The 288,358-nt window shown below is 41.2% G+C and overlaps 2 protein-coding genes across 4 annotated transcripts; one reads left to right on the forward strand and one right to left on the reverse strand.

Moving 5' to 3' along the window:
• Positions 1-3,339: 3,339 nt before the first annotated feature.
• AQP9 (aquaporin 9) lies at positions 3,340-54,764 on the reverse strand. The gene is made up of 6 exons (XM_069596390.1): positions 54,277-54,764; positions 20,539-20,665; positions 14,075-14,212; positions 12,042-12,160; positions 9,623-9,840; positions 3,340-4,499 (listed from the first exon to the last, which is right to left on the reverse strand). The coding sequence occupies exons 1-6, from the start codon at positions 54,385-54,387 to the stop codon at positions 4,325-4,327; spliced, it is 888 nt and encodes a 295-aa protein (XP_069452491.1). The 5' UTR covers positions 54,388-54,764; the 3' UTR covers positions 3,340-4,324.
• A 63,982-nt stretch (positions 54,765-118,746) lies between these two features.
• Positions 118,747-238,814, forward strand: ALDH1A2 (aldehyde dehydrogenase 1 family member A2). Of its 3 annotated transcripts, XM_069596392.1 has the most exons (14): positions 118,776-119,178; positions 119,513-119,711; positions 178,178-178,282; positions 178,484-178,624; positions 181,424-181,553; positions 196,157-196,218; positions 198,215-198,343; positions 198,470-198,583; positions 224,109-224,211; positions 226,440-226,624; positions 228,010-228,174; positions 228,856-229,013; positions 229,464-229,538; positions 236,928-238,814. In XM_069596392.1, exons 2-14 carry the CDS (start codon positions 119,595-119,597, stop codon positions 236,998-237,000), a joined length of 1,557 nt encoding a protein of 518 aa, XP_069452493.1. In that variant the 5' UTR covers positions 118,776-119,178; positions 119,513-119,594; the 3' UTR covers positions 237,001-238,814. The 3 variants fall into 3 exon arrangements, with proteins under 3 accessions (XP_069452492.1, XP_069452493.1, XP_069452494.1); XM_069596391.1 differs by having other exon boundaries at positions 118,747-119,711; XM_069596393.1 differs by lacking the exon at positions 198,470-198,583 and having other exon boundaries at positions 118,853-119,711.
• The last annotated feature ends 49,544 nt before the right edge of the window (positions 238,815-288,358 follow it).

The raw sequence follows: 288,358 nt of genomic DNA on the forward strand, positions 1-288,358 counted from the left end.
ACAGTTAGAACTGGACATGGAACAACAGACTGGTTCCAAAGAGGAAAAGGAGTACATCAAGGCTGTATATTGTCACCCTGCTTATTTAACTTCTATGCAGAATACATCATGAGAAACACTGGGCTGAAAGAAGCACAAACTGGAATCAAGACTACCGGGAGAAATATCAACCTCAGATATGCAGATGACACCACCCTAATGGCAGAAAGTGAAGAGGAGCTAAAAAGCCTCTTGATGAAAGTGAAAGAGGAGAGTGAAAAAGTTGGCTTAAAGCTCAACATTCAGAAAACTAAGATTATGGCATCCGGTCCCATCACTCCGTGGGAAATAGATGGGGAAACAGTAGAAACAGTGTCAGACTTTATTTTGGGGGCTCCAAAATCACTGCAGGTGGTGATTGCAGCCAAGAAATTAAAAGACATTTACTCCTTGGAAGGAAAGTTATGACCAACCTAGATAGCATATTGAAAAGCAGAGATATTACTTTGCCAACAATGGTCCGTCTAGTTAAGGTTATGGTTTTCCCAGTGGTCATGTATAGATGTGAGAGTTGGACAGTGAAGAAAGCTAAGCGCCAAAGAATTGATGCTTTTGAATTGTGGTGTTGGAGAAGACTCTTGAGAGTCCCTTGGACTGCAAGGAGATCCAACCAGTCCATCTTGAAGGAGACCAGGCCTGGATGTTCATTGGATGGACCACTGCTGAAGCCTAAACTCCAATACTTTGGCCACCTCATGCGAAGAGTTGACTCACTGTAAAAGAATCTCATGCTAGGAGGGATTGGGGACAGGAGCAGAAGGGGACGACAGAGAATGAGATGCCTGGATGGCATCACTGACTCGATGGACGTGAGTTTGAGTGAACTCCGGGAGTTGGTGATGGACAGGGAGGCCTGGCGTGCTGCAATTCATGGGGTTGCAAAGAGTCAGACATGACTGAGTGACTGAACCAGTGCTATCATATAACATATTTAAGAAAATAAATTTCTGCCCACGAAGGCAAACATTCCTAAAGTCCTCAAAAGACATAATGTATCCATGGGGTGTCAGACTCTGCTTGGACACCATGTGTATCCTCACAGAATTCCATGAATTTTTTCATCTAATTCAGTTCATTTAATCATGTTCAGTTTTATGGGGGCCTTCTTTTATTAGCCTCAAGACTACCTCTCTTAATAAGAGCTACTCTGTTTCCAGCAACAAGAAAGAGATTGGGGCTTGATGGATCAGTCTATCTACTTACCTATCTACTTGTCTTCCTATCTATCTATCTATCTATCTATCTATCTATCATTTATCTATCATCAATTATGTACTATTTATTTTTATAGAGACTTAGAGACCCAGTAAGCCTGATCAGGACTACCATGGTTTTTCTCCACACACTGTGATAAATAAACACGTTATCTCAGAAAACTAAAATTCTCAGTTTGAGAAATTATATACAACTTGACCTACAACATCTTTTTGTGGGTGATGTTTAGTAGGTTAATTCCATTTAACTTCATTTATTAAGACGTCTTTGACAAATTGCCTGAGATTGAATTAACACGGACTTTGCTAGGTTCTATGCTGGAAACTTTTATAAAAATGGTTAGCAACAACTTGTCCCAAACCCTTATCAGTGATTTTCAACTTGTGTTCTGAAGATCCCCCGCCGCATAGACAGGGTTTCTTTCCAGACACCCCTCAGTGGCTGCACTAGGAGAGTAAGATGATATCACAGGCAGGATCAAACTTACTTCCTCTTCCCGGACCTCTTTCTATTTATAGCAGCCCTGGTTGACTTTTGGATACCACATTAAGATTTTATTTGAACAATAGGTTCTGAGGCTAAATAAACTTGTAAACCATTCTCTATAACAGGAAGCTGTAATTCTTTATCCATGACCACATTTTTGAGCACTGACATACTTTTAAAAAAGGCACGTGTGTATAAGCAATTTAAAAGTAATAATAAAGATTGGGTTTTTAAATGTGATGCTTTTGCTCCAGTTTTTCCTTTCAACAGCTGAGTATTAACTCTGGCTGTTGATGGTTAGAAAAGTCCTATAACCTTTGGCATTCTGAGACCTCAACTAGTTAGGGACTCGTAGAGAAATTCTACCTTTGATAATAAACATGTGTACTAAGTTTTGCGATGGACAAGAAAGAGAGAAGGGGAAATGTTGCCATTCTAGTTCCTTAAATAATTACTTTTTTAAAAGATTTTTTGATGTGGATTATTTTTAAAGTCTTTATTGAATTTGTCACAATATTGTTTCTGGTTTATGTTTTCATGGGTAGGTTTTTTTTTTGTTTTGTTTTGTTTTTTGCCAAGAGGCATGTGGGATCTTAGGTCTCCGATCAGGGATGGAACCCCTACATTGGAGGGCAAAGTCTTATCCACTGGACAGCCAATGAAGTCCCAAGAATCTGTTTTTTAAAGATAAGTATTTGGCTCTTACTGACTTCTGAAACATGGATGTTCTCTTGGATAAGAACCTGACGTGGGCAAACTGGGAAAGACAGACGATTTGAGATTTGAGTGCACGCACCTGGAACAAGAGAGCTTCTTTTTTCCATAAAGAAAAAAAATCTTTCTGTGGTTGATTTCCATAAGCGCACATTTCCTCTTCATAATTCCAGTCATTAATCACCAAGCAGTGTTTAATGAGCACCTGTGGGGATCACAGATTCCACTGTCCAACCTGAAAACTCAAATTTGAGGTCACCTCTTGATTTGGGGTAAGAAGTACAATGTACCCACGGGGTCTGGTCCTGACTCATCTGGCATCTCTGTTTTTGACAGAACTGGGATCAAGGCACATGACTTCAGTGTCTTCTCTTACGTGTCTGTCTGTTCTTGAATCTAGGGTCTCTTAACCTTCGCACTGAAGACATCTGGGTATGAATGGGTACTGCAGGGGAGAGCTATCCTGTGCATGGTAGGAAGTTCAGCGGCATCTCTAACTTCTACCCACTAGATGCCAATAACACTCCTACTCCAGCTGTGACAACCAGAACTGTCCCCAGACATGGCCAAATGTCCCCTTGCAGGGGTGATAGGTGAGAGTGAGGAGTAAACTGTCCGTTTCTGAGAGCCACTTCCCTCTAACCCCTGAGGACCCAAAGTCTGAGCAGGAATTACTTGGATACCACTAGACATGTTTCTCAAGGAAACCCATGTACTTTAACCAAGCCAATGTTCTCCACACTGGCTACACCTATTCATAATCACCAAGATGTTTACCAAGTTGTTTTTTTAGAAGTTCCCCAGAGATCTTTGTTTGTAGATAGGTCAGACAACCTCTGAACTAACTGGGCTTCACAATCTCATTACTCATAAAAACTCCAAACAAACATGTCACTCTAAGTTTATTTCAAATAGGAAATGCCAGTAGTTTCAGAGCAAGAAGAAGTGCCATATGTCGGTCTATTACTGTCTATTAAAGCCCCCTGGAGACATTTCACATACGCTTTTTGTTGTTCTGTTATCATTACAAAACAGTTGAGAAACTGGATAGTCTGGGAATTCTGAGCTTTATAACAGTTTGACTGAAGTGTATCACTTGCTGTGGAAGGATTTCTCATGCTTGTAATGCACAGGCACTTTTTTTTACACTTTTAATTTTATACTGGAGTATGGTCGATTGACAGTGCAGTGATGGTTTCATTTCAGGTGGACAGAAAAGGGACTCAGCCACACATGCACATGGATCCATTCTCCCCCAGACTCCCCTCTCATCCAGACTGCCTCATAACATTGAGCAGAGTTCCCTAATTCACCGACTCTTGACTACAGTGACAGGGAGGAGCCTGACCAAGAGGAAATTCCTAGAATGTACAATGCTGGGATGGTCAGGAAGATCAAGACTTGGCAAGACTAAGGGGGCCTAGGAAGGGTCACCCTTAGTCACCTCTGATAATGTTCTCCAGCAGATGAAAAGTCTGGGGCTACCTCTTCCCTTTGTAGTGTTTTTGGGATTAAAATCAGACAGTGGCAGTCTTTATAACTTAGGATCCAGAAGAATGTTGCCCAGACTGTGTGCAAATTCTGGCAGCTGCCAATCCCGCTTCTGGCAAGCCAGGAGGAGCTGGTCAAACTTTCTGTGCAGTTATTAATCTGATATGTATAGGACGCATTCAGTGATGTTCAACTTTCCATGGGACCTTAGGCAACTCAGCTTCCCTAAGATTTTGTTTTCTTATTTGAAAGATGAGCAGCTTGATATTTACCCCAGATGGTCACTAGGAGGATTCAATTAAATAATGTGTGTGAAGATGCTTTGTGAAAGGTAAAGCCCAGTAGGTAGCCAACTGTAGACCCAGACCTGAGCACGCTATTACATGATTGCATTCAGTTCGTATTTCTCTGGTTTTTCCTCTGGCTGCTCTGCCTCCAAGTCTGGGTTCAAATCTGGGTGGTGGATTTCAATGAGAAGAAAATAGACGAGGCCTCCAGCAGCAGCACCAACCAAAGGGCCCACTACAGGGATCCACCAGAAGTTATTCCCAGCTCTGAAAGCAAACAAAGAAATAAGTGACACATCGCTTGGCCTTCCTTCTAGGATCACTGCCAGTTACTCACTAACCAGCTAGTTGTTCTCCTACTCATGGCTCTTTTTCAATCAGCAAGAGCTAAGTAGGATGGCACTCATGGTAGCTTGGTAACCAGTATCCTTTCACTGGCCGGACCCTCTTGAGTTGGATGTGCCGGGCTTAAAGGGAGGAGCAGGTTCCCTGCCTGGCCTTACTGGTAAGCAAGGTCATTTGCATCCTATGATTGAGGGGATGCCAGAAAAATGTCTGTGTTAATTGCTTAAAGGTACTATTTAGTAGGATACTGATTTCAGTTGACCAATTCCATTGTTCTATTAATACCTGTGAGAGAAATGTCCCATTTATTTCCCTTTCAGAAAGCATAGCCCCTGAACCCATGGCAACAGTTGAGGGCATCTAGGGCAAGTTCAGGTCAATTATTCAGGAGTGGCCTTTCCTTCATACTGAAGTGGCGAGTCCTGGGGATTGTGAATGGAACGGGGATGTGAAGAGATTCCTGGACGTGATTGGTGGATGAGGGCAATCACAAGATAAACAGTCAGGATACATTTGTCAATGAATGAATTAAAAACTCAAAGGTAGATATATGAATTAAATACTAAATATAATTTAATTCCATACTTATATTTTGAGGTCACAGCTTACTCAGATGTATTTTCTGATGAGGATCCCCTCTCCCCTCCAGAAGTTCTCAGTGTCAGTACACTATATTGGACGTCTAGTTCTGGGAGAAATCAGGTGTCTCTGTGAATTGTCACCATCTCTTTTGGGGACAGAAAATCCATTCAGATAATTCAGTAGAAAGGACCATGAGTGCTCTGAAGCAAGTAAAACTATATAGTATAGTTGTGTAGTTGTTTAAGGATATGTGCATTTGAGATAAAACTTTTTAAAAGAAGGATAATTATGAACAAAAAGTTCAGGGTAATGCAGAGGAGGCGGAGGAAACAAAAGGAGCACAACTCTGCAGAGGAATTTCACAGTGTTTTATTTGGGGGGCATATTCATGGCTGCTATTTACAATTTTATTTTTAATAACTATATGTATTTCCATGGGACTGTTTGTTTCTAACTTTTATTAGAAAGAATAATAAAGGAAATATTACATTATTTAATATAATATTTTAAATAAAATTATTTTAAAATAATAAAGGGGAGCCTATTCTAGAATCCGTGAGACCTAGTTCTAATCTCAGGAGTGTCTTGGATTTAGAGCACGTAGCACATTGCTGTGTGTGTGTGTGTGTGTGTGTGTGTGCGTGCGTGTGTGCGCGCGCCCAGTTGTGTCCGACTCTTTATGACTCTACAGACTGTAGTCGCCAGGCCCCTCTGTCCATGGGATTCTCTGCTCCAGTGGAGTGGGCTGCCGTTTCCTCCTCCAGAGGATCTTTCCAACCCAAGCATGAAAACCAAGTCTCCCGTGTTTCCTGCACTGGCAGACAGGTTCTTTACCACTGAGCCACCTGGGATCTCAGGACTACAGAAGGCCTTTGAGCAAGCCTCCCCATCTCTGAGCTTCATACTTCCATCTATACCGCGGTCCTTTCCTAATCCGTATCATGCAAGCACTCTCTCTTAGTTCCTGAATCTTAGATCATAAATGCAGGCTCCAGGGAAGAGCACTGAGATTGAGCACAGTGGCCACCAGATGGCACTCTTACTGTGCAGGAAAGAGGACGTTACACTCCACACTTCTCACAGACCCTTATCCTGTGCCTCCAAATTTTCTATGAAAAGAATTTTCTGTGAGAGGCACCTTCTCTTCAGCACATGCTGCTGTTTAATCAATCGTGTCCGACTCTGCGACCCCCCTGGGATGTAGCCCACCAGCCTCCTCTGTTCATGGGATTTCCCAGGCAAGAATACTGGAGTGGGTTGCAGTTACCTTCTCCAGGGGATCTTCCTGACCCAGGGATTGAACTCATATCTCCTGCTTGACAGGCGGATTCTTTACCACTGAGCCACTGGGGAAGCTCTCTTCAGCACATGGAGTGAGTTTAACCACCTTATTTGGTCCATCACTTCCTTTTTTTCCATCACTGATTTGTGGTGAATCTCTCACTGTCATTTAACAGATTAGGGGCCAAGATACCTGCCATCATGCATGTCCTCCTTTCACTGTCTGGACCCTCTTGAACTGGATATTTTGTGCTAAGGTCACAAGGCTTAAATGGAGGAGATTTGATGTGGCTTCCTGCCTGGCCTTACAGGTAAACAAGGTCATTGGGTGCTATGATTTGAGGGGATACCATAAAACTGTCAGTTGCATAAGGTACTATCATCAGGGATTCATTTCTTTGGCTAAGTTATTTTAAAAATTAACAATACCCCTGAGATCCTTCACCTATTAACACTTTAATGTGAATTAGTGAAGACCACGTGCTTACATCCTAATGTGTGTGTGTGTGTGTGTGTGTGTGTGTGTGTGTGAGTTGCTCAGTCATGTCTGACTCTTTGCAACCCCATGGACTGTAGCCCACTAGGCTCCTCTGTCCATGGGATTCTCCAGACAAGAATACCAGAGTGTGTTCCCATTTTCTTCTCCAGAGTATCCTTCTGACCCAGGGATCAGACCCAGGTCTCCTGCATTGCAGGCAGATTCTTTACCATCTAAGCCACCAGGGAAGCCCAAGAATACTGGCGTGGGTAGCCATTCCTTTCTCCAGGGGATCTTCCTGACCCAGGGATGGAACCCAAGTCTCCCTCATTGCAGGCAGATTCTTTACCATCAGAGCCATCAGAGAAGCCCTTTTATATCCTAGTACTTAAGGGAAAGCAAGAGTCAGCTAGGGTCTGTCTTACCCTTGTCAGACCCTGGGGAACCTACTCCCCTCTCATCCTCACTTCTTGCCATACAGGGGCAAATGAGGGTCTGAGAATAAGGTGGTCTAGGTTTCATCTGAGATCCTGGATGTGGATTCAAACTAGGAAATCTCCTGAGATGCTTGTCTTGAGTGGAAAACCCTGAAAGGATGGAACTCTAGGGACCCTTCGGAGTCCTGTTACCGCTCAAAGATTTTCTTTTGAACTTTTGGTAGAGGATCATCAGCCAGCCTAGCTATCTCATAACTGGTATCTGCCCCTTCTACTCCTTCTTGATTTCTTTTATATAATGATGTCAGATTAATTTTTGGTAAATTGAAGTTCTAAACACATCAAACTTTTGCCCTAAATCCTTTGCTGCTCCCTATAATCTATAGAAAAGAGAGCAACAAAAATCCCAGAGTCTTGTTCTAGAAATCCAGTCCTCTATGATCTGAAACGATTGCCCTTCCAGGTTTCTTCATACAGCCTTCCGACTAGACTAGATCATGTGTCATTTTGATATGCTGTCTTTAGATACAGATGCCTCTCTGCTTGAAATAGCCTCTCTGTCCCTGATTGAACATGTCCAAATACTATAAAATGCCCCTACTTCTACTCCCATGGTTCCTAAATCTGAAGCTGCAAGTCTTCTCTCAGCTCCTGGGGTTAGTCATTTGACAGCGTCAACCTGTGTAAGAGGCTATGCTCACCCTCTGAAACAGAACATAAACAAAGCAGTGAAGGGCAGCAGCAGTAAAGGGCATCTTTAGCACTGGGCCTTGAATAAGGAATTAGGAAGCTGCATGGATGAATGAATACATACATGAGGGGGAAAGTCCTGATCTAAGGGGTGCGGTGCTCAGAGTTTGGCATTAGGTGATTTCAGCATCACAGATGTGGGCTCCTAGCTATTTGGCTGATAATCCTCTACCAAAAGTTCAACAAAGCAAAGAGAACGAGCAAGACCTGTTTTAGAACCACCATCACACTTAGAGCTTTGGGTGAATCGCCAAGCACGGCTCAAAGCGAGGCCAGATCACTCTGGCGCATCTTTGTTTTAGGGGTCTGTGTGAAGCTCACAGAGGTGTCTTGGTGGTGAGGTGAGGACAGTAGTCTCCTGGAGTGAACCTCAGGAAATTGGAATTAAAGGAAACTCATGGGTTAATTCTGGGCTTTGGAAATAAGGAGACCTTTAACATGTTCTCAGTGGTCCATTGAAAGAATACAAAGGATCCATCCTAGCTGTGAACATTTTTTTCCACCTTTTCATGCTCTAGTATGGTCATTCTGGAACAGAGCTCCTCAACTGTGGCACTCAGCATTTTCGTTTGTGGGGATCTGTCCTGCATACCGTAAGATGCTTAGCAGCATCCTCCATTGGACTCTACCCACTAGATACTGGTGACAAGTTCTGCCCCCACCATGCCCAGCTGTGACAACCCAAAGTGTCAACATGCATTGCCAAACATCCTTGGGGGCAAAATTGCCACTGGCTGAGAACCACTGCTCTAGAAAATTCATTGTATTGTTTGTTCCTTAAAGATAGGGTATGCTAGGGACTTTCCTGATGGTCCAATGGTTAACAATCTGCCTGGTAATGCAGGGGACATGTGTTCAATCCCTGGTCAGGGAACTAAGATCCCAAATGCCACGGAGCAACTAAGCCTGCATACCGCAATGGGAGAGTCTGTGCACCGCAACAAAGTATTCTGCATGACGTGGTGAAAATCCCATGTGCCACAACTGAGACCCGACACAACAAAAGAAAGAAACAAAAAAGACAGGGAATGCTGCTTGATTCTTTTTGTATCCTTCATCTCCTAGAACATATGTGGCACAGAGCATTTATCCATTCTTTTGTTCAGTGGCGTTCACTGAGGTTTCTATGTGCTGGACCCTATTTCAGTCACTGCAGACAAAGCAGTGAGCACGCGGTTAAGGCCCCTGTCCTCACAATGCTTACTCGGTAGCGGGCACGCGGTTAAGGCCCCTGTCCTCACAATGCTTACTCGGTAGCGGCTCCAGTGCTGCCAGTGGCGGTGATTAGAATAGCGCCCGTGATTGCTCTCTTTGTCTCCCTCCCCCTTCTCTCTCTCTATCTTGCACACATGCACACATCATAAATCACCAGTGATACGTTCCACTTAGGACGAGGGTGCTCTTACCCTCCCCCTCCCATCTGCGCTCTCTTGGATCTCCAGGTCGAAGCCCAGCGCCCCCCACTGAGGCACAGCATGAATCTTCCTGCCTCTTCCCCAGATCATTTTGTTACTTACGTGAACACCTCAAACCCCCAGCCTGCCAAAGCGGTGAAAAGTCTGGGACTCAGGTCTCGAGCTGGATTCATGGCACAGCCACTGTTCATTCCCAGAGAGGAGGCGATGGTGACAATCAGGAAGCCAATGACAACAGGCTCTAGGCCTCTGGGGACTCCCAAGTTTCTCGAGTCAAACAAGGCAAAGATGACAATGAGGAGGAACATGGTGGCTGCTACCTGGGTAAGGAGAAAATGTACGAGGGGTTCAGCTTATGTTCTTCCCACTGGCCCACCTCAAGATGCACCCCCTCCTGTTAAAAACCAAACCTAGTAATAAGCAACATAACACTGGCTGAGCACTGTGTCAGAGCCTTTTCTTCTTATTGGCAGTCCTAGACATGCGTGCTAATATCTCTCTCCTTTACAGACTAGTTACCTGCCTGAGGTGGCACAGTCAGTGGCAATCAGGTGTGGATGCAGAGAGTCTAACTCTAGAGACTGTATCTCAACTACACTGACCTGTTAAGCTACTACCAGGTAAATAGAGGGCAAGCTGCAGGCTGGAGAAATGAACAAAGGGGCTCATTCAAATTGGTGAGAAAAACGATGTGAGACGTCAATAGATACATGGGCAAAGGAAATGAAAAGACAGTTCATAAAAGAAAAAGAGATTTGAAAGACAAATAAGTGGGGACAACTGATTTGTAATGAAAAAAATGCAAGCAATACCAAATATTAGGAAAATGATATCAGTTCTCTCAGGCTTTCCTGGTTGAACTAATCATGTTTTATACTTTTGAAAGGCAATTTAACAATGATTTAGCAATATGTATTTTAAAAAGCCCATAAATGTGTGTACTCAATTGGACCCAGTAAGATATTTGAGAACTACACCTTGGAAATAATCTAAAATATGGAAAAATCATAAAATGAATATGCAAATACATATTTAAGCATTATTTATAGTACTGGAAAACTGGATTGCACATCAACAGGGCAAAAGCAATTGTGTAGTGCCCATTCTATAGTCTATTATACAGCCACTAAAAACAATAAATATGAAATCTATGTGTACAATGTGATGATTAATATTTACCTCGGTTAACATGAAATATTTTTCTAGGTTAACATGAAAATGAACAGGTATGTTTTCAGAAAAAAAATTAGAAAACAAAAACTATGTGGTAACATTAAAAAAAAAAAAATTGGAGGCTTCCCTCGTGGCTCAGTTGGTAAAGAATCTGCCTGCAATGCAGGAGACCTGGGTTTGATTTGTGGGTCATGAAGATCCACTGGAGAAGGAAATGACAACCCACTCCAGTATCCTTGCCTGGAGAATCCCTGTGGACAGAGGAGCCTGGCAGGCTACAGTCTATGGGGTCACAAAAGTCAGACACGACTGAGCAACTAAGCACACACATGTGGTAAAATTTAAAAATACTTATGACACTAGGTAAAAAATTATATGTGCATTATATTTTATACTTGAAAATAACATAAAAGACAAGTTGTAAGGGATTATACAAACAGTGATAGCAGGTATCTTGAAGTGGTGTGGTATAGTGGGTGTTTCTCCCAGACTCTACTTTAAAATTTCTAAACTATTATTTGGAAATTGTATTACTATTTTACTTTAACAACTAAATGACAGCCACTATTTACCAGATACTTATTATGTGCCAGGTACTTCATTGCTTTTTCTCATTAGAACCTCACACTAATCTGTGAGATAAATCCTATTTATTCACAATTTACAGTTGAGGAAAGGAGGATTGAAAGAGGTTAAGAAACTTGCCCAGGGGCACAGAGCTTCTAAGCAGAAGAATCAGGATGAGACTGAGACAACTGATTTAAGACCAGAATAGTTGTGCTATTGGCTACATGACAAATGCTTGGATGCCCCTTGTTTAACTGTCAAAAAGGAGAGACACTTCTAGCTGCCTAGAGAGTCTAGATAAACCTATACATATGGGGAGACACCAAGGACCCTCAGCTTGCCTACCACACTTCACAGTTCTTGAACTGATAACAAAACGTCTTTTCTCCAGATCTGTACATTTACGGGGTTGCAAATAGTCAGACACGACTGAGTGACTGAACTGAACTGAACTGATACGTTTACATGATGTGGACAAATGAGGCAGTTTCGCAAAGCAAACCCCATTTGCCCATACAGGGTTGAAATGTCCACTCCTCCACTTTTCTCTGAACTTCAACTGATGTGAAACAAGGGTACTTTTTAAAGAGGAAGTAGGAAACTCAGTGGTTCAACTTTGGCAAGCACAAGAATTTGTCAGCAAAGCTAGGGTTATGCTTAGGGACCTCCAACTTTGGAAACACAGACTTTCCTTTCCGATAGGCCTGTAATGTTCCTGTGCATCCTCCTTATTAGATTATGTCTTTTCACTGAAGTTGGGTCTTGTTGCATATACACTCACTTGTTCTGCAAATGCATTCACCAGAGACAGATACGGAGCTGGGTATGTCGCGAAAATGTGTGCTGTTGCGTTTTCTCCCACGATGAGCAGTTTTCCACCAGCAAAAGACATAAATGCATCTATGGAAGACAGAGCTCTGGCACGTTAGTGTCCTCTGGGCAGAAGAGAGGGAGACTTATGCCAGGTCTTGTGCTGAGCAAGTACAGACAAATAGCCAGCTTCAGTTTGGCAGATCCATATCATTTGCCTTTCTTCGTCTCTTAGTATGGTAGTTTTAGAGATGCCCAGAGAGCTCCCACGGAGAAGGCGATGGCACCCCACTCCAGTACTCTTGCCTGGCAAATCCCATGGACGGAGGAGCCTTGTAGGCTGAAGTCCTTGGGATCGCTAAGAGTCGGACATGACTGAGCAACTTCACTTTCACTTTTCACTTTCATGCATTGGAGAAGGAAATGGCAACCCACTCCAGTGTTCTTGCCTGGGGATTCCCAGGGACAGGGGAGCATGGTGGTCTGCCGTCTCTGGGGTTGCACAGAGTCGGGACACGACTGAAGCAACTTAGCAGCAGCAGAGAGCTCCCAGGGTGACGGGTCAGAGAAAGAAAGCCCTGGCTGCCCTGGATGGTTCTCTCCACATTTGAGCCAAATCCTTATTCAGTGGGTCTTGGGAATCAGTTTTCTCTGAGGGGAATTGTTGGAATTTGCAAGATTGACTAAAAGCCAAAGTGAAGCTTAGACCTGCTCTAGGCAGAATCCATGATTCCCAGGGGGTTCTCAGTAACCCCTAATAGCAGTCCAGCATTTGAGGCATCAAGTACAGTGAAGACGCCCTTAGAGCAAGAGACACAGCAGACCCTGACATAGCCAGTGTGGTCTAGGTTGTCCCAGACCCCCAGGCCTCTCCTGACCCAGCCGCTGACTCTCCAGTTTCTGGTCTCATCGTGAGTTTCTCCTTGAGTTTTCTTACACTCTAATTCTTAGGATAGTCTGCAGGAAGAGATGCCTTTCCACAGGCACCTCTATTAGGCTTGGCTCATAAATTCTAGTTTCCTAATTGTTCCAGCTTGAGAGTTATAAGGTATTGAGATTTACTTTGGGTTAGATAGAAGGAACTACCATAACAGTTGATTTTATGGAACCCCAAGATTTTTTAGCTTGAAGGGGTTCTGAGGTCATCTAGTTCATTCTCTCATTTTCCAGAGGAGGAAACTGAGACCAATCAGGTCAGATGACTTATTGAAGCCACGCAGCTACTTAATTCATATGGAACTAAAGTCTGGGTCTTCCATTGTCAGAACTTTGATTCCCCCAGGACTGCTGCCGAAGGAAGCCCTGGCTATTGGACAAAAGGGAGATGGGGTTCCCTACCCACCCCATTTCTCTGCTGTGTTCCTTCCCTCAAAGGCTTTGCTCCAAATTCCTTCTCTAAATATTTACTCATCATTCCCTTTGAGAGAAGTCAATGGTTTCTCTCCCAGCCAATTCAGAAAAAGCTATGGAGAAGCCAGTGGCCTGTTGCTTGCTTTGGCACTGTTTACATTGTAGTACTGGTTGGGTCTAAAGATAGAATTCATTTATGTTCTCCCCTTCATTTAAGTTGTGATCATTTTCATTAAGAGGCTTCATGAATGTGCCTGAGAATAATGTTGGCCCCATTAACTAGAACTTAGGACCCTTAGAAGGGCTTCCCTGCTGGCTCAGATGGCAAAGAATCCACCTGCAATACAGGAAACCTGGATTCAGTCCCTGGGCTGGGAAGATCCCCTGGAGAAAGGAATGGCAACCCACTCCAGTATTCTTGCCTGGAGAATCCCATGGACAGAGGAGCCTGGCAGGTTACAGTCCATGGGGTCGCAAAGAGTTGGACACGGCTGAGCAGCCAACACTTTCACTTTCATTCAGGACACTTAGAACTGCCTGTCAAGTGTATGACAGACTGTGTCCTGTTTTATCTCACCTCTTCCTGCCAAGTAATCCTGAATTTCAGCTTACACACAGCTCTCCATAATCTCTGGACTCAGGGCCCCTACTCACCATAGTAAACGCCGAAGAGGGTTGCAGCCCCTGCAAAGGCTCCCAAGAACTGGGCCCCCACATAAAAGGGGAATTTGAACCACTTCATCCGTCCAAAAAGACACATTGCAAAAGAAACAGCTGGGTTGATGTGGCCACCTGTAAAGAAGACAAGGTGATTAAGAAAGTCAGAGGGCATGCCAGGGAGAACTATTGTGAAGAAAAGCTTGTCTAGGGACTGTAGGCAGAACTCAGTCTTCTAGGTAAGGAACCATATGTGAGGACACAGAGGGGTGTGTGTGTGAGAGTGGGGAGGAAGAGAGGACTGTTATTCCTCATGGCATCATTAGATGCTTTTCAGGAAGTTTAGCTTTCTCAAATTTATAAAGAAACTTGTACTCAAGTGGCTTATTTTCCGTCTCTGTCTATTTATATGTCTATCATTCTGTCTATCTATCATCTCTCTCTACTGGGCTTTTAGTTCGGTTTAGTCGCTCAGTCATGTCCGACTCTTTGCAACCCCATGGACTGCAGCACACCAGGCCTCCCTGTCCATCACCAACTCCCAGAGCTTGCTCAAACTCATATCCATCGAGTCAGTGATGCCATCCAGCCATCTCATCCTCTGTCGTCTCCTTCTCCTCCTGCCTTCAATCTTTCCCAGCATCAGGGTCTTTTCAAATGACTCAGTTCTTCCCATCAGGTGGCCAAAGTATTGGAGCTTCAGCTTCAGCATCAGCCCTTCCAATGGACACCCAGGGCTGATCTCCTTCAGGAGGCACTGGCTGGACCTCCTGGCTCTCACTCTCAGGAGTCTTCTCCACCACAGCTCAAAAGCATCCGTTCTTCAGTGCTCAGCTTTCTTAATGGTCCAACTCTCACATCCATACATGACTACTGGGAAAACCATAGCTTTGACTAGATGGACCTTTGTTGTCAAAGTAATGTATCTGCTTTTTAATATATATCTAGGTTAGTCATAGCTTTTCTTCCCAGCGTCTTTTAATTTCATGGCTGCAGTCACCATCTGCAGTGATTTTGGAGCCCAAGAAAATGAAGTCTGTCATTGTTTCCATTGTTTCCCCATCTATTGCCATGAAGTGATGGGACCGGATGCCATAATCTTAGTTTTCTGAATGTTGATGTTTAAGCCAACTTTTTCATTCTCCTCTTTCACTTTCATCAAGAGGCTCTTCAGTTCTTCTTTGCTTTATGCCATAAGGGTGGTGTGTCATCTGCATATCTGAGGTTATTGATATTTCTCCCAGCAATCTTGATGCCAGCTGTGCTTCTTCCAGCCCAGCGTTTCTCATGGTGTACTCTGCATAGAAGTTAAATAAGCAGGGTAACAATATACAGCCTTGACGTACTCCTTTTCCTATTTGGAACCAGTCTGCTTTTCCATGTTTGGTTCTAACTGTCGCTTCTTGACCTGCATACAGATTTCTCAGGAGGCAGGTAAGGGGTTCTGGTACTCCCATCTCTTTAAGAATGCTCCACAGTTTGTTCTACTGGGCTTTGCCTATCCATAAATCAATAACCCCAAAGAGATTGATATAAACTGTTAGCTTCAGTATATTTTAAAATCAATGTATTTATATGATATACTTAGCAGATTTAATTCTATATTTAGTAATTCCTAAGTCCATGTCCAGAGGATATAGAAATAATATTAGGACTGAAAAAGAGACATATCTTAAATGGCCCTCCCTTGGTGGGCTGTGCCTCTCACTGAGGTAAGGGGCTCAGTTTATTTTGAAGTGGTCACAACATCTGAATGGATTCTCTGTAGTTTCTCTGCATAGACAATGTATATCTCACACACAGAAATGGAATAACATTTCCTTCGCTCCAACCTAAACTCTGACTGAAGAAATCATCCTCTTTGATTCTTATCCATTTGCAAGTTCAGGCAGAGGGCTTGTTCCGGGGGTAGGCTACTGCTATCCCCGGCTAACTTTGCTGTAGCAGCAACAACCACACATGTTGAACACTTGCCAGATGCTGTCATATTACATGCACTTGATCCTCCTAAGAAACCAGTGAGATGGGTCCTACCCCAGTTCACTGGTGGGGAAACTGAGAAGTAACAGTTTATGGTCACATGGTAGGTCTCAGATTCAAATCCAAGCTTATTTGAACTCTAGGGCCTATGTTCTATGTTTTGACTTTTCTAGGTTTTCTTTACAAGTTCATAAAGGTTTTCTCTGCCTTAGAAGGCAGGTGAAAAAATTTCGAAAGTAGTCTTTGAACATATGGGCTTGATTCCTAGGGATGAAGGACACACATGTGGAGAGTACAGAAGACATTTAGTGTGTGTGTTGGGGGGATTAGAGTGACTGTCGGTGTAACCACACTGAAATGTGGCCCTCTGGGTTATGGAAATAGCTGTAAACAAAGCTGTGATAGTGATGATGATGATGACTCATTGCCATTTGACTCCACACAGAACCTATGGATAAGCTTGTTTTTGGAAGCCTCCCTCCTCTCATTGCCTCCAGGAAGAAAGTTGTACTTTTCCTGAATCTCTAAGCCAAGGTGGGCTTGCAGTGGGGAGGGATTCTGACTGCTGGCTAAACTATGAGGGCCCTGTCTTCACCTGACTCTGCCCCTCAGGGGCTCATATGAATAAGAAAATGTCAATACATCAAAGCACAGGTGACTTCCTGAAGACTTACACACGCATCACCTGTTTTGTTTTGCTTTTAAATCTAAGACAGTCATAATTCTGGAGACTGGCAAGAGTACAGCTTACTAGGAAGCTGGAAACGGGGCTTAGAAGAGGGGACCACACAGGGCAGGGGAAAAGTTCCTGGAGCCAGCCCTGTTTCTCTTTTCCGGAGGCTAGTTGGAGGGTCACCAACACCCAGCCAGCCTGGAGGGAGCCAGTGTGAAAGGACCCAGGGACATAAGAAATCACCTCCACTCAAAAATATCTCCCCTCAGATAAGTCCGCCAATGGGAGAGTTATTATTTAGCAAGCTCCTCTTCCAAAATAAAACTTGCTGTAGGTTTAAAGCATAAAAGATTTATGTTTTTAGTCTCTCAAAAGCACTCTGAGGCCAGAACTATTATTCACCTTGACCTTCACATACCAAAAGGCACTTAGTAGGTGTTCAAGATATGAAAGTTGGAGATACAAATATCCATAGGCCTTTATTGAGATAGCTCAGGCTACAAACATCGACAGAGGGAAAGCTGTTTGAGGGTCAGAGAGGGTGTGTCTGGGAGGGCACTTTGCAAAGCAATGAGGAGAGTTTCTCTTTGCAGAGATGCGTGATCACTCGGCTCACCCTTACCTGAAGGACAAAACAGAGCAGCACTGTGGAGAAACAAGAGTGTTAGAGTTGGAGAGGGCCACGGGTGGGTGGAGCTGAAGCCCAGGAGGAGGCCCGAGATGAAAGTCTTACATGAGTAAGGCGATCTGGTTCAGGGTTCTGTCCTAGACGAGTCCCCTTCTCCCTGCCACCCACAGACAACTCTGTGATGGAGATAATCCTACTATTTGAGCTCTCATTAAGCAATCTTGCTTTTTTCTGGAGATTTTTATTGCCTATAAAATGCTGCATCAGAAACAGCTGCCCTAGTCTAGGTACAAGTCAGCAGAGCAAATGCTGAGTGTGGGGTGGTGCATAATCAAGGCATTGCAAGTTCTGATTGGCCAGACTGGATTGCCAGACTCCTGGCAAGCTCACAAGGGAGCAGGGTAGGTGACTCCTGTGCAGAGAAGTAACGCTTTATGTTCCAAAACCAGAGGTCAGCTGACCTTCCCAGTCTGGACCACAAAGTGGGCTCCCATTTATGTTTATGCCTAATATACATTGGTTATTTTTGGAATTCCCAAAGAGGGCCTCACAAGTGTCCACAAACCAGTATGTTGGTTGCAGCCACTATGAGAGAATCACTCCTCCACCCCCAATCTTCCTCTCCTATTCCCGGGCTGTTAAAGCCAATACCGAGTCTGCACTGATGTCATCATTGGGCCAGGGTGTTATCTGTGCCTGTTTCCCCATTTCCCTGGGAGCCTGAATAGCACTTAGTTCCAAACAGAGATGGGAAATAAGCTCCCTTTCTCCAGCTCAACACTGCCATCCCAGGTGGCTCAGGGGCAAAGAATCCGCCTGCCCATGCAGAAGACGTGCGTTCAATCCCTGGGTCAGGAAGATCCCGTGGAGAAGGAAATGGCAACCCACTCCATATTCTTGCCTGGAGAATTCCATGGACAGAGGAGCCTGGCGGGCTATAGCCCATCAAGTTGCAAAGAGTTGGGCACGATCTAGCGACTAAACAACAGCAATAGCTGCCTTCTATTAGCCAGGCTCAGAAACTGTTCTCCTTGGATTGGGGGATCTCACAGTCTCTCTGAAACAATTTGGACAGCTCCCAAGCCTTGCTGGGAAACAGCGCTTCGTGAAAACCGTCCCCTTACTCCTCTGAGCATAGGGGCTTGACCAACCCCAGGCCAAAGGCCAGATGGGAAGACCTCACACCATCTTTCACTCCCTCTTCTCCTTCCTGCTGGTCTCTTCCCCTTTCCTCCCATGATAACTCCAAATATATCGGTATATGCAAGCAGACATTGACAGCGGTGGTGGTGAAGTGTCAGCTACATTGGTAAGGTCTGGGACCAATTTATCCAAGTAAATATTTGATTATATTCAATTCAGGGAGTTATGTAGGTGAAATACTGCAAAACCACATCTCCACCTTTAAAAAGTAGCTGAGAATATGCCTACATTTATATTGCATGGTTTGTGGAAACCACACTTGTCTGAATGTAGTTGGAAGGGTATGGGGGGGAGGCAATAGAGCATTCTGCATGCCTTTTTGAAGCCAAGAAGGTATTCTGTCTCTGTTATCAAGGCCTGCACTGTCATCAAGCCTTGGCTCATTCAGGATGGCCCCTTGGTTATTTTTGCATCTCGGGTAGGCAGTAGAGTGCAGGGATCACAGCAAAGGCTCGGCATGAGTTTGAACAGAAACACTGCTGCTACCTAACAAACCACATACATGGGAATCTGTAACCTGGACTGCCTCAGGATCTGAGTGCCCATATGATATGGAAAGGCTGCTGCTGCTGCTGCTGCTAAGTCGCTTCAGTCATGTCCGACTCTGTGCGACGCTATAGACGGCAGCCCACCAGCAAATGACTGTTCTGTGTACTTAGTCCCCTTAGGCTCTGAGTGGGTCTGGGGAGTCATTCTTCAGTGCTACAATGGCAGTGCTTGTCACCAGTCCAGCCAACTCACCTGCAGGATCCTCCCCTGGGCCGTCCTGCCCTGTACTGGACCTGTACAGCCCTGTGTAAACTGCCTTTCCCATAATAGATCATTGGAAGTGTTGTTTAGCAATGGGGACCTGCGCTTTGCTGTCTCAGGGACCTGGGCCAAATCTTTGATTTGCCTTTTTACCAGCTGTGAGATGTCTGGCAATTAATTTAACCCCTTGGGGGCTTCCCAGATGACACAGTGGTAAAGAATCCACCTGCCATTGCAGGACACACAGAGACACAGGTTCGATCCCTGGGTCGAGAAGATCCCCTGGAGTAGGAAATGGCAACCCATTCCAGTATTCTTGTCTGGGGAATCCCATGGACAGAGGAGCCTGGTGGGTTATATATAGTCCATGGAGTCGCAAAGACATGACTGAGCACAAACCCAAAGCAAAAAGCAAAAATCTTCAGGCCTCCAGTTTTCTCTGTAGAATGGACAGTAATACCTGCCTCAGAGTGCTGCTGTAGAAGAGAGAGGAGATAGAGAGAGGAGATAAATTGTATACAGCACCCCGTACAGTGCCCAGCACACTGGGGTCCCCATCTTCCCTTATCCCCAACAGTCTTACCTTAGTGTTCTGAGTCCCCAAGACAAGGCTGCTAAGGATTCTGCAACCCTTTGGGAAGTGGGTAGTTTCCACAGTTCCTTCTTAAGGTCCCAGGCTGCATTAAGTCTCATTTCATTTTGCTTCTCAGAACCTCGAGAATTGCTTTTAATTAGTCTTCCACTCGCGGCAGGGTTGGACCAAGACCTCCTGATTAGCCCTGCACCTCCATGAAAGCACCAGCTACTTTGCAAATGGCCCAGGGCCCTCTGTGATTGCTCTGATAAAGGTCTAGGGAATTGCCTCTGTTGGAGTGATCTTCACAGGCCATTCGCAGAATAGATGGGAAGTGGTTTTCAAGCGTAAGATGGAGCTTATAAAAGAATGTATTGACAGGTGCAGAATACGATTCAGTGGCCGGATTTAGGAATCAGTTATGAGTTCCAGCCCTCATCTCTGTCTCTTGCTACAGGTTGCCAAAGTGGCAAGTCACTTAGCATTTATTTACTGGCCATTTAAAATTGGTCATTTATAAAACTAGAATCAAAGACATATTCTTGCAGGACTGCTGAAGTCTAAAACAGTTAAGGTATGTAAAGTGCCCGGAACAGTGATAGTACATTGGGATGGCTGAGTTAGTAGTCGTCGTCATTGTTTCTGGTACTTACCAGAGACACCTGCACTCACATAAATGGCCATTCCAACTGCCATTGAAAATCCAGTATTGATAGTGATGATTCCTCCAAAGTGTCCTCGACTGAGAACAGCTTGGGCAACAGAACCACATCCAAGGACCTGGAATGAGAGGAAACTCAGTAAGTGAGTGAAGATGGCCACCATCAAAGACAATGGGAAGTCACAGTAACAAGAAGCATTTTTCTTTTTTTTTTAACCATTTATTATTATTTTTTACTTTACGATATTGTATTTTTCAAGCACATTTGCAAACCAGGCTGCCACAGGCCTCATATAAATCAGCTTATAATCTTCCAACTGTGCACAGGTAGCAAAATGCTGGTCCCGAGGCTGCATCTGGATTGTGGATGAGTTTTGTTAGGCCTTCACAGTGTTAAAATTTTTAATGAATCTATAAATTGGGTAATTTGGTAATCATTTCATTTTATATAAATATCTGATCATTATGTTATAAAACTGAAACTATGGACTTCCCTGGTGGCTCAGATGGTAAAGCGTCTGCCTACAGTGCAGGAAACCTGGGTTCAACCCCTGGGTCGGGAAGATCTCCTGGAGAAAGAAATGGTATTCTCCAGTATTCTTGCCTGGAAAATCCCATGGACCGAGAAGCCTGGTGGGCTACAGGCCATGGGGTCGCAAAGAGTCGGACATGACTGAGTGACTTCACTTTCACTTTCTTTCACTTTTGTATGTCAATTATACTTCAGAAAGAAAGGGCGAGAGGAAGGGAGGGTAGAAGGAGGGGAAAGAAAGGAACATTTGGTGAGGGAGGGTTATTGGGAAAGATGAAACAGTTGCATAAATTTCAACAGGACAGCACACGACCATTGGCCATCCTCATGCTGTGGTTTAAAGAGCCAGTGTTGTCCTGAAGGAATGTCTGGGGCTGGAGGATCATTAGGTCATTGCTCCTAGATGTCAAGTAGCCAAGTTTTTTCTAGAATACAGATCCCCAGTTTGGGTTTCTTAACTAAAGAAGAGCACCAACTGGAGGGAGGACTCAGCATCAAGTAATGGATATGATTTGAGGGTATGTGAAGCAAGTTTTCAGAAACAAATGTATTCAAGGAACAAGAGACAAAGAATAGGAAGGCTTCTTATCAGGATGATAATAACCAACTACGGTGTCTCTTCACCAAAGGATGAGAAGGGAAGTCTGAACCTGAAATGAGAGAGGATGCACTTCAACCATTTCCTGAGAGTGATGAATTAATTCTAAATAGCTCCCTTGGGGCTCATTTGTGAAGTCCTTTAAAGAAATATGATTTACAAACAAGGGATGTTTAACACATATAGAATGGTTTTGTTTTACTCCTCCCTGAAGGCAGAGAAATTACCTAGATGATCTTTTAATATCCCCTCCAGTCCCTGATTCTAAGATATATCGACTTAACTCTAACTGCTAAACAGTAGGGAGAAGAAGGACCTGACATCTGGAGGGATGCACCAGGGCTTCACATCACAGGCATGGGGCTATCTTTGATGTTAATCACAGATCTGGCTCCAGACCCTATACTGAGAGCCAAGTTAAGCTGTAGCAGGAACATGGTTCCCTTTCCCTTTTTAAGAAACGAAATATTCCCGAGTCCATCTCATAGCCTAACAATTCCACCTGGACTAGACATTATTTTTTCTAGAATCCTTATCTGTTATAATAAATGTCAGAATTAAAACCACACTGCTGTCTTTCTTTTTAATTTAAGATCAATTAAATGACCCAAGTACAACTTCCAAGCTAACTGTCATTTAGGCAGCCTCTTCTCAAAAGAGGAAAAAAAACGTTCCTGACAGCTTAGAAGTCCTGATTTAGACAACCAGGGGTAAGGAGAGACACACTCAAACACGGGCCAGTCCTGAGCTATTACCACTTTCCAAATAAACTTCTTCCCTCTTTTATGGTGTGATATTCATGGACTTGTGATATTCTACAGGGGGTGTAAAAGCTTTAAAAGGTCTGAGTGGACCTGGGGAGGCTTCTGTTCTGTCAAACTTCCTTGTGGTTAATACTGTCCTCTTCCACCCTAGATGCTGCAATTGCTTTTTTGTTCTTTTCTAGGGAGGATAACTGATGGCATCACTGACTCAATGGAAATGAGTTTGAGCAAGCTCCAGGAGTTGGTGATGGACAGGGAAACCTGGCATGCTGCAGTCCATGGGGTCACAAAGAGTCAGACACGACTGAGCAACTGAACAAAACTGAACTGATGCTGTGCACTGCAGGAAATGAGCAGAAGGAGAAATAAACAAGGTAAGCACTTCAGTTTGCCTAGTCAGAAATTGCTATTCAGAAGCTTTCAGCCCATGTTGACATCATTTCTTCCTGGTTTTATAGCCTGAAATTTATGCCTTAATGAGGCAGACAAGTAATTGCCTGCTAGGATCTTCTCTTGCCTGCTTCCTCTGTCCTGCATTCACAGCACCAAGGAAGTAGACCTTGGATATCCTGACGTTATCATACTCTGATCACTAGGGAATTGGTCACTTACCCTTGTTTCCTTCTTCTGTAACTTTCTTCTTTAAAAATATGAGAGAACTGTCATTTATAGTATTGCTGATAGAATTTCCAACATGATTCCATGCTCTCACCATTAAGAACTGCCTTATTGTTCCCCTTCTTAGACACAGAAAGAGCCATGCTGTCTCAATTTTTTTGGTCTTCACTATCAAGTAATCTTTTTTGGACTCATCACTCATAGTCTTCTCACTAAACCTAATCTTTTCTCTCTGTAATTCATTTGTACTGTCCCTACTGAACAGTTTGTGTTCAGTTGTTTTCCAAGTGCCTGATCCTGACTTCCTTGTGTAGAAAACAATCTCTTAGATTCCTTTGCATACCAACAGGCAATAGTATGCTCAGTTCAGTTCAGTTACTCAGTCGTGTTCGATTGTTTGTGACCCCATGAATCACAGCACACCAGGCCTCCCTGTCCATCACCAACTCGTTAAGTTTACCCAAACCCATGTCCATCGAGTCGGTGATGCCATCCAGCCATTTCATCCTCTGTTGTCCCCTTCTCCTCCTTCCCTCAATCCCTCCCAGCATCAGGGTCTTTTCCAGTGAGTCAACTCTTTGCATGAGGTGGCCAAAGTATTGGAGTTTCAGCTTTGGCATCAGTCCTTCCAGTGAACACCCGGGACTGATCTCCTTCAGAATGGACTGGTTGGATCTCCTTGCAGTCCAAGGGACTCTCAAGAGTCTTCTCCAACACCACAGTGCAAAAACATCAATTCTTTGGCACTCAGCTTTCTTCACAGTCCAACTCTCACATACATACATGACCACTGGAAAAACCATAGCCTTGACTAGATGGACCTTTGTTGGCAAAGTAATGTCTCTGCTTTTGAGTATACTATCTAGGTTGGTAATAACTTTCCTTCCAAGGAGTAAGCGTCTTTTAATTTCACGGCTGCAGTCACCACCTGCAGTGATTTTGGAGCCCCCGAAAATAAAGTCTGACACTGTTTCTACTGTTTCCCCATCTATTTCCCACGGAGTGATGGGACCGGATGCCATGATCTTAGTTTTCTGAATGTTGAGCTTTAAGCCAACTTTTTCACTCTCCTCTTTCACTTTCATCAAGAGGCTTTTTAGCTCCTCTTCACTTTCTGCCATAAGGGTGGTGTCATCTGCATATCTGAGGTTGATATTTCTCCTGGCAATCTTGATTCCAGCTTGTGCTTCTTTCAGCCCAGCGTTTCTCATGATGTATTCTGCATAGAAGTTAAATAAGCATGACAATATACAGCCTTGACCTACTCCTTTTCCTCTTTGGAACCAGTCTGTTGTTCCATGTCCAGTTCTAACTGTTGCTTCCTGACCTGCATATAGGTTTCTCAAGAGGCAGGTCAGGTGGTCTGGTATTCCCATCTCTTTCAGAATTTTCCACAGTTTATTGTGATCCACACAGTCAAAGGCTTTGGCATAGTCAATAAAGCAGAAATAGATGTTTTTCTGGAACTCTCTTGCTTTTTTGATGATCCAGTGGATGTTGGCAATTTAATCTCTGGTTCCTCTGCCTTTTCTAAAACCAGCTTGAACATCTGGAAGTTCACAGGTCCCATATTGCTGAAGCCTGGCTTGGAGAATTTTGAGCATTACTTTGCTATCATGTGAGATGAGTGCAATTGTGTGGTAGTTTGAGCATTCTTTGGCATTGCCTTTCTTTGGGATTGGAATGAAAACTGACTTTTTCCAGTCCTGTGGCCACTGCTGAGTTTTCCAAATTTGCTGGCATATTGAGTGCAGCACTTTCACAGCATCATCTTTCAGGATTTGAAACAGCTCTACTGGAATTCCATCACCTCCACTAGCTTTGTTCATAGTGATGCTTTCTAAGGCCCACTTGACTTCACATTCTAGGATGTCTGGCTCTAGGTGAGTGATCACACCATCGTGATTATCTTGGTTGTGAAGATCTTTTCTGTACAGTTCTTCTGTGTATTCTTGCCACCTCTTCTTAATATCTTCTGCTTCTGTTAGGTCCATACTATTTCTGTCCTTTATCGAGCCCATCTTTGCATGAAATGTTCCCTTGGTATCTTTAAGTTTCTTGAAGAGATCTCTAGTCTTTCCCGTTCTGTTGTTTTCCTGTATTTCTTTGCATTGATCGCTGAGGAAGGCTTTCTTATCTCTCCTTGCTATTCTTTGGAACTCTGTATTCAGATGCTTATATCTTTCCTTTTCTCCTTTGCTCTTCGCTTCTCTTCTTTTCACAGCTATTTGTAAGCCCTCCTCAGACAGCCATTTTGATTTTTTGCATTTCTTTTCCATGGGGATGGTCTTGATCCCTGTCTCCTGTACAATGTCACAAACCTCCGTCCATAGTTCATCAGGCGCTCTGTCTATCAGATCTAGTCCCTTAAATCTATTTCTCACTTCCACTGTGTAGTCATAAGGGATTTGATTTAGGTCATACCTGAATGGTCTAGCGGTTTTCCCTACTTTATTCAATTTAAGTCTAAATTTGGCATAAAGAGTTCATGATCTGAATCACAGTTAGCTCCTGGTCTTGTTTTTGCTGACTGTATAGAGCTTCTCCATCTTTGATTGCAAAGAATATAATCAATCTAATTTCGGTGTTGACCATCTAGTGATGTCCATGTGTAGAGTCTTCTCTATGTTGTTGGAAGAGGGTGTTTGCTATGACCAGTGCGTTCTCTTGGCAAAACTCTGTTAGCCTTTGCCCTGCTTCATTCCATACTCCAAGGCCAAACTTGCCTGTTACTCCAGGTGTTTCTTGACTTCCTACTTTTGCATTCCAGTCCCCTATAATGAAAAAGACATCTTTTTTGGGTGTTAGTTCTAAAAGATCTTGTAGGTCTTCATAGAACCATTCAACTCAGCTTCTTCAGCGTTACTGGTTGGGGCATAGGTTTGGATTACCATAATATTGAATGGTTTGCTTTGGAGATGAACAGAGATCATTCTGTTGTTTTTGAGATTGCATCCAAGTACTGCATTTTGGACTCTTTTGTTGACCATGATGGCTACTCTGTTTCTTCTAAGGGATTCCTGCCCACAGTAGTAAATATAATGGTCATCTGAGTTAAATTCACCCATTCCAGTCCATTTTAGTTTGCTGATTCCTAGAATGTCGATGTTCACTCTTGCCATCTCTTATTTTACCACTTCCAATTTGCCTTGATTCATGGACCTGACATTCCATGTCCCTATGCAATATTGCTCTTTACAGCATCAGACCTTTCTTCTATCACCAGTCACATCCCCAACTGGGTATTGTTTTTGCTTTGGCTCCATCCCTTCATTCTTTCTGGAGTTATTTCTCCACTCATCTCCAGTAGCGTATTGGGCACCTACCGACCTGGGGAGTTCCTCTTTTAGTATCCTATCATTTTGCCTGTTCATACTGTTCATGGGGTTCTCAAGGCAAGAATACTGCAGTGGCTTGCCATTCCCTTCTCCGGTAGACCGCACTCTGTCAGTATGCTCGTCTGTTCTGTTTCCTCGGGCGGTGTGTTTCCCAAGTCCACCACCACTCCTTCTGTGCCTGCCATCACAGACCTCCAGTGTCTCTTCTACCTTCATGCCAGGATCCAGCACCTACTTTCTCCAGAAGACTTAGAAAATCACAAAACCGTGTAGGCAAGGGAGGGTATTACAAAGCCGTGGATCTAGTCTTCACTGTGCTGCCCAAAATCCTCTATGGAATTCTCCCAATTGTTTCACCAAACCTTCTCTTCTCTCATTAGCCCAAGGCACCCAATCCCCTTTCTGCAAATAATACCTCCTTTTACTTGACTCAGCACCTGTTAAGTAGCCTTGAAGATCAATGGCAATTCAGAACATCACATAAACATTGCATTCCCGTTATTTAGTGATATGTAACTATTCCCAAACTTAGTGGTTTAAAATGGCAACGTTTATTTTCCTTGTGAATCTGTCATTTGGGCAAAGTTTGGTAGAGTATCTTATCTCTGCTCCAGTTGGTATCAGATGTGATGATTCAAAACTTGAAGGACTGGAATTATCTGAAAGCTCACCTAGTCACATGCCTAGAGGTTGATGTCGGCAGGCAACTGATGCCTCACCTGGGATGGTGGCCAATACACCTACACACGGCCTCTGTGTGGCTTAGCAGGTTCCAGGGGGTGAGCACGGTATAGCCTCCAGAGCCTGCACTCTTAAACCCTGCATTATGCTACCTCTCAGCCATGACTGTGTTGCTTCTGAATTCGATAGCACACAAACTACAACATCCTAAATAACCATTGACCTGGCCCATGTTGGTTGCCTTTAGCGACAGGGAGCTTATTACCACATCAGGTAGCTTGTTCTATATATTTTTGGTGTTCCAGTGGTTGGGGAGCCCTTCCTTACATGAAGTTGTAGTCTTTTATCCTGTAACTTCTGTTCATTAGCTCCTGGCTTAGTCTTGGGGCCTCAGAGAAGAAGCATCTTTTACACACCAGGCATTCCACTAAGTGGAGGGAGCGAAAAGTCCTCCCTGAATTTTTCCTGCTGAAAGTTTGTCCCTTCATCTTGGATCCTTAGGGCTCCTCAGATCCCAGTGAGTCTCACCTGGGATGAGCTCAAGGTTGTTAGCACCTCTCTTAAAACACAGAGCCCACGAATGGGCACAATTCTCCCTTATTTTTTTTTAAGCCTTTAAAAATGTTTTTTATTTAAGACTGAAATCCTGTACAGATTCTCTTAGAGAATTCTCTAGTTCTCTAAATTCTCTCTTAGAGAGAATATGAGGACTATATAAAAATATAAAGAAAAAAACCAATCACAATGCCTTTATCTATGAACAGACATTATAAAACTTTGGCTTATTTCTCTGCAGTAATTTCAAAAATATTTATTTATTTAAGTATAATTGACCTACAACACTGTCAACAACAAAAACTGACCTACAATGTCAGTTCCAGGTATACAACACAATGATTCATTGTTTTCATACATTACAATGATCTCTGCAAGTCTGATTGCCATCTGTCACTATACAAATTTATTGTAATATTGCTATGTTCCCCATGCTGTACTTTTCATTCCTGTGACTCATTTATTTGATAATGTGAACTTTGTACCTCTTTAATTTCCCTCACCTATTTCACTCATCCCTCCACTGCCCTCCCCTTTGGCAACCACTTGTTTGCTTGCTATATCCTTGAGTCTGTTTCTATTTGTTACGTTTGTTCATTTATTTTGATTCTGTATTCTCTGTTTGACTTATTTTACCTAGCATAATACCCTTGAGGTCCACCCATATTGCCACAAATTGCACGATTTCATTCTTTTCTTATGGTGGTGTCGTATTCCATACCATATCTTCTTTATTCATTAATCTATTGATGGACTCTTAGGTTGTTCCTATATTTTGGCTAGTGTAATTAGTACTGCAATGAACATAGGGGTGCATATAACTTTTCAAATTAGTGTTTATTTTCTTTGGATAAATACCCAGGAATGGAATTGCTGGATTATGTGGTAGTTCTATTTTTAATTTTTTGGGAAACCCCCATCCAGTTTTGTGGCTATACCAATTTACATTCCCATGAATAGTGCGTGAAGGTCCCCTTTTCTCCACAGCCTTGCCAACACTTGTTATTTGCTGTCTTTTTGATGATAGCTATTCTCACAGGTGTGAGGTGACACCTCACTGTGGTTTTGATTTTCATTTCCCTGATGATTAGTGATGTTGAATATCTTTTCATGTGTCTGCTAACCATGTCTTCTTTGGAAAAATGTCTCTCCAGGTCCTATACACACTTTTTAAATTTTATTTATTCTTTATTGAAGGATAATTGCTTTACAGAATTTTGTTGTTTTCTGTCAAACCTCAATGCACATTTGTTTTTTGATGTTAAGCTGTATGAGTTCTTTGCCTATTTGGGATATTAACCCCCTATCAGATATATTGTTTTCAAATATTTTCTGATTTGTAGGCAATCCTCCCTTGTTTGTACATCATATCATATTATGCCATCATATTATGACATGGTAATTAATTACATACCTTCTGTTCATTGCTTCTATTGCCATCTAGTGGGTCACTTAACCACAGGATGTAATTCAACTATTCACATATTAATGCCTGGTTTTCCCAATTTTATAAGACTCAGGATCATGTCATGGACTTCTTTGACTTTGCAACAGTATCTAGTATATTGGAAGTAATTAAATAACCAGATCCTAGTTGTTATTTCCAATTATGACACTCGGTATCTGTGTAAATGAACATGTTACTTCTCAGTCTCAGCTTGCTCATCTATTAAAAAATAACACCTGCTTGCCTTGTTTCATAAGATTTTTCAGCAAAGTTTCAAATGGGGCAACCTTAATAAAGGCACTATTTAAACAACAAAGGACAATAACAGGTGAAGGATATTTCTGCCTTTAGTATAAACTCAAAAGCAAAACCCCAATTCAAGGTGAATTCAGGCAAAGGGACTCATGGACTTAACCCCTAACTCACTGCTGCTGCTAAGCCACTTCAGTCGTGTCCGACTCTGTTCGACCCAATAGATGGCAGCCCACCTGGCTCCCCTGTCCCTGGGATTCTCTAGGCAAGAACACTGGAGTGGGTTGCCATTTCCTTCTCCAATGCATGAAAGTGAAAAGTGAAAATAAAGTCACTCAGTCGTGTCCAACTCTTTGCAACCCTGGACTACAGCCTGCCAGGCTCCTCCGTCCATGGGATTTTCCAGGCAAGAGTACTGGAGTGGGGTGCCATTGCCTAACTCACTGCCTGGCAATAAAAATGGGAGAGAAAACACATCTATGACTGAAATTATATATAGCTGTTATTTCATTCCAAACATGAGATCAAAATTTGTGGGAAGAAGAGAAGTGGGAAAATGACAAGTACTTCAAGGTGTTCTGCATATTTGTGATTACTCTCCAAAGTGAGGTCATTTCATAGCTGACGAGATTTTAGTGCTTTTGGTAGTGAAGCAAGACTAGAAAAGAGGAGGGGGGTAATTCCCGTAGCTATCAGGATCTATGCATGCAGGAGTGGGAGAAAGCGTTTCATTGGAGAAGGAAGAGAGACATTTGACAGGCAGAATTACTACAAAAGATTGACTGGTGAGAGAGGTACCCTCAGTCATTCTCAGTCACCAAAGCCACATGTTCTGGAATTTTTTTGGTACTCTTTCCTCTTCTCTCTCTTCACCCATGGCCAGTTATTTCCAGTTATCTCTTCTGTGGGTTCTGACCTGTGTCCCCAGTTCCAGTATCTCCCCATGCAGCTATTGTGCCAGATGAAGCACAACTTGCACACTGTCCCACACCCACTGCTCAGGAAGTACTAGCACCAACCCCTCAGCCTGGCTCTCGGGGCTCTCCGGTGCCATGCCTCATGATTGCCAGCCCAGTGTTCTCCCCAGAATAAATCTCCCCACCAGCCAGGCTGGCAACCCACTCACTTTGAGTCCTTCGAACTTGACGCTCATTTTCACCTTTGCACACCTACTCATGCCATCCCTTCAAGCACAATATCTTTTCTGCATTTTCACCAGCCCATATCAGCCTATTCTTAACACTGAGCTAAAATGCTACCTTTTCTGTAGGGCTTTCTCTGGCAACTGAAGCCCCCAAAGACCTCTCCTGCTTATTTCATCATGTCTTTACAATGTCATTTTATGTTATCCCCACCTTGCCTTGTGGCACTCCACCAAGACCATGATGCCCACCAGGTTACTTGTGCGTCTTTATATTCTGTGCTCAGACAGTATTTATAAAAGATATTAAAATATCTAAGCATAAATGGGAAACAAAATCCTGCCTAAAATATCTTTTCTTTCTTTTTTAACTTATGTATTTATTTGGCTGGGTTGGGTCTTAGTTGTGGCACGTGGGGTCTTCATTTTATCATCTAAGGTCTTTTGTTGTGGCACAGGACTCTGTAGCGGCAGCACGTGGGCACTGGAGCATGCAGGCTCGGTAGTTGCAGGTGCATGAGCTTAGTTACTTTGTGGCCTGTGGGATCTTAGTTCCCTGACCAGGGATCAAACCCGAGTCCCACATCGCAAGGTATGTTCTTAACCGCTGGACCACCAGAGAATCTCCAAAATGCCTTTTCAAGAGGAAAAGTTAGTTTGGGGGCACGATGTAAAAAGTGGGAGGTGTAATTTCTGAGACATACCTCTTGAGACTGTTGGAAAGTTCCCAACTGAGCCGTGAATCCTATGACAGGCCGAGTGCTGGACACGATGTGAAGCCTCACATGATTAAGTGATTACCATAAACTGAAATGCTGGCGGTGAGGACAAAGATTCATGAGTCCGCAGATTGTGTTTCATATGACCCTTCTCAAATTTCCTTTGTATCTACTATTTCCTTCAAAGTGCTAACCAAGATATTCCTAGCACAGACGTATGGCAGAACCAATACAATGTTGTAAAGTAATTAGCCTCCAATTAAAATAAATAAATTTAAATTAAAAAAAAGTAAATGACCACTCATCAAACCAAAACTAGGACTATGTAAAGGAAACATGGTGTCTAGAACACAAAATTTAAGGAGGTGCTCAAGCTTAGGTGCAGACCCTGCACTTGGATGAGCCTCAGAGTACTGCCTTAGATTTTCCACCCTTGACAAGTGCACTGCCCAGAGCCAACATTCAAAAAAGGTCCTGGACGACAGAAGAAAACTTGTGGCAATACAAACGTCCTGTAGCTTAACTGCATCGATGTCAGTATCCTGGTTGTCATTTTGTCCTGTTGTTCATAAACTATTATTGGGTTGGCCAAATCTTTCCACAAGGTGTTATGGAAAAACTCGAAGGAACTTTTTCACTAACCCAGTACTATCAGGTTCAATAAAGGGAAAGGGCATGTGGGCTTTCTTTGTGCTGTTTCTTACACCTGAAATTATTACTTCAAAAGTTTAATTAAAATTTTAAATGTTCTTCAATTTATAAAAAGAAAAAAAAAGAAAACGCAGTGCCTAACAGACGCTTAAAATATTTGCTTGATATATAAAAGCTGAGCCCTTTCAGGAAAGCAGTTAGTAAAGGTTGATGATTCCTTAGTAAAATGTTGGCAAATGCATGTACTCTGGGGCCAGGGATTACTGGGGAATTTTGTAGTTAACACAAGTGATTTGTGATTCCCTGTGCACATCAACATTGTCCAAAGAAGGAAAAAATTAACATGTCTTATATCTTCAAGGTGTTTTGCCTATTTGTGATTATTCTCCAAAGATGGGTCATTTCACAGTTGGCAAGGCTTTCGTGTTTGGATGTCTGGTGGTTAGGACTTGGTGCTTTCTCTGCTGGGGCTCAGGTTTAATCCCTGGTTGGGGAACTAAGATCCTGCAAGCTGCACGACGTGGCCAAAAGAACAAAAACAAAAAAACAACAACAAAGAAAAAAAGAAGAAGAAAAGAGAAGGGGTGAATACTATTGTTATCAGGATCTTTGCAGGGCAGGAGTAGGAGAAAGGATTTCAATGGAAAAGGAAAAAAGAAAACTTGGAAGGCAGAATTCCTACAAAAGATTGATTGGTGAGGTAACCCCAGTCATTCCCAGTCATCCAGGTCATACCTTCTAGAATCTTGTGTTTCAGTATTTTCAGAATTAATGGATACTAAAAAATGGTTTCTATCCTGTAGAGTTCCTGAAAATATTCAAAGTTGAAAGAAACTCCTTGGGAAACACATTGTCATGGAATTTGTAGTAAAGGCTGAATGAAACATTGACTATCTTTACTCATCTGTTTAGGGTTATGTGAGTAAACGAATACAAATACCAGCTACCATCTTTTTGATGTGTGCTTTGTGCCAATTCTATGCTAAGGGCTGTAATACAGGTACAGTATTATTTCATCATCATCCCATTAACTTAGGATCCCTCTGAAAGGGAAGTATTATTACCTCCATTTTATTGATTGGGAAATAGAAGTTGGGAAAGGCCAAGCAATTTTCCCAGTGTTACATCATAAAAGGAAAGGAGACAGAACCAGGGTTTGATTGCAGGCCTGTCTTACTCAGAGGACTGTACTCCTAACCATTACATATTGGACAGAGCAAAAGGTCATCAGAAGCAAGCAAGGTCCCCAAGAATTCACAGAAAGTTTCAGGGAGGACACTGGGTTTTCCACAGGAGGTACGATGGGGATACGAGTTTTCCTATCTGCATACTGAGAATAAAGACTGTCTGGGAATGTGGAAGGGTTTGGAGGCAGCAGTCATCTATTACCAAACCACCCATTATTAAAGGCCTCCCTGTAGACCAGATACAGTCTGAGGAGAAAGTACTGAGGTTGAAGCTCATTTGGAAGCCTCCTCATAGAGCCTGCTCTTTGTGACAGGACAAGTGGCTTTTCTGGTGACAACATATGCGGTCACTGTGGTTCAGAAAAACACCAACACTTGTACTTTATTGCTGAAGCTTCCCATGACCTGGAGAAAATTCCTTCTCAGCCCCATTTCCCTTCCTTTCTCAGAGATCAATGAGACATGTTGGTGATTAAGTGCAACTTTTTCAGTTCATGCACAACCTATTTTTTTGATTCCTGTGTGCTTGATTTTTAACTCCCCTTGCAGAGAGAGCTTCCACTAGACCAAGTGCTCACCAGGGAAGATTAGACCTGAAGGCAGAGTGAAACCTTTCCCTCTCTTGTGTTCTTTTGCTTGTTTCTTTCCTCACAGCGTCTCCCTGTCTTGTAGTCATCAGCTGAAGACACACTCCTCCCCCTGATGCTGACCAAGCCTGTCCACTCCTGGCTGAAAGAACGGTGGAGTGGGCCTTTTCCACACTTACAAGCCACACCCATGAGCCATGTGGATATCTTGTGGAGCTGGCCAACATTGAGGGCACTTATTTAGCATTCAAACCTATCACAACGACAGGACTCAAGAAGTCAAACAATTCCACCTCTCTGTCCGGGCCCCGCGTGCCCCTTTAATACCTTTAACTGAATCAGAGCCAAAGAACTAAGCCAGGTGATCATTCCAAAGTGCTCTAGTACCTTCAAAGCACACCTGGCTAGTGTTTTATTATGCTTTTAAATACTTGTCTAGGAAGCCAATACCCTCCTTCAACCCAGTGGTGCCAGTTTGTGCCCACTGTGGGCAGCAGCAACGTGATGCAAGAACAGGGATCGTGTATGACTGTTCACCTTATATTGCTGCAGATCTTCCTGAAGATAGGTAAGCAGTATATTTTGAATGAAAAATATTCTTCAGTAGATAATTTGTTATAAAATGATATAAATATTCATAGAACAGAAGTCAGCATTAAAAGAACATATCTGTGGCAACACATATTTTAAGTAAACGGATTTGTTTTGTGTATAGGTGGGTGAGTGTAGGTGTTTTTATCAGATATGTGTACATACACTCCATATATATATATGATATAAATATCTCATTTAATCCCGATAAAAACCTAAGGAGGGAAAAAACTGAAACCTTAGGCCAAAGAAATTAAGTAATTTACCCAAGGACTTACAGTGAAAATATCTTTTTGAATCCCAAATTAACATTTCCACCCAAAGCTGATGTTCCTTCACTTACATGAACAGTCCTCAACTGTACCTGAGCTAAATAAGTCATTTGTCCAGATTTGTATTTCACAAGTGTGTCTTTCAAAAAATCAAATTGCTGTGTAGCACAGGGAGCCCAGCCTGGTGCTCTGTGATGACCTGGAGGGATGGGAGGGGGGAGGGAGGAGAGGGAGGGAGGGGATGTATGTATAATTATGGCTGATTTGCATTGCTGTATGGCAGAAATCAACACAACATGGTAAAATTTTTAAATATATATATATTTAAATTTAAAAATAGAAAAAATGAAATGCAAAAAAATAAAAATCAAACTGTAGGAAACAAAGATCTCCAAGTCTACAAATACCTCTCATTGAGATTTGGTATTCACTTTTATTCATCCAGTCCTCTCTGTTCATGTACCTTTAAAAATTCTAAGTGCCACGCATGCTGCCTGGTGTAGGAGGGATGCGAAAAACCAGACACAGGGCCTCTCAAAGCTCACAGAGCAGTAGGAGAGGTAGGAGCTGGGAACTGCTGAGAATCATGAAAACTGTACGAAGTTTTATGTTACAAGCTTGTTACTCATGAATGGTGTAAGTATTTATGCCTAGTGAAAGTGCATGTGGGGATGTAGTTTTGTAAACATTACTAACTAGAGGATAGAAAATTTGACATTTAAGTCTCCGTAAATTTTTGAATTACTTGATTAATACCCCAAATTATTGAGCCACCTGACATTAAATCTGAGATATAGTAATATATCATATGAGTGTATAACAGATTGGTCTCATGAAGAACTTGACTATGATAATATAAGATCAAGATTTATCTTCTGATATTTCCAGAAATAAAATGACTTTTATACTATTGCCTCAACCAATTTTGCCAGAATGAAAGGATGAAGCCAAAGCAAAAACAATACCCAGTTGTGGATATAACTGGTGATAGAAGCAAGGTCCAATGCTGTAAAGAGCAATATTGCATAGAAACCTGGAATGTCAGGTCCATGAATCAAGGCAAATTGGAAGTGGTCAAACAAGAGATGGCAAGAGTGAACGTCGACATTCTAGGAATCAGCGAACTAAAATGGACTGGAATGGGTGAATTTACCTCAGATGACCGTTATATCTACTACTGTGGGCAGGAATCCCTCAGAAGAAATGCAGTAGCCATCACGGTCAACAAAAGAGTCCAGAATGCAGTACTTGGATGCAGTCTCAAAAATGACAGAATGTTCTCTGTTCGTCTCCAAGGCAAACCATTCAATATCACAGTTATCCAAGTCTATGCCCCAACCAGTAATGCTGAAGAAGCTGAAGTTGAACAGTTTTATGAAGACCTACAAGACCTTTTAGAACTAACACCCAAAAAAGATATCCTTTTCATTATAGGGGACTGGAATGCAAAAGTAGGAAGTCAAGAAACACCTGGAGTAACAGGCAAGTTTGGCCTTGGAGTACGGAATGAAGCAGGGCAAAGGCTAACAGAGTTTTGCCAAGAAAATGCACTGGTCATAGCAAACACCCTCTTCCAACAACACAAGAGAAGACTCTACACATGGACATCACCAGATGGTCAACACTGAAATCAGACTGATTATATTCTTTGCAGCCAAAGATGGAGAAGCTCTATACAGTCAACAAAAACAAGACCAGGAGCTGACTGTGGCTCAGATCATGAATTCCTTATTACCAAATTCAGACTCAAATTGAAGAAAGTAGGGAAAACCACTAGACCATTCAGGTATGACCTAAATCAAATCCCTTATGATTATACAATGGAAGTGAGAAATAGATTTAAGGGCCTAGATCTGATAGATAGAGTGCCTGATGAACTATGGACGGACGTGTGTGACATAGTACAGGAGACAGGGATCAAGACCATCCCCATGGGAAAAAAATGAAAAAGGCAAAATGGCTGTCTGGAGAGGCCTTACAAATAGCTGTGAAAAGAAGAGCAAAGGAGAAAAGGAAAGATATAAGCATCTGAATGCAGGGTTCCAGAGAATAGCAAGAAGAGATAAGAAAGCCTTCTTCACTGATCAATGCATAGAAATAGAGGAAAAGAACAGAATGGGAAAGACTAGAGATCTCTTCAAGAAAATTAGAGATACCAAGGGAACATTTCATGCAAAGATGGGCTTGATAAAGGACAGAAATGGTCTGGACCTAACAGAAGAAGAAGATATTAAGAAGAGGTGGCAAGAATACACAGAACTGTACAAAAAAGATCATCTTGACCCAGATAATCATGATGGTGTGATCACTCACCTAGAGCCAGACATCCTGGAATGTGAAGTCAAGTGGGCCTTGGAAAGCATCGCTATGACAACAGCTAGTGGAGGTGATGGAATTCCAGTTGAGCTGTTTCAGATCCTGAAAGATGATGCTGTGAGAGTGCTGCACTCAATATGCCAGCAAATTTGGAAAACTCAGCAGTGGCCACAGGACTGGAAAAGGTCAGTTTTCATTTCAATCCCAAAGAAAGGCAATGCCAAAGAATGCTCAAACTATCGCACAGTTGCACTCATCTCACACGCTAGTAAAGTAATGCTCAAAATTCTCCAAGCCAAGCTTCAGCAATACGTGAACTGTGAACTTCCAGATGTTCAAGCTCATTTTAGAACAGGCAGAGGAACCAGAGATCAAATTGCCAACATCCGCTGGATCATGGGAAAAGCAAGAGACTTCCAGAAAAACATCTATTTCTGCTTTATTGACTATGCCAAAGCCTTTGACTGTGTGGATCACAATAAACTGTGAAAAATTCTTCAAGAGATGGGAATACCAGACCACCTGACCTGCCTCTTGAGAAATCTGTATGCAGGTCAGGAAGCAACAGTTAGAACTGGACACGGAACAACAGACTGGTTCCAAATAGGAAAAGGAGTACGTCAAGGCTGTATATTGTCACCTTGCTTATTTAACTTCTATGCAGAGTACATCATGAGAAACGCTGGACTGGAAGAAACACAAGCTGGAATCAAGATTGCCGGGAGAAATATCAATAACCTCAGATATGCAGATGACACCACCCTTATGGCAGAAAGTGAAGAGGAGCTAAAGAGCCTCTTGATGAAAGTGAAATTGGAGAGTGAAAAAGTTGGCTTAAAGCTCAACATTCAGAAGACAAAGATCATGGCATCCGGTCCCATCACTTCGTGGGAAATAGATGGGGAAACAGTGGAAACAGTGTCAGACTTTATTTTTGGGAGCTCCAAAATCACTGCAGATGATGATTGCAGCCATGAAATTAAAAGACGCTTACTCCTTGGAAGAAAAGTTATGACCAACCTAGATAGTATATTGAAAAGCAGAGACATTACTTTGCCAACAAAGGTCCGTCTAGTCAAGGCTATGCTTTTTCCTGTGGTCATGTATGGATGTGAGAGTTGGACTATGAAGAAGGCTGAGCGCTAAAGAATTGATGCTTTTGAACTGTGGTGTTGGAGAAGACTCTTGAGAGTCCCTTGGACTGCAAGGAGATCCAACCAGTCCATTCTGAAGGAGATCAGCCCTGGGATTTCTTTGGAAGGAATGATGCTAAAGCTGAAACTCCAATACTTTGGCCACCTCATGCAAAGAGTTGACTCATTGGAAAAGACTCTGATGCTGGGAGGGATTGGGGGCAGGAGGAGAAGGGGACGACAGAGGATGAGATGGCTGCATGGCATCACTGACTCGATGGACGTGACTCTGAGTGAACTCCGGGAGATGGTGATGGACAGGGAGGCCTGGCGTGCTGCGATTCATGGGGTCTCAAAGAGTCGGACATGACTGACAACTGAACGGAACTGAACTGAGGATGTGGAAGAGAAAAGGAACACAATATTGCGTGTAGGACTTCGATTTCAATTAGCCAATCCTCTTGTAAACAGGTAACATCAGACAGCAGGCTTAGACCCTCAACAGTCTCTCCATCTGTGCTTTTCTGATGAGAATATTTTGTCTTTGTAGAATGTGGTTCTGGACACCTTCAGAGCAGAGTCAGAGACTAGTGGGCCATTGTTGAAGACTGCCTTTAAGTAGGATTGACTCAAAGATGTGTTTTGTTTGGCCCACATGGTGATTTTTAGAAATTGCTGCCAGTATTTAAAAATAGAAAAATTACACATAGAACTCTGGATTTCTGATCATTCTTGCAAAACTGTAATATTTGATGAGGCTTTACTTCATTCCTGCTTACACACAGTGGAGATGGTCTGAATGGCATGGTCTGATGGTCTGAATGGTCTGATGCCCCCTAAGACATGGTGTACACTGCCCACTTCCTCCCTAACTCCAGGCCCATTTCATTCAGATATCTTACCTGTCTGGTTTCAATAAGCTCTGGGGCTATTGAGTACCATCTTAAATCCTAGGAAGATAAACCCACTTAGATTTGGGGGCTTGTAACTTTCTGGTCCCACAGACACTATGGTGTTAGCAAACCTGGCCTGAGACACAAGACAGCCTCCTATTTCCTGGAGGAAGGATCTGTGGCCACCTTCAAATGAATGACTAACTATGGGTAAAACTGTATCTAAGTAGGTTAAGTAATAGGAAGACCAGAAAACACAGTCCTATTCTTGAAAAAAAAAGTCATTTTGGGGGCTTGCCAGAGTGTCTCCTTTCCCTGTAAGCATTCTGTCTTTTGTCCCTGGAGAGGAAAAAGAATAAATCCCCACCTGTCAGGACCCTGGTCTCGGCAAACCTTGGTGCTCCAGCCTGTGCTGTAGGTGTCTGTTACCAGAAGTCCCACATCCTACTCTATCTGTGTATATATTAATATACCTATTTATTTTATGTGACTTTGTCTATTGGAACATATAATAATAATAGTAACAACAACAGAAACAAATACTGCTTATTGAGTATAATAGCATATATTAGCCCATTAATTCTCGTAAGGACCCAATGAGTCCAGCTCCTCTTATTGTCTCCACTTTACATATAAGGAAACAAAGATTAGAGAGGTTAAGAGGTCAAGAGAATTTCTCACATTCACAGAGGCAGCAAGTGATAAGGTCCAGGTTTGATTGTCCTTTATTTTGGCCACTGGATGGGTGAATGAGCAAGCATTTACAGCGTGTATACAATGGACAAAGTGTCTCATTTCTGTTACTTCCGTAATAGAAGCACCAATACTTTGGCCACCTGATGCAAAGAACTGACTCATTGGAAAAGACCCTGATGCTGGGAAAGATTGAAGGTCAAAGGAGAAGGGGGCAGCAGAGGATGAGATGGTTAGATAGCATCACTGACTCAATGGACATGAGTTTGAGCAAACTCTGGGAGATAGTGAAGGACAGGGAAGCCTGGCATGCTACAGTCCATGGGGTTGCAAAGAGTTGGACATATTGACTGAATAACATTCCTCTCAATATTAAATCCCCATTTAAAAAGTGGAAAACTGGGTGACTTAACAAAAAATCCTATTGCTAACAAGTGGCAGAATCTGAATCTGGAGACAACTTCTCTGATTTCCAGTCCTGTGTTTCTCCTGTGACAACTGCTGCTATCTCCTTGGGGTTACTTGGTTTCTTTATTAGAACAGAATGTCTCTTTATGCACAGCTTTCCAGTTGGTTAGATTCCCAATTGGAAAATAAAACTTTCTCACTCATAACAAAAATAGTCACAAAGAACTTAGACTGAAATCTGGACATTCTGGTTGAAAATAAAGTATTGGGTGGCATGTAACCTGAGATAATACCAGAACACAATCAATCACAATCAATCACCTCTAAGAATCAGTCGTACTTCAAAAGAGATGATATTAAGAGAGGCTCATAAAAAGAGAGGAATCTGAGATTTGAGAACCAAGTGAATGGGCAAATGGCCAATCTTACAGCTCTCTAAGTAGAAGAGTACCCAGAACCAACACAGTTCTCAGAAATGAGAGGTGGCGAAACTCCACCATTTCCACTAAACTGAAAAGAATAGTGATCTCCTTTTCTGATCGGCACCCAGTCACTCATTCCCTCAGCTCACCCCAAATAATGCCAGAATAAGAGTCAGAATAAGAAACTAATGAATAATTTGTTAAGGTGTGTGTGTGTTCATATCAGGATAACTATGGGGCTGAGTGTGCTGGGTATGGACGGGAGGTTGCTGAGGACAATTCTCACTTGATTCAGAGTGGTCCAACAATGTCAAGTATATTTCAGGTCACTCTCAATCTGGAAGATCCTTGAAGATGGAAGGGTTTAGAGCCCTGATTTGTTTCTCAGTTTCATTCCAGAGCTTGCAGTTCCTAACATATGTTCCATGGATCAGCAGTTCCATGAGACACTCCTCACAAAGTGGGGGTTGTCACCAAGTTAGTCTGGGGACAGCTGTATGTTCTAGTCCCCTCTTAGAGATTAACAGTGAAGGTTAAAGGCTCCAATAATTCCTACAGTTGAGAAAACTGCTTAGCTTGGTTTATCCCAGTGTTTCCAAAGTGTATTTGGGGAGGACAGCATTTTCTTTCACATAGTTCTTGCATGCATTTTACAGAACTAGTGTTCTTCAGAACAGTTTGAGCAACTCCCTAAATCACTTGGAAGAGATAAATTCCGCTGAGTGAGCTCTTTTATGGGGAGCAGAGAAGTGAAGAAAATATTCATGGACATGTAGAAAATTTTCAGTTATAAAGGGCATATGATAAAATATGAGAATTAGTGTCCTTCTCACTCCAGATTTCATATTTTATTCTCTACAGGTAACTAATAACAATATTTTCTGGTATATCCTGTTAAATGTGCGTACATTTTATACAAATGGGAATATTTTCTACCTGCTTTTTCTTTTTAAAAGTTTAGTGAGTCTTTCTATATCAGCATATGAATATTGGCCTCATTATTTTTAACAGCTGCATAAGAGTCCGTTACAGCAATACACTCCAATTTCTTTAAACTACCTGTTGATAGAGGCATAGGGTTTAGGGGGAGGTTTCCTGCAAAGAAAGAGATTAAGCCATGTAGACTTATTCTAGGATGAGGACTAAGCCCTCAGGTCCTTTTTGGTCTTGATTGACTGTCCTGATCGTGTAGCTTAGAGTGTATCAGCCCATCTATCAAGATGGCTAGGGGGTGGGGTGCACATTTTGCTAGCATATTTACTTTTAAAGCATTTGCTTTGCTTTGCAGGGTCAGTGCACATAGCAATCCTACCTCAGACATGAAATAAGGAGCCCACTAGGTGCAGAAAGTCACTGCTGGGTGCTTTTACATATTGATTGATTCTATGGATTGTGATCTCATTTCTATGAGGCTTCCCTCCCTCATAATCCTCACATTATGAGTCCTCTGCGTCACAAGGGTGATAAATAAGGAGGAGACAGCTTCTGCTCTCATCCCACATTCTCCTTTCTTGTCAAGTAATGAGAACATGTTGCAACAAACTTTGTCACTAAAAACTAAGCAGCTACACGTCTGGAAAGTAAAAAACAAAAATACTTCCCTTTCAAAACCCAGCAATCCCACTGCTGGACATACATACCGAGGAAACCAGAATTGAAAGAGACACATGTACCTCAATGTTCATAGCAGCACTGTTTGTAATAGCCAGGACATGGAAGGAACCTAGATGTCCATCAGCAGATGAATGGATAAGAAAGCTGTGGTACATATACACAATGGAGTATTACTCAGCCATTAAAAAGAATACATTTGAATCTGTTCTAATGAGGTGGATGAAACTGGAGCCTATTATACAGAGTGAAGTAAGCCAGAAAGAAAAACACCAATACAGTATACTAACATATATATGGAATTTAGAAAGATGGTAATGATAACCCTGTATGCGAGACAGCCAAAGAGACACAGATGTATAGAACAGACTTTTGGACTCTGTGGGAGAGGGAAAGGGTTGGATAATTTGGGAGAATGGCATTGAAACATGTATACTATCATGTAAGAAATGAATCGCCAGTCTAGGTTCAATACAGGATACAGGATGCTTGGGGCTGGTGTACTGGGATGACCCAGAGAGATGATATGGGGAGAGAGGTGGGAGGGGGATTCAGAATTGGGAACTCATGTACACCCGTGGCGGATTCATGTCAATGTATGGCAAAACCAATACAGTATTGTAAAGTAAAAAAAAAAAAAGTAATGAAAATAGCAAGTTTTCTGGGACAAAATTAAAACTCAGGGATCACAGAGCTTATTTTTGGCAGAATCAAATATGGTTTTATGAGTCTGCAGCCCTTCGATCAGTGACTCAGAACAGACTTTTCTCCCCAGGTCCTTTGGAACTCTGGAATTTCCCAAGTTAGTCTGGCCCTTGGGAATGTTCACTACTGGCCCAGTAGTATGTTCACTACTGGCCCAGTAGTATGTTCACTACTAATAAGGGGAAGACTGCAGGAAAGCCCTTCTTCAGCTGATACTGACTCAGAGTCTAAGGATTTGAAGAGATTCAGCCTCATTTGGAGAAAGCATAGGGTTTCCCTCTGACCTGCCTCTTGAGATATCTGTATGCAGGTCAGGAAGCAACAGTTAGAACTGGACATGGAACAACAGACTGGTTCCAAACAGAGAAAGGAGTACGTCAAGGCTGTATATTGTCACTCTGCTTATTTAACTTATATGCCAAGCACATCATGAGAAACGTTAGACTAGATGAAGCACAAGATGTAATCAAGATTGCCGGGGGAAATATCAATAATCTCAGATATGCAGATGACACCACCCTTATGGCAGAAAGCAAAGAACTAAAGAGTCTCTTGATGAAAGTGAAAGAGGAGAATCAAAAAGTTGGCTTAAAGCTCAACAGTCAGAAAACTAAGATCATGGCATCTGGTCCCATCACTTCATGGCAAATATATGAGGAAACAATGGAAACAGTGACAGACTTTATTTTGGGGGGCTTCAAAATCACTGCAGATGGTGACTGCAGCCATGAAATTAAAAGACACTTACTCCTTAGAAGAAAAGCTATGACCAACCTAGACTCCATATTAAAAAGCAGAGACACTACTTTGTCAACAAACGTCCATCTAGTCAAAGCTATGGTTTTTCCAGTAGTCCTGTGTGGATGTGAGAGTTGGACTATAAAGAAAGCTGAGCAGTGAAGAATTGATGCTTTTGAACTGTGGTGTTGGAGAAGACTCTTGCGAGTCCCTTGGACTGCAAGGAGATCCAACCAGTCCATCCTAAAGGAAATCAGTCCTGAATATTCATTGGAAGGACTGATGCTGAAGCTGAAACTCCAATACTTTGGCCACATAATGTGAAGAACTGACTTATTTGAAAAGACCCTGATTCTGGGCAAGATTGAAGACAGGAGGAAAAGGGGACGACAGAGAATGAGGAGGTTGGATGGCATCACCAACTCAATGAACATGAATTTGAGTAAACTCCAGTAGTTGGTGATGGACAGGGAGGCCTGGGGTGCTGCAGTCCATTGGGCTGCAAAGAGTCGGACACTGAGCAAAGTCCATGGGTTGCAAAGAGTCAGACACTGAGCGACTGAGCTGAACTGAACTGAACTGGTAGGGTTTCCTAGTCACTCATGGTCACATATTCCAGGTGGGAGAAAGGGAGCAGAGAGCTCTTCACCACTGCACCCACACTCATCGGTCTTCTCCTTTTCAGTTTTCCACCTTATGGTAATCATTTCTGGTTGGTGATATACCTGGGCAACCTAGCAGAAGCAAATGCACACCTGTTCTGGAAGAGCAGTGCCATAATTTGGGCCCTAAAGATTTCCCACACTGAAGAATAAACCTTCCTAAAGAGCTTACAGTACAAATCCATGAAACACTAAAGGAAATGATCCTTTGTGAATGAAGCAGTGCATAAAATAAGCAGGAGGATTACCAACTCCAAAACTTGAGATGATGGGAATAAAGATGGACAGGGAGGTCTGGCGTGCTGCGATTCATGGGGTCTCAAAGAGTTAGACACGACTGAGCGACTGAACTGAACTGAACTGTAAATATGTTAGGCTTCAGTTAAACAGATTTAAAAAATAAACACCTAAGGAGAGAAAATAAAAGCAATTAAGCACAAGAACCAAATCGAATTTCTAGAAATGAAAACATATTAAGGAAACTGAAGATGTAATAAACATATTAAACAGAAGCCTAGATATAACTGAATAGGGAATTAGTGAATCAGCAGATTTGAGAGCACTACACAAAATTCATCATGGAGAGGTTTAGATGGATTTGTGAAAGTGGTTGGGAGAGGTAATGAAAAAAGTGAGAGCATCAAGCATATATACAAGTATAATAGGAATTCTGAAAGAAAAAAAATAGAGTCTGGAGGAGAGAAAAGATAATAAAGCTGAGAATTTTCCAGCATTGGTGAAAAGTCCAAATCTTAAAATTGAAGATGAGCAATGAATCCTGGGCACTACAAAACAAATAAATTCATTCCTAGTCATATTATAGTAAAGTTTCAGGAAAAAGGAGAAATTTGTAATAGTAGTCAGAGACATGCAGATTATTAAGGACAAAAATTAGACCAATAATAGACTTGTCAATAGCAATAATAAAGATACTGAGATGATACCTGCAAATTGCTAAACAAAACCAACGATCAACCTAAAGCTTATCAGCTAATTTATCATTGAAGCTTGAGGGTGAAATAAAGACATAGTCAGACAAAGACTACCCTTCCTGGAAAATTTCTTTAAGAAACCTTTTTTTTTTTTTTTTTTTACTGCACAAAGAAGCCAGCATCTGAAAGAAAATAAAGGGTGAATGCAGTAATGATTAACAAATAAACTGGTAATTGATAGTAAATTCAAATAAGTATTCACTATTCAAAACACTAATATTAAGCTCAATGAGTATAATATTAGATAATAATGTCATAAGATGGAGTAGTTGATTACAATTAGGCTTTTAAAACATTTTTGTGTTGTTCAGAAGGAAAGAGATGTTAATTCATTTTAAAGTTTGTTAGTGCAATAATACATTTTGTAAGGATAAGTACTTAAACAATAGAAAGTAAGCAGAGGAGAAAAGGGAGAAATAAAGAAAACTGATGGGAAAATCAACTCAGTGGGATAATGTAAGAAATGTCAAAGCAGAAGCTAAGTGGAAAACATAGAAACCACATTAAAAATTAAAGAACAAAATGCATATATATGTATGATTGAGTCATTTTGCTGCATAGCAGAGATTAGCACATTATAAATCAAAATACTTCAATAAAAAATAAATGAAAATTAAAGGGCATCACCACAGGTACAGCAGAGATTTTTAAAAGCTGGAAGCCAATACTATGAAAAATCATTTCAAAATTACCGCTTTCACTACATAAATTTTGAAAATATTAAAAAAAATTTAAAACTACATTTGAAAACAGGAATGAAGCACAGTTCTCTGGAAAAAAATAAATTGCCAAAATAGAATTAATAACAGAAAATGTAAATGAAACATAGCTTTAGAGAAATCTACTTTCAAACATCTCTCTTTCTTTTTCATTTCACATGCTAAGTAATCTTTAATGAACTGGCAATCCTCATTTTATACAAAGTGTTCCATAAAACAAAAAGTGGGAAAAAATTCCAATATATTTCATGAAGTTAATATGCTGCTGGTAATAAAAGTAGACAGGACAATATAATAATTGAAATTATAGTCCAGATCCTTAATGAAACGTTGCAAACTAAATGCTGTGATTAGATGGGAATTAATCTCAGGAATGTAAGGATGATTTAACACTAAAAATATTTATCAATGCAATTTTCTTTATCAACAGATAAGAACAGAAACCCATGTGGTTATCTGAATAGATGTAGAAATGTATAATTCAATAATTGTTCCTAATCAGAGTTTTAGTAAATGAGAAAGAGATAGGAATTTCCTTTCTCACATCAAGAATGTCTACCCAAAACCAAGAGAAACTATTGTTTAATGGTAAGATATAAGAAGCAGATTTTTAAAAGCTGGGGATAGAACAAGAATGACACAATTATAACTTCTAGTAACATTGAACAAGAGGTTCTGATTATAATAATAAGAAATTGAATATTTAAGGACTAAAAAGAAAGAAAATTAAAAGCTCGCATATTCTCAGAGAAAAGGGTATTATCTATGTCAGTACAGTCCAATAGAACTTTTTTCAATGAGTGAAAAGTTCTATTATTATATCTCTGCTGTCTGATATGGTAGCCAATAGTCATATAAGGTTCTTGAGCACATAAAATAGAACTAGGAAGGGTGGAAACTAAATTTCTTATTTTATTTAAGATTAATTTTAATTTAAGTAGCCACATATGGGTAGTGGTACTCAAATGTGACGGCTTTGAACTATACAGAATATCTAAGACAATCTTAGACTTATTTGAATTAATAAGAGAATGACCAAGTTTGCTGAATACAAAATCAATATATAACACTCAGTATTGTTTCTAAACACTAGTAATAACCAATTAGAAAATATCATTTAAAAGGTACTATTCACAGTAGTGATCATAACCAGAAGATAGCTAGAACTATATCAAACAAAAATAAATGTATGACTAATACCAAGTAAATTATAAAACTTTGGAAAGAAATACGAAAGCAGACCTATGAATGAAGAATTATTTATGGGTGAGCAGATTCAGTATTTCAAAATGTCAGTTCTGTCCAGAATACTGTAAATTCAGTGCAATTCCAGTCAAAATCTCTACAGGGTATGTATGGAACTACAGATCCTAAAATTCATGTGGAGGACTAAAAGGCTAAAAATAGCTAAGACAATATTGAAAAAATAACAAGAAAAGTACCAGATAACAAAAATTATTTAGAAAGCAATCATAACAAAAATATGTGGCAGTGGTATGGGTTTGGACAGAGAGATCAATGGAACTAAATAAAATCTAGATATACACCACATTTATATGGGAACTGGTATATAATAGAGATGGCATTACAAGCAGTAGAGTCAAAATGGTACTGGAACCATTGGTGATCCTTCCAAATAGAGACACCTACTCTACATTCTACCCCAAAATAAATTCTACACAGGGAACTATACTCAGTATTTTATAAAAATCTATAATGGAAAAGAATCTGAAAAATTATATATATATGTGTATATAACTGAATCACTGTACTGAAACCAGCACAACATTGTAAATCAACTATACTTCAATAATTTTTTTTAATTCGAATAATTCAAGCACCTAAATGTGAAAAGCAAAATACTAAGCTGTAATTAAAACACAAAATATTTTTCAAGTCTGGTTTTGAATATCAGTATCCTATAACCAATAAGAAAAAGTAGAAAAACAAAGACAAAATATGCAGAGGATATGAAGAAGCAATTTCCAGAGGAGAAAAATCTCAAAGTTTAGTAAACACGAGAAGATCAACTGCACTGAAATTCATTAAAATTTCTAGTGAACTTTTATTTCCTGTATATCAAATAGACAAAAATAGAAAGTTGAAACATATCAAGAGTTGACGAGTATATGGAAATGGGAATTCTTATATTACTGCCTATAGTATAAGTTTGAAACCACTTCGGAGAGCAATGTTAAAATACACATAAAGGTGAAGATCGACACACCCAAGGCCAAAAAACCCACTTCTCACCCATGGTGGATTCATGTCAATGTATGGCAGAACCAATACAGTATTGTAGAGTAAAATAAAGTAAAAATAAAAATTAAAAAAAAAAGAAAAAAAGAAAAGAGGAACTCATGTACTAGGAGGCCTGAACAGGATGTCTTTAACAGCAGAGTTGGTAACAGTGACATGCTGCAAACAACGTTAACAGTTCATGACGCGAATGGATATCCACACTCGCTGTCTGGCACAACAGTTAAAATGAATCACCCATGTCAACATGGCCCCAAATGGATAAATCTCAAACAATGTCTTCGAGGGAAAAAAATCTCAAATGGTAGAAGGTATAAAAACTATGAAGCCCACATAAAAGTTTATGAAACATCCAAAATAGTAACATAGATTGTCATGGGAGGCAATAGTAAAGTGCAAAAGCATGTGTAAGAATGAAGAGAACCCAGAGAGGTCTGATTCTAAATCCAGCTCCACCACGCATTTGCCTGTGAGCAAGGTGTTCCATATACTAAGCCTTCATTTCCCCACCTGTAAAATAAGAACAGTTTCCTTATCTCACTAGATTTTTTCAGGATTAAAGTGAGTATTAATGCCCTTCGGCATCCTTTGACTTCATTACATAACTCTATCTGGAGTGAGAGAATCTTCCACTTCAGGCCTCTGCACCCGCGTTGAAGGCACAGGGCAAGAGCCCACATAAGACCTCATGGCTGGCTCTTCCACACTTAGAACCCTGGGTTTTCTTAAAGTGACAGAGCACCCACATGCAGAAGTACAGATCCAGGAAAGGCAGAGTACTAGACATACGCTGTAAATAAACAAAAGAAGCAGATAGTGTTGGCGGTGGATCGTCTTTCCCATGTTCTGCTGTGGTAGAAAGAGCGTTGGACAGAATTCTGTGAGCGAGCCCATGTGTCTCTGTTTCCTCATCGGAAAGACATGGGGATCAGACAACAGAGACAACTGCATCCCAGTGTAAGGGCCTATGGATGAGGCTCCTTCCACGGCTCTGGGTAACAGGCCATCCAAGATCAACAGAGGCTCCCGGCTTATTGGCCCGCACATTGACAGCTCTAGCTCTGTGGGGTCCACGGTCCTGGAGGTTGTAGGCCTGGAGTAGGGCACAGCTTTGCAAAGCTATAAGCTTGAACCAAGCAGAGAGGAGACAGGACAGGGGCATTTCCAGCCAGAGAGGAAGACAGAAGATTTATGAAGTCTCTTAAGGGCCGCTTCCTTTTAGTTCCTTTGTTCTAAGCCACAGATTGGTCTCACAGAGGAGGATCTAGAAAATAGAAATATTAGGGGAAGAACAGAGTGCCATGCATGGCCAACATGTTTATCAGAGCCATGAAGAGATGGCTGAACCACCTTAGAGTTCTGATGTTACAGGGGGGTGAATGTGATTGTAGGTGGTTGTGCCTGGGTGCTCAGATGCTAAGTCATATCTGACTCTGTGACCCCATGGACTGTAGCCCACCAGGCTTCTCTGTCCATGGGATTCTCAAGGCAGGAATACTGGAGTGGGTTGCCATTTAAGAAGCCTAAAAACTTCATGCTAATAGACCTATGAAATGTTCATGTCATGGTCATGTCTGTCCTATATAATAGTCTTTTGACACTCTACTGTCTAATGTATTTTAGGCTATAAAATTAACAAAGTTCTCTTGGACTTACACATGAAAGGTGTTAATTCTCACTGAATACTGGTATTGAGGTGGCCAAAAATTTCACTTAAGTTTTTGTGAGATGTAATAGAAAAACCCAGACGAAATTTTTGGCCAAACAAATATATTAGGAATGACTGAAGTCAAGATATTAAGCCTAGCTCTTATGTTCATGGGCTGGGTGACCTTGGGTGAACCTCTTGATTGTGTTACATCTATTTTCCCATCTGGCAAAATGGAGTTCATCATATTTCTCTTTCTCTCTCTCCTTCCCTCCCTCTTCCCCTCCTCTCCATGGAGAGTTATAAAAAATAAGCAACAGCCCAGATGAAAAAACACTCCATGCCTCTTAGAGAAAAAGCAGAGTGGAAACCCAAGGCCCAGTATGTGCATAAGACAGGACAACTGGGCTCCATGCTGGTTCCTAGGACCTATACTTGCATCAGCCTGTGCCTTAGCTTCCCACCAACAAGAAGGGCAAAGGACATCCACCCTTACTCTTACCTCACTGTTGTCCTACCAGTCTCTAGGAACTCCAGATAATGTAGCAGGCCAGGATTGCCCTAAATTACACCCTGCAAAGTGGCCTTAGTTTAAGAACTGGCTAATTTTAAGAACTTTCCTATTTCACACTGAATGCTAACCCTATATTCTTTAGTTTCAACAGCTTCCTAATATGGACCAGACCTATTCCAAGATCTGAGCACACTTTGTAATAATCATTTGAGAGCCCTATAATTTCTGTAACCATCCTCTGCCCTTTCTATTTCCCTTCAGGGCACAGACCAAAGGTATTACTTTTAGCAAAAGTGCTTGCATTATTTCATTCTTAGATAGGCTAAAAAGTAGATGTCTAATGTACAGGCTTGACGGGGTGAGGAAAAAAATGTAGGGTCTTTCCCAGTATACAAGTAGATGCCATCCACTTCTAAGTCTAGCCCTGGAAGGGTGTCCTTCCACCATAAGGGGAAATACGGCTGCTGGCTGGGCTGTTCACCTTAGCATCTCCAATAGGATGGGCTCTGTATCAAAGAATCCTGGAATGTTTGGAGAGAGAGGAGGGTACACAGAATAGTGAGGAGTGAACATAGATCCTGTGAGAAATAATGAGAGATCTTGGGAAGTTCAGCCTCCTAAAAGAATTATTAATTCAATACACATTGATGGGCTTCTTTTATATATGGGCAGAGTTCTGTAGTCAATTCTAGGGAAAGGTATGGGCACGATGCCCAGGAGGGGACAAAGCAGCTATTTTTAAATACTACAAAGACTCTCAAGTAAGAGCAGAAGGATCAAGGGGAAAGGGAGCTAACATGTAATGAGCTTCCTGTGTCAGGAATTTTACATGTAGTGTATATTTAATGTGCAACCTGAAACCCACACGTCATGGGCCCACATGCAGGGGGCTGAGAAGACTGTTATCTGCCTTCACCTTTACACCCTTCCACCTGAATTGAGTAGTTTTTCTTCTTGGTGGCCCAACTAACGATCTGGTCTCATCAGGTGCTCACCAATTAAACACATATGCACACAGTGTTAACTCAAGGCTCCAGTCTATGGAAATATTAAAGCAGAATCTGATTTACTATCTATCAAGGACACTACCAAAGGAATTCCAGCAATGGGTAGAAGTATGCGGAAAGTGTAGGCTTTATAATTAGAAAGAACCCCAGTTCACTGCAAAACCCACTGGTTTGGGGCAGTTACTTCATCTCTTTGAACCCTCATTTCTCCAACTGTTTACAAGTGATAAATGTAGGTAAAGAAGCTAACAAACAGTAGATATTTATTACTTATACCCAATATTTGCAGCTCAGTGCTTCTAAACCTCTTCTCTGTGATAGGAAAGATGCATTGCAACCTGTCTTCCTCACACCAGTAAAGGCAAAAAGGCCTGCCTATCCCAATGTCTGGACTTCCCTGGTGACTCAGCAGTAAAGAATCCACCTGTAATGTAGACGATGCGAGTTTGATCCCTGAGTTAGGAAGATCCCCTGGAAAAGGAAATGGCAACCTACTCCAGTATTCTTTCTGGGAAAATCCCACGGAGAGAGGAGCTTCGTGGGCTACAGTCCATGGGGTCACAAGAGTCGGACACTACCTAGTGACTAAACCCCCACCACCATCCATCCCAATGTCTAAAAGGCCAAATTAGAGCTAATTTTTTAGGTTATGACTTAATTATTTTAATATACAGAGAATTTTTCATGGAGCTTCTCTTCCCTTAATGCTAATAGTAGCCCTTATCAGTCATTTATACCACAGTGTGAATGAGCTTGAGATGCTTCCCTTAAGAGCACTTTTCAAGATTGGGGTGAAAATGGCATCAGACTCCCAGTGTCTGGGTGAAAATTATCTTTACAAATAAAGTGAGTCCTTCATATACACTCTGCCATTTTTTAGTGCTCCCTTTGCTCCGTGCCTTATCAACATGCAAACTTTTTACTAGAGAAAGTAAGGCAAAATGCACGTTTTCTAATAAAGCAGAAATAATTACTTTGGATAACCTTTGAGCAAGACCATGTAGATTTATTAAAAACTAAAATTTTAATTTACATGTATATTGAAAAAATACATTTTTGCAGAATTTCCTTGTTTATACATTCCCACAAGCCTCAACAAAATTGAATATTATAGTCAGAAAGATTTCATCAGGGTTCATTTTAGAACAGTATAAATAGAAATCAAACATTTCAAGAAATGATTGGCTTTAGCCGGAAGATACAAAATTTAATTTTTCAGCAGTGTCGAGATATTATTTCTATAGCTGCCACCATGAATTGTAGGGGAAGAAACATTACTATTTGTATGAGCAGAATAGTGAATAGCTAAATTTCACTTTCATTTACTCAATTGGACAGGATGAGATTATGAAATAGATTCTTATGAAGAAATAAAGAGGGTTTTAACTTTTATTTGGTTACAAAATACACAGATGTTTAGCTCACTTCCTCCTCTATTTTATTTGCAGAGCACTTAGACTTGTAACTGAATTCACTTCACTTCTCTGTATCACAGGTCACCCTGAGGATAAAGTTAAGCTGGGATAACCACCACTCTTCCCTTTGGGACCAAATTGTCAAGGAACATAACCACAGGATTTCTGACTCCCTGAGGGCAATTTTTCAGTAAAGAGTGACTAGAATCAGAAGAATCTTGGACTTTTATTTTCTCTCTTTTTTTCCTTCCAACACCCTTCTCCCCAACACTGCCCTCATCTAACTAAGTCACGTAGATGAGAGGGGAGGATGGTCAAGAGGGAGTATAAGAAATTGTCCTAATACCTTGAAGATACTTGAATGAATCATATACAAAGAGGTTTTCAGAAACCAGAAAACATATCGCTCTGTCTCATTTTACACTAGTTCAATTTTTTGAGTCCATATTCATTTCTTAGTCTTGGATTAGTCTCCTGAAATGTTACGTATTTACACAAATCAAAGAACTTTAAAAAATGAGGTATAGCAATATGGTAGTTCAGGTGTACAATATACTAATTCAATATTTGTTTATATAGTAAAATGAGCATCACAGTAAGTCTAACTAATGTCTATCTGCATACATAATTATATATTTTTTCTTATGATGAGAACTTTTAAGATATAATCTTAGCAATTTCCATGTATGTAATATAATACTATTAACTATAGTCACCATGATGCATATCACCCAAGAACTTTTCATGTACAAAGTTTATGGATACTCCTCTATAATCTTAAAAATGAAATTATTCGTAAATGGAGTAGGGAAACTTTGAGCAGATTTTTGTCGTTTTAAAGCAAGTTAAAATCAGTAGCAGCTACTCATGAAAATAATCGCACATTTAACTTTTGCTCACTAATGGTTTGAGCCCAGCTAAAAATTCAGGATACAGAGAATGATGGAACATGCAACAGGATGAAAACCTAGAGCCCATGCCGCTTAAGTAAACTTTCCAGACTTTTGTTAATAGCTGTGCTAATCTTCAGGCAAAATCCTCAAGACGTTCTTAGAATACATCCTTCCTTTACATCTGACAATTTTTTTTTATAACTGTCTAATTGAAACTCTTTAGAGATTAGTTTGAGTTAAACAGAGGAGGCAACTAATAAAATTACAGCTGGACCATTGCACAGTACACTATTTCTACCTAATAAATTAGTGCATTTTTAAATTTAGTAAAAATCAAGTGATCTGACAACACAATCTTTGCCAAGCACGTGTGATAACAAGCTGTCTCTTGGCATCCACATTTATTGATTATTGATAAATCAGCTTAACATTTTTGGGGAAATAAGCAGGGTATAAATCAGTTAAGCAAAGGGAAAAATTTTCTAACAGCTAACTTTAGTCACAAAGTCATTTTAGAGCCCGAGTAAATCTGTAAAATGAAGAAAGTATTTCATGCCCCTCTTCCTCTCTCATCCACTTTTGTGGCTAAATGGAGTGAGTAAGCAGAAACCTAAAATGTTGGCCACTGAGTAGCCAAACAGCCTGGAAGTAACTTGCTGATTGCTGAAAGAAGTGAGTCTAATGACGAACTCAAAACAAAGATAAAAATTTTTATCATGAGCTAGGTTACAATGAGGCATCCTTGGTTCAAAATTCAGGAAATACTCACAATCATTATAAATGTACCCAAGAACTCGGAGAGTGTTTCCCTGGCTAAAGTGTTCTTCAAGACCAATCTCTGCTTCAAGCTTTTTTTCTTTTGTTCCATCTCAGGCTGCATCTTGGGGCTTCTTCAAAGACCACTCGTTTCACCAACACCTGCTTCTTCTGATCCCTACTTCACTGGCACATAAAAGTTTTTAACAACTGCTCACAGGTTCCTGGTGATGTCTGATTCGATTATCCAGTCCCAGTTAGAATCTGTGGTTTACTCCTCTGGTGGTGAAGTTGTCATTCTGTGGTTGCTGCTGTTTATTTGAAATGGCGAGGTAGAACCTGAAATCCTGAAAACAACCCTTTTTGTGCCTGATGGATTAATCATTACCTTTCTTTTCATGGTACTTTTTTCTCTGTTGGTTTTTTGTTTCAAGAGATGAGAAAAGAGATGTATTGGTTGCGTCGTTGCCAAACCACAGCGATGGGCTCCAGTCCAGGAGAGATTTACATGTTGCACAATTGCAAGCTTCTGACTTTTTTTTTTTTCTGTTTAGAAATGGTTGGTTGAAGTGTAGCTTGGAATTGTCAAATCAGACACATATACATCCAGTGTAAACATTCTTCTCTGAAGGCACTTTCATGCACATTATAGAACATGAATGAAATATAGATGTGTTGTTCTGCAAAATTAATCACTCTTTTTCTCGTCCAATAACATTTCAGTGATTTAATTGCAGCTCCCTGATGATGTTGAGAACCACTGCATTTGTTCTAGAGATGAAGAGATTACCGTGTGTGTGCTCAGTGTCTCAGTCACTCTTTGTGACCCCCATGGACTGTAACCCATCAGGCTCTTCTGTCCCTGGGATTATCCCAGGAAGAACATCAGAGTGGGTTGCCGTTTCCTTCCCCAGGGGCTCTTCTTGACCCAGGGGTCCAACCTGCATCTCCTACATTAGCAGGCAGATTCTTTACCACTGAGCCACCTGGGAAGACCTGAAGAAAGGAACATACAGAGAGACAATTGCAAGTTTCACATGGCAAGTCTGTAGAACAGAATGGGATCTCCTGTTCGGATCCTGTAGCTGGGATTCATCTACCCAAGATAGCTTGGAATCAAGAATCAGGATGATGGAGAAACCAACTTCTTAAGAAGCATTCTAGTTTGAAAACCAAGTTGCCTTCCTTCATTTACCATGAAATACTTAGGCAAAATCTATAGTAAGTAAACAACAGTAGCTTGAGAGTCTATACTGCTTAGAGATCACTGAGTCAGAAAGAGCTCAACCTGAGTATGTCACCCCAATTAAACAAGAAAGGGAGTAAGATACCTAAACAAGTCTCCTGGGCTATATTTTTTAAGTTTGATGAATAACATCCCTACAGACAGCAAACTGTATTCAAGACTAACTTCTCATCACATTGAACATTCAAGTCTTATTTTTCAAAACTGGTTTGAAGAGGTAGAATCCAGTGGTTGTTTCTGAATCCCAAAACAGTTCCATGGAATTAGTACCCATGCTGTGTGCTTCTTCCCAGCTCTCCCACAGAGAAGCCAGCTCTATTTCAGGCCCTCCCCTGTCTTTGCAGGAGGCCCACAGTTATTCCCAGTTAAGGAGGAAGACTGGAAGAGAAGGAAGGGCCTAGAGAAAAGAGCTGCAGATATTACAAGGACAGAAGACATACCTAGTGTATAATTGAAATCAATAGTTTAGGTCTAAAGAGATTATAACTTGCCTGAGAACATGCCATTGCCAAAACAGTAATGAAGTATTTGACTAACTCCTGGTTAAGTTATGGATACTATTGTCTAGAAGAGTTATTTATGACTGCACTATTCCCAAGTACTGCTGGATGGACCAGAGAAACAGGACTTTATTGTTGTGTTTACAACTAATACCACACAAGGGTGTTCTTTGCTGTCCTCCCTCACCTAACAAATATTTATGGCGTATTCATTGTGTGCTGTGCCAAGCACTGTACTTAACACAAACACGTGGAGTTCTTGCCCCTTACAGAGCTCAGAGTCTCATAAGGGAAGCAAGCATGAGTGAAATAATCATACACACAGAAATGTGAAATCACAACAGAGATGTATGCTATGGGGGTAGAGGACATATTTCTATGAGCAAATGTAAGCAGGGAATTTCACCTTGCTAGAGATCTCTGATAGCTTCTCTTAAGGATATCATGTCTGAGCTGAGATCAGAAGGAAGGATAGAGGTTAATCACATGAAGTGGGGAATGTCTTGGGGGGTGAGGATGGGAACAGTATAATGCGTATCCAAGAATGGGAGAAATGACTGGCTCCCAGAGGCAGCAAAGGAGTACAGAGCAAAATGAGCCTAATTCAGGGGACAGACCATACTGAGCCTTGTAAATCATGTTCAAGATAAGAGCAATAATAAGTCACTGAAGTGGTTTAAGCAGGAACAGGACACCATTAGATTTGCGTATTAAAAAAAATTGTTATTTTTGGCGGCACTGCTTTCACTGTTTTCACTGCTACGATTGGGCTTTCTCTAATTGTGGCGAGTGGGGACTCTTTGTTGAGGTGTGGGGTCTTCTCTTTCTGTGGAGCACAGGCTCTAGGCATGTGGGCTCAGTAGTTGCAGCTTGTGGGCTCTAGAATGCAGGCTTAATAGTTGTGGTGTGTGGGCTTAGTTGCTTCATGGCATGTGGAATCTTCCTGGGCCAGGGATTGAACCCATATCTCCTGCACTGGCAGGCGAATTCTTAACCACTGAACCACCAGGGAAGCCCCCAGATTTGAGTTTTTAAAAGATCATCTTAGCTGTGAGTGGAGGGGGTACTGGAGAGGGCCTAAAAGTGGATATATGTAGACATTGGGGGATATTACAGAATGCCAGGACTAGGTGGTAGCTTAGAACACTTTCTAACACCATACACAAAAATAAACTCAAAATGGATTAAACATCTAAACGTAAGACCAGAAACTATAAAACTCCTAGAGGAGAACATGGGCAAAACACTCTCCGACATACATCACAGCAGGATCCCCTATGACCCACCTCCCAGAATATTGGAAATAAAAGCAGAAATAAACAAATGGGACCTAATGAAACTTAAAAGCTTCCGCACAACAAAGGAAACTATAAGCAAGGTGAAAAGACAGCCTTCAGAATGGGATAAAATAATAGCAAATGAAGCAACTGACAAACAACTAATCTCAAAAATATACAAGCAACTCATGCAGCTCAATTCCAGAAAAATAAACGACCCAATCAAAAAAATGGGCCAAAGAACTAAATAGACATTTCTCCAAAGAAGACATACGGATGGCTAACAAACACATGAAAAGATGCTCAACATCACTCATTATCAGAAAAATGCAAATCAAGACCATAATGAGGTACCATTTCATGCCAGTCAGAATGGCTGCAATCCAAAAGTCTACAAGCAATAAATGCTGGAGAGGTTGTGGAGAAAAGGGAACCCTCTTACACAGTTGGTGGGAATGCAAACTAGTACAGCCACTATGAAGAACAGTGTGGAGATTCCTTAAAAAATTGCAAATAGAACTGCCTTATGACCCAGCAATCCCACTGCTGGGCATACACACCAAGGAACCCAGAATTGAAAGAGTGTACCTCAATGTTCATTGCAGCACTGTTTATAATAGCCAGAACATGGAAGCAACCTAGATGTCCATCAGCAGATGAATGGATAAGAAAGGTGTGGTACATATACACAATGGAGTATTACTCAGCCATTAAAAAGAATACATTTGAATCAGTTCTAATGAGGTGGCTGAAACTGGAGCCTATTATGCAGAGTGAAGTAAGCCAGAAAGAAAAATACCGATACAGTATACTAACACATATATATGGAATTTAGAAAGATATGCGAGATAGCAAAAGAGACACAGATGTATAGAACAGTCTTTTGGACTCTGGGGGAGAGGGAGAGAGTGGGATGATTTGGGAGAATGGCATTGAAACATGTATAATATCATATATGAAATGAATCGCCAGTCCAGGTTCAATGCATGATACTGGATGCTTGGGGCTGGTGCACTGGGATGACCCAGGGGTATGGTATGCGGAGGGAGGAGGGAGGGGGGTTCAGGATGGAGAACACGTGTATACCTGTGGCAGATTCATGTTGATGTATGGCAAAACCAATACAATATTGTAAAGTAATTAACCTCCAATTAAAATAAATAAATTTATATTTAAAAAAAGAAATGGAAGAGTTCTTTATATCTTAAACTTGGAAGGGCTTTATGGATTGGATATGAAGGATGAGGAAAAGGAATTCAAGTTTAATGGCTATATTCCTGGCTTTTGGGAAAAGAGGGGCTAAGCACCCAGAGAGGAAATGTTGGAAGAGGACCAGGGCTGCAAGGGAAGGTCATGAATTCTGCTTGTGCAGGTTGAGCCTCAGGGACTCTCTAGTGCTTCTGAGAGGAGATGTCAAGTAGGAAATGGTCTGTATTGAGAAGAAAGGTCTGTGTGTTGATCGAGGTGATAACTGAAGCCTTGAATAAAGATGAGGTTACAGGCTTCCCAGGTGTCACGGTGGTAAAGAATCCCCTGCTAATGCAGGTTTGATCTCTGAATGGAAAAGATTCTCTATAGAAGGAAATGGCTACTCACTCCAGTACTCTTGCCTGGAGAATATCATGGACAGAGGAGCCTGGCAGGTAGGCTAGAGTCGACAGGGCCGCAAAGAGCCAGACACAACTAAGCATGCATGCCATATCTAAAATAAAATAAAATTGAATAAAATTTTAAAAAAAGATAAGATTACCTTAGGAGAGCATTTATTGAAAGCAGAAGTTGAACTTGTGGTACTAAACATTTCAAATCTTTATAATTTCTTTCATTTTACCTTCAGAGGACAGTTACCCTTTTCACCTCCATCACCATAAATTCATCCTCAAACCTAATTCACTCACACTCCCCTTTGCAAAGCACCCTCATGCCAAAGGTCCTGTTGGGTAAGGAGGCTGCTTAATTTCTTTCATTTACTCATCCAGAAAAACCTTTTATTATTTACCATACATCACGCACAGCATTAAGCAGTAGGGATTCAAAAGTAAGGTAGACAGATCTCTACTTTTAAGAATTTATACAGTCTAAGTGACAAATATCTCCAAATAAATACATCATATGGTAAAGCAGAAGCAAGTGCAAAATACTAAACCAAAACTCCACTTATCACCACATAGACATCCTAGAGGCTACTGTGCAGCGCCAACGCAATGACTCATCTGGCCACCAGCAGTCCTAAAATTGTGCATACCTAGACCCAGTGCCAGGCCAAATCTTTGGAGCTAGCCTACCTAGCTCTTTAATTTATTTATTTACCTCCGTTTCCTCATCTTTTTTTTTTTAATTTATTTTTTTAATTTTAATTTTTACTTTATTTTACTTTACAATACTGTATTGGTTTTGCCATACATTGACATGAATCCACCACGGGTGTACATGTGATCCCAAACATGAACCCCCCTCCCACCTCCCTCCCCACAACATCCCTCTGGGTCATCTTCCTGCACCAGCCCCAAGCATGCTGTATCCTGCATTGGACATAGACTGGCGATTCGATTCTTACATGATAGTATACATGTTTCAATGCCATTCTCCCAAATCATCCCACCCTCTCCCTTTCCCTCTGAGTCCAAAAGTCCGTTATACACATCTGTGTCTTTTTTGCTGTCTTGCATACAGGGTTATCATTGCCATCTTCCTAAATTCCATATATATGTGTTAGTATACTGTATTGGTGTTTTCCTTTCTGGCTTACTTCACTCTGTATAATCGGCTCCAGTTTCATCCATCTCATCAGAACTGATTCAAATGTATTCTTTTTAATAGCTGAGTAATACTCCATTGTGTATATGTACCACAGCTTTCTTATCCATTCATCTGCTGATGGACATCTAGGTTGTTTCCACGTCCTGGCTATTATAAACAGTGCTGTGGTGAACATTGGGGTACATGTGTCTCTTTCAATTCTGGTTTCCTCGGTGTGTATGCCCAGCAGTGGGATTGCTGGGTCATAAGGCAGTTCTATTTGCAGTTTTTTAAGGAATCTCCACACTGTTCTCCATCTTTTATTTTTAAAAAAATTTTATTAGAGTATAGTTGATTTACAGCTTTGTACCCAGCTCTTCTATTTCCTCCCTTCCTTCTCTGTCCCTCCCTAACCCCAACATTGTCTTCTCTGCTTTTCACTGAAGAAGAGAAACCATCTTTTCCACCACCATGGCATTCAACAAGTCTGTTGTTCTTAAGGAGAACTGTCTCTTACTCCGACCTGACTTCCCCAACCTCTTCTACTTTGGCCAACCGAATCCCCACTCTACTTCAAAAGCCCCTTTAATGGCCACTGTTGGGGTTGTGTCACTACGTCCTCTCTCAAAATCTTTCATACCAGACTACATCCCACTGACTAAAACTTCCAGTTCCCACCTTTCACCCACTCTCTTTCACCAATCTGCTTCACATCCTCTTCATGGATTACAGTCTGTCAACTCCTCCCTCTCCACCTAGCTCTTACCTCACTATCACCCAGGTTAATGATGCACTTAACCAGTGTCTCTGGTTCCATTGACCCCTTGACTTTCTTCCACACCCACATTGCCAAAGCCCAACTCTGAGTAAATTCAACCATTGATTTCTCTCAAATTCTTTCCTCCCACAATGTTAATAATGCTGAAAAATTATATAAAGGTACTGATTGACCCTAAAGATAGCTGTGATCTAGCATCAGCAATGGCCCCATATCTTTAGTTAACCTTTTATATCAAAGGTTCCAGACTTTAGGATGCTTTCATATCACCCAACTTCAGAAACTATGATTTGGTACATCTGGGATGGAGCCCAGGAATCTTGCATGTATTCCTGGTAGTTCAGATCCTACGCACTATTTCATTCTGCTGCTGCTGCTGCTAAGCTGCTTCAGTCGTGTCCAACTCTGTGCGACCCCATAGATGGCAGCCCACCAGGCTCCCCCGTCCCTGGGATTCTCCAGGCAAGAACACTGGAGTCGGTAGCCATTTCCTTCTCCAAAGCATGAAAGTGAAAAGTGAAAGTGAAGTCACTCAGTCATGTCTGACTCTTCACGACCCCAGGGACTGCAGCCCACCAGGCTCCTCCGTCCATGGGATTTTCCAGGCAAAAGATTTCACTCTATGCAGCAGCAATATATCTCTTCCAGGCTCCTCCAGTTCCCTGTTCCAATCCTCCCACTCAGCTGATGATCTTTTATCCTAATCCACTGAGAAAACAAACAGGTTCATTAGCTATAACACTTTTGTACCTCTTCTCTTCAAAAAGTTGCCCTAATTTTATTTATAATGTCCTCCTTTCCTTTCCTTTCATTCTAAAGTTAGCTCTGATGCTGGTGTACTGTTCCAGCCCCTCTGAAACCTTCCAGTTAACATTCCCCTCACTCTCTCAATCTCTTTCCCCCATTGGCTTCTTTCCTGGGTCATAAAAATAGGTTCAGGTCTTAATTCTCCTGCAAAATGTTCCTTCAGAAGTATTTCACCTTAAATTTCAGTCTTAATCCATTTGGGCTACTATAACAAGATCCCATAGACAGGGTGTTTTAAGCAACAATCATTTATTTCTCACAGTTCTGGAGGCTAGATGTCTGAGATTAGGATGCGAGTAAGGTTGGGAGAAGACTCTTGAGAGTCCCTTGGACTGCAAGGAGATTCAACCAGTCCATTCTGAAGGAGATCAGCCCTGGGATTTCTTTGGAGGGAATATGATGCTAAAGCTGAAACTCCAGTACTTTGGCCACCTCATGCGAAGAGTTGACTCACTGGAAAAGATTCTGATGCTGGGAGGGATTGAGGGCAGGAGGAGAAGGGGACGACAGAGGATGAGATGGCTGGATGGCATCACGGACTCGATGGACGTGAGTCTGAGTGAACTCCGGGAGTTGGTGATGGACAGGGAGGCCTGGCATGCTGCAAGTCATGGGGTCACAAAGAGTCGGACATGACTGAGCGACTGAACTGAACTGAACTGAACTGAACTGAACTGAAGGTTGGGAGAGGGTGAGGGTTTCTTTCCTGGTGTAGACAGCTACCTTCTTGTTGCATTCTCACATGACTGAAAGAGAGCTCAGTCTTGTTCCTCTTTTAAAGCTACCAATCCCACCATGGAGACTCCACTCCCTTAACTTCATTCAAAACCAATTTCCTCTAATCAAAACACCACATTTGGGAATTAGGGCCTTAACCTAGGAATTTTGGGATGACACAAACATTCAATTCATAGCAACCATTTCATCTGTCTCTTCTGCCTTTTTTCATTTCTAGTGGGAAAATATAACCACTTTACCTTGAGAAAAATAATCATACTAAGTTGAAAAAAATTCAGAAGTATTTAAATTAAAATAAAAATCTCTCATAATCCCAGCCCTTGTAGTTTATCACTATTAACAGGTTGAAATATACCCCCCTAGAATTTTTCAGTAGATCTACATAAATATTTCTCCCTTTTTCCCTAAAAGTGGGATTATATTGTACATACTAGATTAATGTATTTTACATTTTTCTGTCATTTTCTATGCCAATGTATAAATCATCTTTTTAATGATTGTATAATATTCAATTATACAAATGTGCCATAATTTAAACAACTTCCTTTCAATAGACAATTAGTTGTTGCCAACTCCCCCCACACACATTAAATGAATATCCTTATATATATACTTATCTGTCTGTCTCTTAGAAGAATTGTCTAGAAGTTGAATTACTGGTCCAAGAATATGCATATATAAAGTTTTTAAAAAGTACCTGCTTCTGCAGAACTTACCTGGTGGTCCAGTGGTTAAGACTCTGCACTTGCTGTGCAGGGGCATGGGTTCAATCTCTGGTCAGGTAGGATCCTACATGCCTTACAGTGAAGCCAAGGGGGAAATGTATCTATTTCTCTCATTCTCTTTAATATTAGTTAATGTAAATTCTTTCTAATTCTCTCACTATAGCAGTTAAAAAATAAAATTGTTTTCATATGCATTTATTTGGTTAACTGTGAAGTAGGATAGAACTAACACCCCAAAAGTACTAGAACTAACACCCAAAAAAAGATGTCCTTCTCATTATAGGGGACTGGAATGCAAAAGTAGGAAGTCAAGAAACACCTGGAGTAACAGGCAAATTTGGCCTTGGAGTACGGAATGAAGCAGGGCAAAGGCTAATAGAGTTTTGCCAAGAGAATGCACTGGTCATAGCAAACACCCTCTTTCAACAACACAAGAGAAGACTCTACACATGGACATCACCAGATGGTCAATACCAAAATCAGATTGATTATATTCTTTGCAGCCAAAGATGGAGAAGCTCTATACAGTCAACAAAAACAATACTGGGAGTTGACTGTGGCTCAGATCATGAACATGTTATTGCCAAATTCAGACTTAAATTGAAGAAAGTAGGGAAAACCACTAGACCATTCAGGGAGGACCAAATCAAATCCCTTATGATTATACAGTGGAAGTGACAAATAGATTCAAGGGATTAGATCTGATAGAAAGAGTGCCTGAAGAACTAAGGACAGAGGTTCATGACATTGTACAGGAGGCAGGGATCAAGACCATCCCCAAGAAAAAGAAATGAATAAAGCAAAATGGCTGACTGAGGAGGCCTTATAAATAGCTGTGAAAAAAAGAGAAGCAAAAAGCAAAGTAGAAAAGGAAAGATATAGCCATTTGAATGAAGAGTTCCAAAGAATAGCAAGGAGAGAGAGATAAGAAAGCTTTCCTCAGTGATCAATGCAAAGAAATAGAGGGAAACACAGAATGGGAAAGACTACCTTCAAGAAAATTAGAGATACCAAGGGAACATTTCATACAAAGATGGGCACAATAAAGGACAGAAATGTTATGGACCTAACAGAAGCAGAAGATATTAAGAAGAGGTGGCAAGAATACACAGAACTATACAAAAACCATCTTCACGACCCAGATAATCATGATGGTATGATCACGTGCCTAGAGCCAGACATCCTGGAATGCGAAGTCTAGTGGGCCTTAGGAAGCATCACTACGAACACAGCTAGTAGAGGTGATGGAATTCCAGTTGAGCCATTTCAAGTCCTAAAAGATGATGCTGTTAAAGTGTTGCACTCAACATGCCAGAAAATTTGGAAAACTCAGTAGTGGCCACAGGACTGGAAAAGGTCAGTTTTCATTCCAACCCGAAAGAAGTGAAGTGAAGTCACTCAGTCGTATCTGACTTTTTGTGACCCCATGGACAGTAGCCAACCAGGCTCCTCCATCCATGAAATTTTCCAGGCAAGAATACTGGAGTGGGGTGCCATTTCCTTCTCCAGGGGATCTTCCTGACCCAGGGATCGAACCTGGGTCTCCCGCATTGTAGGCAGACACTTTACCATCTGAGCCACCAGGGAACCCAAAAGAAAGGTAATGCCAAAGAATGCTCAGACTACCGCCAATTGTAGTAATCTCACACACTAGTAAAGTAATTCTCAAAATTCTCCAAGCCAGGCTTCAGCAATAGGTGAACCGTGAACTTCCAGATGTTCAAGCTGGTTTTAGAAAAGGCAGAGGAACCAGAGATCCAATTGCCAACATCCACTGGATCATTGAAAAAGCAAGAGAGTTCCAGAAAAACATCTATTTCTGCTTTATTGACCATGCCAAAGCCTTTGACTGTGTGGATCACAACAAACTGTGGTAAATTCTTCAAGAGATGGGAATACCAGACCACCTGAGCTGTCTCTTAAGAAACCTGTATGCAGGTCAGGAAACAACAGTTATAACTGGACATGGAAGAACAGACTGTTTCCAAATCGGGAAAGGAGTATGTCAAGGCTGTATAATGTCACCCTGGTTATTTAACTTATATGCAGAGTGCGTCATGAGAAATGCTGGGCTGGATGAAGCACAAGCTGGAATCGAGATTGCCTGGAAAAAAAATCAATAACCTCAGATATGCAGGTGACATCACACTTATGGCAGAAAGCGAAGAACTAAAGAACCTCTTGATGAAAGTGAAAGAGGAGAGTCAAAAAGTTAGCTTAAAACTCAACATTCAGAAAAGTAAGATCATGACATCTGGTCCCATCACTTCATGGCAAGTAGATGGGGAAACAGTGGAAACAGTGACAGACTTTATTTTATTGGGCTCCCAAATCACTGCAGATGGTGACTGTAGGCATGAAATTAAAAGACGCTTGCTCCTTGGAAGAAAACCTATGACCAATCTAGACAGCATATTAAAAAGCAGAGACATTACTTTACCAACGAAGGTCTGTCTAGTCAATGCTATGATTTTTCCAGTAGTCATGTATGTATGTGAGAGTTGGGCTATAAAGAAAGCTGAGCACCGAAGAATTGATGCTTTTGCACTGTGGTGTTGGAGAAGACTCCTGAGAGTCCCTTGGACAGCAAGGAGATCCAACCAGTCCATCCTAAAGTAAATGAGTCCTGAGTATTCGATGGAAGGACTGATGCTAAAGCTGAAACTCCAATACTTTGGCCACCTGATGGGAAGAACTGACTCATTTGAAAAGACCCTGATGCTGGGAAAGGTTGAAGGTGGGAGGAGAAGGGGAAGAAAGAGGATGAGATGGTTGGATGGCAGCACTGACTCAACGGACATGAGTTTGAGTAAACTCCAGTAGTTGATGATGGACAGGGAGGCCATCAGGTTGCAAAGAGTCGGACACGACTGAGTGACTGAACTGACTGATTGAGGTTGGGTATCTTTCATGTGCTAACTATTTGTGTCCTTTTATACATTTTCAATTTATGTCCTCTACCCCCTTTCATCAGTTTTATTTTTAATAACGTTTGTCACTCTTTACAATATAAAAATATAAATCTTTTATCTATTATATATGGCAAATCATTTTCTATTTAATCCTTTATGTTTTATTTATAATGATGATGTGTGGCTGCCATATAGAACTTTATAAAATTTGTAAACTTAAGTCTATAAATATTTTTGTGTATGGTTACTAAATTTGATACAGTAAAAGATCTGGCTAAAATTTAATTTATTTAAATTTATTAAATTTTTAATTTTTTTAGGATATATTATGATATATAGTGTAAGGCAGAACTCTAACATTATTCCAAAATATTTTGGCAAGTTTTTCAACACTATTTGGTTTGAAATTCCATCTTGCCTGTATAAGAAAATCCTGGAAGTAAAATAGTGATTTTAATTACTGTAGTCCTACAAGACATTTTGATGTCTTTGTGGTAGAATAGATCCCTCCTTATTACTATTTTCAAATATTTATTAGATAAGTGAACTTTAAAATCATTTAAAAAGTTTCATATCCTCCCAACTCTAATTAATGAAAGAGCATTAACTTTATGGATAAAGTTATACTATTGAATAGTCCCTTCAGAAATATGATTCTTATCTCTCCACTTATTCAAGTCTTTCTTATGTCCTTAAGTAAGTTTACATTATTTTCTCCACTGAGTCTTGCAAATTCTTAAATTCTTATTTCTAGGCATTTGGTATTTAGTTGTCTCTACTTGGGGAATTAGAATGAGATCTTCTTTATAATTCTACCTGATCATTACAAGCAAATTTCTGCATGTATGCCTTTAATATTCACATCTTAATGAGCTTTATTACAGTTCTAAATAGTTATCTAGTTGACACTGTAGAGAACAGCATTAGTGTCCTACTTGGCTTCTTTTAAGCCCTCTTTCAAATAGTATTAGATTTTTATTTGGATATCCACTGCTTTTTCTGAGCAACTATAGGCTTTAGGTAGAACACTGATTAAGGGTAAACATAAGTTTAAGGTTTAAGGGTAAAAATAGACTAGTTTAACCTGTGAGAATCATTTTCCCACCCTTGAAACCATGCCTGGTTCAGGAATAATAATGTGGTTTAATTGGGGCCAATTAAATTTGAAAAGAAACTTTCTGAGGCTTTGGAAAGAAATTCCTCAACTCTCTGAAAGCTGTAAGAAACCAGTTCTCTGTCATTCCCTGGACATGAACAAGGAAGCTTGTAGCTCCAACTATTGCAGACACCCATCCCATAACTTTGAGGGGAGCTAGAAGGCAATGGCAACCCACTCCAGTACTCTTGCCTGGAAAATCCCATGGATGGAGGAGCCTGGTAGGCTGCAGTCCATGGGGTCGCTAAGAGTCGGGCATGACTGAGCGACTTCACTTTCACTTTTCACTTTCATGCATTGAAGAAGGCAATGGCAACCCATTCCAGTACTCTTGCCTGGAGAATCCCAGGGATGGGGGAGCCTGTTGGGCTGCCATCTATGGGGTCACACAGAGTTGGACATGACTGAAGCAACTTAGCAGCAGCAGCGACAGCAGCAGCCTTCTAATTAAGCTGACACAGGGACCAGAATGCAGCTGAGCCCTTAGTGATATCACTGAATTACTGGATCAACTAACCCTGAGGCCCATGACATTTCTGGACTTGTAGTTATGTAAACCAATAATGTTTAATATTTTCAAAACCAGTTTGAATGGGTTTCTGTTCATTTCAATATTAAAAAGCCTAAATTTTTTCATTATCTTAAATTTTTAAGATAGAATATAATGAACTATAAATAATCATCCTTTGCTCTCTCTTTTTTCTTTTTAATCTTTATATTTATTTATTTTTCTTACCTTAGTATATGGATAGAAATCATTACAAAAATATTGAATTATAATTATAAAAACAGGCATCCTTGTTCTGTTCGTTAATTTATAGACAATGCCTTTAGTGAACTGCTAAGTTTCATGTTTCTTGTTTAATCATGAAGAGACTTTTTAAAAAAATGTAAGCAATGTGATTTTTAAAACAGAAATGAATGTTGGAATCTATCAAAATGTCTGTTGAATATTTACTGAGGCTATTACATTTCAAAAAATTCTTCTATTTCTTGTTATGTTATTACTTAATTATACTATATTTTAAATGTTCTTATATTCCTGAAAAGATCCCTATTTAGTCATGATACACATACACAAATACTACTAGGTTTAATTTTTGAGTATATAGTTTTTCATTTTCTTTTGGCTTTGAAATTATAAGTAGGTGATTTGTATTTTATTTGTCCAATTTGATATCAGACATACTGTTTATGAACAAAAAAACTAGAAAGTTTTCCATATTTCTCTATCCTATAGAACAATTTAAATAACCTAAGAATGATATGTTCCTTAAAAAAATAATGGGTTCCATTTATACACAAATGTGGACTAATCTGGGCATCCCAGCTGGTGTTGGTGGTGAAGAACCTGCCTGCCAATGCAGGAGACATAAGGGACATGGGTTTGATCCCTGGGTTGGGAAGATCCTCTGGAGGAGGCCGTGGCAACCCATTCTAGTCTTCTTGCCTGGAGAATCCCATGGACAGAGGAGCCTGGCAGGCTACAGTCAATAGGGTTGAAAAGAGACACAACTGAAGTTACTTACCATGCATGCGTGCAACCAATCTCCTCTTTGATTAGCAGATCTTTGAGATTTTAGTACCTACGAAATAGTTACTGTTATTTATGTGTCTTAAGTGATTTTTCAGCTTCCCTTGTAGTTCAGATGGTAAAGAATCTGCCAACAGTGCAGAAGACCTGGGTTTGATCCTTGTGTTTAGAAGATGCCCTGGAGAAGAGAATGGCAATCCACTCCAGTATTCTTGCCTAGAGAATTCCATGGACAGACCATGGGGTCGCAAACAGTTGAACACGACTGAATAACTAACACACATAAGTGATTTTTGGTCAGTCTTTTCTAAAAATTCTTTTATTTGCCTTAGATTTTTAAAATTAGTAATCCTGATGTAGCAAACAATTTTAAAGCATCCTTTTTCATTTTAAAACTTATTTACTTATATTTTCCTCTCTTTTTGCCTTGATCCCTACCAGACAGATATCTCTTTCATAGTTATTTCTGAAGAACAATGTACCGATTTTATTTGTAAGTTTACATTTCTCCTGATTTAGTTTAATTTCTTTCATTGTTCTTATGTCTTTAAGTTTACTGATTAATTCATTTATATTCTTTCCTGTAGAAGTAATTAAGGTTATGAATTTTCCTCTGAGAACTGCTTTAGTTGTATATATATGTTTTGGTATATTGTGTTCTATTATTGTTCATTCTTAGAAAAATCTGTCATTTCTGTTTGATTTCCCTTTTACCAAATAGATATTTATTGGTGTGATTTTTTTTAAACATACTATCCAAGGAAGTTTCATTATTGGTATCTAACTTTATTATAGAATATTCAGAGAATGTATCATAAGGTTTCAATTTGTGGTCTATATTGTAAAAGTTCTTGTGGCCTAATATATAATCAAAGTTTTCTAATACTCTTCCATGTTCGGTTCTTACTGTTGCTTCTTGACCTGCATACAGCTTTCTCAGGAGACAAGTAAGGTGGTCTGATACTCCCATTTCTTTGACAATTTTCCAGTTTGTTCACACAGTTAAGTTCTGTAGCTTAGTCAGTGAAGCAGAGGTAGCTGTTTTTCTGGAATTCCCTTGCTTTCCCTATGATCCAATGGATGTAGGCAGTTAGATCTCTGGTTCCTCTGCTGCTGCTGCTGCTGCTGCTAAGTCGCTTCAGTCGTGTCCAACTCTGTGCAACCCCATAGACGGCACCCCATTCCAGTGTTCTTGCCTGGAGAATCCCAGGGACGGGGTGCCTGGTGGGCTGCCGTCTATGGGGTCGCATAGAGTCGGACACGACTGAAGCGACTTAGCAGCAGCAGAGCACATTTTAAGGGTTCCCCTAATTAAATCCATCTCAACCAGGATAATCTCTCTTTTGTTTAACTCAAAGTCAATTGATTAGTGTTGCCAACTGATATAAATTATAGTTGCAAAACCCTTCAGCCATGTAACCACATAATCACAAGAATGATGTCCCATTGTATTCAAGCCTGGCCCATGCACAAGGGAAGTGCACTATAGTGTATCCACCAATGGTGGGAAACTTAGGGACCAACTTAGAATTTTGTCTAACACATTTAACCTATCAAATCCTGAAAAAAGTATGTTCGTATCTTTCATCCTGATAACGATTTTAAGAAATTCCTGTGTTATTGGAAGATTTTCTTTAATATATGTCTGTACTAGGCAAAGAATAGCAAGGAGAGATTAGAAAATCTTCCTCAGTGATCAATGCAAAGAAAGAGAGGAAGACAATAGAATGGGAAAGACTAGACATCTTATCAAGAAATTTAGAGATACCAAGGGAACATTTCATGCACAATAAAGGACAGAAATGGTGTGGACCTAACAGAAGCAGAAAATATTAAGAAGAGGTGGCAAGAATACACAGAAGAACTATACAAAAAAGATCCTAATGGCCCAGATAACCACAATGGTGTGATCACCTAGAGCCAGACATCCTGGAATGTGAAGTCAAGTGGGCCTTAAGAAGCATCACTATTAACAAAGCTAGTGGAGGTGATAGAATTTCAGAGCTATTTCAAGTCCTAAAAGATGATGCTGTTAAAGTGCTGCACTCGATATGCCAGCAAATTTCGAAAACTCAGCAGTGGCCACAGGATTGGAAAAGGTCAGTTTTTATTCCAACCCCCAAAAAAGGCAATGCCAAAGGATGCTCAAACTACTGCACAATTGAATTCATCTCACATGCTAGCAAAGTAATGCTCAAAATTCTTCAAGCCAGGCTTCAACAGTATGTGAACCATGAAATTTCAGATATTCAAGCTAGATTTAGAAAAGGCAGAGGAACCAGAGATAAAATTGCCAACATCTACTGGATAACTGAAAAAGCAAGAGAGCTCTAGAAAAACATCTACTTTTGCTTTATTGACTACACCAGAGTCTTTGACTGTGTGGATCACAACAAACTGGAAAATTCTTCAAGAGATGGGAATACCAGACCATCTGACCTGTCTCCTGAGAAATCTGTATGCAGGTCAAGAAGCAACAGTTAGAACTGGACATGAAACAACAGACTGGTTCCAAATAGGGAAAGGAATACATTAAGGCTGTATATTGTCACCCTGCTTATTTAACTTATAAGCTGAGTACATCATGAGAAATGCTGGGCTGGATGAAACACAAGCTGGAATCAAGATTTCTGGGAGGAATATCAATAATCTCAGATATGCAGATGACACCATTCTTATGGCAGAAAATGAAGAAGAACTAAAGAACCTGTTGATGAAAGTGAAAAAGGAGAGTGAAAAAGTCAGCTTAAAACTCAACTTTCAGAAAAGTAAGATCATGGCATCTGGTCCCATCTCTTCATGCAAATAAATGGGGAAACAGTAGAAACAGTGAGAGACATTTTTTTTTCTCTTGGGCTCCAAAATCACTGCAGATGGTGACTGCAGCCATGAAATTAAAAGACACTTGCTCCTTGGAAGAAAAGCTGTGACCAACCTAGACTGCATATTAAAAAACAGAGACATTACTTTGTCAACAAAGTTCTGTCTAGTCAAAGCTATGGTTTTTCCAGTAGTCATGTATGATTGTGAGAGTTGGACTATAAAGAAAGCTGAGCACCAAAGAATTGATGCTTTTGAACTGTGGTGTTGGAGAAGACTCTTGAGAGTCCCTTGGACTGCAAGGAGATCCCACCAGTCCATCCTAAGGGGAATCAGTCCTGAATACTCATTGGAAAGACTGATGCTAAAGCTGAAACTCCAATACTTTAGCCACTTGATGCAAAGAGCTGACTCATTTGAAAAGACCCTGATACTGGGAAAGATTGAAGGCAGGAGGAGAAGGGGATGACAGAGGATAAGATGGTTGGATAGCATCACCGATGCAATGGACATGGGTTTGAGCAAGCTCCAGGAGTTGGTGATAGATAGGAAGGCCTGTGTGCTGCAGTCCATGGGGTTGCAAAGAGTCTGAACTGAGCGACTGAACTGAACTGATACTAGGCAATATTGTTTGTGGGGTGGCTCTGCACTGAGTCCACATGGCTAGGCTCAATGCATCTCCCAGAATTCCCCTTTCTGTATATTTCTCTTGGGGTGGGGCCACCAAAGGGCTTCTCACTGGATGTGGACAGCAGAATTACCAGAGTAGCCATTCTGTAGCTAACGCGGGTTACTGCTTGTCTACTGGCTCACCTTGCTGGTGTGAGGCAGCAACCAGGCTGTACTGACTCCGCCTTCCCCTGGTTCCTACTTCAGTTTCTCTGTTCCTGCACTAGCGGGGTGTGTGTGTGTGTGCACATGCGTGTGTGTGTGCATGCACATATGCCTCTGTGTGTGTGTGTGTGTGTGTGTGTGTGTGTGTGTGTCACCGAAGTATCCTAGCTTCTGTAGGATGTTCAGACCTTCAAGGTCAGGGCCAATAAGAGCTGACAGCTTTCAGCAGTTGTCAGTTTGTGCTTGTGGACTCCTGACTATGCTGGTAGTTTCCAGCTTGTTCTTCTTCCCCCTCACTTTTCATCTATCTTCTGCCATGTGGACCTCACATATGCTCCCCTGTGCTAGTAATTGAACAAACAAAAATTAAACACAAATTAAAACCCCAATGAGATCACAATTCATACTGATCAGATTGGCAAAAACAAGAGATATTATAGTATCTAGTGTAAGCCAGGATTTAGAACCACTGCAATACCAGTACCTTGCTGGTGGCAGTATAAATTAATATAATCCATTTTGTGACCACACCCAGTTTGGCATTATCTAATAAATTTGAAGGTGTGGATACCCAATGACTCAGCAATTCCACATGAACAAATACACCCTGGAAAAATAATTGCTTAAGTATACCTACAGGAATGTACAAGACGATTCCTAGCAGCACTATTTCTAATAGTAAAATAACTGGAAACAACGCAGATGCTCAATCGATAGTTAAATGGATAAATAAACTGAGTAAAGTTTTACAAGGGGATGGGCTTCCCTTGTGGCTCTGCTGGTAAAGAATCCACCTCCAATGCAGGAGACCTGGGTTCGATCCCTGGGTTGGGAAGGTCCCCTGGAGAAGAGAAAGGCTATCCCTTCCAGTATTCTGGCCTGGAGAATTTCAAGGACTGTATAGCCCATGGGGTCACAAAGAGTCAGACATGACTGAGCGACTTTCACTTTCTTTCACTTTTACCATAAAGAAGTTGAAATTAATGAATTACAGTTACAAAAAAACAACATAAATGAATCTCAGAAATATAATGTTGACCCAAAAAAGCATGTTGTGGAAGAATTTATAAAGAATGATTTCTTTTACATTAATGAAAAAACTTATAAAATTGTTAAACAATTTTTAAGACCCAAGCCTAGGTGGTAAATCTATGAAGAAATGCAAACAGATGCAGAATTATTAGGGTCTATGTCTCAGGAGAGCAGGAGAAGAAAGGGATTTGATGGCTCAGGCAGGGGACAGTAAGGTAATGGTCCTATTGCTCATCATAAATTGGGAGATGTGTTCACAGGTGTTCATCATATCATTAATTTTTATACCTTGCATGTGTTTTATTAATGAAGAGAAAAAATGAATAAAACATGGAAAAAATAATAGAAGAAGTGAGCTCTCTGTTTACTGATTCACCTTGTACATCTTTGGGAGATAAATCTTTCTTGAATTTTTTCTTAAAAAAATTTGGCCATGCTGCATGGCTTGCGCAGTTTCATCCCTGACCAGGGGTGAAACCTGGGCCATGGCAGTGACAGCCCTAAACCCTAACCACAAGGCCATCAGGGAACTCCAAGAGAAATCTTTCTGAAACATGATTCAGTTACAATTTCCCCTTTTCTAAAGCTCAGTGATTCCCTATTCTCCAAAGGGTGAAGTCCAGTCTTCCTAGGCTGATATTAAAGGTCTTCCACACATCTGACTCCTCCTGACCTGCCCAAATAGATATGTCAATATCCCCCAAGTGAAGCCCTCCGTTTCTTCTGGAAGGGCCCTTGTAGGTGGCACCAAGCGTCTTGCTCATTTCTGCCCACAAGTTCTTCCTTATGCTCTCTTCAGTCACCTCAAATGCCCTTCCTCTGCCTCTGCCTCTCTTCCTGTCCAAACCTTGCTTACTTCTTCTTCCTAAGGCCATGACTACTTTCTAACTCATTCATGAACCCTTCGCTCCCAATTCCACTGAACACTGAAATGTCTTGCAATCAAATGCCCCCTTTATGGTGTATATTACTCACTTAACCCTTAATTATATACAGCTTCTTATCTTTTTTTGTCTGACTGTGTATATGTGTATAGGAACGCATGTGGCTTTTTGTCCCTCCCCAAATAGATGATAAACTCATCAAAAATAAGGACTATGCTTTATAATTCTTGGCATGGCCTAAAGGGCTTAGCACAGTAAACACTTGTCATAACAAAAGATCCTGTCTCAAAAATTTTTTAATGGCATGAGATACTTTGAAAATGCCTTAAACTCGAATCAAATATGGAAACAGTTTTCAAAATTAGTTATAATTTGAAATAATATGTGCTATGACTTTCAAATTTTCCAGTTGTACTTCCCCTTCAAAAATATCCTCCCTTACTTGATATTCTGATGTAGCCATTTTTGCCCAGGTACCATGTTTTTACATGACTCAAGGTATAAATTTTAACTGTTCAGCTTAAACAAAATTTGCCAGTCATGTGAAAAACAGACCTTACATCCTATCCACTCCCCTGTGTCCTAAAAGACTCAACTTATCTATGACCCTTGACCAAGGGGCTTCAGGAGTGAGGTAAGGAATAGTGTGTCTTAGGGGTTGATGAGAGGTAGATAAGTTTTCAGGAAAGGATAAGAGAGAGAGTACAGAGCCACTTCATGGTGGTCCTGTCAAATGTTCTGCCCTGGAAATATCACCTTCTTTTAATGTACTCCACTTTCATGAATGAAGAAAATCTTTATATCTGTCTGTATCAAACATACAAATCATCTCACAATAAGATTATCATCAAAGAAGTACAACTTAATACTTATAAAGAATCAACTGTGGGCAGAATGCTGTTGTTTTCTTTTTTTAAATAACTCTTAACAGTGTATCAAGTATTTGCATGAATTATTTAGTTGCATCTCAATCGTATAAAGTAAAAGGAACAGATATAAACTGCAGTTTCTTGTTCCTTCTCTCTTATACTACACTGTGAGTGTTTAGAGGATTAGAAACCATGTTGACTATTAGACACCCAGTATGTGGTATGTCCATGGCACAAAATCTTTGAATAAACATATGTTGAAGTAGGGAGTAAGGCGGAGAAGGCAATGGCACCCCACTCCAGTACTCTTGCCTGGAAAATCCCATGGACGGAGGAGCCTGGTAGGCTGCAGTCCATGGGGTCGCTAAGAGTCAGACACGACTGAGCGACTTCACTTTCACTTTTCACTTTCATGCACTGGAGAAGGAAATGGCAACCCACTCCAGTGTTCTTGCCTGGAGAATCCCAGGGACGGGGGAGCCCAGTGGGCTCCGTCTCTGGGGTCTCACAGAGTCGGACACGACTGAAGTGACGCAGCAGCAGCAGCAGCAGCAGCAGCAGCAGGGAGTAAGGAAAGCCCTCTCTTTGTAGTTGAGAGAACTGAAGCCTAAGACAAAACAGCAACCTGTCTAAAACCATGCAGTCAGTGAGAGAGTGAGGATTCAAATCTGAAACTTTGGACTCTGTATCCAGTGTACCTTCTACCATTGCTCAGGCACAGTGAAGAAATCTCATTTGTCATAAAGTGAAAGGAGATTTTGGCGTATGGGTAGATTTTTATTCAACCTTTCTCAGTTTCTTTTTGAGTAGGCTGTTTTGTAGAGTGAACACGCTATAGTTGGGGAAAGATTCCTTTGGTAGAATTGCAGCTCTCTGTGAATGAGGCTGAGGCCAAGGGATTGATCTTGCTAGTGCTACTCGGCCTAGATGACTCCACAGCCCCAGCCATGTGCATCTCCAAATTACACACAGCTGATCACATAGGCCAGGGGTGATCTTGTGCAAATTCATCTCCAGAACTACAAAAGTAAAACACACACACATACACACACAAAAGCTTGTGCCTTGTGGATAGTACATTAGCAACAACAACTGTGTGTAGGGAAGCTAGTATTTTAACTGCAACTTTAGTTTTTCAAGAGCCTACATAATTCATCAGGTTTGGGGTCAGGGTGAGGGATCACAAATTCCACAAGGACGCCCATTCCCCTGGAGCTTCATACACTCCCTCCACCAGGAAGATGTTGGACACAACATCTCAAGAGAGGCATTAAACACATCCCTACACTGCCCACTCCCTCTCAACAGTTGGGATAGGAGTCCAGTGCCTACTTTTTGAGCTCTGCCGATTATTGTTGTTCAGTCATGAAGCCATGCCCTACCGTTTGCCACCCCATGGACTTTGTGACCCTATGGACCCTCCTCTGTCCTCTGCTATCTCCCAGAGTTTGCTCAGATTTATGTCCATTGAGTTGGTGATGCTATCTAACCATCTCATCATCTGCCACCCTCTTCCCTTTTTGCCTTCAATCTTTCCCAGAATCAGGGTCTTTTCCAATGAGTCTGTTCTTCGCATCAGGTGGCCAAAGTATTGGAGCTTCAGCATCAGTCCTTCCATTGAATATTCAGGGTTGATTTCCTTTAGGACTGACTGGTTTGATCTCAAGCTCTCCAAAGGCCTACTGGTTCTATATAGTAGCCCAACATGCTGTTCATATAGTCCCAAGACTCTGGGAATTCCTTCTTGTTCTAGCAAGTAGCTATCACTCTTTTGGTTGGTCATATTGTCAGTTGTGTCTGTAAAAGTGCTAAGTCAGGCTTTTCTTCCAGAAGTTACTTCACTAATTAAAATTCTAACTGTTTCATTAAGTATAGAGGGAACAGAAATCTCCTTTTTAAAGCTCTTTGCAAGGTAGCTCTCTTCTCCTAACTTCATATTCATTGTAGCACAATGGGGAGAATCAGCACTGGTCACTGATCCATTTCTCAGGAAAGGGCAAAGTAAAGGGTAACCTTTACCTTGATTTTAGAGAAAACATGGCATCCTAACCTAAAAAATACCCTGGAAATCTCCATAGACTTCTGGGAGACTCCCTTGAGAAAATGAGGCACGCATGCAAGGTAAACTTCCTTCACCTCCTGAATCCACCAAGGGTTTTATTATTATTTCAGTTTTTAAAAATTTTGACTTATTAGATGGTAGAAAATATATTACAGCGACCTCAAGAAATTTTAAAACAAAACCATATAGTTCAAACAGACCATTATCTAGAAATCCACTGCAGACTATAACACTGGCAGTGAAAACTTTGTCCTTGGTAGTGAATTAACAGTGTGTTTTGAAGTGCCATATTCTCAATGGAAGTGCGCTCTCAAAACACCTCTAAACATCTTTGTACTAAAATTTTAGTTCAAAGAATATGGAGACTATGATAGTGGTTGCTTATATAGACCTTTTGCAGATTAATCTCTGAACAGTTGATTGAGTCTCCACCTAGCTGAGGTACATTGTAATAGTTGAATTGATGAAAGCAACCAATCAATTAATGATCCCATAAACATTAGAGAAAAAATTTAAAGTCAACTCCATTTGATCTGAATTGAATGTAGTAACAGCTAATGTGTGCTTGCCCAGGGGAATCTGATTCCATGTCTGTCATGCCCTCTATGATCTCAGCTTATTGATCTTCTGAGAACAAAGATAAAGAACATCTGTTTACCCAAATGTTTGCTCAGAGAGCATTTAAGGGAAAGTGTGTTGACTAAATGAAGGAAGGTCACTTTTTTTTTTTTTGCTATTTCTGTGATATCAAAGGATTTGACTGATGAAATTTGGTGTGCTACTAAAGGACATGAAGGAAACCTTGAAACAAAGGTTTAGTTTGAAACAAAAGTTTAGTTGACTTGAAACAAAAGGACAGTCAATTACAATTATCAAATGACCATTTGATCTTTAATTTTAAAATAATGTATTTGGTACATGGAGAGAGGCAAAGTGATATCTTGAAAGTGGGTAAATTTACTCTCTGAAAACATATCGGGCATGTTGCTTGTATTGTCTATAGTTATGACATAATGCTCTTATCCACATTGATTCAGTTCAGTTTAACAAACATTTCTTGAATATTCAAGTGCTTGGGACTGTGCTAGGTCCTGGGCACATGAAGATAAATAAAAAGCAGACTGGGCCTTCAAGGTGATCTCAATTTAATTAAGAAACCACATAGATAATTTGATACATGTATAAATGGTTGAAACAAGTGAACTCATAGTCCATGGAATTCCCAGAACTTTTGCCCCAAAAGGATATCAAATAGAGAGGCTGATTGACTCTCTTATGAAAGGAGATTGTCCTTTAAATGGAATCTACTGAGACCTAGGAGGTTGTCTGCAGCCTCACAGATCTAAAACATAATTTCATAGTGTCACTAAAATGTGACTAAGCCCTGGAGGACTGACTCTAGTTACCAAACTCATCAGAGTCTGACTAACAAATGGGATGTCTGTTTATTAATTTACAATGAGAAAAACAACCATGTTAGTCCTCTTGGCTGATGAGCAAACATGTCTTTAGCAATAGTCCTCATGGAAGCCAAATCATTCTTGAAAGTTTGGAAAACATGGATCAGAACAGAGAACTGGCTGCCCCAGCACCTGCTCCATCCACCCACAGGCTGGCGCCCTTCAGGAAGGCTTTGCTTCCCATTCCAGCCCAGAGATTCTCTCCCCAGGGTACAGGTCCTCCTGGCCCTCATTTTCTTGGCTCCTTTTCATATTCTCTTTTTATCAACCTTTTCAGTTTTCACCTTTCAGTCCATCTGCTTTGGGGCTGGTGTTTCCTTAGATGGCCCCTAGATCTTGACCTGACTTTGACTTCTCAATGCTGTTCTTCAGTTAACTCTTGACCCTTCTCAAGTCCCACATCTAGCTCAGCAACCAGAATCTGTCTCCATCCAAAAGCCTAGTATCCCCATTCCCATCACTTTGTCCTGGAGGGGATTCAGAAAGTAACCTGATGGGTGATGTACCTATTTCTACTACATAAATCTGCCCACAGAAGAAATGAGACCATTGTGTCCGGTGGTCATGACCCCATCAGCAGTACTAGAGACCATTTCCTCTTTTGAGAGAGTTCAGTGTGGGGTTGAATTTGCAGTCCCTAGAGTCAGAGAGCTTGGGTTCTATTTTGTCTTCACCACTAATAGTTATGGTGCCTTGGGCAAGTTATTAACTGCTTTGCACCTCAGTTTCCTCATTTGTAGAAAGAGGATTATAATAGTTCATACCTCAGAGGTTCTGAGGTGTGAATGAATTATTTTATATAACACAGTCTATATGTCACATAGTAGACACACAATACTGTTTCTGTTGCTGCTCTTGGTCTGTACCTCTTCTAGATTCCAAGTGGCTCTTTTCCTTTATGAGAGCACAGTGACCTCAGATATTTCACAATGCAACTGAGTGGGTTATAGTTTCAGAGTAACACCCTCTTGATTTGATGCAGGACAGGATTAGATTAGATAGCACTTGCATACCATCTCCAGGATACACAACTTAGCACTTGCCTAATCACAGTCACAACAGCCACCACTTATTTAGCACTTTTAATGTGTCAGGCACCATATGAATAGCTTTATGGATATTACCACATGTAGCATTGGCAGCATCCTTATAAAGGGTGGTATTGTTTTTGCCATTCTAAAGGTGAGAAAACTGGACTTCCTGGTATTAGGACATTTGCTTGGAATGAACAGCAACTGAATGCCCTCTGACTGAAGACTCATTTACTAATTTAGAGTTAATAAATTCTTGACCTAGAGTTCCTAAATGCCTCTCCTTTTAGGGGCAGGATTGGTCCTGGGCTAGACTCTTGGGTAGAAGTCAATCCATCATACTGGTAGAGGACTGTAGGTGACTGTAGGTCAAGGGCAGCATCCTCACATCCACCTGTATGGCTTCCATGTCCCTTCTCCAGCTACCTTCAATTCCTCGCTGGGAAAACAGTCCCCAAAGACTCTGTGGTTGACTGCCCCCTCAAGCCTGAGTCTGGCTTCTGGGTTTAGGCACATGCAAGTGCTACTCTTGGAGGCCCTAAGTCCTGAGGTGAACTGGCAACTTTTGATTCTGGCCCCAGCTGGCTGGCTCTGTATCATAGGCTTCACCCGTTATCTTTTCCAGCCAAACTTTTTATCCTTCTACTTTTGCCATTTCCTGCTGCTGCTGCTGAGTTGCTTCAGTCGTGTCTGACTCTGTGCGACCCCATAGATAGCAGCCCACCAGGCTCCCCCGTCCCTGGGATTCTCCAGGCAAGAACTCTGGAGTGGGTTGCCATTTCCTCTCCAATGCATGAAAGTGAAAAGTGAAAGTGAAGTTGCTCAGTCCTGTCGGACTCTTCATAACCCCATGAATCGCAGACATCTTTAGGGGACCTTTACTCAACCTACCATGGAGTTAATACCCCAAATATGCTCATTTAACAACCCAGAAATTATTTCTCAAGCATCACTCTTATCTTGCTATCTCCTGTATAAGTTTATAATTATATCCTCTTACTTATCAGATCAAAGTATTGGGCTGGCCAAAAGTTTGCTCAGGTTTTTCTGTAACATCTTACGTTACAGAATCCAGCATTCAAAGCCATTAGCCAATGGGCCCAAATTCATCTCTCTAATCTCATCACCAGCATTCCCCAACTGGGTCACTTAAGTCATTCCCCTGAGAATACATTACTATGGTCTACCCTGTTCATACTGTTCACTGCCGAGAATAACCTCCTGATTCACTCCTCTCCACCACTGTCATTTCCTCCCTTTTGATCAAAGACTTTCTTTCATATCATTTATCATCCATAATGTTTTCCTTTATGAAGGCTAAGACTCATTGTTTTGGAGAAGGAAATGGCAACCCACTCCAGTGTTCTTGCCTGGAGAATCCCAGGGACGGGGGAGCCTGGTGGGCTGCTGTCGATGGGGTCGCACAGAATCGGACACGACTGAAGCGACTTAGCAGCAGCAGCAGCAGCAGACTCATTGTTGACCAATACTGTAATCATGTTTTATTTTGACTTATTCTCTAGTTGAGGATGAATAAATATTCCAAGGACAAAAGTTTCTTTCACATTTCTCAAAATGCCTAGAGGAGCTTATGAATGAATAGTTCCTTTTCTCTCTTCCATGTTTACCCAGAAAACAATTCTATACTCCACACATACACTGTGTCTTTCATTCTGGTCCTTTCTCCACCATCCAACATTCACACAAAGAAAAAACTTTCATGGACCAGAATTTTTTTAATGTTCAATTTTTAAAGAAAGCTATCTTTATTTCAACCTCTGGTACTTAAAAGTCTGAGAGGTGTTTTTCAGATCCCCCCCTACCACCCACCATCAGGGATAGAGAAAAGGCACAATTTAGAAAATCTTGAAGTGGAGGATTACTTTACCTACAATACAATTGGAATTTGTTGTTTATCTATTGTGAGTTAGAAATACCCGCAACCTGTCCCATCCATGGTGGGGAGGAGGGGGAGTTGAGTCAAAGATCCTGGAGAACTTCTTATAAGATTCTCTTTAGAACTCTGGGCAAAGCCCCTGGATGAAAATAGAACTCCTCCACCCCTACCTTCCCAACTTCTTCTCTTGGCTTTAACTGCAAATTGTTTTTCCTCTAAGAGCCCATTTTCCTTTGTGACTCTATTTCCAATGGCTCATTCTTCTACATTCCATTTCCTGCCTGCATCTCTGAGACAAGGGAAAGAGACCAGAGCCCCTGAGTCTTCACTATTTGCTTTCAGCTCCAAATTGTTGGGGTCACACTGTCTTCCACTGTCATGCTGTTTGTTTTTGTCATCCTTTGGTCACATCCATACTTGCATTCCCCCAAGAGTGTGTCAAGTTATTCATGCCCCAAACTGAGTTCAGTCTCTTTCCGGTAAAGTCTTTTCTCCCTCCTGTGTACCTATATCTATGAATGGTGTTACCGTTTACCCAGTCATTTTATCTGGAAACACCCTTCAACTCTCTCTCTCCTGAAAATCCTATTTGCAATCCATCACTATGTTCTCAGAATCCTTTACTGCAGCCTACAACCTCAGTTTTCATAAACTAGTCCCACTTACTCTTCTGGGTTCAGATCTCATTATTTCCGCCTGAGAACCCTGCCCTCTATTTTTATACATCTGTAATTTAACATACGGTACCCATCTATGCCATGTCATCTCCAGCTTCCACACCTTTACATGTGCAATTTCCTTGGTATAGAACAGCTTCCCTGACTTCATCATCCTAGTTAACTTCCATTTGTCCGTCAAAGTTCAGTTCTAATATGACCTCTTTAGAAGATTACCCTGGTCACTGACCCCACTGTTGCAGGAAGGGGGAGCACTTCCAGGGCCTGAAACTGGGCTCTTGTCTAACACTTGGAAATGAATTGTCTGAGGAAACACATGTGCTGACAAAGCAAGGGATTTTATTGGGAAAGGGCACCCGGGTGGAGAGCAGTAGGGTAAGGGAACCCAGGAGAACAGGTCTGCCACATGGCTTGCAGTCTCGGGTTTTATGGTGATGGGCTTAGTTTCCGGGTTGTCTTTAGCCAATTATTCTGACTCAGAGTCCTTCCTGGTGGTGCACGCCTTGTTCAGCCAAGATGGATTCTGGGAGGTGGTCAGACATGTCTCCTTTTGACCTCATGTCCATTGAATCAGTGATGCCATCCAACCATCTCATCCTGTGTCATCCCCTTCTCCTCCTGCCTTCAATCTTTCCCAGCATCAGGGTCTTTTCAAATGACTCAGTTCTTCGCATCAGGTGGCCAAAGTATTGGAGTTTCAGCTTCAGCATCAGTCCTTCCAATGAATATTCAGGACTGATTTCCTTTAGGATGGACTGGTTGGATCTCCTTGCAGTCCAAGGGACTCTCAAGAGTCTTCTCCAACACCACAGTTCAAAAGCATCAATTCTTCAGTGCTCAGCTTTCTTTATAGTCCAACTCTTACATCCGTACATGACTACTGGAAAAACCATAGCTTTGACTAGACAGACCTTTGTTGGCAAAGTAATGTCTCTGCTTTTTAATATGCTGCCTAGGTTGGTCATAACTTTTCTTCCAAGGAACTAAGACTAATCGGGATTAAAAGGATGAAATGCTAGCATATAAGAGATATATGATATTTCAGTATACATCATATGTATCTATATAAAATCATAAAACTGGAGAAAGAATGGAGATAGCATATGCCCACCATTTTTTTGGTAACTATTTTTAGTAATCATAATTAGTCATGGTAGTATTAGACTATACTGTTCTAAGTCAAGATAAAGCAAATAAGTGCTTATGGGATATTGTGATTCTGATTATATCATCGCTTGTGTCCTTGAAAATCAAGATTCTTAGTGTGAAAGAAAGTGGAAACAGATGAAATAGGAGTTATGTAAAAATTTTGTAGTCTTGAATCTGAATTGGAAACTTCAATATGTATGTATGTATGTGTATATATACTCTCTATGCACTGAAAGGCCTAGAAATAACGACCAACTTAATAATATGAGGCTTGGAAAACTGTTCTACATTAAAGGAATAAATGTTTCTTGGAGAAGTGGCTGATTGCAGATTTGGAACAGGAATTAAAGTATCATCTTCTGAATTGTCCATTATCTTTGTTGCTGCTATTGTTTAGTCAGTAAGTAGTGTCTGACTCTTTGAGATCCCATGGACTCCTCTCTCCATGGGTTTCCCCAGGCAAGAATACTAGAATGGGTTGCCATATCCTTCTCAAGGGTATCTTCCTGACTCAGGGATCAAACCTGTGTCTTCTGCATTGCAAGCAGATTCTTTACCACTGAGTCACCCAGAACCTGGGAAAATAAAAGAATAAAATAAAAACCCAAGAATTTGTCCTTCTCACCTATATAAACTACCCCACAGGGTAAATAATACATGAGGTGAATGTCTTCCTACAAACTTAATCCAGTTAGTACACAAAAACAGCTATTTTTTTTAGCTATTTCAAATCCTAAAAGATGATGCTGTAAAAGTACTGCACGCAGTATGCCAGCAAATTTGGAAAACTCAGCAGTGGCCCAGGACTGGAAAAGGTCAGTTTTCATTCCAATACCAAAGAAAGGCAATGCCAAAGAATGCTCACACTACTGCACAATTGCACTCATCTCACACGCTAGCAAAGTAATTCTCAAAATTCTCCAAGTCAGGCTTCAACAGTACATGAACCATGAACTTCCAAATGCTCAAGCTGGATTTAGAAAAGGCAGAAGAACCAGATGATCCAATTGCCAACATCTGTTGGATCATTGAAAAAGCAAGAGAATTCCAGAAAAACATCTACTTTGGATTTATTGATTACACCAAAGCCTTTGACTGTGTGGATCACAACAAACTGTGGAAAAATTTTCAAGAGATGGGATTACCAGACCATCTTACCTGCCTCCTGAGAAATCTGTATGCAGGTTAAGAAGCAACAGTTAGAACCAGACATGGAAGAACAGACTGGTTCTAAATTGGGAAAGGAGTATGTCAAGGGTTATTTAACTTATATGCAGAGTATATACATGCAAAATGCCAGGCTGGAAGAAGCACAAGCTGAGATCAAGATCGCCAGGGGAAATATCAATAAATTTAGATATGCAGATGATACCACCCTATGGCAGGAAGCGAAGAAGAGCTAAGTAGCCTCTTGATGAAAGTGAAAGAGGAGAGTGAAAAAGCTAGCTTAAAACTCAACAGTCAAAAAATTAAGATCATGGCCTCTGGTCCCATCACTTCATGGCAAATAGATGGGAAACAATGGAAACTGTGACAGACTTCATTTTCTTGGGCTCCAAAATCACTGCAGATGGTAACTGCATCCATGAAAGTAAAAGACACTTGCTCCTTGGAAGAAAAGTTATGACCAATCTAGACAGCATATTAAAAATCAGAGACATTACTTATCAACAAAGGTCCATCTAGTCAAAGCTATGTTTTTTCCAGTAGTCATGTATGGATGTGAGAGTTGGACTATAAAGAAAGCTGAGCACCGAAGAATTGATGCTTTTGAACTGTGGTGTTGGAGAAGACTCTTGAGAGTCCCTTGGACTGCAAGGAGATCAAACCAGTCAATCCTAAAGAAAATCAGTCCTGAATATTCATTGGAAGGACTGATGCTAAAGCTGAAACTCCAATACTTTGGCCACCTGATGCAAAGAACTGAGTCATTTGAAAAGACCCTGATGCTGGGAAGGATTGAAGGTAGGAGGAGAAGGGGACGACAGAGGATGAGATGTTTGGATAGCATCACCAACTCGATAGACGTGAGTTTGTGCGAGCTCTGGGAATTAGTGATGAACAAGGAAGCCTGGCATGCTGCAGTCCATGAGGTCGTAGAGAGTTGGACACGACTGAGTGACTGAATTGAATAAGAGAACACAGTGTCACATATAACTTTACCAAAGAGATTAAACTTGAGTCTGATTCAAGTCTCTGGATCCAGCTGCCAACTGGCAGGAAACACAGAGGACAGGGAAACAAGCTAAACTGCACAGTGAGGACAAAATTAGTAAAATCCAGGCTTTGTGAAACTGCGGATTGAATGACCCAGGTTTTTTAAAAGATGAATTATAAGGGAAAGGAAGGAGTTGAGGGAGAATCTGTGGATTAAAAGATACCTAAAGGAGATACCAAGTTTTACAAAACGAGCGAGATTACATGGTACTGTCTAGAGCCACACATGAGTCATCACAAAATCTTGAGCAAACACGAGGAAGAGATCACTTACAAAAATCAGGATAGATAAATGGGCAGGCTGTCTTCAGGATGGATATCTGAAGGGGTTTCTAGAGTGGCTGCAAAAGTTCTCTTTCTTGACTTGGACAATGGTTTAAAAAGTGTTTTGTACTTTCTGTTCTGTGCCTCTGTGGCTTTCTTTTAATTGTTAAAAAATAAACCAACTGGCGTGCTGCAGTCCTTGGGGTTGAAAAGAGTCAGACATGACTGAGCGACTGAACTGAACTGAAACACTTCAAAATGTTCATTTCAGTGAATGAATGTAAGAATGCTTGCATGAATTAACAAATGAAAAGCCTAACAAGTCATGAGGCCCAAAGAATAGCTTTCTTTTTTTTTTTTTTTTTTTGAGCTTTGGTTCCCAGATTTGTGAAATGAATTGCTTAAACAATAAACTTGAGACCCTTCCAATTCTGTCACTTCAATAACTAATGCTTCTAATAGCAAACATCTGTTGATTATTTTGTTGTTGTTTGCTAAATCATGTCCATGTTTGCAACCCCATGGACTATAGCATGCCAGGCCTCCCTGTCCCTCACTATCTCCTGGAATTTGTCCAAGTTCAAACTGAAAAAAAAAATTCAAATTGAAAGAAAAACTAGAAATTTCAACAACGTTCACAAAGGGTGGCGGCTGTCTTCTTTTAACTTATGGTTATTATTATTTTGCCTAAAGAAAGGTGAGCTAATATTTTGGAAAGCTTCATCAATGGGCCAACTTCATCTGGGTCTCTACTTTATGTCTTTTACTCCATGAAAATGTCTTTTCAAAGCAGTGTTACCGCCCACGGAGAATTTAAACAGGTGTCATCATCATTTTCTTCCAGTTTCTTGAGCTCCTTCTGTCTTCTGTGATAGTAGAGCATCAGCTGTTTCTGCACCTCGCTGCTAATGATGGGCTCTTGGGCTGTAGCTCCCTGGCCCCTTTGCTGAATCAATGATGGTGATTTTGACCATTGAATCGGTGATACTATCTAACCATCTCATCCTCTTCTGCCTTCTTCTCCGTTTGCCTTCAATCTTTCCCAGCACCAGGGTCTTTTCAAATGAGTTGGCTCTTTACATCAAGTGGCCAAAGTATTGGAGCTTCAGCTTCAGCATCAGTCCTTCCAATGAATATTCAGGACTGATTTCCTTTAGGATTAACTGGTTTGATCTCCTTGCTGTCCAAGGGACTCTCAAGAGTCTTCTCCAGCACCACAGTTCAAAAGCATCAGTTCTTTAGCACTCAGCCTTCTTTATGGTCCAGCTCTCACATCCATGCATGACTACTGGACAAACCATAAATTTGACTATATGGACCTTTGTCAACAAAATGATGTCTTTGCTTTTTAGTACACTGTCTAAGTTTGTCATAACTTTCCTTCCAAGAAGCAAACATCTTCTAATTTCATGGCTGCAGTCACCATCCACGGTGGTTTTGAAGCCCAAGAAGAGAAAATGTGTCACTACTTACTTTCTCCTCTTCTGTTTGCCATGAAGTGATGGGACTGGATATCATAATCTGTTTTTTGAATGGTGAGTTTTAAAGCCAGCTTTTTCACTCTCCTCTTTCACCTTCATCAAGAGGATCTTTAGTTCTTCTTTGTTTTCTGCCATTTGAGTGGTATCATCTGCATATCTGAGGTTGTTGATATTTCTTCCAGCAGTCTTGATTCCAGCTTGTAGTTCATCCAGCCTGGCATTTTGCTTGATGTACTCTGCAAGTAAGCTAAATAAGCAGGGTGACAATATACAGCCTTGACATACTCCTTTCCCAATTTGGGACCTATCTGTTGTTCCATATAAGGTTCTAACTCTTGCTTCTTGACCTGCATACAGGTTTCTCAGGAGACAGGTAAGATGATCTGGTATTCCCATCTCTTTAAGAATTTTCCACAGTTTGTTATGATCCATGCAGTCAAAGGCTTTTGCACAATGAAACAGTATTAGATATTTTTCTGGAATTCCCTTGGTTTCTCTTATGATCCAACAAATGTTGACAAATGTTTGATTTCTGGTTCTTCTGCCAACTTGTACATCTGGAAGTTCTCAGTTCACATACTGCTAAAGCCTAGCTTGAAGGATTTTGAGCATAACCTTAGTAGAATGGGAAGTGAGTGCAATTAACATTCTTTAGCCTGCTTTTTTGGAATTGGGATGAAAGACTGACTTCTTCCAGTCCTGTGGCCAGTGCTGGATTTTCCAGATTTGTGGACATATTGAGTGCAGCACTTTAACAGCATCATCTTTTAGGATTTGAAATAGCTTAGCTGGAATTCCATTATCTCCACTAGTTTTGTTGGTAGTGTTAATTACTTACCAAGTGCTAACTGTTTTGTGTATGTTGTCATTGAATCTTCATAAGAGTCAGGCTTAGAGGGTATGTAACTTGCCCAAAGGTAATTGGCTTGAATTCAGGGCTAGCAGATCTCAAAACTTAACCTTGCTATGCTAAGATGCTATGCTGAGATGCTGTGATAGCAGTAGTTGCTTTTGTAATAGGATATCCTTCCTTGATATCAAATTAAAGGTGAAATGGTTAAGAGGTCAGGTTCTACAGATTGATCTTGTGAGTTCAAATCCCATCTCCAACACTTAGCAATTGCATGACTTTGGGCAAATAATTTATACTTTCTGTGCCTCAGTTTCTTTATCTGTAAAATGGAGATAATCATGGTATCTATCTCAGAGGGATGTTGTAATGATTATATAAGTGCCTAGCATAATGCCTGGCACATAGTAAGCATTAACTGTTTACTATTTTCATCAAATAATCTTTTCTTATTAACTGGGCTCATATGTAATAACTGTTAAATGTCAGATTAGACAAGGGCTAAACTTTACACTTTTAAAAATATATAATAATTTTATTCTTTACCCAGATTCACAAAGTTTTGAAGAGCTAAATTTTGTATTAGAAGAGTGACTTTAATAGCAACAAGATACTACTTTTGGCTCCACTAGCTAATTTCTCTAAGGAAAAAAATATTCAACTAAATACATAAATTGTCCTTTTGCCCTTCTGTTTTTTGAACCTTGTATTTGGTAATGCCACTTGAATAGTAAATATTGGCATGATTTACTTAGCCTTTGATCCGTTTTTCCCAGCAGTTAGATAAGACTCCAGATTGCTTTAAGAGTTTTTCAAAATTTTTAAGTTTTAAAAATTTTATTGACATATAGTTGATTTACAATGTTGCATGAATTTCTTCTACACAGCAAAGTGACTCAGTTATACATGTATAACTATACATGTGCTATATAGTAGGACCTTGTTATGTATTCATCATCTATATAATAGTTTCCATCTGCTAATTCCAAGCTTCTAGTCCCAAACTCCCAGTCTTCCCCTCTTCCACCCTGCTTCCCCTTGGCAACCACAAGTCTGTTCTCTGTATTGGTGAGTATTTTTTGTTCCACACATATGTTAATTTGTATCATGTTTTAGATTCCACATGTAAGTAATATCATATGGTATTCATCTTTCTCTTCTGTTTTACTTCACCTAGTATGATAACCTCTAAGCCCATTCTTATTGTTGCAAATGGAATTATTTCATTCTTTTTGATAGCTGAGTAATATTCTATTGTGTGTGTATATATCTCTGTGTGTGTATTCTATTGTGTATATATTTATGTGTGTGTGTATATATGTGTGTGCTTCCCTGGTGGCTCAGATGATAAAGAACCTGCCTGAAAAGCAGGAGACCCAGGTTCAATCCCTGGGTTGGGAAAATCCCCTGGAGAAGGGAATGGCTACCCACTCCAGTATTCTTGCTGGAGAATTCCATGGACAGAGAAGCCTGGCAGGCTGCAGTGCATGGGATCACAAAGAGTTGGACACGACTGGGTGACTAACACTCTCATATATATGTGTATGTGTGTGTGTGTTTGTATGTATGTGTGCTTGCTAAGTTGCTTCAGTCATGCTCAACTCTTTGCCACCCACTTGACTACGGCCCACTAGGCTCTTCTGTCCATGGGATTCTCCAGGCAAGAATACTGGAGTGGGTTGCTATGCCCCTCCTCATATATATGTGTGTGTGTATATATACAAACACACCACACTGAAAAAGGAATCTACTGACCAAGTAAAAACAAATTAAACCTGTTTTCTAATTAAAAGAAATACAATGCATTTAATTAGCAACACACAAAAAATTGTCCAAAGAATAATCAAGAACCTAATTTTATTATCTTCTGCTTTATACTGAATATAATAGCCCTATCTCCTTGCTGCTGTCACTGCGTCAAGGAGACACTTCTTGGGGACTCTGCTTTTCTGAACTAGAGTAGAATTGTCCCTGCCAAGTGATTACAACTCTTTTGACCAATTTTAGACTGTCAAACCTTTGAATGACCTGAGAGGTCACTGCTGTTTTACATGAGGGAAGCCAGAGGTTGGCCCCTGCTTTAATCCAATTCGATATAAACTATGATTGGGAGAAATTCCTCTACAATAACTAACATTTGAATATCACCCTTTACAGTTTCTGGCGCTGCTTCAGATTTGTTTTTTAATGTTTATATCACATTGATGATCTAATCAGCATCTTGTCAGGAGTTCAAAGATAAGTATATCTTTGTATTCCTTTTGCCCTGCATAAAGCCAGGCTCTTAGGCCTGTAAATGTTGAATGAATAAATGAATGAGCAAATGAATGAAGGACGTCTATAAGCAAATTTGAGAGGCTAATGGGCAAAGAAGAACTGAAAAGTATTGTGGGCACTCACTTTTCATTGTTTCTCGTTGCTTTGTGGTCCTGTTTTTTACAGAAGTTCTACGTAATCTTCAAGGTGCAAGGAACTTCTGAGTTTCTCAAGAAGACAAATTACTAGACAAAAAAGGACACTTTGATGGAAATCCATCAAATACTCATTCAGCAGTGAGAGCTGTAGGTGAGGATATACTAGACATCAACTTGAAAAACAGAAGATAATCTATCTTCTGATACAAGGAAACAGCTGGGAGGAGTAGGTGGTGGCCATTTTTCTAAGGTTACCCTGCAGAGGCCCTGCACTGGTTAACTCCTGGTTACCATAGCAGAGCTTCCTTCTGCAATGCATCAGACACTAGGTGCCTCCCTTCTTCCCCATGCTGCTGTATATTTAGAGTCATAAAGAGGAAATATGAACATTTAAAAATTTTTTATTCTTTATTTGGGCCTTGAACATTTGCTTGGGAACCTATATCAATTTCTTCCCAATATATCGCATTTTAATAGTTTGGACCAATATAGGTCTCTTTAAAAATAAGTAAATGAAAAGCAATCAAAATAAAATCATCAGGCATACAAAAATATTTTGCTTTAAAAAAAGATAAAAAGTATTTTGTGTAATGGGAGCAAATGTTTCTTATGAAAAATTTTACTTCTTATATTTAAAAAGATAATTCTGAATAATTTCTAATTAATGGCTTCAAGATGACGAAAGAATGAAAGCCAAAATTATCTGAGAATTTAAAAATGTGTGTGGAGATGAAAACTTAAAAACTGTAATGGAAGACTTGTAGGTAAGGATGGTAGATTGAAGCAAGATAACCGATTTTTTTTTCACCTCCAAGTCCTTGGAAATTAACTAAAAATAGGGAAGAGAGGGTCAGAGATTCATAAACAGCAACCAGTCAAGGAAAGTGGGACAACTGTCAAAAAAAGTAATGAGCAAAACATGGATATTTGAGTCTAAGGCAGTCCAGAATGGCCCCTAACCCTTCCCTTACCTCTCAGAGGCCTAGTGAAGTGAAGAGAGTGAACCCAATCCTGAGACTCCTCAAATGCTCTCCAATCTGTAAGAAGTATACTGTAGCAACAAGTCAGTAGCCTTTGAAAAAGCTAAGAAGAAGCCCTGGAAGTGGATGTTCCATTCATGGCACTGTGGAGCTTAGCAGAGGTTGGAAGGGCTGAAGGACTTGCCATCTTCTAGGACCTGTTGCTAAGTTGAAGGACTCAGCTAGTATCCACAGAAGCAGTGCTTACCCACGGTCATGAGGATGGTCCTGATAGAGGCTGTGTATGCTGACTTCCCACAGCTACTATTACCAGTTACTCATAAGCTTAGTGGCTTAAAACAACCCAAAGCTATTATATCATAGTTCTAGAGATCAGAAGTTGAACATATGTCTTCTTGAGTTAAAATCAAGGTGTCTTCAGAACTCTGTTCTGTTCAAAGATAAACTGAGGCATATTAAAATTTTAAGAATTTATTTGAGTAAAACATTGATTCAAATGGGCAGTATCAAAACAGAAGTGGTTAGAAGCACTCCAGTGAAGGCAGCTGGGGTGAAACCTGTATACAGAAGAGGCAGAAGCAGAAAAAGGAAATTATTTGATTGGTTTTAGCTTAAGACCTAGTTGACTATTTGTGTTTCGGGGTCCTAGGTTTCTATTTCACAATCTTGAGGCAATTACAGGCTTAGATTTTGGTTTACTTAGGTAGGCTGCCGTGGCCTTAGGGACACCTCAGTCTAATGGCCTCCTTGTTTAATGAATTTAACAGTTTCTTCTGGAGTCTCCAGAGGGCACTCTGTTTACTGTGTCTTTTCCTGTATCTAAAGGCCACCTGCAGTCCTTGGCTTCTAGGCCCTTCATTTTCAGAGCACATCACCATCACTTCTCATGTTTTCTTGAATGATTGTTTGCTTGAGGACCATCCTGGCATCTCCCCCTTTCCTTACGCACGTCTTACTGCATGAGAGGAGATATCTTACTGGTGAGTCTGGGAGAAATAGCTGCATGGTGAATCCCCTTCTGGAGTCTCTTTCAGATCTGACTAAATGTGAGGTGCAGGCCCTGTGTCCATTTTCACATGGGAACTCATGAATGGACTTTGTTTCAGCTAAGAGGAATCCTATAGTTTGGGATTTTTCAATTCATGGGAGACATATCAAGATACCTTTGAGGCTGCAAATTCAAGCCATGTTCCTCAATTTATCAAAAAAATAGATTTTAAAAAATCTGCCAAGAAAACTCCTGTGTCTTATTTTTCAACTGGTTCTGAACTTGACCTCCTAAAATCCCTGGTTTCCAGCTTAGATAGAAATCTTAAATAGACAAACAAGGACTGACACTATAGAGTCTAAAATATTATGCAACAGTTGAGGCTTTGGGGGTATCCATGTGAGGCACTTTAGGACTTCATGTTTGAGGGTGCATGGGTTTTCAACTTTGACAGTCTGAAAGAATTTATAAGTTGGCAAATTTTTACAGCTATGTGGCTCTTTATGACTGGAGAAGGCCAACACAGCCTTCAAAAGTATATTTGGTATATGGTCCTTTATGGTGGACTTGGATGTGATCTAGGTCAGTGTAACTTTGGCCTAAACAGATTCAGTTTAGCTTCAGCCTGGTTGAAATAAGGATTAAATTATTGGGAAACAGATCTTATAGTCCCATGGAAATTTTACCTCAAAATAGGTAGAGCTTCAAAATATGAGAGTTTAGGCTTTAAAGAGCAATTTTAATTGTCTTTACTTGATTTATTGGTGAGGTTAATAACCATGATTTTAAATTAGGAAGATAGTGAGTTCAGTCCTATGTGGGCTACGGAGCACTCATATATTAGTTTCTTGCCAGGCCTGGTTAGGAGGAACCAGAGAAGCCTCTTTGTGTTTGACATGGTCCTAGGACCAGGAGAAGTAGAGGTCAGTGGCCTAGACTCTTGGAATCACATACTTTGGAGGCTCAAGTAATCTTAAGTTGGCTTTGTTGGCTGTGTTAATTATGACTGTGGTTTGAGATCTGGCTTATACCTCAAGATGGTGGATGATTTTATTCACGTGTGTGTGCTCAGACACTCAGTTGTGTCCATCTCTTTGCAACCTCATAGCCTGCCAGGCTCCTCTGTCCATGATATACTCCAGCAAGAATACTGGAGTGGGATGCCATTTCCTCCTCCAGAGGATATTCCCAACTCAGAGATGAAACTCGTGTCTCTTACGCCTCACATTGACAGGTGGATTCTTTACCACTAGCACCATGTGGGAAACCCAATTTTATTCATGAACCAATCAAAAGGAATAGAAGCCTTTATTTTCAGAGATTATGACATCTTTCTTGGGTTGAGGAAGAGAAATATTTCAGTGAAATTGTTGCAAACCTAAAGATTAAGAAATAAATAGAAAAAGCCTGTATCTACAATACCATCTTAGCAAATAAAGTTTGCTTAGAAAATAAAGAAGGTGTTGTTTGAAAAGACTAGATGTGGATCCAGGCTTGAGGTCCCTGTTGATTTACAATTTGGATGTTTTCTTAGTAAAAGAATATAAAATTTATATACAAAACTAATGACTGATAACTTTTAACTTTAAGTGGGATTCAACTTATCAGTCTTTGCCTTTACATTTTTTAATGTCTTTTTTGAGAAATTCTTACCAAATCCTAAGGTCATGAAGATATTCTTTATATAATCTTAGGGATGACTAATTCTACTTCCTGCATTTGATTTTTAATCAGCAGGTATTTATTTTTCTGTCTGGTACGGCGTAGGAGTCTGATTTCATTTTTTCTCACTTGGCAGTCCTTCTAGCCTCATTTGTGTAAAAAATCTTTCTTTCCCCCCTTTGTTCTGCAGTGACCCCCAGTCAGTCCTCGCACAGATCTGCTTCCAGACTTTAGAGGTCTATTCATCCTAGAGATCTATTTCTTTACCCCCAAACAAATATCACACTAACTGAATTACTATAGCTTTGGAATAAATCTTGTTATGTGGTAGAGCAAGTCCTCCTATCTCATTCATCTTCAAGACTATCTGATATTTCTTCATGATTCAATGGAGAAAGAACACAATACATCAGGCAAGATTCTGAGACTGAGAGCAGAAAGTAAGCTCAGGTGAAGAGTCAAATCCTAGCCCCAGGGACACCTTTCTTCAGAAATAATTAATGTTAATAAGAAAAAATTTTCAAGTAAATGTTGAGGCGGAGTAGGGGGAAGTTGTGAGAGTTCATGTCCTATGGTTTTATACTTCATTACCAAACTTCCTCTCCACCAACTCATGTCTGCTCCCATCATTTCAGGGAAGAAATTTCCTTTTCAAAGGTCACCGGGGAACTTATAGAATCCTATAGCCCTTTTTTGGTAATCTTCGTTCTTGCCTGTGTGTGAGCTAAGGTGCTTCAGTCATATCTGACTCTTTGTGACCCTATGGACAGTGGCCTGCCAGGCTCCTCTGTCATGGGGATTCTCCAGGCAAGAATACTGGAGTGGGTTGTCATGCCCTCCTCCAGGGGATCTTCCCAACCCAGGGATCAAACCCATGTCTCTTATGTCTTCTGCACTGGAAGACAGGTTCTTTACAACTAGCGCCACTTGGGAAGCCCCCATCCTTCTTGATCTTCTTGCTAAAACATACTACAGACCACTCCTTTCACCACTTTTTTCTTAAACAGATAGATTGAGATATAACATATATGGTTCACCCAAAGCATTTAAACCAATGGCTTTTAATATATCCACAGAGCTGTGCACTGGTCATCAGAATTTGGTGCTGCGTGGGCTTTTCTCTAGTTGCGGCGAGCAGGGGCTGCTCTCTAGAAGCAGTGCAAGGGCTTCTCACTGTGGCGGCTTCTCTTGTTGTGGAGCACTGGTCCATAGGCGTGTGGACTGAGTGGTTGCAGCATGTGGGTTCAGTAGTTGCAGCTCCCAGGCTCTAGAGCACAAGCTCAGTAGTTGTGACACACAGCCTTAGTTGTTTCACTGCGTATGGAATCTTCCCAGACCAGGGATCAAACTTGTGTCTCCTCCATTGGCAAGCAGATTCTTTACCACTGAGCCACCAGGGAAGCCCACACAGTTCATTTCAGAACATGTCATTACCCCAGAAAGAAACCCACTGAACTTAGTTGTCATCCCATAATTCCCCCACCTGCCCCTCTGCCATAAAAGGGGCAGTCGTGTCTGATTCTTTGCAACCCCATGGACTGTAGCCTACCAGGTTCCTCTGTCCATGGGATTTCCCAAGCAAGAATACTGGAGTGGGTTGCCATTTCCAACCACTAATCTACTTTCTGTCTCTATGGATTTGTCTATTTGGGATATTTTATAGAAATAGAATCTTATATGTAGTCCTTTGTGAGTGGCTTATCTAACTTAGCATAATGTTTTCAAGGTTCATCCATATTGTAATGTGTTTCAGAACTTCATTACTTTTTATGGTTAAATAATATTCCATTGTATGAATTTACCACACCTGTTTATCCATTCGTTAGTTAATGCACATTTAAATTGTTTCTACTTTACAAGTTATTGTGAATAATGTTGCTTTTCTTTTTAAAACTCTCCTTTTTTGGGGCTTTGATATCACTTATGTTATCTTATTTTAATAGTTTTCTGTTACCTTGTGAATTAAAAAGGTAAGAAGTAAAGAAGGAAGGAAAGAGAGAAAGAGAGAGGAAAGAAAGGAGGAAAGGAAAGGAGAAAGGAAGCGAGGGAGGGAGGGAAGGAGAAATGGAGGACCAGCTTGATGTTCAGTAATCTCCATGATATCAATTTGCTTTTCCGTCTCTATCTCCTAAGGGCTTCCCTGGTAGCTCACTGATAAAGAATCAGCCTGCCAATGCAGGAGACATGAATTTGATCTCTGATCTGGGAAGATCCCCTGGAGAAGGAAATGGCAGCCCACTCCAGTATTTTTGCCTGGGAAATCCCATGAACAGAGGGGCCTGGCCGGCTAAAGTTCGTGAGATCGCAAAGGGTTGGACACAACTTAGCAATTGAACAACACTCTATCATCTATCTCATCTCTTCATCTAGAGGCAAACTATAGCCAGTGATTTCAAGCCTGGATTTTTAGGTATTTTTTTGTTTATTCATTCCTGCCAAAGCCACCCTTCCCCATCTTTCAAGAAGCATAAAACTTCTACCAAACCAAGTTTCATCTCAAATGCCACCAAAAGCTTTTCCATAACTCTTCTAAACTTTTAGTGCTTTATTTTTGCCACTATTATATCACATACTTTATGCTAAAACTATTTATTTATTCACTCTCTTCCCAACCAAACTTAGTCCTTGAGGACAGGTACTATACCTTATCATCTGTATCAAAGTTAGTCTTTGAGGGCAGGTACTATGTCTTAGGGGCTTCCCAGGTGGTGCTAGTGGTAAAGAACCTGCCTCCCAATGAGGGTTTGATCATTAGGTTGGGAAGATCCCATGGAGTAGGAAATGGCAACCCCCTCCAGTATTCTTGCCTGGAGAATCCCATGGACAGAGTGACCTGATGGGCTACAGTCCATAGAGTCACAAAGAGTGGGACATGACTGAAGCGACTTGGCATACACTATGTCTTATCTTGGTATGTTTGTAGCACCTCCCAAACACGACCTATTCAAAGTGGTGTTACAATAAATACTTATTTGTGAAACTACTTGAGTGGAACCATGTGAACTGACTCAACATTTCAAAAGAATATCTAGATAGTTGAGGGAGAATTATTTGGATATTCTGAGTTATCCTGAATCAAAATCTTCAGTTATCTTTAGTTTAAGGCATGAACAGAGAAGATGATTGTTGTCTTCTGAATAATTCCTATCATATTCTATTTGAGACAATGGCTCACTGTTTTAAATATACTTGACTCAACACTAATTCTAACTAAATATCTGTGTATTTGAAACAAATAGTGAGTGACTTTAAAACATAGCTTATTCACTAGAGTCAGGGGCATCATAGTTTCCAAAACAATACTAGATCATAGTCTTTAAACACACACACACACCAAAAACTCAAAACAACACAGCCAAATCCCACGGCAACATAAGTTAAGGGAGTTCTGTGGTCAACCAAAGGGAACTATCACCCAGGTCATAATGTACCTGGGTTTGAGGCAAAGATTTCTGAGATGGGTTTTAAAATAGTTAAACATACATCATTAGTCATCCTCAAAAGACAACTCTAGCACCACTTATGAGTGTCCTTATCTATAAAATTTGGACATGAATGTAGTCTAGTCTTAGGAAACCAATTTACAGGAAATGTGGGAGATAGAGGGACAAGTTAAACAACACCATGAATCCAGAACAGCTGAATCCAGAGCATAAACCATTCCATGATACAAATAACATGTTTATTTGTTTTTAATAAATAGATGCCATAAAGTAAAACAACAACAAAGCAATTGGAGACTATTTTAAAATAAACAAGATACACAATAAAGGCAACATGTGGGCCTTGTTTGGATCCTTATTTCAATGGATTGACTGTAGATAAAAAATACCTTTAATAAAATCAAAAGCATTTATATATCAACTGGGTTATAGATGATATTAAGGAATCATTCAATTTTGTTATGGATGATAATGTTATAATGATAAACCTGAGATGCATAATAAAGTATTACATGTTATATAACATGCTATTTAGGTTTTGCTTTAAAATATCCAGGAACAAAAAGTGTTGAGAGAAAGGGTGAGTTTGACAACTTGTTGACACATGTTGAGCAGTAGGTAATGGATATGTTAGGGTTTGTTAGAATTCTTCTTATGTGTATGTTTGAAAATTTCCATTATAAATTTTCTTAAAAAGTTACAAATAGGACAAATTTGGATTTAAGCAAAATATGTACTTTCTATGGGTAAAGCCCTGTGCCAAGCTTAACACTTTTATAAACTATACCTTACATAATTCTCAGTATACTCCTGATGCAAATGGGAACTTGTGTCCACACTCCAAGAGTGGAATTTCTGTTTCCCCCACTCCTGTGGAATTCCTGTAATGAAACCCCACTGGCCTTTAAAGCCAGATTCTTTGGGGGCTCTGACTCCTATTGCCAGACCCTCAGGCTGGGGATCCTGACGTGAGGCTCAGGATTTTCACTAGTCAAGGCTATGGTTTTTCCAGTGGTCATGTATGGATGTGAGAGTTGGACTGTGAAGAAAGCTGAGCGCCAAAGAATTGATGCTTTTGAACTGTGGTGTTGGAGAAGACTCTTGAGAGTCCCTTGGACTGCAAGGAGATCCAACCAGTCCATTCTGAAGGAGATCAGTCCTGGGTGTTCTTTGGAAGGAATGATGCTAAAGCTGAAACTCCAATACTTTGGCCACCTCATGCAAAGAGTTGACTCATTGGAAAAGACTCTGATGCTGGGAGGGATTGGGAGCAGGAGGAGAAGGGGACGACCGAGGATGAGATGGCTGGATGGCATCACTGACTCGATGGACATGAGTTTGAGTGAACTCCAGGAGTTGGTGATGGACAGGGAGGCCTGGCGTGCTGCAGGTCATGGGGTCGCAAGGAGTCAGACACGACTGAGAGACTGGATGGAACTGAGGAGAACTTCTGTGGTATAATTATTTTCCAGTTTGTGAGTTGCCCACCAGGCATGTACAGGATTTGATTTTATCATAATTGTGCCCCTCCTACTGTCTCATTATGGCTTCTTCTTTGTCTTTGGGTGTAGGGTATTTTTGGTAGGTTCCACTGGGGGTTTTTTTGTTGTTGATGGTTATTCAGCTGTTAGTTGTGATTTTGGTGTTTTCGTTAAGAAGGAGTGAGTTCGTCTTTCTATTCTGCCATCTTGCTGACCAAACTCCTCCCTTTTCTTTCTATTCAGGCCCTCTATTGATTTCCTGGGAAAGGCCATGTTACAGCTATTTTCAAGTTTTAACTTTATTTTCATGTTTATCAAAAAGTTTTGCAGTTAATCCACAGAAAATGTTCTAATGAACATTGGCATTTTCCAGCAGATCCACTCTCTGGGTCCCCCAGGGTTCTGTGTTGCAAATATTCTGTTTTCACATATTCTTATATTACATATAAGCATAGCAACCCCTGGCTGATTGATGATTGGTTGCACAGGGGACCTTCAGGGGTGGTTTTATTTCTCATGTACCTTTGCCTAGAATTCAGCAAGCCAGCTGAAAGCCCAAGAGGGTTTTACAAGCCACCATTTTTCAACTAAGTGTCTATATATGTCTCCTACTACCTGGGACAATATCCCTGGGAAATTGTAAGGATTTACATAACTCTAGTGAGGAACCACAGCCTCTACCCAGTAGACATGTCAGTATCAACTAAATAATCACATGAAGGGCTGAATTGTGTCCCACCTCCCTCGGAATGTAGCCAGTTTTTGGAGATAAGGCCTCTAAAGGAAATGATTAAGTTAAAACTGACAACTTGATCTTGAACTTCTGGCCTCCAGAATTGTTTGAAAAATAAATTACTGTTGGGTGAGCCCCTCAGTCTGTGATATTTTCCTATGGCATCTCTAGGAAACTAATGCAAGACATCCCTAGGTTTGTTAAGCTATCATAATGACCAAAGATAGAAAGAGATTTTTCAAGTACCAGACAAAATGCCTACCCTCAAGGTCCTGTTTTATCTCTGTGAACTGTTTAACCTTGAGCCTATCAAAATACCAAGCTTCAAGGCCCTGCTTTATCACCATGAGCTATTTAACCTTCTCTTTATCAATTCAGAAATTTTCTCCTAACTGTAAAAATAAAGGTAAAATACTGCTTTGGAGGTTTAAGTGATGATTGAGTAAAATAATAAATATGAAAAATCCCGATATAAACTGCTCAATAAAGTAGTTTAGGAAAAGCTGAGTCAAAAATCTTACCTAGGTGAATGAAAATGCATTCAGTTAACAGTGTCTGTAAGATATTAGTGCCAACTACTCCTACTAGATAAATCTAGAGATGAGCCTAATATTTAGTAGGAAGAATGAAGCCTAGAAGAAGTGAAGGAAAAGATTTAATCCACTCTATTTTTGGCCCGCATTGCTTTCCTAGACTCTTAGACTTTTACATCATAGCATATATTCCAGTTAATGAATCTTGCTCTACAAAGTAAGTTAATATTATGCACTTGACATTATATGATCAAATCATCTATATTAATAAACATGGTGTTAGTTTTTCAGTATTTACAATCATCTTTGGAGTTAAAATAGTACAAAACAGTGTAAGTCATATAAGCGTCATGATTATCATTGTTTCACTCACCTATGTTAAAAAAGCCAGCATCCCCAACAGTTTAAGATCTTCTTTCCCTCAGACATGTCCTCCCACATCCCCTACAAGACCTCAGATGTCAAATGAGCTAGAGACGACAGAAATTCTAGGTTATAAGACTGGCACCATGACCTTCATCCTTGGAGAGAAGGCAAGGAGAAGAGCCCAGCTGAGAGGAGTGTACCATTAGCTAGTAGACATCAGCAGGGAAGGATGAGGGCACCATGAAAGGGGCTCTGAAGGTTCAGGACGTAAGGGAGCAGAGGAAAAGTGTGGTCAGGGGAGGTGGGAAAGAACCAGCTCAAGAATTTTGCTGTTCTTACTGCATCTCACCTTTTGGATTCAGAAAAGTAGTTCCTAAACCAAACTAAATTAAAAGTTTTCCTTAAAAATCACAAATATTTTCCAGCTTTATGGTTCCCACTGGCCTGGGTAACTAACATAGTTTTGTTTTCCCAGCCTCTAAGTCACCCTTCCCCCACCATCCCACTTTCAAATTGACACCAGGGCTATCTTTCTAATTCAAAAGTCTTATCCCACTTCTCTGATGAAAACACCTTCACTGGTTCCCTGGTGTTTTCAAGACAGAGTGCAACACTTTGACATGACTGAATCCATTATCTATTGCTGCATAAATGTAGAGAATAGACTTATGGACATGGGAGAGGAGAGGAGAGGAGGGGAGGGGAGAGGGTGAGATGTATGGAAAGAGTAACATGGAAACTTAAATTCGGTTCAGTTCAGTCGCTCAGTCGTGTCCGACTCTTTGAGACCCCATGAATCACAGCACGCCAGGCCTCACTGTCCATCACCAACTCCCTGTGTTCACTCAACTCACATCCATTGAGTCAGTGATGCCATCCAGCCATCTCATCCTCAGTCGTCCCCTTCTCCTCCTGCCCCCAATCCTTCCCAGCATCAGAGTCTTTTCCAATGAGTCAAGTCTTCACATGAGGTGGCCAAAGTACTGGAGTTTCAGCTTTAGCATCATTCCTTCCAAAGAAATCCCAGGGCTGATCTCCTTCAGAATGGATTTGTTGGATCTCCTTGTAGTCCAAGGGACTCTCAAAAGTCTTCTCCACACCACAGTTCAAAAGCATCAATTCTTCGGCACTCAGCTTTCTTCACAGTCCAACTCTCACATCCATACCTGACCACTGGAAAAACCATAGCCTTGACTAGACGGACCTTTGTTGGCAAACTAATGTCTCTGCTTTTGAATATGCTATCTAGGTTGGTCATAACTTTCCTTCCAAGGAGTAAGCATCTTTTAATTTCATGGCTGCAGTCACCACCTGCAGTGATCTTGCAGCCCAATAAAATAAAGTCTGACACTGTTTCCACTGTTTCCCCATCTATTTGCCATGAAATGATGGGACCAGAGGCCATGATCTTCGTTTTCTGAATGTTGAGCTTTATGCCAACTTTTCCACTCTCCTCTTTCACTTTCATCAAGAGGCTTTTTAGCTCCTCTTCACTTTCTGCCATAAGGGTGGTGTCATCTGCATATCTGAGGTTATTGATATTTCTCCCGGCAATCTTGATTCCAGCTTGTGCTTCTTCCAGCCCAGCGTTTCTCATGATGTACTCTGCATGGAAGTTAAATAAGCAGGGTGATAATATACAGCCTTGACGTACTCCTTTTCCTATTTGGAACCAGTCTGTTGTTCCGTGTCCAGTTCTAACTGTTGCTTCCTGACCTGCATATAGGTTTCTCAAGAGGTAGGTCAGGTGGTCTGGTATTTCCATCTCTTGAAGAATTTTCCACAGTTTATTGTGATCCACACAGTCAAAGGCTTTGGCATAGTCAATAAAGCAGAAATAGATGTTCTTCTGAAACGCTCTTGCTTTTTCCATGATCCAGCAGATGTCGGCAATTTGATCTCTGGTTCCTCTGCCTTTTCTAAAACCAGCTTGAACATCTGGAAGTTCACAGTTCACATATTGCTGAAGCTTGGCTTGGAGAATTTTGAGCATTACTTTACTAGCGTGTGAGATGAGTGCAATTGTGCAGTAGTTTGAGCATTCTTTGGCATTGCCTTTCTTTGGGATTGGAATGGAAATTGACCGTTTCCAGTCCTGTGGCCACTGCTGAGTTTTCCATATTTGCTGGCATATTGAGTGCAGCACTTTCACAGCATCATCTTTCAGGATCTGAAACAGCTCAACTGGAACTCCATCACCTCCACTAGCTTTGTTCATAGTGATGCCTTCTAAGGCCCACTTGACTTCACATTCCAGGATGTTTGGCTCTAGGTGAGTGATCACACCATCGTGATTATCTTGGTTGTGAAGATCTTTTTTGTACAGTTCTTCTGTGTATTCTTGCCACCTCTTCTTAATATCTTCTGCTTCTGTTAGGTCCAGACCATTTCTGTCCTTTATCAAGCCCATCTTTGCATGAAATGTTCCCTTGGTATCTCTAATTTTCTTGAAGAGATCTCTAGTCTTTCCCATTCTGTTCTTTTCCTCTATTTCTTTGCATTGATCACTGAGGAAGGTTTTCTTATCTCTTCTTGCTATTCTTTGGAACTTTGCATTCAGATGCTTATGTCTTTCCTTTTCTCCTTTGCTTTTCGCCTCTCTTCTTTTCACAGCTATTTGTAAGGCCTCCCCAGACAGCCATTTTCCTTTTTTACATTTCTTTTCCATGGGGATGGTATTGATCCCTGTCTCCTGTACAATGTCACGAACCTCATTCCATAGTTCATCAGGCACTCTATCTATCAGATCTAGTCCCTTAAATCTATTTCTCACTTCCATTGTATAATCATAAGGGATTTAGGTCATACCTGAATGGTCTAGTGGTTTTCCCTACTTTCTTCAATTTGAGTCTGAATTTGGCAATAAGGAGTTCATGTTCGGAGCCACAGTCAGCTCCTGGTCTTGTTTTTGTTGACTGTATAGAGCTTCTCTATCTTTGGCTGCAAGGAATGTAATCTATCTGATTTCGGTGTTGACCATCTGGTGATGTCCATGTATAGAGTCTTCTCTTATGTTGTTGGAAGAGGGTGTTTGCTATGACCAGTGCATTTTCTTGGCAAAACTATTAGTCTTTGCCCTGCTTCATTCTGTACTCCAAGGCCAATTTTGCCTGTTACTCCAGGTGTTTCTTGACTTCTTACTTTTGCATTCCAGTCCCCTATAATGAGAAGGATATCTTTTTTGGGTGTTAGTTCTAAAAGGTCTTCTAGGTCTTCATAGAACCGTTCAACTTCAGCTTCTTCAGTGTTACTGGTTGGGGCATAGACTTGGATTACTGTGATATTGAATGGTTTGCCTTGGAAACAAACAGAGATTATTCTGCCATTTTTGAGACTGCATCCAAGTACTGCATTTCAGACTCTTTTGTTGACTATCATGGCTACTCCATTTCTTCTAAGGGATTTCTGCCTGCAGTAGTAGATATAATGGTCATCTGAGTTAAATTCACCCATTTCAGTCCATTTTAGTTCGCTGATTCCTAGAATGTCAATGTTCACTCTTGCCATCTCCTGTTTGACCACTTCCAGTTTGCCTTGATTCATGGACCTGACATTCCAGGTTCCTATGCAATATTGCTCTTTACAGCAGCAGACCTTGCTTCTATCACCAGTCACATCCACAACTGGGTGGTGTTTTTGCTTCAGCTCCATCCCTTCATTCTTTCTGGAGTTATTTTTCCACTGATCTCCAGTAGCATACTGGGCACCTACTGACCTGGGGAGTTCCTCTTTCAGTATCTGTAAAATAGACAACCAACAGAAATTTGCTGTATGGCTTAGGAAACTCAAACAGGGTCTCTGTATCAATCTAGAGGGGTGGGATAGAGAGGGAGATGGGAGGGAGCTTCAAAAGGAAGAGGATATATGTATACCTATGGCTGATTCATGTTGATGTTTGATAGAAAACAACAAAATTATGTAAAGCAATTATCCTTCAGTTAAAAAATAAATTAACTTAAAAAAATTACCCCCAAACCTAATGGCTTAAAACAATAATCACTTATTGTCTCCCATGGTTACTGTGGGTAGAAATCCAGGCAGAATATAGCAAGAGTGGATTGTTTCTGTTCTTTGGTGTCCAGGGTCCGGCAGAGAGACACACTGGGTAAAATCATCTGAAGGCCTATTCATCCCACATCTGATGGCTGATGCTGGCCGGGGCCTGGCTGGGGCCAAGATACAGAACATTTACACCGACGCTCTCCTTTTGTCCTGGGCTTCCTCACAACATGCTGACTTCCAAAGACAAGGATCCAGCGAGAAGGAGAGAGGCAGGAGGAGAGGGAGGGGAGGAGGCACACTGAGCAGAAGCCGCCTGTCTTTCATGACCCAGCCTTGGGAGCCGTGCAGCATCACTCCCGCCACGTCCTGTGGGTCATGGAGGCCACAGGAGCCCAGGGTCACAGAGAGGGAACCGAGCCCACCTCTAGACATGGAAAGTGAGATCCTGGGGGATGAGATATGTAATTGTGAGGGCATCTTTGAAAAACACAGCCTGCCACATGACTTCAGCTGACCCTTCACCTCCACCAGCATCATTTCCCTCTGCCTCTCACCACTCACTCTACATTTTCCATACTGATCTGGTTTAGTTTTTTCCTTATAACTTTTCCACACCTCTGAACCCTTTTATATGCTACTCCTTATGCTTGGAATACCCTTTCTTTTCTCTGTTAACTCCCTAGTGAAAACCTTCTCATGCCTCAAGTCCAAATTCAAGCCACATCACTGCAAAGCCTTCTTGTCCCACCCAAAGAAGGCTAACTATTCTTTGCCTAGGCTTCTATATAGAGTATGCACATCTCTGTCTTACAGTATTATCTGGTTGAATTTTTATCCTTAAGACTACGAGCCGCTCAAAGAAAGGGACTAAGACTTGTTCTTTTGTTGTTGTTCTTTGTTTCTCTGTTGCTTCCTGAATGCCAGATATCTAACACGGTGCATAACATTAAGTCTTCACTCATTAAATGTGACTTGAATGGCCAAAGAAAACTTTAAGGCAAACTTTGGAAAATTATCGTTTCAAGGGTAGGGTGTCTCCCTTGACCTTCTATTGCAAATATTTTTTTCCACTTCTATTATTGCCTGAAATACATTTTTTTTTTTTACAGTATCAAAATAGTTTATTCACGAGGTCTTGGGAGTTCCAATTCAGAAGACAGATTTGGGAAACCCCAAAGGAGTGATTGGGGGAACAGAAACAATCAGGGGCTTATAAAGACAAAAAGCCACAGGTGGCTAAAAGTTGCCTGGTGATGAAATACTGTACTTTTTAAGCCTTACATTTGTGAATGAGAAAGAAAAAGAAGAAGAAGAAGGAGAAGAAGAAGGAATAGGAGGGAAGGGAGGAGGGTAGGAGGAGGGAAGGAAGGGGAGGGAGAGGGAGAGGGAGGAAGTTGAGGAGAAAGCAGAAAGTAAAGAAAGCTGAGTAGAGAACGCTGGTCAAGGCAAAACACTGCCTCAGTCAAAGCCATTTCTATGCTTCTAGGAAAGAAAAAGTTGAGAATAAAGACACACTGGGGGGATGAGGAGTGAGGACACCGACAAGGAAGGAAAGACCCAAAAAAAGGGAATATTGTGAATACCAGGAACAAATTCTGCCTTGCTCACGATTTTCCCTCTAGGCAAATCTTGCTTATCTTCAGCTGTTTCTGGAGGGCTAGATGCTTGAGGCAAAAGTACCCCATGTTCTTCCCGGTTCCTTAGCAGGAACACAGCCCAGGATTTTTCACCCTCCCTTACCCTCCTACTGCCTCCTCCAGCCCTGCTGTTGTGCCCTCAGGGCTGGCAAGGGTAGGAGGGAGGTCCTCCCTGCATGGATCACTTACTTCCAGGAGCCCCAAAGTGGCCTTTCTATCAGGCTCTGGCATCAATCCCTTGGTGAGAATGCCATGAGGTCTGCAGCCCCATTCACAGCTACCCTCCTTTCTTCTCCTTCCATTCTGGCTCTGGCCCTCATTTTCTAGATCCTGCGACCAATGTGTCTCTTTGGACTTGAGTTTCTTCATCAGGTCCCCCAAACCACCTGAAAATGAGATTGCTCAGGTTATTAGGCACACAGACTCTGAACCCTTCATTGGGAAATGATCCAGCAGGCCTGGGAGGAACATAGAAATCTCTTATCTACAAGTGATGAGGAGAGTTGAGGAAAGCCTCCAATTCCCTTGTTGGGCTTGAATAAATGGTCTTCTTCTAAGTTTTCTCTCCTGTAACACGTGGTATTATGATTTACCCTCCAGAGTCACAGCTCTGATCATCCTGTAAGTAACGGGAAGCCATTATGGAGAAGAGTAGCATGACCACATTTAAGATGTTGGAAGGCCAGTCTATCGGTAAAGAGGGGTACAAGAAGAGAAAGACATTATGGACAAAATTTTCACTATAGTACAGAAATCTTCTTTTCTCATTAGTGTCTTGGGGCAATCCTGCCTCCCATATACTGCAGGAACTCATCTGGCATCACTTCACTGAAATTCTTTGTCATCATACACAGTTACAAACGCTATTCAAGAGGCCAGGACCGGGACTCCCCCGGTGAGCCAGTGGCTGAGACTCCGTCGTCCCAATGCAGGGGCCCCAGATTTGATTCCTGGTCAGGGAGCTAGATCCCACATGCTGCGACTAAGACCCGGTGCAGGCAAATTAATTAATTAGTTAATAATTTAAAAAGATGAGGAGCAAAGCAGTAGCACTGGAGGTAAAAGGAGGGGCAGCACAGGGGGATAAGAATAAGATAGAAGATGCAGAAGTTGGTGAGGAAAGGGTTAGCACAGAGCCGAGGCTGTGCCTTGTAAGGTCTTGTAGTCTGTGGCACCTTCAGGTATTTTACAACCCTTTCTTTCTCATCATCTTGTGGTCTCCTCCAATGGCCCTAGGAATTTCTCTCCCACCTGATAATCCTTTGATGCATGCATAGACCTTTTGGACCTTCTGCTTTTGCTTGGCTATTTGCCATGTTTAATAGCAATAACTTACACATCACACTTTTCTAGGACTTGCTACCACCTAAACCATATAATATTCCAGAGTAAAAAGGTGAGCAAGAGAGCTGATTTACCCTAGCTTACCATTCTACTAAATCAATTTCTTAGCTTATCATCTTGGCTATGTCCTAAGTATTCCTTTACCATAGTTACACTTTTCCAGTTTGTTCCATTCTTCCTGCCTCCATGCTGGTCTTGCCTGCATGCCTTCCTATTATGTAGGTACAGCTCAAATGCCATCTTTCTGATCTCTGCAGCTCTGTAGAGCATGATGCTACAACTATGCTCCCTGCTGGCCTGAACTCAGAGCTCCTTGTTGTGAGATGATGGTTATGTACTTTTTTAGTTCTTAAGAATGCTGTGCTTGTTTTGTTGAATTATGAAGATGTGATGATCATATTTTACTTAAACCACAACTTGTTTAGCTCAACCATGCCCTAATTCTTTATTCCACAGTTTTGAGAATAACTTTCTGACATAGGTAAAAAATTGAAATTGTTTTCCTTTTGTAGTTAAAAAAAATAATGCAGATTTCCTAATACAAACTTTGGCAGTCTTCATGAGGGTATAGTCACATTAGCATGGACATTTTCTATTGGGAACACTTTAGTGGCTCAACACAGTGAATAAGGGAAGAGTCCTGACTAAAATTTAGGTTTCCTAAATCCACGGTGGCTCAGCGGTAAAGAATCTGCCTGCCAATGCAGGAGATGACGGTTTGATCCCTGGGTTGAGAAGATTCCCTGGAGAAGGAAAGGGCCGCCCACACTAGTATTCTTGCCTGAGAAATCCCATGGGCAGAGGAGCCTGGTGGATTATACAGTCCAGGAGGTCGCAAAGACTAGGACACAACTAAACGACTAAACAGCTAAACCACCACTAAATCCAGACCCAGTGCCTTTTCCATATTGAAATAAGGAAACCAAATAAAAAATTATTACAGCATACAGAAAACCCTGACAACACTGACTCAACCTGTTAACGATACATGAATACCACTTTACAATGAGAAGCCGATTAACGTATTGAGTTCAAATTAAAGCAGTGTTTCTGGAGATACTTTACATGTTTTTTCAGAGAAAACTTTAAAAATATGCAGGAGGATTATCACAGGATGATCAACAACAACAAAATCAATGCAAACTAATCAAGTGTCTCTGGAAAGTCCCATAGAACCAGGACATAAAGAAACAGTGATCTGTTAAGCCCATAGACAGCAACTCCTTGTATCTGAAGAGAAAGCGAAAGTGTTAGTCACTCAGTCCTGTCTGACTCTTTACGACCCTATGGATTGTAGCCCACCAGGCTCCTCTGTCCATGGGATTCTCTAGGCAAGAATACTGGAGTGGGTTGCCATTTCCTTCTCCAGGGGATCTTCCCGACCCAGGGATCGAACCCAGGTATCCTGCCCTGCAGGCAGATTCTTTACCAACTGAGCCACAAGGGAAGTCCTACATACCTAGGTCTACCTCTAACGTTTGTGGGGTCCAGATAAAGGAGACAAATGAAGACCCATTACCATACTTTTGAATATTTTACAGTTTTTAACTAGACTTTTAAATTCTTAAATGTAGGGTTTTCTTCCGCTTTAACAAATAGAACTTCATGGTGGCAAAATGTTTAAATCTGTAAAGCTCTACTTTTTATTTGACTGAAAGACAGTAAATTATCAAGACTACTGAATTTTGTTATTATTGAGTATGTCTTAATGTTCTGTTGATGTGCCAGCAATGTTGGGGTAAGTAATAAAGACATGTATGACTCATAAATTATATACTTATTCCATAAAATGCACCTTTTGACTTTATCTTATCAAAATCACTGTATTGTTATAACCAAGATTTTCACATAATTTGGTGATTTTGACAGTAATAATTTAAAAGTTTCTTTTAAAAAATAATTTGAAGTGTACATACTTAAATATATATATTTCATCAGAAATGTTAATTAAATGAAAGTAGAAACATTGAAGTGTTTCTTATATTTTAAAAAAGTTATTTTTCCTAAAATATTTAAAAATTTTGATTAAAGTTAAAAGGCAAAATAGAAATTAAAATTGATGTGTCAAACTTAATAAAATTACTCAGTTTTTTAAAATGTAATTATATCTCATTAAATATTTTTATAAAAACTATTAGAAAATCTAGAGTTTAATGTCTAACTGCTAACATAAAGTATCAGTCTTATCACAATTAACGCAAATTATGTCTAGACCTACATGTATACAATACAGATTTCAGAGTATTATAAATTGTTTAATGTTGCAAAATGTACATTTAGTCATGTCTGAGTCTTTGCAACCCCATGGACTGTAGCCTGTCAGGCTCCTGTGTCCATGGAATTCTCCAGGCAAAAATACTATTTCCTTCTCCAGGGGATCTTCTGGATTCAGGGATTGAACCAGATTGAACCAGGTCTTCCACACTGCAGGCAGATTCTTTACCATCTGAGCCATCATACAAAGTCTGGGAAAAATACTGGAGTGGGTTGCCATTTCCTTTTCCAGGGGATCTTCCTGACCCAGGGATTGAACCCGCATCTCTTGTGTTTCCTGCACTGGCAGGCGGATTCTTTACCACTTACTCACCCTGGCACTACTTTTTAGATATTGAAGAGCGTTAACTGCCCTTAAAACACGTTAAATCTTGTGGGCCTAAGTATTCGCTCTCAGTTATGAATCAAGCTGTGAGTTTCTTGGGGCATTACTAGATCTTATAGTTTCCTTTCACACACTCCCAGGAAGTCTTGTCGCTGCTAGGTACGTAAGAGTCCATCAGTATGAGGCACACAAGTATTGCAGTGACTCGCTTTTAGAATATTTGATTAGTGTGTAATTGATACTCTAACAAGGATATTGGGACTTTGCGCTTGTATAACTGAAAGCAAGAAATATTGGTCTTTTAATAGCACAAGTGTCAGCTTGAATGTAAGGAGTAAAATGGAAGAAAAAGACTTTTAACGCCCTAATAAAGTGCCATGCACATGCCTTGAATTGCTCCTCCCTGCAGACTTTGGTCCAAAGTCATTTGTTTAGTGACAGTTACATGGCAGATATTATGTGCTCTAGAAGTGATTTCTGAAGATTTTCCTCACATTCTTGCCACCTTTAATTCAAGTGAATTCTAGCTCTCACCCACCTTTCCTGAAACTCACGGCTTTTTCATAATTATTAAAATTGCCTGTTTTACATAGCCAGAGAAAGGAAATCCCAGAATTTTAATCATTGAAAATATTGTGGAAATTCATTTCAGATTTTTGAATTTTCTAGAATCCAAATATAATTGACTATTGGAACATTTAGTTTCCAAAATAGTGTCTGGCCGTATTTTTAAACACATAAAATCACATGAATTTGGGGATGATCCTAACATATACTATAGTAAGTTAAAGGTTTTGTTTAATTTATGGTATTAATTTCCTTACTAAGTTTATTATCTTAGGCATTTTAATAAAAATACTCAGGTTAGAAAAACTTAATAATTTGAGATGACAGTCTTGACCTATACATTTTCATATTGAAAAGTGTCTTCAGGTGTGTATTTGTTTTGCAATTCTGATTTCTATATTTGTCTGGGAAGGCAGCTATCACTGGACAATATATTGGTTTTCCCAGGTTAGCCGGCCCATTTGAGAACATCACAGTATGCAGAAATGCTAAAACTGAAAGCTCAAGCTGTTTTAGTTATATACACAACAGACACTTTTCTTTTTTTCATACTAGAAAAGTTCGAGTCTTCTCAACCGGCAAGCAGATGTTACCCTGGTGCTGTCTCCATATTCATTAGTCTGTAATGAATCTATTAATTGAATATGTAAGTTTGGCTAATTAGATGTAAGACACGTCTTCAGATTTAAAGGGTAATAATAAAAAATTTAAACTGAAACACCAGATCAAGCATTTAAGGGTTGATAAATGTGGCCTGGAAAGTGCACAGTTCCAATATAAATTAGTTAATTGCCTCTGTTAATTTAGGGGAAATACATTAGCAGAAAGGTCAATCCATTTGAGGCTTGATGTGTTTTTCAAATAGTAAATTAAAAATAGCAAATAAAAGAACGCTAGAAAGTGAGAAGCATGAAGTCCACTTTTCCAATCCAGAGATGGCAGTATGGACTCAAGTAACCCCACAGAGTTAACATTCTATGGGTTAACCAGCGGTTCTCAAGCTGGGCTGTGTCTTACAGGCGCCAGGGAAAATTATCAATGACTAGGGCCCCAACTTAAACTGATTGAAATCTCTGAAGGTGGGACCAGGTAACTGTAATTTTAAAGCTCTCTATGTGTGTGTGTTGTGTGTTTAGTTGCTCAGTCATGTCTGACTCTTTTGTGACCCTTTGGACTGTAGCCCACCAGGTTCCTCTGTCCATGGGATTTTTTAGGCAAGAATACTGGAGTGAGTTGCCATTTCCTCCTCCAAAGGATCTTCCTGACCCAGGGATCAAACCTGCATCTCTTATGTCTCCTGCATTGGGAGACGGGTTCTTTACCTGTTGATCCATCAGAGAAGCCATAAAAGCTCCCTAAATTATAATAATTGGAAACTAGACTAAAACCCATTGGACTATTCCATGAATGTAATAGCAGGAGTAAAACAGCAACATCAGTCAGTGGCTGCTATGCAAGCATTAGTAGTGTCAAACTTAATGCTCTCTTTCATTACTAAGAGAGGGGAAATAAACTGCCCTTAATCCTTACTGCATTTACTCTTCTGGCTATGTCTGTGTCAAAGAGTCTGCTGTTATTGTTTGGTCATGAGGTCCTGTCCCAACTCTTTTGCGACCTCATGGATTATAGCCCAGTAGGCTCCTCTGACCATGGGATTCCCCAGGCAAAAATACTGAAGTGGGTTGCCATTTCCTCCTCCAGGGGCTCTTCCTGACCCAGTGTGTGAACCTGAATCTCCTGCACTGGCAGGTGGATTCTTTACCAGGGAGCCACCATATAATAGACACATAAAGATTCTATTACTTGAGAATATTTAACTAGGATTTGGGAAATGGGAGGAAATCCCAGGCCCAGGTGTTTGCTTTTGGGAGTTCCAGTTTTGCAAATAGTTAACTTACTGGATAACATTAGTTACCTTCACACTAAAAAATGTCAAAGGAGTTCTTTGTTGGGTCATGTTTTGGAAAATGTTCCCTCATCGCTTGTGTCTTCTGTCCTCCATAGCACCTGCAAGAATTTCAGACTCATGGAAACCCCAACAAAAGCATTTGTAATAGGTTGTCTCCTTTCTGATATCCTCTTTCACTCTCATTCTGCCCTGCGTATTCTAACTTCTTTCCTGTCTCATATGGTCCTTTAATTGTTTCACATATGTAGTTACTGTCATCCCGCACACTTCTTTTTGTTCTTCGTAGACTCTATGCTGATGCTTAGCTCATAATGTATCATCAAGGAATACTGTTTGGTTGAAGCTATTTGATTGATAGAGGGGGAAAAAATCCAGGTTTAGCAATGTAGTCAAGGAGTCACAGATGCTCTGAAATGGGGAATATGTTATGTCTGAATCAAGAAACCCTTCCTTTGTAACCTAGGGCTGGGTGTCCAAATTGGATGTCTGTGTCCTGGCTCTTGGAGAAGGCAATGGCAACCCACTCCAGTACTCTTGCCTGGAAAATCCCATGGATGGAGGAGCCTGGTAGGCTGCAGTCCATGGGGTCGCTGGAGTCGGACACGACTGAGCGACTTCGCTTTCACTTTTCACTTTCATGCATTGGAGAAGGAAATGGCAACCCACTCCAATATTCTTGCCTAGAGAATCCCAGGGACGGGGGAGCCTGGTGGGCTGCCATCTATGGGGTCGCACAGAGTCGGACACAACTGAAGTGACTTAGCAGCAGCAGCAGCAGCAGTCCTGGCTCTGAATGCCTCACACTCTTGACCTGTGCTGTTCATAGACAAACTGTGTAGTTGAGAAGAAAGAGGCTGGCATTCCCCCCTCTGTTGTCTAACATGTTCCTCATTATCTTGTCAATGGCTCATTCCACCATGTAAAGGAGAATAATTACTATTCATTTAACCTTGTATTCTAATGACCATGAACATGGATCCCTCTCCCAAATATCACCAAAGTTCATATGAGAATTACTTATGACCAAAGCCCCTCTTATTAAATGACTGTATAAGGAAAGAAAGACTTGGGGAAGAAGTTTATATTTAAAAATGCATCATGCTCAGTCACTTCAGTCCTGTCTGACTCTTTGCAACCCTATGGGCTGTAGCCCACCAGGCTCCTCTCACCATGGGATTCTCCAGGCAAGAATATTGGAGTAGGTTGCCATGCCATCCTCCAGGGGATCTTCCCAACCCAGGGATTGAAAAGAAGAGCAAATTTAGCTTAGTTACATGCCAAGCACTTATCTAGGTGAAGGAAAACATAAAAATGTAGGGGCTTGCCCATTAGTAACTCTTCCTCACCCACAATGAGGAATTGGAAACAATACTTGTTTCCAATCTGCCACATACCCATGTGACTTGCTCTGGGATATCACCTTCTCTTATCTAGCTTGTGAACGAACTGTAGGTTCTAAATACTGCACCTTTTATGGTAAATTTGGCTGATGAACCCTTTTCTTAAGGGTCACAAAAGATCTTTCAATGATAGGCTAACTGCAGTGTAAAATTTGAATCTCAAGTATGTTTTTTCCTCTAAAGTAATTCAGATTAAAACTGAAACATCTAACAAAAGAGTTCTTACCAGTATCAGATGCATACATTGAATCCAAGCTATTGCTTTTTAAAGTGACAATATTTACTTGCACCTACATACCATCAACTGCAGAGGGAGCTAATGCCTTTTTTTCTCAGGGCCATCAGGAAAGACTCCATAGCTGAGATTTTAATTTTTCTCTACGCCTGTTAAGTGTGATTATTGATTAAGTACTGAGCTCATCTCTGCAACCAAATTTAAACCTCTAAAACATATATGAAGTGGAACTGAGCTTTACAACAAAGAGGAATCTAGTTTCCACTTTTAAAATGGTCTCCTGAGGTTCTCAAAAGCTGGAAGATATATTTTTAAAGGAAAGAATTGTGTTTTGTATCAAAACATGATTTTTGGAGTCATGACCAATTAGGAATCTACACCCTGCAACCATAAATACTCTTTTTCATAGAATATAGTGACCAGAGGCCACATTGGGCATAGGGAATTAATATGTAGAGAATTTTTATGGTTAATAAGTGCCACAATCTCAGCCTTTTTTCCTCTAGATATTGGAAGGAAAAGAATAATTAAGTGAGCATTTAGATCCCAAATAAAAAGTTAATATTCACGTTAAATAAAAAAATGTAAGTGAATTTATTTTATAGAAGTTTTCATAATGGGTCCAAAATACTTCATTAAGCATTTCTGGATAAAAATATGTAAAGCTCTTTATAAGCTTTTGTTAGTATATTAAATACCATTTCTCTGTAAATATTCCTTACATTAAGCTTTCCTGTTAAGAGTTTTCAGGAAACATTTCAAATAAAGTAGCCAGACATATCCCATTTGAGATGAATGAGATCATTAGGAAACACTTATATCTGAAATAAGCACTGAGATCATTCTGCATACAACCCAAGGGCCCTAATTTTTTAAATATTTCAAACACCATGCTCCTTTCAAATCATTAGACTTAGAGACATTTAAGGAACTGATTCAATTAACCTAGAAGAAGGAAATGCTATAATGTGTGATTTATTTTTGCAGATAAATTAAAATGCAAGTGTATCTGTTAGAAAAGGTAGGCTGTCAGCATGGTTAGTGATGGGAACAGGAAAGCAATTAAGCAGGGCCACCTGAGGCTGAAATAGCGCCTAAACATGGAAGCGTGACATTCAAGCTGGACATTCAGTTATTGCCAAAACCAAAAGTGTTCCTTCGTTGGAAGGAATATCTGTGCTCTAGTTAGTCTCCCTCATTGACTTCTAAAAGATGTTCCTCGATTTAACAGATACTTCCCTCCCTTAATTGTAATCTGAAAAGAAGCCTAAATTGCTAGGGTTTCATACTTAAAGTCAAGCTTCACATACAGCTGATGCCTGAAAATTACAACTTTGCATTCTACTATTTAGGTGAGGAAATATGAGGCAAGAATTTATTTTTCTCCTCTATGACTCCAGGATATTGGCTCCACCAGGCCTAATAAATTGTTTTCACAAGGAAATAAATAGAGCATGCTGTAGTGCACATTCCCCTGTGCAGGGGCTTTAACCAAGATGTATCCTAAACAATAAATAATTACAGATGGGGGAGGGTGGGAGAAGGAAACATTATAAGGTTGGGAAAAAATGTTTCTTAGCTAAATCAGGAAAGAGACTTACATTCAAAATGTTAAACCTGAAGATAAAGACTGCTACTTCAACCACTGTAAAATCTGTGGAGAAAATAAGAGGACAATAAAACAAGAGAAGAGAACAGGAATATGAGAAAAGTTGCTAAGGCAGCTTTGAAAGTAAGTAACAGAAGAATAAATTCTACTAATAGAAACAAACAAGACTAAAGTAGTTGCAATTCATTATTCTTTTCTGCTAAATCTTGTCCCCCATCCTGAATTAAAGAATTTGCACAAAAAATGGCCACAATCAGGAGCAGAAGATAGGGGGAAAAGAAAATGACTGTACAAACAACAACAACAAAAAACTCTTAGAAACGTATGAAAAGATAAATTTATAGTAAAAGATGGGGAAAAGTAACACAAAATGTAAGATCAGGAAGAGAAAATGTCCCTTAATCAGAGAGCTTGGGAAAGTTACCTTCATTTTACAGTTGAAGTAGTCAGCGGAAATGGAACTGTTTACGAGAAGAAATGTTTTGAAAATGTTTAGGAGAAGCCAATGTTTGGAGAAGGCAATGGCACCCCACTCCAATACTCTTGCCTGGAAAATACCATGGACGGAGGAGCCTGGTGGGCTACAGTCCATGGGGTCGCTAAGAGTCGGACACGACTGAGTGACTTCACTTTCACTTTTCACTCTCATGCATTGGAGAAGGAAATGGCAACTCACTCCAGTGTTCTTGCCTGGAGAATCCCAGGGACAGGGGAGCCTGGTGGGCTGCCATCTATGGGGTCGCACAGAGTCGGACATGACTGAAGCGACTTAGCAGTAGCAGGAGAAGCCAAAAGATCCTTTCTGGCCCAAATAAGAAGGGAATCTGTTTATTGCTCTTCCTCACTAGGATTCCCAGGTGGTGCTAGTGGTAAAGAACCTGCCTGCCAATGCACGAGATATAATGAGACATGGGTTCAATCTCTGGGTTGGCAAGATCCCCTGGAGGAGGGCATGGCGATCCCCTCCAGTATTCTTGCCTGGAGAAACCCATGGACAGAGGAGCCCAGCTGACTGCAGTCCACAGGGTCACACAGAGTTGGACATGACTGAAGTGAGTTAGCATGCATGCACTGTTTAACAAATGCTGATAACTCTAACATGTCATTCCTTCCAGCCACGGTGATGGAACTGGAGTTAGCACACCAGAGTGGGGTCAAGGGTGAATATCCCCGTTTTATACTTTGAGGAGAATATAAATCAGTGGTTTCTGGTTTGCAACAGTCTTTCTTGATAATATTCATTCATCAGTTAATTTATACAATTTTCCCTTTTCTCTTCCTCAGAATCTTTTGATGACTTGTCCTTCTCAGTGTCTCGAGTTAAGGCCCTTACAGCCTTGAGGCAACTGCCTTGCCAGCCTCATCTGCTGCTTCTCCAGCACCACTGATGTCCCTAAAAAGCATTCACACATTTCCATGCCTTTGCTCTTGTGGACTCTTCTGCCTATTCTGTCCTCCTCTCCATGCTGAAGGCTGACCTTCCTTTTAAGGCCAACCTCCAAGGTCCATTTCCCCAGAGAGCTGGCCTCTTCCTTGGTGTGGCACCCAGATGGTGTTGTGGATGCTCTTTCCCCCCAGCCTCCCATAGTCATCTCTCTCTCCATGGGGGGTTTAAGCTCACTCTAGTGAGCTGTCTTATTTGTAACCCAGTCTCTACACCATGCCTTGCATCAGAAAGCACTCAAAACATGTTTGTAGAATTGTTCCACAGGCATCACTGATTTCCCTCGCTACAGACTTCTCCCTTTCTCAGATAACCTTAACTTTTTAATCTCTCAGTTGTATCTCTAACCCTCTAAGGTCTTCATCTATTTCATGAACATATACTGTTATTATTTAGGCATAATCTTTAGCCATTGAGATCCCCTGTGAACTGAAATCTCACTGCTTTCTCGGACCCTCAGCTAAGGTCCATAATTTCTCCAAACAAACAAAACACACATACACACACATACACACAACCCCAAATTCACTCTGGTAACTTAATATAGATATGTTGGGTTCTGAGAGGCTGGAAGTTATTTCTTCAGACCTAATACTGAAATGATACATTTAAGTCTATTTCTACTGTTAAGAACCAAGCAATAAATATAGGGCTGTTTTAGTTACTGAAAGTATCTAAGTCAGGATCTTTTCTGGTGGACACTTAACATCCAAAGAATCAGTAGACCTCTGTCAGGCTTACATTGAGAGTGCAAGTGACCTACAAAGGTCTTTTGATCTGGACCCTAGATTTAGACTAGGACCCCAAAGCCCATTCTGAGATGGGGGTCTCTGTGTTCCTGACGTAGACCTACATGCTGACCTCTAGAGTTCCAAAAACTAGATCTGTTGGAGCTTCGAAAAGGCTTAAATTAGGGAGCTCAACTCTAAAGGGGGCAGTTAAGTGAGAAGCCCAATGTCTGGCGACATGATAGCTGTTAACGTGGAGAACTAGTTGTATCCTTGTGCGTTTGGGGACGAGGAGAGTCCCTGTTTCCCTCTAGAAAGAGGTATCAGGAAGGACCACAAAAGCCAACGCAGCTTGCAACTACGAGGAGCAGCCCCGTCTTTCCAAGGCCCCATCTTCCCGGCGCAGCCCAGACCGCCCGGGGTGGTCCCGGCCAGCAGAGGGCAGCAGCTGGGCGGGAGAGTCCCGCCGAGGGCCGCGCGGCGTCGACAGGATCGCGGGGACACTCTTTTTGAGTAGTAGGGCGAGAAACTCGCTCATCACTACCCGTTCCCGACCCTGTGGCCACGGCGCACCTCGGGCCGCGTTTCGGGAAGTGGGTTGCGCGGGCACCCGGTAGCTGCGGAGGGCCCGGCGCCCTTGGCGGGAAGAGAGCGGAGGGAGTCCCGCGAGTCCCCGGGAGAGAAGGGGAGCCGGGCTTCCGCGGGTCCGGGGCGGGAGGGGATCTCTGTGCCGGCCGCAGCGTCGGTTGCCCCTTCCTTGGCCGGACCCCTCAGGGCCCGGGCTTCTCCCACCGACACCGCGTCCAGCTCTCGAGGCCGAGTAAGCGCCGGGCCGCTCCGGTCCCCTCGCCAGCCCCCCGCTCCGCTTCCAGGGCCGGGACGGGCGCCCGACATCGGCCAAGGTGTGCTTCCCGCCGACGCTGCCCCGGCCGGAGGGAGGCCAGTCCCGGGGGCTGAGCCCCGAGCGGCCGCGGTGCAGGTTTGCGCTCCCGCCGTCGAAGACTGCGGCGGCCGCGTGGGCTGGTCCCCGCGGTCGCGGGTGCTCAGGGCAAGGGGGGGGGCGGCGGGCGCACTTGACAGTGGGTCTCAAGCGTCCGAGCCGCGCGGCGCTGGGCGGCGGGCTTTATGTAAATCGGGGCTGCGCCGGGGCGTCCTAGGTAGGATGGACCAGCCCCCCGCGCCTCGGCCCTCACGTCCAATAAGAAGAGCCCCAGCTTGACACCTGCCTATATACAGGCGAGCGCGCCCCCGGCTCTCGGACCGCGCGCACAGCCCGCACTGCCCACGCCGCGGGCGAGCGAGACCTCGGCCCGCCCCCATGACTTCCAGCGAGATCGAGATGCCCGGCGAGGTGAAGGCCGACCCCGCCGCCCTCATGGCGTCCCTGCACCTCCTGCCGTCGCCCACGCCCAACCTCGAGATCAAGTACACCAAGGTAAGGCGCCACGGGGGGCCGGCCGTCCACGGAGACTTTCCAGAACCTTCCTTCCTCTCCGTGAGGACAGGGTGTGGGGCTGGGGTCTTCCGGGCCCAGCCCGTCGAGCCCGCGCAGCAGAGGGACACCCGGTCCTCGGCGTTGGGGCTTCTCAAGTCCCGCCGGGGTCTTGGGACGCGTCGGGGACTCGCCTCCGCCAGCCTGCCGCGCGGCGCTGAGAATCGCCGTCAACGGCTGCTGCCCAAACCGCGTCCGCCGCTGCCTCCTCGTCCGGTTCTCCGCTGCCTCCTCGTCCGGTTCTCCGGGCCCCGACTGCTGCGAGGAAGGCGTCGGCACCGCTTCCACTCCTCGAAGGGTACCCCGCCGGGTTGGCCGAGCAGCCTGTCCGTCTCTTCTCGGCCGTCCACCTTTAGGGGACCGTCTCGGGTACCCCGCAGCCCTAGCGGGGCACGGCCAGCGGCTGTCGCATAGGATCGTCCAGGCTCACAGCGCTACGGCCGCCTTTGCAGATTTCATGGAAACCTGGCCTCTGAGTACAGTAGATCCAATATCAGCGTTTTATTCGAATTTTGTAGGTAGTGGCAGTTTTCCTGGAAAACTTGAGAAGTCTTTAAATTCGTGCATATTAACGGGTTCGCTTTTGAACTGAAAAAAAAAAATTGCTTTTTATAACGAACTCTGACATCTCGGGTTACCCAAGCAGGAATTAATTTTTGTTGCACCGCAACATAAAAAGGAAATGCGTTCTCTACCTTAATGTAAATAGAATTTACTTTCCACAAATTGGACATAGAATAAAAGTATTGACTACACATACAGGGGAGGTTATGTTATGCCATTGGGGTGTGAGAGAGAAATAGATGCAATTTAAAATAATGTTTCTTGGAGTTCCTTTTACAGTTGTCTTGATTTTCTATTCCTTTCCGTTGATTTCTACTCCAGACATCGCCCATTCAACCTAAACGCATACTGCGCACACGCAACACGGTTAAACTTGTTTTCCATCATGCTTATTACGAGATAAACTGAATTTTGTCCAGGAACGAATTGTTTGGTTTTGTTTTAAGGATTGAAAGAGAAATATTTTTAAAAACCCAGCAATATTGAAATTTTACCCGCTGAATTATAGGATAAAAACCAGGGTGGCTCGTGTTTTGAATGCCAATTTAGATGGATTTAATGTACCTGTTAGCTTTTTAGATGGTGTGACAAATTTTTGAAAGTCTTTTTAATGAGAGATCATTAATGGTTACAACCATTTAGGCATTGTTTGCATAACAGTGGTGCCAGTGTGTGGCACTTCTCCGGGTTTAGGAACAAGCAAGGAAAGCATGTAGCATAAGAGTTGTTTTATGAGGGTCCCTAACCTCTTCAGGTTCTTTTTAAAAGGTTTCGGGATGGAAGAGCTGTGCTGGAGAGGGGACCTCAGATTTGGGACGGTTTGATTTTAGTCTTACTTTGGATTGAATTTTCCTCACAGCTCCTGAATGGAGCTTTAGGTTTGCAGTAGGTATCTAGGAATTTAATTTGGAAGCTTTTCCAGCTCTCTTTTTCTCTGACAACCCCGGCTTCCTTTTTTCTCTTGTTGTGCCCCAGTAGGAAAGACAACTGATTTATAGCTAATTGGAGCCTTTAATGTGGAGTCCTTTAGCTCAGGGGAGACTTTTATCCAGTATCCACTTTCCCAGTTATTACAAAGAAAAACAATCAGAAATGAAATAATGGATCGTAACTTGATTCTTTAATTTGTGGGGAGGAGGCACCTTATTTTTAGGCTTGACAAACAACCCTCATAAACATTGAGCAAAACTAATCTAAAGGCAAGGTCTTTTCACAAAACCTTGTAAAATCAGGTATCTGTGAACATTCCCAGCAGCTTTGCTCCTTGGCCCTTTAGTGAGACTTCTGAATTTTCTGAGACAAGTGGTATGGGCAAGCAGCATCTTTAACACGGAGAGCACAAGTTGCTCTTTTGATAGCCGAGGGTACTGGGCCGTGATTTTTTACTTAAAAGGAAAATAAGATTAATGGAGAGTTTTTTAAAAATTCACTTATCAAAATCGAGGGAAATTATACTAGTGATTTTAAGCAGAAGAATGAACAAGGTGCAATAGTTGGTCCTTTAGAATAGTGATACCACATTCATTAGGAATTTTTAAAAGGGCACTAGCTAAAATATTATTATGCTAGAGAGCTTGTTGAATAACACATAGGAAAGAAATACAGTATTTATGTCAGAAAATGGTACCAGATAAATATAGATGGGTCCTTAATAATTTTTGTCTTGTTAAATGAATAATTTATAGCTAATTGGATTCAATGTAATGAATAATTTTAGTGAAGGATATGTAACAATAGGATTTTAAAATATTATCTGGGGACAGTAGAATCATACTTACATGTAAATGGTTATATTTTGAGAATTTTAAGTACCATGCGTTCAGAAAACTTGCACTTGTGATGTTATTTTTTTTTTTACTTTTCACCATTTCTTTCTTCTTCTAAAAGTATTTTACATTTTTTATAAAAGAGGAGTAAAGGAGACCATAAGAAATAAAAGTTACTGCTGTTTGTCTGTCCAGTGAAAATGCTCCAAAATTAAAGTTCAATCCCCAAGAATGCTGAAAGGGCTAAACTCATGGTTTTGTATTGACTCTCAGGCAATTGCATCTAATTTTTAAACTAAGCCTATCTCTCTGAAATTCCAACACCCATTAAGGACTAATGATCAATAGTACCACTTTTGGAATATGTCTAATTTTATTTCCCTAATATAGCAAGCTAGACCCCCAACAAGTTTTAAAACTGATTCTTTTTAAAGGAATATGTTAAAACAAAAAAAAATTGCAGACTGTTAGTCAAGAAAGACTGATAACTCCACCAACATGAAGTAGCAAAGGGTTGGGGCCAGGAAAATGTACACTCTTTTCCTTATATCCTGAGAAGATTGCTTAATGGCTTGCACAGGAATGAGCGTGATTGTTTTTAGCTGTGCCTTTATGGATTAAAGATTTTTCTGAGTTGTTCCTGTTTTATCAGTCTGATTGTTAAATTTTTGTATATTTGAATATATTGTAGGAGTATACTCATGATAAAATCAAGGCTTGCACTTTGCTGACTGCCCCTAACTTCAGGGAAGATCTCTTCCAGATTCCCAGACCTTTGGAAAATTTCGGACTGTGTCCCACCCCTACCTTCTCTATTGTCCCTATCATCTTTTCTGGCTATACTAGTCCCTCCTTCCCCCAACTCCCCACTACACACACACACACACACACACACACACACACACACACACACAATCATTGTGCCATCTCTCTGTTGATCACTTTTTCAATGAAAGTTTATGCCCATAACGAACACTACCGTAAAGAGTAGTGTTTTGTTTTAGTAGTAGTTTTATTTTCCTTCAGGATTTGACACTGTGGAGAGCTAGGACATAGGGAAGAAGAGGGTTATGGAACTGACCCACTGAACTAGAAGAGAAAAAAAAAATAGGCAATGAACTGAAAATTAGAGCTAATGTGCATTGGGCAACTATTATTTATTCTTTTATTCATTTAGCAACCTTTTCTTGAACATCTACTGTTTTCTGGGATCAATTTCAATTCAGTTCAAAGACTTTTTAAGTGGCTGTCTTCCCGTAATAGTGCTTTTCATTACACTGGTCAGGCTCTGGAAGAAACATCGAACGAACTCCTAGGAGCTTAGGGTCTTTTTAGAAAGATGGAATGCCAAATTTTGGTTATCAGCATGGCAGTACTTCAGTAGATCAATGTAATAATAACAATAATGATAACATTTATAATGCCACTTACATTGTGATGGAGCCTAACAGCTTACCTAGCACTTTCATGTATATGTTAGATCCTTGAAAAACCTTTTGAAGGACACAGAGTAGGAAGAAATAGGGATAATTGATAAGGAAGACCTTGGCCTTGATTTATGAAAAATTGATAGAGCTTGCCTCACCATACACTTTGCTTTTCCTAACAGTCTCATACTTTTTTTTTTTTTTTGAGAAAAAGTTTAAATCTTTATTTTTATGTGTTGCTCCTGTTGGAAACATGGAGAGAATATGAACTAGTCAACTCCTCTTAAGAAGGAACTCCTTTTTGTGACCTTTGATTTCCTGACTTTAAATGACTATTTTTGCTATTTCTATGAGTTTGTGGGGTTTTTTTTAGGTCTAGGGCGGGTTCTTATCTATCCCAGGGATTCTCTCTTTAAGGTTTGGTTATTTCTAAACCTCTAATCAAGATTGTCTTCTTGATCCTAAGTTGTTCATCAATTTTCATGTTTATAGGAGACCTCGGGTTTTCAAAAATATACTTTTTCATAATTGGACAGCTTTCTCATGTTTGTATCATCTCCATTTAACCCAGGGAAGCTAAAAAACTTTATTGTAGGACTTGAATTAGATAATTTTTCTGAGTTCTGCCTGATGCCTTCTGTTAAATAGGCAGGAATCATATGGAATCTTGCTGAAGTGCTTCTGTCCTTTATTTCTATAAAAAGAGAAATTATAGTTTTTCTGTATGAAAAAAAGCCTTCTGAGGAACGTGTTCTGTGAGGTCTGATTTTCTTGCAGCCTGGTTTGAGAGAAGCCAGGCGTGCACAGGGAGTTCTCTTTCATGTTAGACGATGATTAACCTGATGATCGATCCATGACCAAAACAAAAATATCTCAAATATCAACATATACAGTTTTCTCTCAAGTCTTTCTCAGTTGGATAATGGAATACAAATATTGATGTCTATTTTTTTTCTTTTAGTTAGTGACAGCTTGTTGGGGTCAGCACACTGTAGACTTTCTGCTTGATTTTATAAATAAAGTTTTATTGGAACACATCCACAACCATTCATTTACACAAAGTATCTGTGGCTGTTACTATAATGGCAGAGTCAGGTAGTTACAACAGCACTGTATGGCCCACATTAAGTTTACAAGCCCTTGACTTACTTAGAAAAAAGAAAGGCTCTCGGTTAAAAATAGGCCCTTGTTCAAATCTAGGTCAGATTTGTAATTCTTAGTGCTGTGCACGTTTAACGTTTATTCACCTCGTAGTGCCAAGTAACGGTGCCAGATTCTGGAGATGGACTAATAAGCAACGTATGAATGGTGTCTCCTCTCAGGGAGTTTCTTCACTGAGTGTCAATTTCTACATCTGTCAAAACTGAGGTAATAGTAATACCTACCCTACATGATGGTTGTTGTCAGGACTGAGCAAGTGTGTAAAAGTAAGTGGCATATAATGACAGTCAGCCAAAGTCTAGGTCCATTTCATTTTGGGGAAGTGATGAATATATTTTTGCTTCAAATTGATGAATGTCCATTTTAAGGAAGATTGGAATTGTATAGTCAACAGCTGTTTTCTGTTTTCTGAAACAGTCCATTGTTTACTAATTAGTCATAAGGGTTTAATATTCTCGGTAGCTGTGGAATCATTATATGTTTACACTGGATTTTTATCAGATGGGACCCCTTGGAGGTTTCCCTGTCAAGGACTTCTCTTTACTAAAAAGTTACTGAATCAAACAATTTCCAGCCAGGATTTTAGTAATCAAATTAGTTATCTGACACGTGTGCCAAAACTCTGCATCGACATGCCTTTTATACCCAGTCCTGAATGTCAGATGGCAAAGAGTCATTTCTGGTGTTTTGAGTAGCTTAAAGAAAGATCATGTCAAGTTGTTGGTGCATAAATCTGGGAAGTATGACAGCATAGGAGGACATTCTCAGGAGGTGGATGCCTTTTGAAATGGAAAATAATCTTAGTTTATACAATTTAAAATTAAAGAGCCTTTCAGTGGTCCTGATTTCCCAGTTTGGGGGCACTTCATCCTCCAAACAATAAAAGCACCACATAGTGACTGTTTTGAATTAATTTCAAAGCCAGTCATTTCCCCTTAGACAGCAAACCAATGCATAGAAATGATTGCCATAATGTCACCTTGGTTAATTTTTAATTGCCTTTTCAGACCTGTCTTTGTGCTTTATTCCATTTTACCTTTCAGATATATGAGATAACCCAAATTGTGAATTTCTTATCTCTGGCGTTTTTCTATTTCTAGTTTGTCTGCTTGCAAGATGGTAGAGTTATGTTTAAATTGTTTCCCTTCCAAATCTTAATGGTTTATTTACAACAACTTTCTGTTTTATCGCATAATTTGAAAACACTTCCAGCCTTTGAAAATTCCAGTTGGAATAATAATCAAGTGCTTTCACCATCTAGACTTTAGCTGGGTTCACAACAAACTAGCCTGGGGCTAAACACAGGGGTTTATTGAATTCTGTAGAATGTGGTTAAAAATTAGAATGTCTGTGAGTGAATACTCTAATTTTTATTATAGAAGGAAGCTTTCCTTTTATTTCAGTTCAGCTCTGTTGCCTCCAGAAGTAGATATCTGCTCTGTTTCCTTTTCTTACCACAGTCTGACCTTTGGAGAGCCAGAGTTGCAATTTCTTTATTTCTAGATCTCTGGAAAGATAAAACCTATTGTCCAGTTGAAAGTGGAAAACACCTTATTTAGACAGAATTGAGGGTATCATGGGTACCAAAACAGTTTCCAATATTGATTATAAATTATGGAGAAAAAGTAAAAATAATTAAATATTATATTTTATACACTTTCTTCTATATGATTTTAGTTTTTCTAACCTGTCTTTGGATTTCAAGTCCAGTGACTCTTTGGATTTTGCCCCAGGTCATTTCTAGGGATTTCTAAGAGATTAAGCTTGGTCAAAAAATGGTATAAGCAATATGTCTCTTCCCACAGAAAGGATGGAGCCTACCTCCAGGTGAGTAGATCTGCCAAAGTAGTGTGAATTTAATAAACTCACTACGAGGCAGAAATCACCTGTTTCCCTCCTCCTGCAACCCCCATCATTGACTAACACCAAACATATGGACTGAGGTACGTGTAGTGCTGGAGGGTTTAGAGGGAAAGAAAGGGGGATGTAAGAAGACCTTGACTGGGAAGACAGAATTATGAATTATCTCCACAGATCAACAGAGGATAACATAAAGTCTTATTTCATGAGGTGTGAGAAATGGACTCCCTCACTGAATCCTTTTTGGGTGGAAATCAGGAAATAGTATGAGACTGATTGGCTGAACATGAAAGCAGTGAATTCTCTATATTTTAGAGCCTGATAATCAATGTACCAATATAACTTGATTTTCACAGGGAAGGTTATCTAATTGCATTACTCAGGGTTATTTTTATTTTTATCTGCAGCCAGAGCTCACCCTTTTGCTTTCCTGAATTTATTTACTTATCATCATTTATTCATCAGACATTTATTAGAGCCTCTTGTGTCCAAAGCATTGTTAGTCACTGTCTGGCATGAAAAGATACATAGATGTGTGCATTGTCCTGAAGAGGCTAGAGAGGATTCCTGCTTGGGTGTGTGATGAGAACATGAACACCAATAACTGGCGCATGATCAGGTCAGTTCAGTCGCTCAGTCGTGTCCGACTCTCTGCGACCCCATGAATCGCAGCATGCCAGGCCTCCCTGTCCATCACCAACTCCCGGAGTTCACTCAGACTCACGTCCATCGAGTCCGTGATGCCATCCAGCCGTCTTATCCTCTGTCGTCCCCTTCTCCTCCTGCCCCCAATCCCTCCCAGCATCAAAGTCTTTTCTAATGAGTCAACTCTTCGCATGAGGTGGCCAACGTACTGGAGTTTCAGCTTTAGCATCATTCCTTCCAAAGAAATCCCAGGGCTGATCTCGTTCAGAATGGACTGGTTGGATCTCCTTGCAGTCCAAGGGACTCTCAAGAGTCTTCTCCAACACCACAGTTGAAAAGCATCAATTCTTTGGCTCTCAGCCTTCTTCACAGTCCAACTCTCACATCCATACATGACCACAGGAAAAACCATAGCCTTGACTAGACGGACCTTAGTTGGCAAAGTAATGTCTCTGTGGCGCATGATAGAAGATACTGAATTCTTGACAGGAATGCACTTGAAGCACCATGATGATTCAAAAGAAGAGATGTTTCAGGCTCAGCACATCAGCAGCATTTTGTATTCTTAGACGTACTTGAGAGGAGATCAGATACTTCAGTCATACAGGAGAGTGTAGCCGATATAACAAACGTGTATATATTTACCCAGGTTTCTTTGCTCTTAACTATTTGTGCTATTTGCTTCTAATCTTTTTCAAGAAATACATTGATGGTCTACCTGTGAACTTCTCCCAATCCCCTCTCTCCTTTCCTTTCTTCCTCAGAGGTATTTGGCATCTATCTTTCTCACTGGTATATGTCCATACACACATATTAATAAATGATGTGTACTATTGTCTCACATTCTAAACCTGTTAATATAAATGGTACCATACCATGCCAAAGTTATGACCAACCTAGACAGAATATTAAAAAGCAGAGACATTACTTTGCCAACAAAGGTCTGTCTAGTCAAGGCTGTGGTTTTTCTAGTATTGTAGTTGTAGTAGTTTAGTCGCTCAGTCGTGTCCGACTCTCTGTGACCCCATGAATCACAGCACGCCAGGCCTCCCTGTCCATCACCAGCTCCCGGAGTTCACTCAGATTCATGTCCGTCGAGTCAGTGATGCCATCCAGCCATCTCATCTCATCCTCTGTCGTCCCCTTCTCCTCCTGCCCCCAATCCTTCCCAGCATCGGAGTCTTTTCCAATGAGTCAAGTCTTCACATGAGGTGGCCAAAGTGTTGGAGTTTCAGCTTTAGCATCATCCCTTCCAAAGAAATCCCAGGGCTGATCTCCTTCAGAATGGATCAGTTGGATCTCCTTGCAGTCCAAGGGACTCTCAAGAGTCTTCTCCAACACCACAGTTGAAAAGCATCAATTCTTCGGCTCTCAGCCTTCTTCACAGTCCCACTCTCACATGGATGTATAAAGAAAGTTGAGCACCAAAGAATTGATGCTTTTGAACTGTGGTGTTGGAGAAGACTCTTGAGAGTCCCTTGGACTGCAAGGAGATCCAACCAGTCCATCCTAAAGGAAATCAGTCCTGAATATTCATTGGAAGGACTGATGTTGAAGCTGAAACTCCAGTACTTTGGCCACCTGATGCGAAGAGCTGACTCATTTGAAAAGATCCTGGTGCTGGTAAAGACTGAAGGCAGGAGGATAAGGGGACAACAGAGGATGAGATGGTTGGATGGCTTCACCGACTCAATGGACGAGTTGGTGATGGCCAGGGAGGCCTGGCGTGCTGCAGTCCGTGGGGTCGCAAAGAGTTGGGCATGACTGAGCGACTGAACTTAACTGAATTATGCCATATATATTCTTTGCAGTTTGCTTTATTGGCTTAGCATAGTGTTTTCAAGATTCATTCATGTTGTTGGATATACCTGTAATTCATTCATTGTCATTGTTTCATAGTATTCCATTATTTGAGTATACCCAATTTTTAATTTATTCTACTATTAACATGTAAGATACTGCCAGCATTTTGCTATTCCAGTAAACATTCTTAAGCATATCTCCTTATCTGCCTGGGTGAGAAACCTTCTAGAATATATACTTAGAGTGATATTGTTGACTCTTGGATATATCTACAGCTTTATCAGGGCTTGACAAATATTTGTCCAACACATTATACTAGTTTCCATTGCCATCAGCAGTATATCAAAGTCCCCATTGCTCTATATCCTTGCTTGTACTTGGAGTTCCCATACTTCCTGAATTCTGCCAACCTGCTGAATGCAAAATGTTATCTCATTGCTGTTCTAATTTGCATCACATGATTTCTTGTGAGGTTGAACATCTTTTCATATGTTTGTTGGCCATTTGGCTTTCCACCTTTGTGAATTGGCTAGTATATCATTTGCTCATTTCTGTTTCTATATATGTGTGTTTTTACTGATTTGTAGCAATTTTTATATATACCCAATTATAATCCTTTGACAGTTACATACTCTGTGAACATTTTCTTCCCCTTTGTGCTTATTCTTCCTTCTCCTTTTTTTGGTATAACTAGAAGAGGATTTTCTGTCTTTTTCCTATTATGCTTAGTAATTTTGAACTTGCTCTTTAAGAAACTTATTCCAGGTTTTTCAAGACATTCTTCTATATAGTTTTCTGAAAGTTTATTTTTATTATTACAAATTTTACCTTTTGCATTTGTGTCTTAATTCATCTATAATTGGTATTTGTTTGTATATAATGATACAGATAAATGTTAAGGATGAACACTGTAACATAGAGGAAAATCAAACAATATTACTGTATAAAGAAAGTTAAAACTGTATTCTATGCAATTTTGGACTAAGATTAAGAGGTCCAGAATTCTTCACTGTGTGCCCTTTGTGTTTGGAACTGGAGAAAAATGGAAAGGTGATGGTTACTATAACGTGAAAACCAACATCTAATAGATCTTTTTCTTGATTAACTGATTCAGTACTGTGCTTCATCCTATTAGTTTAGAGAATTTAAATTATTCCTTCGTGCTGGGCTTGAAAATAACATCACTTTATTTTTTGTTAATATTTGAGCTCATTGTGTTTTAAACTCAAAGCTGGTGTTACACATTCACCATTGTATTTGGATTTCGTCAGTTATTTGATCCATGCATGTGTGCCTCTAATTCTAAAGAACCAACTGAAGAATGAAATTCTCCAACCCTAAAACTGGATCTAGTCCTTCTAGGCATCTTATGTATGTAATACCTAACGGAGTTGGCTCAACACTTATTAATTTTTAGCATGAGTATGATCTCTGAAAGTCCTTGTTACTTGTTTGTACTGCTACTAAAATGTGCAGTTTTTGCCTTGTATTATATTTTTCTGTGTACTCGTCTACTCTTAATCTGTACTAGATTATAAACTTTTATTCATGTTGGTATGTGGAAGCCTCTAATTTAGTGTCTTACAGTATAAATGAATGCTTAGAAAGTATTTGTTGAGTGAATACTTGTTATATTTTATCACTGATAGCTACTAATAGCAATGAATTATCTTTTGATTAATACTTTCTTAATTAACATATTATCCTTTCATTAGTAATACTACAGTTTCCAAAGTACTTTCACAGTGATTACTTTTAATGATTGTGGCAGTCCTATTATGTGACTATTCTGTTAACATCCCATTTTATAAATGGTACAATCAAGCATATTAACGTTAATTAATTTTAGCTGTAGGTGGCTCTTCTAAGCCTCAAATAATCCTTTTCCTTCCCTCCTCATAACAAGAACAAGCACAAAAACCACAACAAAGACCAAATAATAATAATAATAATAATTGAATTATTAGCCTAAAGCTCTGCTAAATATTTTACAAGATAATCCCAAACCCAGTTCTCTGACTATAAATCCCAACCTTAAGTCCAGTTGGTATTGCCATAGCTATCATCAGCCACAATTTCTGCCTGACATAAAGATGAGAGACTGTGTTCAAACAAACAGTTGATGCAATCAACGTTTGGGGTATGAGTCACCTGGGTAGATGTGATTCCATAGGCTATGGGAAAGAATTGTATTTTTGGATTCTCACTGGTTGGCTAAGTTACACACGGCCCGTAATAACACCTGCTTGTTTGTTTTTTCAGTCAAAAAGTGCTTTTCTTTGGTATGGTTATTTCAGATCCACTTGGGAGTGAGGATTAATGAGACTGTTGAAAGTGAATATATTTCACAGTCTTTCAGATTTTTCTCTCCCACTATGAATAAGCCATCACTTTGTGTTACTTGACTGTAAACGGTGTGGGAGAGGCACTTGACTTAGAAAGAGCAGGGTGGATATGTTGTATCTTGCCTTTTACAAGCAACCATTTCTCGCTAAGACTTGACTTGTTTGGATCCATCTATTCCATGTCACTTCAGCAGGGATGCAGAATAGAGAAATAAAGTGCAGTTTTCAAATTACAACAGAGTTTCGGTGACAGAAGTTGGTAGTGATTGGGATACACAATTAATGTTTCGTTGGAAATGGCTCAGAAATCCTATCTAAAGAAACAACTGTCAAGTTATTGCGCTTAAGCCAGGTTATAATCTCCAGACTTCTGTCTTCACTTTTAGAGAGAAAGCATTTCTCTTTATCCGCTACTTCCCAGCCAGACACCCCTTCTTCTTTCCATTTTCATCTCCTTTAAAATTTTTTACACATTTGTGCTTCTCTTCTCCTTCCCAAAGTATTCCTCTCAGACAAACCCTTGATGACCCTCATTCCTTGGTTAGACTCATTTACCTGTTTTCATAAAAATGGTTAGTTGTGCCTGGGAACCTTTGTAGTCAGCTCTTCCAGCTGTTGGCCTGAATGGTCCCTAGGGAGACCAGAAGCAATGAACCTGGAATAACCACATTTGACTTCTGTGAGCCCTCTTGAGAATTTAGTAATTACTTAATGGATTGAATTGGTGACATATACTATTCCAGATAACAGCCTAGGTTGCATTAAATTAACCTTCACAAATGGGTATTTATTAGGTACTCTTAAAAGACTACACGTGTTGGCTGTAATTGCGCTTCCATGTTTCTCCATGCTGATAGGTATTTGTACCCTGTGAAAAATTTCTCAGATGAGAGCCTGGGTGGTGGCTGTAGCCACTTAGTGATATGTGTCATTGTGTTCAGCGCATTGAGCATAAATCCTGTCTTGTAAACAGCAGGAAGACTAATGAGGTTTGCCCACATTCTGGTATCATTACCGGGAATTCCAACAGAGAAGAAATAAAGAAAAGTACATATAATGCAGTGGTTTTTTGGAACTCCTTATGATCCAAATTAAGGAGAGAGATGATTGCTCAACATTAAGCATAGACATGTATGTACAAATATGAGTACATAAACTACATTTAGCTAAAAAAGAAACCAACATTCTGCTTTTATGAACACTGGTAAAGTCAGTGACTTGGTTCTACAGAGAGCTAATGAAGAGCTTATTTATGAGTGTCTTTAATTGTGAGAGTGTAGTGGGATAGCTATTGAAATAATGCAGCTGCTAAAATGATAGCACAGTTTTTGCTTTCTCAGAACTCATCATCATTACAGCCAGCTAAAATCTCACATCATTTTTTTGTCTTACAATTTTTGAAGTGATTCTTCCTGTTATTTTTATAGTCACAAATGACTTCTCAACACAATTTCTGAACACAAAGGGAGAAACCTTTCACATGTGTTTTTTAAGATTTATTTCAGATCTTTATTATTACTGCTGTATATAACTTGTGTGTTTGATAATGTCACATCAAGGGATCCGACTATTACTTATTGCCTAGGCTACTTCTTGGATTCAGATTTTCATAAAAACTTATCATTGCAGCTTTGGCACAAAGTATGGTCCAACACATCTTTGCGTTTGTATAAATGCATACATACATGGATGAATACTGTTAATAGAAAATAATATTGTCTGATCCATTTGCAGAGTTACTAATAGACAAAAATCTGGGACTAGAAAGTGAATTCCAGGGTAAAGTGTTTTGAAATAAATAGCTTTCTCTCTTTAGAGAAAACATGTGCATATTCCCTCTCTCTCCCTCCCTCCCTCCTTCTGTCTCTCTTTCTCTAATGGAAAAATCCCCTCCTCCACTCCCGCTTACTTGTCCCTTTCGTTGAAATAGAAGCCCCTCAGGTATGCTGTAGAGTAGTGAACAAGGCAGGGGACTCTGCACTAGAAGATCTATGTTCTGGTCCCAGCTCTGCCAGGGATGTGTGCTCGTTTAGCAGTTTCTTGTATATGTAGGCACACAGTAAATACACCCTGAATTACTGAATGAACAAATTAATCACTTATTGAGTGCTTCCTTCTATACCAGACTCTGAAAATGTTTTGTGATACTGATTAAGTTACTTAAATTCCTTGGACCAAACTTTTATTACTTATAAAGTGATAGGACAGAATGAGATGCCTATTTACTAACCCATGTAGTACTTACAAATATGACTAGATGAGTCGTAAGATTTCTTCATCCCACCGTGACTCTTCAGAACTCTTTAATTTCCTGGATCCCAATTTGGGATTATGAGATCAGAAGGAAAATACCAAACTTGTTTGTACATCCAGTTACAGGCTTTCTGGGACCCCAGATTTTCACTCAGAACAGTGGTTGTAAAAAATATTTTCCCAAGGATGTCCTTATAATTACCAAAAAGTAGTCCATAGAAGTTTCTGTTAATGACTCTAGTTATATAAATGAGTGATTAGCAGTGTCATAAAGATCCACTGGAAATTCGATTAGTAACTCCCAAGAGAATTCTTCCTTAAAGTCTTAGGGAACATTGATTTTAATACTTGGTAATGATGGTAGGAAAAAAGGGCTTGTTGGCACTTTTCTGCCAAAGGATTTTGGCAGCTTCTCTGTCAACCTCAGCTCATGAAAACCACAGTGGGTCGGGTAAACTGTGTGGAGAGGGAACTTGTCAGAAGCTTACAGCTTTTCACTTGAGTCTAATAGAGACTTAGCACTTTGCAGGTCAGGGCCACTGCTATTTGTCTCTGACCCAAGAGATCTGGAGTTCTTCACATCAAAACCACATCTTGCGGAGCAGAGATCAAACGTAGGAAGGTAAGGATTCTGCCAGTGATTTATCATGCCAGGGAGAGTGATCAGGCCATATGGGGCTGCTGCAAATGAAGTTGACATTCCGGCAGTTTCTCTTATAAGTCTCACATGTAGTTGTGGCTAGTTTTCCTTGTAGAGGAATTCCGGGTCAAGTGGCAGCTTTCAGTGGCATTTCTTAGCAAGCCTTAACCCCAACATGAGATTTATTTCAAAATCACATCCTAGCAAGACTTTTCTTATATTTTATGTAAATAGCAAAAAGGAATTTCTTCACCAAATATTGAAGGTTAACTTGAGCTTTTCATTTGATGTCTCCTCCGTCCACCCCTTTTCTGGGATGATAACTATTTTGAAAAAGAAAAAAGAAAGAAAAATTAAGGTGATTTTAGGTCTACAAAAAAAAATTGCTTTCTAAATATTAGATGTGACTTTAAGATAATGAAATTGACTCTATAAGGTATCCTCAACTAGGCTCATTAATTCACATTTTATTAACTCAGGACTTTTAGGAATGAATTACTACAAATATGACAATTTAATTCTCAGGGTAGGGAAGGCATCAGGCATACAGACCTTTCTGTATATTTGTAATGACCAAGAGCAAAGAAGAATTTAATACAAAATAGATATAATTATGTTTGAAAAAATTTGCTGACATTTAAGTTGTGGACAAATATTTTAACTGAAAGAAAAAAAATCTAGTAACTGTGCACTATTTATTTTCATCAACAGACACATGAAAATAGTTGTGCGATATAAAATTCAGCTTGTTGCTTGTTTACCGTCACAAGCAAATGTTTAGTCTCTTGTGGAAAAAACACTCATTTATTGGTTCAAAGACCTCTCCAACCTTAGGATGTACACTGGGCCGTTTCAAGCTCCTCTTTGCACAGAATGTTTGCTTTGTAACATAATGAGATGAGATTGGTCGTTAAATGTAGTAGTTTGTGACACTAACTTCTAATTCAACTGAAGATATTATTTGTCCCTTTTGTGTTTTACTTTTTATAAATGAGAAAAATTACCATAAATGAAATGGGCTTTAGTGGTTAGAACTAGGTCTCATCCTGTAGTCAGAATTCAGTTGATTTCCTGAGGTATCTGTTTATTAGCTGGGAATTATTATTCTGACTGATGAAGTACTTCAGATCTGCAGGAAGCAAGTTTAAATATAATATATAATAATAACATGGACTATCTCCCAGTTTTCATCCTTGGAATGTGTACAACATCCATGAAAACCTGGTAGGGTCACCAGGTAAAATATAGGGCATCTAGTTAAATTTGAATTGTTGATATATAATGAATACTTTCTAATATAAGTATGCCCCATGATTTGGGAACATTATTATACTGAAATTTAATTTGTTATTTTTCTGAAATTCATATTTAACAGATCGACAACCCTAAACTGTTACATGCATGGCTTGTGATTTTTATCTGTGACCAACAAATAAATATCATTTTAATGTAAATTTACTTGGCAATAAAATCAAAGACCAAAGGAATCCTTTAAAATTGTTGTACTTGAATAATGAAAATGAGTATAGTAGAAATACCTTTTTTTAACCCTAGCAATACTAGTAAATAAATAGGGCAACTAGGCCCATTGTAAGACAGCTTAATCTCCTAAATGAATTGCTCCAACCTTTTAATTCAAAATCATACAAACAAAAACATTGAGATAAGCTGGGTGCTTTTTCAAATGGGGACCCCCATGGCTTTGAAAATAAACACTTCAGTCTCCTTCCCACCCCAACACCCACACTCACTAGCCTTTCTGATGTCTTCCATTTGCAAATGAACAGGCTGAATTCTGAGAAAGACAGAAGACTAATTAAACCTAGGAAAGATAGGCAAAGGAACATTTGTTTCCAAGCAGAAACAAAAAGAAATCAAGTCACATTCTGCTTTCTCAAGATGACAGAAAGCCTTAAAGCCTTTCCTGAAGTTTCTTCTCCAAGCATATGTCCCACACCACTGCTCAGACCCTGTCAGAGCCAGGCTTCAGTAGTGAGTTTGAACATTCCAGCATTAGACTGTCTTCATGGCTGAATCTGGAAAGGGTCTCAATCAGAAATTCTGACCAGTCAGTGTGCTGAATGACCTTCACCATCTTTACCTTCTTTTCCCATCCTTTTGCCCTGTGTGTCTCATGGTTTGACAAAGGGGTCTTACTGGCAACAGAAGAATAAATGAACAGATAAACACAGAACAAGGAGTGAGTAACGTTTTAAAAGCATTAATAAATTGCCTTGAATTGATGGTTTGCATTCAGAATCAGAATAAAAAATTTGAGTGTGCACTGTATCAGGTTTTCAGCCATCCAGTACTTCACTTAATCTTTCCAGCCACTGGATGAGTTGATTTTCTCCTTTTAGAGATGAGAAAATTGAGCCATAGAAAGATCAAATAACACACCTAAGTCACACCATTTAGCAGTCTTGATATATGCAGAAATTTGATCCATAAAGAAATAGTTTGAAAGCAGTGGGGAGGCTGAATTTGATCTTAGGACACCTAAGACGACCAAAAAAACCTCCATGAGATTCAATATAGGTGCTAGTCAAACCTGGTGGTATTACTAAGGGAGGCTCGGGAAATTAGGCAGTTTAGGTGTGTGGAAGAGAAACCTTGCCATAACCCTTGGGGTCCTGAAGCAACTACAACACTAGGTCTACCCTAACTTGTATCACAGGTTCTTGGAATTATATCCAGAGCCCTTTAAATGATCCAAGTAGCTTCATTCTGGGAAATGAATACCTCACCTCCCAGTTCATTTGGTTCTAGCCTTGTGTCCTGAAGGCTGCCCAAACTGAACTGTTCTCTGGGGAACATGACTAATGATCTTTTGTCTCTGTACTCTCATCAGTGTCCTTTCACTTTCAGAAACAGATTTTGAGGTTAGATGGATATGTGAGAAGCTGGGTGGATCTTGGCTACCTAATTCTGCTAATGTCCTAACTTACTTCTGTTTACAACATTAACACAATTTGTGTAATCATTGTGTATTAGTGTAATATGTTGGGCATATAGCATTTATTTTAAAATACTCTGGCACAGTCAATTTAGATTAACATTTTAAAGCTATTTTAAAATGTTGCCTCTGGTTTCTCATTTCTCTGACCTTGTTCTTTCTGCATACTTTGAAAGTGTAGTTTGCAGTCTTTTCTAATGAAGACTTTTCCTTTTTCCTGCCTTTCAGCCTAGGACGCAGAATAAGGGGGTTCAGGGCATACAGTAATGGGTCTATTATTTAAAACTGTTAATTGATTAAAATTAAGATTGATAAACTAGTCCTTGTCAAAACAGGCTTTATAAAACCATGCTTTTTGCCAGTAAACGATTACACCTATTGAACAAAGGCCATGTCTTTATATCAAAACATTGACTTTAAAGTGAAAAATGTAATCAATCATCTAGGTGTTTTCCTATACAGTGCCATTTGGGTGTTTTTTCACTTTTTAGCCAGATGTTTTGGTGTGAAGCAAAGCAAAGAATGGAAGACAGGAGAACCACTTTTGCTCTGACTACCTAGATATTTCAATAGGAAACTTCTCACCTCACCCCATAAGTGATCTGGACATTTGCTTGTTTTATTTTATATAGGTAACCTCTTAATTGCAAGTAAATAAGGTCAGGATTTTTTTCCTTTAAGTTAAAAATACCTTTATTACCTTAGTTTAAAATATTCAAAGGCTACCAGCTTTGCAAGGTAGTATCCCGAGGTGATCATCAATATAATTTTTTTATAACAATAGAAATTTAATTTCATGTAGTTCAGTGATAGTGCTGTCTGTACCCTATTGACCGAAATGTCTTTGAAGTACATCAGAAGAAACAGTCATGTAAAAGGAGATAACTAACATAGGACAAGTCCTCAGACGACTTTTTACTCTTAATTAAAAGTAATTGAACTTTTTCCTATAAATAGATCAGTCTGGTTATTGATTTGCTATTTGGTACTCTCCTTTGATGAACCGAAAGCAGCGTAGTGGCAAGTTCTGTAAAATTCAGCTCTCCAAAGCATAGTCTATTGCAGGATTTAATACAGATTATCTGAAGCATTTGCTATTAAAAAACAAAACCTTTTATTACTGAAATAAAACCATGGCAGCTTTGCATCAAAGATTCATTGAGGATAGGAAATTATTTACACCGAACTCCTATTAATACCTGCTGCTTTGAGAACTCCTCAGGGGTTTGTTGCTGCTGCTAAGTTGCTTCAGTCATGTCTGGCTCTGTGCGACCCCATAGACGGCAGCCCACTAGGCTCCTCTGTCCCTGGGATTAGATCCTACAATTAGAAAATCCATGGCAGCCTCTCTCTGTTGTCACGGCCACTTTGCTGTGGGCTGAAAGTGTGGTAAACCTGATTCGTCCTCCATTATCCTCCTGCTGCAGAAGTGGCCAAGTGATATGGCTTGGCTTGTGTGGCTGAGGTGCACTGTTTTGAATCTTTATCCAAGAAACTGCTGAGATTTATAAAACAAATTACAGCTTGTGAAAGAATCAAATTCCTGTTGACAGCCAGTCTGAATTCCTTATCCCATCTTTGCTTCTTTCCCCAATAACTTGATTTATTAAATCTTCTGAATACTGACTGCCTGTTAGATGGTGTGTTAGAACCTGTAGAATGTGGGGGACTCCAGATATTGCCGGGAGACCTTTCTTCAAGGAACTTAGGAAAGGGAGAAACTTCCATGGTAGCTAGCTAAGCCTTAGGCACATTCACATTTTAGCTCACCTGATTGTGCAGTAGCCTTGCAAAGACTAGGCCTACTGCTTTTTCTGGAAAGGAAACAAAGCTCAAAGAGTTTGAAAGTCTTATTTAAGATGGCTCAGGCTTACACAGGGCTTCCCTTGTGACCCCCCTGGTAAAGAATCCACCCCAGTGCAGGAGGCCTGGGTTCGATCCCTGGGTCGGGAAGATCCCCTGGAGAACGGAAAGGCTACCCACTCCAGTATTCTGGCCTGGAGAATTCCATGGACTGTATGGTCCACGGGGCTGCAAAGAGTCGGACACAACTGATCGACTTTCACTTCACTTCACTTCTTCAGGCTTACGCAAGTGGTAAAAGGCAGGTTGATTTTAACTGGAGATCTTTCAACTCTAGTACTTCCATTCTGGTTTGTTCTATAAGGAAGATAAAGAAGTACATGCAAGGTTAGTCACCTCAGTCCTCAGTAGATTTCCTACTTTTGTTTTTTTTTCCACATACAGAGACATGACCCTCATGGCATTTAATCATTACTGTTGATTTAATTAAGCAACTTCAGTCTCTACACTTGTCCTGGGGAGAAGAGACTTGCATATTATGTTGTTATCCTGAGGGTGTCTTTTGAAAGAAATCATATAAATTCAACCCAATAATTTGAACTGGCCTGCCTTTTTAAAAACCCTGCCTTTAAAATCTTCACTGTTTAAAGCCAAGGACACAACCAGATATTTCATTCATATTTCAGGCCACTTCTCTTGAATGCCATGAGATGTCTGTTCCTTTCTGATTTCGGAAGGGACACTTCTGTTTGGCAGAAGACCCGTAGAGAATTGTCCTTTTTAGAGTTCTTAAAAGCATTCCACCAGGAAGGGAATAAAATTTGTGAGATGGGGAAATAGATGACATTTCCTGACCAGGTTCCCAGAATTCTAGGATGCTATGAAATAATTACAGAACGAAATTGTACTTATAGGTTTTGTCCAACTCTCTGTGTGGCCTGTCCCTAATAAACTGCCATTATGAATGTACTTTTAATTCCCTTAGCTGGTGAGGTAACTGAGAGATAGATGTGACCGTTTCATAAAGACTGGCATTTTGTTGCCTGTTTTGATACCTAGATTTGGCAGATAAAGGAACATATGAAAAAGGAATTGTTTTGATGCAGTGAACTTGTAACCAGCCCCTAAATCAGGCAAGGTTGGCCATTTCCTTTTTCATCTGCATATTGAAAACTAGCCCTTCTGTGGGAAGTCGTTAGGATAGGGATAGGTTTTGAAGTCCCCTTCCTGGACCCTCAGATATAGCTCTGTGGTTGTAAAAGTGCACAAACTCTTTTTTAAGAAGCCTTGGGAAAATAATTTTCTATCTGAGGATTACAGTAGTGTGGCTGCTGTCCTCTGGCAGAAGTTCCTGCTTCTGTAGGTGAGGAGAATGTAGAATCTCCTCAGGATCTCACCTCTGAGTGGAATCTACTAGGGATGTAAACCACCATTGTTTCCCTAACACATTTTGCCTTCAAGAAAGAAAATGAAAAAGTATTTTGCTGTCCCCATATTGATTGTGCTGAAGGAAAAAAAAAACAAAATTCTTTATGCTGAATCATTTTGAAGAGGCATTGTGGAAGAGATGCTTATATTTCCTGGTCAACCATCAAATCTGCTTTCTAAACAAAATTTAAATTTAGCAAAAGCCCTGGGCCGGAGATCAGGATATTGGATTCCAGTCCCCGTTCAGCCACTAATGGGCTGTATGACCATGGGCCAGTCATTTTACTCCTTTTTGACAATACAACAATTTCCTTCAGTATAGATGGTATGTAAGGCCCTTTTGGTTCTTTGAATCTCTGTCTTCCTCATTAGAGCAGCCTCTACTATATTTAGACCAAAAAATAAGGAGTGTTAATTCATTAGTGCATTTAAAAATAGTGCTTTGATGAGACTTGGATGTCAGAAGTATGAGCTTGGCATGCTGCATAATTTCACAGTAAGAAACTAACATCAGTTGGGGGTGAGTGGGCTATTTCCAGTTGTTCTTGGTGGTCCCTTTGCATGAGTTTAAAAATGTTTGTTATAGGACTTTTTTCCACCTAAATTTACTTTTTTTCAAATGACATCTTTCTAGTACATTAGTTGCATATTCAAGTATTAGACATAATTTGAAAAGGAAGTAACTTTTACCCTGGAGGATGGACTCTTTCATGGGCATGGAGATCTATTAACTATTATTCAAGTAGTTATGAAACACCAGCATGCACTTAGAGAAGGAGTAAGACAAATCTGCAGTCACAGAACCTCTGATAAACTCTCTTATTGAGCGCCCACTAGTGGACACATGTGTGTACCTCAGATAGACAGAGTATCCGAACTGGGAAGTCCTTAGAGATGGCGTCTTCCGTTCAGTTAGTAGTAGCTTTCTAATGTGCCATGCTGAACAGTATTCAGGAGTTCAACTGGGAAGTGTCACAGTCAATTATGAATGTCTGTCAAGGGGCTGGGCGGAAGATTTGTATCACAGGCGCCATGGATGAGCCTGTCTTTGGTTACCAAGTCTGGTGTTCTCGATGAAAGAAGGCTGGGGAAGGTGGGAGACTTGCTGAACATTTAGTGTGAAACCAGGACCAGAATACAAGCACTTCACCTATTCTTCCTTCTTTCACTGTGGAAGAAAACAGGACTGTTAAAGTAGTTCAGTTCAGTTCAGTCGCTCAGTCGTGTCCGACTCTTTGTGACCCCATGAATCGCAGCACGCCAGGCCTCCCTGTCCATCACCAACTCCCAGAGTTCACTCAGCCTCACGTCCATCGAGTCAGTGATGCCATCCAGCCATCTCATCCTCTGTCATCCCCTTCTCCTCCTGCCCCCAATCCCTCCCAGCATCAGAGTCTTTTCCAATGAGTCAACTCTTCGCATGAGGTGGCCAACGTACTGGAGTTTCAGCTTTAGCATCACTCCTTCCAAAGAAATCCCAAGGCTGATCTCCTTCAGAATGGACTGGTTGGATCTCCTTGCAGTCCAAGGGACTCTCAAGAGTCTTCTCCAACACCACACTTCAAAAGCAGCAATTCTTCAGTGCTCAGCCTTCTTCACAGTCCAACTCTCACATCCATACATGACCACAGGAAAAACCATAGCCTTGACTAGACGAACCTTAGTCGGCAAAGTAATGTCTCTGCTTTTGAATATGCTATATAGGTTGTTCATAACTTTTCTTCCAAGGGGTAAGCGTCTTTTAATTTCATGGCTGCAGTCACCGTCTGCAGTGATTTTGGAGCCCCCCAAAATAAAGTCTGACACTGTTAAAGTAGTATCCTCTTATAAATAGCCTCTAGGTGTAGTCAGCCTAAATAATGAGCTATAAAATGGCCACACTGCATAATTGGTAGTGGTCAACAGAGGAGACTGAAATTCCAGTTTGGTTCTGCAGGTGTCAGATCAGTCAAGAGAATTCCAGTGTTATGGCCCAAGGCCCCAGAGGAAAGTAGTTCCTTCTGAACCACTTTCACTGGCAGGGTACTGTGGTTCAGCAGTCTTCCTAGGTAAGTAAATAACTCCATTGTCTCAGTGGTCACAGTGTGTATCTAACACCGTATTCTGGATGAAAGTTGATTATCGTAACCTCAGTTCAAACAAGAAAGAGTAGGAAGCATATGGTGTTAGTGAGATGCTGTTCAGTGTCAGCTGAGGGGCCAGCTTCCCTGGATAGATGAAAATGATTCTTGAGTTGCAAGAATTTTGACTCCTGGAATTCAAAACATACATTGTTTTACTTTTTGTTTTCAGAAAGTACTTCTTTCTCATATGATACATATGCACACCTAACATTTATTGAGCAACTACTGTTTCACTGTTCCTTTTCTAGGTACTGGAGATACAAAAATAAAAATGACATAGTGACATATTTGTCCTTAAGGAGGAAACAGTTCAGTAGTGGACAGATAACTTTGACCAGAGATAAAATAGTTTATGATGTTATAGTACTAGGCAGAAGCCAGAGGACTGCATTTAGCTCTGTCTGAAGGGATTTGGGAAGGCTTTACCAAGAGGTCGTGTTTGAATTGAGTTTTGAAGGATGACTAAGATGCTAATGTTTTATCAGGTGAAAAAGTACGTTTGTATTGAAAGATCCTTATAAAAGTTCATAACATATTTAGAATTAGGTGTGGTTTTAGTCTAGAGAGTCACTAGGGAGGAACTTAGATCCACAGATTTTAAATTATTATGCTCCTCATTAGATGGCACACTGTAAGACACTGGTCTGTGCAAGACTCCTCCTGCTTGCCCACAAGCATCCATTCCAGCCTATGTTTAGATACAGATGTATCCTTGATGGGGAAATAGTATTATTTTGTCTGTTTTTCATTTATGTACATGGTATTGTGCTATGGATGTTATTCTGGCTTAGATCCTTAGTGAGGAATGGCCAGAGATGAGACCAGAAAGATTGGTCGGGACCAAGTTATGAAGGAAGCTACCTCTTGGGAAGAAACATTTTTAAATAATTTATTTTAAAACAGTTCACTTGACCACTTAAAGGTTGTGCAGCCATAAGGAAACTGCCCCGGAGCTCTAGTCTGTTACATACAAGTAGGTACCAGACTGCATCAGTTTTGGATCCCGACTCCACTGCGTCCCTTACTGAGCGCCAGTTCCTTTGCATCTCTGAGCTTCTACTTCCTCATCTATGAAATGGGGATGACGACATTGCCTACCTCATGTGATATTTTTGAGGATTAATTGAGTTACTACATGTAAAGTGTCTGAAACAGTGCCTGGAACATATAAGCACTCACATTTAACTTTCATTATTATTCTCTTGATCCATTTGGTTTTCAGTTCTGACTTTACAGTAAATTTCCTAATTATGTTCGTTCTACTGCCTTTGGCCTAACTGAAGACAGCTCTTTAACTTAAAGTTATAGTTTAGCAGAGAGGATGGGGAAAAACCAGTAATGTTAACAGGCATAAAAAAGCCCTGTACGTAACTTCAGGAGACTTAGGTTCAAATTTTTGGCTTGTGAGTTATTTGCAGTGTTTACTTGGACATAAATCTTAGTTTACTTTGCTGGAAGGAAAATACCTACATCATAGATATGTTAAATAGATTAAGTGAAGTAGTGAAGATGCTCAGTAAACAGTGGCTATCTAATAATGTTAAGCATCTGAATTATTTTTTGAATGTGTATTGTCCATATACTTTGAGTTAAAATGAATTCCCCTCTGTCGATCTCTGCAGGATGTTTCGGTCTTCATGATATAGCTGGGCTGGTGTAGATGTGCTCTGTTAGCGCAGCTCTTGGGAAAGGACTGACTTATCAAACAATCCTGCTTTTTCAGCTAAGGGTTTGACGATCTGGTGCTTTCTTTGATGAAGCCCAAGTGTTCTCCTTAGAAGGATGTTCTCTTGGCTTCTGTCAGGCAGGCATGGCTCTTTGGTTGGATTTCTCTTTGGCACACAAATTACTTGTCCAGGGCAGTGTTTTATAAATTAAAATATAAATTATCCTTAAAGCATATTCATAGTAAGTATTCAGTAATACTTTACAATGTTGTTACCACATCATATCACTGGAGCTGTTGTTGTGTTGGTCTTCTCCACTGCAGTGCTGAACACTCATCTCAAGAGCGAGGGCTAACTCTGTTTATTTATGTATCTCCAGTGCCTAGCAAGTGCCTTCCATGCCGTAGGTTCATAATAAGTGCTTGTGAACATGGAAACGTTAATAACTTCAGGGGAGATAGAACAAAGGCATTCCCCTTCATACATGACTGTCTTTTCTTTTTCTTCTTTTCCCTTTCTTTTCCGCTTCTCCCTTCCTCCCAATAACTAGTGTCATGAGTCATTTACTAGCCTTAATTCACCTTTTTAGAAGATATTTCTGTCATTTCCCCTTTTCACAAAAATGGAAGGTGACATGTCTTCACGTGAAGAAATTCTTCAGCCAATTTTTGAAAAACTCTGGTTAATCAGTTACTTTTAATTTAAATATATATGCTCAATGCTGAATTGCATTATAAACTCCCACACTGATTTATGATCTCAGTCTGCCTTAATTAACATTGATTCTAGGGGAATAGTAAATGGGAATGGCCCTTCACAATTGAGGCTGAACAATGAACTCTCTGGGTGTTGTCCAATTTGTAACATGATTTACATGGAAGCCAGCCCTTCCTTTCCTGGGGTTATCCCTTTTTCATCTGGTGTTTAGGACAGGTTATATATAATCCATAGATAGGAACATTTACTGTCAAATACTTTTGCTGATTTAGAGCTGGGCTGCAAAATGGTCACTATTAATAAAGACAGAGAAAAAAAGCTAATCTGAGGCTTTGCAGGGGTTCCAGGTTCTTGCTATGTGTCATCACTTGTCCAGTCTGTGGCATTTTTATGAAGTGGCCATAATGAAAGTCAGATTAAATGCACAGGATATATACATTTAATCAACAGCCATTGGAATCTGTGGTGCTGGAACAGTTATAAGAGCCCCATGAATGCCAATTTATTGCAAAAGAATCCTAGGGGTGGGGAATGAATGTCTGCTGAATGGTACTACCTGACACGGGACACCAAAAAACTTTCCAGAGTGAGTGATTTAAGTGTAAGGTTTGGCTTGTAAAGCTGCCAGCTGCTTGGTTTCAAAACTTGAAACATTTCCAAAACATTGGATGAGGCACTTTATATGTGCACTAGAGTAAATACTCTGGTTTTACTGCCAATTTAAATGTGCTCAGTTTACAGTAATGAGCTTGTATAGGCATTACCTTGTTTATAGAAAGTGGAACAGGAAGAAATGAACATTAACCATTACCAGTAGCAATTCCCATTGCCTTCTGCCACATCACTGATGGCAAGCACAGTTTCTTCCAATTTGAGACTATGTCACAACTGATGTTGATGTGTATGTGGCTCTAATGCCATGTTGCTATAACACATATCAGAGGAACACATGCTGTAATTCAATATGGCTCTGATAAGGCTGCTCAGACCAGTTGACTGTTTCCTACCATTTTCCCTAAAACAGATAAGAACAGCATTCTTAGATATGGGAATCATGGGACAGTAGAGTAGGCAGGTACCCTGATTACACAAAACTGAGTTTATTTTAGCCAGGTCTGTTTTCTACAAGCAAATCAGTACTGGGAGTCATGTATTTTCTCCTAAAAAAATTATCTGGATGTGTTTTGGTGCTCTGCATGGAAGCATTGGCTTTTGTCTTTTAGGATGACTGAAACAGGAACCCCTTTAGCCTTCTCATACTTTTGAGATCATATACTGGCAGATATATGTACCCTGAAAGACAGAATTTGCTCAGCCTGGAAAAGAAAGAAAATATAGAAATCTAAGGAGGCACCAATGAACACAATGCCTAGAGTAAGCACTCAATAAAAATAGTTGGAGGAGATAGGAAGGGAAGAAGGGAAGGGAGGGTGATTAATAGGAAGGGAGCATGGAAACCCATATTTTAAGAGACATATCCTCATGAGTTCAGCTGTGTTTAGACTAGACTTTTTAAAACAAAAAAGTCCCTATTGATTGCCAGGGACTCCCTGTCTTTATTTCTGCATTTCTTTACATGGCTTCTGAGAACCTTTTGGCCCAAATACACATAGTTATGAGTATCTGGATTCTGCTACCCAAGGAATCCCACACCTCCCCTACAGTATAATTCCTTTTCCATTGTGTGGGATACTAGCAAAATGCAGAAATTGGCCAGAACCACAAGCATGGTATATGTCTGCAAACAGCAGGCTTCTGAAGACACAGGTGTATGGCTATTAGATTGTTTTCATGCCCCAGATTGTGCGTGTTTTCTAGCTGGTCTTGCTTTACGTGCTTTTCCTAGCAGTATTTTCATGGTGCAGAAAGAAAAGGAAGCTAGTCACTCAGCACTGAATAGTTCAAGTGTTGCTACCTGAGCTTTCATGGCAGGTGAGCTCCCCCTGTTTTCCCTGTCGGGTCCTCGCCCTGTCCCTTGTTTCATCCCCCCTTCATCCTGTTTCCCTTCTCAGTGCACCGTTTGTCAGTATGAACTCAAAGCTTATTTGTCTCAGTCTCTTCTTTTCAAAGAGAACTGTATTTTTTAAATAAACATATGTTTTCTAACACTTTTTAAATATTCATGGCCTTATTTTTAAAAGTCTCCCCGTCCTATTTCTTCCACAGTATTTTTCACTCCTTTCAATTGCTGCTCTTCTTAAATGTGATTAATTTATATTTTTAAAATTCTTCTTTCTTTTCTCATGACTGCCTTCTTTATATGACGATTTCACTAGTCAGGTTTGTGAGTTTCTGACCTGATTACTGACTCTGCATTTTCGTGAGTGCTTGCCTGAGGGCACCTTGCTTATTCTGAAGACAATGCTATGGTGGAGGGCAATGCTGAGAACCCAGGTGTCACTCAACCACTGGAGATAGTGGTAGGGTCTGAGGACTTGTAGGTAGGAAGATGAGAAGCTAAACCTGGGTTTCTTCCATCTCTGTCGCATATCTTCAACCTGGGTAATCAGATAATCTTTGAGAGGAGCTGACGTTTGGGAAGAGGGGCTGTTGAGGCCAGCTGAATAATTTTATGAGGGATAGAGTTTCTTTCTTCTACCTTTTTCATGCCCTACCCCAGGTCATACTCCCTCATTATTTCTTGTTTCCCTGAAGTGTTCTTCTAACATGTCAGCCCACACCGATATCTCCCTTCTCTGAAGCGAACTCCTGCAGTGCTTATCTCAGCCATTCATCTTGGCACTAAATCATAGAGTGCCTTACATTATTTAACTTTCCTGAAAGTAATTTTGTCTTTGAAACACAATTTTAAGCTCCAGGACAGCAGAGCACACGTTTTCTGTAGATTTTCAGTGGTACCTACAAACATCTCCATGTTTAGAATAGGCCTTTAATAAACATTTTGCAGTTTTTTCTGTGAAGTCAAATTTCTCCTCAGCTATTTCTTTTCCTCTTAGTTTGAACTCTTTCTGTTTTTGTTCTAACAAACCTGTTTCACAGAGGAGAATTGAGAGGATTTAGCAGCGCCCTCAGTTTTAGGAAGTGGTTGCATTGCAACTGAGAGCCATAACTCTGTTTTAGACTATTATTTTAAAATTTATATCAGTTAAAAGAGTAATAGTTGCTATCCAGGATTTCTGCTTCTGACTTTAAACTGTCATACTCTAAAGGGTCCTTCAGTCAGAATGCAACTAGCTCTTGTATGAATTAATGTGTATGTAATTATATGTACTTGAATTTCATTTTCCAATGATTTGTTGATAGCCTACTGATCTTGTATCCTGGGATTGTGCTAAATTATACTTCCTGTAATTTTTGGTAGATTTGTCAGAAATCTCTATATAATCTTGTCTTATGAAAATAAAGACAATATTACCAATTTTACTTTCAACTTTTTGGCCCAATAATATCAGATATTATTGCAGTATTAAATAGTGGGAACAGCTATCCTTGCATATATTATTTTTAATATATTGCTTAATTAAAAGAACAGTGATCTGAAAACTAATCAAGGGGCTGAAGGAAAATGCAAAAGCTGGGTTTTTTTCTAGAAGCAAATGCCAATACTAGTTCTAGGAATAGTAAAACAAATTTCTGTCCAGCAACAGCATAATACATATTCTTTTCAAGTTCACGTGGTGCATTCAACCAAGTTAGATCACATCCTGGGTCGTAAGACACACTTTGGCAAAATTGAAAGTGTAGAAATCATATAAAAATACACTGTCAGATTACAGTGAAATTAAACCATAAATTAATAACAGAAAGATAACCTGGAAAATCCCCAAATATTTGGACATTAAACAACACTTGGATCAAAGAATAAGTCTCAAGATAAATTAAAAATATTCTGAACTAAATGAAAAGACAACTTGTCAAAATTGGTGGGATGCACTGAAAGCAGTGTTTAGAGGGAAATCTATGGCATTGAGTACATATATTAGAAAACAAATAGTCTAAGCTTCTACCTTAGGAAGCAGAAAAAAAGAGCAATATAAACATATGTTAAGCAGAAGAAAAATAATAATAAAGTATACCAGAAATCAGTGAAATTGAAAACTGGGAAACAGTAGCAAAAATAAATAAACCCATAGGCTGGTTCTTTGAAAGGATCAATAAAATTGATAAACATCCAGCCTGACTAACAAAGATAAAAAGAGAGGAGACAAAAATTACTAATATCAGAAATGACAGAGAAGTCATCATGGACATTAAAAGGATAACAGAGGAATGTTATGAGCAACTCTGTGCCCACAAATTTGATAACTAATGGGAAAATTTTTTTATAAGACATTCTACTAAAGCTCACATAAGGAGAAGTAGATAATTTGAATCGCTCTGTATTTATTAAAGAAATTGGATTTGTTGCTAAAAAACTTTCTCACAGAGAAAGCTTCAGGCCCAGATGCCTTTGCTGGTGAATTCTAACATATTTAAAAGTAAACTAGGAAAAAATAATGCCACTTCAACATAAATTTCAGAAAATTAAAGAGGAGAGAATACTTCCCTACTTATTATTTGAGACCAGCATTATCCTGACATCAAAACCAAAGACATTACAAATACATTTTTAAAATCCCAACACCTAACAGATTGGCACCCAGTCTTGAAATAATCAGGGCTTTCCAGGTGGCTCCAGCAGTAAAGAATCTGCCTGCCATGCAGGAGATGCAGGTTTCAGTCCCTGGGTCAGGAAGATGCCCTGGAGTGAGGAATGGCAACCTGCTCCAGTATTCTTGCCTGGGAAATTCTCTGGACAGAGGACCCTGACTGGCTACAGTCCGTGGGGTCACAAAGAATCAGACACCACTGAGTGCAGGTAGTCCCTGAAATAGTCATCACTTCTTGCCTGCCCTTCCACATTTTTTTTTGATTGTAGGTTATCCTGACCCAGGACTTGGGGTTTAAATGGCCTTAAACTGTACTGCATGACTTTTTGCATCCTGGTTATAGATGTTTGGATCCAAGGGCAGTGATTTAATTTACATCTCAAGCCTGACTTGAAAGATTGTACTGGAATCCAGTCAACTCCCCTTCTCCTGAGACTGACCTAGAGACCCAAAAGGATAGAATAGTTGCTGGTGGGAGCTGAGGATGGAGACTCATACTGTCTAAGCCTGGATAGACCTGACCTATATCTGTTAAGAAATTGAACTAGTAGTTAATAACATCCCCCATTAAAAATGTATCAGTTCAGATAGCTTTGGTGATGACTTCTACCAAGCACACCAATTTCTATAATTTCTTCCAGAAAATAGAAGGAACACTTCCTATTTTATAAGCTTGGCATTCCTCTAATATTAAAACCAGGAAGATACTACAGGGAAGGAAAACTACAAACTGATATCTCTCATTAGTGATAGTTGCTCAGTCGTGTTCAACTTTTTGCAACCCTATGAAATGTTGCCTGCAAGGCTCCTCTGTCCCTGGAATTCTCTAGGCAAGAATACTGGAGTGGGTTGCAATTTCATAAAAGCAAAATCCTCAAAATATTAGCAAATAAAATGTTAACAATGTTTAAAAAAGTATTATACACCACAACCCAGTTGAATTTATTTCAGGTATCATTCCAATCCCAAAGAAAGGTAATGCCAAAGAATGCTCAAACTACCACACAATTGCACTCATCTCACATGCTAGTAAAGTAATGCTCAAAATTCTCCAAGCCAGGCTTCAGCAATATGTGAACTGTGAACTTTCAGATGTTCAAGCTGGTTTAGAAAAGGCAGAGGAACCAGAGATCAAATTGCCAACATCTGCTGGATCATGGAAAAAGCAAGAGAGTTCCAGGAAAGCATCTATTTCTGCTTTATTGACTATGCCAAAGCCTTTGACTGTGTGGATCACAATAAACTGTGGAAAATTCTTCAAGAGATAGGAATACCAGACCACCTGACCTGCCTCTTGAGAAACCTATATGTAGGTCAGGAAGCAACAGTTAGAACTGGACGTGAAACAACAGACTGGTTCCAAATAGGAAAAGGAGTACGTCAAGGCCGTATATTGTCACCCTGCTTATTTAACTTCTATGCAGAATACATCATGAGAAACACTGGGCTGGAAGAAACACAAGCTGGAATCAAGATTGCCGGAAGAAATATCAATCACCTCAGATATTCAGATGACACCACCCTTATGGCAGAAAGTGAAGAGGAGCTAAAAACCCTCTTGATGAAAGAGGAGAGTGAAAAAGTTGGCTTAAAGTTCAACATTCAGAAAATGAAGATCATGGCATCTGGTCCCATCACTTTATGGGAAATAGATGGGGAAACAGTGGAAACAGTGTCAGACTTTATTTTGGGGGGGGCTCCAAAATAACTGCAGATGGTGGCTGCAGCCATGAAATTAAAGGACCCTTACTCCTTGGAAGAAAAGTTATGACCAACCTAGATAGCATACTCAAAAGTAGAGACATTATTTTGCCAACAAATGTCCATCTAGTCAAGGCTATGGTTTCTCCTGTGGTCATGTATGGATGCGAGAGTTGGACTGTGAAGAAAGCTGAGGGCTGAAGAATTGATGCTTTTGAACTGTGGTGTTGGAGAAGACTCTTGAGAGTCCCATGGACTGCAAGGAGATCCAACCAGCCCATTCTGAAGGAGATCAGCCCTGGGTGTTCTTTGGAAGGAATGATGCTAAAGCTGAAACTCCAATACTTTGGCCACCTCATGCAAAGAGTTGACTCATTGGAAAAGACTCTGATGCTGGGAGGGACTGGGGGCAGGAGGAGAACGGGACAACAGAGGATGAGATGGCTGGATGGCATCACCGACTCGATGGACATGAGTTTGAGTGAACTCCGGGAGATGGTGATGGACAGGGAGCCTGGCGTACTGCAGTTCATGGGGTTGCAAAGAGTTGGACACGACTGCTCGACTGAACTGAACTGACTGAACTGATACAAGATTGGTTCACTGTTCAAAAATCAGTTATCATAATCTGTCACATCAACAGGCTAATGAAGAAAAATCATGTGACAATATCAGTACATAAAAAATAGCGCTTGACAAAATCCAACACCCATTCATGGTAAAAACCCTTAGCAAACCAGGAATAGAAAGAAACTTCCTCAACTTGATGAAGAACATCTATACAAACCCTATAGCCAGTATCATACTTAGTGGTGAGGAACTAGATGCTTTTCCTCTATGATTGTAAACAAGGCAAAATATTCTCTCTTCAATGTTGAATTCCTATTCAGTTAGTAAAAGAAAAAAATAAAAGGTATACAGATTGGGAAAGAAGGAATAAAACTGTCTTTGCTTATGGTATGATTTCTATGTTGAAAATCCCTAGAATTGACCAAAAAGAAAAAAAAAACCCACAGAACAGAAAACCTATGGAACTAACACTGGGTTAATATACAAAAGTCATTTAGTTTCCCTGTATACCAGTAATGAACAACTGAAATTTAAAATAAGAAACACAATGCCATTTTCACTGCCACAAAAATAAAAATACATAGGTACAGACCTAACAAAATATGTACAAGATCTCTGTGAGGAAAAATATAGAACCCTAATGGAATTAATCAAAGGAAATCTAAGTAAGTGGGACAATAACCCAGGGATAGGAAAACTCAATGTTGTCAATATGTCAGTTCTTTCCAACTTGATCTGTAAATTCAATGCAATCCCAAGCACAATCCTGATAAGTTATTTTGTAGATATTAATAAATTCTGAGTTTGATATGGAAAGGTAGAAGAGCCAATAATATTGAAGGAGAAGAAAAAATCAGTAGTACCCAACCTCAATACTTACTGTGAAGCTACAGTAATCAAGACAGTGTACTGTTAGTAAAAGAACAGACAAATAGGTCAGAAGAATAGAAGAGAGAGAGCCCAGAAATAAACCCACACAAGTATAGTCAGTGATCTCTGACAAAGGAGTAAAGGCAATAATTAAGAAAGGACAATCTTCTTGACATGGTGTTGGGGCAACTAGACATCCACATGCAGAAGTGAATCTAAACACTGACCTTGTACCTTTCACAAAAATTAACGTAAAATGGGTCATAGACCTAATAATGTAGAATGCAAAGCTATACAACTCTTAGAAGATAGCATAGGAGAAAATATAGATGACCTTGGGTTCAGCAATGAGTTTTTAGATACAACACCAAAAGGCATGATCCATGGAAGGAAAAGTTGATAATTTGGACTTCCTTCAAGTGAAGAACTTCTGATCTGTGGAAAAGATACTGCAACAGAGAATGACAAGACAAGCCACAGCTGACAGAAAATATTTGCCAAATGTGTTCGATAAAGGACTTATATCCAAAATAGACCAAGAACTCTAAAATTCAGCACTAAGAAAACAGCTCATTAAATAAAGGGCAAAGGGAAGAGAAGATACACAGGCTGCAAATAAGCATATGATAAAATTCTCCACAACATACATCACTGGGGACTTTCAGACTAAAATGAGGTGCCATTACCTATTAAAATGGCTAAGTTCCAAACAAAACAGAACAAACTTGGCATCATCAAATGCTGACAAAGATGTGAAGCAGCAAAAACTCTGATTCCTCGCTGGTGGGAATGCAAAATGGTACACTCACTTTAGAAGACAGTTTGGTGTTTCTTACAAAGCTAATAGTGTTGCTTATGTGACCCAGCAGTCACTCTCCTAGGCATTTACCCAAATGGGTTGATAATTTATATTCATACAAACACTTGCATACAGCTATTAATAGCAACTTTATTGATAATTTCTCCAAACTGGAAGCAGCTAAGATGTCCTTTAAAAAGTGAATGGGAGGCTTCTGTGGTGGTCCAGTGGCTAAGTCTCTGTGCTCCCAATGCAGGGGGCCCAGGTTCGATTCCTAATCAGAGAACTAGATCCCACATACTGCAACTGAATAAAGGAGCCCCCATGCTGCAACAAAAATGGAAGCTTTGTACCACAATTAAGACCTTGAGCAGCCAAATAAGTTTTTTTAAGAAGTGAATCAATAAACTGTGGCACATCCATAAATGGAATATTATTCAGCATTAAGAAATAATGAACTAGTAAGCTGTGTAAAAACCATGAAGGAGGCAACGTTTTATGCACTGTATGAAAGTGAAAGTGAAGTCGCTCAGTCGTGTCCGACTCTTTGCGACCTGTGGACTGTAGCCCACCAAGCTCCTCCGTCCATGGGATTCTCCAGGCAAGAGTACTGGAGTGGGTTGCCATTTCCTTTTCCAGGGGATCTTCCCGACCCAGGGATCGAACCCCGGTCTCTCACGTTTCAGGCAGACGCTTTATCCTCTGAGCCACCAGGGAAGCCGCGATGCACTGTATATTAAGTGCAAATTACTGTGTGAAAGAAGCCAGTCTGAAAAGGCTACCCTCGTATGATTCCACGAGGCCATTCAAGTATGACCTAAATCAAATCCCTTATGATTACAGAGTGGAAGTGACAAATAGATTCAAGGGATTAGATCTATACATAGAGTGCCTGAAGAACAATGGCCAGAGATTTGTAACATTGTACAGGAGGTGGTGATCAAAAACATCCCCAAGAAAAAGAAAGGCAAAATGTTTGTCTGATGAGGGCTGTACAGCTGAGAGAAGAAGAGATGTGAAAGGCAAAGGAGAAAAGGAAAGATATACCCATCTGAATGCAGAGTTCCAGAGAATAGCAAGGAGAGATAAGAAAGCCCTTTTAAGTGAACAATGCAAAGAAATAGAGGAAAACAATAGAATGGAAAAGACTAGAGATCTCTTCAAGGGAATTAGAGATACCTAGGCAATATTTCATACAAAGATAAGCACAATAAAGGACAGGAACTGTATGGATCTAACAGAAGAAGAAGACATTAAGAAGAGGTGGCAAGAATACACAGAACTATACAGAAAAGGTCTTACTTAATGACTCAGATAACCATGATGGTATGATCACTCACCTAGAGCCAGACATCCTGGAGTGTGAAGTCAAGTGGGCCTTAGGAAGTATCACTACGAACAAAGCTAATGAAGGTGATAGAATTCCAGCTGTGCTATTTCAAATCCTAAAAGATGATGCTGTTAAAGTGCTGCACTCAATATGCCAGCAAATTTCGAAAACTCAGCAGTGGCCGCAGGACTGGAAAAGGTCACTTTTCATTCCAATCCCAATGAAGGGCAATGCCAAAGAATGTTCAAACTACTGAAAAATTGTGCTCATTTCACATGCTAGTAAAGTAATGCTTAAAATCCTTCAAGCTAGGCTTCAACAGTATGTGAACCGAGAACTTCCAGATATACAAGCTGGATTTAAAAAAGGCAGAGAAACCAGAAATCAAATTGACAGCATCCACTGGATAATAGTAAAAGCCAGAGAATTCCAGAAAAGACATCTATTTCTGCTTCATTGAGTACACTAAAGACTTTGATTGTATAGATCACAACAAACTGTGGAAAATTCTGAAAGATACGGGAATTCCAGACCATATCATACCTGCCCTACCTGCCTCCCGGGAAACCTGTATCCAGATCAAGAAGCAACAGTTAGAACTGGACATGCAATGATGGACTGGTTCAAAATCGGGAAAGGAGTACTTCAAGGCTGTATATTGTCACCCTGCTTATTTAACTTATATGTAGAGTCCATCATGAAAAATGCTGGGCTGGATGAAGCACAAGCTGGAATCAAGATTGGGGGGAGAAATATCAATAACCTCAAATACACAGATGTCATCACCCTTATGGCAGAAAGTGAAGAGACATCAACAAGCCTCTTTTTTTTTCTTTTTTTTTTAATTTTACAATCTTTAATTCTTACATGCGTTCCCAAACATGAACCCCCCTCCCACCTCCCTCCCTATGACATCTCTCTGGGTCATCCCCATGCACCAGCCCCAAGCATGCTGCATCCTGCGTCAGACATAGACTGGCGATTCAATTCTTACATGATAGTATACATGTTAGAATGTCATTCTCCCAAATCGTCCCACCCTCTCCCTCTCCCTCTGAGTCCAAAAGTCCGTTATACACATCTGTGTCTCTTTCCCTGTCTTGCATACAGGGTCGTCATTGCCATCTTCCTAAATTCCATATATATGTGTTAGTATACTGTATTGGTGTTTTTCTTTCTGGCTTACTTCACTCTGTATAATCGGCTCCAGTTTCATCCATCTCATCAGAACTGATTCAAATGAATTCTTTTTAACGGCTGAGTAATACTCCATTGTGTATATGTACCACAGCTTTCTTGTCCATTCATCTGCTGATGGACATCTAGGTTGTTTCCATGTCCTGGCTATAATAAACAGTGCTGCGATGAACATTGGGGTACATGTGTCTCTTTCCATTCTGGTTTCCTCGGTGTGTATGCCCAGAAGTGGGATTGCTGGGTCATAAGGTAGTTCTATTTGCAATTTTTTAAGGAATCGCCACACTGTTCTCCATAGTGGCTGTACTAGTTTGCATTTCCACCAACAGTGTAGGAGGGTTCCCTTTTCTCCACACCCTCTCCAGCATTTATTGCTTGCAGATTTTTGGATCGCAGCCATTCTGACTGGTGTGAAGTGGTACCTCATTGTGGTTTTGATTTGCATTTCTCTAATAATGAGTGATGTTGAGCATCTTTTCATGTGTTTGTTAGCCATCCGTATGTCTTCTTTGGAGAAATGTCTATTTAGTTCTTTGGCCCATTTTTTGATTGGGTCGTTTATTTTTCTGGAATTGAGCTGCAGAAGTTGCTTGTATATTTTTGAGATTAGTTGTTTGTCAGTTGCTTCATTTGCTATTGTTTTCTCCCATTCCGAAGGCTGTCTTTTCACCTTGCTTATATTTTCCTTTGTTGTGCAGAAGCTTTAATTTTAATTAGATCCCATTTGTTTATTTTTGCTTTTATTTCCAGAATTCTGGGAGGTGGATCATAGAGGATCCTGCTGTGATTTATGTCTGAGAGTGTTTTGCCTATGTTCTCCTCTAGGAGTTTTATAGTTTCTGATCTTACATTTAGATCTTTAATCCATTTTGAGTTTATTTTTGTGTGCAGTGTTAGGAAGTGATCTAGTTTCATTCTTTTACAAGTGGTTGACCAGTTTTCCCAGCACCACTTGTTAAAGAGATTGTCTTTACTCCATTGTATATTCTTGCCTCCTTTGTCAAATCAACAAGCCTCTTGATGAAAGTGAAAGAGGAGAGTGAAAAAGCTAGCTTAAAAGTCAACATTCAGAATATTAAGATCATGGCATCCAGCCCCATCACTTCATGGCAAATAGGTAGGGAAACAGTGGAAAGAGTGAGAGTCTTTATTTTCTTGGGCTCCCAAATCCCTGCAGATGGTGACTGCAGCCATTAAATTAAAAGACGCTTCCTCCTTGGGAGAAAAACTGTGACCAACCTAGACAGCATATTAAAAAGCAAAGACATCAATTTGCCAACAAAGGTCCATCTGGTCAAAGCTATGGTTTTTCCAGATGTCTTTTCACTTTTATCAAGAGGCTCGCTGATTTCTCTTCACTTTCCATATGTGAGAGTTGGAGTAGAAAGAAGGGCTGAGCATAGAGGAATTGATGTTTTTGAACTGGGGTGTTGTGGAAGACTCTTGAGAGTCCCTTGGACAGCAAAGAGATCAAACCAGTCAATCCTAAAGGAAATCAGTCCTGAATATTCGTTGGAAGGACTGATGTGGAAGCTGAAGCTCCAATACTTTGGCCACCTGATGCAGAAAACCGATGCGTTGGAAGAGACCCTGATGCTGGGAAAGATTTGAAGGTAGAAGGAGAAGAGGATGACAGAAGATGAGATGGTTGGATGGCATCATCAACTCAATTGACTTGAGTTTGAGTAAACTCTAGGAGATGGTGAGGGACAGGGAACCCTGGCGTGCTGCAGTTCATGGGGTTGCAAAATGTCAGACAAGACTGAGCACCTTAACAACAACAACTGTATTATTCCAGCTCTATGAAGCTCTGGGAAAGATGCAGTAAAGGAGACAGGAAAAAGGTAAGTGTTTGTCAGGGCTTTAGGGGGAAGAGGAAGAGATAAATAGGTGGAGCCCAGGACGTTTAGGGCAGTGAAGAAACTATTCTATGCTAAGTGATGGTGGACACATACGAAACCCATAGAACTTTATAACACAAAGAAATAGTGAAGCCTGATACAATCTGTAGATTTTATCAATACTGGTCCATCAGCTGTAACAAACGTCCAGCACTAAAGCAAGCTACTAAAATCAGAAGACGCTGAGGAGGGGAACAGCAGAGATATGGGGCCTCTATGCTTCATTTTCTGTAAACCTAGAACTGTTCTAAAAATTAAGGTATTGATTTTTAATACAAAAACAAAAAGACCAAGCAGATTTGAAAAAAAATAAAGCAGAACTTTTAGGAATAAAAGTTGAAATTAGCTTATTAGACCTTGGTAAAGATAACTGGATAACGGATCTGAAGAAATTATTCAACTGCAGAACAGAGGAAAAAGGAGAATAGAAACAACTTGAATGTCTTCCAGTTCAGGGCGGATTGATTGATCTATAGCCATGCACACGCATGCATGCATGCGCACACGCACCTATATGCGTGTTAGTCACTCAGTCGTGTCTGACTCTCTGCGACCCCATGAACCACAGCCCAGCAGTCTCTTCCATCCATGGAATTCTCCAGGCAAGAATACTGGATTGGGTTGCCATTTCCTTCTCCCACATACCTGTATACATACAAGTAAAAATACACACCGGAGTCCAAAGAAACCATTTAAAATTTCTATAGCATATATTAACTTTAAAAAAAGCAAATTATGAAGCTCATGTAAAATTGATCTTGTTTTGGAAAGCTGTGTGTGTGTGTGTGTGTGTGTGTGTGTGTGTGTGTATACACAGAGGTGTGTCTAGAAGGATGGTCAGGAACATGTGAACTTTAGTTATTTCTGGGTTATGAAATTTGAGGTGATTTTTTACCTTCTCTTTGCTTTCTTATATAGTTTGAATTATTTAGGAGAATATTTTTCACACATTTACAAACACAACAAAGTTATATTTACATAAAATGTTTTTAAAAGAGATGGAAAATATGAATGGTTAAAAGACACTGAGGATAGATTAAAAGGTATAGTTGGAATTCCAGAGCAGAGAATATAAATAATTATATTTAAGGAAATGATGATAATGATTAAGAATATCCTGAAATTACAAGACAAAAATTCACAGATGCTACAAGCACAATGCTTAACTATCAAAATAAAAAAATTAACACTTAGACATATTATGTTAAAACTTAAAACACCAAGACAAAGACAAGATATGAAAAACCCCAGATAGAAGAGGCAAGTCATCAACAAAGAAATGATAACCAGACTTGCAGCAGAGATTTCTTGTAAGCACCATTACAAGATAGAAAATACTGGAATAATAGTTTCAAAGTATTGTGATATCTTTTGAGTATGAGGATGCAATAAATACGTTAGGAATTGAGACTTTCAGTTCAGTTCAGTCGCTCAGTCGTGTCTGACTCTTTGCGACCCCACGAATTGCAGCACACCAGGCCTCCCTGTCCATCACCAACTCCCAGAGTTCACTCAAACTCACATCCATCGTGTCCGTGATGCCATCCAACCATCTCATCCTCTGTCGTCCCCTTCTCCTCCTGTCCCCAGTCCCTCCCAGCATCAGAGTCTTTTCCAATGAGTCAACTCTTTGCATGAGGTGGCCAAAGTACTGGAGTTTCAGCTTTAGCATCATTCCTTCCAAAGAACACCCAGGACTGATCTTTAGAATGGACTGGTTGGATCTCCTTGCAGTCCAAGGGACTCTCAAGAGTCTTCTCCAACACCACAGTTCAAACGCATCAATTCTCCAGCGCTCAGCCTTCTTCACAGTCCAACTCTCACATCCATACATGACCACTGGAAAAACCATAGCCTTTACCTCCAATAAATTTATTAAATTGAATTTTAAGAAATCTTGAGAATAAACAGTTTTAAAGCTTACTAAATGTAGGAAATCCTTTTCTGCATAAAATAATGATTTTATAACAAATAAACCCCTGGAGAAGTGATTAGATTTTGTGTTCTAAGGCCCTTGTAATTATTTGGGGGAAATGTTAAAATATGTATTAACTTCAGACTTAATTTTGTTAGATATGCATGATAAAATATCATGGATAACCAATGAAAGAATAGAAGGGTCATACACAGCTTCAAAACTGATGAAAGAGGGAAATTAAATTGTAAAGCAAACAACAAGCATTAATCAAGAAAGGAGAAAACAGAAAGTAAAATAAAGCAAGACAAATAGGAAACATTAAGTCCAAATATCACAAAACACATAATTTAACACAAAATATGATCACAATAAATACAAATGTATTAAACTTGCCAGTTAAAAGACAGAGATTTTCATATGGAATAGAATATAGTCATTCATACATCACTGAAAGGGGCACATCAAAATAATAAAGATGTAATTAAGATTAATGTGATAGGAAAGATATATCAAAAAATACTAAAGAAAAGCTTAGATGGCTTTACTAGTATTAAAATAGTCTTTAAAACGCATGTAAGAATTAAAGATTTTAAAATTTAAAAAATAAAAAACTAAAAAAAAAATAAGTAAAAGCAAAAAAAAAAAGTCTTTAAGACACCGAGCTCTATTAGTAATAAAGAGGGTCACTGCATATTGAGAAATGGTTTTATCAGACAATCTAATAGTTCTATTTAATTCAGTAATAATAACATAAAATTTATAAGTGTAAAAATGATAGAGCTAAGGGATATTTTGACAGGTCTGACACCAAAGTGGGAGATTTCAACATAGCTTTCTAATTATCAGTAGGACAAGCAGATGAACACTTAATAAATTAAGATCAGTTTGTCCCATTACTGATGATACTGACTTTGATAACTTCATTGAGGTACTGTCTGACATGTCTCTCCAATGATAAGTTACTATTTTTTACTTTGTGATTAATAAGTATCTTGAGAGGAGATACACTGAGATTACATAAACTTCCAACTTTTCGTTATACTTTTGCCATCAATTTAATGATATCTGCTTGAAGCAATTACTATTGTGGGGTTTGACACCTGGTGACAATCTAATCCCATCATTCCTTGATAGCTATTAATTTGAGTTCTGTTAAGAACAGCTTTTCCTTATTCTTCATTTATTTATCCATAAAGAATTTATATCATATGGACTTTTGGATGCCTTTTTGATATTTGGGTAATAATCCATCACTGTCTCACTTGTTTTGTTGCTTGAATTATCCCAGTATTGGCCATTGGGACCCCCTTCATGTTGTCTCCTGTGTCCCTTTGATATGTCCCACCAGGTTTTGAGCATAACTTTATTTCCTGTACCACAGTATTCCAAGATCATCTTGTCCTTTTTCTCTACAGACTTGAGATACAGTATTTCTTCAGGGAGCCTTGATTAGAGGGAAACACTTTAGACAGCATTCCAAACTTTTTGAAAATGCTTAGAAAATCTGAAAACCTTCAAGTATTTTGGAGGAATTTGTTTTCCTTTGTTTTTTGTCGTAAGACTGAAAAAAAGTGAAAGTGTTAATCACTCAGTAGTGTCTGACTCTTTGTGACCCCATGGACTGGAGCCTGGCAGTCTCCTTTGTCCATTGAATTCTCCAGGCAAGATTACTAGAATGGGTTGCCATTCTCTTCTCCAGGGCATCTTCCCAACCCAGGGTTCGAACCCAGGTCTCCTGTATTGCAGGCAGATTCTTTACTGTCTGAGCCACCAGGGAAGCTCGGTCTATAAAAATAACAGCATAGTAAGAATATCAAATATTTTAACTTTTAGTATATCAGGAAAAATAGTCATCATATTTACCATCTGGGTCCAGTGGAGGCTTTATAATTTTAAAACTTTAAGTTATTTTATGAAAAATTTAGAAAAGTGAAAGTACAGAGATAGTGAAAGCAATAGAAAAAGAATTTAAACAAAACCAAACCAATGTTTCTTCCATATTTTCCTGGTATTGGACATATATGTACATGAAATGAGCAATGGCCTTTGAATGCAACTACCCAGGTGGCATAGTGGTAAAGAATCCGCCTGCCAATGCAGGAGACATGGGTTTGATCTCTGTGTTGAGAAGATCCCGGAAACAGGAAGTGGCAATGCACTTCAATATTCTTGCCTGAAAAATTCCTTGGACAGAGAAGCCTGGCGGGCTATAGTCCATGAGTTTGCAAAGAGTTGGACATGAATGAGTGACTGAACACATATACGTCTGCTCATCAGCCATCATGTTTGAAACTGGAAACATAATATGTCATAAATACTGATTGCATATTTAAACACATTTCTAATAGGTTATATCTTATTGTTCTGGTTCTTCTTGCATTTGCCTTATCATAATGTAATACTATTGAAAAGTTTGAAGGCTCCTAATTTGGTAGAAAAGAGCATAGCTGTTTTTGTTCCATAATTACTAAAAGATTTTCATTTTAGTCTATAAATGTAAATTAGATTGATCATTCCAATGAACTTCTTATTTCTACATAATATTTGTCCTTCTCAGTCACCTTTTATATACACATACTTTTAGCATTTGTCCATTTATGAATCATATCAACTAAATTTTTGCCCACGAATATCGTAAAAGATAAAAGAATTCTTACCTTTTAAAAAATCAAAACAGGATGGTTTTTAATTACTAAGTCCTTCCTGTTGAATAGCTAGCTAGGTTAGACTATCATATTTCCTTTTTTATAATTATCTTATTTGCTCTCTGATTATTAATTTGGAGAAAGTGCATTTACTTATCCTAAGGGCTCATAGTCCAAGATTTTTGTTTATACAGTCAATTTCACCCTCATCAACAGTGTCTCTAGTGTTTCTGTCTCTTTGCTTTCAGCTGCTGACTCATCTAGCAGTTATGAAATGTCTTTTTCTATTAGATTTCTTCTTTTTCTCATAATGAACAGAAATGAAAAATTCTGAATTCTTAACTATGTTCAATGAAAGGAAAAAGGGATATGACAAAGCTGGTGTCATCATACTTCTTTTACTTATATCCTTTTGAGACATAATAATGCATTACTTTGAATAATGCATTAATGAAACCAAAGGATGGTGGAATTGTTCTGTTGCTCAGTCGTGTCCGACTGTTTGTGACCCCATGGACTGCAGCATGCCAGGCTTCCCTGTCCTTCACCATCTCCCGGAGCTTGCTCAAACTTATGTCCGTTGAGTCGGTGATGCCATCTGTCCATCCCATCCTCTGTTGTCCCCTTCTCCTCCTGCTGCTGATATGTTTATTTAGTCATTTCTAGATAGTTTCATAAAGTTTTTTGTTTCCTTATTATTTTAAGTTTTTTGGCATAGTTGGAAATAATTGATGAGTGATGATGAAATATTTCCTAGAATGAAGAAATTTGCAAGATACAGAAAAAGCTTATTAAGATCCCAGATTGTATTTTAAAACAATAAATGCTGGAGAGGGTGTGGAGAAAAGGGAACCTTCTTACACTGTTGGTGGGAATGCAAACTACTACAGCCACTATGGAGAACAGTGTGGAGATTCCTTAAAAAACTGGAAATAGAACTGCCATATGACCCAGCAATCCCACTGCTGGGCATACACACCGAGGAAACCAGAATTGAGAGACACGTGTACCCCAGTGTTCATTGCAGCACTGTTTACAATAGCTAGGACATGGAAGCAGCCTAGGTATCCAACGGCAGATAAATGGATAAGAAAGCCGTGGTACAGGAGAGAACAAGATGGCGGAGGAGTCAGTGGATGTGGAGAACATCTCTCTTCATGGATACCTCAGGAATACACCTTCAGACACAGAAGCGCCTGCAGAACATTAGCTGAGAGTGGACAGGAGTACCTGACCAGTGGAAAATAATATATAGAACCACGCAAAACTCGGCAGGATGAAGAAACTAGGGGGAAAAACAGGAGTGTTAGTAGGACTGGACCTGCCTTGGCCGATGGGGGAACTGAAGCAGGGGTCCGATCCCCACATTGGGGTAACAGAGTCAGAGGAGAAACATTTAAGGCTGAAACAGCTTATCTGTGGCAGCCTAAATGGAATGAGAATCAGACAGTCCTTGCCACAGCCATAGCAGGTACCCTGGAGGCTGCAGTGGTGGCTGGGAGCTGGAGTTTGGGGACTGTGGAGCAATCCCAGGGTGAGGGCTGCTGTTGACTGTGGAGAGACAGATCAAGGGGATGTGAGGAAGGAGACTGTGCTGGCAAATGCCTGTGGAGGAAAGCCCAGCAGCCATGGAAGCAAGGTGATACTGCTGAGTCACGCATAGGGGGCGGAGCCATCACCATAGCCTCTCTCTCCACACACCAGTGTGGGTAGCTGAACAATAGAGAGGCTGGCCCATCAAATAAACGCCTGTCGCACTGAACTACAGAGTAGGACCCCATCCAGGGTGCCCTTTTATGTGCCTGATGTGCCAATTTACAGAGTACGACCCCAGACAAGGGGGCCCCTCTATGTGCCTGATGTGCCAAACAACAGAGAAGGACCCCAGGCAAGGGAGCCCTCTAAGTGTCTCAACAGCGGAGCTATGGAGATAGACTGGCCAAAGAGGCCTTCTGATCACCAGCTACAAGAGGCTGGAAAAAAGACTTATAGGGCCATAACTCTGTGATGGAGGCAGTCCATGTCCCTGCACACTCGTGCTGCCAGGGTCCTGGCAAGCCAAGCAGCTGCGCCACCCTCACACTCAACTCTTCACTGGGGCAGAGCTGCCACAGACAAAAAAGTCTTGTGCCTATGCGTGCAGGGTTGCTTCAGTAGTGTCCGATTCTTTACAACTCTGTAGACTGTGGCTTGCCAGGCTTCTCTGTCAGGGATGGGGGGTTGTCCAGGCAAGAATACTGGAGCGTATGGGCCAATATTGGTTGCCATACACTTATAGAGCAATATATATCCTGCTGCCCTAGCTGCCAACTCCCCTGAGTACCTGGTGCTGCCAGAACCCCTGCAACCCAAGCAGCTGCACTACCTCCACACCTGTCTCTCACAGGGGCGAACCCCAGTCCTCCAGGGCAGCGAGCAAACCCCAGTGGACGACCCACATGCAGGGGTGGAAATAAAACCACAATTGAAACCCAGGGGCAGTGTGTCTAAGGAAGAAGACCCCAAACCTTTCCACCAGCTGTACAAGCTGTAGATTAAATCGACATGATCAACTAGGCAGACTCTGTCTATAGAATATATAAAAGGTCATTGAGAGCTTCCACAAAAGAAAACACACTAGTTCTGGTAGCTGTGGCCGTTAGAGGCAAGAACACAGAGAAGTAGGACCAGATTAGAATCTGAGCTGCCCCCACAGCAGATCCAGAGGTCCGCACAGTGTTGGAGGACATGTTAGGAAGGTGAGGTGGACTGTGACTCCCAGAGAGGGAAAGGACCCTGACAGCAGTGACTCAATAAAAACATTTGTTATTCTTATGTTTTGACTTGTTCTGTAGATGCTTTTGGATTTTTTTTTTCCTTTTTCTTACCCCCTTCGTTGTAGTTGTCGATTTTATTGGCACTGTGAAATATAGTTAAGCTTTTGAGCTTTTTTTTTTTCCCCTTAGTAACATTTTTAAGAGTTGTTCTAAACCTCTGGGCTTTGGGGCTTTTGCAGTTCTCTGGTGTGTTTTTTTTTTTCTTTTCTCTTTTTTAATTTCAGTTTTTAATTTTTAAACCTATTATTTTTTTCTACATTTATTCCTTTGTTTTTCCTACTATTCTTTTCCCCTTGCAGTTAATCTTTAGTGTATATAAATCTTCTTTATCTCTATTAACTTTGCATATCTGTTCTTTCTTTCTTTCCTTTCCTCTTAACATATTTGTTAGCTTTATTTTCATTGCTTTCTTCCCTAGTTAGTACCTTGCTTTAGTTTTGTTTTCCAGTTTGTGCTTTAGTTAGTTAGCCTTTGACTGTGTGGATCACAATAAACTGTGGAAAATTCTGAAAGAGATGGGAATACCAGACCACCTAACCTGCCTCTTGAGAAACCTATATGCAGGTCAGGAAGCAACAGTTAGAACTGGACATGGAACAACAGACTGGTTCCAAACAGGAAAAAGAGTACGTCAAGGCTGTATATTGTCACCCTGCTTACTTAACTTCTATGCAGAATACATCAGAGAAACACTGGGCTGGAAGAAGCACAAGCTGGAATCAAGACTGCCAGGAGAAATATCAATCACCTCAGATATGCAGATGACACCACCTTTATGGCAGAAAGTGAAGAGGAACTAAAAAGCCTCTTGATGAAAGAGGAGAGTGAAAAAGTTGGCTTAAAACTCAACATTCAGAAAACGAAGATCATGGCATCTGGTCCCATCACTTCATGGGAAATAGATGGGGAAACAGTGGAAACAGTGTCAGACTTTTTTTGGGGGGGCTCCCAAATCACTGCAGATGGTGATTGAAGCCATGAAATTAAAAGATCCTTACTCCTTGGAAGGAAAGTTATGACCAACCTAGATAGCATATTCAAAAGCAGAGACATTAGTTTGCCAACAAAGGTCCGTCTAGTCAAGGCTATGGTTTTTCCAATGGTCATGTGTGGATGTGAGAGTAGGACTGTGAAGAAAGGTGAGCACCAGAGAATTGATGCTTTTGAACTGTGGTGTTGGAGAAGACTCTTGAGAGTCCCTTGGACTACAAGGAGATCCAACCAGTCCATTCTAAAGGAGATCAGTCCTGGGTTTTCTTTGGAAGGAATGATGCTGAAGCTGAAACTCCAGTACTTTGGCCACCTCATGCGAAGAGTTGACTCACTGAAAAAGACTCTGATGCTGGGAGGGATTGGGGGCAGGAGGAGAAGGGGACGACAGAGGATGAGATGGCTGAATGGCATCACCAACTCAATGGACATGAGTTTGAGTGAACTCTGGGAGTTGGTGATGGACAGGGAGGCCTGGCGTGCTGCGATTCAGGGGTTGCAAAGAGTCGAACACGACTGAGCAACTGAACTTGAACTTTAAGTTAGTTTTGTTCTGGTAGATATAATTTTTGGTTTCCTTCGTTTGCCAGGTCAACCTGTTGTAATTTATTTTTGTTGGACCGTTTTGATTTTGCTTATAGGTGTATATATGTATATTCAGTCACACTTTTTATTGTTGTTATGAACTTCTGCCTCTATGTTGGGCTTTTGTGATTCTGTGACATTTTCCTTTTTCTTTTTCCTTTTTACTTCTTCTGTTTTTTTCTTATTTTCTTTTTTATAATCTTAATTTTTAAAGCCTATTATATTTTTTCTATATTTATTCCTTTGTTTGCCCTTCCTACTGTTCTTTTCCCCTTGCAGTTAATCTTCAGTTTATATAAATCTTTATCTACATCTATTTAACTTTGCATATCTATTCTTTCTTTCTTTTCCTTCTTCCCAACATATTTGTTAGTTTTGTTTTCATTGCTTTATTCCCCACTTGGCACCTTGCTTTAGCTTTGTTTTCCAGTTTTGCTTTAGTTAGTTTTGTTCTTAACTAGTAAATATAATTTTTTTTATTTCTATACATTAGGATTTATATACATTAAGATTTATATACATTAAAGATTATATATATATTAAGATTTATTAAAGATTAACTACAAGGGGAAAAGAATAGTAGGAAAAACAAAGGAATAAATGTAGAAAAAAATAATAGGTTTAAAAATTAAAAACTGAAATTAAAAAAGAGAGAAGAAAAAGGAAAACTCCACATATTTTTTTATTTCCTTTGTTTGCCAGGTCAGTCTACTGTACTTTTATTTTTGTTGGACTGTTTTGACTTTGTTCATGGGTGATATATATTCCATTATTTTAATTATTATGTGCCTTATTTTGTAACTGCCATTTGTCTGGGGTTCATCTTTGGTTTCTCATTTTTGGGTATTTATTTTAATCTCACTTAATGCCACAACAAACCACTTGTGGAATCTTCATTCCTGACCAGAGATCAAGCCCTGAGCCTTTGGAGTGGAATCACTGACCCTAGATTACCAGAGAACTAACCGTAGGGAGTATCAGTTAATGAGAACTCACACAAAGGAAACCACTTGAATACAAAATCACCCAATCCTGTGCAGGACGCCTCATCTAAACAACAAACAAAACAAAAATATGAACCCAGTCATCAGCAGACAGGATTATCACCTCACTCAGCCTTGCGCATCAGAGGAAAAACAAACAAAAACTCAACACAAATCTCACCCTGTAAGAAGCTTACACAAAGCACTGGACCAACCTTAGGAGGGCAGAAACCAAAAGGAAGAAAGAATTCAACCTTGAAGCCTGGGAAATGGAGACCTCAAACACAATAAGTTAAAAAAATAATGATGAAAAGGCAGAGAAATACTACATAAATGAAGGAACAAACTAGAAACACAGAAGCCCAAATAAATGAAGAGGAAAGAGGCAAGCTACCTGAAAAAGAATTCAGAAAAATGAATAAAAATGATCAAAAACCTTGAAAACAAAATGGAGAAAATCCAAGAATCATTTTAAAAAGACTTAGAAGAATTAAAGAATAAACCTACAGAGACAAACAACACAGTTACTGAAATTAAAAATACTCTAGAAGGAATCAATAACAGAATAGCTGAACCAGTAGAACGAATCAGTGAGCTGGAAGATAAAATGGTGGAAATAACTTCTGAAGAGCAGTAAAAAGAATGAAAAGAACTGAGGATAGTCTCAGAGACCTCTGGGACAATATCAAATGCACCAACATTCGAATTATAGGGATCCCAGAAGAAGAGAAAAAGAAAGGGTATGAGAAAATTTTTGAAGAGATTATAATTGAAAATTTCCCCAACACGGAAAAGGAAATAGTCAAGTCCAAGAGGCACAAAGAGTCCCATACAGGATAAACCCAAGGAGAAACACACCAAGACACATACTAATCAAACTAACAAAGACTAAACACAAAGAAAGAATAGTAAGAGCAGCAAAGAAGTGACAACATACAAGGGAAACCCCATGTGCTTAACAGCTGATCTTTCAGCAGAAACTCTGCAGGCCAGAAGGGAATGGCAGGATATATTTAAGGTACTGAAAGGGAAAATTCTACAACCAAGATTACTGTATCCAGCAAGGATCTCATAAAATTGATGGGGAAATCAAAAGCTTTTCAGACAAGCAAAAGTTAAGAGAATTCGGTACCACCAAACCAATTTTATAATAAATGTTAAAGAGACTTATATAGTCAAGAAATACAAAAGAAGAAAAAAGATCTACAGAATCAACCCCAAACAATTAAGAAAATGGCAACAGGAACATATATGTCAGTAATTACTTTAAATGTAAACGGATTAAATGCTCCAACCAAAAGACACAGACTGACTGAATGGTTACAAAAACAAGACCCATATATATGCTGTCTACAAGAAACCCACTTCAGACCTCAAAACACATATAGACATATGAAAGTGAGAGGATGGAAAAACATATTCCATGCAAATGGGAAGCAAAAGAAAGCTGGAGTAGCAACCCTCAGATCAGATAAAATAGATCTTAAAGATTAGAAGAGATAAGGAAGCACACAACATAATGATCAAGGTATCAATCCAAGAGGAAGACATAACAATTGTAAATATCTGTGCACCCAGCATAGGAGCACCTCATTACATAAGACAACTAATAGGCATAAAAGGAGAAACTGACAGTAACACAATAATAGTAGGAAACTTTAATACCCCAGTCACACCAATGGACAGATCATCAAAACAGAAAATTAGTGAGAAAACACAAGTCTTAAATGGTACATTAGATGAGATGGATCTTACTGATATCTTCAGGACATTCCATCCAAATGCAGAAGACTACACCTTCTTCTCAAGTGCACATAAAACATTCTCCAGAATAGACCACATCTTGGGTCACAAATCAAACCTCAGTAAATTTAAGAAAATTGAAATCGTATCAAGCATCTTCTCCGACCACAATGCTGTGATATCAATTATAAGAAAAAAGCTGTAAGAAACACAAACACATGGAGATTAAACAACACATTTTTAAATAACCAACAGGTTAGTGAAGAAATCAAAAAGGAAATAAAAAAATTTTTAGAAACAAATGACAATGAAAACACAACAGCTCAAAACCTATGGGATGTAGTAGCAGAAGCAGTCCTAAGAGGGAGTTTACAGCAGTGCAGTCCCACCCAAGAAACAAGAGAAATACAAGTAGACAGCCTAACTGTACACCGGAACAACTGGAAAAAGAAGAACAAAAACTTCCAAAGTTAGTAGAAGGAGAGAAATCATAAAGATTTGAGCAGAAATAAATGAAAACGAAATGATAGAAACAGTAGTAAAGATTAATAAAACTAAAAGCTGATTCTTTCAAAAGGTAAACAAAATTGACAAACCTTTAGCTAGAGTCATCAAAAAAAAAAAAAGAATCAGATGAACAAAATTTGAAATTAAAAAGGAGAGGTTACAACAGACAGTGCAGAGCTACAAAGGATCATAAGAGACTGTTATGAACAACTGTGTGGCAATAAAATGGGTAACCTGGAAGAAATGGACAGATTCCTAGAAAAGTTCAATCTTCTAAGACTGAACCAAGAAGAAATAGAAATCATGAACAGCCCAATAACAAGCACTGAAATTGATGCTGTGATTAAAAAAATCTCCCAAAAAACAAAAGCCCAGGACCAGATGGCTTCGAAGAATTCTATCAAACATTTAGAGAAGAGCTAATGCCTGTCCTTTTAAAACTCTTTCAAAAAATTGAAGAGGAAGGAACACTTGCAAACTCATGCTATGAGGCCACCATCACCTTGATACCAAAACCAGACAAAGACAACACAAAAAAAGAAAACTACAGACCAAGGATGCAAAAATCTTCAACAAAATTTTAGCAAACAGAATTCAGCAATACACTGAAAAGCTCATACACCATGATTAAGTTGGGTTTATTCCAGGAATGCAAGGATTCTTCAATATAGACAAATCAATGTGATATATATTAATAGATATGAAAAATAAAAATCATATGATAATCTCAATAGATGCAGAAAAAGCCTTTGACAAAATTCAGCACCCATTTATGATAACAATTCTTTTTAAAAAATGGGCATAGAAGAAACATACCTCAACATAGTAAAGACCATATATGATAAGCCTACAGCAAGCATTATTCTCAATGGTGAGAAAACTGAAAGCATTCCCCCTAAGATCAGGAACAAGACAAGGGTGTCCACTTTCACCACTCTTATTCAACATCATTCTGGAAGTCCTAGCTACAGCAATCAGAGAAGAAAAAGAAATAAAAAGAATCCAGGTTGGAAAAGAAGAAGTAAAACTCTCACTGTTTGCAGATGACATGATACTGTACATAGAAAACCCTAAAAATAGTATCAGAAAATTAATAGAGCTAATCAGTTAGCATAGTTGCAGGATACAAAATCAATACACAGAAATCACTTGCATTTCAGTATACTAACAATGAAAAATCAGAAAAAGAAATTAAGGAATCAATCCCATTCACCATTGCAACAAAAATAATTAAATATCTAGGAATAAACTTACCTAAGGAGACAAAAGAACTGTACACAGAAAATTATAAGATACTGATGAAGGAAATCAAAGATGACATAAACAGATGGAGAAAGAGTCCATGTTCCTGGTTAGGAAGAATCAATATTGTGAAAATGATTATACTATCAAATACAATCTACAGATTCAGTGTGACCCCTATCAAATTACCAATGGCATTTTTCACAGAACTAGAACAAAAAATTTCACAATTCATGTAGAAACACAAAAGACCTGAATAGCCAAAGCAGTCTTGATAAAGATGAATGGAGGAAAAAAAAAAAAAAGATGAATGGAGGTGGAGGAATCAACCTTCCTGACTTTAGATTATACTACAAAGCTACAGTCATCAAGACTGTATGGTACTGGAACAAAGACAGAAATATAGACCAATGGAACAAGATAGAAAGCCCAGAAATAAACTCTTGCACCAATGGGTAGCTTATTTTTTACAAAGGAGGCAAGAATATACAGTGGGGAAAAGATAGCCTCTTCAATAAATGGTGCTGGGAAAACTGGACAGCTACATGTAAAAGAATGAAATTAGAACACTTCCTAACACCATACACAAAGATAAACTTAAAATGGATTAAAGACCTAAATGTACGACCAGAAACTATAAAACTTAGAGGAAAACAAAGGCAGAACACTAGATGACATAAACCAAAGTAAGATCCTCTATGACCCACCTCCTAGAGTAATGAAAATAAAAACAAAAGTAAACAAGTGGGACCTGATTAAACTCAAAAGCTTTTGTACAGCAAAGGAAACTATAAGCAAGGTGAAAAGACAACCCTCAGAATGGGAGAAAATAATAGCAAATGAAACAACTGACAAAGGATTGATTTCCAAAATATACAAGCAGCTCATACAACTCAATACCAGAAAAACAGACAGCCCAATCAAAAAGTGGGGAAAAGACCTAAACAGACATCTCTCCAAAGAAGACATACAGATGGCTAACAAACACATGAAAAGATGCTCAACATCACTCATTATTAAAGAAATGCAAATCAAAACTGCAATGAGATATCACCCCACACCAGTCAGAATAGCCATCATCAAAAAATCTACAAACAATAAATGCTGGAGAGGGTGTGGAGAAAAAGGAGTGCTTGCACTGTTGGTGGGAATGTAAATTGATACAGCCGTTATGGAAGATGGTATGGAGATTCCTTAAAAAACTAGGACTAAAGCCACCATATGACCCCACAATCTCACTCCTAGGCATAATATACCCTGAGGAAACCAGAATTTAAAAAGACACATGTATCCCATTGTTTACTGCAGCACTATTTACACAACAGCTAGAACACGGAAGCAACCTAGATGTCCATCGACAGGTGAATGGATAAAGAAATTGTGGTACGTATCCACAATGGAATATTACTCAGAATAAAAAGGAATGCGTTTGAGTCAGTCCTGATGAGGTGAATGGACCTAGAACCTATTATACAGAGTGAAGTGAGTCAGAAATAGAAAGATAAATATCATATTCTAATACATATATATGGAATCTGGAAGAATGGTACTGAAGAACTTATTTAAAGGTCAGCAGTGGAGAAACAGACATAGAGAATAGACTTACAGACATGGGGAGAGGGGAGGAGAGGGTGAGATGTATGGAAAGAGTAACATGGAAAATTACATTGCCATATGTAAGATAGATAGCCAGTGGGAATTTGCTGTATGGCTCAGGAAACTCAAACAGGGTCTTTCTATCAACTTAGAGGGGTGGGGTGGGGAGGGAGTTGGGAGGTTGGTTCAAAAGGGAGGGGATATTTGTATACCTTATGGTTGATTCATGTTGAGGTTGCAGAAAACCTCAGAAAAAAAATTTCAGAAAACCAAATTCTGTAAATCAATCATCCTTCAATAAAAAAATAAGTTAAATAAAAAGAAAGTGGTGGTACATATACACAATGGAATATTACTCAGCTATTAGAAAGAACGCTTTTGAATCAGTTCATATGCAGTGAGCCTATTATACAGAGCCTAAACTGGAGCCTATTATACAGAGCGAAGTAAGTCAGAGAAAAAAACACTAACACAGTATATTAATGCATATATATGGAATTTAAAAAGATGATAATGATGACCCTATATGTGAGACAGCAAAAGAGACACAGATATAAAGAACAGATTTTTGGACTCTGTGGGAGAAGGCGAGGGTGGGATGATTTGAAAGAATAACATTCAGTTCAGTTCAGTTCGGTTCAGTCCCTCAGTCATGTCTGACCCTTTGCGACCCCATGAATCACAGCACACCAGGCCTCACTGTCCATCACCAACTCCCAGAGTTTGCTCAAACTCATGTCCATTGAGTCAGTGATGCCATCCAACCATCTTATCCTCTGTTGTCCCCTTCTCCTCCCGCCTTCAATCTTTGCCAACATCAAGGTCTTTTCAAATGAGTCAGTTCTTCACATCAGGTGGCCAAAGTATTGGAGTTTCAGCTTCAGCATCAGTCATTCCAATGAACATACAGGACTGATTTCCTTTGGGATGGACTGGTTGGATCTCCTTGCAGTCCAAGGGACTCTCAAGAGTCTTCTCCAACACCACAGTTCAAAAGTATCAATTCTTCGGTGCTCAGCTTTCTTTAAAGTCCAACTCTCACATCCATACATGACTACTGGAAAAACCATAGCCTTGACTAGATGGACCTTTGTTGGCAAAGTAATGTCTCTGCTTTTTAATATACTATCTAGGTTGGTCATAACTTTTCTTCCAAGGAGCAAGCATCCTTTAATTTCCTGGGTGCAGTCACCATCTGCAGTGATTTTGGAGCCCCCCAAAATAGTCAGCCACTGTTTCCACTGTTTCTCCATCTATTTGCCATGAAGTGGTGGGACCAGATGCCATGATCTTAGTTTTCTGAATGTTGAGCTTTAAGCCAACTTTTTCACTCTCCTCTTTCACTCTCATCAAGAGGCTCTTGAGTTCTTCCTCGCTTTCTGCCATAAGGGTGGTGTCCTCTGCATATCTGAGATTATTGATATTTCTCCTGGTAATACTGGTTCCAGCTTGTGCTTCATCCAACCCAGCATTTCTCATGACGTACTCTGCATGTGAGTTAAGTAAGCACAGTGACAATATACAGCCTTGGCATACTCCTTTTCCTATTTGGAACCAGTCTGTTGTTCCAGCAAATTTGGAAAACTCGGCAGTGGCCACAGGACTGGAAACGGTCAGTTTTCATTCCAATCCCTAAGAAAGGCAATGCCAAAGAATGCTCAAACTATCGCACGATTGTACTCATTTCACATGCTTGTTGGAGAAGGAAATGGCAACCCACTCCAGTACTCTTGCCTGGAGAATCTCATGGATAGAGGAGCCTGGTGGGCGACAGTCCATGGGGTCACAAAGAGTCAGACAGGACAGAGCGACTTCACTTTCACATGCTTATAAAGTAATGCTCAAAATTCTCCAAGCCAGACTTCAACAGTACGTGAACTGTGAACTTTCAGATGTTCAAGCTGGTTTTGGAAAAGGCAGAGGAACCAGATATCAAATTGCCAACATCTGCTGGATCATTGAAAAAGCAAGAGAGTTCCAGAAAAACATCTATTTCTGCTTTATTGACTATGCCAAAGCCTTTGACTGTATGGATCACAATAAGCCGTGGAAAATTCTGAGAGAGATGGGAATACTAGACCTCTTGAGAAATCTGTATGCAGGTCAGGAAGCAACAGTTGGAACTGGACATGAAACAACAGACTGGTTCCAAATAGGAAAAGAATAACGTTGAAATATGTATATTACCATATGTGAGATAGATGACCAGTTCAAGTTTGATGCATGAAACGGCACTCAAAGCTGGTGCACTGGGACAACTCAGAGGGATGGGATGGGGAGAGTGGTGGGATGGGGGTTTGGGAGGGGGGAACACATGTACCCCCGTGACTGATTCATGTCAATGTATGGCAGTAACCACCGCAATATTGTAGAGTAACTAGCTTCCAATTAAAATGAATTAATTAATTTTTTAAAAAAGATCCCATACTATATTTTATACTGAGAAAATTATCCGTGGGCTTAAATAACAGTAAGAGGATGAATTTTATTCTATTAAAAAATAAGTGGTTTTTCTGTTTGACCTTTGGTAGACCTCTAAGAAACAATAGAAGGTCATAGAATATCAGTCTTTACACACATCCCTGGTGACTCAGTCAGTAAAGAATGTGTCTGCAGTGCAGGAGACCCAGATTCGATCCCTGGGTCAGGAAGATCCCCTGGAGGAGGAAATGGCAACCCACTCCAGTATTCTTGCCTAGAGAATTCCATGGACAGAGCAGCCTGGTGGGCTATAGTCCGTGGGGTCAGACATGACTGAGCGACTAAACCACCACCACCACATACATTTAGAACTGTTCAATAAAGCTTAAAAACTGTAATTGGAGCTGATGACATATCAAGAGTTAAGAAGTTTTAGTCAAATAGTGAATAAAAAGAATATTGGCACGACCCATTCCATTCTCCCTTAAACCTGATAAGGTCTAGAAGTGAATGTTTAATGAAACTAACCTCTAATAAATGTTTTTCTTTTGTTACCTTTAAGATCATACTGCATTTAAAAGGGGTATACAGATTCAATGAAAAATGTTAGGAAATTTGTTAAACGGAGTGAGAAGAGTCTTATAACCATTAAAGAGTTGTGTTTCTTTGGTCTGAGCAAGTCTGGAAACCAGGGTACAGTGGGAAGAGCAACAGACCCAGAGCCCCGGAAATGACCCGCTGTTTCTGACTATTAACCTCTCTCAATGTCTTCATCTTCAGTTGAAATAATAAAATCCTGCCTTTAGGGTTGTTGTGAGTATTTAATAAACTACTAGGGACTGTTGACCCTTGAAAGACTGGAACTGTTAATCATCCTTGCCTCTCCTGTGTCTAGAAATACCTTACATTTATTAAATACATTATACAAATGAATACAGCATATTAAGCATGTTTACACATTCATAGTAAAAACTTAAAAACTGTTACAAAATCATTGTGTTTGTGCTCAGTACATTTGTATTAAGTGCGTTTATAGGCTTAAGGTATTTTTTCCCTCGTTTTATCTTAAAAAGCCTCAGTAAAAGAAGACTCCTTCAACACAGGCTCATTGTTTTATCAAATCAAGGAAAGAGCAAAGATCTTATATAACCTAGAACTTAATATTTAAAATTGTAGATATACACTCATTTTCAGTTCAGTTCAGTCGCTCAGTCGTGTCTGACTCTTTGCAACCCCATGAATCGCAGCATACCAGGCCTCCCTGTCCATCACCAACTCCCGGAGTTCACTCAGACTCACGTCCATCGAGTCAGTGATGCCATCCAGCCATCTCATCCTCTGTCGTCTGCGTCTTCTCCTCCTGCCCCCAATCCCTCCCAGCAGCAGAGTCTTTTTCAGTGAGTCAACTCTTCGCATGAGGTGGCCAAAGTACTGGAGTTTCAGCTTTAGCATCATTCCTTCCAAAGAAATCCCAGGGCTGATCTCCTTCAGAATGGACTGGTTGGATCTCCTTGCAGTCCAAGGGACTCTCAAGAGTCTTCTCCAACACCACACTTCAAAAGCAGCAATTCTTCGGCACTCAGCCTTTTTCACAGTCCAACTCTTTAGCCTCATCTGTAATTATTAAAATGCCAAGCAGTAGCAAATCAGCTTATCATTGTGTTTGTTCTAAATTGACTGGCTACTAAATGGTTCAGAAATTTTTGTTATTGGGCCGTAAATTTTATGGAGCAAAATATCTTTGTGTATTCTTTGAGCTTTCATAGTCCAAAATATTAGTTTGGATTTTTTTAATGTCAATAAAAATTTAATGTTTTTGCCCATATTTTCCCTCCTCCTTTAACTCATCTCTTACAAATCTCCTGAGAAATTGACTTGCATAATTTCTTAAGCCATTAGTCTCTTTGCCATTTTAAGATAACCTTCATTTCCTATATAAAGAAACCAAGGCTCTTAAGAAAAATCCTGGAGAGACGAATTCGAAAGTTATAGGCCTTTTTACTTTGCCTACCCAGCAAAAGGAAAGTGATCTAACTGGGGTTTACACATGTAAGTTGTTCAAGTCACCAGTTGGTTTGGTCAGAGTCATTGCTGTGTTCTGGTTTTGACTATAAATTAGGCAAATGCTTGTTCCAGCACCATTCAGGTTTCCCTGTGAGGTCACTTAAGGCTTCTGACAGAGAAACTAGTAGCTCAGGCTGACAGTTTGATCCATGATTTACCCTTTTGGGATATTGGCCAGAGCTTAGACTCTAATAAATACTTTCTCAGCTTCAGAATATGCTCTGTATGTAGATGAGACTCTCCTTCCTTCCTTGTTTGACTCTCTCAGTAATTGACAGATTCACTAAAGGTAAGCATTATATTTAATCTTTGGATGACATTGAGGTAAAAATACCACAAAGGAAATTTCTGAATTGGGGGTGAGGCTAGACTGCATAATGATCAAGCTTTTCTTGTAACTCTTCAAATTCTGTACTTTAGTTATATACCAGCAAGTATGCTGTGCTATGCTTAGTTACTGTCATGTCCAACTCTGCAACCCCATGGACTGTAGCCTGCCAGGCTCCTCTGTCCATGGGGATTCTCCAGGCAAGAATACTGGAGAGGGTTACCATGCCCTCCTCCAGGGGATTTTCCTAACCCAGGGAGTGCACCCAGGTCTCCTGCATTGCAGGTGGATTCTTTACCGTCTGAGTCACCAGGGAAGCCCAAGAATACTGGCAGAGCAAGTATTACTACTATAGTACTTTAATATAATACAGCACCATTGACTGACTTTCTGTCACTTACCTCATGGAGTCCATTCTGTTGTCTGTTCCCTTAGATTTTTATTAACAACGAGTGGCAGAACTCAGAGAGTGGGAGAGTGTTCCCCGTCTATAATCCAGCCACAGGAGAACAGGTGTGTGAAGTTCAAGAAGCAGACAAGGTATGTTCATCTGAGAAGAAAAACTGCTATGAAATAGCTACCTTCAGACAGCAAAACACTAAACTTATGCTGTCCAGACATCACCACTGACGTTCATTTATCACCGTGTGTGTGTGTGTGTGTGTGTGTGTGTGTGTGTATGTGTGTGAAAGCAAATGTTTCTTCCTTTATTGCATCATCGTCTCTCTTCCTCTCTAACAGGCAGACATAGACAAAGCAGTGCAGGCAGCCCGCCTGGCTTTCTCTCTGGGTTCAGTGTGGAGAAGGATGGATGCTTCAGAAAGAGGCCGTCTGTTGGATAAGCTTGCAGACTTGGTGGAACGAGACAGGGCAGTCCTTGCAGTAAGTAACCTAAGAAAACGTCGTCTTCACCACAAAATTTACCATCCACTGAAATTTAGATTCCTCAGTCTTTCTGAAAGCATATGATGCAGATCTGGGGAACAAGTGAAGGAGTACATAATAACTCATGAAAAAGGGGAGAGGTTTGGCTTCTGGGGACCAGCTGAGTGTCTTTTCTTACTGAATTTTGAAGAACAGAACCATAGCTTCCCATGACTGGTACAGACCTTGCTGCTTTCCTTGTCCCTCTCCCTCCCACCCTCAACGAAAAGAACAAGAACAATCCAGCAGTGGGGAAGTGAGCTCGTTGCCTGCAGGAAGCCAGACCACTCTGTTGGCATTCCAAAGAGTTCTGCCTCTCCAGTGTGAGCCCCCTTAACCAGAGAGAATCCTTCAGAAGCAGAAGGTGTGATGCAGACCTCTCATACAGCTCTGCTCCCTTTGTTCTTCTGTCACTTTCTAGAATTGATAGAAAGGAGAGACAGGAGACAGCAACTTTCTTTTGCTACAATGATCATTTTCTCACATAAGGGACATTCGCTTTCCTAGTGGTTTGTTGTTGTTGATGCTGTTTTAAAAATAGAAGTCAGTTTGTTCGAGAATACAAACTCTTGGACACTGGAACCATTTTGAAATGCCCGTAGTCTTCACCTGCATGACCCATAATGACTCAGTCATTGAATATTGAGGGCATCCTTGTCGAGTCAGTGCATTAAGGCCATGAGTACTACGGTCTCTCCTCTGCTTGGAAAGTCACATCACTCTTGGGTTTCCTTTGGGGGAGGGGAGCACCAGTCCCTTCGGCATTGTCGCTTCCACCATCACTCTCCCTTCTTCCATCCCCCTCATGGATCTGTTTCTAGTGTGGAAACAAAAATGGATGCCTTATGGAGATGGTTTGGAACTCCTGCTGTGTGTAACACATATTTGTCCATAAAAGCATTTTCTGGTTTGGTACTTCAAGGAATGCTGTTTCCAATGAGATGTTTCTACATGTTGGGAAAAGGTGTTTCGTGAAGATTCATAAGACACTTGGCATATTAAAGACTGACAAGCCCTGCTCAGTGTGTCTCAACCCTTTTGGAGCCCCAACTAATTTTCTGGCTAATCTGTCAATATTGTACAAAACAGAATTCTTTGGCGTACCTTGGGGGAACGCTGGTCTGTATGCTATCTCTTTACTGGATTTTGATTTCTTTGAGAGTGAAAAGTGTGTTTTACTTCCTGTTGTTGTAGTCCGAGTATAGTTCTTGGCACGTAAATAGTATGATGGGGGCACATTGATGGTCTGTAATTATCTATTTCAGTTAAATCCATACAGTATTCATAACATTAGATTAGCAGTACTTACTAGATGAAGATATAGTTCATTTCTGCAGTTATCTTTTCATGTCATAACATTCAAATGCCATCCTTTCTCTGACGTGTCTCACTGTGGTCAAGTCCTTTTTCCCATCACACTTAAATGAGAATCCTACTTTTAAACACTCCTAAGCCATGTGACGAATGAATTTTACTAAGAGGTATCCTCTTGAATATAGGGAAGCTCCTGACCAGAATACTGAAGTTAATATTGCATCCAGGTAAACACAATTGAGAATAAACCCAGGGCTGGCAACTCTCAGGTGATCAACAGCTCATAGGGATGGACTGCTTAGGTGGCCCAGAATCTGATGAATGGCTCTGCTTTAGTCTGTGTAGTCTAGACCTTGGCTCTATACCCTCTGTGTGGAGAATATAATGCTCATCTCACAGACCTATAAATATTCTAAAAAGAACTGGGAAATACCTTGTTTTGCTAATATACAATGAATAGGTCACATAGTATTTTAAAATGAGTTCCATCCTATACACGTATTACATGAATAAATCACACTGTAAATGCTATTTTTATGTCATTGAATGGAGAGTATTTCAATTTTAGTTTTTTTAGTTCTCAGATAATTTTAGTGCCAGTATATATTGTAAAATGTCCTTGAGGAAGAGGACATGAGATTGCAAACATATGTTTTTGTTTATATTATTTGTTAAATATGTAAAACCCCCTACTATTTCTCAAGTCAAAATACTCTTCTCATTCCAGTGAATTCTTCTTAAATTCTTTACATTACAGACTTATCCTATTTAGGAATGTGTCATTAAAATAATAACATTTATAATCTAAAACTGCTTAATAACTCTAACTCTATTTTTATTAAATGGACCAAGTACTTCACTCTTAATAGATAATGGTTGTTAAGCTAAATATTTACAGAAAACCAGCCCTCATGTTGTTACAGTATGAGCTTCCCTAGAGGAGATCTTGTTTATTTGGTGGTAATAAATAAACTCGCTGTGCACCGCGGCCATTCCATTTCTCAGCAGGGGTCTTGGCAGCTGTGGGGAGCGTTTTATATTCTCATCAAGTGCATAAAAGCCCATGTCCCTGCTCCTCTTTATGGATTCAGATTACTGATGTAGACTCTGAAAAATCCCCGCGTAGCTCTGATCATTAATATAACAGAAGCTGGTTGACAAGCAGAACACTTTCTTTATCACCAGTGGTGTTTATGTATTGGAATAGTGGTTACTGGAAGCTCATACCCAAGCACAAGAACACGTACATACATACTCATGGTGGCTTTTACTGGAAACTAAACTCGACAAGCAGTACTAAAATCTTTTCATTTGGGAAATCAGAGTTGACCAGGTATGCGTCATTATTCAGATTCATTTGTATTCTTTCCATTCCTTTTTTTGTTTGCTCCAGCAATCACTTAATGTATCACTGGAAAGTTCTCTCTGTTTCTTTTCCCACAGACCATGGAATCCCTCAATGGTGGCAAACCGTTTCTGCAAGCATTTTATGTCGATTTGCAAGGAGTCATCAAAACCCTTCGGTATTATGCAGGCTGGGCTGATAAAATTCACGGGATGACCATTCCTGTAGGTATGTGAGACCTGAGTACGTTGAAAAGGGAAACATGAGACCTCAGCAGAAACACACTGTCACCATCAGACACAGACAGCAGTCACATGGAGTTCAGATCTGAGCACACTTTTGCAGCAGCTTGAACTGAACAAAGAACAAAACAGATTTTGTCACTGCTTCTGACAGTATCCCTATTTCAGTATGTAGCCAGTCCACACATAGGTGCAGAGGAAGCCACATCAGTACATCAGTCAGCTAAGGAACAAGCGTGTGTCAGCTGCAGAGTTCCTTGCACTGTGCTAGCTTAGGTGCTGGGGCGAGACAAGCATTGGGTGTGGGAAAGCCAGGGAAAACTCTGAGAAGATTAAGACTTGGCCCTTGGTCTCCTGAAACCTAAGATTTTCTTGTTTAGAAGGAAATCCTCTAAAATGTTAACAATTGTCTTCTCTGAGTGGTGAGATTATGGATTGTTTATTATTTCTTTTTCATATTTCTCCATATTTTCTGTATTTCCTATAAAGACCATGAACTACTTTTACCATCTGTAAAAACAACCACCATCCTGACACATTGTCTTTTAAGATCCAGTTTTGGAGACAAAACCAGTAAGACAAAACAAAGATCTCTACAGGAGAGTTACAGTTAGGTGCTAAGCTGTGTGGCTTGGTCTGTCAGTGCTGTGGCCCTTAAAGCAATGGGAAGGCATCCAAACTAAGTCAGTGGAAAGGTCTCGGTCTGAGCATGTACACAAGCCCGCCAGGCTTCTCTGTCCATAGGGATCCTCCAGGCAAGAATATTGGAGTGGGTTGCCATTTCCTTCTCCAGGAGATCTTTCTGACCCAGGGATCGAACCTGTGTCTCTTAGATCTTCTGCGTTGTCAGGCTTTACCACTAGTGCCACCTGGGAAGCCCAAGCATGAGTACTGGGCTGTAGTAACATGAAATACAGTGCTTTCACAGCAGCACCAAGGGGTAGGCACTGTTACTACCAGAGGAGAAAACTGAGGCCTAGAAACGTTACATTGTCTTCCTGATTCACCCAGCAGATAAACTGTAGAGCCAAAACTTTGGCGTTAGAGCCTGGCGAATCACTTCACTAGAGAATCTGTTTTAGAAACTGGGAGGAAGAAAGATCATGACAGGAAAGGAGCCAGCTGGAAGAGATATGAGGATATTGGCAGTGGTGCATAGGTATACAGAAAGAAAATACATGTGTTTGAGTGGCTCCTGGATGGGCTAAGTAGTGTACCAGGTGCTCTACCTGTGTTCTTTGGAGCCAGCTTTCCTTGTGCACACTGGGGAGAGTGGAGAGTGATGCTAGGGACCTTAGAGTGCCTGTGTGGGCCTTCCTCGACGGAGGAGGATTGGTTTCCCAGGAAAGGAAACCAATGGCTGATAGTGTAGCTGGCTTAGAGCAGCGCCTCTCAAACTTGAATGTGCATATGTATTACCTGGGATCGTCTTCCAGTGCAGGTCTAGGATGGGGTCTGAGAATCTGTGTTCCTGTCCAGCTGCCAGGCTATGCCTGTGCTGCCAGTTCTCTGCCTCAAGTAGTGAGGAGTCACAGTGACAAAGAAGAGAGACGAGACTTCTTTAGCATTATCTCCATGAATGATGCTGACATGTGGAATGCTGGTTTTAGAAAATGGGTTTCTGGTTATAGAGACTCTTCCCTGCCATTCAGAAGTTTCCCAAGTTCAGACTCAGAAGGATGGAGAAGATAAAGGAAGGCCAGAATCTTAGTTTAGTCCTGGCTCTCAGATATTACGGACCACTGTTCTTTGTAGGATATGTAGGATTGAAGAACGGCCTAAGTGAGACAGAGTCATAGCTTGGTATGTGCATACCTGTGGGAGGGCCTGGGAATTAAAACCTTTGTCAAGAACAGGACATGTGTCAGCCTTTTCAAGCTGACCTCTGCTGTTTCAGTGCAGAAGGGAAATTATCAGAATCAAAGGCTCCAGTTTTTTTGCATCCCACCTCACCTGCCATTTCACTGTTTTGGATATTTCAACATCTTTTCAAATGATATACGGAGATCTTAGAAATAAGATAAAATCTAAGGCTGTATGTATACATAAATACCTACTTGGCCTAACAATGTCTTGGTTTTCTTTTGCCTCCTTAGGAGAAAAGTCCTTGATTGATGAGATAAAGATTTGTTGGAATTTTTGATCATATTTGATACTTTACTGTAACTTTATCTGGCAGTAGAGGTGGTTGGTTTATAAGCCTCACTGTTTTCATCTGATGCTCTATAGAGATTCTGAATTAGAAGTACAGGGCTTAGAAAAGACATTCACTGTAGTCTCTCCCACCTTTACTCATAAACTGGTGTCCAGCCTGTGAAGGAAAAAAAGAGGAGGAATTCTGTAAAATGCTAAGTAATTTTTGTTTCCCTGATTTCCTCTAATGTGCATTCAGAGGGATACTTTGGGAGAAGGCAATGGCACCCCACTCCAGTACTCTTGCCTGGAAAATCCCATGGATGGAGGAGCCTGGTAGGCTGCAGTCCATGGGGTCACTAAGAGTCAGACACGACTGAGCGACTTCCCTTTCACTTTTCACTTTCATGCATTGAAGAAAGAAATGGCAACCCACTCCAGTGTTCTTGCCTGGAGAATCCCAGGGATGGGGGAGCCTGGTGGGCTGCTGTCTATGAGGTCGTACAGAGTCAGACACGACTGAAGCGACTTAGCAGCAGCAGCAGCAGGATGAAGAACTCTCCAGGGATTCAGGTTGTTAGGCAGAGGTCCTGGGAAGCTGTGGGTCTGGGACATAAGATATTTCATTGTGGTGCCTCAGGCAGATGAAAGAAGGACAAAGACAGACATGAACTTGGCCACTTTCCTTTCTGTTCCAGTTTTAGACACATTTTGGCATGCCTATAGGCTACTGAGTGTTCATCTCACAACCCCTTTGACTAGTTCAGTGCTTAGGGCATCTGGTTGGCTAAACCCAGGGGGTCATAGTAGAAGACCAGGGAAAGGGAGGGTCATTATTGTTCGCTTATTTATTCTCACATTTGTTCAGTCAGTCCATCTGTGCTTTATTGTCATTTGTAACTTTATAATTTAATATCAGCTTGATTTCTGTCTCTGTGTTCTTGGCTTTTTTCAATGAAATCTGGACCATAAGAAAGCTATTAGCTTTTAACCATTAGGTCTTTATTGTGTTATATACGTTTCCATGTGCCAAGTCTCTTCAGTCGTGTCCAACTCTTCACGACCCTGTGGACTGTGGCCTGCTAGGCTTCTCTGTCCATGGGATTCTCTAGGCAAGAATACTGGAGTGGGTTGCCATTTCCTCCTCCAGGGAATCTTCCCAACCCAGGGATTTAACCCAGGTCTCCTGTGGCTCCTGCATTACAGGCAGATTCTTTACTGCTGAGTCACATTTTCCTGTGAAACAGCCTAATTTTGTTTGAGATTATAAGTATAAAGAAATAATATACTTTATGTTTGAGCATGTAAAAGTCTTTTGCATACAGGATCTGTGTGATTCTATGTGTGATCCTGTGAAACGAGTCAGTTTTTAAAAGGTATTATACACATTTTGCAGGTAAGAAAATGAGACAGCAAGGGTTTAGTGTCTTGAACAAGGTCACATGTGAGTAAGTGGCAGGCCTGAGATTCAAACCCAAGTCTCTCTTTGCCTAAGCCATTGTAGACCCTCTGGTAGAGACCTATGAGCAGAGTGGGAAAAGGAAGAGGCCAGTCAACCCAGTGAAGTCTTGAACCCTCTGCATATTTTTAGATTAACATTAACTGTTATTCCTAGAGGAAATAGAAGGGTAGAAAGCAGTCATAAAAATAAATCTGAAAGTTTTGTTTTTTTTTTAATCTATGACTGCTTTGTTGCATTGAATCATACTCCATGGTTCATCCAATTTAGTATCCCTGACACTGAAGGGTAAGACCCAGGAAGAGTAGGAGGAATTATGCTGTTGTCTCTGGGACTCCTTCCCATTTAGGAAGGCTGGGCATTCTGCCTCATAATGAGAAGAGCCCTTCCTTTACCTCTTGTACCATGTGTCAGCCTCAGCCTCTCGGGCATCCCCTCATTCATACGTTCATTCAGCAGATTTTTTTAACCACCTGTGTTAAACACTGGGGCTACAAAGGTAAACAGGTAAGATGCCCATAGAATAGTAAGGAAAACAAGCAGGTAGACAGCCGAGTGCAATATAGAGTGGCTTGTTCACATATGGACATACAGAGTTCAGTGTGTACTCTGTAGGAAAGGCATATCACTCAGCATTAAGGCTTCCTGGAGAAGGAAGTGAGATACACAGCTGATAACCTGTGCAAGGGCTGGTGCGTGAAGATGTAGCCAGGGCGACAACCAGCAGTGCTAGCAGTCCGCGCAGAGCATGGAGGGAGCAGAGTCTGTGTGCTAGTGTGGCCAGTTTTAGCAGACAGTGGGGCCCTGGGCCTGGGGAGGCTGCTACAAGTGTTTTTCCACAGTAATGGTGAGTCACTGAATTATTTTAAGTAAATAAGTGTCTTGATCAAAATTGGTTTTAGAAAGAGATTTTGATGACATAATGGATAATCAGTTGCAGAGAGCAAGTAAGTACTTTTCCCCCCTCCCCCGGCAGGGTAGCCTCCCTCTAGAATATCTGGGAGGAGGAAAAAAGGATTGCAGCATGACCACTGCTGAGCCTCCGCTGGATAGCCATTTCGCACTCTGAACTGAGAGATTCCCTTATCCCTCTCTGTTACATCCCAACCAAGGCCCACAGTTGGATGTTTTCACAGAATCATGCAGTATTAGTTTGACTCACAATGGTCTTAATGTTCTTGTCTTTACAATATTATCTATAATTTCTGGCCATGGTACTCAGTGGAACCATTCTTTCTGACCATAAATCCTATGCTTTGACCCTTCTGCTATAACATCTGCTAATTATGATGATAAATAATAATCATTATTATGATTTATTGTACACTTTCCTTGTGCCTGTTACAGTATCTCTAATCTCATAGCAGCCCTCCAGGGGAAGTAGTTTTATCTCCATTCTGATCATTTTCAAATGTGCCAAAATTCCCAGCTCCTCCCATGGCCACAAAATCTTTGTGCTGGAGGAAGGAACAAAGATTATCTTCAGTTCACTGAGGGAGAAGTCGATGTTTTGGTTTACATTACTTATGGTTTATCTCTGTTACAGTGTTGATTTGTTTTGTGATAGGTAAGCAGAGAAAATGTAGTTCATACTTTAACTAAATTCTGACATAAAAATGAGTTTATGATACATTAGCATATCCAAAGGTTAAAAAGCTACAAAGGCCACCTGTAATTATTTATCCAGTTCACCTCCTCTCAGTTTTACCTGTTAAATTAAAGGATAGGCTAAAAATGTGCAAAAATTGTCTTGAATCCTACTGTTCTGCCTTCAACAGCTCGATCTGATTTAATATTGTCAACAGAGAACTCATATGGTGAGATCATGTTCAATCAATGAGAATGAGGAGCTGTTTGCTTTACTCACCTAAGCAGAACCCAGGGCAGATAGAAAGAAACAAAGTGTCTGACTTTGTGACCCCATGGGATTCTCCAGGCCAGAATATTGGAGTGGGTAGCCTTTCCCTTCTCCAGGGGATCTTCCCAGCCCAGAGATTGAACCCAGGTCTGCACGTTGCAGACAGACTCTTAACCAGCTGAGCCACAGGGGAAGCCCAAGAATACTGGAGTGGGTAACCTATACCTTCTGCAGTGGATCTTCCCAGCCCAGTGTCTCCTGCATTTCAGGCGGATTCTTTACCAGCTAAGCTATCAGGGAAACCCAAAGCAGGTCGAGTTACCTGAATTGGTGGTGACGGATCATGGAGTCTGCTTCACATGTAACCTCTTTGAGAGGCAGGTTGAAGAAAACTCAGGGATCCCTAAGGCCATCTTCCTTATTCTTCAGACAGAGAAACTAAGGTCCAGAGAAGTAAAGCAGCTTTTTTCCCAAGATCATACAATGTGTAGTGGTAGAGCTAAGATATGTTCATAATTGACTCAGGAGCATGTAGTCAAACTTCTGAGATGCTGCCACTTGACCCCTGGGGGAAATAGTGTCATCTTCACTGTATGTTACTGTAGAATCTCCAGTGTCTGTATAGCTATCTATGGTGTTTATCATTACAGCTGTGAAATGCCCAGTGAGATCTGCCCAGTCTCAGAATACATAGGTATCTGCTAGAGGACATAATGAACTAGTTCAGTGTAGTTGGTCTAATTGTTCATTACTGGGGTCACCAAAAGGTCATTGCTAGTTCCTTGAAAGGTAATTCTATACACAAATTAGAAGATGGCCATCCGTTCATTGAATTGTTTAACCGATTTTGATGCTATTAAATAAACTCATTTTTAGAGTTACCAGGTGTATAAAAATTGTAGCAGTTCTTGAAATGCTCTTAGTATTATAGTTGGGAGCCATTTCTTGAGGTCCATGTAATAAATTTTTCCTCAATTTCTGGCACATTTCAGATTCTTCTGATTTCATTTACCATACGTATTACCTAATCATACTCTAATTTATGTATAGAGCATGTCAATGCCCAATACTTTTATGAGAATAATAATTTTGTTAATTTTTTTTCAAGCAGCTGTTAAATCTGCTCTAAGGAGTAATGTTTACCCTGAAGGAATAATCCACACAGTTGTTGCAATTAAGTAACTTCTATCTTTCCTGTGTAATTTGCTGTCAGTCGGTTCAGTCACTCCATCATGTCCGACTCTTGGTGACTCTGTGGCCTGCAGCACGCCAGGCTTCCCTGTCCATCCAACTCCCAGAGCTTGCTCAAACTCACGTCCATTAAATGACATAGAACAGTGGCTCAACATTCACAAATACGGAAGAAGTTTTCCTGTTACTCATCTCTAGGGACAAAGACTCTTCTTAGTTTTACTGTAAACTAAGAAATGGCTTAATCTATACATGCTCGGTAAAATTTGATCCATAGTTCAACTACATTCATGATAAAGCTTTTAATTGCAATTCTTCATCAAGTTATATAACACTGAGGTATAAAAACACATCAGAAAAGTTGTCTCTGGGTGTGTCTTAAACTCCTTCTAAGAACAGTAGTTTTTACTTTCCTGAATGAAATGCAAAAGAGGCTAAGAGATAAAAAGTCCTAAACACGAGATTTGGTATTTCCGTCTTGGTGTCTCATCTCTTCTTTAGTTTTCTCCACCATGGTTGTGTCCTAACTTGCTGGCTTGGAATATGGTATTCAGAACATTTATTTGTTATTTTCATCAAATGCAGTCCGTTCTTGCTGAGTCTGAGCTCTCTCTGTAATGCCTTATATTTGGTAAGAAGACCTAAGATGGTTGTAGCCTAAAGTGGAGTATCTGAGTTTGGATGGAGATTTTTTTTCCTCTGTCAAGCTGATGTGCTTTATAGTGCAAAGCTAGAGAAATGATGGAAACAATCTTTTTAATCATCTTACTGTATTTAAATAGTGTTACAGCAAAAAGACTAAAGGTGTTTCAGATGGTAAAGAATCTGCCTCCAAAGCAGGAGACCCAGGTTCTAATCCTGGGTCAAGAAGATTCCCTGGAGAAGGGAATGGCTATCTACTCCAATATTCTTGCCTGGAGAATTCCATGGATGGAGCAGTTTGACAGGCTATAGTCAATGAGGCTATATAGTTCATGTCCATGAGAACATGACTGAGCAACTAACCCTTTTACTTTGGGCTTTCCGGGTGGCTCAGTGGTTAAAAAAAAAAAAAAAATCTGCCTGCCAGTGCAGGAGATGTGGGTTCAGTCTCTGGGTTAGGAAGATCTCCTGAAGGAGGAAATGGCAACCCTCTCCAGTATTCTTGCCTGGGAAATCCCTTGGATAGAGAAACCTAGTGGGCTGTGGTCCATGGAGTCACAAAGAGTCAGACATGACTGAGTGACTGAACACACTAACAAAAGATGGGAAATGGGCTGTGATTTTTTTTCTAGGCAGAGAGGTGTACTCATACTTCGTCCTAGGTACAGAAGAGAAGGAGGGAGAAGTAACCCTGCCGCCCACTGGCGTCCACTTATCCCAGATGCAGAGAGGCACTCAGCCTTAGACTCCCCATCCCAAGAGGAAGCCTGCGCTCTGTAGCATTCCCTTTATAGCTTGAGATACAGGAGTCTATGTGAGTTCTCTCTCCACACACCACATCCTTGAAGAATCATCTTCACCCTTTTTTCCCCCTTCTGCATTCCTTGGCATCACACTCTCATTCTGTGGTTTGTGATATCCACCTAAATCCAAACCTTATTCACCTTTGGTATGTTTCTAAGGGAAGTGAACTTGAAGTCTGATGACCCAGTTTCAAGTTCAGGAGCCACAACTTAACCAGTGATACTACTTTAGACTTAACCTCTCTGTGGCATATTTTCACTACTTGTAAATTTCAAATAATAATAGTTGCCTTAATTTTTCCATACATTGTTTTGAGCATGAAATGAGGCAAGAATATGAAAATATTTTGTAAAAGTTATATATGTTTTTGTTTTTATTTTTGTAATTTAAAAGTGTTAAAAACATTGCTTAGATTCTTCTACACTTCAGATCAGAGAGGCCAAAAGTAAATAGAAATGAAGTCAACAACTGTAGATCATCACGAGACCTGGGGACTTCCCTTTATCCACTTGGCTCCTCTGAACCTGGGAACCTGGAGTGTGATCTGTGCATCAGAGCATTGGTGTAACCTGAGAGCTTGCAGAAATGCAGACTCTTGGGTTCCAGCCTAGATTTACAGGTTCAGAATCTGCATTTTAATAACTCCAGATGCTTTGTGTACACATTTAAATTTGAGAAGCACAGTGTGGCATATTATGTGGCACAATGAAAATCAGAACCACAATGAGGTATCACCTCACCCTGGTCAGAATGGCTCTCATCAAAAAGTCTATAAACAGTAAATCCTGGAGAGAATGTAGAGAAAAGGGAACCCTCCTACACTATTGGTGGGATATAAATTGGTGCAACCAGATAAGAACAGTATGGAGGTTCCACAAAAAACTAAAAATACAGTTGTCATATGATCCAGCAAGTCCACTCCTGGGCATATATCTGGAGAAAACTCTTAACTCAAAAATCACGTGCCCAGTGTTCATAGCAGCATTATTTACAATAGCCAAGACATGGAAGCAACCTAAATGTCCCTTGACGGATGAGTGGATAAAGAAGATATGTGTGTGTGTGTGTGTATGTATACACATAATGGAGTAGTATTATTCAGCCATATAAAGAATGAAATAATGTCATTTGCACTAACATGGATGGACCTAGAAATTATCATACTAAGAGTATTAAGTTAGACAAGGATAATTATCATATGGTATCAGTAATATGTGGAATCTTTAAAAGATGATAAAAATGAAATTATTTACAGAATAGACTCACAGACATGGAAAACAAACTTACAGTTACTAAAGTGAGAAGGTAAGGGAGGGATAAATTTGGAATTTTGGATTAAGAGATGCAGACTACTATATATAAAACAAATAAACAAGAAGGACCTACTGTATAGCGCAAGGAACTGTATTTAATATTCATAATAAATGCAAAAAGGCAAGATGGTTGTCTCAGGAGGCCTTACAAGTAGCTGAGAAAAGAGAGGTGAAAGAAAGGCAAAGAGGAAAAGGAAAGAGATACCCATCTGCATGCAGAGTTCCAAAGAATAGCAAGGAGAGATAAGAAAGCCTTCCTAAGTAATCAATGCAAAGAAATAGAGGAAAACAATAGAATGGGAAAGGCTAGAGATCTCTTCAAGAAAATTAGAGATTCCAAGGGAACATTTCATCCAAAGATGGGCTCAATAAAGTACAGAAATGGTATGAACATAACAGAAGCAGAAGATATTAAGAAGAGTTGGCAATAATACACAGAACTATACAAAAAAAGATCTTCATGACCCAGATAATCATGATAGTGTGATCACTCACCTAGAGCCAGGCATCCTGGAATGTGAAGTCAAATGGGCCTTAGGAAGCATCACTATGAACAAAGCTAGTGGAGGTGATGGAATTCCAGTTGAGCTATTTCAAATCCTGAAAGATGATGCTGTGAAAGTGCTGCACTCAATATGCCAGCAAATTTGGAAAACTCAGCAGTGGCCACAGGACTGGAAAAGGTCAGTTTTCATTCCAGTCTATAAGAAAGGCAATACCCAAACTACTGCACAGTTGTACTCATCTCACACCCTAGCAAAGTAATGCTCAAAATTCTCCCAGCCAGTCTTCAGCAATACATGAACCGTGAACTTCAGATGTTCAAGCTGGTTTTAGAAAAGGTAGAGGAACCAGAGATCAAATTGCCAACATCCACTGGGTCATTGAAAAAGCAAGAGAGTTCCAGGAAAACATCTGCTTTATTGACTATGCCAAAGCCTTTGACTGTGTGGATCACAACAAACTGTGGAAAATTCTGGAAGAGATGGGAATACCAGACCACCTGACCTGCCTCTTGAGAAATCTGTGTGCAGGTCAGGAAGCAACAGTTAGAACTGGACATGGAACAACAGACTGGTTCCAAATAGGAAAAGGAGTACTTCAAGGCTGTATATTGTCATCCTACTTATTTAACTTATATGCAGAGTACATCATGAGAAATGCTGGACTGGATGAAGCACAGCAAGACTCAAGGTTGCTGGTAGATATATCGATAACCTCAGATATGCAGATGACATCACCTTTATAAGATCATGGCATCCGGTCCCATGACTTCATGGCAAATAGATGGAGAAACAATGGAAACAGTGGCTGACTTTATTTTTCTGGGCTCCAAAATCACTGCAGATGGTGATTGCAGCCATGAAATTAAAAGACGCTTACTCCTTGGAAGGACCAACCTAGGCAGCATATTAAAAAGCAGAGACATTACTTTGCCAACAAAGGTCTGTCTAGTCAAGGCTATGGTTTTTCCAGTAGTCACGTATGGGTGTGAGAGTTGGACTATAAAGAAAGCTAAGTGCCAAAGAATTGATGTTTTTGAACTGTGGTGTTGGAGAAGACTCTTGAGAGTCCCTTGGACTGCAAGGAGATCAAACCAGTCCATCCTAAAGAAGATCAGTCCTGAGTGTTCATTGGAAGGACTGATCTTGAAGCTGAAACTCCAATACTTTGGCCACCTGGTGCGAAGAACTCACTTATTTGAAAAGACCCTGATGCTGGGAAAGATTGAAGGCAGGAGGAGAAGGGGACGACAGAGGATGAAATGGTTGGATGGCATCACCAGCTCAATGGACATGAGTTTGGGTAAACTTTGGGAGTTGGTGATGGACAGGGAGGCCTGGTGAGCTGCAGTCCATGGGGTCACAAAGAGTCGGAGACGACTGGGTAACTGAACTGAACTGAACTGAATCCATGTTTATTTTAATTATTAGGCTTGAAGAATATTAGAAGAAAATATTGCTAGCTCATGAAATCTTTTATTTCTTAGATTTTCCTGAATGTGAGGCTAACAAATAGCTTTTAAAAGGTGAGTTAATTTAAGATATTATAAGTAATAGGGTAGATGGTACTTGGATATAGTAAAAATTAAGATGGCTCTTTTTTTGCAGTTTGAAAATTTTTATTGGAATGTAGTATTTTTATAATATTTTATTAGTTTCTGCTGTACAGCAAAGTGAACCAGCTGTACGTATGCATATCTCCTCTGTTTTGGATTTCAGGAAGGTGGCTCTTACGTGATTGTCCTTTGAGGAACCCTGGTCTAGAAGCTGGTGAGAGTCAGAGCTGGGTCATACTAGTTGTGTGGGACCTCTGGCGTGCCTCCAGCCCTGGTCAGGGGTTACATGTAGGAGGTATAGTTCTCATGTGCCAAGTACCCTGCTCAGACTAAGGGTGTTTAGAATCCTCTTCCACCAACCATCCTAGAATACAGACTGAACTCAAAGGTCTGGGACCCCTTCTTTATCTCTCTCATTCAGTGCTCTTTTGGGAAGAGCTCAAGCACCAAAATGCCGTTTATTTATTTGCTGTTTAGAGAAACTTAGAAGAGTCTTCAGTTTCTTTCCTTGTGCCAGCTTTAGCTAAATGTTGATTCTTTGAACATTTATCCAGGAAAGTTCTCATTCCCCATAACTCAGTTTCCCTTTGGATATAGCTATGGAGTTAAGTTCATTTCCTTTTGAGGTCAGCTTTTAAAGATTGCCATACATTTCTTTTTTCTTCTCTTTCGTTTCTTCAATAACTTTTAAAATTATATACGTAGTACAACTAAACTCCTCAGCATTTAGAATGGAGAGAGGGGAAATGCTTTATGAATTACCATGCTGTGGTTGTGCAAGTGCCCTGTGAATTCTTCGGGACCATTCTAGTGCTGCTGAAATATGCACCTGTGTTGCTCTCCAGTTCGTATTCCAGTTTTCTTCTTAGCCCTTTTGCACTTCATATTGACATTACACTCTCTTTCTATAGTCTGGGATTAATGCTTGAATCCATCATCTTACCCATATTACAGCATTTATTTGGGAAGAATTTCCTTGCAAATGATACTCTTTAGCCTCTTGATCATTTTTTTTTCTCCCCATGAGAAATCTTCTCAGGGAGAAGAAACAAACATTTATATCTTCTAAAGGAAAAAATGTGAAAAGTATTAATAGGAAAAAAAGCTTTTTCAGAGATTTATAAATTGAAGAAAGGTGGTAACTGGCACTATTGTAAAGAAAGATATCTATGAAAATTCTTGAATTGTCTGCATACAAAGCTGAGATAGTTAACTTGATTTTTAAAATATTACTTAGACTTCTTATTGTCCTCCTGTGGATGGTTTCCATATTTGGGCTATTTTTTGTTGTTTTAGTGGAGATACATTCTAAAATAATTTCTTTGCTACAGTTACTGAGTTTACCTACTTCCTAAAGTCTTTAATTTAAAGTATATACATCAAACAAAATTAAGAGACAAGTAGCAGACTAGGGGAAAACTTTGCGTATACACATGACAAAGGCCTAATGTCCTTAATATACACAGAGTTCTCTAAATGACGGAAAAAGAAGAATAAACCAGTAGAAAAATGGGAGAGGATATAAACCTGAAGAAAAAAATTTTAATGGCTATTAAACATGAAAACATATTCAATCCATATATCATCAAGCACAAATCAAAACAAGTTGTCATTTTCTTTCAGGTTGACCAAAATTTAAAGATTTGAAAAAACCCCCATGTTAAAGGATAGGGAGGAAAAAAACATGTTGGAATTATGAACTGAATAATTTTTCTGAAGGGTGATTTGGCAGTATTTATCAAAATGTGAAATGCATGTACATTCTGACTGTGAAATTTCACCAATATGCATAGATATATAAAATAGTGTTACAGCATTATTTATATAGCTTGCACTGAAAGTAATCTCTTTAGTCCCTCAGGACAGTTTACAGCAGTACCATTATTTATTGAGCCAGTGGCAAAACATTCAGCAGCTTAAAAAGTGTTAGATTTATATGAAAAAAAAGTGGGAAAAACCAAAGTGTAGAAGCCTATGTATAATATAGTCCCATTTGTATTCTTTTGAAAAAGAGAGAGGATAAAAGGATGCTAATGTATATGGGGGGAAAAGTTCTTTGAAAAGATGTACCAGCAACAGATAGCTGTTAATTCTGGGAAGAATTAACATCTCCCCCTGTCCCTGCTCTTATCCACATCTCTAATAGTAATGCTCTTCCTGAGTATTAACAGAGGGTCTCCACTTTCCCCAGTGAACATCTTTTGAGAGAGAAAACAAGTGTCAGTGAAGTGGCCAAAGGGTTGACAATTAATGCAGGGGGCAGGTGCGAGGAAGACCCAATACCAAAAATGAAGAGCTTTATGCTAAAAACAGGCATTTTTTGGTTATTTCCTTTAGCCACTTAAAATAATTCAGATAAACATAATGGTACTTTCCTAAAGAAGAATTTGGTTTGGATTTCCTGGGTATTTGTTCCAACTGCTGCTTGCTCCTATAGGGAAAACAAGGTCATTAAATCATCCTCATTTCCATGGCTGGTTTGAAGGTGGAGGCTTTGGGTTATTGATAAAATCTTCTTTGAAGTGGACTCTTGCTTTCTTGAAATAGGCCTAGACATGCCTGGGTTCCCCGTGCCCAGAAGTGCATTTGGACACCAAGACTGAGTTATGAAACAGGTCTTACTTTTAAATCTCACCTTTTCCAGCTGCCTAGCATTTTAAATTTACCTGATAGCGTTTTACTTAGTTTCTTTCTTTCTTTTTTTTAATACTTTCAGAAAGCTATTTAAAATTTTGAGGAACCTCAGTTTTTAACTCAAGTAACTATTCCATATATAAGTATCATTTTGATAGTTGATATAATATTTAATATTTTCCAGTTTCCAGCCACTCCCCGCGCTGTCCCTTCCCCACCGTCCACCCCCAGGACTGCATCTGGTGTGATAAACTCATCCTTTATTTTGCCTTCCAGGTCCTCTACCAGTACTCTGTTTGGGTATCTGGGAACCTGATGTGGAGAAACCCTTTGCCAAGTGATAGCTTCTCCTAGCTTTAATACACAGTGGAGTGGGAACCATGACAAAAAAGTGTTTTCAACTTTATTTCTGCTTTTTGCTGCCTCCCGTGTTCCCCCTCTGCAGTTCTTCTTCTCATCTGAACTCTGTGGCAGTGACTGTGCTCATTTCTTTCAGATGGAGATTATTTTACCTTTACAAGACATGAACCCATTGGTGTGTGTGGACAGATCATCCCGGTGAGTGTATCTCCTCACGCCTCGTATTTATTTTCATTTGAACCAGTTCTCTTAAAGATACATAAAACATGGACTTCAGCAATGTGTGTTTTCCATTACTGGGGAAAAAAAACTGAGTTCATGTTGTTGACATATCTTTAACAGCCTCCCTGCAAATGCTTATTTGAACAGGTTAATAGGGTTTCAGCTTCGTTACCAGGAGTTGAATTCTCAAGTTATGGAATTCTCATGATTAAAATAAGCAAAGCAAAGCCCAGTGTATTAATAACCTGCCTTCAGTTATGGATGTCCATTCAGCTTATGGAAAATTAATGCTTTGTTATATTTGCTTGTTTATTTTTTAGAACTGTGACTCACCATTTTTCCAGGCATATTGTTTTATATGGTCTTTTAATCCCATTCTTCCCCACTGTTTCTTTTCACAAGAATCTAGATAGAAGACCCTACAGAAGACACAGCAGTATAGTTCACGTCACAGTCATAATTGAAACCATGCCGTGCTGTTGTGTGTCTTGTACAGGGAAATAGATGTAGTGCTTAGTGTTTGGATTGGAACATTAAACACTGTCTTTTTTTTTCCCCTCTCTGCCTCATACATAGCCTTGGCACTATACAAAACATCATCGAGTCTTCCAGCAGGAGAGTCTAGCTAATCATTCTGGCAAGGATTTCAGGGGAGCCTCAACTTAAATTCTTAAAGTACAGACAACAAGTTTTCTCAAAATACAGGAGAATAACTCAAGATAATCTTCAGCTTTGGGAGCCAAACATTTGGGGGACATATTAATAAATTATTTTAAAGGTCCACAAACTCTGGGTTACTGTGACATGTATTCGAGAATGAAAGGAGAAGATGAGAGATTTGGTTTAAGTTCTTCTGCCCCTAAACCACCCAGGGAAATCCTACTCAGATCAGAGCCGGGTTGAGGTCTGTCACCTTAATTGCAGGAACTCAAACCTGCTTTTCCTGCCTTCCCCAGACTCAGTTAGCTGCAGCTTTCACTGACAGGACAAGAGCCACTTGTCAGCCAGCTCGGCTCAATTACTGCGCTCCCAAGATTTATATACTGTAGATGGAATTAAAACATCACTGTGTACTCCCAAGTTTATAAACAACTAAGGGGAAAAGAAATTGGGTGTTTGGTGAAGGCAAGACACTTGTATATTTTTGCAAGCTTGCCAGGGCCAGTGAGAATCCTTCAAGGATGGCAGCTGAGATGCTTCAGGCAGAAACACATTGTGGTCAGGGGCTAGAGCCAGGGCACCAGGATTTCTGTTTTCTTTCTTAATGAAATTATCAATGACACCTGATAGTACTGAGGTTCATGCCTGCACTTACAACAATACAAGCTTAATATCCTTTTTAAAATTGGTTTAAACCATCTTAGGCCCCAGTCTCAGATACACACATATATTTTTTAGTCTCCATTAGTTTATTTTGCAGTGGCCAGGAGACAAAGTAAGACTTTTGCGTCCTTATCAGTAGATGCACTTTATTTTTTGTAATTGTGTGTTTTGTGGCAATACATGTAGGTAAAGAAAAAGGTACTGCCTTGAAATACACACTGACTTCTAGGTCTTCCTCTCTGACGAGCTTTTATACCAGCCTGAAACCCTGGTATAAAAAATCACAAATGCAAGAAAAAGTTTTCATACACAAGAACTTACTGGAACCAAAAGCTAATTTTAAAAACATATAAAATGACAACAATGAAAAGCTGAAACAAAACAAAGACTCCCTTTTAACGATAAGATTTCTTTTTGTGGGTAGCTGGAAAATAGTAATTTGCTGACCAGAGAGAGAATAGGGGAGATTTTCACGGTCAATCCTGTTCTCTTCTTAATGAAGTAATTAAAAAATCCAAACATCTATACTCTGTGGTGGGACAAGATTTATGTTGAGGACCAGTCTGAGAAATCTGAGAAGTCACAGCTTGAAAACAAAGTAATGGAGGAATATTTTTCCATCTATCAACCCTGAGATTTTGCCTTTCAGTGGAACTTCCCCCTGCTGATGTTTGCCTGGAAAATTGCTCCAGCTCTGTGCTGTGGCAATACAGTAGTTATTAAACCAGCAGAACAAACACCACTCAGCGCGCTCTACATGGGAGCCCTCGTCAAGGAGGTAAGAGAAACCGACCTCAGGAGTGGCTCCCACCCTCCTTACAGTTGGGGCCTAGTGGAGCATATCCGATTCAATGTGCTTCATCAGCTTTCACAAGCCACGTTTCCTCCAATTCTGTTTTGTTAGGCTGGCTTTCCACCAGGAGTCATCAATATTTTGCCAGGATACGGGCCAACGGCCGGGGCAGCAATAGCTTCTCACGTTGGCATAGACAAGATTGCGTTCACAGGGTCTACTGAGGTAGGTGCCTGAGAAACCACAGCTTAAAGAACAGTTCCACAAATGAGTAGAGGGTTTGAGAGAAAATTGAAAATGTTACCCATGGACTGAACACCCAAAGAGCAGTCAGTGACTGCTCAAGGTCTTACCAAGCAGATAAGACCTTAACAAGGTCTTACCATAGCTAGAAGACGGATGGGTGGCAAAGTAAAGGGGGACATTGACTGTTTGTGCCTCAGATCTCTGGGCTCTTGTGTGCTCCATTTGTGTGAGACCTGTCCCGGAAAAACAAAACCCTATTATATTTTGAAATAAAAGAAACAAATATCAGAGGCAAAAACAAACTAACAAACTGTCCCAAAAGAGTCTATCCCAGAAGCTGGGCTTCTGAACACTTTCTTGAATCAAGAACACAAGTTAAGAACTGGAGATGTCAAGATGAAAATGGAAACACAACCTTGTCTTATCATTATATCCCCAACTCCTGTAGATGCTGTTCGCAGCTAACTATGACCATGAGCCTTAAAAGGTCATAGAGAGTAGAGATCAGCAATTTTTTTTCTGCAAAACACGGCCAGATAGCAAATGTTGTGGACTTTGCTGGCAATATGGTCTCTATTGAAACTACTTAACTCTGCCCCTGGAGCACAAAGTAGCCATAGGTAATGTAGTATGAACTGAACCCAGCTGCAGGCGAGCACTGCGTGTCCTGTATTGACCTTGCTCTGGGGTGAGGGGCCTCTGCCTGCCTGTCCACCTCTTGGCTCAAGCACTACTGGGCCACATGTCTTTCAGGAGTTATCAGTCATTCTGGTCAGATGAGACTAGAAGACACTCTTCAGTGAATGGTGCTATGGTTCAGCTTCTTGTTTGGGCAGGGCAGACTGGGCCCTAGGGCTGGCAGAAGTCCTCATTTGAGGAGATGAATCAGGCCAATCTGCGTCCATCTGTGTTCACTGGTCAGAGTGTGCCCCTAGTTTGGTTCTGCAGATGAGCAGAGCCACTGGTTGGGATTACTGCTTGGTCACTGCAGATGTGAATTCAGTCTGCCAGGATTTGTGTGTTGCAACGCCTCCCCCTCTCTCTGTTGCAGTCTCATTTCGGTGGTGGTTGAGCTGTGCAGATTCCCCTGCAGTGCCCATGGTGTGAGATCAGAGTAGTGGCTCCCACGGGTCAGCTCACAGTTATGAGTTCTCCTTTCCCACTGGAGAAGCCAGAGGGTCAGGAGAAATGTCTCCCCATGGTGCTGCAGTGGCCTGGGGGAGGGCAGTGCAGTCACAGAGTAGCTGCTTTTCTTACCCTTGTCATGGGTCTCTGGTACAGGGGAGCGCTTCCCGCTTAACCTTGCGTTCTAGAGTTCTCTCCATGATGTCTTTTTTTTTTTTTCTTTTTAAAACAAGTGCTCCTTACGCTTCTTGTGACGGAAAGCAAAGTCTGGAGCAGTCTGTGTTGCCATCTTGGTAACATCATTCCTCAGTATTTTCACTAGTACCAGATTGCTTTAATTATAAGGTTTTAAAAGATGTGTTGGAGTATGGCAGGCAAGATACCCTCTTACTTGGTTTTTCAAAACCTTCAGGCTGTTCTTGCCCATTCTTTCAGATAAAATTTCAGTTTGGTTTTCCAAGTACCTCATCTTCCTCCACACAGCTCTCATTGGAATTTTGATTGGCATCCCATTACCTGTCTGTATTAAATTGAAGGTGAGTGTTCTTTCTAGAAGACTGACATCTCATCCAGGAACATGGCATAAACCTCTTCAGTTATTTGTCCTACAGTGTTCTTCACTGATGTCATCATCATTTACATCTTAGGCTTGTCTTGATAAATTAATTTCTAGGGATTTTTTTTCTTCCAAGGATATTTCAATTTTAAAACTGAGCACTTTTTTAAAAGTCCCAATACCATGTGTTGGAAAGTCATGTTGAGAGGATGACCTAATCTTTCAGGCCAGACAAGAAGTAGCATAGTGCATCAATAAGAACATAAGTGCTTATTTCCAAGTTGCCTGGGTTTAAGTCTCTGTTTTGCCATTCCAAAAGTTTTTTGAACTTTTGAAAAGACTTTACTGAAGTATAATTTACATACAATAAAATGCATTCATTTAAGTACCAAATACACACTGTCACATAACCATCACCCAAACTAAGATATAGAATATTTCCATACCCTAAAAACATTTCTCATACCTTTAGCCCCAGGCAATCAGTGACCCTCTTTGTTAATATTCATTCCTCTGTTACTTTATATAAATGGAATATACAATATGTACTCTCCCATGCCTGGTGGTTTGTTTTTTTTTTTTTGGTGAGGGGTTTGTTGTTCAGTATTTAATGAATTATTGATATGATTGGATTTGAATCTCCCATTTTCACTTTTATTTTCTACTTGTCCCATCTGCTTTTTGTCCCCTTTCTCCTCTTTGTCTGCCTCATTTCGGATGAATCAAGCACTCTATTTTATCTTTTATTTTGGATTATCAGCTAAGCCTCTTTTTAAAGTGGTTGCTTTAGAAATTGCAAGGTGCGTTTTAATCACAGTTTACTATTTAAAAGTATTATGTTACTATAATGTAGCAACAGTACAACAATTCTTCTGTTTCTCATTGCATCCTTCACGCTGCCACTGTTCTAGGACTCACTGTTATGTATGTATGTAGCCCACAGTACATTGCTACACTTCTTGTTTTAAAAATTCAACTATCTCTTCAAAGTGAAAGTGTTAGTTGCTCAGTCGTGTCTGGCTTTTTTTGCAACCCCATGGACTGTAGCCCACCAGGCTCCTCTGTCCATAGAATTCTCCAGGCAAGAATATTGGAGTGGGTAGGCATTTCCTTTTCCAGGACATCTTCCCAACCCAGGGATCAAACCTGGATCTCCAGCATTGCAGGCAGATTCTTTGCCATCTGAGCCATCACAAGAAAACAAAATTATTCTACGTTTACTCACATACTTTCGTTTCTAACCCTCTCTCTTCTTTTTTTTGCCTGTGTTTCTTTCTGATATAATTTTCTTCTGTATAGAGACCTTTCTTTAGCATTTCTTATAGTGTGGGTCTGTTAGTGACAAATTCTCTCAGCTTCTGTTTGTCTGAATATGTATTTATTTTGTTTTCATTTTTTATGATTTTTTTCTGAATATAAAATTCTGATTCAACAGTGTTTTATTTTACTTTCAACACTTTAAAGATGTCATTCTGTTTTTTTTTAATGACTTGCTCTGTTTCTGATGTTAGCAGTCATTCTTATCTTTGTTTTACTGTATATAATGTTTTTTCAAATATGTATGCTTTTTCATGTCTATTAATTTTTGAAAGGATACTGAACATTGTGACCATTACACTATGGACCATGTAGATTTTGTTTTCTTTCTTTTAAGAGTGCTGGACTTTTTTCTGTCAGGCAATTAAGTCACTTGCAGTACAGGTTGACCCTTTTGACACTTAATTTTAAGCTTCATTAAAGACTAGTTTATCTTTTACTAAGATAATAAAATATATTAAGATTACTAAGTTGGGATCCTTCTGGATTTTGTAGTGAATGTTCTAAATGTTCAACCAAGTCTTTCTGCTCTGGTTAGTCAGAACTCAGACGTCCCCAACCCTATATGAGCTCTGAGTATTATTCAGCATACAAATTCCCTGATCTTGGTTCTTTATCCCGTTTTCTGAAGTATACCAGTCACCACAGGTATACCCTTTAGCTTAGCCTTCAGCCAGAGAATTGATGGGACCCCCATAAGTTTTCTTGACTGCATTGTCAGTACTCTCTGGTACTAAGCCTTTTTAACCACCTCATTCTCTCTAAACTCTAATCTATTTCATCATTTCAGGGAGATCAGCACGTTCTACTTTGGTCTTAACATCCCATGATGCAAAAGGTCTTCCCCTGTTTCTTTTTTTTAATTTTTAAAAAATTTTATTTTATTTTTAATTGGAGGATAATTGCTTTACAATATTGTGATGGTTTCATTCCCTTGTTTCTTTTATCTCTAGAATCACAGTCCCATACTGCATGATATTCCATTTAAAGGAAGCAATTTCATGTACTTTTCTAGTTGTTTCCAGTGCGAGGGCAAGTTCAGTGACAGATTTTGAGAAATAGACTGCCAGTTATTTCCATAGCCAAAATGAGTTTATTCAGAATCAGCAAAGAATTGCAGTTTGGGGTCTACAGCCATGGCAAACCACATGCACATCCTTCCACAGCAAGGAGGGTACTCTTTTAAAGAAGAGAAAAGGAAATTGGAGAGCTGTAGTAAACAGAGTCCACTGGAGAAATTGGGAGTTTGAAGTAGAGTTGCTTTTTGTTGCCTGACTTGTGACAGTCTCTTCTCATTGCATGAACTCTTGCCAGGTAAGAAGTTTTTCTTTTTTCTGTTGGGCTTTGCTACTGTCATAAGTGGTAGAGCTCCCTTTTCTGATCTTCCAAGTCTATTTTAATTGAGGTTTCTGTTTATTACGTTTTTTATCTTTTCTCCTTTTGATCAAGACCTTTCTCTGAAAGCATTGCTGGTAAGAAGTCCAGTTTTCTGGTTTCAGCAGCATTTTATCTCTCAGTGCCAGGAAAGACCTTTGGTGTAGTTTCTCACATCAGAGGGAAAGCATGCAGATTGAAAACCTATTGAGGTCACATTCTAGTAACAAAGAAGGATAGGAGGGAGAACTCTTAGGCGGTTTTTATGTAAAGCCCTTGTGTTATCAAGATTATAGACATCGGAGATCTTCTGAAGTATCATGTCATCATTAAAGGTCTGGCAGGCAAGTTTCCAACAGACCTGGTCCAGATTATCTTGGAAAGGCTATCTCATCAAATATTGTCTGCTTCAATTCCAGGGAATCTTTACTTTCAGGTCCCCAATGATGTGCAGGCCCACCCAGAGTTTGGTGCTTTCTTTTACTGTATCACATAAAGCCAAAGTCTGTTCCCTGGAGTTCAGTGACACATGGGTTGGTTAGCATTACTAGATAGAGGGATCTTTCCAGCAAGGTTGAAGAAAGTCTTTCTGGAAGTTTTTTCCAGTAGATAAAATCTCCACAGAGCATAAGGTGTGATGCTCAACATCTTTGTCTCCCAAGAGCACACTGTGAAAAGATTGCTGTACCAAAACATGATTGTTTTTAATAGAAGCAATTTGGCCTTTGCAATATTGCAGGATCTTTCTTACCAGTGAGTCAAGAGGCAGGAGCCAAGTGCACTGGACATTCAATGACTATTTCAAAGTGTGAGAGTTTATGAGTTCCAGAAGATACCGATCTAAGATCTAGAAGGACCTCTTGGTGATGCTTTTGGCCAAGGTTTTTTAGGGACTCTACAGATTTCCTGTTTGAATCTTAACAATATCATTAGTGCATTTGACTAAACTAGAGGGTTGACAGTGATTAGGATGGTCAAAGTGTCATGAAACTGGCCAAAAAGTGCACAGTTGTCTTACCTGACTAGTAAGATGAGTTCCTTGATCACTATGAAGTTCAAGAGTTGTCCAGGTAGTGATAATATTTTTCAAAGGGACTTTAGTCACAGAAGAGGCAGTAGCCTGTTTGCAGGAGGTGGCTTCAGACCAGAACTAAAACATATTTATATTCATGAGATGGAGGAAGTTGTATGAAATCCTTTTCCAGACCTCAGATGGTCATTAAGCAGTTTGAAATGTCCAGGAGCAGTGCAGACAGGCTTATTTGGGGTATATATTTCAGACAAGTGGGTTAAGTGATAAATTCTTGGAGCCTTAGTGTTGCCTCACCAATGTTGATTCATGAATGCTATCATTTTGTCAGTAGACCAATGGTTTAATGTATGTACAGTGGTTAGGAGTGAGAATTTTAGAATCTCCACTAGGACTGAGTTGTTATTTGGTCTAAACCGGAGCTTCCTCTTTTTGTCAAACCAATAACTGTTGAATTTCTAGTCTTGTTTTCCCTTCTCTGAGGCCAACAGTGTTTGGCTTCTATACTTTTTCTAAGTCACCATTTGGGGAAATATCTCTTTGGACCATGCCAGAGGTTTGGTTGTTGTTGGTTTCTTTAAGGGCAGCATTCTTTCTGGAAATGTCAACAAGATGATTTCTTTTAGCTTCCAAAAAGTCACATTTAGAATATCCTGGAATCTTAATAAAAGCAGCAGGTAAAAAGTATTGCATCCAATAATCCCTGAATATAAGGGTCATTTAAAATTTTGGCTTCCTTGGTAGCTCAGCTGGTAAAGAATCTGCGTGCAATGCAGGAGACCCCGGTTCGATTCCTGGGTTGGAAAGATCCCCTGGAGAAGGGATAGGCTATCCACTCCAGTATTCTTGGGCTTCCCTGGTGACTCAAACAGTAAAAAATCTGCCTGCAATGTGGGAGACCCAGGTTTGATCCCTAAGCTGGGAAGATCCCCTGGAGGAGGGCATGGCAACCCACTCCAGTACTCTTGCCTGGAGAATCCCATGGACAGAGGAGCCTGGCAGGCTGTGGTCCCTGGGGTGGCACAGAGTCAGACATGACTGAGCGACTAAGCACACATGTGCGGAAGCCATGCTGCCCCTCTGAAAGCATGTCTACTATCAGTGGCACTTTGAAGGACAAGCTTGTGTAAGAGTATATAATTCAGCCTGTTTAGCCAAAGTAGCCATAAGTAAAGATGCTGCTGCCAACAGTATTAAAAGGAGTTGTAATATCATGCCCAGCACAGTATTTGTCATTGTCACTTTTTAAAAAGAAACCATCAGAGAACCATGAGAAGTCAGTGTTTCCTAAAGCACTTTCCTGCATATCATCTCAAGGAGTCAAGCAGAGACCTGTCAGTGTTACGCAGTCATGAGGGACTTCATCAGTGGCAGAGGGGAGAAGAGCAGCAGGGTTACCTTTACTCTGTGAAAGAGTTCTGTGAAGAGCATGAAGACTTCATAGGAGGTGAGGCAGGTGTCTGAGAAATGTTGACTATGATGAGAATTAGGTGAGCTTTTCCTACATGAGGTACAAAGGTGGTTAAAGGGGATCCCATAACAGTTTTTTTTGGTAGCGTTCACCGAAAGGGCTGTGGTGATTTTTTAACTAAAGAAGGGAAAAGTAATTAATTTTCCCCTTTTTCTTGGAGGAATTCTGGAATTATACTTCCCTAAGAAATCTCAGGTGAAAATGGATATGGATGGAGGAACTAAGAAGAAAAGAGTATTTATCTCTCAAAGGGTCTAAACCAAAGGAAATAGATTCAGAGAAAGAAACTCATGAAGTTCACTAGAGAGCCTCACTGTTTGAACTGTCTCAGTACTCTGAAACAGCACTGCTTTATAGTAGTGGAGTCGAGCACCAAGATGTGGCTCTAATGTTAGGGCTGAAAGAGATTCAGCCCCAGTCTGGAGAAACATTTCTCTAAGATGAGTAAGAGGGAGGGTTGGGAGGAGCCCCCTGTAGTTCCTCAGAGCCACTTCCTTGAGGATTAGGAGGACAATGGAAAAACTAGTTAAGAGACCTGAAGATGCCAGAAGTTTGAATTTGTGACAGTCTCTTTTCCAATGTCCTGGCTGTTTTGCAAAGGTAACAACTAGGAGGGTTTTTTTTTGTGTGTGTGTTTTGTTTTGTTTTAAGGGGTCTTCATTTGCTTGAGTTGAAGATTAAGAATTTTGTTGATCTTCCTTTTAGATGATGACTCCTCTAAAGTGTGAGAGAGCTGGTATACCAGATTAACTGCATCTGAACTGGACATCCCATGGGTTACCCATCCCATCCTGGTCCTTTTTACTAGAAGGGAAAGGTCCCAGTTCAGCCCACTGATAAACACAAAATCAAAAGCTCCTCAGGTGGGATCAACATTTGAAGGAAGACCACAATTTTCCTTAACAATCTGAAGTTGATTATAATTGTCATGAGCAGGTTCAGCAGATTTTTGTGTGCAAGCTTGAATTATGTCCCAGTCAACAGGCTCTGGAAAAGTCCAGAAATTGCTTGATGAAGTTGTATAGCAGTTGCCTGAGTCTAATAACGTAGTGGGCTCATTTCCAGCTTTAATTCTAGACAGCTTTCAGGATTCTCCCTGTTAGCAGTTTTCATCCAATACTGGGCCTGGCCTTCACCAGGAAGATGTACATCAGAGAAACCAGGTTGATTATCTTTGTTTTCTGTATCCTTTAATTACTTATTGTGGATGTAGATAACTTAACTACTTTGGTCTTTTAACTTTCCTACTAGCTTTATAGGTGGTTGAGTTACTATCTTTATCATGTATTTGCCTTTCCCAATGAGATTCCTCCTTTTATAATTTTCATATTTCTAACTGTGGTCTTTTCTGCTTAGAGAAGTCCCTTTAACATTTCTTGTAAAAACTATTTTGTGCTGCTGAACTCTTTTAGTTTTTACTATCTGTGAAACTCTTGATTTTCCCTTCAACTATGAATGATAGTCTTGCTGGGTATTTTTGATTGTAGCTTTTCTTCCTTTCATCATTTTAAATGTATCATGCTACTCCCTTATGACCTGCAGAGTTTGTGCTAAAAAGTCAGCTCATAGTCTTATGGGAGTTCCCTTGTATATAACTGGTTGCTTTTCCTTTGCTATTTTTAATACTCTCTCTTTAACTTCAATTTTTGTCATTTTAATTACAATATGCTTTGGTATATTCCTCTTTGGGTTAACCCTATATGGGACATTGCATTTCCTTTCCCTAATTAGGCAAGTTTTCAGCCCTTATGTCTTCAAATGTATTCTCTGCCCCTTACCCTCTTTCTTCTTCTGGGACCCCTATAATGTGAATATTAGCACAGCTAATATTGTCACAGAGGTCTGTTAAACTGCCCTCATTTTAAAAACATTATTTTTTTTGTTAGCTTGGATGATTTCCCCTACTCTGTCTGCTAGTTCACTTGTATGTTCTTCTGGATCATACAGTCTACTGTTGATGCCTTCCAGTGTATTTTCTATTTCAGTTATTGTATTCTTTAGCCCTGTTTGGTTCTTATATTTTCTAACTCTTCGTTAAAATTCTCGTTGTGTTCATTTGTTCTTCTCTCAAGTTCTTTGAGCACATTTATGATTATTACCTTGAAGACTTTATGGGGTAGATTGCTTATCTCCAGTTCACTTAGTTCTTCTGGTACTTTATCTTGTTCTTGCATTTGGAGCCTATTCCTTTACCACCTCATTTTGAGGGCGCCCCAGTGGCCCCCTTCCTCTTTGATAGACTCTCTAAGATCAGCTGGTGGGTATTACCCAGGCTTCTTTCAAATTACTGTTCCTGCCTTGGGTCTCAGAACATGTTCTGTGTGTGCCCTTAAGAATGGAATATTCCTCAGCTCTTTGGGTCTCCTGAAAGCAAGCCCCACTGGCTTTCAAAGCTAAATGTTTTGGGGGCTTTTCTTCCTGGTACAGAGTCCCCAGGCTGGGAAGCGTGGTGCGGAGCTCAGACCTCGGCTCCTTGGGGGAGCATCTCCACAATTGTTCTTATTCTCCCGCTTGCAGGTCACCTGTCTAGGAGCATGGGTCTTGATTATATTGCATCTCAGCCTCTCTACTCCATCTCCTTGTGGTTCCTTCTTTGTATATGTAGTTACAGAAGATCTTTTCTGCTAGTCTTCCAGTCATTCTTATCAATAATTACTCTTTAAATAGTTGTAATTTTGGTGTGCCTGGGGGAGGAGGGTGAGTTCAATATCTTCCCACTCCACCATATTGGCCACTTCTCCTATTTTATCTTTGCATCTTAATTTTAAAATCTTACTTTGCAGAAAGGCAGTTTTAGGCTCCTGACAACGGAAACTTCAAACTACCAATTGAAATATGTGTTTAAAATTTTAGAGCTATTTAAATTCAAGGATTTCAAAAGTTTCCCATAATCACCATGGATATTCTAAATTGCCTTTGGTTAGGTAGGTTTCACGGAGAAGACAATGGCACCCCACTCCAGCACTCTTGCCTGGAAAATCCCATGGACAGAGGAGCCTGGTAGGCTGCAGTCCATGGGGTCGCTACTAGTCGGACACGACTGAGCAACTTCACTTTAGCTTTTCACTTTCATGCATTGGAGAAGGAAATGGCAACCCACTCCAGTGTTCTTGCCTGGAGAATCCCAGGGACGGGGGAGCCTGGTGGGCCACTGTCTGTGGGGTCGCACAGAGTCGGACACGACTGAAGCGACTTAGCAGCAGCAGTAGCAGGTAGGTTTCAGGCAAATTTTCACAGTTTACCATTGTCTCAAATGAGATATATTATACTCAATGAGGTTACAAATTTATATACTTCTGTTTATATAACTAAAGTCATAAGAATACAACTCTCGTGATGTTCAGATTTAGAAGTCCTTGGTTTCTTTGCTGTAGGATATTCTTAAAGGATTATAATCCTATAAATGACTAATTTCTAATCTTCTGGGGTGAGATAATTTGATTATTAGTTTAGTATTGATTTTTTAAGCTTTAATCATTGAAGATTACAGTTTCTGGTCATATACATAGATTTGCGGGTGCTGTGTTATTTTTCACTGAAGTCTGTCGTTCAGTCATTATTCTCACTACCCCAAGTAGCATCTGATGTGTAGTCAGCAAACATTACAAGTATTTGTTAGGTATACAAAGGAGGAAAGATTAAATTTGAGAAATAAAAGCTTAATCCCGGAACTAGAAGGTGATGAATGCTGTCTTTCTTCAAAATACCACTGATAGCTTAGGGTTTAATATCTTTTACTTTGTAGCTGTATAATTATGAACCACTTAATTCTGTACAAAATTTGCTTAATAGTAAGCATACATTTTTCAGAGTTGTGAGAATTAAATGCACAGTGAGTTTTTATAAGTTTTAAGCAACAAGCACATGTTAGTTTGTAATATGTTACTAGCATCCTAAAAAAATGAGGGAGTTCTGTAGGTTGGATGGTCTGTCAAGGCTTCAAGAGAAAGAGAGATTTGATACTAGTCTTGTAAGTAGAGTAAATTGGGAAGAAGTAGTATTTCAACAACTAGAGGCTGAAGAGTACAGGAAGTCTTAGTGAAGAGAACAGGGATTGAGAGAGGGCTCAGGGAGAAACGTTGGGAGGCAGATGAACTAGAAGGCAATGTTCTGCAAATCAAGCCATTGAAAATAATTCTCAGTTTAAAACTTGAGGCCAGAGTGGAGAAGATGTCTCAGAAAAAAAATCATATAAAAATTATACACCAGTGCTCTCTATGAATATAGACCCAAGAATCCTCAATGAAATACTATCAAGCAGAAATCAGCAACTTAAAGGATTATATAGTATGACCAAATAGGATTTATCCCAGCAATGGAAGGTCAGTTTAGTATCCAAAAAAATCAGTCAGTGTAATATTCCATATTGATAGAACAGAGGACAAAACCATACAATCATCTATGTAGAGAGAAAAAAGCATTTGACAAAATCTAACACCACATAGAAGCATACAAAAATATTATTCCTAATTGCCAAAAGTGGAAACAATCAGAATATCCATTAGATGGTGAGTTGATGAGCAAAACATGGATGTGTCCATATCCATACAATGGAATATTGTTGTTGTTCTTCAATTGCTCAGTCAAGTCTGACTCTTTGCAACCCCATGCAAACAGGCAGCACGCCAGGCTTCCCTGTTCTTCACTATCTCCTGGAGTTTGCTCAAACTTATGTCCATTGAATCAGTGATGCCATCCAGCCATCTCAGTGGAATATTATTCAGTCGCAAAAAAGAAGGAAATACCAGTGTATGCTTTGCCATGGGTGATTCTTACCAACATGCTAAATGAAAGAAGCCAATCACAAAAGGCTACATATTGTGTGATGCTATTTCTATAAAGTGTCAATAATAGGCAGATCTGTACACAGAAAGTAGGTTAGTAGCTTCCAGACGTAGAAAAGAGGGGAGAATGGGAAAGGACTACTAATGGATATGGAATGTTCTGGAATTAAAATCTCTTCTAAAGTGAGAAGCCTAATAGAGATGGGGAAAAATAGCCCTGTGAACCTAAATCATGACAGATAGGACTTGTTGAGGAGTTAGTGTGTGTCTGATTTCCTTGTGCCTCAAGGAGTTAGTGTGTGTCTGATTTCCTTGTGCCTCAAACACTTGGGAGAGTGAGACAGTGCTGGACACCAGATGTTCAGTGACTGCTGAACACATTTTCCAGTGTTCTTGTGGAATAATTTTTATATTTAAGGAACACAAAAGCGTGCAAAACTTAAGTAAAATATTAGGTTTCCTTCTATACCCATTTCCCCTAAATCATCTTTCTGATTCTCAGATTATATTACTCTCACCTAAATTCAGGCGAAGTTAATTTCCATCTACAGAACTATCCAGTGTTTTATGCTGAATAAGCAAAGGTAGTAACTGAGCTGATAGGTTAATAATCTGTCTGATCGATCTCATGATCAAAGAAGACCTCCTCACAGAATTTTACATTAATTTAGGGAGTTTAGAGCTTTAATGTAGTTCACCTTGAGTGTATTTATTTCACTCCTTTATTTAGAGTCTCTTAAAAAAATAAAGTACTTTTCATGGCTTTGCTGAAATGAAAACTGGAAAGAATGCTGCATCATTCCACCTCTTAAAAAACTAGAGGAAGATTTTTTTTTTTCAGTAAGATATGCCAAACACAGCCTTCAAATCATACTAAAAGCAATCAAGATTAAATATCAGATCTATATTAGAAACCTTGTATCAGACATAATTTAAGCGTCTCTAATGGTGGTGTGCGTTTGTTCACAGTACATGTTAATATTTAATCTTCCCCATGCTCAGATGCATGTGTGTAGATAAAGGATGATTGTACCTAATTCTTCGATTTTGAGGTTGAAGTAAGCCAGTATATCTGAAGTTTTTAACACAGGGTCTGGCTCTTAGTAAGGTGTCGATAAATATTAGCTGTTATTGTTTTATATTTATTTTTAAATGAAATTTATATAACAATGTAGTCTTGGGAAAATGTGTAATAGAGAAGGGGGCTGGATTCAGCCAAGCTTGGATCAAATCCTGGCTCTCTTTACCACATTATTTGATCTTTCTCATCTCTCATCTCTTCATCTGTTGAGACAGTTAGGAAGAACTCCTTACGTCTTTATTTGTGGATTAATGGCACTAGTGTATTTGAAAGTTCCAGTCCTGTTGTTGGCATATGGTGAGAAGTCAGTGAATACTAATTAAATCTGATTGATTCTAGTTGAATCTATTTGCAGATAATGTCTGTCAAAACTAATATCTGCTTTCCTCTGGAAATTTTACTTTCCTTTTGTTTGTTTTATGGCTTTTATAAATATTTTACAAATATTTTTGTCTTCTAATAAATGTTTATTTTGTTTGTTTTGCTGTTCTAGTTCACTTTTTTGGAAGGGCGCCTAGGTGCTTGCTTAAATAAACTGATTATGAATTCTTCTTTTATCTTTTTAAATGGAATAGCGTATTCCATTTAGAGAGTAGTGTTGTCAGAGGACACTTGGTACCTAGTAAGGAACTCACAGTTTTACTATGGTCTAGATCAGGGGCCAACCCTACAGCCACAGTATGCCAGAATTAGGTTCTGGTGTAGGGAGAAATGTCTTTGTAGCAAACTATAATGTAATTACCACTCTTGTTCCCTGTCGTGTAGTTACGATTGTTTTCAGTAGTATCACTACCTTCCCTATAGTAATGGGGAGGTGAGCTCTGGGGGAGAGAGGAGTGATTTGTTTAAATTCAGATTCTTGAGCACCACCTGAGACCTTCTAAATTAGAAACTTTCAAGTGGGTCCAGGAATTCTTATTTTAATAAGCTTTCCTAGTGATTCTTATGTTTATTAACGTTCAAGAATCACTAGTTTGCACATATTTTGAAGCAGCCTACAAAGAGGTGCCCATAATGATCCTGGGGTGAAATGATGCTGTGTGGTGGCATTGGAGCTGTACTAACCTTACAAAATCCTCTGGGGAAACATGCCCAGGGCACAGGAGAACTAGAGAAGATGGGGAGGATTAAGTTCAGGAAGAATTCAGGCGATTTTACCAAGAGTCAGTTCAGTGCTCTGTATGCCAGGTGAACCCCAGAATTCCCTCATTTGTAAGATGTGAATTAAGGGAATTTTTACCAGTGCCTGACATGGGAGAGACTGCAATCGCTTATTGGATGAAAGAGGAATTTTATGTTGCTCACAGGAGCCCAGAGAAATCAACTGATGGGTTCATAGAAAACTTTACCCTATAGGCTTAGCTGGTCAGATTTTCTTCTTGAGGAGTTTTTGTTGATTTAGCCCTTATCTGCAGAAAATCAATATTCCTAATGGAAGGTCCAAGGTTTATTTCAGTCATAATTGTTGGTTTCTGAACATGGAAATTCACCACCATTTCCCACTCCAACTCTCTTCCTTCCCTGTAAGATCATCAGTATAAAAGATTTTCTACCATAGCAACCTGATTGGTTCATTAAGTTTTTTATTTACCAGTGTGAAAGTAATCAAGTCAGTCGGTGCAGTATTTCATGTGGAATATTTCCCTGAAATCAGTCACTTATAGTTACGAACCTCTCTTTTGAGCTCCAGACTTCTATTTATAGCTCTGGAGTGGACACATCTACCTGGGTATTTAATCTGCTTCAGGTAACAGGTTGATTCGTGACCTGAACCCTGCACCTTCCCATGTTCTCTGGCCTCCCCAGACTGCTTGCAAATCTTCACATGTGATTTGCCTTTCACAGTTCAACTGTAACCATACACATGCCTTTTTTTCTAACAGAAATGACCACGCTTCCATCATCTACTCAATGAGTTCCTAGCTCAATGATTCTGTTCTGTCATCTGTGCAGTTAAATGAGAGCTGGGCAACTTATATAATGAGTATGATGCTTTATTTTTATTTAGATTCATAATCTCAAAAATTGTCACCCTTTTACTTTTGGTAATTTCTTTTATTAGCCTTTAATTTGTTCTTTATTTTCACCACCTTTTGCTTTCCTTTAAGTTTATATATTTTTTCCTCTTCACTTGTTCTTTTTCCCTTTTGGGCTTTAATTATTTTAAAATTTAATTAATTCATTCTAATACACTTGACTTTAATTAACACCACTAAATCACATTTGAAATAGTCATGTGTATTCAATATCATTTCCCTACCAACAGTTCACAGAGGACAATGAAAAGATGTATGGCATAATTACTGTAATAAAATAACATTTTTACTGCTTAATATATCTTTATTAACAGCTTTATTGAGGTATAATTGATGTGCAATGGATTTCACATATATAAAGTGTACAGTTTGGTAGTTTTGACGTATGTATCCACCTGTGAACCTATCACCACAGCTCACATGGTGCACACATCCATCACCCTCAGACATTTTCTACTACCCCTTTGTAACCTCTCTCCCTTCTCTCCCCTTCCCTCCATTCCCATTCCCAGGCACTGATCTGCTTTTTGCCACTATAGGTCATTTGCATTTTCTAGAATTGTATATGAATAAAAGCATACAGTATATACTCTGTTATCCACTTGTGATCAACACAATTATTTTGAGATCCATGCACATTTTTGCATATATATATCAAAAATCATCTTTATTACTGAGTAATATTCAATTTTATGGATACATCGCAGTTTGCCTGTTGGACATTTAGGACATTTAGGTTGTTTTCATTTGGGAACTACTACAGATAAAGGCTCCTATGAACATTTTCTGTGCCAGTTCATATGTGTGTGTGTGTGTGTGTGTGTGTGTGTGTGTGTAGATTGGTTGATTCTTTTGTTTTCTCTTGGGCAGATGTCTAGCAATGGAATGGCTGAATCATATTAGGTTCAGAAACTGCTAAATTTTTTTTCAAGGTGGGTGCATCATCTTACCAGCAATGTATAAGACTTCTAGCTCCTTCACATCCTCGCTAGCACTTGGTACAATCAGTCTTTATAATTTTAGCCTTTCTAATAGGGGTACAGTGCTGTCTCACTGTTGCTTTATATAACGCAAGAAACTTTATCTTCACAGGAAGAACATTAAAAATGAAATATGTTATCTTCATCAGTGCAGATGTCCAAAGGGGGAGCTGAGAGAGAATAGAGAGTTGGGGAAGAGAATAAGATGCAAGGTGGCCCCATGAACCATTTTGCTGCTAGGAACATTCATGCAGTGAGATAGCGTATAGCAGTGTGCATTAACTAGTTTCCCCAAAGTTTTCTGGTGGTGTCTATTGATACTTCTCTGGAGGGGTTTGTGTTCACTAGGAGGGAAACCAACCCTGTGCGTCTGGAGTATCTCCCAGTTTCTTCTCTGGGATGATACAACTGATGGGTAACAGAAGACCAAGTTGTTTACTCGCTAAGTCATGCCTCACTCTTTTGTGATCCCATGGACTGTAGCCCACCAGGCTCCTCTGTCCATGGGCTTTCCCAGGCAAGAATACTGGACTAGGGGATCTTCCCAACCCAGGGATTGAACCCACATCTCTTGCATTGGTAGGCGGGTTCTTTACCAGTGAGCCACCAAGGGAAGCCCAGTAGAAGACCAGAGTATTTGACTAGAATATGGTGGCTCAGAGGTTAAAGCATCAGCCTGCAATGCAGGAGACCTGGGTTTGATCCCTGGGTTGGGAGGATTCCCCTGGAGAAGGAAATGGCAACCCACTCCAGTATTCTTGCCTGGAGAATTCCATAGACAGAGGAGCCTGGTGGGCTGCAGTCCACGGGGTCGCGAACAGTTGGACACGACTGAGCAACTTCACTTTCACTTTCACTTTATAATTATATCAATGGTGCCAAGTCTAATAATCATGTAATCCCAGACCCCTTACAGCTTGTAGTTTTTTACTTCTTTATTTACCTATCCTTTCTTAATTTTGTAGGCTGCTTGAGAAATTGTATAGATTCTTCCAGAGGGCACATGTCACTTAAATATGGATTTGAATGTGGCTCCACTAACGATTATCCTAGTATCACAAAACGTCTGGAACAGCCAGCAATAAGAAGCTTATTTGAGGTGGCTGCTTTCCATTTTACTTTAGAAAAAGGCCTTTAAAAAGAAAACAAGTTACTCAAAGATAGGATTAATTTCTTTTATGCAGCTAAATACTTAAGCAATGAATGTAAATATTTAATATGTGACTATGAAAGGGCTCTTATAAACACAGAGGCAATAAACAACCTCAGTGAAGTATAGGAAAACAGTTTGCATTTTGCTTAGTATGATGTTTTCTTTATTCAGTTAGGTTAACAAACCATGATTTCATCATTAGTCAACAAGATAACAGAGAGACCATCAAAGCAAACTACAGGAGAGTCCAGATTGATTCGTGCCAAACAAATGTTTGTAGCTAACAGCTGTATTATCACTGATTCTAATTTACGCAGCCGGGGTTCTCCTTTCATTTCCTAAGTGAGATGAATGTCATCGTACATGGTACGGACACCCTCTCTGCTGCTTGAGTAATGAATCGGGTCAGCTCTCCCCTCTGGGTAACCTCACCCCTCTTTGTAGGTGGGAGGAAGTGGCCTGCCAGAGTTTTAGTTATTTTTTAAAAACAGCTTATAAGGGGCTTTCTAAGGTTGTATAAGTCCATTAGTAAACTATCCAGCGTTTGAATCAAAAAGACCAGTTTGTTATGTCAAAACCTTTGGATGTACAAATTTTAAGTTATTACCTTTCTTGTTTAACACTTGAAGAAAAATTTGATTACTGAAGAGAAAGAAAGAGTCTGCTGTAGCCTCTGCCTGCCACCCTGCGATGCCGTGATTCATTCTGCAGTAGGTCTCTTGCTCCGAGAGCTCAGGCTGAGGATGAACCGATCCTAGGAAGCCCATCCCTTTAGATCACCTGGTTCGTGGGACATGTGGTACCTTTGACTTGAGGATTCTAGGCTTCTTCCTATCAAAGGAGACCTCCCCAAAATCAAAGTCTTAATTTTAAAAATTTATTTGAAATACAAAAGGAAAGTCTTATGTAACAGAAGGAGGCTGAATGTTCAAGGCAGTCACTGTAGAATACCTGTTAGTTGTGGAGAGTGTGTTTAGTCATCAGGGTTCTGCTCAGAGCAGCAGTATCTAATCCCAGGAGAACATGTGGAGCAGAGCAGCCGTACTGGCCCTGCCGCTCGGTGGGTGCCTGTCAGCAACTCAGGATTGCTTGACCTGAGTCATGTTTTCTTCTTTCAAACCTAAAATAAGGTAATAATTCTTGCCTCACAGGATCACCATGAGGATTAAATAATGTTTATAAGAACAAGCAGTTCAGAATAGGTGCTCAATAAATGAGAATGTTCAACAACTGAAAAATAGAACCAACAGGGGAAGATTAGAGACAGTATGAGAGAGGTACCCTTAAAGATTCTTTAATCCCATGGTTTTTAACCCTAGCAGCACATTAAAAATACCCATGCCTGTAGGCTCCACTGCAGACACCATGATCAGAATCTCTGGAGGTAGAGCCCAGACAAAGAAAAAGTGTTTAAGAGCTGCAGGAAAATAGATGTGCATTCAGTGTTAGAACCATGAAGCCATTCCCTTCATTGAAGATGTGGAAGTTTCAGCCAAAGATAAGGACGGTGCTAGCAGTGGTGGCAAAGCAGGGCCTTGCACACAGGCATCCTGTCTGCCAATCTCTCACTTCCGTTTCCTTAAAGACTTCATATTCTCCAATTTCCAGAGACTTGAAGAGCAGCTGTAATGTCTGGCCCGTTGACTCGTCAGATGTTGTTGAAAATGTCTGTCTGTGTTCACGCGTGCGTGCATGTGCACACGCACAGGAGTCCCTCTGCTTACTGTCAGTCTGGTAGGGAAGGCAACAGTTAAACAAGAAGAGTATGAGAGTTATGTGGGATCAGAAAAGTGGGAAAACCAAACCCTGTAGTGAGGGCAGATCCAGAAAGCTGGCTTCTCAGAGGAGGTAGCAAAGGTAGGGCTGGAAAAATGAGTAAGCGAGGAGAGGAAAGGCATTTCAAACAGAAGGGAGCTGATAGAGGCACACAGCCACATCCCAGGAAGGGCAAGTGGTCCGTGTGCTGGAGTGATAAGTGTGTGGTGAGAATGGTGGTGGAGGAGAGGGGCTGGAGGCACGAGCAGTGGCTGCACTGGTCTTTACAGTCTGAATTTCACAAAGTTTTGAAATTGCTTTTATTTCTTAAATTAAAGGAGCTTCTGTAATGCTTTGGTCCTGTTACTTTCTGATGCAGATCCAAACAGATTGATTTGGTCTGCAAATCAATTGTTGTTTCTGGATATTTCCAAGAGACAAGAGATGTCCAATGACACATATTGGTGGCGCTAGTGGTAAAGAACCCACCTGCCAGTGCAGGAGACATAAGACACATGGGTTCAGTCCCTGGGTTGGGAAGATCCCTTAGACGAGGGCACGGCAACCCACCCCAGTATTCCTGCCTGGAGAAGCCCATGGACAGAGGAGCCTCGTGGGTTACGGTCCATGGGGTCGCAAAAGAGTCAGACACAACTTAGCAACTAACACTACAGTACACACATATTTGGGGCATTTCTGTTTCTATCCTGACAGAACCTAGAGCATACTGAACATCAAGAAAGGAGAGGTGGAAGAACCAGAGAGTCAGTTTGTTTGGGGTTTAATAAATGAAATATATTGTAAAAATCATTCATCTTCAACCTGTTTATTGATGTCTCTAGTAGAGATTTTTCCATTTCTTAAAAAAGGTGGCATATCTCTAAAAGGAATCCACTCCATCATGTATACTTAACTAATCAAGAAAAAGAAGTATCTCTGAAAAGAAACCCATCCTAGAAATACGGATGATTAACTAATGAATAAAAAGGAAAATTTTACCAGACTTTAGATCTGTTTAGGAAGCAACAGACTTAAATAAAGAGGGCACAGGAAGCCTCTCATGGTCTTTTTTGTCCTGTATAACAAATTGTTTTCCACGCAAAGCTCCAAATTGCATTTCCTGCCCTACTGCATTGCCATGAGCATGGTTCTGGTGCACTGTGGCTCTTCCAAGGATACTCCTGATATCAATCTTGAAGACTGTTCGAAATGAGGATGGGAGTCAGAGTTGACTTGTGCCAACATTCCTGCTGAGAGTTAGCCCAGTTCCATTATGTGTGGGCGAGCCTCAGGTCCCCGCCCTTGCCTGTTCAGGGGACACAGATACAGCTGAGAGACTCTGCAGGGAGCGCCAAGTTAAGACGCCACATGATAGAAACAAGATCACTTACTCTTTCATAATGAACTCTTTGTGGGAAACTGAAAAAGATCAGGCTAATTTCCCATTCAGTGCAGCTGTGATGCCTCTATGAAAGTTGAGTTCTGCTCAAAGACAAGAACAATCCAGGAGAACTGCAGATAAGACCCTCAGAATGAACAGGGGCCCTGAGTCTTTTTTAACTCTTCCAGCTTACTGGGTCTGTGTATGTGTATGTGTTCAGTTGCTCAGTCGTGTCCAACTCTTTGGGACCCCATGGACTATAACCCACCAGGCTCCTCTGTCCATGGGATTTTCCCAGGTTGCCATGCCGTCCTGCAGGTGATCTTCCCAACCCAGGGATCGAACCTGGGTCTCCTGCATTGCTGGCAGATTCTTTACTGCCGAGCCATTGGGGAGGCCCAGTACTGGGGCACTAAGGGCCAGGTTAACTGCTTGGCAGGTGCCTTTATTCATCAGATGAAGAAGCTGAGGCCCAAGGAGGTGAAGTGACCTTCCCAAATCAAAGGTTAGTTAGAAACCAAGCCAGAGCTTGTAGTAAATAGGTCTTCTCACTCCTGTGGGCCAAATTGTAGTCTGTTAGCCTGGTCATGGTTATAATTAGCTAGGTTGTCAGAAAATAGGACAGGGTATATAGTAAGTATATTGGAAAATCTTATTTGAAAAAAAAAAAGATAATGATAAATTTGGTCAAAATCTGGTCTCTGTGCCTTTATTCTATTTAATCCGTATTCACATACAAGATTTAGTTTCTCAAACTGTTTCTCTGTTTTATCTCACAGATTGGCTATTTATCAGAATAGGGTTTAGGTTTATGAAGTCCACCCCATTGCCTCGACTTGAACTACTCAGAAGGCCTGTCCATCCTGGCAGCCTCATTTAGCTCATCATATGTTCCTCCCTTCTGTTTGTGTATAAAGATGACTGGCATGGCACATAAATATCCCCACGGAACTTTTCTAACATGAGCTACTTAATCCCAGGTCTGTACTTCATTTGATGTCTATACTTCACTTCTTCCTGGACTTTCCTACTCCAGAGATTTTAACTTCAGAAACCTTTGTATGGGATTCGGACAAGTAATATTTTAGGTTGCTTTGCACAGGACGTATCATATTTTTTTGTAAGAGTCAGTTCTCACGTGAACTCTTCATTTTTAAACATTACTCTTTCCTGCTAAGAATTCCCTGCTTTGGAGTCACATCTGTTCTTCCTGTTGTCTCTTTCCCGCTGAGTGTAGTGAGAAGTGCCTACCTTCAGGGTCACTTAATTTCATTCCATTTGTGGGCAGAATTCCTGAGTAGTAATGTATTCTCCAGAGACAGTCTGACCTGGAAACTGAGAGTAAAATGGGAAGGCTTATGATACCCAATCCTGTAATTAATGATGGTTTCATCCTAGCCCACTTCTCTGGGTGAGGTTCAAAGGACCCTGACCCTGGATTATAACAAAATGCTACACAACCATAATTCCACTGTTCAGCTCTAATATTAAGTCAGGCCCAGATTTTTTTGTACTTATTGAGCACTTGTTAGTTTACATGGGAATCCTCTTGGCTGTGAGTCCCTTGTGGATAAGGAGCAGTACCTAGCATTGTGCTCGACACATAGAACGAGAACTGGGAGTACATGTTGAATGAAGGGGATTGATGAGAAACTGGCATTTTTCAGAGTATTCTGTCACGAGGCCACTCTAGATGGCTGTGCTTCTCCTGTAGCGTAGGTAACACATCCAGTACTTTCTTTAGGCTGGGCTGCAATATGACCTTCTTCCAAAGATGAAAAGAAAAAGTGTTATTCATCTGAGATTTGCCTTGCAGTGTTTAGTACAAATTTGGTTTCCAAGGAAAGGTTGGCAAAGCATTGACACAGGAAAAATTTTTCTTAGGTATTCTTCTCTGATGACCATTGACTGAGCAAGATTTTTGTATAGTTACTGTAGCCATGAAAATACTAATCATTGGACAGCATTCTTAGTGCAACAGATACCAAGCCATGGAGCACTTTGACGAATGTCAGAGAACAGAGCTAACAGAAATGTCATGCCAGCAGGCCAGCACTCTCTTCACCAATACCAAACATTTATTCAGCGTCTTCCTGTGTGTAAAAGCTGTGGTTTCTGCTTCCTTTGGCTTGGTTTTCAAAAGTCCGTCTGAAGGCAGAATATAAGTTTTGTAGCTGATGAACTGTGATCATTATTTGTGTCTGTAAAAAGTTATATTCTTCCTCTCCTCTAAGTTCAAGGACAAGGTTTTGGTGGTATGTGCCATGTGTTAGATGCTCAGCAAATATGTAAAGGAAGACAGTGCTGGGAGGAGGTTAAGGGAAGGAGAGGAAGTGGTCCACACTTGGACCCTGAAGTCAGCCTGCACAGAGCCCAACAGGCTCTGCAGTAACCATCCAGGTAACCTGGTAACAGCCGTTGATTTCTAACTTGAGTTTACTGTTCTTTAAAATGAGATAATACCTACCTTTAGGGGTTTTGAGAGGCCTAAATGAATGAATACATGCAAATGTCTCATATAAACCCACTTAGTAAATGCTAGTTTTTTAATATAATTAATAATAATGTTTTTGACTTCTAGTGATAGTGATTATCTTCTCTGAGAAAGCGCATCTCTCTTTATCTTCCTGGACTTTGTAGTGAATCCCCATCAGTTAATATGGATTCCTCGGGGCAGAGAGAGCCAAGCCCTATCGCCCTCGTGTGGGTTTGCCTCTACTGGGCTCTCAGGCTTCAGTCCTGATCTCACCCACCTGCTGCTCTCTGACCTGCATAGAGGCCCAAATTCTCCTTTCTTTTGTGTATCCATACTTCCCTCATGCAAGAGAAAGAGCACATTTGCTTGAGAATGAGGGCTTTGTTAGCCCATATTCCTGGGAAGTAGAAGAGAGAGGCACACGGCAAGTGGGTAAAGGCAGTCTGGCCATGGACTAGTCTGCACATTGATCCTTAGGATCAGATGTTAGTGTTTCTTACACCTTCGATGAGCAATAGTGTTCTGCATCTGAGAGACTCTTAATTTTACCTCTTTTAAAACCAAGGTTAGATTTCCTCAGAATGGAAGTATGTTTTCTAAATTTTTCTTGCCAGGAGGTAGAGTAACAATAAAAACATAAAAAGCATTTAATCCAGCTGATGAGCAGTATTGGAGATTGGTGGCATGACTGAGAGTTTCCTCGGTGTTTCCCCAAGGTAATTGATATGTGTACATAGTTGGGAACCCTGAGGGGAGACCGGCTTTGGAAGGCCCCACCCCTTACGGACTGTCCGTTTCTCCTCTGGGGCGAGGTGGGGGCTGGCCTCTCCCACCTGGATGTGAGTAACTCATATGGGCACTTAATGTGTGCCAGCCTGGGTTCTGAGGGCCATCGATCTTAGATCACTGCATCCTCAAGACAAGTAGGTTTGGATGTTGTTGTTATTCAGTTGCTAAGTCATGTCCAACTCTTTGTGCCCACGCCCAGGCTTCCCTGTCTTTCACTATCTCACATAGTTTGCTCATACTCATGTCCATTGAGTCGGTGATGCCATCCACCATCTCATCCTCTGTTGTCCCCTTCTCCTCCTGCCTTCAGTCTTGCCCAACATCAAGGTTTTTTACAGTGAGTCAGCTCTTCACATCAGGTGGCCAAAGTATTGGATCTTCAGCTTCAGCATCAGCCCTTCCAATGATATTCAGGGTTGATTTCCTTCGGTTTTACTGGTTTGAGTTCCTTGCTGTCCAAGGGACTGTCAAGAGTCTTTTCCAGCACCACAATTTGAGAGCATCAGTTCTTCAGTGTTCAGCCTTCTTCATGGTCTAGCTCTCACATTCATACATGACTACTAAAAAAACCGTAGCTTGACTATACGGACCTTTGTTGGCAAAGTGATGATGTCTCTGCTCTATTTAATATGCTTTCTAGGTTTGTCATAGCTTTTCTTCCAAGGAGCAAGTGTGTTTTAAATTCATGGCTGCAGTTACCATCTGTAGTGATTTTGGAGCCCAAGAAAATAAAATCTGTCACTGTTTCCATTTTTTCCCCCTTCTATTTGCTGTGAAGTTCTGATACAGGTAGTGTTTACGGAGGAGGGAATGGCTCCATTTATGGGGGAGGGAATGGAGGCTCAGAAAAGATTTTTTTAAATCCCAAGCTCAAACAGTTGTTAAGTGTTATAATCAGTTAAAAAAAAATCCAGGCTCCAGGGCCTTTTAACTGCTCCCCACTGTTTGAGGAGTTATCAGTCAGGATCTCAGTCAGAGACTAGAGGAGTCCAACATATATTTGGTATTTCTCTTCCCCTAGACTTTTAAAATGCGTTATTTTCAGTAGGATTCCAGGTCATGAATAACTGTTTTTGTCTCAACAAGGGCACACGGCCTATAAGAACTATATGGTGGCTCAGTGCTTTCCACGGAGTGACCTCTGTCCTCCAGTAGAGCAGCACCTGTCGCAGACCAGGTGCCCTGGAAGGGGCTGCTGAGGTGGGGTTTGCCATGCAGGTCACATGTTACTGGGAATCCCAGCTGAAGGGCAGTGGAGGCAGGGGAAGTGGAGCTGCAGCGTAGACCTGATGGCCTCCGCCAAGCATGCGGGTGTGGTGGAGCAGAGCTGTCTAGTGGTGGCGCCACTGCCACTGACAGGCAGTGGATGTGGGACCCCAGGGGAGGGTGTCCCTTTGGGTGAGGAAGCTTTTTTCAGAATGAGCCGACAGCATTCCTAGTCACTGAGGCAAGGCATTCCTTCTTGAATGGGGGCTTTAGGTGCTGCATCCATGCTTCTATCTTGATACTTTCAATGTTGTTAACTGTGAGTCTACACAATGGGAAGTGCTTTCTTCAAACTCACCTCTCGCTTGCTTGGATTCTAGATTAATGGGCATTGCACAAATAAAGACAGGTCCTCAGCTTTCTGGAATCCTTTTACTATAGCCCTAGGCAGAAGCAGAGGTATCACATCTATATATAATATATATATATATGTATTTACATATATATATATATTTGGACCATGTGATTAAAGTCATACCTGGCATTTTTGGAGACACATGAAGAGTTTGTTTTATGCTCATAAAAGTCTTTCAAGTGGAGCCAGTTGGCTTTTTTCTAGAGGCCAGAGTCCAAAGCTAAAAGCCACAGTGTAGTGATGGAAAATCTCTGGTTACATTTTGCTTGCCAGTTATCTTTAGAAAAATCATTCAGTGATTAAGAATCAGGTTTAACCCCCTTTTCCTTGCTCCTTCCATCATGAAACTAAAGCTGTCTTCCAGCTCCCTTCAGTACAGACATGAAACTGAATCCCAGACTACATAACTTGTCCACACAAGGTGACCACAGGAGCCGATCTTGTGTATCCAGCGGGTGCTTTGCCCTGCAGGGCCCACTGCTACCCTGTCCCACTGTTGCATACAGCTGCCTCTGGCCACTTTATGGTCTCAACTGCAAGATGTGCAAAACCTGTCTCCATTGCCCTTCTTTCAGGTTGGAAAGCTTATCCAAGAAGCAGCTGGAAGAAGCAATTTGAAGCGAGTAACCCTGGAACTTGGAGGAAAAAGTCCCAACATTATTTTTGCAGATGCTGACTGTAAGTCCACCACATATGTGCTCCCTTGTCCTGGCACACTGCCATGTGGTGGTCACTTTTGTTATCTCCACTTTAGACAGAACGTGCAGAGAAAGGTCTTTGAAGCTAAGTGGCATTCAAGGAGAAAAGTCTAGACCCTTCATTCTAAGGAGAAAAACCTCTCTCCACTTTTGGGAAAGACCACTTATAATCAGATAGAGCTTGTTTTCTAGACATCATAAGCCATTTTGATTCTGCAGTGTTGTAGAATATAATAGAAGAGGTGAAGGCTTGGCCAGTGCTGCACAGTGGAAAGAACAGTGTGGTTTAAGCCTCTCAACACTGGAAATGTAGCCTCCGCCTAGATTCAAGAAATCTGAAACGTCTCATGTATGCCTGGTAGCTTTGTAGATCATTAAAATTTTTAGTTCACCAGCCCTGCCAGCGTTGTCCCAAACCCACACCCTCTTCTCTGTTTAGCTGCCCACTGCCCTTTCTGTTGCCCCCGTGGCTTTCAGTAAGGTTGATGACACACTGCGGTCAGTTCTGTATGTGTGTTGTGTGTTGTGTTAGTCCCTTAGTCGTGTCTGACTCTTTGGGACCCCATGGACTGTAGCCCACCAGGCTCCTCTGTCCATGGGATCCTCCGGGCAGGAATACTGGAGTGGGTTACCAGTCCCTTCTCCACAGTTCTGTATGAATAGACCTAAATTGGAGATGATCACACCTTGGCAGTCAGACTATACAGAGGCTTGGAGCTACAATCTGGGAAACCCCATGTCTCCTGATAGGCTGCTCTCTAGTCCACTCTGCATGGGAGTGGTCCTTCTGTTTGGGAAAACTTCCCAGGGAATGAAACTACAAAACTTCTTTCAAGCATCCATTTTCTTCTCCACATCCTGACATGCAGCCCTGCTCCCTCAATTTCACTATTAGAGATGTCAGAAAACAGATTGCCTGAATTTCAGCCCTAGCTTGGAATTTGCCAAGAATTCAGCTTTATACTAGTTGTCAAAGAGATCAGAATTCTATAACTAAATTCCTATTAAAATGTAGGCACTCCACTGATAGTACATTGATCGATTCATTGAGTCAGTCATTTAGCAACTAGCAGACACCGGCTTCCCTCGTGACTCAGTGGTGAAGAGTCTGTCTGCAGTGGAGGAGCCGCAGGAGATGCAGGTTCAATCCCTGGGTTGGGAAGATCCCTGGAGGAGGGCATGGCAACCCACTCCGGTATTCTTGCCTGGGAAATCCCGAGGACAGAGAAGCCTAGCAGGCTATAGTCCATAGAGTTGCAGAGAGTCAGATATGACTAAGGACGCAAACACCAGGTTTATTAATACTATTTTCAAATATAAGATACAAGAGATGAAAATGAGTTACCACATGCTATTATATAATTCCATGCTATTATATATGTAAATAGAGAGGAAATTTAATGTCGTCAAAGACGATCATTGCTGTTAGAGTTTAATTCACCAAAACACTAATTAAAAGCATAACTGCAAGGTCTTATAGATTAGGGATTGCAAACTGGCAGTCTGTAGGCCAAATGCAGGGTATGGCTGTGTTTGTGCTGTGTGCGCTAAGTCGCTTCAGTCATGTCCGACTCTTTGCAACTCTATGGACCATAGCCCACAAGGCTCCTCTGTCCATGGGATTCTCCAGGCAAGAATACTGGAGTGGGTTGCCATGCCCTCCTCCAGAGGATCTTCCTGACCCAGGGAGTGAACCCATGTTTCCTGCATCTCCTGCTTGGATGCAGGTGGGTTTTCTAATACTAGCACCACCTAAGAAGCCCCTTAGCTTCTTAACATTTACTTCTAAATGTTACACAAAATATTGATCTCTGGTTTTCTTTTAAGCTTGGAACCTGCCAACCCTGGGCTATGTCTGTGCATGGGGGTTCTGAGTCTCTGTCTCACTGCTCTACTACCACTGCATGATCTGCCCAGCCCCTGGGATTATTGGGGTTTGAGACTCCTTTTATAGATAATGTGGTCTGATTCCTCTTTTCTATAGAATAAGAAAGGGATTCCAAGAGTAGATTGCCAAGCTTAACATAGCCAGTAGTGTCAGGGTCTGGTTAGAAGTAGGAAAAAGCTATGTTCTCAGTCCAGTGCTTTTCACTGGGCTGCTCATGGTTCTGCTCTGCAGTGAGCATGACACTATGCCTGGTTCTTTGGGGAGGGGAGGGAGGCAGTCCCATAGATTGGTGTTGAGAACATGGCTGTTTCCTCTTGTAGTGGACTATGCTGTGGAGCAGGCTCACCAGGGTGTGTTCTTCAACCAAGGCCAGTGCTGCACGGCAGGGTCTCGAATCTTTGTGGAGGAGTCCATCTATGAAGAATTTGTGAGAAGAAGTGTGGAGCGGGCCAAGAGGCGCATAGTGGGGAGTCCCTTTGACCCCACCACCGAGCAGGGACCCCAGGTAGAGAAATCATAGACATGTCCTTTCTTAATCCCTGGTGAGCACAGAAGTAGGACGCTGTGATGGAGCCCAGTAAAGCACCAGCCTCCTTACTCCTCCTCCTCAGTTGTCTTCATGGCTGAAGATACAGCCACCAAGGCATTACTTGCTTGTATCTTCTCTTTTCGTTTTTAAACTTTATCTCTGAAAAACTAAGGGATTAGGACTCCCTTAAGGGTATCATCAACTTTGGGGGTAAATTGGAGTCTCTTGGCTCTAAAAAAGGCATGGCAAGATGGATCTTAACTAGAACCCAGTTCTTAACTGTTGGATTCAAGACATCCCCACAGGTGCCACAGTCAGGGAGGGCAGGTATCTCTCCTTCCTGGAAACCATTTATCCTTTTACCGGCTGCCAAGGTTTCTTTTCTACCAACCCGACCTACTCTGGGGAAACCACGTGCAGCTTGTAAATGTGTAGGGAGCAAGAGCTGTCTGCTTTTTCCTCTGTCATGTGGTTCTCTCTTACTCTGACTGCCTCATGCACTGTGGTGAAGGAGGAGGCCCACAGACCCCATGCAGACTGCACTCCTGAGCTCTGCAGTTCCTCCCCACTCATCTAAGTGTTTTCCCAGATGAATTTTAGTTTTGAACTGAGAGTATTTAAAGGAATATGTAGACCAGATCTCATCTGGATCATGAGAGCACGGGTTTTCCTGATAAGAAACAACATCTCCTTAGTTTGGGGGCCATTTGAGAGAAGACTAAAGTTCTAACAGCAGTTCAAACCCAGGTGAGTGTAGGTTTTTATTTTATTTACAAAAGCAATTGAGCAATAACTCTGTAACTTGGGGCCTCATGGAGGAGGCAAGAATGACCTTATTTTATGGACTAGGGTGCTAGCTCTCCCTCTTTAAACTTAATCCTTTCCTCTGATGGTGTAACTGTAGTTCCATAAAAATACTACCCCAATAGGATTTGATGTGTAGCACCATGTACAGGGGCTGCGTGTTGGCTCCTCTGTTGTTTTCATCTGTTTAGTATCAGTACAAGTCACTACACTATTCATTTGTCTATAAGGCTAATTTTTACTTCTGTAAAAAGTCACTAGTCAATCAACCAATATCTCCATCATTGAGAAACATTGCTTAAATCTTGAACTGGTAGTTACGATTTGTCAGTAACAGCAGATCAGTGCATTTATTCGAATTCTTGATGTCTTAGGTTGAACCATACAAAATTTCACTTTTTGTAGATCAAAAATGGTTAATTAACAGCAGTTCCGTGTGATTTGATTACGTAGAATGAAACTTCAAAAAAAAATCACAAATGAGAGATTCTTGAGTGTATTTTAATCCATTTTCAGAGAGGATTTCACTTGGAGTCATTATGTGCTTTCTTCCACAGATTGACAAGAAACAGTACAACAAGATCCTAGAGCTCATCCAGAGCGGTGTGGCTGAGGGCGCCAAGCTCGAGTGCGGAGGCAAGGGGCTGGGTCTAAAGGGATTCTTCATTGAGCCCACGGTGTTTTCCAATGTCACTGACGACATGCGGATCGCCAAGGAGGAGGTAGCTCTTAGACCTCAACAGCAGCCACTTCTTCCCCAGGGTTGTTTCCAGGGCATTTCTAGTGGACACTATTAGAGGTTTAGTTCTTTGTACCTTATATACATTATGCAATAGCAACAAACATGGCTATGGACATCCCACTTTCAAGAAAAAAGCTAGACAAAAAGGCAAGCCAGCTAGATGGAGGCCAGGTGACGGCACTTTATGATTGTAGGTGCTATTGGTCAACAGAATCATCATAAAAATCAATCACTAGTCTCAGTAATACATTGGTAACAGTTAAGGTCCCCCCAGTGTGGTTCATTAGGCTATTAACCAGGAAAGAGAAAGCACCCAAGCATCATCACACTTCTGCAGGAGAGGACCAGTTGCAGATCAGCCAGCAACCCAGAGCAGTAGCTCTCAGTTCTGGAGCAGTGCCTGGGAGCTTGTGGAGAACACAGCTTTAGAACATACAATGAAATGAAGGGATGCCAGGCAGGGCCGGGGAGTGGAGGTGTTACACTCTAAAGGTAGACTTATGTGATCTTACTCTGGGAAAGTCTGGGATATTTTACAGTTATGTTCTGCTAAACTTAAACATCATTTAAATGATGAAGGCAGAATACACTTGCCTGAAATTTGGAGAACAGGTGAAAGGATGGCAAAGCATCCATGTTGGGTCCATCTGTTTTGTTGCAGATCTTTGGCCCTGTTCAGGAAATTTTGAGGTTTAAGACTATGGATGAAGTTATTGAAAGAGCCAACAACTCAGACTTCGGGCTTGTAGCAGCTGTCTTTACTAACGACATCAACAAGGCTCTCACAGTGTCTTCTGCAATGCAAGCCGGGACTGTTTGGTAAGATCAGGGTCAATCTCGTTCTGGCCATAACACATTCTGTGGGGCAGGGGTTGGGGGGTGCAGGGCCTTGTAATTCTTCAGAGCCTATGTGAAATAAGCACATAAGCTCTGGTAAGATGGGGGAGACTGACTAAAGACTTCACCCTGAGAAGGAACACTTCCTATTGGCTAAATCAGGAAATCTAAAGTGTGGGAGGGAGACGAGAGAGAGAGGAATATATGTATACATATAGCTGATTCACTTTGTTGTACAGCAGAGACGAATACAACAGTGTAAAGCAATTATCCTCCAATAACAATTTAAAACAAACACAGAATCTTAAATTATAGAATTCTCATGTGGGAAAAGGAATTTAAAAATAGAACTTGGAAAAGAAATATCATGGCAGTGGGATTATTTCTGTGTAAACAGAACTCACGCTAACAGTACATGTTTTATTCTTTTAGGATCAATTGTTACAATGCCTTAAATGCCCAGAGCCCCTTTGGGGGATTCAAGATGTCTGGAAATGGGAGAGAAATGTAAGTGTCCCAAGTTGCTGGTGCCCAAAGAGAAACAGTTGAAATAGCAGCACAGAGTGTACTCACATTAGTGAATTCTCTTACTCCCATCCATTCATTAAACAAACACTATGTTGAAAACACATGTCTGTAAACAAAGCACACATTACAAGGACAACTAAAACACAACAATGCCCTTACCTTAAGTGGGAGTGGAGAAAAATTTATTCACCAATTATCTCATGTAATAGGTGCTATTATAGAAGTAGGTTAAATATCTTGTTAAGTACAGAGAAAAAATCAATTTTGCCTATGAAGTTTCAGAAGGAATAACATTTCAGTTTTTCTAAGAGAAGATATTCCAGGCAGAGGGAATAGCAAGAACACTTCCTGTGCATGAAGTCACAGAAAGTACAGAATAGTCCAGACACAAGACAGAATTTGGTGTATTTAAAACAGGTCACCAACTGCCTACTCAGGGACAAATCTGGCCTAGATAAATGTTTTGGGTTTTTTTCCTCATAACATTTAAAAATCTTTACCTGACATCCAAAAAGAGGAGGCTTTCCATAAAATCTAAATTTCTTGCTTATTTCATTCAGCCATGGTGGAATTGTTGCGGCTGTGAGTTCTGCGGTTCACGGAACTTAATATTGGTTGCTGTTATTTTTACACGTATGCAGTTCGCTCATTGTCACCTGCTTGGTGCCTATTGGATCTTTTGAGTGTGGGGCTGTAGAGCTTGGACATGGGGTGAACGGAGGGGACTTGCTGAAGATGCAAGTGGAGAGGTTGCTTTAAACCCAGTCTGAAAGGTCTTTAGAGGACAGGTGTGGGAGCTGAGGAGATACCAGAGGTTTTAAGGGCAGCATCCTTGGTGTAGAGAGGATGTTTTGGTAGAGATTACAGGAAGATGACCCGTTACAAGGATTTTGCGATAACAGTAATAGGTATTAATCAGATGCCTGCTGTGCATGTAGCTTTATTCTCCCTTCTTACCTAACATTGTTTGGTTTTGTCTCATTTGCTTTCCACAGTAATTCTATGGAATAGATACATTACGTTTATCTCATAGATGGTTCAGATGAGAAACTAAGGGTTGGAGTGGTTAAGTAGCTTGCCTAAGTTACACAGCCAGTAAATAGCAGATCTGAGCTTAGAACCAGAATTTTGGTGGCTTAGTTTCTGTGATGTCTGGCCAAGGAAGTGTGGGTATCAGGTTTAATAAGGACTCTTCGGGTCAGGACTTCCCTCTTGCAATGCTAAGGATGTGAAAAATAGGACTGTGGCAGAGGAAAACTAGAGAGGTTGTATTTGCAGTTTCATATATAGATGGATTCTTAGAATGGCTTTGAAGAAGGAACGGTAGCTAGGGTCTTCCTGAGCTGATACCTCATCCCCAAAACTTGAATTTTCACTCATTTTGAAAAGAGCTGGTTCCATGTTTTCTAAATCCTGTGACTCTTAAGAGAAAATATCTTCTATGCCCACTCTTCCTGGCATTACTGAATATATCCTTTTTTTAAACAAATGTTCAGTTCACAATTAACCTGCTAACAACTACTGAGCATATACTTTGTGCAAAGCATGATCCTTGGTCTGTGGGGAAAGGTCCAGCTCATTGAGTTACTTAACATTTTGTTGGAAATTGTTACAGGGGTGATAGAGATGGTATGAGCCAGAGAAGTCCAGAACAACTTTAGACGTGATCTTTTACAAGGATTTGAATTGGCCTTGAAAGAAGAGGAACATTTAAGTAGATGAAGAAAGAGGAATACTTTTCTAGGGTTGGTAGTGAGGGAGGGGTGAGCAAAGGCACCATGAGAGAAAGGTGTGGTGTTTAGGGAGAAGAGGAGTGACCCCATGACCAGCACAGAAGATTTACATCTTTACATACTGTAGCTAATAATTTCTACTCCTGAGCCATTAAACCGTGAAAATGAAGTTTAGCTTTGAGATTTAGCTTTGAGGCTAAGAGCAGAGTTTCTAGAATCACACAGCTCAGATATGTACCCTGGCTCTACTGCTTAATTCCTGTGCCACCTTGGACAAATTACTTAATCTCATTAACCTTCAGTCTCCTCATCCATAAAATGGGCATTGTTATTGCACTTCCCCCACAGGGTTGCTGTGAGGATTAAATGTGAGAATCAAGTATGCCAAATATCCATCAGGGTGTCTGACAAACCTTCAGAAAATGTGAGCTACTATCATCATTATTGATCAACTAAATGACTGCCAAGTAGACAATCCATTTTTTCTCTTAATAAATGTATTACTTTAGAAATGCAGCACAAGTTTCCCTAAATTTCAGCTAGTATCATCAGCCTGCTTTCTGTCTGTGGTGACACCAGTGAGAAGCTGCTCTTGCTTGAACCTTTGCTTCTGGCCTTCAGAACCTCCCACTTGCTCTACAGCCAGAACCCATTTGTTGTTATTAGTATTTGTTGTTACTAGTATTCCTTCAGCTTTTATAAAGTCTCCACGTGCTCATCTCTTCTTAACTTGCCTTAACTTTCTGCTCCTGCTTTTCAAGATGCATTCAGCCTGTTTCATTCCCTGCCCATGTGTTTGTGCTCTCTCGGCCTCTGAAATGTCAGGGTCGTCACTGGCTCTGGAAATGCCGCTCACATAGACTGTTACAGGTCATTAACAGCGTGTGTCATGGGCGTAAAATAGGCTTGTCATATGTAACCGCTGGTTAGCAGTTTCTCATCCCAGGCTAGCCCTGGACGCTCATCATGGGGCAAGCCTTCCACCAGGATTCAAGCTTGTGACATTGTCCAGTGCAGAACTTTCTATCAGAAGCATTGCCCTTGCCTAGAAAGAAGGTCCAGGGAATAGTTTGGCTGTGTCAGAACCACACAGACTAGTGGCCTCTCTCTCTACTCATCTCATAGGCACTAACAGTGATTTGGCCTTCTCCATGCAGTTAAAAAACAATTAGGAAACAGTACTCTCTGATGAGACTCACTTCATCTTGTCTGAATTATATGAGTCTTTGTCCCTGTTTGCCCCCAAAACATGTTTTCTCTTCCTTAAATGACCCTGAGTGGTAGGAAATGCTTCAAATAGAAGAACCTGCCCTGTCCTGGTCCTTCACTCTTCCTTCTTATTTAATACAGTCCCAGAAACTCTGCTTCACCTTCCAGATGGACAGAACTGTTTCTCTTAAGGCCTGCAGGCTCTATGCAACTTTGGTTCCTGGCATCACCTTGCCCGCCTCCGAGAGGCACAGAGAAGGGAGGTAGCACTTTCTGAGGGCTGTCTGAGCCTCTGATTGCTCCCCTACAGAGAGCTGTGGAGAGGGCTGCCCTCTGCAGGTTACCTGGTGATTGTTGTTCAGTTGTTAAGTTGTCTCCAACTCTTTGCAACGCCATGGACTGCAGCAACGCCATGGACTGCAGCAACGCCATGGACTGCAGCATGCCAGGTTTACCTGTCCTGCATTATCTCCCAGAGCTTGCTCAAACTCATGTCCATTGAATTGGTGATGCCATCCAACCATCTCATCCTCTGTCACCCCCTTCTCCTCTGACCTCAGTTTTTTCCAGCATCAGGCTCTTTTCCAGTGAGTCAGCTCTTGGCATCAGGTGGCCAAAGTACTAGAGCTTCAGCTTCAGCACCAGTTCTTCCAATGAATATTCAGAGTTGGTTTTTCACCTAGTGGGTTGGCCTTTAATTCCTAGGGTCAGAGACTTGGGCTGTTTCTCTCAGTTCTGCCTGTTCAGCTAGTTCCATCTGTTTCAGTCTTCATGTCTTTTCCCATCTCATTAAGCTCTCCTGAGACAAGAGGTCATAAAGCCCAAGCTACAAAATATGTGTCACAAACCTGGGGGATGGAAAGAAAGCTGTGAACCTCTGCATTTTAAAAACTAAGGACACAGGCTTTGAAGACAAGAAGTGCTGTTTGGATGCCCTGAATCTGTGTGTGTGTGTGTGTGTGTGTGTGTGTGTGTGTGTATGTGTGTGTCTGTGTGTGTGTGTGTGTGTCTCTGTGTGTGTGTCTGTGTGTGTCTGTGTGTCTGTGTGTGTCTGTGTGTGTGTGTGTACAGTATGCGGGTGCATGGGAGAGTCACCTGCAGGCTGGGAGAGGGGCTTGCCAAGCACGCCTATCTGGTGACATCCCTCTCAGAGGTTCTGATTTAGTAGATCTGGGCTAGGGCCCAGGATAGCATTTTTAACAAATTTCTGGAATAATTCTGGTACAGGTGATCCAGGGACCCTGCTCTGAGAAATGCTGCTGTAAGCCAAAGGAAAGGGCAGGGAAACAGACACCCTAGGCAGAAACCCTTGTTTGCTTTATGCGTGAGTCTAAGTGATTTCCTAAAATGGCTGATTGAGAGACACCAAAATTCAACATCTTACTTTACCTCATATGTATGCCGAGTTTGGTTCATCTTTGGGAATATAACCTAGTCTGGCCAAGAAGCAGAAATCAGTTCAATTCAGTTCAGTTCAGTCGCTCAGTAGTGTTCGACTCTTTGCAACCCCATAAATCGCAGCACGCCAGGCCTCCCTGTCCATCACCAACTCCCGGAATTCACTCAGACTCACGTCCATCGAGTTGGTGATGCCATCCAGCCATCTCATCCTCTGTCGTCCCCTTCTCCTCTTGCCCCCAATCCCTCCCAGCATCAGAGTCTTTTCCAATGAGTCAACTCTTTGCATGAGGTGGCCAAAGTACTGGAGTTTCAGCTTTAGCATCATTCCTTCCAAAGAACACCCAGGGTTGATCTCCTTCAGAATGGACTGGTTGGATCTCCTTGCAGTCCAAGGGACTCTCCAGAGTCTTCTCCAACACCACGGTTCAAAAGCATCCATTCTTCGGCGCTCAGCTTTCTTCACAGTCCAACTCTCACATCCATGCATGAATACAGGCTTCTAAATGTCCTGTGCCCTGAGCCATGACCCAGCTGGACAGATGCCCTTGTAGAGATATTGGGGCGTGTCAGTAACAGTGCATCTGCCTTTTGTGCAGCAGTGAGCTTCTTCCTTAACTGTGAAACTGTCTGTGCCACAGAATTTAACTGGATTAAGAAAAATTTCAGTAGATCTGAGAGAAAGACCCTGGAAGGAGATGGCAAAATAGCTGAAGAACTGAAATGTCAAGGCTTTCAGAGACCTTACAGCAGTATTGCTCAAAGTCTGGGTCCAGTAACCACCCATCTCATGGTCTCTTGGGCTTTTCCCCAGACCAACTGGAACAGAGTCTTAGGAAGGGATTGGTCAGGAACCTACGCTTTAAGCAAGCTTCATGAGTGGTATGTATACTAACATTCAGAAACTGATGTCAGAAAGACAGCTGGGTACCAGGAGATGGGGAAGAGTTGGCTGGAGGCACACAGCCAGTTAACACAAAGCCAAGGGGGCGCTGCTGTCTGCTGATCCCCCACCCCAGCATTCAGCTTCACTCAGTGCCCTAGGACGTCTCGCTGGCTTTCCCTGCGGTCGGGCCCATGGGTGTTATTTCCTCCTGCAGCAGATATGAACCCAGCCCTCCATCTTAGAGCAGTCTGAGCGCTTACTGCAGCTGGCTGCCTGGGGTCCAGGGGAGAAGTGCCCCCAGTCTAGTAGGGCTTTCCATTGCTTTGAGCACCCAGAGATCTGGGGTCTGACAGTCGCACTGGAGTGCAAGCTCCTGCCTCTGAAGGCTTTCTTACGTTTCTCACAGCCTAGCCAGAGATCTGAGGGGAGGTTCAGGGTCTGCCCCAAGTGCGTGCACAAGCAAGGGAACAAGAAGGGAGTAACCGCGCTTCAGACAGGAGGCAGATGATGTCTGTGATGAGGAGACACATGCACCATTGCCCAGGGGCAGGAAAAAGCCCAGTGAGAGCCGGAGCTGAGCTGGTAATAAAGAGACAGCCTGGTTGGAGCCAGTGAGGGAACCATTTACCAAGTGGGGCAATCCCAAGTTTATTCTTCTCATCCCTGGAGCAAGATGGCCAGTGCAGATGAGAGGACAGCACGCTTGCCTGCCCCGGTCTCTGATGTCCTGGGGGCTGGGGGGGCATGACCCCTCAGGTGCCCTGGTGCTCGGAGGAGGCCCTGGAAATGCATGAGGAGCCTTGCGCGGTGCCAGGAGAGCTCTCCGATAACCCCCCCAGTCACCAGGTGCCTTCAGCCTGGCGCTGTGGGCCACACACTGGGGTGGGGGAGGACGGAAAGCTGTATCAGTGAGACCCAGGTTGGTGAGGGAGACAGAGCGGCCACCTCCCTCCCGCACCCTGCTCCCTGGCGCAGACAGTCAGTAGTGGAGGCGGGCACAGGTGCTCTGAACACAGAGGAGTAGGGCACGCTTCTGAGAGCGTGAGGGGAAGCTTCACAGAGGAGTGACTTTAAAAAGAAAAGAAGACAAAAGTTCAAGTATTTTATAGAAAAAAATTGAGAGAACGTACTTGATGTAACAATGAAATAGAGAAGAGAAAAAGAGACATTAAAAGAGAGGTAAAATGAGAAGGAACTTGAGAAAAGAGGTGAAGAAAAGGAGCATGGTGTCAAGGAGGCTTGTCCTCGCCCCAGCATCCGTAGAGCAGCAGTCGCGGGGCTTCATCTCCTATGGCCACCTAGGCAGGTGACCTGGCACCCACCCCTCCCTCTCAGGCAGGACCACCTGCGGGCTCCTCAGAGGCTGGGACCAGTTATGTCGTTTCTCTTTCACCCAGCCCAGTGCTGCCCCATGCTAGCAATGCCGTCAGTGTTTGTCTACAAATGACACAGACTCCTTGGTCCATGACCAAGATCCCAGAGAGTGCCGTGAGCCAGGAGGGGAAGTGACCAAAGGCAAGTCTTAGGGAACAGCTTACTACCACATCCCAGTTCCTCTTCAGTCAGTTATTTTGATTTCTTGACTCTTTCCCCTGACTCTGTGGAGAACTGTGGACAGTATTTATTTAGGGTTCTATTTTTAAGGCATTATAGGTGATTTGTACTCCTCCATGGGAGGCCTTTAGGTATTTGTTTCCACTTTCCCAGGTGGCTCAGTGTTAAAGAATGCAGGAGATGCAAGAGACCTGGGTTCGATCCCTGGGTCAGGTAGATCCTCTGGAGAAGGGAATGGCAACCTACTCCAGTATTCTGGCCTGGGAAATCCCACTGACAGAGGATCCTGGCTGGCTGCAGTCCAGGGAGTCGCAAAGAGACACGACTCAGCGACTGAGCACACACATTAAACCCAAGGACTAATGGGAAGGAATGTAGAATCCCAAGCCGAGAGGACTGTTACCTGGGAACCTCATGGTTTTCTTTCAGTTGAAGTGGACTAGATCTCCAGGAGATCCAAGAGAGCACAGACACATCCCAGGTGTCCAGTGGTAGGAGTGGAGTTTCTACCCCATTTCCTGAAGGGGAAAGCCCACGTTGGAATGTTTTGGCCTCAGGAGCCTGATTCTGCCCTTTTCTGTTTTTCAGGGGAGAATTTGGTTTGCGAGAGTACTCTGAAGTTAAGACTGTGACAGTAAAGATCCCCCAGAAGAACTCTTAAGATGGCCAAGAAGGAAGGTGAAGACCAGCCTGCACGATTCCCCTCTCTGCTTTCCCTGTGGGGCCCAGCTCTCAGGAATCCCCAATACTTAGTCCTTATTTAACAATTCAAATGACAGCATGTAGACCATTCGCTGGGTGTAATGAATGCAAGCCAGTGGGCGTGGTTTCTTGGCACTCTGTGAGGGATCACCTTAATGATACCAAATATTGGGAATGGGATAAAGGCTGGGGAGCAGCCGTGGGCACATCCAGTGTGTCTTTCTGGGGTGAGGGCCTGAATAAGGGAGCTGTACTGTTTGGTGCCTCTGTCACAGAGGACCTCACTCAGGAGCAAAGGGAGCCTTTCCATTGTCTTCATTTCCCTCTTCCAGGCTCTCTCTGTTCACGCTCCCCTCCTGCTCCTCCAAGGAGATCTCAGCTGAGCTCATTTGAGGCAGATGTTTGGGCCGGGAACAATTTTCCAAGGTTTTGCAGCCAAATTACCGTTTCATGTTATCCATTTCTTCAAAGCAAAACATGAAATGGTTTTAGTTAGAGCCAGACCAGATTGAAAATGCCAGGAGCTGGTACACTACAGATGTACTAAGGAGAAAGAACTTAGGAAGTTTCTGACCCAGTCTGGCTTTCTTACATCCATAAATAACTTGAGTGAAAGATCAGGAGATGGAGCTCCAGAGACCATTCTGTGTAGTTCACAGCCTCGGGGCTCACTGCATGGTTTGGGGGTGTGTGTGAGAGATGTGTGTGTGTGTGCGTGTGTGTGTGTGTGTGTGCATACATACATGTGCATGTATGCATTTAATTCCTTCTTGATTATTCTGGAATAAGTTAGGGTCTGGGTTGTTTTTCACAGATTGATAAGATCTTTTCCAAAGCTTATCTTTCAAATCAACCAAAAAGTGATCTGAGTGGACTTGAGAATTTGGAAAGAAGGTAATGCTGGGTGCCTTGTAGAAATAATCCCATGTTCAGTTCTGCAGACAATTCATATGAAGTGAATTCTCCCTGCAGTTGGAATCCACAGTCTCTTCTGCCCCCCAGTCCCCTGTGCCCACCACCTGCTAGTCCTGGTGTAGCAAGTGTTACTTTTGGCCCCCATGCCCTAGATCTGCTGGTGGTAACCTTGGAAGAGCTGGCCAGGCCTGGAGGTTTCCTTCTCCGTTTGTAGTGTTCCAGTGTGCCATGATTGCCACGCCCCACCAGAGCTCCACTTGTCATGCCCGTGGCCCGTCCACACACCTTTCTTGCCTCTTGGCCTCCTGGCAGGGTGGGGGGCATGGTGTGAAACAGGCCGGCCCGCTGTCCCCCTCTCCTCCCAGCTGAGCACCACCCTGCTGCTTCCCAGTGAAGGCTCCATGACATGGGCAGTGTCAGCTTCCCTTCCAGCTGCCGAATCCAATTCATCTCTAACCTAGATGAAGATCACTTATTTAAAAGTACCAAACCTAACCGAGAGTATATGAAATAATGGGCAACACATATATAGCCTTCTGTATTTAATGGTTTTCTGCTTTCTAACATTGCCGGTTGTCTATTTATAACCCTTGTGTCTACTCATGATGTTTTAAAGAAACCTCTACTTGCTGTTATTGACAAAGGACAGTGGCTGGATGCCTTGAGAGATGCCACATTTCTGAGTTCTTTCGTGTGAATGTCATGCTCTCCTCCTATAGCCTGTGTCCCCCATGAACATATCCACTAACCAGCTAGTTACCTTGAACTGCAATATAGAATGTGAAAATGAAGATTTATTTCTTTTAATTTACTTAAAAAGAAACCTCTGTGCTAGCAATAAAGCATTTATATTGTGTACTTCTTGGGATCTTCTGGCTATGTTTATCAGTGTCTTTGTGTAATACTGAGTCTATCTAGGCCTTTGGCTCAGCAGCTGGACTTTTCAGGCATGTTGCCTGCTCTGGTTACTGAGCAGTCTGGGAGGATATTCTTGCCATAAGGTAAATGAAGCCCTTATTTCTGACTCTATGTAAATAAAGCCAGGTATACATACGGTTCTGTGTGGCAAACCAGTCCAACCCTGCATGAAACATAGGAAATGACAGTTTTCATGCAGAGTAGCCTCCAGGAGAGTTAACTTGTAGAGGAATCTTCAGGCCTTGTTCTCACAAACGTGGCCCATGGGACGAGAACTCACATTTACTAATGGCATTCATCAGTAGCTTTATTTTTGTTTACTGAACAAAAACAAAGTCAGAAACTGACAACCTGATGCAATATTTTTGCAGCTGTAGAAAGGAAGCTGTAAATGGTGACTGTAGGCCCAGCCAGAGCATGTTTGCTTTCCGTGTGTTCTCAGGGTGGTGCTTTAGGAGAGTGGTTTCCACCCTTCAGACCAACACATCCCCTCCTGCAACCCCACTTCCCCAGCCCAAGTCCTGGACAAGTGCAACGAAAACAAAAACCGATGACTTCGACACAAAGGAAGTGGGTCCCGGGGAGAGACATGTTGCTTTGGACTGGGATTACTTGCTCGGACTTCTGGTGTCTTGTTCCTCAGAGGAACAAATTGGGCTTGGGAGAATGCCATCCCCGGGCATGGGGTGAACTCTCAAATGTAGGCTGTAGGCTCTCTGTGAGTCTACCTCATGTTCAGTACTTTGAGATGTCGAGAAGAAAATGAGAACAAGATGGACACAGAATAGTCGTGTAAAAGTGCTTTGTTAAATGCCAAGTAGAGGTTACAGATAACAGGAATCCAGAATAAGGTAAGACATAATTTGATAGTTCTTCAAAGCACAAAGTCGTTCAAACCTCATCTGTTTATGATCCTGACGTAAAGGAAAACAAAGACAGATGGCACTACAGAGGTCATTAATGAAACCAACACAGAGACACCCATTGGTCCTTTGTCATCAGCACTACATAATTACAATCTTCTTGTTCACACCAGAGATTTCCATTGTACCTTTTCCTCCAAATCATCCTCAGTGCATTTATAGGGATAATATTCTTTTTCATGACATTTTAGATAATAAAGGACAAAATACAATGTAGGAAGTAAAACACAGAAACAGTGAATCTACTGGAATGTGTAGTTAATATAGGAAGGCACTCAAGAGGACAGAGACAAGTTGTTGGAACAGATGGATGTTAAACAAGGCTTGAGGTAGGGAAGTAATTTAAGTAAAACCTTCAGAGTCAGCAGAGGTGAGGGAGGCCAAGGCATGCTCTTGTGGTAGGGGATGGACTGGCAAGAGCAGTTACCACATGCTGGAACTCACTCAGATTGCAAGGGCGGGGGGTTGGCCATTGAGTCTCATGGCACTGCCCTGCCCCAGGCTCCCGCCAGCCTCAGAGCTCACAAGTAGTACATGCCACTTTAGTTAGAAGATTCTAGAGCTCGACTAGCTGGCTGAGGTCAGGGAGGAAACTGTTGGTGGAATAGGTGTTAAAGAGTGAGTAGAATTTGGGAAGATATGAAAAGGAAGGATAGCAAGATTGCTGGGGGAAAAAATCTCGGAATTTGTTAATATCGAATGGGTGGCATTCTTGGTTGGGGGGTCACAAGTAGAAATGTTCACTGCCATTTATGTGTGTGTATAGCTAGCTATTCATTTGCTTTTCTAGGTTTTTTTTAATTCTTTGGTGGACTGATGTCCCAGAAATATTTAATCAGCCACAAGAATGCTTAAAGTATAGCAGAAAAAGTGAAAACAACAAAATCACATGAATTAAAAGCAGAAGTAAAGAAAAAACAAAGGTGGGAAACTAACGCAGCCAGAATGAGACCAGAAAAATCATGTTATGCAAAGTCCTATCCTAGGACTCATCTTGAGTGCCTGTGATAATCTAATACAAGAGCCAACACAGCAGGCCAGTGATCCTAAGAAATTAACCTCCCTTCATACTTCCCATTCTTCCCCCTTCCCTCCCTCTGCAGATGTTTACTATGCCAAGTCCTAGAATACAGAGGGAGCCAGGCCTGGTTACTGCCCTCGTGAAGCTCACGGTCTAATAATATGGCAACTCAGAGCCAAGAGTCGGTAGTTTTCTCTGCTGTCTCACTGTTAACTCCTTGCCAGGCACGTACCTTCAATTTATGGAAGGATGACGTAGACCTTTCCCAGGTCCTTTAGGTAACCCAGAGTGACAAGTTTGCACAGAGAAATAGCCCATTAGCAACACGGCAGAGTGAAAAGCACATGGCATCAGAGGGTCAGAGACGTGGTCAAAAGTCCTCAGCTGGAGTCCCATCCTGGCCAGTCTGCAATCGTGTGTCTTGGGGTAAGTCATATAACTTCCATGGAACTCCACTTCCTCCTGTGAAGGATCCAGATGATCAATCCTGCCCTGCATACCACACAATACTGTGTGAGAATTAAACATCACGGATGGATCTCTTCCATTGGTCTGAGACACTAGGCTGCATACACATAACTCTAAAACTAAAAAAAAAAAAAAAACAAAAAAACAAAAAACAAACTTCATTGCTTTGCAGATCAATCCAGGACATCAGAAGCCATCATTTCTCATGCAGTGTTGAGCCATCATGTAGACTCTGGGTATTTAGGACAGGTTTCCTGTGGTTTCCAGGAAGCCTCCTTTCCCAGAGGTGGACCTCATCTGAATTCCTAAAGCCAGCTGGGAGTAAAGGGGATGATTGCAGCTCCAACTGTTCCCCAGGTTTCAGTTCCATTTATTTAATATGTTGTTCAGACATTCTATAGAGATTTTCTGTGCCACCCTGTTCACACAACAACTGCTCCTTAGTGGGGACAGGCTGGAAATGAGAGCATGGGCAAGTCCACTCTGGAACAGCATGAAGTCTTCTTCCTAAGCATGTACATTGTCTAATCCTCACTTGCTTATTGGACAGATTAAAAGGAAAATCAGCCTGCCATTTAGCCTTTGATGTGAAACTCTTGGATAATGTTTCCTTTGGCCATTTATGTAGCAATGAGGAACTTGAAACCAGCATGGCCCCGGCCCCACTCCTGCTGGAGCGTGAACTTCTCTGAATGGCTTCAGGGTCTTTTGGCCCAGCTTTTTAGTGTTTCTCAAGATCAGGTCCCCATCCTCCTTATCAGGAAATAAAATACATGTTACTGACCAAGTCTGCTTGAGCTGACTAAATTCTTTTATAACAGTTTTGTTGCCGGCCCTCCCAAGTCAGTCCCCAATAAGGATCCTCCTGGCTGGTGTCATTAGAACCAACAGAATGAGACTGAGTTTGGTTTAGAAGCAAAGAAAAACTATTCTTTGATCAAAAAACCAAAAGATGTGAGCTCTGGATCTAGAGTCCACGGTCTCTCAGACAGGTGGGGCTGCTTTATAGGGATCCTGCCAGCTGGGAGGGGGCGGGGTTGCGGCTCAGTTCACGGCTCTGGACCACAATGCCTCGGGCAGCGTCTCTGCGTGGGCTGCCGCCATCTTGAATAGCAGTGTTGTGCTTGGTGCTGAGATACTGGGGAAGCCCTTTCATACTCAGAACTCTGGTCTGAAGGTCTAGGTGCAAGGCCTCTGTCCTTGGCCCCTGTGAGCAAGTGAAACCAGGCTAAGCACCAAGAAAGTGAAAAAGTTAGACTTTGTTTTATTAACCAAACTCTGTTTTTCTTTCCTGGATGGTTAATGGGCTGTGCTAGTGACAACTCCCTCTTCTTTTATCCTGATCCTCATTTTCAAGGGCGCAGGCCCTAGTCTGTAACCATTTCCTGCTGATTTGGGGCATCCTCAGAACCCCGGGTGGAGGAGCAAGACTTCTCCCCATTGCCTTCAGATACGCTTGATTGTCCCAGGCCTCAGCCCTGACCATTCGCATCCCTGAGCAACCACCAAGTTTCTAACCTCTTGGAGAGTGAGGATACCAGACAATTTAAGGCAGCAAGAGATCAATGGTAGCCTTTATCTTATCACCCAGACTCCATCTTATTTATCCCAGGGACCCCAGTGAGCTTCAACGGTGGCCATTTCCCCAGCCTGTTTTTCAGAAATGCACACCTGGTCTCAAGTAGGATAAAAAGCACAGCAACCCAGGTGCCCCTGAGCGGCAAATAGGGACGCCTCCTATCCCTACCCCTTCTGGAGCCAAACGTGCGGATTCTAGGACCCTGGGAAGACTGCTCTCTTTCTGACTCCAGGCAGATGCATCCAGTTTGTGGAAGGATAATGTAGGACCTTTGCCCAAGTCCTCTTGGTTGATAACCTAAAGTAAAAAACTCTCAGGACTCCCACGGGGTAGCCAACGGATAGCAGTAAATGCGAACACAAGCAGTTTGTTAGCTTGCCAGAGCTTGGCAAACCCAAGGGAAGAGTCTGTTTGTTAAACAGCTGGGATCCTAGTCTCCATTTCCCAAGTGAGGTTCATTCATAAACAACACAGTGTTCCTGTAAAATTGAATAAATTCCAGATGCCACTTGTTAATATAATTAGCTCATGTTCCCTAGTGGCCCTGAGGGAGGTGTAATGCCCAAAACGCTCTCAGAGCCTGCAGTCATGTCCTCTTCCATCCCGTAATTGTGTGTGCTAAATGAAATGCCAAGGGTGCGGGGGGGGGGGGGGGGGGGGGGGGAGGCGGGTTGGCCGGGGGTGGAGTGGGGGGGGTGGGGGGGGGTGGGGGGGGGTGGGGTGGGGACAGGAGCTTGTCAGGCAAAGACTGGGGACTAGGGTGTGTGTGTGTGTGTGTAGAAAATTGCCCATCCACCATGTGTTCCATCTTTTAAATTCAGATCTGACATGCTAATTTAGGAAAGGGAAGCCTGTTAGTAATATAAAGAACTTCTCTACTGGGCAAAGGCAGAGAATCCTAAAGTGTTTCATGTATCACCAGCTATGGGCCCTTGGAAAATCAGTTAGCCATCCTAACCCTTAAGTTTCCTCAGGTGGAAAACAGGGCGATACAATCATCAACCTCTCATCGTTGTCAGAAATGTGGAACCAGAAAGTGCATGTACATAACTGCATGGTAAGAGCTCGGAAAAAGGGTAACACCTGTTGGAAATGAACAAATACGTAAGTGTTCACGCAAGCCACAGTCCCAGAGAAGCTGTTGATCTCACATTGCCTTCCTTGGTCTAGCACATCGAGGCCTTGGTCTCCGATGTGAGGGAGGCCTTCAAGGGTGGTGTGGGAACCAGGAACCTTGGTGAATGCGAGGCGGTCAGAGGATAATAATCATGCAGAACCGCACCTGTGCCCACTCAGTTTTGCTGAATCCCCAAGATCCAGGAATTTCTTACCCAGGAGATGTCCTGGTACCCACTTGTTTAAGAGCACAGGTAGCAAGAAGGGACACATGGGTTAGGGAAGCCAGTGTCAACTTAGAAGGGTTTTTTGTTTGTTTGTTTTTAATAATTGGCTACACCGGGTCTTAGTTGCTGCCCGTGGGATCTTCAGCCTTCATTGCAGCATACAGGAGCAGCATGTGGGAGCTAGTTCCCTGACCGCGGATTGAACCCAGGCCCCCTGCATTGGGAATGTGGAGTCAAAGCCACTGAATCACCAGAGAAGTCACTAGAAGAGAGTTTTGCCACCTTGTACAGAATAAATGTGAGTTGTGTTGATGTTATTTTTTATTATATGTATAAGAGAAAATAATAGAATATTATTGTTATTATTGTTGTTATCATTGTTCTCTAATTCAAGGAACTTGGCGGCTTTTTTTTTTTCTTCTTTTTTTGTCTGGAAGGGGAATCACTGGTCTAGTTTGAACATTTAAATGGGAGCCCAGGAGGGATTCTCAGGGAGGGGATGGTGTCACCTGTGGAGGAATAGCATTCTCAAAGATCTCTCGCAAACTACAGAGCATGAACTCTCCACCAGCTCTTGGCCCTTTCCATGGAGTTCAGGCCCAAATGCTGGAAAACAGGAGCCCTTGCCAAGGGTTTAGCTACATCAAATCCGCTCAACCCGAAGGACTGCAGAGGGCAAACCTGAAAAAAGCCCAGAACACATTCCTCTGCTGCCTGTTTGTTCTGTTTCATTCCCACAAGAAACGGTTATTCTTATGAACTGGATACAAGTCTCACCCACAAGAAGAATCGATAACCTTAAAAAACCTGGGGAAAATAAAACCACCCTGGCTTGGGGCATCATAACCCAGGATTCTGATTTGGCTTTTTTTTTTTCCTTTTCCTTCTCAAAGATAACAAATAAATTAATGCGGAAAGCCACATCCATATTGGAAAGGCTTGTCTCTTTTTCCACATACCCTCAGCGATATCGAGGGCTTTGTGATAAATACGTTTGTCGGGAGTTCTTTTCAGGAAACTCAACCACAATTTTAGTCTTGTCTATTCAACACATTGTTCAGAAATGTTTTGGTAACCTTTAAAATCCTACTCTAGGAGAGAGTTTCCCATACACTTCAATTAAGTTTTTTCCTATTTTGAAGGTCATTAAGACTTTGGAAGATATTCTTATACGTGACTTTGAGTCATGAGTCTGTGTCCTCAGCTGAAGAGGCAGGAAGGTCCACGGACGTGAGGAAAACGTTCCACCAAACTGTGCTGTGCCAGGGCCTCGCTGGTCTGGAAGGGGAGCCTGGGGGTGTTGGACACAGCTGAGTACTAGCAAGGGCTCACTGATGAGGGGGGTTCCATCTGCTGTGGTTGATGCCAGGGTGTGACCAGACCTAAAGTAATGAGGGTAGGGGACCCACTCCATGGGAAGGTTATGAGAAACTCTGAAGGGAAGGGGGTTGGTCCTCCCACTCAACCGAAACCTCGTTGTAACAGGAACTCAGGTATTTGTACACCTATGTTCACAGTAGTGTTATTTACAGTAGAAACAGAAGCAATCCAAGTGACCTTGAGTGGGTAAATAAAATGTGCCATAAAACCCTAAATATTCATTGGAAGGACTGATGCTGAGGCTCCAATACTTTGGCCACCTGATACGAAGAGGCAACTCACTGGAAAGGGCCTTGAGACTGGAAAAGATTGAAGGCAGGAGGAGAAGGGGGTGACAGAGCATGAGATGGTTGGATAGCATCACAGACTCAATGGACGTGAGTTTGAGTAAACTCTGGGAGATAATGAAGGACAGGCAAGCCTGGCATGCTGCAGCCCATAGGGTCTCAAAGAGTTGGATAGGACTTAGTGACTGAACGACAGCAATGCATACAATGCAATTTTACCCAGCCTTAAAAAGGAAGGATGCTCTGACATATGCTACAACTCAGATGAACCTTAAAGACATTTTATTAAGTGAATCAGCCAGTCACAAAAGAAAAATATTGCGTGATTCCACTTATAAGACGTACCAGAATTGTTCAAATCCACAGAGATGGAAAGTAGAAGACTGGTTCCTGGCAATGGGGGAGGAGGAAGTGGGGAGTTACTATTTAATCGGTGTGGAGTTTCAGCTGAAAAGGATGAAAACATTCTGGAGATGGATGGTTGTGTTGGTTGCATTGCCGCAAAACTATACACTTCAAAATGGTTAAAATGGTACATTTTATGTATATTTTATCACAATTTAAAAGACCCTATTTGTAAAAATATTTGATAATTTCCTATATATGGGACTTCCCTGGTGGTCTGGTGGTTAAGAATCTGCCTCGCAATGTAGGGCACAGGGTTTGATTTCTGGTCAGGGAACTAAGGGCTTCCCAAGTGGCTCAGCAGAGAAGGCAATGGCACTCCACCCCAGTACTGTTGCCTGGAAAATCCAATGGATGGAGGAGCCTTGTGGGCTGCAGTCCATGTGGTCACTGAGAGTCGGACACGACTGAGTGACTTCACTTTCACTTTTCACTTTCATGCATTGGAGAAGGAAATGGCAACCCACTCCAGTGTTCTTGCCTGGAAAATACCAGGGACAGGGGAGCCTGGTGGGCTGCCGTCTATGGGGTGGCATAGGGTTGGACACGACTGAAGCAACTTAGCAGCAGCAGCAGCAGCAAGTGGCTCAGTGGTAAAGAATCTGTCTTCCAGTGCAGGAGACACAGGAGATGAGGGTTTGATCCCTGGATCAGGGAAGATCCCCTGGAGGAGGAAATGGCAACCCATGGAATTGCCTGGGAAATTCCATGAACAGAAAGAGCCTACATGGAATCACAGAGTCGGACACAATTCAGTGAGCATGCATGCATGCACAGGGAGCTAAGATCCCTGTGGCCACAGAGCAACTAAGCCCATGTGTTGCAGCTACTGAGCCTGCACACTCTGGAGCCCATGTGCCGCAATGAAAGATCCCACGTGCTGCAACTAAGACCCGATGCAGCCTAATAAAAAATTCATATACACTTGGGGTGGGTAGTATTGTCTCAAGACACTTGCATTTTAGCAGGAGAGAAACCTTAGATCAAGGCTCTTTATCCCAGCTGGTACAGGGGGAACTTAAGGCATTGCCACTGACAGCATCTCTTCTTGAACATTCTTTCTCAGACACATACCTGGCTTTCCTCCCTCAGCAGAAGCAGAATCACTAGAGGTCAAGCGTATCTGTGCTGACATGCAACTTCCTGTGTTGGGTCTTCTCCAATTCTAATAGGCTATTTTCCATCTTTAACTTTTATTTGGTTTCAGTTTCTTTTTAACGAATCCCAAGCTATTCCTCTTTTTTGTGATTAAGACTGAATTTGCACTGAAAAGTCCCTTTTGCATGTGTGAATGCTCAGTTGCTCAGTCATGTCTGACTCCTTGCAACCCCATAGACTGTAGCCTGCCAGGCTCCTCTGTCCCTGAGGTTTCCCAGGCAAGAACACTGAAGCGGGTTGCCGTTTGCTCCTCCAGAGGATCTTCTCAACCAAGGGATCCAACATGCATCTACTGTGTCTCCTGCATTGGCAGACAGATTCTTCACCACTGTGCCACCTGGGAAGCCCGAAGGTCCCCTTGCTACCCACTTAATCCTGAAATGGCTAAAACCTTGCTACTCAAGCTCAGAGTTACAAAATACTCAGTTACTGAGAACTCTTTTCCAAAAGCACAATTATATCTTCTAGAGCCTATGGTTGAACATGCAGATTTAAACAGAAAGGACAGATTCAGGCAGGGATTATATAATAGAATGTTAAGTATTAAAGAGGACTTTTGAGATTATTCAGTCTAATGCCCTCATTTTACACATGTAGAAAGTGAGCCAAAAAGAGAGATGACTTCCACACGGTAAACCTTTCAACCCAGGTCTTAGGACTTGAGTCTGCTGCTTTTTCTCCCCTGCCTCCTGGGGTAGAATTTTAGAAAAATCATTATACTGAATCCCCCATATTACATTACAGAAGTGAAACACAGTCATTGATTGCAAATGTTTCCAGAAGTGTTCATGAGTGTCTTTTAATAGAGCACATTGGCCCATTAGTGCCCACTAAACACATAATCACTCCATTTACCAGATTAGCTTGAAGAAAGCAGGGTTTGAAGGGCAAGGGATCCGAGACAAGAAAAGTCTTTCTTGTGTAGAGAAGCAGAATTGAGAGGAGAAGATGCTGGGGCCACGGCGGGGTGAGCATAAAAAATAGCAGGTTGAAGACTTGGCTCTGAAAACCCAGATTTTACTTACTGTTCGATAAGTAACGGTGTGACTTGGCCCAATCCCCACCATTCTCAGAACTCAGTTTTATCTGTAAACAGGATCTTCCATCAGGAGGGAGGAGTCATCCTGGAGGATAGGAGTCCTTGAATCTGGTTTCAGACCCATTTTGGAGACTGGGTTAAAAGCACTGCCCCATTTTTTCTGGACTCAGGTAGGACCTGGAAATCTATGTTTGTGGTTCATCTTATTTTAAATGTGAGTTATTTTGTTGTTTTTGAATTATTACATGCAATGGATTAAAAAGTTAAAAAAAAAAAGAAGAATTTGTATACTGGAAAGTTCCTTTCCAATGCTCTGCCCTCACGTACCATCCCTCTTGAAATAGACTTGACATCAGTTTCTTGATCTTTCCAAAGGTGTCATTGATGGTTTTAACGTGTGACCCAGGTGATTGTGGTACAGCTGGTTTGAAGACAGGTATTTGGGATGTCTGCTCTAGAGTTTCCCTACTGCAGATGAGGGAAATAAGGTTGGAGACATTAAAATATCACTCCCCGTGGAGTGTTTGGGAACTGACAGCAGTGCTGCTCTCCGGTGGTCTTGAATCTGTGCTTGGAGTGTCTTAAGGCTTCTGCTTGCTATTGTCATTATCTCGCTGAGGGCCACTGCTGTGTGGGACTGAAGGGCTATGGTGTCCACCTCTGAGCATGGAACCTTGCCAGGAAGGGTCTCCCACACTTAGAGCCAGACACCAGGCTGGGCTTCAGAACTGCTGTATAAACGACTAGGGGACCCCCAGGCACTGCCTCAGAAGGAAGCCTGGCAAGGTGAAAAAAGGCATCTCCCTCCCACGCCCCTGGGAAGAGGAGCACTCCACTACAGGCACCACCTCTTTCCCTTCTCTCTCTGTCTTTTGTGGCATCAAAAAGTTAAATGCAGGAAATGTTCCCCAGATTGACTGATTTCATAACTGGAAAATCTTCCCAGAAAAGGAGCTGGAAATTCTAGAGAGTAAAGAGCCTTCACTCCTGATATTTAACTTAGTAATGGCCTTCAGGATCTTCCAGCAATGGTCCCAGCAACCCTTCGTTTCCACATACTCCTGCCCTTAGCTAATAAATAACACAATGAAGCTTCACCAGGGGTCTGGTTTTGGACAAATTATCTTTTCAACACTTGGATCAGTTTACTTCATAGCTTGGTTGTTTCCTGTTTCTCAGCATCCAATTGGCTCGCCTTGGAGCTGGCTGTGAGTATAGGCTTTGTGTGCAAGTATACGAATAATTCCTTTGCATTACTTAAAATCCAACGTTCCCCTCTCTAGAACTCCCAAGGGGCAGCCCTATGCAGTGGGAGGGGCCCTGACTAGCCGTCCAGGCACCTGGGTTCTGGTCCCAGCTGCGCGCTGACTCCACACCCTCGGGGCCAGCTTCCTGCTCTGCACATGCTGGCGCCTCTCCTCCATGCAGGTTCCCCATGTTGCACTGTTCCATTTTAGTCTCATCACTGCCCTGAGAAGAGGGCACATGAGTTCTGTTTGATTGATGGCAATGAGATTTGGGAGGAATTTGTGGGCAGCAGTATATGGACTCGTGTTCCAGGCGTTGTTCCATGCCATCAGGAGAAGTGATGGGACCCTAACCCCCAGCCTCTGCCCAGCCACACGTCTCCATCACCACATCCTCCCCCTCCTCTCCTCCTCCAACCCCAGCTCACTCTTTTGTTATTGTTCCCACTCTGCTCACTGATGCTCACTCCCCACCCACCCAGAACTCGACCCCATATCCCTTGACTTCCCCTCTCTTCCTGTCATTTACTTATACGTTTCAGCAGAATGACTGCCCTGTGCTCCATGTCAGGTATATACTAGGTGCTGGGACTACCTAGCCAGTGAGATGTGCTGTTTATCTGGAGCTCACAGTCTAATGTGAGAGACAGAGAAGTAAATACATCACCATAATATCATAAATGCTGTTCTAGGAAGAAGAAAAGTTGCAATGGGAAGGCAGAGGAAGAAAGGGATACATTTTTATTTGAGCAGGAACTAAGGTGAGTTTTGGGGGGATATTTTGTAGAGAAGGTGACATTTGAGTTTTTTTAAATACCTCCCTACTACCAAAAGTATTTTAGAAGGATGAATACTGGGTAGAGACCAGGGAATGAGAACATGATGAATTATCATGAAGCCTGCTACATATCAGGCACTTCTTACCTGCCCATTAGCACATTGCAAGGAGTTTCAGAGGCATATCCAAAGCTCAGAATCTTACTTAACTTCTTACTGACTCTAGGACGTTAACTTCTAGGGGAGAAAGAGTACAGATATAAGCAAACGAAAGAAACCCAAAGTACCTGTAATCAACCTCAAGGGTATTCTGAAGAACACAAATCCTCCCATGGGCAGCAACACCAGGCAAGTAGAACTTTACCTGCTAGAGACAGGACCTTTCACCTCATGGGTGCCCAGTGCTTCCACCTGCCAGGCACTGCAGTGAGCTCTGGTGTAGCACCACCAACCAAACTTGGCTCCCACCTTCCAGAGGTTTGGTTTGATTTATGCTTTTTGGATATGCTTGCACATTGTCACACCAAATGACATTAATGGAAATGGATGAGAACTTACTAATTGAATTAAAGAGTTTATATTCATTGCCTATTACAAGAATCCTTGCACTTAGCCAAGTGGGACTGTTAGAAGAGACAAAGTCAAAAGTGATAGTAAGACTGAGTGTGGAAGAAGGTAGGCTTCAAATTCTGGCTCTGCTGTCTGTTGTGACTTGAGGCAAGATGTATATCCTCTGTATCTCCTGTTCCTTTCCTATACAACTGAGGAGAGAGAATAATAAATAGTTTGCAGTGCTGTGAGGATTTATAAAGTATGCACCCAACAAACTAGGAGAAAATATTTGCAACATATGTAACAGTCAAATTATCAGTATTCAGAATATATAAAGAGCTTCTGGAAATCAATAAGAAAAAGACAAGCCAATAGACTGCTGCTAAAGTATCACCAGATACTTTCAGTTTTCACAATGGAGCACTCTTGGCCACAGATTTTTTGGGGGAGGGGGAGAGAGTCAGCTGTCTAATTAAAGTTAATACCATATGGTGCCCCTCATCAGTGTCCTTTATAAAAAATATACATGTGTGTGTGTGTGTATATATATATATATATATATATATATATATATATAGTGCAGTAAGACAGCAACTATACAAAATAGCTAAAATAGATTTTTGGATCATACAGTATGTATCTTGGTTCATGTTCAAAATCAGACTGATCTTTGAAACTAGTGGTTTTTAATCAAAGGTTGCTTTGTACGAGGAGTATAATGTGTGCACTGCTCTTTTAAAACAATGTGAGCACTTGGGTGTGTTTTTGTATGATTGAGCCCATTCATAAGTGTGAACATGTTAGAAACAATGTAGACTCACAAAATAGTAAGTAGATGTGATCTCAGTTGTAAATAGAAAAATCTAATTCAATAAACTCAGTATCACCCCTTCCAAAAACTATGTTTTCTTCAATAGAAGAATAAACATAAAGGCCAGTTTAGTTAGCGTATGAAAATATCCTCATTCTTAGCAGCAGTCTCAGCAGTGCAGATTCCCAATGATGAGATGCCATTAATATTGGTTAAATATACTTTTGTGTAGCTGTCCCATAAAATAAATTACACTTACTGACTCCTTTCCACTGCTGGGCAGAGGGAAAATTGTTTTTAAGCACAATGTTAACTGAAGAAAATTTATTGCAGAATAATGCATAAAGCATGATACAAGGCAGATTGAAACATACACAAACATATTCTGTATGTCTATAGTGCACTTGTATTCTGGTAAATGTCTAGAAAAAGACTGAAAAACATTCCCACCAAATGTTTATCAGTGGCTACCTCAATGAAGAAAGCTGAGCGCCGAAGAATTGATGCTTTTGAACTGTGGTGTTGGAGAAGACTCTTGAGAGTCCCTTGGACTGCAAGGAGATCCAACCAGTCCATTCTGAAGATCAGCCCTGGGATTTCTTTGGAAGAAATGATGCTAAAGCTGAAACTCCAGTACTTTGGCCACCTCATGCAAAGAGTTGACTCATTGGAAAAGACACTGATGCTGGGAGGGATTGGGGACAGAAGGAGAAGGGGACGACAGAGGATGAGATGGCTGGATGGCATCACGGACTCGATGAATGTGAGTCTGAGTGAACTCCGGGAGTTGGTGATAGACGGGGAGGCCTGGCGTGCTGCGATTCACGGGGTTGCAAAGAGTCAGACACGACTGAGCGACTGAACTGAACTGAACTGAACTGAACCTCAATGGAGGGGCCCGCCATGGTTGGTTGGTGGGAACTGTCAAACGGCACTTTAGCTCTATCAGGAAAGTTTCCATTTCTTATAAGAATGTGTTCATAGGTTAGTTTGAATGAGTCCTTGTTGTTGTTAAGTCACTAAGTCATGTTTAACTCTTGCGACCCCATGGGCTGCAGCATGCAAGGCTCCTCTGTCTTCCACGATCTCCTGGAATTTGCTCAAAGTCATGTCCATTGAGTCAGTGATGCCATCCAACCATCTCATCCTTTGTCACCTTCTTCTCCTCCTGCCCTCCCAGCCTCAGGGTCTTTTCAGTGAGTCAGCTGGTCACATCAAGTTGTCAAAGTATTGGAATTTCAGCTTCAGCATCAGTCCTTCCAGTGAATATTCAGGAATGATTTCCTTTAGAATTGACTGGTTTGATCTCCTTGCAGTCCAAAGGGCTCTCAAGAGTCTTCTGTAGCACCACAATTCAAAAACATCAATTCTTCGGTGCTCAGCCTTCTTTACAGTACAACTCTCACAATGGGTACATTAAGTGAGGAAAAATTTAGCATCTATATAAGAATTTATCTCAGCATGAGGTATGGTTAACATTTGCAGCTCAGAACCTGGACTGTCCCATGCATACCTTGGCTCCACCATTTACTCTGAGCTTAGCCAAGTCATCTAACTTCTCCTGCCTTAGTTTCCTCATTCTTGATGTAAGCATAATAGTAGAATTTGCCAAGGGCAGTTGTTATGCAGATAGATGAATCAATACATGTGAACAACTTAGTGCCTGGCATGTAGAAAGGCTTAATAATATAGCTTTTACTATAATTGCTGTCCTTCCTATAATGGAGTGGCAAAAACCATCCCATATGGGAGACAGAAGGCCCACATTTAGCCCAGTGACCTTCTATAGACATGGGAACTAAGACCAGAGAGATTCAATGACTTGTCCAAGTGATACAGTAAGCTTTACACTCCCGATTCAGATTCTGGTTCCCAAGTCTTAGTGCTCTAATAATACAAAATTAAATTATCCAAGGCACAAAAACACTCCGACTCAGCTTCATTTCTGTGCCTGTAAAATGTTAATGTCTTTTTCTTTATACACATCTTACCAGACTTCCTTAGGAAAAATGTAACTCTAGTAAAAGCCTAACTCATGGCCTGAGTATTTTGCTTGAGGGCAGAGGTGAAACACATCCTGGTTGTGGTGATTCTCCTGTTCCAAATCAATGCTCCGGGGAAATAAGTCACTAATTAGTCTTTGAATTTCAAAGCACGTTCATATATTATCTCATTTGGTCTCCAAGACTCCGTGAGGCGGGTATTGTTATTATTCACAAATTAAAGAGGGGGAAATCAAGATGCAGAGCATTCAAGTAGTGTGCCCAGGAGTTTTAAAGAAGATTTAACTTTCTACTAAATTAAATGGCATGTTTTAAATTATTTTTTTTTAATTTAAGCAGTGAAAAAGGTTTGGAATATGGTCTTTGTCATTTTTGCAGAGCTGGGATAAATATGTTAAAACACAGTCCATGAGAACATATATTTGTGCTCCTCCATCCATGGGATTTTCCAGGCAAGAATACTGGAGTGGGGTGCCATTGCCTTCTCCGAGATACTCTCTAACAGAACTCAAATATCTTGCCGTATTGACAGAATTTGCACACTGATGTCCATCTGAGAAAAAGCAGTGAAACAATATTTTCACTCAAGATTCACCAAAGGTCAAAAGTATCATTATGAAACAGTGATCATACTTTCTAATGTTACACTTTTATTTTTAGTTTTGGATGGCAAATAAGCATGAGTAGATAAATAGAGCCAAGTAACCTTCTAAGAAAAGTTTCAAAAACTCATCAAAACATGCCAAGAATCATGTGAGGTCCCCCCTCTTCATGACATGCCAACTGTCAACAGATCCAGGGTAGCTGGAGATGACATAGAAAGATTAAAGACAAATACTCTCCTTGGGAGTCAGTGCTCATCACTTCCAGAAGATGCTTTTGGAAACAAAGATAGTGGGCATGTGTCTGCATAGATGTATTGGTTGATCCCACTTCATCCAGTCAGACCCACTGTCCATCCGAAACTATGTGAATAGTCAAGCACTTAACTCTCTCTAACCCGCAAATTTAATCAAGAGAGGCTTATCAGAGTGGGAGAGATGCATCTATGGAGGCATGCACTATAGATATAAATGAGAAGAGGAAGCGGTTTGCACCAAGTTCCTTTGTCTTGAAGAAAAAGGGCGTCCTTGGACTTCCCTGAAGTAAGATCTTTTCCTGTGGGGAAGGGAAACCTATCTCCTGAGAAGAAGCATTGTGCAGTCTGGAGGGTGTTTTAATGAACTTCTACCTTTGGGTACTGACAAGTGGTGAAGTGCAAAATGCAAACAGTACAACAGAGAAATGCAAATGGGACACTTGTTTGCTCAGCAGAGCCTACCCTACTAAGTGCTTAGAAGGCTGCTGCTTTGAAGGTGATGGATGGAGCGTGGGTACTCCACCTAGCCAGGTTTCAGACTCCAGCTGTCCCCTGGACCACTCTGGTGATGAGATTCTCACAGTAGCATCTGAGAATCTTTGTTTTTTTGATACAGACCTGCCATCTTTTATACGCGGCTGGAGGATGTTAGTGGCTCGTCTTCCTTTCCCAGTGTCTGTAGCAATTGAGCACACTCCTCAGTACATGGGGTTTACTTTCAGCTTCTCTCCCCTAAGCGTTGGGAGCCTGGGAGGAGCTGCTGTCCTGCTGTGGTCATCCAGGCCTTTTGTCCCCAGGTTGTCCTTTCTGGCATGTGGCATGGGGCTCACAGCTCCTAGCTTGCTCTTCTTCTCACTGTCACTGTAGGACATACACCTACTGATCAGCAGAAGTTTCTCCTATGTGTCAGGTCTTGACTTTCAGCGCTTGTTGATTACGCAAGATGTCAGTGAATATCTCTCTGCTTGCCAAAAGATTTTTTTTTAAGTCTCCAACCTAAGGAATAACTTGGACAAATTTATAATTCAGTTCAGTTCAGTCACTCAGTCATGTCTGACTCTTTGTGACCCCATGGACTGCAGCACACCAGGCCTCCCTGTCCATCACCAACTCCCAGAGCTTACTCAAACTCATGTCCAGTGATGCCATCCAACCATCTCTTCCTCTGTTGTCCCCTTCACCTCCTGCCTTCAATCTTTCCCAGTATCAGGGTCTTTTCAAATGAGCCAGTTCTTCACATCAGGTGGCCAAGTTATTGGAGTTTCAGCTTCAGCATCATTCCTTCCAATGAATATTCAGGACTGATTTCCTTTAGGACTGACTGATTGGATCTCCTTGCAGTCCAAGGGACTCTCAAGAGTCTTCTCCAACACCACAGTTCAAAAGCATCAATTCTTTGGGGCTCAGCGTTCTTTATAATCCAACTCTCACATCTATACATGACTACTGGAAAAACCATAGCTTTGACTAGACGGACCTTCGTTGGCAAAGTAATGTCTCTGCTTTTTAATATGCTGTCTAGGTGGTCATAACTTCTCTTCCAAGGAGTAAGCGTCTTTTAATTTCATGGCTGCAGTCACCATCTGCAGTGATTTTGGAGCCCCCCAAAATAAAGTCTGTCACTATTTCCACTGTTTCCCCATCTATTTGCCAGCAAGTGATGGGACCAGATGCCATGATCTTAGTTTTCTGAATGTTGAGTTTTAAGCCAATTTTTTCACTCTTCTCTTTCACTTTCCTCAAGAGGCTCTTTAGTTCTTCTTCACTTTCTGCCATAAGGATGGTATCTGCGTATCTAAGGTGATTGATATTTCTCCCAGCAGTCTTGATTCCAGCTTGTGCTTCATCCAGTCCAGTGTTTCTCATGATGTACTCTGCATAGAAGTTAAATAAGCAAGGTGACAATATACAGCTTGACGTACTCCTTTTCCTATTTGGAACCAGTCTGTTGTTTCATGTCCAATTCTAACTGTTGCTTCCTGACCTGCATATAGGTTTCTCAAGAGGCAGGTTAGGTGGTCTGGTATTCCCATCTCTTTCAGAATTTTCCACAGTTTATTGTGATCCACACAGTCAAAGGCTTTGGCATAGTCAATAAAGCAGAAATAGATGTTTTTCTGAAACTCTCTTGTTTTTTCCATGATCCAGCAGATGTTGGCAATTTGATCTCTGGTTCTTCTGCCTTCTCTAAAATCAGCTTGAACATCTGGAAGTTCACAGTTCACATATTGCTGAAGCCTGGCTTGGAGAATTTTGAGCATTACTTTCCTAGCGTGTGAGATGAGTGCAGTTGTGCAGTAGTTTGAGCATTCTTTTGCATTGCCTTTCTTTGGGATTGGAATGAAAATTGACCTTTTCCAGTCCTGTGGCCACTGCTGAGTTTTCCAAATTTGCTGGCACATTGAGTGCAGCACTTTCACAGCATCATCTTTCAGGATTTGAAATAGCTCAACTGGAATTCCATCACCTCCACTAGCTTTGTTCATAGTGATGCTTTCTAAGGCCCACTTGACTTCACTTATACACACACATATATATAATGACAAGGAAGTTTAGAACGTTTAGTGGTTCATATTAAAGGAACAGTTTGATATCCTGTGGTCACCTGTTGCCTTGTATATGAGCCATCTTCCAATAACCCACTATGTTTCTGCATAATCAGTTTTCAAGATAAGAGAGTCCAGGAATTACTGGGTGTTCTCAGGTAGTTGTACCCCCATTCATCCTTGAGAAGCTTCCTCAGAATGTTTATCCCTCAGTCAGGCCTCTGATCTACAGCTTGAAGAACAGGCTGAGGTATCTGGTTTCCACTGACCTCAGAGGGAAGGCCCGTGCATTTAGATGCACGGGCCACATTTGTACCAGGTGAAGAGGACAGTGTAGCTTGAAAGATTCGGTCCCTCCCATCCTGATCTGGGGAAAACTTCAGAATTCGTAAGAGCAGAGACTGCTGAGGAGTGGTTTAACTTAGGCCATTCCACTTCTCTTGCGCAATAGAGTAAGTCCAGGATAATCTGTGACAAATCACTTACATATGAAGAGGCTGTTGACTGCCCGGGAACACCAAACTCTGGCTGTCTGAGTGGTATATACATTTTCACGTAGCCTGTGGCTCTTGCTATAGAACACCAGCATGCAGGGCACTGCCACGCACAGTTTAGGTTTCAGATAGATGTGCCACTTAAAAAAGTGCCAGGGTGCTGTCTTAAGTTGCACCCATGCAAGGTAAAGGATGGAATGGGAGTGAACCCCAAACCCAGCTTTGCATCAGATTAGCTGGGGTTTTGCTCCCCCTCCCAGACACACCAAATCACTATCTATCTAGTGAAGTTAAAGTCGCTCAGTCCTGTCCAACTCTTTGCAACCCCACAGACTATATAGTCCATGGAATTCTCCAGGCCAGAATAGTGGAGTGTGTAGCCATTCCCTGAATCAAACCCAAGTCTCCCACATTGCAGATGGATTGTTTACCAGCTGAGCTACCAGGGAAGCCCAAAAAAGTGAAAGTCACTCAGTCATGTCCAACTCTTTGCCACCCCCTGGACTATACAGGTCATGGAATTCTCTAGGCCAGAATGCTAGAGTGGGTAGCTATTCCCTTCTCCAGGGAATCTTCCCAACCCAAGGACTGAACCCAGGTCTCCCGCATTGCAGGTGGATTCTTTACCAGCTGAGCTACCAGGGAAGTCAGTCTACCTAGGGGGATCTAGAAATAGCACTTTAAAAATCTCCTTTCAAGTTCCATCTGCCACCTGCCTTTCACTCATCATTGGGTTAGTATTTGTGAACCACTGAACCAGATTACTGTTCCCAGTATAGCAACTTCCTAGAAAATAAATTGGTTTCATCTAGAACTCTGGCTAAACCCAAGAAATATTTCTAAGGAAACATTTTCTGTGGTCATTATGCATTTTTATTTGCCTGAAGTTGTTGTTTTTAACCACAGAGAATTTCTTATTTGTAATCAGACTAGCAACAGTTAAAAGTGAAATCTATTTCTACTTTTAGGCTATTATATATGCTTGTTGGTAGGGAAAATTCAGAACAGAATTTATACATATATAAATTCATTTTTATATATATAAATAATTAGTATTAGTCAACTAGACTAATTAAAATGTCTGACATTTTGGCTTTGAGACTATCCACCTAATACAGCGTTTCTCCAAAACAGCTACGGTTAACCCACTGAATTAGAATAGGTTTTCATGAAAAACTAACCAAAACATGCCTCAGCTTGCAGACTTTACATAACTTCCTTTTGATGGAAAAAACAGCTCTGAGTCTTGCTCCTCTGGATAGCATGGTGGTGTCAGCGACATTCCAGTTCTTTCTGTTAAATCAGTGAGAAGAGCAGATAAGGGAGGTGTGGGAGGTCATTTTCCTGGATTAATTGACAGGCAACGATTTTGTTCAAACCTTGCACTGAACCTAAATCTTTTCTTCTTCCAATTAAGAAAAGCTTTTATGGGAGGGCCTATTTGCTTTAAGATATTTTACATGCCACCCACTCCCCAATTCAGGAATAATCAGAAGTAGCCATATCACATCATAAGGCCTGAATACAGTCTCTATAAGTTGTTGAAAAATACATGAAAGTTTGTGGGAGAACACAGCCAGTGAACTGAACAAAGAGAAGAGGAAGACCCTTCTTGCATATGAGCCCAATCCCAAAGAGGCTCATTCGTTGTTTCATACAACCTCTCTCAAGTGCCCTCTGTGTGCCTGACAGCAACACTGGGGATTACAGATCTAGGGACTAACACATAGTTCCTAGAGCTAAGAACCCCTGAGTGAGAATGACAGGTATTAAATAATTACAATACTATTTGTCATTGTTCAGTTGCTCAGTCACGTCTGACTCTGTGACCCCACGGATTGCAGCACACCAGGCTTCCCTGTCCTTCAGTATCTCCTGGAGTTTACTCAAACTCACATTCATTGAGGCAATGATGCCATCCATCTCATCCTCTGTGGCCTCCTTCACCTCCTGGCCCCAATCTTTCCTGGCACCAGGGTCTTTTCCAATGAGTCGGCTCTTCACATCAGGTGGTGAACAATACTCGGTGGCAACCCGCTCCAGTACTCTTGCCTGGAAAATCCCATGGACGGAGGAGCCTGGTAGGCTGCAGTCCATGGGGTTGCTGAGTTGGACACGACTGAGCAGCTTCACTTTCACTTTTCACTTTCATGCACTGGAGAAGGCAATGGCAACCCACTCCAGTGTTCTTGCCTGGAGAATCCCAGGGACGGGGGAGCCTGGTGGGCTGCCATCTATGGGGTTGCACAGAGTTGGACACGACTGAAGCGACTTAGCAGCAGCAGCAGCTGCAGCAATGTGAATACAATCGGAATATACAGAATGACAGTTCATGAGCTGGACCTTGCATAGGAGTTGTCTAGGTAAGGCAGAGAAGGACATTTCCCTACCTCCCAAACAGTAAAAGCACAAAGGTTGACCGAGGAAACGTCATGCATTGGTAGTGACCAGTGGTTCAATGTGGCTGGAATATAGGACTGTGAGATGTGGTTCACTTGAGGCTAAATGCCCAGGTCCTAAAGAGTAGTAGTAAGTCATGCTCAGAATTTAGACATGATTCTTCAAGGAATTGTGTAGGCTTTGAAGGGTAAGCTTTCTCATGGCAGGGTGGAGGAAGGGGATGAGAGTAGAGGCATGGAGAAGAAAGTAGAGGCTATGACAAAGTCAAGGTGAGTAGTGATGGGCACTTGAACCAGAACAGTGATATAGAGCAGAGAGAGAAGTCAGCTGTGAGAGCTCTTTGCAGGGTGTCTTTGACAGAATCTGATTGGGTGAGGATCAATGGACCTCAGGCTAGGAGGCAAGACGGAAAGTAACTGACCTGAGGATTGATACTGCAACATCTGGTCTCCTCTCCTCTCTCTGTGACATGGTGTTGCCCTTGTTATCTGGGATCCCTTTCCTGTTCTCTTGCTTCTGCTTGTCTTCACACATCATCCATTAAGAGCTGAAATATCACCACCATCATTCACATAGATCCCCATCGCCCCAAACTATCCTACGAATTACAAGAGCTCAGGCTATGAACAGAGGCTCATGAGGCAGCTGGTCCCTGAGGTTCCTCACTTCTCAGTCATAAAATAACAAACATTTGCACATGGTTTCACAGGCCCACATTTTTCCACATCTGTATCTCCCTAGACTCTTATAACCACCCTGACTCTAGGAAAGACAAATCTTTTTGTTTCCATTTCAAGGAAGAAGATTCCAAGGTTGCATGCACAGCCCACTCCCAGAGAAGCAGTATGGAGCAGCCTAGGAAACCTGTCCCAACAATCCAACTGAGCTCCTACTTCTTGTCTTTGTGACTTTAGGCCTTTTACCCAAACTCTCAAAATCTCAGTATCCTTCTTGGAAAATGGGGACAACAAAAATACCTGCCTCTTGGAATCACTGCACAGGCGGAAGGAAATCATCCACGTAGAGTGCTTGGCACACACCTGGTAAAGTTTCCGTGGATGTCAGCTGTTGCTTTTTTTTTCCTTCTAGTTCCAAAGTCTCAGCTATTCTCCTCTACCTCAGTGTCCCCCACTCCTGGGAGGGGGGCACTTTTTTTTCCCCAGAAAACTCTAGTTTACCGCTGGGTAAACCTGCTTGCTGACAGAAGAAAAACACCCAAAGGAAACATGACTGTTTCACCAGGCCTGCTACCTCATTGGATAGTCACAACTCACACCCTGAAGTTTCTTCACATATAAAAGGGTGTCAATGGAGAGATGTTAATTTTTCAAGACTCAGGTTCCATCTTGCAGTTACAGGAAGTAGAAGTTTGATGGAGTGAAAATCAATACGTCTATGGGTCTTATAAGATGACCAGCTACTAGCTCATCCAGGGGTTTTGGCTTGTCCTGCTTTGCTTCAGAAGAAGCTGCTGTCAGAGCCATCAGGGTGTTCCCAAGATGCTGGCAGCGCTGTGCATCCACACTGGTGACAAGACCAAGGGACCAATCAGGGTGTTCTCATTCCAGTCACTTAGCAGCTTGAAGTCTTTCTTCAGGAAAACATGTCTCCAGTTCCTACGTCAGGATCTTTGTCTGTCTCATAAGACTTTTTCTGCATGTTTCTACCTAACACTAATGATCCATAATGAACAACATAAAGATGGTAGGGGCCCAGGAGGGGGAATGAGCATTGGTGCATTATTTGGGGGCATGATGGGGAAGAATGTCATAAGGAAAATAATTCAAGAAGAAAGGAAGAGGACTTCCATTCTGCTGGGTGGAATAAATGTTTGACTGAGCAGCATTCTGTCCAGCTGGGGAAAGGCCAAGACTAATTTAACCTTTGGTCAAATGGTTGGGAGTTAGCTGGTTTCCTTTTTCCTCTTACATCACTCCCAGAGATTCAGACAAAAATAACATGGTCCCGATTATATGACATTATGGGCTCTGAAAATACACTAGGGAGGATAGTGTTGAAACCCCTTGGAGACAAATTAATCCTAGCAAGGCAACAGCTGTAAGACTGATACAAACAGAAGAAACAACAGCATATTGGTTCCAGGCTTGTTTAAGAGTTGATTTTAATCCAAGCAATTAAAAAAAAAGGTTAAAAGCACTAATTTGGGAGCATTTCTGTTACATTAAGATGGTGCTTTACGAAATACTCATCGATCCTCCATGTGTTACAGTCTGCTATTTGCACACTTTGGGATTTAATTCCAAAATTTGATTTTTTAAAATCCTTGTTGTTTAAAATTGAAATAAATGCAGTGAGAAAGAGATGAGCTCTGCTGCAGCAGAGTTTCTGTATCCTGCCATCAGAAAGTCACGGTGTGAGAATCATTGCTGTCCTAGGCCCACACTTGGCATTCAGAATTTGGGCACCTGGCCCTCCACCCTGGGCTGATCACATCCAGAGTGGACACGAGCATTTCCTGAGAGCACAGCCTGCAGCCCCTGGAGGACAACTTGCAGAACTTGTATGCACCACTGACACACCAAAATCAAAATATTTCCTCTCCCAGGGACACAGCAGCCCTCTCCACACTAGCCCACTTTGCAATTGGGCATTACTTGGGCATTACACAGTCTGAACCCCAGAATAGTAATCTCATAGCTGGAGGTGAACTCAGAGGAAGGGAACACACTTTTAGAACAAGAAGAAGTTATCATATGGCTACCGGCGTGGTCTCAGCACGCAGACTGCCTGAATCCAAATGCAAACTCAGCCCATTACTACTTGCGTGATGATGGATAGCCCACGCCCCATCCCAGTGCCTCCATGCCCCCATCTCTGAAATGGAAGTAAGAATAGCATCCATGTCACTGGGTTGCTGGGAGAATGAATGATGATGTTTAGGGAGTACTCAGTACAACTTGCCAAGTAATAAGAACACGGTGATGGAGCTGCTGTCGTTGTCCAAACCACAGTCATCTTGGAGGTATCGGTAAACTCCTGGCAAACGGGAAATTGAATGGCAGCTAGTCTCTGTGAAGCAATCTTCAGAACTGGGCTAATTTATAACCTTTCTAATCGTAGAAGCAACGATTACCAGGATAGCAGCCACAGAAGAAGTAGAGTCCCACTGCTGAGCTGGCAAGTGAGCTGAAGAGATCTAGGTCTTCTCCTGGGGCCAGGGACATGGTGTGAGCTCTGCTAAGTTTGGGGATGGGAGCAGTCATTGGGGAAGAGGAAGTGAGCTTATTTAAAAAAAAACAAAAACCAGAGGGCAGAAGTCCCAGCACAACAGGGAATGTTAAAGCTTAGAAACTGCTGTTTCCATATTCACTGACTTACACACTCCTCCTTTCACCTATTCACCCATCTGTCCATCCATTCATTCAGAAGATCTCCATTTACTCTGTGCCTGTCAGGCACTGTGCAAGGTTCTATTCATACAGAATGGGATTTTAATAGAACTAATTGCCTGGTGGCAGGGACATGTTTAAAACACAATCACACAATATTTAAAGTTGCATAATTTGTATAGTTCAAAAATAGGGCACTGTGATAGAAAATAATGGGGATCCCACTCTAGACTGGGTTTCTGATGATGAGCCAACAGAATTGACCCCAGCTCCCGGAGATTTGAACTTGTGCCTCCTGGTGTCAGATCAGCAGCCTCATGCCATCAACTCTGGTCTCCTTGATTTTAGCCTTGTAAGCTACCACCTCTCCTGCCTCTGTAACAATGCCCCCAGTGCCTAGTGCCACCCTTGGAATTGGCATTAAATTAGTACAAGATCTTCATTATCTACATGCAGAAACTCAGGCTCTGTCTAGGTGGGGCTAGCTTATCTATCGTCACATGGCAGATTGGGTCTAGAACCAGGATTCCTGAGGCTGGGTCCCCACCTCCTCCTGTGACTCAGAGCCCACACCCTAAGCCCTCTGACTTCTGATTTCTTCCCAAGAAAAGAATGATGAAAGAGGCAAGGTCTCTTAGAGAAATGTCTCCAGGAGAGATTCCTTTTGGGGAAGCCCCACTGTTGGGGGAAATCTCAATCCCTTTTTAGAGACCCTTGATTTACTCTGATCCTGCCATTTAAGAATAATACAAAGGAAATGATAAAATAAGCTATTATAGGATGTGTTAAAACTAGCCCCTTCAGAATGATACTCACCACTTCTCCATTTGCTGTGTTTGTATTCTGACTGGTTTGGCTTCCAGGTTGCTCTATTCCGGAGGGAACTTCTGAATTTTTCTGACTCATCTGTAGACCTTTTGCTAGCATAGCACATAACTTGTGGGACTTCAACCCAGATCTTTTGACTGTAGGCCCAGTGCTTTTCAACTCCAACATGTAACATTAATAACAAATTCAGGCTAGGGTACTTGGAGGCTACAGAAATGGCAAATATTTCAAATGGAGATTTCCCATAGGCAGACAGACTCAGGCAGATGGTCACTAATCCATTCAGCAAACATTTGCTGAAAGCCAACAAGTTAGGCCCTGTGAATTTCCTGGTGAATAAGACCAAGTCCCACCCACATGGAACTAATAATTATCCAGGAAATTCATATAATAAACACACAACTACCTAGATAATGATTAATGACAACACTGCTGAGTGCTGCAGTGGGTTTGTACAGTGAGGGCATAATAGAACTCATGATCTAAACAGGTCTCATGATCTAAACTCATCCCAAAACAGGTCCTATTTTAGTCCCTTCTATCTGGGAAATCAGGACTCCTGTTCCCAACCCCTGTGTGGAAGCCAATAACCCAGGAATCACCCTCATACCCTCTTAGCCTCCACTCCCAGGCCCTCACCGCATCGCCTTGACGGCGCTCCTAAGTGTCTTCCAGAATCTTGCCCCTCTGCATCCTCACTGCATTGTCTCCTCTAGCACTGCTGTCTCTCGTCTATAGGACACCTCCTGGATCTGACCCCATCTCCGGGGCCCTTGCAAGCCATTCTGTACAATATAGCCGCAGTGATCCTCTGCAAGGAAAACCTGATCATGTCACTCTTACCCTTACCCGTGTTCCTTCCACACCCCTACCCGAACCCCACACTGAAAACCTCAATGTCTCTTTGCTCTTAGAATCAAGACAAACTCCAGAGCATACCCCATAAAGTCCTGATATTCTGCCATTTTCTCTTTTCCCAAATTCAAACTGAAACGTGGTCTACACTCTGCCCCAGCCACCTCATGCCTCTTTTAATTCCTAATACGTGCTTTGCTCCCTCCTGATAAATGACATTTCCACAGGTTGTTCCCCTGCTTGGAATGCTCATATGGCTCCCTCATTTCTCTCTCTAAATAGGTCCAGTTTGTCCAGTGACACATTCCTGGAGCTTATCACAGTGGCACTCTTATGCCTTCCCACTGGACTGTCTGCTCCCACAAGACTGTGGGCTCCATAAGGGGCGTGCTGGTCTTGGCTCATCATTGTATCACCAACATCTGGTCCAGGGGCTGGTACAGAGCAAGGAAGTAAGGAATAAATGAATTAATGGAAAAACAAATGAACTCCCTTAGGAACTTTGAGCTGAGAAGTGAAAGACAAGCATAAGCCAATCAGACAAAGAAACTGGGGAGGGAGGAACATTCTAGTCTGAAGGTAAAGCATGCCTATGGAGAGGAACTGAAATGAGCCCTCTTTCACTTTCCAGGGGGAAACGGTATGAATATCATGTCCTGCATCCTGAATGGGGGCAGAGAAATGAAGCTAATGTGGGGATGGAAGTTGAGGTGAGGGCATTTTGTAATGAGCATATTTCAGGAAGGAGACAGATACACATCTGGCATAAAAAGACAAGGGTTATTTCACAAGGTCAGAGTCATGTAAATAGAAAAGAAAAAAAAGAAGGGTTTTCTTCACAGATAAGACTGTGTCATCGTCAGAGAAAAGTTGGTTTCCACAATGGCATATGCTTGTAGTTTCAAGAAGACACCAGGGATAGGCTTCCCCCCTCCCCACCCGCCCCGGAAGAAAGACGAAAATGCAGATGAAGCGATTGCTGGGACTCTGCCCCTCCAGGAAGGGAGAAGCCTGGGAGGAGAAATGGCCCATTAACATCTCCCAGCACTTGAGCCAGGGGCACTGTGCTTTTCTCCTGAGAGGGGTGAGAATCCTGAGGCGTGTCTTAGCTCAGGCTGCTATAACATGTAGCTTACGCAACAGATATTTATTTCCCACAGTTCTAGAGGCTAAAAGTCCAAGATCAAGGTGCTGGGAGATTCAGTGTCTGGTGAGTGCCTGCTTTTTGCCACTTCATACTGTTTGTGGGGTTCTCAAGGCAAGAATACTGAAGTGGCTTGCCATTCCCTTCTCCAGTGAACTACATTTTGTCAGAATTCTCCACCATGACCCATCCATCTTGGGTGGCCCTACACGGCATGGCTCATAGTTTCATTGAGTTAGACAAGGCGGTGATCCATGTGATCAGTTTGGTTATTTTTCTGTGATTGTGGTTTTTATTCTGTCTGCCCTCCAATGGATAAGGATAAGAGGCTTGTGGAAACTTCCTGATGGGAGAGACTGACTATGGGGAAATCTGGGTCTTGTTCTGATGGGCTGGGCCATGACGGCATATTAAAAAGCAGAGACATTACTTCACCAACAAAGGTCCGTCTGGTCAAAGCTATGGTTTTTCCAGTAGTCATGTATGGATGTGAGAGTTGGACCATAAAGAAAGCTGAGCACTGAAAAATTGATGCTTTTGAACTGTGGTGTTGAAGAAGACTCTTGAGAGTCCCTTGGACTGCAAGGAGATCAAACCAGTCAATCGTAAAGGAAATCAGTCCTGAATATTCATTGGAAGGACTGATGCTAAAGCTGAAACTCTAATAATTTGGCCACCTGATGTGAAGGACTAACTCACTGGAAAAGACTGATGCTGGAAAAGATTGAAGGCAGGAGGAGAAGGGGATGACAGAGGATAAGATGGTTGGATGACATCACTGACTTGATGGACATGAGTTTGAGCAAGCTTCGGGAGTTGGTGATGGACAGAGAAGCCTGGTGTGCTGCAGTCCATAGAGTTGCAAAGAGTTGGATATGACTAAGTGATTGAACTGAACGCCTACTTGCTGGATCAGTCAGCCATCTTCTCACTGTGTCTTCACATGGCCTTTCTTGTGTGTGCACGTGGAAAGGAGGTTCTGGTGTTTTTCCCTCTTCTGAGGACACTAATCCGATTGTGAGGACTCTACCCTTATGACATCATCTATATCTAATTATCTCCCAAAGGGCCCCATCTCCTAATACCACCCCATAGGAGGTTAGGGCTTCAACATATGAATTTTGGGGATCCCCAAATATTCAGTCCATAACAGTTTTAGATGTGGATAGTTCTAAGAGGACCTCAAAAGTAGGTACAAAGATGCATAGCAAGTGGGGAGAAATAGGGATACTATCTATTTAAAGACTAAGGTCAGGCTTTACACCCTTGCTCAACGCAAGTCACAAGTTAGCCTGATAAGTCAGGACTCCCTATTTTTCCAGGTGGTACAGATAGGGATGTTCTTTAAACTGTCAGGAAAACAGCTACTAATGACTAATTTGGAGTTGGTGTGTGGTCTGTCAGTGGGAACAGACATGGTGGTGTTGCAGGTAAGGAGACAGGGGAGTTACTGGGGAATTTCCCCAGACCTCTCGTCACATCCTGCAGTTACTAAAGGGACAGAGAATACAGACCAGCAGAGGAGCCCAGAAGCCAGGGAGACCATACAACTCCTGTTGATATTTCTCTTCCCTCTCTAAGGGAGAATTCCTGTACCACAGAAAGGAAAGGCCCCAATATATAGATTACAGGTGCTAAACCCTTGTGGCAGAAAAGAATTTTGCGTATTCGCAGGACAGGAAGAAGGCTGTGGGGGCAGCGGGGCAGCGGCAGGGGTGGGGCGCGATCCAGCAGTGTAGTGGGGGAGAGTTGCAGGGGGGTGCTAGAGAGATGCAGAGACCAGTCCCAGCAGAGGTTGTTGCCCAGGCTGCATCTGTTGGACTTGATTTGAGGGCCATGAGAAGCCATATGTAGGCTACCACGAAAGCAGCACTTTTTAGATCATTATGGCTACAGGGTGAACAGAGGATTAGAGGGAGCAAGAGCAGCTGCAGGGAGGCCATGGGGAGCTACCCCAGCTGAGATGGGCTGCTGGCCTGAGCTGAGGTTACAACTTCCAGGATGTGGGATAGATGATAGTGGAGGGGAGGAGGTAGACTGGACAGAGTTTCTGACACGGGCAGCCTGGATCTCAGGGGACACAACTGCCTGGGCTGAGAGGCCCTGGAGGGGAATCCCACACTCTCGAGAAAAGCACTGTGTGGCTATTTCCTCAAGAGAATTCATGGGCAGCTTCCTGGAGGGCAGTGGTTCCTGTAGATCCAGTGATCCCCCTTGTTTGCACAGCTCTGTGTGGACTGGGTGCCTATGAGGCTTTTACTTTACAGCTCTGTGTGGACTGGGTGCCTATGGGGCTTTTACTTTGCTTTAATGCTTTTGAAATGAATGACTGGTTCTCATTTCCTCCTCCACACACTCTCTGAAGTGGTGTGTTTGGGAATGTTACATAACAGCCTTTCCCCATCTCTCTCATATTTATCTTTGTCTGTGGACCTCCCTCCTCAACAGGATGGGTGACCACATCGGTTTCAACAACAAGAGTTTGCCAAGTACCTGCCTTGGCGGTCGGTCAGCCTGGGCTGAGTTCTCTAACCGCTCAAAAGACAACCAGAGACTTGGGGACAAAAGCTGTACTCCTTCCTGAAAAGGCTTAGATCTTTGTAGTTCCCTTCCTTGTGACCTCAGGCACATTTTGGGGATGGGTTCTCTGGTTAGCTTAATATAGGACATGGCAAAAAATAATACTAAAGAATAATTAATACATAAAACTTGGCTAATGAATGCCAACTGAACGCCAGCTAACTCGATAGCAGTTTTTTGACTTGTAGCCAAAGCACTTTATCTTTTGTCTGTTTCAGGTTTTCCACAGGCAGGTTCTGCTCCTCTCTTAGGCCTCCTGGTCTACTTCAGCAGCTTGATTTGTGCCCTTTGTCTTCTTTCCTGCCTCTCTTTTCCTGGTTTCACCCTCCTTGGCCTCCTCGCTGACTCCGGGCTCCTCGCATATTTGCTCCCCTCCCCTACCCGCCGCCCCCTCGCTCTCCTCTCTCTCTCTCTCTCCTTGTCACCATTTGTTCTCTATCACCCTCCTTTCTGGCTGGCTGATGTTGGAAACATTTCAGGAATTTTTAATTGAAAATACCATGAGAACTGTTATCACCTCCGTTTCACCACGGAGAAGACCCACGGCTGGGGTATGCTGACGGGTGACTCCCAGGGTGGGTGGGGTTTAATATCTCACCTAGGTTAACAGGGGCAGCTGGGCTTTGCTAACCTAGGCCTCAGGGGTGGAATGTGAAATGAAATATCGTCTGACAGGAAGGAGGGTGTGTTGAACAACCAAAAATTCCTATAAAGTCTAAAGAGGTGGGAGAGAAGTAGAGGATGAGGAATTAGTTAAAAGGAACAAAACAACCAGAAATTCTACTGCCCCCTCCCTCCGTCTGCCACAAAAATGACTGTGAGGGAGAGCAGGTACCACCTGGATGTCGGTGAAGGTTCGGGATCCTCCCTGCTCCCTGCCTGGAGGGCTCCCGTGCCCTCCCTCTGCTCTCACAGCTGGCCCTGGCCCTGGACTCTGCAGCGTGGGTCAAATGAGCTCAGCCTCCTTTGATCTCCTCCTCTGTGAGGTCACCAGCTCCCCTCAAGGTCTCATCCCAGGTCAGCCTTCACATCTGCCAGGGCCTCGGAAACTGGAAGGCTAAGGAAGAACGGAACAGTGGGCTGTGGGGGCTGGGAGTGGGGGCTGGGAGGGGCCTGGATGTTTTTTCCCTAATGTCAGGCCGCAACCAAAGAATTCTATTTTCAACCAGTTATTGTGGAATGAGGAAGGTGGGCAGGGATGCTGGGACACAGGGGGAGAGGGGGATACTGTAGATCCTTACTCCTCTCCTGCATCCTCAGCAGGAGGCAGAGGCCATGGCACAAGAATCATCGCATATTGGAACTGGAAGGGCCCACAGAGGACGTCTCCTCTGCTGCTCCCCAGCCTGGGCCCTGGATTCAGGGACTGAGCCCTCTATCCACCTTTAGTCAGGGCAGCTCCCCTTTTATCTGTTTCCTATAGTGAGGTCCTATGCAAGATTTTGCGAAAAGCATTCCACTGCTGAAAAATGTACAATTTTGAAATCCATTGATTCAGTCCGAGCATCCCTAGTAGCTCAGCTGGTAAAGAATCCGCCTGCAATACAGGAGACCCAGGTTTAATCCCTGGGTTGAGAAGATCCACTGGAGAAGGGAATGGCTACCCACTCCAGTATTCTGGCCTGGAGAATTCTGTGGACTGTATAGTCATGGGGCCACAAAGAATCGAACACCACTGAGTGGCTTTCACTTTCACTTTTCTGCTGTTTATTTATAAATAAATGGGATCCAAAGAAATTGTGTGATGAGTCAAAATACTACTGTAGTTACTGCATAGCCAGCCCCGCTATGGGTCTCCTACCAGCTAATTTTTCTGGGGACTGATCAACCTCAAAGGTGGAGGAGCAGGGCCACAGCATGGATGAAGCTGATGGGAGTAGATTTGCTTCTCTCCATCCTTCCAGACTCAGAGCTGCTGTTACTCCAAGTGGGAATAGAGGCCCAGAGGCCCCTTACACTTCCAAAGAGAATGAAGGTGTGATTTTTCAGTACTAGAGCAGAGCAATCTATATGAGTTTTGAGATAAAGCATCATGAATGTTTCCTGCTGAGCTGTTGGAATGGACAAAGCCGCTTATGCCACCCCACAGATATCTACATCTATACACTGAACTAAGAATCCTGAAAATCTTTTTTTTTAAGGAAAGAGAGAAGAAAATAGGGGAAGGAAGGAAAAGAAATAAGAAAAGATAAAACTATATAAACATGGAAAAAAGAAAAAATATCTTTGCCAGAGAGTCCTCTCTGACCCTCTTCAGTTCAGTTCAGTTCAGTCGCTCAGTCGTGTCTGACTCTTTGCGACCCCATGAATCGCAGCACGCCAGGCCTCCCTGTCCATCACCAACTCCCGGAGTTCACTCAGACTCACGTCCATCGCGTCAGTGATGCCATCCAGCCATCTCATCCTCTGTCGTCCCCTTCTCCTCCTGCCCCCAATCCCTCCCAGCAGCAGAGTCTTTTCCAATGAGTCAACTTTTCGCATTGACCCTCTTATTCCTGAAGAATATCTGGAAAATGGGAGATAAAGACAGATAGTACCATATGTCACAGCTAGATCTTGGGCTTTGGAGGGGGTCATTTTTATCTGATAATTTTCTAAAGCAAGACAAAAGCTAAGAAAATGAAAACCCAGGAAGAAGACATAAAGCGGAAAGCCTGCTGTGGAAGGGGATGTCAGGGAAAGCCAAACATCCAGGCAGGGAGATGGCAGGACCAAAGCGATAGGGACAACTCTGCCAGCGTGTGACCGGAAAGGGTGACTATTCCCCATGGGCCTCCAAAGCAGGCAGCACCCCCTCCCTTCCCACAGATGGCCCTCTCTTGGCCCAAGCATGGGCAACTCTGCTAGCACATAATGTTTTCTTTTTTTCTCAAATAAAATATCATCACCTGATCTTAGCTAAGTAACTGTGAACTTGTAAAAGTCTGTTTGTTGTTCTCCAGAGACCCATTCAAGTGGCTTTTCATTTGAATTTGTTCATTCAAACACATTGCAATCTTTCTCTAATTGTTTCTCACAGCCCCATTGTGAGGGATAAATATTCCAGTGACCTCACTCAACCCTGTTGCAGGCGAGTAAACTGAGGCATGTGACAAGGGTGGTGTGAGATGCAGAAACAACCATGGATCCATCCTCTCTCCCCTCAGATACCTGTGGGGATTTTCCACATCTAGAATCTTGCAGAACTCACAGATTGCATGCTTCCAACTAACCCCAGACCATCAGACAGGCATCTGTGTGGTTTGGCCAGGACATAGCATTCTGTTGATAACTGTTTAGTAATTTTACAGCATGTCAGGAGCGTAAGTGAAGCTAGTACATTTCAGCCTTAGAAATCTAGTAGTTCGGGAGACAGAAACTAATGAGAACGAGGGTCCTAAGAAGTCTTTAAAGATACTGCAAATGTATAAGATAAATATGTGGGGAAGCACATTTGGGGTTTAGTTCTCACTCTTGTAACTAATGAAATACACTGCTCAGGATCTTTCTGTCTCCCTTGGGGTTCAGTACTGCATGAATATGCAGGGATTATATTAATTATTAATGGATCAATTAGCATTAAATAACATTTATGTTATATATTATGTTAATGCCATATATTATACTATTATACACATATAATATGGCAGTATATTTTATATTACTAACCAGTCCATTCTAAAGGAGATCGGTCCTGGGTGTTCATTGGAAGGACTGATGCTAAAGCTGAAACTCCAATACTTTGGCCATCTCATGTGAAACATGAGAGTCTTTTCATTGGAAAAGACTCTGATGCTGGGAGGGATTGGGCGCAGGAGGAGAAGGGGATGACAGAGGATGAGATGGCTGGATGGCATCACTGACTCGATGGACATGAGTCTGAATAAACTCCGGGAGTTGGTGGTGGACAGGGAGGCCTGGCATGCTGCAATTCATGGGGTCGCAGAGTCGGACACAACTGAGCGACTGAACTGAACTGATACATTATATACTATATATAATAATGATTCATATAATATGGTGCTAATAAACATACATTTGTATATATATATTATATGATCATATAAACAACATATAAATAAATATAACATGTTGCATTAATAAATATATTAGAATAATATATAATAAATATCAAATATCTGGTGCAGCATTGTCCCTGGTACTGTGTGTATATGTTGGGAATGCGAAGCTGGATGAGCCCCTCAGAGACAGGGTTGACTAGAGCTGAGAATCAGATATGTCCAGAGCAGAAGAGAGCATAAGCCCACCATCAGCCTCCCTTGATGTGGCCTGACAGTCCCCCTTGGAGGCTCATGTGAAGTCCTATGCCAATAGTATGATGACATCAAGGGCTACCACGGGAGAAAGCATGAAAAGCTTTCCAGAATTAGGGAAGGAGACAGAAAGACACCTCCCTCCACCTCCACCATCTCTACCCTGCAGTAGGTTGTGACTCTATGCTCAGTCATGTCGAACTCTTTGTGACCCCACCGACTTTAGCCCACTAGGTTCCTCTGTCCATGGGATTCTCCAGGCAAGAATGCTGGAGTGTGTTGCCATTTCCTTTCCTGGGGGATCTTCCTGACCCAGCGTTCAAACCCGGTCTCCCGCATTGCAGGCAGATTCTTTACCATCTGAGACACCAGGAAGTCCCTCTTGGGCACAGATAGTCTTATTGTACCCAGTTGTCTTGTACCCAGTGCTAGGGCAGGGATGCAGAGGGAAAACCACTGCTATTAATATCAACATGGAGCAGCTTGAGAAGAGTCCTCACCTGGTTATGAGGAGCTGGAAGGTAATTGGATGTCGGTGAGTAAAGAGTCAGGAATTTTTTGAGGTAGGAAGTCAGGGCAACCTGAGGAGACAGTGGAAGAAAACTGCCCTGGAGACCCAAGAGGTCTTGATTCCTCCTGTTTCTGCCTCTAACTTACTGTATGATGTGAGAAAAGTCACTTTTGTGTGGCCTTGGTGTCCTTGTTAGTGAAATATAAGACCCCACGCCTCAGACAGGGACTAAGGCTCCCTTCTGCCCTCAGTTCTGAGGCTTTGTCTGGATCCTGGCAAGAAAGACTTAGGAGAGAGTAAGGACACATGCACAATTCTGACTCAGAACCATAATTTGCTTTATTATTTTTTTAAATAACAAGGTCGGGGGAACTGACCTAGAAGCAAGAGAAATGGGTTCAGGCCTCACCTTGAACCCTTACTTAACATTACTTGGGAAAATCATTTTACCTATTTGGGTCTTTGTTTCTTCAATGGAAAAAATCAGAGTATTAATCTTCAAATTTTGATGGCTATATATTTATTTTTATGGCTATTTATTGGGCAACCCTGGAGAAGGCAATGGCAACCCACTCCAGTACTCTTGCCTGGAGAAGCCCATGGACAAAGGAGCCTGGTAGGCTGCAGTCCATGGAGTCGCTAAGAGTTGGGCACAACTGAGCAAATTCACTTTCACTTTTCACTTTAATGCATTCGAGAAGGAAATGGTGACCCACTCCAGTGTTCTTGCCTGGAGAATCCCAGGGATGGCAGAGCCTGGTAGGCTGTCTATGGGGTCGCACAGAGTCGGACACGACTGAAGCGACTTAGCAGCAGCAGCAGCATTGGGCAACCCAGGTGCCTCAGTGGGTAAAGAATCTATCTGCAATGCAGAAGTTTCAGGAGCCAAGGGTTCGATCCCTGGGTCAGGAAGATCCCCTGGAGGAGGACATGGCAACCCACTCCAGTATCCTTGCCTGGAGAATCCCATGAACAGAGGAGCCTGGCGGGCTACAGTCCATGGGATTGCAAAGGGTCAGACACGACTGAAGTGACTGAGCACGCACGCACATGGCTATTTATTTACAAGAGAAATATTTTACCAGTGTCTCAAATATGACAGAAAAAAACCTCAAAACTATTCTAGTTTATGCTGCAGGAAAAGCTCCTGAGTCTATCCCTGTGACTGGTGAATTATTTAATTTTTCCTGGGCCTCTATTCCCTCATCTGTACCATGGGAATAAAAATTCCTGCTCTAATGACCTCACAGTTAATCAGAGGGAAAATGAGACAAGATATGTGAAAGGGCTTTGCAAACTCTAAATTGCTGTGTAAATTCACATTCAGGGTTGTTGACAACCCTTTATTATCTAGAAGTCAAGTCCTCTCAAAAGCACTTCCAAAGCCCATGGTTATGGAAGGAAAAAGAAATCCATTCATCTCCAGCCCAAAGCATGATATGGGGCCAGTAGCCCCGGAAGCTAGAGGCAGCCCCCATTAGGTCTGCAGGGCAGCTGTGGTTAGGGGTAGAAGCCAGAGCTCCTGCTGCCTACACACTTACCCTCACAGGGATCCATGAACAGCAGAAGAGGAGACCCTCCATAGGAGGAAAAGGGTTCTCGGGCTGGGGCAGGTGAGTAGACCTTCCAAAAGAAAGTATAGTAGCAGGATGTGGCTTTAAAATGTGTCCCTGAACCTTTGATGAGCACTTTTTGTTTGGGATTCCTGTGTCCTCCAGCCCCTACACCCTAGCTGGTTACTCTGGTGATCACCAGCATCTTAGCCCTGGGAACTGGTTTTCCAAGAAAAGAGCTGTGATCGCCCCCAAGCCTCCTCAGATCACTCTGCCTGCCTGCTCCAGTCCTCTTCCCTCCCCCTGGTGCTGCCCCTCATGCATCCTGTGCCTTGGTTTTGACCTGGGCTCCAACCTACAGAACCCCCAGGTTAGTGTCTAGTGGGAAGAGGTGGGTTTGGCTTAGCCTGCTCTTTGCTGGCCTTACTCTTTTGCTTCTCCTGCTTCAAATATGCTCCTGCTGGCTTTAATTAAGTCTGTGGAGCCTCCCCCAGGGCTGGCCCTCACGAAATGAGGTGACCCAGCTCTCTAGGGCTGCTCCCCAGAGGCCCCTCAGCTCCGGGCTTATCACAACAATTTCTGCTTCACATTTTCCACAGAACATTGCAACCTGAACAGGAAAACATTGCCTGTAAGTGCAGGAGCCAGCCAGGGCACTAGATCCCCGAACAGGAAGGCTCTGGATACTCTTGGTGCCCAAGGGGTTCAGTCTTTGGAGAGACTGCCAGTGAGAAACTTAGCTTTTTAATACCAAGGAAAATGGCTCCTGGGCCGAGCCATAGAAGGCTAAGTCAGAGTCAGCAGAGCTCTGCAGCCAGGCCACTGCTCTTTCATAGTTCTTTAAGACTGAATCCAGGATGTGCAGCTATGTGGGAGATCTAGTCACCTATTCAGTAGAGTCTATAGTCTATGTTTGGGATTCAAGACCCTCAACAGCTTGCTCCTCTCTGCCATTTCAGGGTTATAACCTAACATTCTTACACAGATCCTCAGGTCTTGCCAAAGGAAGCTACTGGGGAGTGCGGCATAGTGGTTCTATCAGTCAGTGGTTGTATAAGTCAGAACAGGACACGTCATGCTGTAGTAACAAACAGCTCCACCATCTGTGTGTTAACAGCAAAAGTTTATATTTCAAATAGTTATAGAGGTTCCATTGTTTTGTGGTGGATCATGTGGAATACACTTAGTCTCCTTAGCTACAAGGAGAAAGACTGAGGAACTGGGCATGTGAATGCCCGTGTCTCTGCTACAGTTGTTATAAATTATATATATATACACATATATACACACACACACAATTAATTAACCTTATTTGGTATACAGTTCTGTACGTTTCAGTAAATAAGTATAGTTGGATAACTACCACTGCAATTTAAAAATGGAACAGTTTTACAACCATTCCCACCCCCCTACTACCACCAAAACCTCCATTTCATGTTGTAGTTGACATCTCCCAATTCGGCTCCTAATTACCACTGATCTGTTTCCTGTCTTTATAGTTTGCCTTTGTAAGAAGGTCATTTAAATGGAATAATATAATATGTAGCATTTGAGTCTGGCTTAGCTTAATGTACCTGAGATCCTTCCATGTTTTTATATGCATTAGTAGCATATTACTTTTTATTGCTGAGTAGTGTTCCTTTGTATGGATGCACCATAGTTTACCCATTCATCAGTTGAAGGACATTCGGTTCCAGTTTTTGCCAATTATGTAAAAATGGCTGTAAACGTTTGTGTACAGATTATTGTGTGAATGTTAGCTATCATTTCACTTGGGTAAATATCTAGGAGACAGATTGCTGGGTAACTTAAGTATATATTTGCCATTAACAGAAACTGCCGAACTGTTTTTCTAAGGGGGCCATACCATTTGCCTTCCTGTGAGAAATGTATGAGAATTTCAGGCTTAGTAATTAAGGGGTTTTTTTGCTGTCTAGTTGTTTCTTGAATATGTGAGTAATTCTATCACATTATGGTTTCAGTATTTCCCAAATTTATGATGGTGAGCATCTTTTTATGTGCTTATTGTCACTATATTTCTTAGTGAACTGTCTATATAAACCTTTACTTTGTTTCTTTTCTCATTAATTTTTGAGCGTTCTCTATATATGTGGATTCAAGTTCTTTATCGAATATGTGATTTGCAAATATTTTCTTTCAACTTTTGACTTGTATTTTCATTCTCCTGTTATTGAATTTCAGTATATCAGTTTCTTTTCCTTAGGTAAATCATGCTATTGTTGATGTTTTGAGGAAGTTAAAGCTAGCAAAGGTTTTATTCTAAGTTTTCTAAAAGTTTTATAGTTTTAAGTGTTATATTTATCACAATTTTGAGCTAATTTTTGTATATTTTAAAAGATCTGAGTTTTTAGCTTTTAGCTTTCCATATAGCTATCCATTTGCTGCTGCTGCTGCTGCTGCTAAGTCGCTTCAGTCGTGTCTGACTCTGTGTGACCCCATAGACGGCAGGCCACCAGGCTCCCGCGTCCCTGGGATTCTCCAAGCAGTAACACTGGAGTGGGTTGCCATTTCCTTCTCCAATGCATGAAAGTGAAAAGTCAAAGTGAAGTCACTCAGTCATGTCCAACTCTTAGCGACCCCATGGACTGCAGCCCACCAGGCTCCTCCATCCATGGGATTTTCCAGGCAAGAGCACTGGAGTGGGTTGCCATTGCCTTCTCCAAGCTATCCATTTGGTTCAGTACTATTTGTTGAAAACATTGAATTGCCTTCTTTGCCAATTAAATTGCCTTTGCACTTTTAACAAAAATCAGTTGATGTAAATGTGTGCATCTGTTTATGGTTTCTTTGTTCTGTTCCACTGGTCTATGTCTATTCTTACATCAATACCACCATACTATTGATTATTGTATCTTTTTGGAAAGTCTCAAAATCAGTGTGAGTATCCAACATTGTTTTTCTATTTAAAAATTGTTCCTTTGACTGTTCATAACTTTTTTTAAATGAACTTGTAGATTTTCACAAAAGTTTTTTTTGTTGAGATAGATTTTTATTAGGTTACATTCAGTCAAGTTCAGTGACTCAGTTGTGTCTGACTTTTTGTGACCCCATGGACTGCAACACACCAGGCTTCTCTGTCCATCGCCAACTTCCAGAGTTTGCTCAAACTCATGTCCATCGAGTCGGTGATGCCATCTAGCCATCTCATCCTCTGTCGTCCCCTTCTTCTCCTGCCTTCAATCTTTCCCAGCATCAGGGTCTTTTCCAAGGAGTCAGTTCTTCACATCAGGTGACCAAAGTATTGGAGTTTCAGCTTCAGCATCAGTCCTTCCAATGAATATTTAGGACTGATTTCCTTTAGGAATGACTGAATTGATCTTCTTGCAGTCCAAGAGACTCGAGAGAGTCTTCCCTAGCACCACAATTCAAAAGTATCGATTCTTCTTCTTTGTCATAGCTTTTCTTCCAAGGAGCAAGCGTCTTTTAATTTCATGGCTGAAATCACCATCTGCAGTGATTTTGGAGCCCAAGAAAATAAAGTCTGTCACTGTTTCCATTGTTTCCCCATCTATTTGCCATGAAGTGATGGGACCAGATGCCATGATCTTTGTTTTTAGAATGTTGAGCTTTAAGCCAACTTTTTCACTTTCCTCTTTCACTTTCATCAAGTTCCTCTTCTCTTTCTGCCATAAAGTGGTATCATCTACATATCTGTGGTTGATATTTCTCCCAGCCATCTTGATCCCAGCTTGTGCTTCATCCAGCCTGGCATTTCTCATGATATACTCTGCATAAAAGTTAAATAAGCAAAGTGACAATATACAGCCTTGTCATACTCCTTTCCAAATTTGGAACCAGTCCATTGTTCCATGACCAGTTTTGTTGCTTCTTGACCTGCATACAGATTTCTCAGGAGACAGATAAGGTGGTCTGGTGTTCCCATCTCTTGAAGAATTTTCCACAATTTTTTGTGATCCACACAGTCAAAGGCTTTGGCGTAGTCAATAAAGCAGAAGTAGATGTTTTCTGTAATTCTCTTGCTTTTTCTATGATCCAGCAGATGTTGGCAATTTGATCTCTGGTTCCTCTGCCTTTTCTAAATTCACTTTGAACATCAGGACATTCTCAATTAATGTATTGTTGAAGCCTAGCTTGGAGTTTTGATCATTACTTTGCTAGAGTGTGAGATGAGTTGATTTAAATTCAGATGACCATTATATCTACTACCATGGAAAAGAATCCCTTAGAAGAAATGGAGTAGCCCTCATTGTCAACAAAGGAGTCAAAAATGCAGTCTCAGACAATGACAGAATGATCTCTATTGGATTCCAAGGCAAACCATTCAATATCACAGTAATCCAAGTCTATGCCCCAACTACTAGTGCTGAAGAAGCTGAAGTTGATCAGTTCTATGATGATCTGCAAGACCTTCTAGAACTAACACCAAAAAAAAAAAAAAAAAAAGATGTTCTTTTCATCATAGCAGACTGGAATGCAAAAGCAGGAAGTCAAGAGATACCTGGAGTAACAGGCAACTTTGGCCTTGGAGTATAACGAAGCAGGGCAAAGACTAACAGAATTTTGCCAAGAGAACACTCTGATCATAGCAAACACCCTCTTCCAACAATGTAAGAGATGACTCTATACCTGGAAATCACCAGATAGTCAATATTGAAATTGGATTGATTATATTCTTTGCAGCTGAAGATGGAAAAGCTGTATACAGTCAGCATAAACAAGGCCAGGAGCTGACTGTGTCTCAGATCATGAACTCCTTATTGTAAGATTCAGACTTAAATTGAAGAATTATATTGAACCTATAGATTTATCTGTAGTAACTTAACATCTAATCCAAGAATATCATATTACCATCTCTCCATTTTTTTTAGATCTTTGATTTTCTTCATCAGTATTTTGTAGTTCTTTTTTGATATGTTTTATAACTTTTTTTGTTATGTTTGTAGTACAAATAGTACACATATTTTGTAAGATTTATACATAAATAGTTCATGTGTTTTATACTACTGTAAAGCTCCCTTATTAGCTCTCCTGGCTTTTGAAAACTCTCTTAGCATCTTCTAAGAAAACAATTATGTCATCTTAAAATAAAGACAGTTTTGTATCTAGATGCCTTTTATTTATTTTCGTGCCTTATGGCACCTCCAGGACAATTTGAACGAGGTGTTAGAAGCAGATATACACGCCTTGTTCCTAATCTTAGGGGGAAAGCATTCTTTCACTATTAAGTAAGATATTAACTGTTGGTTTTCCATCAGTGGTGTTCATCAGGTGGAATAAGTTACCTTCTGTTCCTAGTTTTCTGGTAGTTTTTATTTATTTATAAATGAATATTGTATTTTGTCCATTTTTTTGATCTTTTGACATGATCATATTTTTCTTTTTTACTCTGTCACTATGCTTAATTACATTGATTTTTAAATTTTAAACCAGTCTTGCATTCTTAAAATAAACCTCATTTTATTCATGATGCATTATCTTTTTTCTGGATTCGATCTGTTAAAATTTTGTTAAGGATTTTACATCTGTGTTTATGAGTTTAGTCTGTAATTTTTCAATGCCTTTATCTAGCTTTCACATCACAATAATGCTGTTCTAATAAATTAAGTTGGAAAATGGTCCCTCCTCTTCAATTTTCTTGAAAAACATACATAGAATTTGTATTATTTCATCCTTACATATTTAATAGAATTCAGCAGTAAATCCATCTGGGACTTGATGTATTTGTTTGTCTGTTCGTATAATAGGAAGGTTTATAACTTCAGATTCTGCCTCTTTAATGTAAGTATTGGGATTTCCAAGCCCTCTACTTCTCGAGTGAGCTTTGGTTGTGTTCTTCAAGAAATTTGTCCATTTCATCGAAGTTGTTAAATGTATTAATGTAAATTTGTTCAAGTTATCTTCCTATCCTTACAATGTCTTTAATACCAGTAGTGATGATGCCTCCTTCATTCCTATTACTCTTAGTTTCTTTATTCCTGATATTCTATGACATAATGTTTTTATTTTAATCAATCAGAGTAGACATTTAGTAATTTTATTGATCTTCTTAAGGAACCAATTTTTGCTTTATTGATTTTCTCTAAGATTTTTCTCTTTTCTGTTTAATTTATTTCTATTCTTTATTATTTTTAATTTCTTAATATAGAAGTTTAGGTAATTTGTTTGAGACCTTTTTTTCTAATAGTATATGAATATTAGCTTATAATATTAACATACAAATTTTCCTATAAGCATTGATTTATAGGAATAAATATTTGTTATTTCTCATTAATTTCATTGTGGTCAGTGGATAAACTTTGTATGACTTTAATCCTTTCAAATTGATTGAAACTTGATTCATGGCCCAAAATATGGTCTATCTTGGTGAATGTTCCATATGCACTTAGAAAGAATGTGTATTCTGCTGTTGTGGGACTGTTTCAATGACATATGAGTTTATGTCTGGCAAAGTATTAAGCAGTATAATAATGGAAGAAATTTCCAAACTATAATTATAAATTATGAATGTCAAGATCTCCGTTATGATTCAGGAAAAGGACCAGGAATTTTATTCTCAAGAAAGACATAAAGCATTTGGAATTGTAGTTACAATAGACTGAGTGCTCATAGATATTATCTCATTTATTCCACTTGACAGTCTTTCAGGATAAGAACATCTATCTTGGTTTTAATTACAAAAATATTAAGACTTGCAGAAATTAAATAATTTGTCAAGTTCATAGAAAGTGACAGGTGAAGATTTGAACCTAGAACCTGAAAGGTCATGCTCCTATATTGCCTCTGGTAGGGAGAAAGCCCAGAATTTGGAGTGATAAGTCAAGTATGTCCTTGGACAAGTCAACCTCTCTCTGATTTGTGTGATGGGAAAGATGTTCTTCCCTTCTCTATGATTACAGTGGGGATCAAATGAGATGAGTTATGAGACAGCACTGTGAAAGCTATAAAGCTAATCAAATAGTCCTCACTATCTTGACCAGCAAGACTCTTAGAGAAGGATATATGGTGAAGGGAGTGGGACTAGATATGAACAAACAGATTAGAACGCAGCCTTACAAAGGTTGGGGAAAAACAGTCTCTAAAGTTATAAAGTAGATGAATCCAAACACTTTATCTTTTGATGATTTAAAGGACAAATTCAGGGCAAGTAAGAAACTATTACTTTATGAATGAATGATAAATTTATGTACCACATTATCCCAGGGTGTGTACATGCTGAAAACACAAATGGGTTCCAAAAAACTGACATTAAATTACAGACAATTAAATGACAGATAATAGTCATTAAGAGATGCTACGACTCTTTGATTCATACCCCTAAGCTTTCAAGGTTAAAATCAAGAAGATTCTTCAAAACCCCTTAGTGCTACAAAGAAAATCCAGAGCTGGACAGTAGTTAAAGTGGCAAACACAGATTTTATTTAGGACTATTGCAATAGGGGATAGAAGACCCCAGACTTGAACCAGGCTCAACTCTGAATATTGTACAGGCAAGTGGGAATTCATAGCCAAGGAACAGTGTAGCAGTGTCTGGATGGGAGATGGCTAAGAGGAAACATCAGGAGTTATGGGGATTCTGACTAAACTGACCTAACAGGATTCTTGCTGAAGATAGGCCAGGGTGGTCAGACACCTGGGAGAGGGTGGAGGATGTGGAACTTGATCAAATATCGAGGATGGGATGTTCTGGTTATTGACTTAGCATGATTCTTACTAGAACTGGATTTTATAAGAAAGTGCACAGATGCACCTACGAGAATGTTCAGGAGCCTGATTAAAGTTTGACCAAACAAAGAAACTTTGTCAGTGCCTCTGTCAGAAAAGAGAGTTGGCTGGAAAAGGCTCAATCTAGTATGGTTGGATGGGGCCTGGGTCAACACTCCATGCAGAGCTAATCCAGGAATATACTAAATATAGTACTTGCAGTAGCTGTGTTAACTGTCAGCTTATTTCTTAGGACCTTCAGGATTATATTCATGGTAGAACTTTTGAGTTTGAATTATGGACAGAAAAGAGGAATAAGGAGTCAGGGCATTATGTTCCCCACTACCACCAAATGGGTATCTGAGAAGGGTCCCCAGTTTCCCTACCCAAAGAACAGAGTATGATCCTTTGGTCTCATATTATTCTCATCTCTAGCTACCCATTTTCAAAGCCACTTCTCTACCTGGTCAACTGTTCTGCCTCTAAGATCTCAGTTTCTGATACCAGCATCCACACTTCCAGGCCTTTGACTCTTCCACTTGTTCTTGACATCCAGCTTCCCTGTTCCTGCACTTCTCCCCATCCCCATCATTCAATCTCCTTCTAGCTGTTTCTTCCTCCCCTAGTCATTATTATGAGCAACTTCAACTTCTGCACCTCACCCTTCTACACTCCGTTCAGCAGACCTCCACATCTGGGTTATCCCAACCAGCCTGGATTCCCTTCCTAAACCTGAGCTTCTGAGTGATGCTAGAAAGACATCTCTTGGCTTTGACTGGAAGCCACTTCTCATTTACTGCCTTACCCTCTGCTCTGCAAAGCTTCTCATCCCCTAGTAATGCTCTCTCCCATTCCTACAGTGGCCACTAAAATCCTCACTGCCTTCCTCAAGCTTCCTACTAAGCCTTGCCCCTCTCATTTAGCAGATGACTTTGAACTTTGTCAAATACAGTTAGGTTCTCTGTATTTCCATCTAGAATCTCTGTGCATCCACCACCACCTTCACCTCTTTCCTTCAGTCTCAGAGGAGGCGATGTCCTTCTGACATTCAGGGTTAATTTCTCCACCTGAATTGGGTACCACAAGCCTTCCTACCTCCTCCAGGTTCTTGCTTTATCATTTCCTCTGTTTAAAATTTCATCCTATTTATTCTGCCTCACCCTCTTCACTGTCTCCACTTTCTTACCCTGTAAACACAGTCATGTACCTTCTCTCAAAATTAAGTAAATAAACAGCCTCTCTTGGTTCTTGAACATCTTTTCATGGAATGTGCCTCCCTTCTCAGTTAGTATTTTGAAACTTGTTCTCTGTACCCACTGTGCGCTTTAACCTTCCATCCACTTTTCAATACTTTGATGACGTAGAGAATTGTTCTGAGAATCACATGGCCTGGTTTCTGGCTTCAGTCATGTTGGTTAAAAGTTGTGGGAGCTCAGTAAGTCATTTTCAGACCTGGGGAAGGACTATAAGACAGAATTTGTTTTTCACAAAGTTCTCCCTTCTCCCTTAACTTCTAAGTAGAAAGTATTTTGGAAATAGAATGGTTCAACCTTGAAACAGATGACCAACAGGGATAGCGGAATATTTCAGAATAAAGTATGTGGTCTTCACCAGTGAGCCATTGTTGTCTGAAGGCAGCAGGATTAACTGCATGACCCTTAGAGGTCCCTTCCAGCACACAGCCCCTCTGAACTCCCAGGAACAAAAACTGGAGAATGAGAACGCCGTGTGAGGGAAATGTTGTCTGCACCTGTCCAGTCTGGGGCCCAACTGGTAAAAGGTGAGAACACACTGGAGAAGTCAGGAAATGGCTTGAAGTTTTCTCATTTTCCATCCGTTCTGTATCCTGGCTCCATATGCCGGGGGTGCAGCCGCTCAAATTTCATAAACAGGGTCTGAGGAGGCAGGAAACTCATGCTGCGTGAGTTGTTTTCTTCCCTGACTTGCCCATGCTTTACAGATCTTTCCTCCATTCCCGTTCTGGTTTCTCGCCCCCTTGCCTCTGGCACAGTAAAATCTTGGCAAGCCCTGGAGTTAGGTTTGTTTTGGTTGAATAAACAGTTAAATGAGGTTTTATTTTCTCATTTCTGCCCTGAATTGGAGGAAGGGGTGTTACAATGCTCAACTGGCCTCCTGGGAAGCCATTAATAATTCTGCTATTCCTACAGGAAGATTTCTTATAAATAACCCTTATTTACAATAAATCATCAAGATGTTGAGGAAAATCAGGTCATTTCATACAAGAAAGGTGAGCAAATTGAAGGAAATAAGCCAGAGCCAAATTTGGAGGAGGACACCTCTCTGCATTTGCCCAGCCAGTTCTTTAAAACAGCCACCCTGGATGGGCTCCCTTGTCCCTTTTTCTTTATAGAAAAGCTGCCTTTAAAAAGGGTCCCTGTGAAATGATTGGTGATTGCTGCTAAGATATGTCCCATAATTTATCTCTTTTAAAATGTTCATTGAAGAAGTGATTAAAGAGGCACTTGTGGGTAAATATTTACTTATTATTTATATACTATAAAATGACAATTAAAATAATTTTAGTATCAACAGTGTTTATTAATTGAGACTCCAAGGGCTGGAGACATATTCAGGGATGATCCCATTGCGTGGTTCCTGTTCACGCACTGGAACCGCTGTGTGTATACACATCCTGGGTGGTTTTGTTTCTCTTCATACATTTTTGATGATGGAGCAAAAAGTAATGAAGATGAGAAAGTAGTGTGTGTGTGTGTGTGTACACTTATGCACATTTGTGAGTGAGGACATACCAGGTACTTTCACTAACTAGGTGACTTACTGACTGTTCAAATGAATAATTTCCAAAACACAGCAGGATTGTAGGCATGATATCATGCAAATAATGGAGAACACAAAATTATCTGCTTGTCTCTCCACCACCATCCCTACTCCCTTGGATTTCATCTGATGATAAAGAAACCATCCAAAAAAAGAAGGAACTGTATATAACTCTCCAATATAGAGGTTTTTTCCCAAAAGAGAAAAGTCTCTCCACAATTCTCGCCAATGTCTAACAGCCCACACTACCCAGAAAGTTTATAGCAGAACTAATCTGCTGTAAAGTTCACTCCTCCCAATTTTGTCTTCAGGGGAGAGGCCAAGTAGCTGTTTTCCAAATATTTATATTACATTAGATAATGGACTATAGAAGGCCTAAGGGCTAAAGTGAAGACCCTTGAGCCATTAGAAAGCCTAATTCCTGGTTAGGAAATTGCCCTTTGAAAGTGAAAGATCCCTGGTTAAACTCTTCTTAAGGAAGTGGACAGGCCAGGGTTCTAGTTTGAGTTCCACAAAACAACATACTCACGAGTCTGTTGGCTTCCATTTCCTCAATAGCAAATATAAAATAAAATAAAGAGAGGGAGAGAGAAAGACTGGGCTTGCTTATCTTTACTCTAATATTCTAGGGTCTCATAAAATGCTCAAGGCCTAGAGATCTTGTCATTTTGGAAGAAACAATGGAAGTGATCAATTACTATTCCATTGGTCAAATCTTTTGAGAGCATCTAAAGAATTGTCTCATCTCCTTGGTTAAGGAAAGAGACAAATAGCACCCCCTTCATCCTCTACTCCAGTGTTAGTCCTATATATCCCAAGGGGGTCCTGCAGAAACCTCTATTAACGTCTCCTCAATTGTGTCCAATAATAATGATGGTAATGATAATGATAATGTAATTATCCCAGTTTATTGATGTCAAGTGCATGTTGATTACAAATGGAACAGGAAGTATTTACTTGCCTCCTGCTTCTCCAGGCTGGTTGTGAAATCAGAGCTGGGCTTTGGAGCAAGCATGAAGCCTGCACCTTTCATAATTGTAATGGGATCCAGATGTGGCTCTGTCCCATGAAGGCAAGTGATGAAAGCAGTAAATAGGTCCCATGCACATACGTTCTGCCCAGGTGGGGTCCACCTCCAGCTCCCTCTCTGTGAGCCGATATTGTTCTCCTTTTCTTCCAATTAATTCTGATGATGTAAAAAGATTATAATATATCCCCATGGCAGTTTGCACATAGTAGTTGCTTGTCCATTTATATTTCAGAGATGGCAGTGCATCTCAAGGAAAGGAGCTGGAAAGCCAGTGAACTTGTGGCCCTCTTAGGGTGAAGCTCGATGAGATGGAGATTCCTTGATATAGTGGGAGGCCATCACTGCAGTGAGGGAGGTGCCTTTGAAGGGAACCACGGCAGAATACTAAGGACTGAGCCCCAAGGATGGTGAAAGAGAAGCCCAGTGTGAAGAGCTGTAGAGTCCGAGTACGGTACCCTGAGAGCCAAGAAGTGGGAGTGTCAGGAAGGAAAGACTGTTGTGGGCATAGGTGCTCAAAGGGATCTTTCTTGCTGTGAGAAGACCAGCAGCTCTTATGCCCCCATTGTGTTTAGTTTCTCTGTTGGAAGTGGGTGGGGTGGGCTCTTCCTCTTTTCCTTTTATTTCCCTCAGCATTCACCATCCCCTATTCTTTTCTGTTCCCCACCCAAATTTTAAAGTGTATTCCTGCAATATCAAGTTTATTGTTTTTTAAAAAATCTTTATCTCCTCAGTTGGATAGAATAAGAAAGAGTTAACATGGTTTTCTTGAAACTATTCAGTACCTTTTTATGAATGAGTACCTTTTCATGAAAATGGAGATAAGTGGGAATTCTTAATACAGTATAGTGACAAAACATCCTGGGGAAAAAAATAACAAAACATTATTTTTCAGAATCTAAACAAATTAATACATTTAAAGAACCTCTTATCAATTATAGGGCCCAGTAGCCAAATAGTTTTACATAGAAATGACTTGATTTGAAAACCATACTCTGCTGTGATGGGAGTTTAAAAAAAATTGTAATTTTCAGTTTTGTTCCAGTGTTTCAGAGTATTTTAACTTTATGTCTGTAAATCATATTTGTGTGTTTTTATTCTGTTCTGGAGGTTTATTATAATATTTATTCTATTATCACAATGATTCATATAATTAAGTATTTGAACAGTTGAAGCTGGTTTGATCGAGTCAAATTTTTTTTATCTAAAGAGAAATCTGTTTTTCCTGTTACACAAATATACGTGTTCATTATACAATGTTTAGGAAATACAGATAAACCAATAGAAGAAAATAACAAATCCATATTTCCATCTTTCATAAATCACTTATTCAAAAATATATTTATATTACTTAGTGATATTTAGAGTGACACTTTAGAAAGAAGCACTAAGGGGTCAACTCCAGACAGTAGGCATAAATGGGGCTGTCCTGAGCTAACCAGCATACATAGCCACCTTATTCATCAAATAGCTCTCTCCTCTCTCTTTAGTCGCAAAGTCGTGTCCGACTCTTTCGACCCCATGGACTGTAGCCTGACAGGCTCAACAACTGTGCTCTAAATCGTTATGGGTGCCATGAAGACAGCAATGAGCGAAAAGACAAAACTCC

The sequence above is a fragment of the Ovis canadensis genome, chromosome 7, assembly GCF_042477335.2.
Source record: "Ovis canadensis isolate MfBH-ARS-UI-01 breed Bighorn chromosome 7, ARS-UI_OviCan_v2, whole genome shotgun sequence".
NCBI lineage: Eukaryota > Metazoa > Chordata > Mammalia > Artiodactyla > Bovidae > Ovis > Ovis canadensis.

Excerpts from the sequence above, each read along its gene's own strand:
- ALDH1A2 (XM_069596391.1), top strand. The coding sequence starts at position 119,595 with ATGACTTCCAGCGAGATCGAGATGCCCGGCGAGGTGAAGGCCGACCCC. Across the intron at positions 224,212-226,439 it reads TATTTTTGCAGATGCTGACT|TGGACTATGCTGTGGAGCAG; the intron begins GTAAGTCCACCA and ends TTCCTCTTGTAG. Across the intron at positions 229,539-236,927 it reads TCTGGAAATGGGAGAGAAAT|GGGAGAATTTGGTTTGCGAG; the intron begins GTAAGTGTCCCA and ends TCTGTTTTTCAG.
- AQP9 (XM_069596390.1), bottom strand. The coding sequence starts at position 54,387 with ATGCAGCCTGAGATGGAACAAAAGAAAAAAAGCTTGAAGCAGAGATTG. Across the intron at positions 14,213-20,538 it reads TGTGAGTGCAGGTGTCTCTG|GTGGCCACATCAACCCAGCT; the intron begins GTAAGTACCAGA and ends TCTTCTTTACAG. Across the intron at positions 4,500-9,622 it reads TGGGGGTTTGAGGTGTTCAC|AGCTGGGAATAACTTCTGGT; the intron begins GTAAGTAACAAA and ends GTTTGCTTTCAG.